The 288,358-nt window shown below is 38.2% G+C and overlaps 8 protein-coding genes and 1 long non-coding RNA gene across 12 annotated transcripts; 5 read left to right on the top strand and 4 right to left on the bottom strand.

The window, feature by feature from the left end:
• Positions 1-89: 89 nt before the first annotated feature.
• LOC117295019 (Hermansky-Pudlak syndrome 1 protein homolog) lies at positions 90-19,125 on the bottom strand. Its single transcript, XM_033777581.1, has 15 exons — positions 19,041-19,125; positions 14,770-14,936; positions 14,251-14,403; positions 13,578-13,699; positions 12,329-12,437; positions 11,210-11,361; positions 9,871-10,072; positions 9,076-9,291; positions 8,290-8,523; positions 4,487-4,654; positions 3,538-3,650; positions 2,592-2,940; positions 1,696-1,809; positions 934-1,013; positions 90-346 (listed from the first exon to the last, which is right to left on the bottom strand). The coding sequence occupies exons 1-15, from the start codon at positions 19,105-19,107 to the stop codon at positions 169-171; spliced, it is 2,424 nt and encodes an 807-aa protein (XP_033633472.1). The 5' UTR covers positions 19,108-19,125; the 3' UTR covers positions 90-168.
• A 35,865-nt stretch (positions 19,126-54,990) lies between these two features.
• LOC117294512 (actin-binding LIM protein 2-like) lies at positions 54,991-122,192 on the top strand. Its single transcript, XM_033776958.1, has 23 exons — positions 54,991-55,118; positions 57,309-57,413; positions 83,370-83,553; positions 86,040-86,132; positions 90,252-90,430; positions 91,257-91,383; positions 92,120-92,213; positions 94,735-94,822; positions 96,819-96,859; positions 97,647-97,715; positions 99,145-99,358; positions 100,882-100,896; positions 101,815-101,883; positions 102,973-103,191; positions 104,340-104,552; positions 110,550-110,593; positions 110,879-110,948; positions 113,244-113,458; positions 114,867-114,938; positions 116,177-116,191; positions 119,076-119,147; positions 119,855-119,995; positions 120,470-122,192. The coding sequence occupies exons 1-22, from the start codon at positions 55,040-55,042 to the stop codon at positions 119,966-119,968; spliced, it is 2,391 nt and encodes a 796-aa protein (XP_033632849.1). The 5' UTR covers positions 54,991-55,039; the 3' UTR covers positions 119,969-119,995; positions 120,470-122,192.
• Positions 122,193-126,805: 4,613 nt separating this feature from the next.
• LOC117294609 lies at positions 126,806-131,068 on the bottom strand. Its single transcript, XM_033777102.1, has 2 exons — positions 130,509-131,068; positions 126,806-128,194 (listed from the first exon to the last, which is right to left on the bottom strand). Exons 1-2 carry the CDS (start codon positions 130,853-130,855, stop codon positions 127,828-127,830), a joined length of 714 nt encoding a protein of 237 aa, XP_033632993.1. The 5' UTR covers positions 130,856-131,068; the 3' UTR covers positions 126,806-127,827.
• Positions 131,069-132,420: 1,352 nt separating this feature from the next.
• LOC117294458 (coiled-coil domain-containing protein 149-like) lies at positions 132,421-147,830 on the bottom strand. Its single transcript, XM_033776865.1, has 12 exons — positions 147,741-147,830; positions 146,249-146,413; positions 144,451-144,504; positions 143,595-143,699; positions 142,795-142,911; positions 141,890-142,062; positions 140,078-140,150; positions 139,253-139,337; positions 138,580-138,724; positions 136,570-136,649; positions 135,631-135,881; positions 132,421-135,223 (listed from the first exon to the last, which is right to left on the bottom strand). Exons 1-12 carry the CDS (start codon positions 147,819-147,821, stop codon positions 134,582-134,584), a joined length of 1,971 nt encoding a protein of 656 aa, XP_033632756.1. The 5' UTR covers positions 147,822-147,830; the 3' UTR covers positions 132,421-134,581.
• Positions 147,831-147,913: 83 nt separating this feature from the next.
• On the top strand, positions 147,914-157,951 carry LOC117294460 (ribonuclease H2 subunit A-like). Of its 2 annotated transcripts, none has more exons than XM_033776869.1 (8): positions 147,914-148,138; positions 149,725-149,796; positions 150,522-150,648; positions 151,623-151,710; positions 154,363-154,500; positions 154,928-155,015; positions 155,771-155,894; positions 156,401-157,951. In XM_033776869.1, exons 1-8 carry the CDS (start codon positions 148,012-148,014, stop codon positions 156,534-156,536), a joined length of 900 nt encoding a protein of 299 aa, XP_033632760.1. In that variant the 5' UTR covers positions 147,914-148,011; the 3' UTR covers positions 156,537-157,951. The 2 variants fall into 2 exon arrangements, with proteins under 2 accessions (XP_033632760.1, XP_033632761.1); XM_033776870.1 differs by lacking the exon at positions 147,914-148,138 and adding an exon at positions 148,340-148,400.
• Positions 157,952-158,035: 84 nt separating this feature from the next.
• Positions 158,036-170,975, bottom strand: LOC117294459 (rho GTPase-activating protein 19-like). 2 transcript variants are annotated; one of them, XM_033776866.1, is made up of 12 exons: positions 170,677-170,975; positions 168,002-168,219; positions 167,390-167,488; positions 166,276-166,485; positions 165,174-165,424; positions 164,397-164,489; positions 163,104-163,199; positions 162,472-162,633; positions 161,726-161,839; positions 161,042-161,113; positions 160,345-160,728; positions 158,036-159,714 (listed from the first exon to the last, which is right to left on the bottom strand). In XM_033776866.1, the coding sequence occupies exons 2-12, from the start codon at positions 168,210-168,212 to the stop codon at positions 159,622-159,624; spliced, it is 1,785 nt and encodes a 594-aa protein (XP_033632757.1). In that variant the 5' UTR covers positions 168,213-168,219; positions 170,677-170,975; the 3' UTR covers positions 158,036-159,621. The 2 variants fall into 2 exon arrangements, with proteins under 2 accessions (XP_033632757.1, XP_033632758.1); XM_033776867.1 differs by lacking the exon at positions 161,726-161,839.
• Positions 170,976-171,537: 562 nt separating this feature from the next.
• On the top strand, positions 171,538-220,108 carry LOC117294809 (nucleoplasmin-like protein ANO39). Of its 2 annotated transcripts, XM_033777339.1 has the most exons (10): positions 171,538-171,757; positions 175,571-175,683; positions 176,623-176,745; positions 184,636-184,726; positions 187,424-187,563; positions 188,269-188,352; positions 189,692-189,774; positions 191,351-191,438; positions 214,929-215,000; positions 219,995-220,108. In XM_033777339.1, exons 1-10 carry the CDS (start codon positions 171,736-171,738, stop codon positions 220,091-220,093), a joined length of 915 nt encoding a protein of 304 aa, XP_033633230.1. In that variant the 5' UTR covers positions 171,538-171,735; the 3' UTR covers positions 220,094-220,108. The 2 variants fall into 2 exon arrangements, with proteins under 2 accessions (XP_033633230.1, XP_033633231.1); XM_033777340.1 differs by lacking the exon at positions 188,269-188,352.
• Positions 220,109-250,973: 30,865 nt separating this feature from the next.
• Positions 250,974-252,879, top strand: LOC117294945. Its single transcript, XR_004519596.1, has 2 exons — positions 250,974-251,050; positions 252,096-252,879. It is a non-coding gene; the product is annotated as an uncharacterized LOC117294945 (long non-coding RNA).
• Positions 252,880-256,721: 3,842 nt separating this feature from the next.
• On the top strand, positions 256,722-259,014 carry LOC117294271 (basic proline-rich protein-like). Its single transcript, XM_033776633.1, has 3 exons — positions 256,722-257,155; positions 257,940-258,241; positions 258,471-259,014. Exons 1-3 carry the CDS (start codon positions 256,722-256,724, stop codon positions 258,785-258,787), a joined length of 1,053 nt encoding a protein of 350 aa, XP_033632524.1. The 3' UTR covers positions 258,788-259,014.
• The last annotated feature ends 29,344 nt before the right edge of the window (positions 259,015-288,358 follow it).

Genomic DNA, 288,358 nt, shown 5'->3' with positions numbered 1-288,358 from the left:
GTACCAGGATTTGCTCATCTGGAGGTTTTCATGCTAAAGCTTGTCCCGAACCATTTGACATAGTAACTGTCTTTATAGTCTGAGGAATTCAAATGTAACTAGTAACTTGTGACTAAGCAAGTCATTGTACCAGACATTATTCAAATCTAACTCGCAAATGGTTTATTGTTACAGAAGATTGACGGGTGTGGCCACTTCTCCTGAGGTCTCCCATAATGATGCACTTAAACGTCTTGCATGAGCTGTAACATACTGGATGGGTACCACTGATAGATGAATGCATAACAGCTCACAGCAACGAATCATACCATGCGGGATACCAGGGAAACAACGCTCCACTAAGTCCCTGGTTACAAAACACAAACAAAATGTCATTTTGTGTCTACTGATAATGCAAAATAGCATAATTACATTATCAACTCCTTAGGATAGGAATTGTACATCTTTAAACAGGTCCATGTGCCAAGCTGACCAATGTGTGCCTTATGAATGTATCCATCTATGTTCCAAGATGCTGCACCAAACCCAAAATGTATAAAGCAGCAATTTAAATAGTGACTTTGTTTACTTGTTGCACTTTTCTGATTTTTGTCATACTTTAGGTCATGCAGTCACTGTTTGGGTTGGTCAATGAACTTGAAGGGTTTACAATTTTTGTCTCAGTAAGACAACATTATTTTTTGCATGTACATTAGATTTACGCGACTCTGTGAGTAGGAATTTATGTCATGGCCCAAAAATTGATCTACAAAAGGTTTAAAAACTCTTTAAGAAACGGAGCGGTAACCTGAAGTCTATTTCAGCTAAACACTTTGGTGAGAGACCGTAGTGCTGAGACTGGCATAACTAAAGACTTTGCACCAGGGTTATGGTGTGTCTACTGCAAACTTCTCAGCCATAACACTAGACTTTCTAACCTCACATTGAACTTACTTGAAGAAGTTTCCAGTCAAGATACCAGGAATATCAGTATTTTCTGTTTTCATTGATCGCTGGGCAGCTACCAGCTTTCCCTTCAATGGAAAAACAAATTCAAAATCAATTATTAATACAAACAAGTAATGAAATGCAGCAGACTATACATTTGGTTAAGTGTAGGTAAATGTGTCACATACCTCATTTTTAACTGTTTCACAATACAGTAGTGAAAATTGGCAAGAATTTGAATGCACATTAGGGCATTTAAAACCAAGATAAACTCAAAGTAGAAAACATTCAGGAGACTTAGTTTCAAGTCAGCGTCATTTGGCCAAACTTGCACAATTTGGGTCAAGAAAGCCCCACAATTTTCCAAAAATCCTGGGGAGAACCCCGCAATAGCCTTTCTGATACTTGGCAATCTCCACAAAGTAAATTTATGTTTTTATTCAGAGGATAACAATGGAAATAACTCTGACTTGTTTCGTTAGCCTTGACAAACACCCTTTTTTGTGGATTTTTTTTCACACAACTAATTTACATCGGTGTAAGGGTAAAAAACAAATACACAAAATTACTTCTTCTTGTGTAAGTTTTCTTGTGGTTCATTGACTTTTTGTTCTTTTTGTCAATTATATCAATGTTGAATGTTTTACAATGATTTTTCTTAGAAGTTTGCCAAATAAGTAATATCAATCTGATTGAATTGCTCATGAATGTCCAGGTCTGTAGACAGTAGTCTAATGGGCCATACGTAGAGAGACTCGTCATACTTACCGTCACATCCTCAAAGTAGATGTAATATGAGAAATAGAAATCTCCTTGTCTTAATGCTGCTGTATAGAATCCTTGCATTAAATATTCATGCATTGTAGGTACTATGCTCCATACCTAGACAAAGACAATGCAGGGTGGCATAAGATACAAACATTATTCAGATAAGCTGCTTACAAGATAATTATTAGACTGGTGAGCTACATGCATAAAAATGTATTGTTTTCCAAATAATAACCAGGGGTGAGAGTCATTGCTAATGCAAAAGTCTTGGATACAAATTCAAAGTCAAGTTGAAATGATGCCATTTCTACCTTTTGGTAACCCCTGGGGTTATAGATTCCAAGGAGCTTTCGGAAACAGTATCCAAAGCACTAGAAAAGTAGACCTATGAGCAGGATTTCTTTATTTGTGGAAACAAATATTATTTGATTTTCTTCACCAGGCCAACATAAAAAGTCTGAATCAGACAAAAGTCTGAACAATCTCATCCCTGAATAACATCTGGGCCCCATTTCTTAGTCCTGCTTACCACAGAATTATTGCTTATAAAACCATAAGGTACCATAAGCCCATCATTATGTGGTAAGCAGAACCATGACATTGGGCCCAGATGATCTGGCTAGTTAGTACTACTAAAGGTTAACTTATTGGTGTGAACTTTCTTGGATCCTCAGGCAAACCTTAGTACCAAAGGTCCATGGACATTCATTTAGAAATGTGTAAGGGTGTTCAACGTCTCTTATGACTACGCAAAAGCGCACTCCAACCCATGTGACATAGCAACTGTCCCTATAATCTGAGGAGTTCAAGTTTAAGCGGTCACTTAGTTATGACTAGGAAAATCATTGTACCAGTCAGTAATCAAATCTAATTTGTGAATGGTTGACTGAACTAACCTTCTCCTTTACTAATGATGATGCCCCGGACTGCACTATCCCATCATATGATACTCCAGACACACTGATAGAGGGCGCTGTGATCTGATCAGTCTTCCTATCAACGTGTATAAAATGCACAAGACCTGGGAAGTCTTCTAGGTATGTAGTCATGGTGATATTGCGCTGTGCCTTGATGGTTAAGTATTGTTGATAATGATACAAACTCTCCCTCAGTAAGCTTTGTGAATCTTTAATGGCTTCTGCATAGCGTTTGGACACACTCTCAGGGTTGGATTTCACATTGAAGTATCGCACCCTGAAAATGACTTTAAGTAGACGGCACATCTCAGACAGAGCAGACTCTAACCTGGAGACAAAGAATCGGATAGCAAATCAAATATCTCAAATATGGATAGAAAATGATAACATAGTCATCCATTTTTTTTTTTACATTGATCAATCATGACTGTGATACCCCACACTCCCAAGTCCACCAAAAATCTGATTATGATTGAACTCCATTCAAACAAATAATGTACACATATAAACAAAGCTGGATGGCTGGTCGTCTTGTGTTTTCCAATTACTAATAACAGTAATACCTCATTGTGTAGTATCTTTGTGAAAAATTATTACAATGAATCTGATATATCTTTCAATTCTGTCGAGTATCGAAGAAGCATGACAAATGAGATAGATCTTCTCTTAGTCATGTTATTGCTTGTTTAACTCGTTTCGAATCTGGTTTTGTTGAATAAATTCTGGTCCAGTAAAAATGCTCAGCTACAAGCCCTTCAGTCATGTGGATTTTCTCGCCAAATTCGAGCCCTTGTATTGGGCATTGAGTGTGTGGCACAGTTTACTCCTAGGTGAATTAAAAACTTGGTAGGTGGTAATTAATGGATTTGTCTATAAGGCATTTATTTGTGTATGTAATGCCTGGACTAGTAAGATCTGTGATTACCTTGCTGGAATGATCACTGTCCGATGAGTATCTAGATATTCCTGAAGCCCAAAGCGTTTTACATTATTCCAAGTGTCCTTCAAATCTTCCTGATGCCTGTTCATGCAGTTTGTCTGCAAATTTGAAAACACATTTTAATCAGTATTTAATACACAAGATCACTATGAATAACCCATAAACACAATTAGAGATTTCTCTGAAGCTTAGTTCATGACAAAACGTACATTTTCAGAATAACGAGATTCAATGGGTTAGTTATGAACTTTCTCAGTTAAGAGCTTGAGAAGAAAAATATTGCAGTTGGCAAAATCTTTATATTCTGATTCTGATCAATTTCACCTGACATCCTCATCACAATCTTCTTGGCTGTGCAATTTTGGGAGAAACTGTCCTTGTACGAATTACACAAAGCTGTGGCAGTGTCATGGCCGAGTGCTTAAGAGCACTGGATTCAAGCACTGGTGTTTGATCCGCAGAGTGTGGGTTCGAATCCCGATGTGAGACTTGCTACATAAAATTGGGGAGGTAGTGCATTCTGCTCTACCGGCCAGGCTTCGGACAGATGATACCCAAGCCTACATCCGTATGGACTGTAAAAGGGGTAACCCTGTTTCAGCCGAAGGAGTGGGTGGCATAGGCCTCTGGAATAAAATAATTGAAGTGGCCTTCAGGCCTTGTGTGTCAGGCGACTTGCATACAAAAATAAAACATTTTTTTTAGATAAGCTTATAATTTGTATATGCAATTGACTTAACCCACAAAATGTTGAGAATGGAAGACAGTGGCCTCAAATGACCTAATGTATGTGCAACAGCTAGGTCAACAGAAAGATAAAATCATTTTGCAGTTTACTAACTTAGGCATGATATGACAAAATCAAACAGAAAAATTCCTTTGTCGTTTAAAAAATTAGACAAAGTGAAGAATATTATCCAGATGAATGAGCTACCTTGAATTTCCTGGCGTGGTCACATATTTGTTTGACCATATTATCCAAAGACTCGATGAGTAAACGTGGTGAGTAATGCAAATGAGTCTCAGATTCATTCCTATTTTGTCCAATCTGAGTCAAGATATCTAACGTCTTGCTGATCATCTTAGCCAGTTGTAACCTCACCTACAAATAACAATAAAAACAGTATAAACAAAACAAAAACATTTACACAATATCTTCATCTGTTAATCATAATGTCATTTCTAAAACCAGCTCCAATCTTTGCTGAGTCAACAGACCTGGATACCAAATTGGCACACAGGTTTCTAATCACTCACATCAATGATATCTACCCTCATATGTAATAACTTTATGAGTACTTAGTGTCTGCAATATTTGAATAAATAATAATAGTAATAACAGACAGACAAATTCTGAGACAAGTTACTGAAATCTTCAAAATTATGAGACCAAATTTATGTGGCACCTTATAAAGGTTTACAAGGTGCTGTGTACATTCAGCAGCCCCTCCAAGACATACCGGGTTGTACAAGGTGCTGTGTACATTCAGCAGCCCCTCCAAGACACACCGGGTTGTACAAGGTGCTGTGTACATTCAGCAGCCCCTCCAAGACATACCGGGTTGTACAAGGTGCTGTGTACATTCAGCAGCCCCTCCAAGACACACCGGGTTGTACAAGGTGCTGTGTACATTCAGCAGCCCCTCCAAGACATACCGGGTTGTACAAGGTGCTGTGTACATTCAGCAGCCCCTCCAAGACATACCGGGTTGTACAAGGTGCTGTGTACATTCAGCAGCCCCTCCAAGACATACCGGGTTGTACAAGGTGCTGTGTACATTCAGCAGCCCCTCCAAGACATACCGGGTTGTACAAGGTGCTGTGTACATTCAGCAGCCCCTCCAAGACACACCGGGTTGTACAAGGTGCTGTGTACATTCAGCAGCCCCTCCAAGACATACCGGGTTGTACAAGGTGCTGTGTACATTCAGCAGACCCTCCAAGACATACCGGGTTGTACAAGGTCCTGTGTACATTCAGCAGCCCCTCCAAGACACACTGGGTTGTACAAGGTGCTGTGTACATTCAGCAGCCCCTCCAAGACATACCGGGTTGTACAAGGTGCTGTGTACATTCAGCAGCCCCTCCAAGACATACCGGGTTGTACAAGGTGCTGTGTACATTCAGCAGCCCCTCCAAGACACACCGGGTTGTACAAGGTGCTGTGTACATTCAGCAGCCCCTCCAAGACATACCGGGTTGTACAAGGTGCTGTGTACATTCAGCAGCCCCTCCAAGACATACCGGGTTGTACAAGGTGCTGTGTACATTCAGCAGCCCCTCCAAGACATACCGGGTTGTACAAGGTGCTGTGTACATTCAGCAGCCCCTCCAAGACACACCGGGTTGTACAAGGTGCTGTGTACATTCAGCAGCCCCTCCAAGACATACCGGGTTGTACAAGGTGCTGTGTACATTCAGCAGCCCCTCCAAGACATACCGGGTTGTACAAGGTGCTGTGTACATTCAGCAGCCCCTCCAAGACACACCGGGTTGTACAAGGTGCTGTGTACATTCAGCAGCCCCTCCAAGACATACCGGGTTGTACAAGGTGCTGTGTACATTCAGCAGCCCCTCCAAGACATACCGGGTTGTACAAGGTGCTGTGTACATTCAGCAGCCCCTCCAAGACATACCGGGTTGTACAAGGTGCTGTGTACATTCAGCAGCCCCTCCAAGACATACCGGGTTGTACAAGGTGCTGTGTACATTCAGCAGCCCCTCCAAGACATACCGGGTTGTACAAGGTGCTGTGTACATTCAGCAGCCCCTCCAAGACACACCGGGTTGTACAAGGTGCTGTGTACATTCAGCAGCCCCTCCAAGACACACCGGGTTGTACAAGGTGCTGTGTACATTCAGCAGCCCCTCCAAGACATACCGGGTTGTACAAGGTGCTGTGTACATTCAGCAGACCCTCCAAGACATACCGGGTTGTACAAGGTCCTGTGTACATTCAGCAGCCCCTCCAAGACACACTGGGTTGTACAAGGTGCTGTGTACATTCAGCAGCCCCTCCAAGACATACCGGGTTGTACAAGGTGCTGTGTACATTCAGCAGCCCCTCCAAGACATACCGGGTTGTACAAGGTGCTGTGTACATTCAGCAGCCCCTCCAAGACACACCGGGTTGTACAAGGTGCTGTGTACATTCAGCAGCCCCTCCAAGACATACCGGGTTGTACAAGGTGCTGTGTACATTCAGCAGCCCCTCCAAGACATACCGGGTTGTACAAGGTGCTGTGTACATTCAGCAGCCCCTCCAAGACATACCGGGTTGTACAAGGTGCTGTGTACATTCAGCAGCCCCTCCAAGACATATCTGGTTGTACAAGGTGCTGTGTACATTCAGCAGCCCCTCCAAGACATACCGGGTTGTACAAGGTGCTGTGTACATTCAGCAGCCCCTCCAAGACATACCGGGTTGTACAAGGTGCTGTGTACATTCAGCAGCCCCTCCAAGACATACCGGGTTGTACAAGGTGCTGTGTACATTCAGCAGCCCCTCCAAGACATACCGGGTTGTACAAGGTGCTGTGTACATTCAGCAGCCCCTCCAAGACATACCGGGTTGTACAAGGTGCTGTGTACATTCAGCAGCCCCTCCAAGACACACCGGGTTGTACAAGGTGCTGTGTACATTCAGCAGCCCCTCCAAGACACACCGGGTTGTACAAGGTGCTGTGTACATTCAGCAGCCCCTCCAAGACACACCGGGTTGTACAAGGTGCTGTGTACATTCAGCAGCCCCTCCAAGACATACCGGGTTGTACAAGGTGCTGTGTACATTCAGCAGCCCCTCCAAGACATACCGGGTTGTACAAGGTGCTGTGTACATTCAGCAGCCCCTCCAAGACATACCGGGTTGTACAAGGTGCTGTGTACATTCAGCAGCCCCTCCAAGACATACCGGGTTGTACAAGGTGCTGTGTACATTCAGCAGCCCCTCCAAGACATACCGGGTTGTACAAGGTGCTGTGTACATTCAGCAGCCCCTCCAAGACATACCGGGTTGTACAAGGTGCTGTGTACATTCAGCAGCCCCTCCAAGACATACCGGGTTGTACAAGGTGCTGTGTACATTCAGCAGCCCCTCCAAGACATACCAGGTTGTACAAGGTGCTGTGTGTATTCAGCAGCCCCTCCAAGACACACCGGGGCAAACCCCTTCTCTGAGCAATAAGTAACTGTGTTCTTGTACGTGCATTACACAACACACAAGGCCTACAGCTTTATGTCCCACCTGAATGATGAAGCCATAATGGTTAAGTGTCTTGCTTAAGGACACAGGTGTCATGACCGGGTTTAAAACCTACACTCTGCTGAGAGCTTGGGTCCAGTGCTCTTCACCACTCAGCCATAACATGCCACGTTTTGAACTTGAACTTTCATAAAGGTCAATTGAAGGTATCATGGTGTGAGGGCCAGTGGTCGCCCTGCCGAAAACAAAGGACACTTTTAGGATTAACAAGGTTCTCAACTTCTATGCCAATTTTCTTGACATAAAGAAAGTCATAGAATGAATATCTGGTTACTTTCCTGTCAGATATGTGTGTATTATTTATACTACTTTAAGATCATTTTAAAAATCATTGTTATTTGATGTTTACTTTTAACATGTTAGTTTGTTCGCAGGGCCCAAATGGAAACCAGTTCTTTTACTGATTTGGCTCACCCTGGGTAAATAAAGGAAATAAATAAATAAATAAATGGTAACTGTCCATAAATTGATCTCACCTCAATGACAATGACCATAGTAGTCCCAGGTAGAATAGGTACAAATTGTAGTACATGAGGGGAGCATTTACAAGCAGGTAGCTGTAGGAATGCAGGCATTCGTACACAATCTTTCCATTCATTATCTACACTCTCACTAGCAGATACTGAAGCTCCTAGTAGTGCTGATTGTGTAGCTACACCTGAACCTCTACTCACATCTTCATTCTCCTTAGGCAACTCTTTCTCTTCTTTCTAAAGAATAAATCCAGTCATTCAAACTGTTAATGCAAAATAATGCATGATACTGGTTTGAAAACACTGACCTGGGTACATGATTTTAAAGAGCTGCTTAATGGCCGATGTTGTGCTTACAATGTAATCTTCCATTTCATAGCGCTGCTTAATGGCCGATGTTGTGCTTACAATGCAAGCTTCCATTTCATAGCGCTGCTAACTGTAAACTACACAAAAAGGTAAGCTAACCTTCAAGTGCTTACTGCATGAAAATTAACAATGTCTCAATGCAAATCCAAGGTCATCGCACACGCTGGCCGCCTAATTTTCTTGCTATGCTGTAAAAAAAACATTACACATGAGCAAATTTTTCTGCTAGAGTAAGCACAAAAATTGCTTACCATTAAGCAGCGCTAGTAAATTAGGACCAGGTATCCAATTAATAAAACAAGGAACAGGATACCTGGTAGCTGATACAGGTTTCTTTATACACACAAGGTACTTTCTTAGTTTTATATTCTTATTTCCCACACATTGACATACATGTATTAATGAATGTTTTATTGATACCTTGCCAAGTTGCTTGTTTGGTGATACACTGACTGGAGGTGTACTAAACTCAGATTCTCCTTCACTTAACGACTCAGATGATGTACTACAACCCACAGCTCCTTCTTCTTGTTTACTGGATTCTTTTGTTTTGATTGGTTGACCTTTAACCCTAGATGCAGCACCATCAAGCCCCTCATCGTCGTTGTCTGAATCCGCAGGGCTGTAGTAAGAGGACTGAAAGTACAGTACGTTCTTTGATCAACATTTACACAACTTTGGAAATGCAGATGCTAATGGAAGACTAAGATGCTAAGAGGCATCAGACACATCGGGTAATTAAAAAATGAAAAATATACAACTGCTTAAAAATAATAACATCGAGGTCTTACATGTATATAGCGCATGTATCTACTTACAAGGTACTCAAGGCATTGAGTAAGTACAAACTTTCAGTAAGACAGGTTATTGCAGTGATGGATTCTAAAACCAAATTATGTACAGCAGCCACAGCCAGGAACACCGGGGCAAACCCCTTCTCTTTTCGATAACACATATGGGACCAACGGCTTTACGTCCAATCCGAAGATCGAAGCAATGGTTAAGTGTCTTGCTTAAGGACACAACTGTTCCGACTGGGGATTCAAACCCACACTCAGCTAATCAGAAACACCAAAGTTTGCTAATTGCAGGTTTTTAGTTGCATAAGTATAGAAAAATAAAATTCAAAAACTAATCTTGACCTTACATAAGACTACAGCTGTCATATATTTAGACTGTCTGAATGTGGTGTTTTGTAGTGTTTGTAGTACATACCGCATCATCAGAACCTTCTTCCCCAGCACTCAAGAATTCATCACTAGCACTTGATAGATTCTGACTGAATGGAGTTGGCCATTCACTCTGTACTACACTCTGACTTAATAGATTCTCTAATGTCTCTGTAGTAGGATAGAAGCTCTGAGCTAGCAGTGTCGTCAGCAGGATATCAGAGGATTGTAACTCAGAGGCCTTGCGGCTGTAACAACAACAATAATCAGACATCTATGAAATATTTGTTTTGTGGTTACACTTGTGTGTGTCTACTTGTCAGGTAGATTTTGTTTTTTAGAGGACTGTCTTGCTATATATTCTACAACCGCAAAGTGGCATATTTTCGGATTTTCGATAGACTTCTAAGTTTTGAAAAGAGCTGTCCTGCTTTTTAAAGACATTGGACACTATTGGTAATTGTCAAAGACCAGTCTTCTCACATGGTGTATCTCAATATATTTCCATAAAATAACAAACCTGTGAAAATTTGAGCTCAATTGGTCTTCGAAGTTGCAATACAATAATGAAAGAAAAAACACCCTAGTCTCACGAAGTTGTGTGCTTTCGATGCTTGATTTCGAGACCTCAAAATCTAATTCTGACGTCTCAAAATCAAATTTGTTGAAAATTATTTCTTTCTCGTAAACTACGTCACTTCAGAGGGAGCCGTTTCTTACAATGTTTTATACTATCAACCTTTCCCCATTACTCGTTACCAAAAAAGGTTTAATAATTATTTTCAGTAATTACCAGCAGTGTCCACTGCCTTTAAAGTACTACCTGGGCGGGAGGTAGAAAGTTGGCTGGAACTACTCTTTTAGCTTATAGAGGATCGTTAATAACTTTATAACCACTGAGTGAGTTCTTAATTGGTCTCAATGTTTCGACTAGCTTGCTCTAGTCATTGTCAAGAGACGTTTATTAGTGACATTGACACAAGTATCGAATCCCCCTACACTGTCCGCAGGACATTAGTTATCCCACAAGCATACAGTCCAGTTGCGTAGGGGAAACGAATGCTTTGCATATTTCTGTAATCCACAAGAGCTTGTGAAGTTATCATCCAGCACATTTCATTAAAGTCAAGAATGGATTGACACAAAACAATATTGTCTGATTTCAATTTGTTAAAGGCAGTGGACACTAGGCATGGGCTAAAGGTTTTAGCAAAATATATAAAATGATATTATTATTATATATTTTTAATGTTTTAGTGCATGCTAGGTTGACAGTGTCACTTTTATTTGTCAGTTGTAAGGAAATAATAAAACTTAAATTCTATTGCATTGATTTACTCATAACCTAGCCAACCTTGTTGGGGTTCGTTTTCAAATATACATACCTTGAATACAAAGCCAGAAGTTTAGCGTCTACCATCAGCATGGCATGAACAGCGTACTTCTCCCCAACAGCACGTAGTTTCCTTAAGACTGTTTCCAAGGCACTGATACATATCTCATTCACAGTTTGGTTCACTTGAAGTCTCTCAATGGCCTGTAGAAAACCTCAATTAACTCCTATGCTCAATACATCAGAGTATATATTTGTCCTTCTGTAAACTTGTAACAGTTTGGACAGCATGCTTTTTACTTCATTCTTTTTACAACACACCTCTTACACAAATTCTGCCTTTTCATTGGTTTAGAGCGCATCACATGTTATATCTTGTTTTACTACAACCCTGCGGCTGTTTGACAGCCGTTTGCCATGCAATAGCAAAAACTATATAACACCCCAGCAGATCCTTGCCATTTGATTGGAGGATTGTCCGTCACGTGATTGCAAATAAAAGCGCCATTGCCCGCTGAGTCACTCACCGTGCTTTTTCGTTCCATCCGACGGATGGAACGAAAAAGCTGAGTAAAAACATCACTACGTGCGCGTGTCTTTGGTAATGCAGCAGTGTTACTGCAAGGCATATAAGTAAAATTACTAGCATTCGGCTTCTACAATTAAAAATTGCAGGCCTACGCTTTGTTTGTTTTGAAAGTTGTATCTTTCAATCAAAATGACAAAGATCTACTTGGATGTTATATAAAACAAATAATGAATGTTTTTCATTCGTGCAATGGTGCGAATATGTTCATGCGTTGAAAGCTGGAATGTTCCATTCAACTCGGCTCCGCCTCGTTGAATAGAACATTCCATCTTTCAACTCATGTTTTAGAATCCCTCTCTAAAAACTACACTCCTTTGAAGGGAATTATTTCACAAAATGTTATACCTTATCTTCAGCTGAGGTGTTTCTCAACAAGTAGGTTTTACAGTTATTCACACACACATTTATTTGTATTGCTGCCCTACATTACACATGTTAACAAAGTTTGTCAATTATATTCAAATTATGAGTAGTTTACAGTAACACATAGTAGTTTAGGATATTAAAAAAATGAAAGTTCACAATGATTAATTCTTGGAGTATTTACCAACGGTAAAACCTGCCATTAAATAATATGATTACCTCAACTAGGAAGCACTGTTCTTTGTTATACAGCTCTGTCCATGTGTCAATCACTCTGGTAAACTCCTCCCATACAGTCTTCCTTGCTGATTGAGTATCTGGTCTGAGCCTGTGAGTATAAATCAACACACAATATCAATAGAGGGTCAAGCTTTCTGTCCATGTGTCAATCACTCTGGTAAACTCCTCCCATACAGTCTTCCTTGCTGATTGAGTATCTGGTCATGTGTCAATCACTCTGGTAAACTCCTCCCATACAGTCTTCCTTGCTGATTGTGTATCTGGTCTGAGCCTGTGGGATATAAATCAACACACAATATCAATAGAGGGTCAAGCTTTCTGTCCATGTGTCAATCACTCTGGTAAACTCCTCCCATACAGTCTTCCTTGCTGATTGAGTATCTGGTCTGAGCCTGTGAGTATAAATCAACACACAATATCAATAGAGGGTCTTACCAACAACAATCAATGTAACATTACCAGTTAAAATACCAAATCCTTCCAAAATCAGTTAATGGTTTAGGGTGCATTTGCTTGGTTCCGATTTACACAGCCAAATAAACGCACTCTTAGCACGGGGGTCAGTCATATCAAAGTCTGAACAGGCAGACTGTGATTAGGTGAGTGTGACCATGGTGTGGCGTGGCGGTTTCCAGCCTTAATAAATTGTGTGCAAGAGTAAAGGAACGTGACCTGCAGTCCTGCAGATTGGCAAACTTCTTTCAAAATGTTATATTACTCAAAGGCAGTTGAACAGAGAGAAACATTCTGAAACATTTATGAGATGTAATTCATAAGATTATAAGTTATAAGAGTTTACAATGTGCTGTGGTGCATTCAGACACACCGAGACAAGCCCATTCTCTTAGTGATGAGTGTAAGTGGGTTCTTTTATGTGCTTTACACAACACCTCAAACCTACGGCCTTATGTCCAACTCGAAGGATGAAGCAAATAATATGGTAAAGTGTCTTGTTAAGGGCACACACTCTGCTGATCAGAAACACTAGAGCTTGGGTCCGGTGCTCTTTACCACATGGCTACGACGCGCCATTGTAATTCGCGTATATTTTGTTTACATACACTTGTAGGAAATTTACATCATTAAACCATAACGCAAGGCTGTTCCTTGCTCTATGTGTAAACCAAAATTAAATACATCTCTTTGTTGATAACTATAATTTTAGAAAAATTTAGCCAAATAAAAAATTCTCTTTTATTCTCATATGAAAACAAATGGTTAGACTCACTGGTCTAATATAGGTCCATAGTAGAATGTTAAAAGTCTTTGAAGAACTTGCAGTTTGCGTTGAAGAAATAGCTCTGACTCAGTCTCATCACCATTCACAGCAATGTAAAGATAACCATCGCACTAATTATTAAGAACAAAAAATAAAACAATTGAACAAAAACCCAGTCTAGAAATTGATGACTGTCGTGTGAAAGCTGGATCATGAAGGGTTTTGGTAATATATTCATAGTTTAAGCTTATTATTTTCCTTGGTATTCAAACCAACCATATATATGGTCATTACAGCTGGCTAGGCTCAGACTTTAACTCATGTAGAAGAGCTTGAATGCTGTGTACTACAACCCTCAAACACAAGTCTAACCTAGGTCCAATTTCATGCTTAAGCAGAAGGTATTGCTCAACAAATGCGTCTGCTAAGCAGACGTGAGTAGGATACAAATTGTACATGTGACATGGTAGTTTGGTTGGTAACCTTACTCTAGTTAAGTATAATGTTATTGCATTTGGCTTTTTACCCATACACCGATGTGTGTAGCACTATATACTGTAAAATCACAGGCATTACTCGGGTGGGGTATAATGTTGTTGTGCTTAGCTACTTTTTGTGCTTGAGCAGCTTCATGAAATTGGCCCCTGAGTAACAACAACAACATTGCTATTTGAATCCTTACCTGCCTCAGGACAAATAAAAAGTCATTATGAGTTTTAATTGATGAGTATGGAGAATTAAGCTCATTTGACATTGCAGCATAGGATGCTACGATGGGTGAGAAAAACTGAGTTGCTACCGAGATATCCAAATAATCCACATCAGACTCATCTTCCTGTATGCAATAATCAGAGGAAGAAAAAAGTGTCTTAAGAAATAGTGTACAACAAACCTAAATCATGTTGATTAAAAACACTTATTAACACTTAATGTCCTAAGTTTGACACAAATTGACTATGGTCTAGCCGACCACAGTCATACAATACGGCACTACCTTCCAAAGGCATGTTACATAGAGGTAGATAGCTCATTGGTTAGACACAGATATAAATGTTGCTTGTTTACTGGAATCTTGCTGCCAATCTTGGATCGGTAGAAAGCAAAGGCTTACTTGAAAGAATTAAGGTGATTATAATAAGACTGATATCAAACCAAACCATTTCCACAGCCCAACAAGGTGGGCTTAAATCGTACCACTTACCAATAAGTGTCTTTCCCTCGCTGCTTGATTGATATGATTAATGAATGCTTTATCAGCCTTCAAGAGCACAATATCAGGCATGCTAGGGTTACGAAAAACCACTAGGCATTTCATGACGACTACTTCGCGATATTCAAGCAAATCAAACGGGGGAGGTCTCCAGGCCACTGCAAAGAGAAAGGAACAAATTATCTCATTAAACAGCAAATAATTTTAGTTTATTTCTGGTCAAGTCAAGCAATCAAACAGATTTGAGGAATAATACTCCTACCTAGAACAATGAGGTTTGATCCACTAATCATCTCCACGAACCTCATAGATCATCATGTACATAATCAAATTAGAAACTTTTTGCCCGTCCTGTTTACATGCACCTACAGTTCTTTTAAGAAACTAGGTCTCGCTTATATTAGGCTCTGTATTTTCATTGTATTCTCATTAAGCTCAGCACACAAAAAATCATATCTGCAAAAAAAGTTTCAAAAAATTGCACATTCTCACCAATTCATCTTCACCTTCCGTAATAACAGTGAAAAAAAATGCAATTTTGTTTCGCAGAGTTGGTTTGTTGGGCCTGCGCCAAGCTCACTGTGACATCAAAAACATTTTGGCGAAATCCTGTTTCTAAAAATAAACTTTAGGAGCTGTAACTGTGAAGGGCAACCAAAGATTTTCAATGGGTTTGCACATTGATGGCAGTTAGCATCACAGACCTGATCATAGTCAAAGTTTTAGTAATACTAGATAATAATAAGGACCTAACAAAGGTTGGGAAAAATATGCGCTCGACGCAACCATTTTCTCAATGTTTTGTTGCTTGTAGCCCCATAAATTGGTCCGATCCACTCCGTATCCTTGGCCCCAGCACCACTGATATAAATTTCTTCGCTTTTTTTGTGTGCAACGATCTGCATCATGAAACTTACCGATCTTATGCTACTGTACTGAAGTTGTAGATAGCCCTACGCCTAGATTTGTTTAAAAAAACATTACACGTTATGGGTAAAAATCAAAAAAAAAATTATTGTGTGAAATTTTCAACAAATCTCAATGATCTTTAAAACTTGTTAATTTTCAAGGCGCGCACAGTTCTCATAGTTAGGCGAGTTCCCTTAACCAATAAAAAATAACAATATGATCGATTGTTACAATTGAAGGAATCCAAATTATATTATAATATGAGTATGTACATATGCGCACTCAGAAATTGAGCAAGTTGTCAAGATCGATGAGATTTCTTGACAACTTTTTCAGTGTGCGCACATGGAAATTCTCATAATTAGTCTGGTTCCTTTAATTGTAGCAACCAATCGAATCCTTATGGCTTAAAAAAAGGGTTGAGAGAACCCGACTTATGATGAGAACGAAAATGAGCAGGGGCTGGTTTTTTTTTTGGTTTTTTTTAAGTTAAAAGTCAAAGTGGTGGCTCCATAAAGTTATCCACAAATCTATGCATAGGGCTATCTACAGCTTCAGTAGCATATAGATCAATCAGTAGACCAAGTAGCTGGGCCCTGTATCCTGGTGTCATGTGTTTTCAGTAGGATAACAGAAAAATTGTCCACAATGATTTTTTTTCAAATCATCTATCCAACCTTTTTTACAATGACACTTACACTTACATCGTGTGTTGAAATCTGAAAAGTTTTGTTTTTATGTTACGAGAGCTAATCCACTATTTACATTGCTAGTGCGTGTACAGCATTGGAGCAACATCATATGTTTTCAAACCTCTCATTGGTTGGTATTTTATTGAACATTCAGGATGGCGTGCAAAATACATTAAAATTCTCATTCGATTACTATTAAAGAAACAAATCTAGTTACATTTTTGTCCCAAGACATACGGTTACTTGATATAATAATAATAATAAACACAGCATTTGTAAGGCGCACTAACTCTGTAAAAACATTCAGAGGCGCCGGTCCAGGTCAATAAAAGAAAATCTCTGATGTGTTCAAATGCCAGTCTGAAAAGATGTGTTTTAAGGGAGTTTTGGAAGTGAGAAATGTCACTGTATCTCTTAGACTTTGAGGCAGAGAGTTCCAGAGGCGGGGGGCAAGATTAGAGAAGGCCCTATCACCATAAGAGGCAAGGCGAGTCCGGGGAACAAGAAGCATGCTGCCTGATGACCTCAGACCTGGCCTGGCATGCCGGTGCTGAAGCATGCTCGCAAGGTAGGGAGGGGCTGAACCATGAAGTGCTTTGAATGTCAGGAGGTTGATTTTGTACTGAATTCTGAAATTAATTGGAAGCCAGTGAAGATTGTGTAGGATGGGTGAGATATGACAAGACATCCGGAGATATCACAAGGCATGACAGTTCAATTCAACACTCCAACCCACTTGAAGCATAAACACTTTTTCAGACTGGTCACCGTGGTCAAGTGGTTAGACTGCAGGCCTTGCAATCACAAGGTTGTTGATTCGAATCACCGTGTTCGTTGCCAACCGCTGATTTCAGTTTTTCACAATCAATGTCAATGTCAAATGACAAGAATAAATCATGTCGTCTAGTTACTGAGCTGAATCAGTTTCTTGATTTGTGCAATTCTTGTGCAAGACTTGTCGATAACATTATGTAGTCTAGTTATCTCATCATAATATTATATCGTAGGAGGTCCTGTTTTCGAGGTGTCCCTAAAATCGTGGCAAATCTTTTACCTCTCTGTGCGTGATGTAAACAGTCCCTAGATAAAAATTTTGTGGTTTTATTTGCCAAGCAAAGAGTCTCCTCTCCCTTGACCAAAACTTAGAAACACGTAAGGCTCCACTGGTCATTTGCACTTGTAAATGCAAAAAGTTTGGTATTTTTGGCATTTCTACAAGGTACAAAAATATGTCATAATGTTGAGGCCATATAAAAATATTTGCCCATCGAAAAAGTTTCATCAAACGCTATTTCAATTCACAATTCATGATGATCAAAATCATGTGACTGAATGTTTTGCTGAGCATTCTTAAAAAAAATACCAAGGCTTAAAGAAGCCATGTGCCTTATATCATTTTCTAATATTTTTATTTTGTAACCCTCGTATCAATTCTTTTATTAATATTAAAATTTAAACATCAGCTTGTTGATTCAATTATCACTGTTTGTTTATACGCTTTATTATAAATAATAAGAAAAACATATAATAAAAAAAAATAAAAATCATATTTGGAAGCCAGTAATTATTCACACTTTTTATATTTTTTTTTATTTTTATTTTTTTTTGCAAGTTACCATGGTAATTTTCAAAATTTAATAAAAAAATATTTTGAATAAAACGAAGGCAACTGCTGGCTATAGAGTCATACACAGAGTCTAAAAGAACACTTGTAGTCACTGCAGATGTTTCTTCCATGTATGGCTTCACCGGGAAGCCATTCTTTCTCGCTTGCCGTGAAAACAGGAAAAACTCAAAACAAATGGGGCCAGTTGAAGTCATCCAAGATCGGTGTGTGGTGTGAACATTTCAATGTCCATCAAGTTTTAATACATGTTTGCATACTTCATATTAACAAATGAAGATAATTAAGGGCATCGGTTGATATATGGCATCATTATTTTTTTCCCAATTCAAAGAAAAAAGGCATAATAGCGTGAAAACTGGTAAGCAGAGGATATAGACCCTTCGCGTACGGTCCTACTACTTGCCGTCAACTCACCACCTTGCCGTCAACTCGCCGTCAACTCATTTTCGTGTCGTCAACTCATTAAATTTACATGAAAAATCTATAAAAAGGGGGCACGGAAGTGTTAAGTCTGGTTTAAACTACATATTTCTCATGGTTTTCGGTACAAATTCATTCACAAAAACGACTTTGTGTTGATAAAAAAAAAGTACCAATCATTGACATCTTGGGCCAAGACTAATCATTGTGAAAAGCAAGATGGCGGCCGACAGTTTTTTGGCTTAGAGAATTTTTTTTCACGAGAAAAAAAATCAATTTTTATTCCGAAATATGACCTAAAACTTACGCGAATCCTCTTTGAGCTGATACTTTACAGTTCTATGCTTCTTTTGTGGATTTTAAATGTATATTGGAGGAGTTGACGGCGAGTTGACGGCGCAAGTGAGTTGACGGCGAGTTGACGGCAAGTAGTAGGACCCTTCGCGTACGCAGTGACAGTTCAAACTATATTATTTGTTTGGGGTGCTTCCCGGTAGCGGGGTATTCTGCAATTACTCCAAATCATTGCAATATTGGGGGTATCAGGGTCACAACAAAGAACAAAGGCGAAGTAGCTGACTATTGACAAGGGCCATTGAAACTTTCTTCCATACCTTTTTTTTTCCGGTTTTTACAGCTAGGCAAACCAAAGAGACAAAAACAAAAGTCCACTCCTCTCATCAGCGCACGATGTGACGTGCGTCGACCAGCAGCAGACAAAACTTTGAGGAAACACGCGCCACCAAGAGCCCGAATGCAGCCAGGGCCCAATTTCATAGAGCTGCTAAGCACACAAAATTCGCTAAGCATGAACTTTCTTCCTTGATAAAAACAAGATTACCAGTTGAATAAAAAAAAGCAATATGCAACAAATAGAAATTTGGTTGTAATCTGTTTTTATCAAGGAATAAATTTCATGCTTGACAAAAAAAAAATTGACAATGTTTGTGCTTAGCAGCTCTATGAAACTGGGCCCAGCTAATTAATCAACCATCCTCTGGCTATGACCTAGACAAAAAGTAATTGCAACCTATTTATTTTTAGAGGAAAATGGCTTTTTAAACCCTCCCAAACAACTGTTAACATATCAAAGAAGAGAAATAGGGAAGTATTGGAATAATAATTTGCATAATTTGCATAAATTAAAGTGTCTCATTGTCCCTCCGGTCATCTACCTTCAATCAAGCAATGTATCAAAAAAGTAGAAAAAGGAGGTAGGGAAAACAATATTATGCATAATTTGCATAAATTAATTTAAAATTGCCGTTTTGTTTGTTTTGGGTTTTTGCGCATACATAGGAACGCTTTAAAAAAAAAATATCAAACAACAGGCATGTTACCCGGGTGGGATTCGAACCAACGACCCTTGCAAATCTAGAGCAGTGTGCCTGTGATATTTTTTTTCACAGGACTCGGGAAAGTACTGAGTATACAGTGATACACACATCGGTGTATGGGTAAAAACCAAAATTAATATTCTTTATCCCCGATTCAAAAATTAACATCCATTATCGTTGCGGTACCCGCTGCCAAAATATAGGATTCGAACTGCCTCTAGTTACCGGGCAACCTCGGTAGTCTAGTTGGTTAGACACTGCTCTAGAATTGCATGGGTTGTGGGTTCGAATCCCACCCGATTAACATCCCTGTGGTATTTTTTCACACGACTCGGGAAGGTCTCTGCCGGGTACAAACTCAAGAGAAAGAAAAACCTCAATATTGAACCAACATGCAACAATAATCAATCTCGACAGGTCACGTTAGCACAAGTGACCTTGATTTTTTACTTTTGTTCTAATAACAATGCCATCTAAGATGGATGATGAATCATTGTGAGGTTCGTAAGAATTTTATTGATTCTTAGAAACAGATTATTTTTTTCTAAAAGCATGTCACTTTGAGCCCACCTCTTTACAAAGTAACAAACACTGAAAAGTTCTTTTCCCCCGAATTCTCGCGGAAGGCTTTCTTCAACCGAGGGCGCCATAGGAACTTGAAAGCCATCCCCGAGCTAAAATTTTCTTTCAAAATTATTTGTTGCTCACAATGTTACAATTCAATAATTGTTTCTATTAAAAATAATTTTATCACAAAAAATAATAGTGCAGGACCATTACGGAAGGATCTCCTCACGGTCTCCTGAACACATCGCTTTGTGATTTTCACTTTTTTTGAGGCACAAGTCAAGTCTTGAAGAACAAAAAAAATTATGAAACTTCCATTTGCTTGTTCGGGGCGGGCGAACTCGCATTAATGGAACAGCGCCCTCTATATATTCCATATGCCTTTCATCAGCATTTTGAAAACTAAAACAACTTTCGGAAAATTTATAAAACAATGTTGAAGGAGGTTATATAACTAATTTTCTTTATGAAATAAACCATATAAAAACAGTTCCTTATAATAAAAAAATCAAACTCGGCTGCGACTTCCAAGTTTAGACTCACTGGACTTTTACTCATACATATTCAGTAGTCTGGTTCCGCCGGCAATCCTCATTACTCAGCGCGTGTGCAACCCAGTGTAATCGGCCTCCGTGTGTGTGTGAGTGTGTTGTTTACATTATTTTCCTGTCACCTGCGAACAAGTCAAGCGTCCATCCATGTAAACTCAGGTTACGCCAAGTGAATCCAACAACACCGCTCTGTGTGTGGCGTTTAACGGCAACTTTCTTGCTACCGGGCCGAGGAGTGGTGGTGAGATTTTATCCGTTAGATTCATCAACGCCATGCCAGCAGCCATGACGGAATCTCAGAGTCATCGACTAGGCGGTAAGTTCAATTTCAAAGATTGAGACAAAAATCAAATAGAATTTGTTTAATTTGTGGGAGTGTGCGTTTGGTGGAGGATCCATAAAAAGACTTAGTTCGTTCGTTAGGTTCGTTTAATATCACTTGTTATTAACTTAAAACTAGCTGATTAGCAACCCCTGGTTTCCGCCCCCATCATATCACGCCTCGGTGCCTTCATTCAACCATGGAGGACCTTTTGTGTATCCATGGACATGGTGTATCATCATATCTGTACCTTCAATTCAAGGCTTACATTATTTATGTGTAACAAGTTTAAATTAAACTTTAATATTGTCTCAATCCATGTTGGTGTATGTAGCGGTCGACGTCCTGAGTGGGCTAGACTTTCAGTTGTTGATGTTTTGAAATTGAGTTTATTCAACAAAACAAAATAATTATAATGCTCAAATGTTTTGGATATAATCATTTACTCATAACTATAGGCCAATTACGAGTTGGTGAGTTGATTGAGTAAGGTCTTATAGTTTGGATAAATTCTCAAAGATAAATCTAGTTGTATTGTAGGATAACTTTCCGTATGGCGCACCACTTTTTCACTCATTTTTACAAAAAGGGATATCTCATTGAGGTAAATAAGATACTATATTATTTCATATCGAATGAAAAAGTGGTGGCGCCATACGGAAACTTTTCCGTATTGTAATCTGCATGATTCTTGGTTGATGCTCAGACCATGCTCTGACTAAGTGATTTCATCATGGAAGTTGAAGGTTTCTGTAGGATTACAGTTTGATTGTGTGTGCGATGTTTGTTAAATTACACTATTTAAACACTTGGACTTTTGACTCTTTACACTCTCAGTGTAGCCTATTAATTTTGGTGTTGTTAGCCTGACTGCTAATCAGACTAATCTACATGTAAGTCTGCTGTAACCTATCCTGAATGAATTATACAGTTTGTAAATGAACGAACGTTATTAAGAAATTAAAATGGTAAGAAAGAAATTAAAATGGTGAGAAATGTCATGGATCCATCAAATGTGCATAAAATACTGCCACCAGTCTGCCACTAGTTTAAATCTAACCTCAGTTTGATTGCTTGGTTGGAATCGGAAAACATAATTGATTCACCACAATGAAAAGTTGGTTTTGTAACAATTCCCCACAAACCATCTTGAATTGAAGGAGATTGTAGAGAGAGAGTCCAGAGAGAGCATAAATGTAATCCTACTCGATTTTATAATCGACATGCCTCTTTTGTTTATAAACATACGTGCTGAACACAACAACTATTGAGGTCCTGATACAGAAAAGCTACTGTTGGCCCTTCTACACTCCATGATCCTATAATACATCCTACAGTACATCACAGTTTCTGCCTTTGTTTACAAGCATTCACGTTCTAGCATGGAGGTTTCTACCTCCAGTGTTCTAGTACGTATGACACAAACATGCTACATCACTTGTCATAGAGATCATATCGCACCAGTCTTGCATTCTTTTCTTTGGCTCCCTGTTGTAGACTAGATTAAGTACAAGTTGCTGCAGCTTGTTTTTCATACCTTATATGGTTTCTTTCCAATGGTTTGATCTACTTCAATCCTTCAACTCCGAGTGGTTACTTGCTTTGTGGGTGTGAAGTGGGGAGGTGTGTGGTTCAATTGAAACAATCTACTTCTGAGATGTAAGAAGATTTGCGAACACTTCTTTTTGTCTTCAAACAATCTCTGAAACTTAATGTAGATTTTTTTTTGGAGATTAAAACAAAAGATGATTTTGAATTGGAAAGAGCACTGATTATAAAAGTCATTTAGGTAGGTCTACCAATCCATCTTAACGATATTTCTGCTGACTCAATTTCTGAAATGTTTTATTGGGATTGCCACAATCAAAATAAACCTGAAATGTGCTGTTCAAAGGTCATCCCTGGAAAAAAGACCCACTGCCAATATCCCCTAAAATGTGGCAATTTTTCCCTTAAATGTGCTGACCGACTAAATTATGGACAATTGTTTTGGGTAAAACCAAAATGGATATTGGGTAAAACCAACCAATATTCTTTATCCTCGATGCAAATTTAACAATCATTGATTGTTTTGTTCAGGTGCTGGACAAAAATAATTATTTTAAAGTTTTACAAAGTTACACTTCAAATGAGAGGTCCAATGCTGAAGGAATTACTCACTTGCTCAAAAAGCGCTAGTTACAAAAGCCTGTACTCAAAAGAATTAACTTAAGGTTTGTTTAGGGTATTTCTTGAGTTACTTTTCTACCTTGACTTGGCCTTGGATGTTTTTATAGAGAAAACGTGTCCCTATGGACAATCTGGAATGTAGATGCTGGGTATGGATAAAGTGGGGCATACAAGAATAAAACTCTGGGGTTTTAGGTGATGGATGTAAATGATGCTTGAAACTGTTTACTGGCCGGTATGGACTACCAATGAACTCCCTCTAAGCTATAAAAGATGCCATAATGAAGATAGATGTCTTATTGCCATGGTCAGATGCTCTAAATAAATCACTTGGTGTGACTGGAAAGGTGGAAAACACCATGCGTTCAATCTTCAAAATAGTGTCTGCAAACTAATCGGTTGAAAAACCCTATGTTTTTTTAAAATGAAGTCAGGCGGATAAAGGGAGGGACTTTTCTTAATTGAAAGCTGAAAATGATCAGGATCATGTACATGTCTAGGGTGGTGGTTAATAGCGCTCTGTACATGTAGGCCCCTAATACGTTTTGAAAAGAATAGAAAAACCTAGACCCTGCCTGATGGTGTAACAACAATACTCCCCAGTCTGGGCATGGCTGTAGGCTTTCTTCTTGCATGGGGCTTTCAAATGTTCACCTTGACAAAACATTTGTTGTGTTGCCCTTTTTCTTTCCTGTAATTTTTTTGATGTTATGCAGTCAATTATGTTCTATTGATATGATTTTGGGTTTGCTCCACAGCGTGAACCACTTATTTGAGCATTGATTTGTGAATAAAAGAAAGCCATCATAATGGTATGAAGAGCTTCATTTACACAACCCACATGAAGGTAGCAGGATATTGTTTGAAGAACAGTCTGCTTTATTTGCTAGTACATCTAACTTTATTGTTAAATTCAGAACAAGGACGCGCTATCTTCTATACAGTACACATGCAATGGAGGTGGGTTTCTATTCACAATGTAGGCCTATGTGAATGGGCACAGTTTGCTGAGTGTAGAATGCTGCTAGACCCAAGGCCATGCTTTGTAAATGTACACGTGTACCTCATATCACATTTATGTGATACTGAAATCGTTATGTTGGTCAAAAGCATGTTTATGAGTGTCTGAAAACTAGGTACATACTAGCCCTATTATAGGACTCTTTCTCTGTACACAGGAACAGAGTCCTAACTATTGAGGCCCGTTTCTGGGGCGGAAAAATTTCACAGCTTCATAACACAAATCTTACCTGCAACAAGCCACTTATTTCAACAGATTCACATTCCATGGCGGCATACATTTTTCTGCGGTGGGTTTTGGTCCTCATATTTTCCTCACAAATCCGTCATTTTTGTGAAATAATGCAGCTTCCAACGTTAAAAAATTCCCGTTTCGATCGTTTTCTCACAGTGTTATCTGTTGTCGTGCGTACACGTATACATTCGCGTGCAAGACGCATGATGCAAGCTTAGACGCATGAATTCTTGGTCACCGTATCTTGACTCCACAGCGTTAACAACACAATTCAAAATTTGCGCGTCGTGCGTCTTGCGTACACACGGCAGACTGTGAGAGTACGAACAAAAATGGGAATTCCTTAACGTTGGGAGCTGCATTATTTCATGAAAATGACGTATTTGTGAAGAATATATGACGATCAAAACCCACCGCAGAAAAATATATGCTGCCATGGAATGTGAATCTGTTGAAATTAGTGGCTTGTTGCAGGTAAGATTTGAGTTATGAAGCTGTGAAAATTTTCCGCCCCAGAATTGTACCCTGATGTCCAGGACGTCACTGTAGTACAATACGAAAGTGTAAGGCCGCCAGGGCTAGGTACATACATGTAATCCCTGAACTAACTGCTAAAAGTCATGCTTTATGTGACTTTACAGGGTGGCTTCACTGGCTTCACTACAGGTTGTCTGCAAGGCTTTTTCAGTCTATTTGTATTGTTTGATGATGAAACCAATTTGTATTAAATGCTTGTAAAAAAGCACCAATCATTTGTGACGAAAAAGCAGACTTGTGAATGCAAAGTTTGAAGTAATTGTTTTAGGAGATATTTTTTTAAATGTCGATTTCATCAAAAAATCAAAGAAAATATGTGTCAGTTTCTGGTTAATCCCATTTTACCTTTGCATAAAAATAAAATGCCTAGATTATTCTTTCACGTATTCCTAATGACTGTTTTAAATGTTCATTTAGTTTCCTTGCTGTTTCCCCTAAACTGTGGCTGTGCTAAACGGTCCTTTCTCTATGGCTAAACACAGTGAAAATGTCAGGGAGGTAGGCAAGCATAAAACCATTTAGCAATTAGATTAGACTTGGAGGCTGAAACCTTTTATGGGTAGGTTACTAGGTTTCTAGGGTGTGGATGCTTGTTGTGGGCGTTTTATGATCCATATTCTGCTTGTACAATGTAAAGCCTATCACACCAATTCGCCAAGTACATCCTGATACACAATATAGGTTACTATACTGTGTACTATTGACATCCAACCAAGGGCCTGTCGAAATAAAGAAATGTGAGAAATATCATGCCATATTTTCATGACCTTTGGACAATTGTTTGATCTGTCCCCATCCTTTCCTGCATTTTAGATGAAAACTATTGGGTCCAAGCCTAGTGTCGATGCTTTTTTTTTTTTGGGGGGGGACAACATTTACCAGGCATGTCAGCTGATTTAACCTGATTTCCTTTTTTGTTTTTAATAATTGTGCCATCAAAAAATTGAAAAAAAAAACATTGTTCAAAATCTATAGTGTGGATCAGCTTTCCAATGTGTGTTCTAAATACACAATTGTCATGTCTGATTGACAGACACAGCGAATCTGTGTAATGTAAGTATTATTACAAAGCTCCTAGTGCTCTGATTATTTCTGAATTTATATCGTTGTATTTACTCTCCATGTTTTACTGCCACAGAGACATGAGATTTTAGATTGGACCCTGTTGTGTGACCAACATAATGAATCCCAATTAGGGTGTAGACCTATATTTATAGCAGGTTCAAACAATTGAAGGGCTTGCATTTTGGGTGTAGGGCTCAATTAATTCTATGCTTCAAGTAAAGTGCACACTTACATGGCGGTCATACAATTTATAATACAACTTATTAATTTATGTACAGTAGTGCATTAGTTTTGAGTCTCTGACTATCATCACGGCATCAAGACAACAACATATGCCATTTCAGTTACCATGGTTACTGCCCTTATCAGTATACAGCGTAACGAAAATACAGCATTCCCTGTGGCATTGAGAAATTGTAAATTGAGCTCATTTACATAAAAGCATTATAATGTTAAGATACTTTATGCATAATTTCTTTTGGACCAAACCACTTTGACCATGACTTACATGTTATGGATGATACGTGACTTGCACTCAAGACAAGTATGTTTTCTACCAGAAATATCTCCCAGCTTATTTTGTGATGTTTAAAAATTAAATCATAATTTTATATTTAGTATGCAATGTGCACATGACTACATTTTCACACTTGTACATTACTGGTATTGATGGATAAAAAGCCCTGCAGTACACAAAGTGTGCACACGTATCACGTCACAGTGCATTGTTCTATTAAGTACAGACTGAACAAACACAGACATTACCACATTAACAAAATATTACTTCAAAAGGTTGTACAATATGTGTATATGGTCTGTACTTTGGGGACAGCTTGACTGTGAGTGCATGGATATTATAGCACAATAAATTAATGTACAATTAAGTGCAATGGGCTATTTTAACCATCAAAATAGTTTGAACTTGTTTTTTTTTGCATATTGTGTGTGTACACTGCAATAATGCTGATACTGTCTGTGTTTTGGGCATTATATAATTAGAAATTTGATGAAAAAAAAAAATAAGAGGTTGGGTAACCAATGAAAATATAATTGCTAATAGTTTGAATCTGAAAGGTCACTGATTGTAAAGTTACTGGTATTTTAAAAATCCTCCACAGTTTCATATTTCCATCTAAAATGATGTCAAGTTTTTCAACATGGAGAAAATTTGCTTATAAATTACATTACTTATTTTGATTGCTGCAATGGAAATATAATAATGATCACAACATCCCTGAAGAAAAATAAACTGTTGATTGTTGTTTTCACTTGTATCACAACCAACAAAAAATGCTTATATTTATAAGTTTCAGAGGTTTGTTGAACATAAATGATTTGAGCCTCTTGAACAAATTATGATTGAGGTAGAAAACTTGTCATGCAAAATTTGTTTGATCTCGGTGTACACTGTAGCTGTAGGCATCAGTTACTGTTGGTACAACCTACAGTGTTATGATGGACATCATTTGCAGAAGTAATAAGAGATGTTAAATTTGCATCGGGGATAAAGAATAACTAATTTGTTTTTAAATTTATTTTTTTTACCCATACACCGATGTGCACTTCAAGAGGGCAACTTGAAACAGAAGATTCCTTATTCGTATGAGATGAAATATTCCTTTTTCGTGGATGAAATCTAACAGAGTACCAATTTTTTTCTCATCTGAAAGTTTGGTTTGAAACCTGATATAGGTCTACAGGTTGTTAATAAATCTTACTTTTATTCAGTTAGCATTTTTTGTTGTGTACTTTCAGCTCCACGATATCAGCCTCTGGCTTGGTGCTGTTTAATGGGTTGGACACAAACACACCGTCTGTTGGCAGACTTTCTGTGCAACAACTGTGTCAATTTTGCCACTGAATTACATAGGGCCTACACATAGGCTTACTTACTAACGTCACAACTCTTAAATTGCAGTTTTGTAAATACCTCTTCATGTTTTCATCCAAATAAAATAAAGAAGAACAAATTGAAAAGAGGGCAACTTGAAGCTTTTATTTCGGAAAATATCTTTCATCGATATTATGATAAAAATGAATTAACAATCAGACCAATATTTTGTTCATAGATTAGTTTGATTTTTCAGTACTTATAATGTACAGTAGTGTCCTATAACAACACTAAGCAATGCAAAGTATATTTTGTAGTTGAAGATGATACAGTCGTTTTAAGAATGTAGTTTGTCAGTTTAAGCTGTATCATCACTAGTGATAGTTTCCTGCTGGTATTATGTGGATGACAATACATTCTTAGTGACTCAACCAAGCTGACAAAACACTACATGCTGGAAATGGCTTACTTCCAGTCTACCAAGCTCTCTATGCAGGCACTCTGCATTCCATGGCCTGTCCCAAGTACTAAGTGATAAAATCCTTATTATCTTGCCGCCAATTTTGTCAGCTACCTTAAAGTGTAGCAATAATGAATAACTTCTCCTTAAACTAAAAATACAATAAACAATTTGTTGGACTAATTTTGCATTTTTTACCTGTACAGTGAATGTAACGGAAGAAAAATAATAAAATGGCGGCACCACAATAAAATCTTTGAAAAAAAAATACACTATTTTTAAATCTGTGAAAAAATACACTGTTTAAAGAGTCCCAGTAGAATCATAGAGTAAAACTTTAACTTATTGTTTAAGTTGTTTTGTAAAGCGTAGTCCCTAATGTCATATAAATTATTAACTTTGTATGTAGAATACACTGAGCTTCTGAAGAAATGTTTTTCGATTTGAGATCAATTGAAAGGAATAGATTTGCTTATCATCTGATATGTTGAATAAGTCGCCTCCAACAGCATTCATCCTCCAAAAGAATGAGACAAATCTGTCATCGACTACAAATCAAAATGTTTTGTGTATTTAGAGAACACTCAGGAGAGGCTACATGAAGGTCACAGGTCACTATGAACCAAAACATTGGCTGTTGATTGATGGAAGGGATGAAATAGGAACAGTATAAATAAGGGAATGAAAGGGTAGCAACGAGGTCTTAAACGGCCGGCTGTGTAAAACTGGCAGGGTCGTGGCTGTGCCATGAAGGCCTGAGCCAAATATAACCCACACAAATGCTTTCCAAAAACAACTTCAAGCTCCAGCTGGTCATTATCAACCGTCTAAACACCCCCACGCAATGCGCTCTCCACCAACAGGAATAGCGAAACTGTCCAAGGTATTTATGAATTAAATTAATTCAGTGTCAAACAATTTTAGAGCTCTGCATTGATCTCCTGTCCTGTGAATAAAGGAAACTTTTGTCGATAGATCATTTTCTGTATACGAACCCAGAATCTGGAACCAACTTCCAGAATACATCATAGATACCACCTCACTGCATACGTTCAAGACACTCCTGAAAGCTTACCTGTTTCAGGAGTTGTATCATCAATAACGTTTCTCCTTTTTTTTGCCCATTCATCAGCGCCTTAGAGCAAACTTTTGATTTTAGCACAGTAGGCTATTAATTTCTTTTGATTGATTGATTAATTGAAACTTAAAGCGTGAGCGCTGTCCTTTACCAAATTCCAAGATACCTTAATAATCGATGAGCTTTTTTTTTATACCCAATGCACTAGCCATAATTTGAAAACTTGAAGTTTATCATAGACCAAAGACCAAAAGGATTTTAACAATTGTACCAAAGGTTCTGGTTGTGGTATTTAATACTAGAACCATAGAGCATACATGGAGTTAGAATTATCATTCTATGTCCATGGTAGAACCACTTGCTATAACTATGGAGGATGGAATGCTCTAATGGTCATAATGGAGAAAACAACCTTCTAAATCAGCAAAAACAGGCTGGCCTCCAAGCACTGAGTTACTATAAGCTTCAAGCAACAGATGGTATTTTATAATGATGTTGATGTTATTTGCTAGGTCACTAGCATTCTTTATTTGACTGACCTAGATGTCTGATTGATGGATACATCGTTCAACGATTGTTATAGGTGATAGTCTCCATTCAAGCAAGGTTAAGGTCAATGACCTTGTGATATGTGGGGATCTTATGGGGGTTCGACAGCCCCACTACCAGGGCGTGATGGTTTTTCCATCATTCCTGAAATCCTAGAATCTTTTTAACTTGGTTGTCGAGATAGGAGTTTTGTGATATTTCCTGGCTTGCATCCTCTGTCCTGTCAATCCTGGTTGCGTCACACCTTTTTCTAGACTGATGATTTTCTAAAAACTGAATTCCTGTAAACTGAATTCATGTTTTTCTTCATAGTTTTTGTTGCAAAGCTTTGTTAGGCAATTTAGAAGGTTGTTTATTTTTCTTCTGTTTTCCTGTTCGGCCATGCTAAGAAATATAAATTCATAGACAGTTCGTCACATGGTGTAGGCTACAGTGTTTGAAAGTGAATAATTGGTCAGCCTGTTTTAAGCTCTAGGTTTTCGGACACACCTGTTGCCACCTTTTTTTAGGCCATGCACAATACTTGTCAGAGTTTTAAGGCCATGGCGATTGTTATGCGTAATGTAAAAATAAAAGGATATATTTAATTGTAATTTTAAATACCTCATGCCCTTGTATTGAAGAACCCAAATCCATTATCCAATGTATGTGTATACCTACAATGTCATTGTGCATGTGACAGGTAAACGTGGTCCGTGTACAAAACGACCTAAAACTCTTTTGTTTGATGGTGCATTCCTATGTCAGTATCTGCCTTAGTGTCTGTATTGACCTGAAGAAGAGATAATTGCATGTTTCATTAGGTTTACAAGGACATTTTATGCGCTAGAGGATAATGGAGAATTTGTTTGGCACAGGGAATGGATCCTCTTTCAACAAAACATATTTGACATTTTAATTTGTCATGTATTATAAAAGGCTATGCAATGTGTAGTATCCACATGTTTGACACGGTAATTGTTAGACTACACGATGTTTAAAATGTTGATTGTAATTACGTTTGCTTGTTTGTGGATGATAAATCTGGTGGTTTCATTATTGTTTTGACCATGCTTCAATGTATAAATTCACTTAGGTTTGACAACCATATAACAAACTCCGTTTTTGCACTCAGAAACCAGTTTTTTTGTCACATACCATTAATTTGTTATCAACATTTCTGAATCTAACCACCACCACCACCACCACGCTGTCGCTGTTGCAACATGTCATAACCATAACGTTGCACTAACGAATTTATAGGCCAAGGCCTTTTCGAAAGCATGGCTTGGATTCAGCTGAGACTTTGTTGCTGCCAGCATTTAAAAGTGTAAGTTTTCAAAATACCCAAGTATTGGAGCCTAAGCCTGAAAAGAGCTGTATTCTGCCTTTCTCCTCATCTTCCTATACAACAATACCAAGGTGATTAGGGAAACAAACTACTTTTTGTGAAAATAATTATAAATTGTTCATGAATTTGTGATGGATTTTGTGAATTTCTTATTTGATCACGGCAATCTAAATCAAGAGACTGATTTGGGGGGTCTTTGAACGCTGTTTTTTGTTTCAAAAATTTTGAAGCACGTAACCGTTCTCTGGAGGATTGGTTAACATTTTAGACTTAACCTAGAAAAGCAATAACACTATTCTTAATATGAAATGACTAAATGACTAAAACACAAGTCCTATCTTTGTTGTTGTCTTAAACTTACACAAAATATCCTGATATTTTTCTAATTAGTTTCTTATTTCACACAGGCATTGTTTCAATACCAAAATGAATTTGAAATTGAATATGAGTTGTGATAAAATGTGGGTGGGTATCTCATTTGATAAGGTCAAATTACACTGTATAGCTGCAGCACTAGGAATGGCATGCCAAAATGCACACTGTAATTAAAGTGGTATAAAGAAATGCAACGAACAGATGACGAAGTAATAGAGAAATCCATCATCTTACACAGATTATATAAAACACATGCAAATATTGGTATGAAATGAAACTGAAGCCAGCTAAATTACAATTTGTTGTTGGTTTTAATGTTTAAAAAGGACGGGGTACTAGGCACAATGTATTTTAATGATTTCAGGCATATTTTTCCTACTTCAGTCTGGTTTTACGATTTTTGAGGGCACTTGGAAAAATCAGAATTTTGTTTTATTATTAGGGCCTATTAAGGCCTATTAAAAAGTCTATTACAGCCTGTATCTTTTAAGTCAGCCCGTGTACTCAATAAAATGTTCTTACTTTTTTCCAAGGACCAAAATATCCAACATGTGTATTATCATTGTAAAGCCATGGAACAGGTTAAAAATGATTGTGTATGAAATAATTACTATGATTGGTCTGTGTTTTTTACAGCTGATAGCAAAATGTACTCTTTGGATATCATTATGATTTATACCAGAAGCTTGTCAGTTTTGTCTTACTTTGTAGCTAGCCATTTCTTCACTACATGTGAGTTACACAAACACACTCAGTGTATTGTTCAGTAATAATCATTCATGTTCTGCACCTGATAGTGATCAATAAATGACATGTATGGCCTAGAACCCTTAGGAATGAACACAATGCCCCGATTGATGCATTTATGTGACCCAGGAAGAAACAAGGTTTGTACAGGATTTGCTACCATGCATCCTTGATGAAGACTGTTTTAGGAAATGCTAATTAGGAGAACTTGGAGCAGTGAGACATGGATGTGAAAGAAAGTAGAAATTGACCTGTTGAGATACTATGGGTCTGAACATAGAGAGCTATAGTCTGGAAGAAGCAGTATCTCTCTTTACACTATCAGTGGCCTGTAACTGCTGGCTAAATACTAGTTAAAACCCCTGAAAACTATATAGCCAAAGGCTATAAAGCCAACATTTAATCTGGCTGGCTGCTTCAGTATTAAAAAATGTCCCTATTTTATTTTAAAATATGGACTAGTTAGTTGAAAAGCTTGTGGACTAGTGAAATTACTGGCGGCTACTGAATACTTAGTGAAGAAGTTGAGGGCAAACTCTGAGAAGGATATACTGGGAGAAAGTTACCTAGATTGTTGAGACAGTGCTCTCCCTTTACAGTGGTCCGCTGGTCAAATGCTTGTTACATGTTTACAAATGAGGACCATAATTCTCTGCAACAGTCTGGCTGGATAGTTCAGTGTTGAAGAGAATCCATATTTAATATGAATTAATGGATAAGTGCAAAAGTTGAGTGACCAGTGAAATGACAAGCAAACTGGTCCTGCTGGCCATGGCTAGTTACTGAAAAAAAAAACTGTTAGCTGCTGGGAAGACTCAATGAAGAAACAGAATTGCTGAAAGTTATTGAACTGAAATGGAGAAAAAGTGGATAATTACGACGTTAACAGACACTTGTTTACTGAAGGGTTTCAAGAAAGATTTGTTGGGAAAAAAGTTGTGAGGAAGGAGGACAGTTTTTCTTTTTTGATAGATCTCAAAGAGGGAATAAGAGGATTGTCTGGGACCAGGTAGAAAGAACGGAGAAGTTTGCCCACATGTATAAAAGGCAGATTAAATTAATTTACCAGAATGAAGGCGACACCCAGTGATGACATTGAAACAAGTGGACCTAACAAATCATGTGACTCATCTGGTTTGGAAATTTTGATATGATCAATTATTTATAATAACCAACTTTATTTTGTTTAAATCAAATTTTGTGAAACAACAGATTTTTGACAATAATACAGCCACCCACTCAAAAACACCACAAATAAAAAATACAAATTCAAAACAAACCCCTAACCCCAAATCCAAAAATCATAAAATAAGTACAAGGGGAGGAGAAAAAAGGAGACGTCTACAGTACAGGTTATGTTTTTTCTTCAATTTAAAAAAATAAATGGTAGATAGGATTTCTATTTTGTGGTTTATTTGAATGTGTACAAAGAGCTGTTGTGGATCCATGATGACTGTACTGTAGTCCATTTTACCTCTGACATTGCTATATGATGCTACGTGCAATCAACAGCTGCATGAGCTTCATGGAATACATGGCATACCAGACTGCTATTAGAATTATTCTGACCTTGGGATCAGTCTTAACGTCTATCAACCAATCTCTACTGACATTACAACCAGCTACCAGTAAACAACTATCTGTAATGTCAAACTTGCATTATGGATGGTTGAACTTGTGTTACAAAAACTTGTATTAAATGGGAGCTAGATTCTTTCATCCAGGGTATCATAAGCGTTGATAACGAATTCGGAACAATCAAAAGTTATTCTAAACCTCCGCACGAAAATCAGTCAATTGAGGAAGCGTTTCCTAAATTTCAGTCAATATTGTGAAGACTGGCATTCGCTGTCGTTGTCTGTAAACATTGGTAAGCCATAGCGTGCGTAAGCGTTGGCAACATTAGTAAGCTATTCGCAAGTCATTGGCAAGTGCATTGGCAAGCGTTGGAAAGCATTCGTAATATATTCATAAGATATTGGTTAGGAGAGGTCAACGGACGACCGAGGACGACCAAGAAAATATTCACTATCCATTCGCAATTTTAAGCAAATTCACAGCGAAATTCAAGTATTCATATTTGCCACAGTGTAAAAGCAGCATTTAGAGTCCCATATCAACCCTCAGAGCCTGGACATCTTGCAGTCAAATTTATGAGAAGAAAACTTGAACTATTAATTTTTATAGAGATGGCATTGACAATTTATATAAACTTTTAATTTTTATAAGGAAGAGGGCACATCTCCTCGATTTTTCATGTTTTGATTGTAAAAACTCTTGATTTATGTGGTCCTACAACATATTAACATTAAAAGTTGAAATGTGTACTTCGTTGCTACTTGCCTGACAGTAAACACCCTCAATGTATAAATTCACTACTAACGATGTGAAATGGTCTGTACACAGAACTGTATATTTCAGCTAAAACGTGCCATGGTAGTGGTAGTTAATCATGGCACGTTGCATCTAATGACATGGTCAGTGCAATAACATCTACTAGGTTCAGAGACCTTTTGTCCTGCTTTATATTAAGTAGTCATCCTTCAAGACAGAACATAATATTTTCATTCCAGTTGTTTTTTTCCCGAAAACAATTTATAAATTTATTATTTTTAAAATTAAATAGAAAGTTAGCCGGATTTTTTTATTTTTTGTCAATTTTGTTTACATTTTGTAAATTGCAGTTGCTTTTCAAAGATTTAGCAGAAAAATACACTTGATACATTTTGTTGAGTTTCCGATAGCTACATATCAGATGCATCATTAATAGCCATCACTGTACTAAGAAACGTTTTCTAGGCCTGCGTAGTACATGTAGGATTCTAAAAGGATAAGTGTGTTTTGATCCATGAATATTTTTAAACCAATAATTGCTTATAAAGGGATTCATAATACAATTATTCAGCCTGCAATTTGGTTATACATGTAGATTAATTCCACTTGCGATTGTACATCCATTTTCATGGCTAATCTTCAATCAGTATTTCAGAAGGTCATGAATTTGACCACTTAGAGGTAAACTGTCAAAATAGGAATGATGAAGGAAGGGGAATCGGTAAATGGGGTGTAGAGGGTAAAGGCAGACCAGTTGAGAAATGAAGATACAAATAGTGGTTTCTTGGTGGAATTTAAATTTAACTTTGGTAATTATCGATCAAGAGCCTGAAAGTTATAAAAATGTCATGAATGTCATGAAGCTGAGTCGTTAGAAATAATTGTAAAAAATGATGATTAGTTAAAAAATGTAACTGTATTCTGAAAATATATTTACAGTTTTCACACCCATGCATTATAAGTGAGTGGTAAATTTGAATTTGCATTGTTTGTAAATTTGAATTTATGAACTAACATTTAGACTAAAGATCAATTTCAATTAACAATTGTGTAGTACCGAATCGGTAATGAAACTTAATCAGTACCCAAACTCACAGAGCTTCTTAGGCACAACTGGCTAAGCACAAACAAATTTCTTACCAGATAAGGGTTACCAGCTAAAGTATCCTGTCAGTTTAATGTCAGTGAAGATGCTACCAAGTCACTAGAGATGCGTTTGGCCACATCTTGAAGCTTGCTTTTTAATATGCTCGAAGGATCTCAGTGCAAAAGACCCCAAGAAGCCAAAACAAACAGCTGCACAATCTAAAAACTATTAGATTGTGAAAATGCGAAATAGCAAGTTGCAATAGTTAGCGATCAAACTGTTATTTTCACATCAGTTTTATTTTATGAACCTTCAGTACTTCACACATTAACACCTCCTAATTTATTTGATGTGAAGAGCCATAGTAGTACATCCTTAGGTTATTGTTATAATTGCTCTTTTCCATTAGAAAAAGTACTTTGAAGCCTGCAGCTTGGCAGAGGGAAGCCTTTATAGTGGGTGAAGCCCCTGCCCACATAACTTGACAGTACAGTAATATGCTAATGCCTTTAATCTTATACCATGCCCAGGGTAGTCAGGTTTCTATAGGATTTATTTGTTATTGTTAGGTTGGAATAGTGGGATAAGGATCAGCGCATAAGTATATAGAAAGACCCAAGATTTGTAGGTCAGCTTTAGACAGATTAAGGAGGAGTGTACAAGAGTTGTTATTCAAAAATACCACTAGAATATAAAGCCCTTTGTGTCAGGATTTTCTCTCATGTTTTCTCTTTCTACAAAGTTTTGTGTACAAAGCAATTTCACCCTGTAAAAGTTGCACATTGTTTCTGATTTAATGTGTACACAATCCTTTCTTAGATTTGAATTAGCCTTTGTACCAATTAATCTTTCAAGTGCAATAGCTATGTACAGCGTTTCCATTGGATGCTTAAGTTGAGAGGAGGAATTTTTCTACCTTGTTTGGAGGTGATTCAAACTTTGAGGTCAAGTGTGATTGAGACAGATTTATGATACCTCTGTTAAGTGGTTTCGGAGATTGAATTTGATAAATGGGAGCAAGTGTAGAAATTGAAAGAATTACAACTGAGGGTATGAACTGTTTTGATCACTGCTATGGAGTAGAAGGTGGTGTAGCCAATGCTGTTTACATTTATAAACAACAGAACCGGCTTACATAATGTTATCAAATGTCAAATTGCGTTGAAGCACAGTTTTGTTTCTCATGATTCAATTCAATTCAATTTAAGGTAGTTTATTCAAATATTTGTAGCCAAAGGCTAAATTACAATTGAATTTACAAGGTAAAAAACATGATGATGATCTGAAGGGGGGAAAGCTTGGGGCTAGAGGCTGTATAGTGTGAATGAATCACTGAGGTATCATAACCTACATATTCAAGGTTCTGGGCAACCAGCCAGCTGTCAATAATGACAAACTAAAACTATACAACTTTCTGTTGTCAATTACAAATCTGTTTTCTGTTTGATCAAATAGCCCTGTGAATGGACACTCAAATCCCACCATCAACAATTAGGTGTCAGTAAGAGCTTGTATTACGAAATGATATTTGGTAATACTCTGATCAAAACCTTTTTTAAGTAAATTGTTTCATCAATGGTTGAATATGATTGGTTGTGCAGCGGACAGGGCCTGAGCTTCCCCCCTAAACTTTTGCCAGCAGTGCAACCCCCGCCTCCCTCAAGAGATCCAAGAGAACATGAATTGCAAGTAGGATTTGTTAGGTTTCCACGATCAAAAATAAAACATCTTTTTTGATGACCTGTAAGCTTAATTGAAAAAGGTTCTCAGAACTGGTTAAGTACATTCACACAAAAAATTGGCTAATATAATTAATTTTTATGATAAGTATAACTTATTCATTGAACTAAATAATGTCTTGCACTTATTGCAAGTTTCTGGTTACTCTTGGTCAAGTAGGGTAAGTGTATAGGCCCCAACATTAGTTTCAAACAAGTTTCTTAATTAGTCAATCGGAGTGAGGTTGTTTGTCAATTACTGGGTAATGTCCACATCCTTATTGCTTACTGTGAGGGGCAGTCAACTACCTAGACCTGTACCTGGATGTGTGTTTAGAGGCACATGACTCTGATATTTTGCACTCACAACAAGAAACTTCCTGAACTGATGTCACCTTTTTGTTAATTGTGAGTCACTTGACTGGATGTGTCATAGTGGTATCAATGCCAAAACAGTAGGATAGTAACATTAAGAAATGTATGCAGTGCACATACTCTTTAAGAGTTCCTGCGTGTAAGAATGTACCAAGTGGTGATTCATGGGTTCTCAGTTCCTGCCTGTAAGAATGTACCAAGTGGTGATTTATGGCTTCTCAGTTCCTGCCTGTAAGAATGTACCAAGTGGTGATTCATGGGTTCTCAGATCTTCTTCTTAAAAATTAGAGTGATACATTATCATACCAAACGAATAAATCCAAAATATTAGTTTGCTGACGCTTTCAGAGTTATCAGTTATCAAAGTTTCGGCCTAAAAGCCTTTGTGAAACGAATAGTACATTCCCTGTGAACACAAAAATGTGCCAAGGTCATCCCAACAAAAGTAAAACATTTTTTGAAATTGGGCTTATAACAAAAGTTTAAAAACAAGTTTGGGATCTCGTTGGCGCGTCATGTTACGCGCACCTGAACCTTTGACGAACACAGCAATGCATAAGTATAGGCATGTCTTGTTAACTTTTGATCTGTAATATTTTTTAGCGCCACTCAAATCCCATTTGGTTTTTGCTTTTTATGTGTTGCTGAGTATCTATATAACCATAAAACGCAGACAATTTAATGGGATCATATTGGCGCGTGGATTTCTAGACGACGTAAAATCGTCGAAATAGGCAGTAGTGTAGTTTCATATGACCTTTGACCATTGTTATATTGGTGGGCCAACATGATCCCAATTATTTTTCAATTGAAATCTGTTGAGGAACACTCAACTTAACCAAACACAAGAAAACATTGATGGGATCTTGTTGCCACAGATACTTACAGTGATGTGAAAAGCAAATATTGTGCCAATTTAGGCCAAAATGTGTGGAATGGCAATACTTTAGAAAATTTTCAAAAATCTTTTGACATGCAAGTTGCAGAGATCCCAAGATTCTTTTTTCATTTGTCATTCAATGAAAACTTTTCCGACACCTGGTTGTCATTCAAAAAAGTGTTTGATGTTGGCGCACGAGGTTACGGAGGTGCGAAAACGCAATATATTGGTAAAATTTAAACTTTGACCTCTATTATCTCACTGCGCCAACGAGATCCCACGCACTTTGCACTTAAATTTGTTTAAGGGATGTAAGCTCTTTGAACTTGGTTAATTCATGGGATCTTATAGGCGCGTTGAATTATGAGGCGTTGAAAATGGCACGAGGGCACTGTTCGTCAAAGGTTCAGGTGCGCGTAACATGATGCGCCAACGAGATCCCAATTTTTTTTTTTTTACTTTTGTTATAAGCCCAACTGGAGGTTTCAAAAAATGTTTTACTTTTGTTGGGATGACCTTGGCGCACATTGTTGTGTTTGCAGGGAATGTACTATTCGTTTCTCGAGGGTCTTTTGGCCCAAACTTTGATAACTGGTAACTCCAAAACCGAAAGCGTCAGCAAACTAAAATTTTGGATTTATTCGTTTGGTATGATGGTGTATCACTCTAATTTTTTAGAAGAAGATCTGCGAACCCATGAATCACACCCCCCTCCCCTTATTTGGTACATTCTTACAGGCAGGGACTCTTGACTTGTTACATGTACATATAATATGGAGAAAGTATGGATACTATTATTTTGTTAAACCACATCCGGTACAGTACTTTTTATAATTCTGCAAAATGGTAGCAAAGTTCTTCTTTAAAAAAATCATGCCTATATTATTCGAATTGAAGTCACGAGAATGTTCATTTCATGTTTTTAGCATAATTCACAAAACAGTTTTCAAAAAGAGAGCATAAAATTTAATAAATTGTGTTCAATCTTGACCTTAGGACTGGGTGTCATTTTAGGGCCAAGTTTGGAATACAATGTTAATTAGGATGTTTACTGATCTTTACCATTCTTTCATTTGAAATTGTGCTTGAATGATAAGATTTGCGAACAAAATGTTGTCTTTCTACATCTAGTTTTGACCCAAATATTATGGTTAATGTTTTACATAGGAATCTGCTATTAGAAAACGTTGCCAATATGATGAAGTTTCTATTGTTATAACCAGTACTGAAGCATATGGTGGTATAAGTACAGGTACTTGTTGTAAATAATTTGATGAAACAGTATCAATTATGTCTAGACAGCTTCTCAGCCAGCTGAGACTGATATATGAAACTGACATTGAATATGCTGGCATTACAACCCTCCTACGTTGATAAACAGGGCTGCTATTAGGTGATCACTTTGGTAATAGTTGACAATTAGGCATTGTTCTGCTTACTGTTTAACTGCTTTGAAACCCCATACGCAGGTAATGCATATTGGTGGCAGCATTTTTAAATTAAGAAAGAGTGAGCAAGATATATGGGAGGTTCTCAAAATATATTAAAAAGTCTAGGAACCTAGACTTGGTTTACGATTGATGGAAGACTACATGTACCAGGTGCCATTCGGATGGGATGTAAAGCTGTTTGTCACTTGTGTTGTGTAACGCATGTAAAAGAACCCAGTGCACTTATCGAAAAGAGAAGGGGATTCGCCCTGCTGTTCCTGGTTGTGGCTGCTTCATGCGCCGTAGCACCTTGTAAACCCTTATAAGTGCTACATTATTCCGTCTCAGAATCCATCACTGCAATAACCTATCATTCTGAAAGTTTGCATATATACTCAGCGCCTTGAGTACCTGGTTTGGTAGATATGTGCGCTATAAGACTTTGATATAATATATTATATTTAAGAGCATCATACAAACAGCCATTCTACAAATAGCTTGTATACTTCATGCCAGTTGTTAAAATGTGCATTAAAACTGCTTTTGTGTTCCATGATATAAAAATTGTTGTCCTGAGTTTGTGTTCTGACTTGAAATGATGCCATAGTTTGGCAAGTGTTTAAGTGCAATTTTCCTGAAGCAGGGTGTTGTAATATCAAAACAGATTCATTATATAGCTGTTTCATAAAAGTGACAGTGTAGAGTTATGTAAGTTTGATCTTGCAATACTTTGCTGTGAGTGAAGTTATGAACATGGAAATTATGCATTTGTGACCATCCACCACCAATAGGCTGTAAAGTTGCACTTGTACATTGCAGAGCCTATTAAATTGTTTGGGTTTTCAAGAAATCTTTGAGAAATCTGAATAAAAAAGTAGGTGGCTTTGAGAAATCATAACTTCGTCAAGAAAAGTCTGATTTAAATGTGGATGGTATCTTTTTGAAGCTGATTACACACTCTCTCCAAAAATGCATTGAGCCCATAACAGTAAAAGTGTCAACTTTACAGCCCATTGGTGGTGGATGGTCACATTTCATTACTCTTTATAATGACAAGAATATCCATCATCTCGTAATGAGGTAAACTTAAAAGCTTATGAGAATGCCTCTAGCCATTTCAGTAGATGAATTACTGGAATTCTGTCTTCAACTTTACACTTATAAATGGTATTCAAAATATGTGCAGTGTACTGATATAACCCTTAGGTATAAGGACTTCCTTATTTTTAGAAAATAGTATGAACCTGGTCAGCGGTCATCTGAACAAAAATTCAAAACAACTCTTTTGTGTTTCTGGACATGGATAAACTGCAGAACTGACATAACAAGTAACATCTAGTAGTTTGATAATACTAGCAAGGTCTTGAGATGACAAGACAGCCAAGTACTCACTGCAAGTCAAGTTTCATCTTATCTGCATCTTACATACTCACTTAGGATCAGACCTGGAGGCATTTCAATGCATAGATGCCCTTATTGGCATGCAAACTATGTCAGTTCTTAAAGCTGCAGTCTACTGAATTCAATTCGCTTTTAAAACACATTTGATTTAAATACTCTCGTTACGCAAATCTTAATAACTGATGAATGTAAAATTGATTATTTTGTGTAAAATTTGATATTAATAACCACAACTTGAACTGATAGTTTAGTTTTGTTCGAAGCATTTCAAAGATTTTAGATAAGAAAATATGAAAATCACTTGTAAAATTTTGGTCAAACAAAAAGTAGATTACATGTTGTGAAAGACACAGGATTCTTCAGTACATTCTTTGAAATGTAGTGATTTTAAAACCCAGTGTGTCTGTTCAATTAAAGCATGGAGGAAGGTAGTTTCTTATTTACAGTTTCTTCATAACATCTCAGACTTCTTCATTAAATACTTTCTATTTTAAGGCGTCCTTGATTTAATTTCCAGTGGGCGCTGTAATTAATTTTCTGCAGGCAATTCAGAGGCCGATTGGCAATTTTGTTTGGTCAATCATGGAGCAAGTTTGTAGTCAGGTTGTGGCTTTAGCATGCTCAGCCCATTAAAAGGTCAGAGTTTAACTATTGTACCAAAAAGTAATTGAAAGTGCAATAAGACAGCACCTTTAAGTATAATGTGCAAACATTGAGTTGAGCTAGAAAGCCGAGTATTGTAATATCTATTCACTATCTGAAGAAACCATGTATCCTGGTTCTTTCTAAGGATGCCACAATCATGAACAGATGCGTTCATGCAATTACGCATGATGTTTAAACAAATAGACCCTTATCAAGCGGTGTAGTAAATTTCCTGTGAAAAATGCTCTAAATCCTCCTCTGTTTGTTAATCATGTATTTGGTTGTCATTGAAAAGAAGGATCATGACTAAGATTGTGTGGGCATGACAAAGATCTACATTATTGATCATTTATCAATGTTCAACCACAAATAACTAATAATTAAGTAACAATGATTTGTTTTAATACATCATCCTTTGTATCTAGACACCATCCTTTATAATAATTGTTAACATGACAATGGCTACACTGAGTCAGTAGTATTTAAGAACAGATGGTGTGGTTATTTTTAGGAATAACTATCAATGAATTCAGCAGGTTTAGTATTGTCTATTGCTGATTTGACACACCTTGTTATTGTCATCATACAATCCTACGCTTCAGCTTACAATGTTTTCTGCAAGCACAACAATGTAGTGAACATTTTGTGTGTGAATGTTGTACTAATTCACCCCAACCTGCCCTCTTCACTTTGTAAGCAGTGATGGAGAGCACAGTGCTCTAACAACAATAGTAGTTCTTATATATAGCACATTTGATAATAGCGCTTCAATGCCCCTAGTCATTGGGCCAATAACATTCCTTTAATCTTTCTCAGCTCCCTGGGGATTATACAGCCAGGGCTGCTGCGGCGCTCCAAAAGCATTTTCCAAGACAAAATCAACCTCTACCAATAACTCACAGGTAACATTGATTTCCCTGGGTAAAGAGAAGCAATTATAGTGCAATGTCTAACTCAAGGACACTAGTGTCATGACTGGGATTTGAACCCACAACCCGTTGACTAAACCACCAGAACTTGAATTTGATGCTCTAAACGGCTCTTTCTTAGCTCTTTATCATTGTTTATAATTAGTGGAGAGCAAGGAAGTTTGCATTTTCAATGGAAAACATCCTAGAAGTAAAGTACCCCCTGAACATTTGATTGATTTAACATTTTTTTAAAACATGCATTGTTTCAGCTGAAAATGGTTGGGGAATAAAAGCTGCTGAAAAAACATTTCCTTCGTGCATGAAAATCGATGGTTCATAGAATTAACTAACAATAGCATACACGTAGATCTGTTTATTTTGTACAATATTGTACATTGTGGTGGCAGAATATTAATGGGTCTGTCTGCACTCAGTGGTATAGTCTGGACTTTGGAGCTATATGAAGATGCTCAGCGGGAATAAAAATGTCAAAGATCTGACAAATTACATCCATGTGCTCTGTATATACATAGATGTGCTTCCTGGTGAGCATCCACAGTGCTTGAGTACTTGGTCTTTTGTATGGCTCTCACAGTGCAAGTCTCAACATTTTGAACTTTGTGCTCTACTTGGATAAATTGATGAGCAGACTATGATATTTCCGTCTAAAACAAAGTGAGACCTACTTTCAGACGGAGTTGAGCACCATCACTATAACCTATAAGAACTCAAACTTAGTCCATAAGGGTAGCTGTGACTGCAGCCATTTGTTTGGGTGTTGCTAAGCTTCAGGCTGTGGCTGTAATGTGCAGCCATTACAGTGTTTTTAATCTAAACCTCTGTTTCTTAGCAAATCACTTTCTCAATGTGAAGGCGTCTATCTAGTTGCCTTTAAGTACCTTCAGAAACATTCACAGCACTGACAGACAAACTACATGTACCTAAAGGGTGTATGATGGACACAACATTCACAGCACTGACAGACAAACTACATGTACCTAAAGGGTGTATGATGGACACAACATTCACAGCACTGACAGACAAACTACATGTACCTAAAGGGTGTATGATGGACACAACATTCACAGCACTGACAGACGAACTACATGTACCTAAAGGGTGTATGATGGACACAACATTCACAGCACTGACAGACAAACTACATGTACCTAAAGGGTGTATGATGGACATTCACAGCACTGACAGACAAACTACATGTACCTAAAGGGTGTATGATGGACACAACATTCACAGCACTGACAGACAAACTACATGTACCTAAAGGGTGTATGATGGACATTCACAGCACTGACAGACAAACTACATGTACCTAAAGGGTGTATGATGGACATTCACAGCACTGACAGACAAACTACATGTACCTAAAGGGTGTATGATGGACATTCACAGCACTGACAGACAAACTACATGTACCTCAAGGGTGTATGATGGACATTCACAGCACTGACAGACAAACTACATGTACCTAAAGGGTGTATGATGGACATTCACAGCACTGACAGACAAACTACATGTACCTAAAGGGTGTATGATGGACATTCACAGCACTGACAGACAAACTACATGTACCTAAAGGGTGTATGATGGACACAACATTCACAGCACTGACAGACAAACTACATGTACCTAAAGGGTGTATGATGGACACAACATTCACAGCACTGACAGACAAACTACATGTACCTAAAGGGTGTATGATGGACACAACATTCACAGCACTGACAGACAAACTACATGTACCTAAAGGGTGTATGATGGACATTCACAGCACTGACAGACAAACTACATGTACCTAAAGGGTGTATGATGGACACAACATTCACAGCACTGACAGACAAACTACATGTACCTAAAGGGTGTATGATGGACACAACATTCACAGCACTGACAGACAAACTACATGTACCTAAAGGGTGTATGATGGACATTCACAGCACTGACAGACAAACTACATGTACCTAAAGGGTGTATGATGGACATTCACAGCACTGACAGACAAACTACATGTACCTAAAGGGTGTATGATGGACATTCACAGCACTGACAGACAAACTACATGTACCTAAAGGGTGTATGATGGACATTCACAGCACTGACAGACAAACTACATGTACCTAAAGGGTGTATGATGGACACAACATTCACAGCACTGACAGACAAACTACATGTACCTAAAGGGTGTATGATGGACACAACATTCACAGCACTGACAGACAAACTACATGTACCTAAAGGGTGTATGATGGACACAACATTCACAGCACTGACAGACAAACTACATGTACCTAAAGGGTGTATGATGGACACAACATTCACAGCACTGACAGACAAACTACATGTACCTAAAGGGTGTATGATGGACACAACATTCACAGCACTGACAGACAAACTACATGTACCTAAAGGGTGTATGATGGACACAACATTCACAGCACTGACAGACAAACTACATGTACCTAAAGGGTGTATGATGGACACAACATTCACAGCACTGACAGACAAACTACATGTACCTAAAGGGTGTATGATGGACACAACATTCACAGCACTGACAGACAAACTACATGTACCTAAAGGGTGTATGATGGACATTCACAGCACTGACAGACAAACTACATGTACCTAAAGGGTGTATGATGGACATTCACAGCACTGACAGACAAACTACATGTACCTAAAGGGTGTATGATGGACATTCACAGCACTGACAGACAAACTACATGTACCTAAAGGGTGTATGATGGACATTCACAGCACTGACAGACAAACTACATGTACCTAAAGGGTGTATGATGGACACAACATTCACAGCACTGACAGACAAACTACATGTACCTAAAGGGTGTATGATGGACATTCACAACACTGACAGACAAACTACATGTACCTAAAGGGTGTATGATGGACACAACATTTACAGCACTGACAGACAAACTACATGTACCTAAAGGGTGTATGATAGACACAACATTTATTGACAATTTTTTATGTAGTGTTCTTTTTGCCTTAAAACACGATTTCTTTTATGCAATGTTTTTCAAAAACATAGTATTTTGGCTATAAAACCTGATCTATTTTGTTAGTCTTTTGAAATAGTCCCAGCCTGTACAGTAGTAACACAGGATTAGATATTAAATCCACATAATGGATACTTGTACAAAAGCCTGATGATAATTCATGTGGGCAGAGGAAATTGCCTCCATGCCCCTCTGGTCATTGCTTTATTATGAAATGTTCCACTGGAAATTTAAAATGCCTTGCAAACGAGACTGGAGTTAAAAGTTATTATGGCGTGTGTACGTGTACAACATGTGCAACGATGGTGGAGTGCATTTTATGTTGCTATTGATAACATGTGATATTTGATACAGCGTTGGTTTGCTGGTGGTGTGAATAACCTCCACTTAATCATGTCTGTGGAAGTGACTTTGAAAAGCAGCTAGAGCTCATTTACTGGAGAGATTACAACAATCCTGCTCTCACTGTTTGCAAAGAGTGTGGTTTCCGACCCAGCTTTATTATTGTTAGGCTGGGAATAGCCAAGAGCATGCTGTCGGAATATGAGGACGTACATGTGTGTTACAGTGCAGTGCTCCTCAATAATACCTGGATTAGCTAAAGCCAAGTTGTAGAAGTTGGTTTAGCTACAAAACATGGGTGCGTGTTGTACATGGTTCACAGTGAACCAGTTAAAAGCCCCTTTAAAGTATTGTGCAAATTGGGTATATGCATCATTATTTAACTTTCCTGACACAACAATTATTTATGTGTTTCCCCCCTTTTATTACTGTTGTGAATCAACATTTTATTAAAACCCCTATCTTCAAAGCAATAGGCAAGATTCCCCCTTTTCTATATAATATGATAATAATCTTGTACAATCCTAGCCTTGCCTAAAATAAATGAATGTAGTCTTCGGCCGTGTCTGAATTGGCGACTTCGGCTACAGCTATGGCTAGGGCGCGCGCGTCTGCTATTCTTCAACACTGACAGACGCGCTGATTTAGCCGTAGCTGTAGCCAAAGTCGCCAATTCGGACACGGCCCTAGGGTTGTGACAATACCAAGGTTGGTATGATGAGCTTGGTATGATGCCTGGTACATTACACTATTTCATCTCATGGTGATATGAGCCATGTCAATAACCATGCTCAGTTAGGAAAACATCAGCTATTGATGACTGAATTGATATGAAAACTATGAGGTATGCCAGCCCCCAGGTGTGAGCTATGGCACTAGACCTGCCTACAATTTGAGCACACTAGCAGGTGCTGAAGTCACACTGTGTGTACACATCAACCATGGTACAAAGGTACACTAGATTTCACAGGTATTTACCTGGGAAACAAAAGTGGTAAACTACTTTGTAGAAACTTGAATGAGATTATAATTAATATTTAGGTTTTATCAGAATGACAAATTACAATAGCTTATAATGTGAAGTAGTCAAGTACCAAAATAAAATGAAGTTTTAATTTGGAATAATTTGCGTCCAAGTATTATCAGAAGTGTGACCTACTTTTTACAAGTCCTTGCTTTATGATTATGTGTTGTACCTTTGAGATGACTGACAAAAGATGCAGTTCATGGTCATACGTAATGCCTTGTGTATGTCTCAGCATTGTGTAGTTTGTTAACCCAAATGTCAAATGGCACATTCTGGATAATTACATATAAGATAAAACCTGATTGTTTTAAAATAAAATTGTAATGATAATGGGTCCAGTTTTAACTTCAACTAAAACTTTCTTGTTAAAATCAAGCTTAGGATATTGTTTAAAATTAAATTATGTTACAATGTAGTTGTGTTCACCCAGCAATTACTTTTTTGATTTAAAGTATTTCCTGAAAGGGAGGCAGGGTATATTTTTGGTAATTACTCAAAATAATAATAAAACCGTAAAAACTTAATTGGTAAGAAGCACTTTGAGAAATAATTCCCTTCAAAAGAATGTGGTGTCAGAGGGAGGTTTTAGAGTTCTAAGCATTTCTTCTCGGAACGTTTTTCAGATTGTGTCTCTGTAATTTACAGAATTTTTTTTCTGCTTTGAAATAAGCGCTCCAGATTTTTGACAATCTCAAAAAAATGCTACCACTATTTTAAATTAAATTTTCACTGGTAAGTTTTTACTGCATAGCTAAGGACTTAACCAACCAAACGGTCCAAAAAGCAATACTTAAATAGCCCTAGAGTTTTCAACTCACTGAGGTAACTCACTTATTTTAGATTATGTGTGCAGTGCATGAATGGCCTTACTTTTCAAGAAAGAAAAGTAAGTCCTAGCTGAAATTGAAACCCAATATTGTCTACTGCAGAAATATTTGACATTACATCTGATGATGATGTGTAGTATCAAGTATTTACATCTTCTGCGTGTACAGTTTACAACAGGTTTGAGTGAAGTAAATAAACAGTATTGCTTGTTTCCTCTTTGGATGAATTATGTGATGCTCTTTTTTTAGCGATTTGTTCAATTTCCTCATTGTGTACAGTGGAACAATTTGAAACTTATCATAGAAGGAGGAGACAAATTGTTGCCAACATGTTTTTGCTTGAGTGTGCTTTGTTTTGTATTAATGCTTAAATTTGATTTGGCTAGAGGGGCATTCACATTCAACACATCATGTGTGTGGGTTGATTTTTTAGACACCCTGTTGTGGCACCGGTTATGACACCGATTGTACATTATGCAGTTTGGAGTCTTGTTATTCAGTTGCAAATTTGGACCCAATCCTATTTTCAAATTCGTTAGGTTCTGGCTGCATATATTTTATCCCCTTTAAAAAGGGTTTAAAATATAAACTGTCAAAAGGACTGTACTTAAATTATAATGGATGATATCAGAGACTACATACAATTTAAAAAGGTTTAGGCAATAAAGTATTAAAATTTCAATAATGGCCATCAATCTAAATCTGAAAAATATTGATAATGTATATTTTTGGGGAGGGAGTGTTGTTTTCAACAGTAGTAAGCCAACCTGAAAAATGGTGAAAGAAGTGCATGGTCTTTAAAAATGTCTAATATTGTGTAGAATTGAAACTTAACAAAACTTTGGTTAGACATGGAGGTCATTCACAAAAAAATATACCATGTTGTGAAGACGAAGAAAGAAATATTTCAAATGAGCAGTATTTATGGTTAAAAATCCATGCAGGCTATTCGCCACTGTTTTTAATAGACCCATTAAATTTGATCATGTATTCATAGTATAGGTGTGTCCATTGACTACCTGACTGTACCGTACATGTATGCTCATTTCTGTTTACCAGTATATGTTCCTGGTCATAAAAAATGTAATGGAAAGCAAACTACGAGGTTCAAATGCATGGCCTTTTGCGCTCTCCAATAGTTGAGGGTCGAACTGATAATAGTCAGCCACATTACTGTGTGGTTACAATGAGATGTAACGTGTCAATTATTTGAATGATAAGTAAATCAATAATGAATTTTAGTTATTAATTATCAAACTACAGAGCTGTAGTTTCAATGAGGCCATGTAGGCTATTGTCTCCGTGGGCGAGATCGTGGCCATGGTACTCCAATACAGTCTGTGCTTCTAGTACAGTGACCTTATTTCATTATTGGGCAATCCTTATAATCATTAACCTTACATGACCCAGTAACACACCTATGCACAATGTCTGCATACTATTTCTACCATTTTAGAAGTCAATTTTCTTTGCGTACATTTTAACTTGCAAAATGACGGACAGGATCAGTCGTGCAATGTGAAATTTGTGTCAATATGGTATTAAATCCAGCATACCTTAATAGCTTAAATGTTTGTTCAATTCTTCCTACCAGTTGTGGGGCAGCAGGTCTGTTGGGGTCAGGACTATAGGGTTGCATTCTATAGGGCAGCAGGTCTATAGGGCATTGACGTAAGGGGCAGCAGGTTAATGGGGACAACAGGTCTATCAGGCAACAGGTCTGGTGGTTTTTGCCCTTTGACCAATGACCGAATATGTATGATCAAGTGGCTTACCAAAAATGTCCAAGTCAGAAAAATTAGTCTTCATTTCTCATAGCAAAGCAATAAATGCTCAAGGTGCATAAACCTCTGCTTGTGCAACATATATGTAATTTGTAACACACAAAATAGTAGACAATCCACAGTCTATTTAAATGTCAGACAGCTTGCCCTACTATGATTGTCAGGGGCTGCCTTGCTCATGTTTATTTCATTGTTAGAAGAAAACTACTTTCCCTCCATAGACCTTTGTTTTAAAATCAAAAGAAAAAACTCACTCTGGATGGGGAGATGGAATGAAAACTTTGTATTGTTCTCAAGCGTGCAAAATCTGCATTATAAATGTATGCTAGATCACCCAAGTCGTTTTTGACTGTTTTAGGGTTAGTTTTTATGTTTACATATGAACTTGCTAGACATAATTGACTTTCTATGCTAATCCCATTCTCTCTACAACAATTATGTTTTAAAAGCAAGTATGACATTGCCGTTAGAGATCTAGCATGGCGCCCTCTTTGGTTTAGTTTATACATTATACAATTATTTGGCGAGTCAGGCAGTGATGAGCAACCTTACTCTGTCTGCTGCCCTCTGTCATTTAATATCCACATTATTCTGAAATGCCTCAAAAAGTATCAAATATGATAGCTTTGATTTGTGTTAGAGGTTTGGACTATTGCCCATGATTGACCAATTTCCCTTGTTACGGTAAGTGAGTGACTTTGTTCATTCCACAGCATTCCTGGCAGGCAAGATGCCACACTGGCCATTTCAGTATTTCATATCCAAAGTTGATACAAATTGTCTAGTACAATTTTCTTATAAAATATTTGTTCTGCCTTTGTACTTTGGAAAGGGTTGTGCCAGCAGGAACTCCAGGCTTTTTGGGTTTTTTTGTGAACCAGTGATGTCACATGAATGTAACATGGTCTCACAGTCACAGTTTATCAACTGTAGACTCTCGACCTCTCTTCATCATCCTTTGATACCTTCAATTTGTAGTTCTAAGTCTCTGGCAATGGAGGTTTTCTTACTATTTCTTTTTCCAGTGCCTCTGATGTACCTCAAAGCAATATTATAAATACAATTTTCTCCTTGTTTTAAGTCAAATTGCATAAAGAAATGGTACACTTTGCCTAAAATGTGCCCTTTATGTATCAATGCGAGACCCCACCCAAATTGCGCAACCAAGATTTGCTGTTGGGGATGATGTGAGAATTGGGTCAATTGACTGCAGAGTGGCTGCTTGACCAATCTGAGCCAAAGAGGGCTCTTAATTAAAACCGATATCTTCATACATAATTTAAGGCATCTTTAAAGAAATCAGCTTATGGTTGGTTTATCACTGAGCTGGTTCCTCCAATCTAGATCAAGGCACAGTCTATAAAGCAATACCGTGTAGGTTATTACACAGAAACTCAGACGAGTGTTACGTGCCACATCCTGAGGGAAATTACAGCCAGCATCCAATGCAGAATGCATGTTGGTGCAGTGCCTGTGTAAATCAATGTTATAGATGCTATAATGCTCTTGGTGGCTGTGTTATTGCCGCCCTGCACTCTGGATCAATTCTTGGGTTACCAGATGGATTCGCTGAACCTAAAGGCTTCTAAACTGAAATATGGAAAAGCTTTCATGGGGAAAAGAACAACTTATGTCTGTAGTTGGTGACCATGTACCATGAAGTTCACTGTATGCTCAATGTGTCGTTTTGTCATTATCAATAGAAACAAGTACATAAACCATATTAAACTGTTGATAGAGTGTGTCAATTTCATATTTTATTTAGTAAAAAATCAAAATTTTCATATGGAGTATATTTGATATATCAAAATCTATCAAAATTAGTCAAGGCATGGAACAGTAAAAATGTGTCATTCACAACAAAGCATTGTGTCTTCAACTTGGACAAACCACTTACCTAACGATCAGTCTTCTTTAAAAGTGTTCCAGTAAAGTCATGAAGCATCTGCGTTTAAAGAACAACCAGATTGGGGCCTTTTGAAATTAAGCAATGCTTTCACAGCAGTATACTCTCAGTAACTAATAGATTGTTCATTTATGAAAATAGATGCATTTACCCGCAGAGAAAGGGTAAAACTTAGCATTGAGTATCTGTCTGGATGATGAGCAATGGCCCACCTGTGGTTAGATTCATTCACACTTGATAGTGTTAGTAAGATACTAATGAGATAATCACAGCTCAGTACTATCATATAGGGTTAACTCTGCCTTTCTGAAATATGGAACAGTCAAGCTTCATCAGCTATTGACACAGACAATAATGAGTTGACCGTCTGTCTGGGTGGTAATCAAATCATGATTGAATAAAGATTAGCCTCATAAAGTAATACAAAAAAGTATTGTAGATTTGATTCAAATTATATTGGATTAAATTTGGTTTATTGCTCTTTGTAAACAAGTATGCCACATAAATCGCATTGGCTCTGTGCTTAAAAATGCATGAAAATATGATAAATATTAAATTAAGAAATATGTTTGACAATAACATCACTTGTTGTCATTTAAATCAGAAGTAATTGGAATCATGATGATTGACTTCTTAAACTAATGTCACAAGTGCAGCCATCTTGTTTTCCTTTCATTCAACAACTCTCATTCCAAACATCCAATTGGTAGTTACGACTATAACATGCATTGAAGTATAGGACGTCCATAGCAACAGCCTTAGCAACAGCTTTACTAAAGCCATAGTCAGAGCCACCAACTTGGAAACAGCTTGAGTGTTGGAGGACAAAACCATCTCATCCCTTTAAAAAAAAAGGCAATTTAAAATTTCATGCTGTATGGAAAAAGATAAACCTGAAGAAAGAAAAATGGCCCTAATAAGGAAAATGTGCGTTGTGATAATAGAGGTCTTATTGTGTAGAGAAGTATAAGTCATCACTTATTAGTGTTTGAATTGAAAGTGGCCATGAGTTTTTCATTTAGCTCACAATGGTGCTAAAGTGCCATACAAGGCCTAAGGCTAATCACATTTACTTCAGGTTTTTGTCTGGCCACGTATCAGTAATATGAGCTCCATTATTATTGATTTTTTGCCATATTTTAATCATAAAATTTAACGGGATTGATTTAGGTAGTCATTCTTCTAATTATTTGAACCCAAATAGATGGCATCGTGATACTGTGGTCGTGTGAGTACTTCTTGTAAAAAGGTTATAGCTTTTTGTTGTCCAATATTTTCAAAATAAAGAAAGGGTGGAGGGTAACCAATAGAACCGATTAATTAACTAGCCAACCATCAGAAACATCACCTTTGCTTTTCTCAAGTGCCACTGCTTTAAATTGTGTACAAATGATGCATTGTCTTGATTTTCTATTAATTTGTGCTACTGCCTTGCTTTTATCAAGTTTTATTTAGACTAGCAGAGTTGGCTTAAATCCCACAATGGCTTTTATCCAGGATGGTACATATTAGAGTTGCAACTTGTAGCTTGAATTCATTAGGAGTACAATGCCATGACCTATATGTTAGAGTGAAAGACGTAAGTCTGTCACTTCTGCAGTATACTCTGCTGAATTCTGCCATATGTAGTGCAAATCAACTCATTCTTCACCCTGCCTTCCATTCTAAAAAAAATGCAGCATAAAATTACATCCAATTACATTCAATATATCATGATGGTGTATATTTCCACACATGTCTACTATAAATTACATACTTCACTGATTTTAGTTTGTTGTGTGTAACAACAATACAAAATATTACCTGCAATATTTAGAAAATATGAAAGCCATAAAATATTTACACCTTCTTCACTGTCCCTTGAAGTTAAAAATGCAGAATCAAATTGTAATATTTTTTTAGTTCTCATAAAAATTACTGTGTTTTCATCCCCTTATGAAACATCTCTCCATACTTAACCATTGCTCCTACTTCAAACAATGCATGACATAAAAATAAGAGCATTTGATGAATTCCTCTGAGGTCCTTGGCCTTTCCTGGGTGTAGTCACCTCACAGTATGTAATGTGATTAGAAGGATAAGGCCTTTAGCTGCACCCAAGGCGCCTAGTTTTGGGTTCCAGTCATGCATAATAGACCTTTATCATTCTGTCACTATCTCTGTCATGTTCCCTATGCATAACAGCAAAACTTAATAGGAGTTCCCATTATGCAAAGAATGGGGTCAGACTGCTATACCCTTCTAGCCTCCCTTTGGTTCCATCGATATCAATGTAAATGAGAAATAAAATGGAAGGAGGTTGATACAGGTAAAGTACTCAGCCTAATTTCCTGACTGTGCCACGGTATTTCCTATTGGTGTGAATTGCTGTAGGCAAACTTAAAAATTGGCCTAACTAAGTCTCTATTGCTCTTTCCTAGTAAATTGAAACTCTCATTTCACGGTGATATAAGTTTTATGCATTCTCGTACTCAAATTGATTAAACCTCTGTCCCCATCCCCAAAGTTGGATTCGTAGTAAATAGTACCTGGCCCTAAAATGAATAATGAATGAGCTGTCATCTGGGCATGGAATCAGTCCATGCATCAGATGATACTAGTCAGTGTGTGGAAGAGTTGACCGCACCATTCATAGTGGCACGTAGTTGCACTGCATTCAGACACTCTAAGACAAGGCACACGCTAGGGAGGGGGATCATAACCACTAAGGATTCTACAACTTATAAGGACATTTAATGGCTGCATTTTTGGTGATGACAAAAGCATCTATTATTTGGAATGAATTTTACATCAAGAGAGTTACGGTTAGTAAAGGTGAGTAGATGAACACTGTTTTAGTTACTCATGTTCCATGGACCATAAGGTTTCAGAAACCTAGTTTTTTAAACGATTGTTCCAGATTCAATATGTTGAGATTTATTAGCTTTTGTGAATGTTTCAATGTCACAAAAATTATTCAGAAACTTGGAAGTTTAGATACATCAGTGTAATGTGAATAACAGGGAAATTACTTGTATTGACACTTGTTTTGTTATTTACACAGTCTGTGTGATTTAGTTGCAGTGCTGTTTTGACCATTTAAGACTGTCTAAATGACATATTTTGGAGACTTGTAAAAGTTAGTGTTGGTTGTCAGTGACTTCAATGGCAGGGTATACTTGGTCTACTTGGTCCTCACTTGTTCTATCCATGTCTATCATGCATAAAATAACACATCTGAAAATTTGGGCTCAATTGGTCATCGAAGTTGCAATATATTAGTCAAAGAAAAACACCCTAGAATTGTGTGCACTCAGATTCCAGAGAAGGCTTCATGCGCAAAGCCTCTCTCGGTAACAGATTCAAATTTTGGGGGTTAAAACTTTCTCTTTCTCTCAAACTATTACTTCAAGTGGAGTGGTTTCTCACAACATCTTACTATCAACAGCTTTTCCTTCTTGCCAAGTTAGTTTTTTTTATGGTAATCTTAAACATGAATTAATTGATACTGTTTTGAATTAAACTTTGATTAACTTAAGTAATATCAACAGAGGTGTAATGATTGTTCTTTACACTACATTAAGTAATCTGTCATGCATGCTAATTGAGAGTGACATATACAGTGTTATTTCATCGTTCTGTAGTAAAAGGCTATAGTTACAGCTGATGCTACACTCATCACAGTTTGCTTTGAAATTGGGGCTACAATAATACAGATTGGCTATATTGCATGTTAGGTACCAACCTTACTCAATGAGGCTTGCTTGCTCGTTGCCAAAAGGCTGTTTTTCATTACACGAGCCTTTTAAAGTGAGTAACCATGGAGCAGGTTCTTACTTTCTGTTTAATTACTGTATGACATTTGCAGTGTTACGTTTTAGTGTTTATTAAACTGCCTTATGGAATTTGATACATTTATTTTGTTGTTTGAGTAAGTCACAAAATGCCTGCATGCACATCTTGAGAGAGTCTGTGAATATGGCCATATACAATGTACAATGTACAGGCAAACCGTTAGGATAGAGTGAAAGCGAGAACATGGATCATGACACCTTTATCGTTAAATATTAAGTTAATCAATCCAATCAGATGTACAAAACTGTACAAAACTGCATTCCCAAACTGATTAAATCGTTAATTGCTGTGACAACCAAACGTTAACATTGTAAAGAAATGCTTTGTTCTACGCTACAGTTTAATTGGTAACGTGCAGTGCGATTAAACAAGACAGCTGACAATTATCAAGTCTGAAGTGCAGTCTCCCTTAACATGTCCTGACTCCTATTTTCACCATTTAAGTTCTGAAAACCTAATGACCTGAACTATCAGAGATTTAATGCAAGTCTTTAATTTCCTAACTCGTGTTTGTGCAGTCTTGACAAATCTCCTTTTCCCTCAACGAGCTCTTGAAATCATTTAAGAAAGCCAAAGACAGGCCCGGTATTTTCATGGAGGCATAAGAGTAAATATATATGTTGAAGTATAAAATGTACATTTTTCTCATAAAACAGATCCCCTTACTACGAGTTAATATTTTAGGTTAGGGAGTATGAAATACAGAAGGTTTTAAAGTAGGTGTTGTGTTTCAAGAAAGGAGAGGTCCATGAATGCAACCCAAGTTCTGTATTTTATTTGATGGTCTGGAACGTCTGCTGGATATTTCTGAAATTTTGTACCCAAAGACAAGTTTTTAGATAAATGGAAACCCCAAAATAAGCTACCAAGGTTGTAAGAATATATTTTATTTTACTCAATCCACAATCTTGTTTATTACAGAACTTCAGTGAAATAACATTTAACAAAACATTGGTATAATTTGTTCTCATCAGAAAAGCCACCTTTGGTTGGTCCCAATACTTACAACAAATGGAAAACTACTTTTACAGTTTGTTCTGAGCATTGTTTGTGGAGCTGATATTCCAGATCTCAGCTACATAAATATTTGTTTTCTCCCCTCGGAAGACAAAATAATTTTGCCACCATGAACTAAACCAATATGTTCTGTTTTTATTTTCTTGCTCGTAGGTCAGAAGAAGAAAGTAACATGCCGTGGTTGTCGTAAGTCGTGTTCCGGTGAAGTTCTCCGTGTCCAGAATGAGTATTTTCACCTCAAGTGTTTCCGATGTTGTCGTAAGTACAGTACATGTTGTTAACTAGACACCTTAATGGGGGGAGGGGGTGTGCAGGATTTAGTGACATAGTGACATCTTCATGGCTGAGGTTTTGGGGGGAAAACTTGTCCACCAAGAAAGAGAATGGCAACAGCCTTAATTGGTTTTCAAGGATGTCACGAAAATCTGTGGCCATCATTCAGCATGGTGATTGGTATACTATACCTGTATTCGATGAGCATTCATTTTCTCTGTACGGACTCCATATGAAGTGTTCTTCAAGACTTTTTCATTTTCCATCGGAACATCTTGGAAAAGGGGACCCTGCTCTTTGGGAAAATTAATTCTAGACCTTAAATAGGAAATTGTTTCTTTATTTCAAAATACTTAAACATAAATTTGTTGATATCATTTCTAGTTTCAAAAAGGAGTTTTAAGGACTGATAAACTAGTAAAAGTTCTTCTCTTCAAATTTGAAACAGAAATCTATTTATACGTCTATTTTGCTTCTTCTTTCAATTTGAGCAAGACCTCTCTAAGGGTGAGGTTATTAAACTAGAAGTAGCCTCTAGCTCTGCTGATTAATGCTATGCAGTTGCAAACAAACAAAACCATCTTGAGAAAACACAGATGTGTTTGCTACTTTGCTATGGTCTGTTTCTATTGGGGTATCATTGTGCTGATTATCACAGGCTGTCCATTGGGCAGTCTAACCACTGGGGCTTTTAGGGGTAGCGGACATATCTCCAGGTACTTCATTTATACCAACAAAGTAGATAAAAGCACCAAATAGCTCCTAAATTTATTTCATTTCCAAAAGTGACTCATCATTGGATTTTTGATTGACTTCTGCCTTCTGGAACCATCTTTTCCCCCCAACATCACAAAAACAATCCGTGCAAATTTCCTGCCCTGGTGCTAGCTGATCCATGTTCAGGATTTGTCCATAATGCTCTGTTAAGTTGCCTTTTAGTACTTTTCATTTAGGCTAGCAGCTTATCATCTTAAGAACAAAACTGAATTTGTTGGGATAAACTTCAATAAATCAATAAACCATAAAAGTACAAGTCATACTGGGTAATCACCAACCAGCATATCTAAGTGACCTTCCAACTGCATATTAATTCATTAAGTTATTAATTCATACAATTTAAGTGGTATGGCCCATTAGGTAAGTGGCCAATGTTGATGGTACTGCAAAGCATTAACAACAAGTTAGCTGTAATGGTATACAGTATAGTGCATAGTTTCTGAAACAAATCTAGCATATAGATATTTAGGGCCATTCACGGTCAAGTACAGAATACCCGCTTACTGTCATTAAATCCCATCTGGTTAATGCTGTAATTGCTGCTAGTAATCCCTGGCGACCAATGGGAGTCAATTTAAAAATACACAATTTCTTGTTTGCACTACAGTGGAACAGAATGAAGGATGATGCTGTGACTACTGCGGTTTACAAACGCTGTTAAATTATACATAGACAAATAATCTGGGCCTAATTTCATAAAGCCTGTCAGCACAAAAATGTGCTAAGCACAGAAATATATTTCCTAGCAGAAGTAGGTTACCAGCCAAATAGCCATACAGTTTACAATGCTGTGACTGTTACCCCAACTACTTCTTGCTTAGCAAAGATATTTGATCAAAGCCTTCATGAAACTGGGCTCTGTTGGAATGAACTAAACTTCTACTTGGAATGTTTAGTATAGTAGTTTGCCTCTTGATGTGTGAACTAAACTTGTACTTGGAATGTTTAGTATAGTAGTTTGCCTCTTGATGTATGAACTAAACTTCTACTTGGAATGTTTAGTATAGTAGTTTGCCTCTAGATGTATGAACTAAACTTCTACTTGGAATTTTTAGTATAGTAGTTTGCCTCTAGATGTATGAACTAAACTTCTACTTGGAATTTTTAGTATAGTAGTTTGCCTCTAGATGTATGAACTAAACTTCTACTTGGAATGTTTAGTATAGTAGTTTGCCTCTAGATGTATGAACTAAACTTGTACTTGGAATGTTTAGTATAGTAGTTTGCCTCTAGATGTGTTTGCATAAGTTCAGCCTTTTTGTACAACTACAATATTAAATGTATAACATCACAGAAAGCTAAAAAACCTTTTTATTCTGCTGTTACCATCTCAGTCAGAGTCCCTGAATGGAATAAGAATCTGAATGCTAATTCCCATTATACAGACAGGTGCCCAGACCTTTTTCTGTTGCAGCCTCTGTTAACTAACTTGTGTTGATTTCAAATGCAAGATGGCTGCTGCATGATGAAAAGTTCTGTTACTGATGGACAATGCAGACAGAAAGTATTACTATGGAGACTTCTATATTCAATTCTACACTGATCTAGAATATGTCCATCATGTGCGTGCTATACATAGTTCATTATAGCTATTCATAGCCAGCTAGCTACACCATGATGAGTATTTCAGACTTTAATATTGTGCAGATGTGAAATGGTTTATTGGTCAGTAAGGAGTTAGTAAACTCCCATTGGGAATGGTACAGGCTTTAGACTTGATGAGATTGTTGCTAGATTCAATGTTCTGATGACAGATCTACAATTACATCTCTCTTTCAATTTAAGATGCCATCATTTATGAGCAAAGAATCACAATAATGGGGATGTTCATACCGTCATGGTAAAAATACCACAACATTGCAATGCACTTGTAATTTACAAACTCAACCAAAGTATTGTGTGACTGTGAACACTCTTCTTCTAACTACTACTTGTGGCTGAATTACCATGTTAAAAAAAAAATGTTTTTACAAATCAATTTTTTAAATATTTTGTTTGTTTGTTTGTTTGTTTGTTTGTTTGTTTATTTGTTTGTTTGTTTAGATGTTTTATGCAATGTTACGCTGGTTGTTAAACAATAGTGTATAGGCATAGATAGGTTTTGACAATTGATTAAAAATAATTTGGCAATTTCAATTTACAAGAAATATCAGGAAATTAAGGAAACACATGATCAATATTTCAGCCAGACCAATACACTGTTATTACAAGCGTGTCCACTAACTCATCTTAAATCTTTACATTCAAGACTAACTCGAGCACACTCTTTGTTATTGTTTGAGTACTGTTTGAAATAACAATTATTAGTCATCTATTTATAAAACATATGCCTAATTCGATTTCTTGCTTGAATGGGGATAAATATTTCCTTACAAAGCGCAGATATTAATAATAATGAAGAATCGTTTATAACCTTGTAATAACATGGTAAATTAAGTAACTTGTCAGGAATGAGCAGTCATGCGTGTATGTTTACGTGAGACTATATAGTATATACTATGTTGATGTTTGATGGAATGGATGCTAATATAAATCACTGCTGATGAGCAGTGGTTGTCAAAATCTACCCTGAATCTCACCAGTTCCTCTCAGATTACTAGCAATTTCCTCTCAGGAATTCAGAAAGTTGCCCAGTTTTTTGTGTTTTGTCTGTTAATGCATTGCAGTTGTCTGTAGTGGTCAATCGCTAACACTGTAATGTTCCATATACTTTCATTCTTAGGTTCCCTGTTGACAATATGTTAATTCCTGGTTCTCATCTTACCCAATATTGGCCAGAGTATTATTGCCCCTCCACCCCAGGTTTGGAGTTGATTTGATGCCTTAAACCATAGAAGAAACCATGCCGAAACACACTAGGATGGGATTATACCCACTTTCTATGAAGCATTAAAATAATAAAATAAAACATGTTATTTAACCTCCAGGTTGATTTGTATTCTTGCAAAGAGTTCTATAAGGCATTCTTTCAATCTAACTGATAAAATTAATCCAAATCACCAAAAAGGGCATTAAAATTTGTTAAAAATATGATTGTTTGTTGGTCGTGTGTAATGCCATTATGCTTCAACAACAAGTTTCGCAAGTGGACAGACTAAACCCTAGTTTTTTTTTCTTTTTCTGGCCTTACTCATATTGGGCGGTACGATATTTGCAGGAAATGTTCAGGAAATCTAAGTCATTAAGCTAGATAAGTGTTTACCTGCAGAGCAGCTGCCTCTTATATTGAGGAGCTTGTAAACAACATCGAGCTGCATACATTATTTAGGATTGAATGTGCACTTCACACAATATCTCTGGTGAAAGACTCAACCCTTTAGAAAGACCTTGAGTTGTCTTTTTGTTATGCTTGTCACTAACTCACTGGGACCAGATGGGAATATTTGTAAAAGATTACCCAAAGTGTCATGATAATTATGATGTTATGATGTTTCTCATGAGATATTTGTATTTGAAATAAGGGATTCAATGTGTGGTGAAGAGGTTTTCAACTAGTGGTTTAAACCCAACGAGGCCTGGTTCTTGATAATTTTACCGAGACGAAGTTGAGGTAAATTATCAAGAACCAGGCCTCGGCGGGTTTAAACCACTAGTTGAAAACCGATTCAACACACTTTGATTCCCATTCATAAATACCTTTTCGGTCAAAAAACATCAATACGTTTTGTCAAAAAGTAAAATAAATGCCAAAATTATAATTGTTCAATGATTTCTTTCAACACAACACCCCTCCAGCTATGAAATGGTAAGGCTCTCGGGTAAGTAAACAACTCCTTATAAGGAGATTGCTGTGCGCCTCGCGCGTATTGCGTGATGTGGCACAGCTGTCCCGGCCGTTGCTCTCGACCAATAGGAATGAAGAAACTGTCTTAAAAGTACAGGTGCAAGCTCGCGTGTCACGCCCATGTTTAAACACTTTTTACTGGTCATTATCAAAGGTTTCAACATCCCCCACGTGAAGCGCTCTCCACCAATAGGAATAGCGAAACTGTCTGAGGTATTTATGAATGTCTGATAACTTTATAGAATTTTAATCCTAAGGATGTACAGAGGGTTTCATTGAGGCGCGAAACACAAGGTGTAAGTTTTTCTGTTCGATCTTCCAGGATATTAACCAGTTTGTTTAAAGGTATTAGAAGGAGACTAAGCTAGCTGTATGCTTTGATTAGTACATTGATTCTTTACAAGCAGGCCCAGTAGTAAAGTACAACACATGTAAGCAGCATTGTGTGCTGGATTTAATTTAGCCTGAGGATTCCTAATAATCTTCATCTGATTGCAGACCTGAATATTGCTGGAAATAGGCCACTCATTATGAAGAATATTATAAAGTACAGTCAGTACTCCTTCTAAGTCTGCCTAGCTAGTGTGCCTGACAAGTTGTGCGTACTACCCTGCCCTGCAGGCATAGTGCTGTAGAGGCAAATACAATGCCCTGACTGTATTTAGATAATATTTAGGTAACATAACTGAGATATGCCCAGGTCTAAATGGGGCAAAATCAATGGACCTTCCTGTGGCAATATATGAAGCTGCATCCAGTGATGCACAGAAACACACCACTCTCATTGTTGGGAGAATCCATTAACTGAAAATAAATCAAACTAAATTCAATAAGAACCTGGGTGCTAACTGCTTTATTCCTTTACACTGTGTATGAACATTGCTGTATAATTATACTGGTCATTGGAGTGGCCTCAGAGAATGCTGGGGCTGAATATTGCGCTGGACTGTAGGCCTGAAGCCAGTGATTTTAGTTGGGCCAGTAAACTCATGACAGTGTCAAATTTTGAACAAAAACTTATTATTTTCCACCGTTGCCTTTGAGTCAGATAAGCGCCTTTCAATTCTTTTATACAGATGAAGACAAATAAGATAAATCTTCTCTGACTCGACTTATTCATGAATGCTTTTCAATTAAAAACAGTTGAAACTACATGTATGTAAAGAAGTTTTTACTCATTTTAATTGTGGTCTTGTTAACAAAATTTTGTTGAGCTACAAGCACTGCGGTCTAGTGGATTTCCCCCCTTCCTGAGAATGTTAGTTGTGTTTCCATTCTCCTTGCGAGGTCCTGATACCAATAAATAACTAAAATGGATAGCTCAGTGGATGTTGTTGAATCTTACTCATAATGGAACATCTGATCATCTCTTGAGTGATTATTAAACTATATGACCTTGAGGAGTAAGTTACTGATGTAGCCTAGCACCGTGGCGGTAACTCATTCAATATAAGATGATGGATGGATACTGATAGCATACACAGCAACCACACCTCACAAAATCATTTTATCTCTGCTGGAGGAAAAACAGGAACTGAGTGTTTCTGCCCTGCATCAAGATAGCACTGGCAAAGTGCACTTGGGCCTCCATATGTGCATCTGAACTATAATGCGCATAGTTGAGCTTATTTCTGAGATTTGATAGAACAACACGCCGATTGCCTTCTCCTTGAATTTAAGAAGTGGGGTTGCTTTATGTGAGTTTCCTGCTGGGTTTGTCTTGATGGCCAGGGGTGTATCTTTGTGTGTTGCACCTTTACAGCTCATTTAATTAAATTGCACTCAATTATCCAGATTCAAGTGCCGCAATTTTTCTTCATTGCAAGCCCTCTGGGTAATAAAATACAATTTGGCAGAGGCGCATATTGCGTGTGTCGTCCCCCAAACTGCCCAGGCAGATGTTATGGCGGAATGTTATTTTTTCACACACACATGTATGGAATGATTTTGTCTCCTCTGATTCGGTAGACTTGTGTAAAATGAAGATATTGAAACTGCTCACATTCATGCTATCTGATGGCAATTTCCTTCAGATGAAATTTGTTGAAGATTAAATATCAAGTAGAGATAAACAAAATATCAAAAGATGTGTGGATTTTTAGGGAAGAGACATTCTCAAGTATGTATTCATCTCTATATTGAAAATTTCTTATTTCTTATAAACTAAAAAAGGAAAAACTTAAGTGAAAATTTAGAGGAGTAAACCAGAGAGACACAACAAGATTATTTGTGGACACTCTCACCTACACAGGTAATAAGTCTTGATTATGGCTTGCTTTGGGGGAAAACAAGTGGGTGGGCATCACTGTCAAAATAGAATTGGCTGATGAAATGAAATGGGAGAAATTAGGAGAGCGGAAACTGCTGATAAATGAAAAATACAGAGGTCAAAGGGCAGACAGGAATATGTTAGTGCTCAGGAAATGCAGTGAGTGATGTAATGAAGTATAAATAATACTACAACAACAACAAGAACAACAAGAACAACAAGAACAAGAACAACAACAACAACAACAACAACAACAACAACAACAACAACAACAAGAACAACAACAACAACAACAACAACAACAACAACAACAACAACAACAACAACAACAAGAACAACAACAACAACAACAACAACAACAACAACAACAACAACAACAACAACAACAAGAACAAGAACAAGAACAAGAACAAGAACAACAACAACAACAACAAGAACAACAACAACAAGTTTTATACTTTTGTTTTAACCTTGACAGCCCCTGTACAACTTGTAACTATTGTGTATGTCTAAAGATTTAAAATAAAATAAAATAAATAAGAACAACAACAAGAACAACAACAAGAACAACAACAAGAACAACAACAACAACAACAACAACAACAACAACAACAACAACAACAACAACAACAACAACAGAGTTTAGACTTTTCAGTTTTGATTATGGTTATCTTTAAGTAGGTTTTACAATGCTTACAAGTAGTGGGTCAAAGTGACATATCCCCAGCGATATCAATCTAATGTCTAAATAAATGTTAAATTTGCATCAGGGATAATGAATCTTACTTGGTTTTATCAAACACCAATGTGTGTAAGCAATTAGTACTTTCCCAAGTTTTCCCGGTAGCTAGAGGGAGTTCAAATCCTATGTCTGCTCATCCCATATTAAAGAACATGATTCTCTGGAGTAGCCTGTGATGGCACTTTGTAGAGGATGTCATTAATATTGGAAAATAAAGAGTTTTAATGAGCGTTAAAGGAACATTACAGAATTGGTAAGAAACAAAAATCGTGAAGATTACAGACTTACATCAAACTTACACGGTCTAATGATGATGATAGTAGAAAACATCCCTTAAAATATTTCTGTCTGAAATTTCATATTTGGTGAGAAATAAATTATGTAATTTCGCATTTTGAGTTAATCGCTCAATCGGTTTTCACTATTCTCTCGTGACCAAGATGGCCGAACGATCGCAAACTTCTACAGGTTTGTCATTTTATGTATATTGTGGATTACATAAAGTGCTTACACTGCCAGCAAACTTTTTGCTAGCAAAACCAATTCTGTAATGTTCCTTTAAGTGTCATAAGAACTGTACCTCAGAAAATTATCTCGGTTTAAATCTAACATCAAACAGTTCAACATTTAACATTGCCAAAGTGCTTCACAGTTCTCTCTTTCCCAGCATTATAGTTGCATGTTTGTTTTAAATATTCATTCATTCATAATGGTTCATTCGGTAGAAATCCTCCATAGCAACAAAAGTTGGAATTGGTAAAAGCATTTATTATTGATCAGATATAAGGTCAGAAGGATTGTGTCTGTACAGGAAAAAAAAAACCAGTCCTCTCAAATACTGGTGAGAAATTGACAAAGCGAAAAGATTTATTTTTGTCTGTGCGTGATCAACACAAAGGAGGAATATGTCACGGCCATCTTACCTATGATACATCGTTAAGATGCAATGCGTTAAATCCATCCGGATGAGAGGAGCTTAGCGTGAGGCTCCATTTCATGCCCTATTGTAGCTGATAATTAGAGTGTAGGATTAGATTTATACCTGCTGGTAGATTTATTTCAGTTAAACACTCGGGTTGATACACCTTTTTGAAAATCATTAAGGAATATACTGCAAGGGAAACTGACTGGAAATTGACTTTGAACCTGCACTCTTTGTGCTTTACCAACCATGTTATCTATCTAGCCAGATGACAGGCTCCCTATGATATCATCATCTTTGTTTGGGGTACCAGTCAGAATTATTTCAAAATCATATGGTGTTAGAACTAGGAGTGGTCCATAAAGTGTGTAACTTACATAGCTGTTACTGGAGTAATTCCTATATGTAATGTCATGTTCTGTTTTGGAACTAGAAGTTGGTGTCACTGTATTCTCTGAAAGTGTAATGGCAGATTAACTAACTTCTTGCAACGCGTGTTTTGGGCTCTGTCTTGGTTCGTGTACAAGAAGCATAGACAAGTCTGTGGCCATTTTAATTTAAATGTAGGCCTGTGTGAAAAAATTGTGAATATAGCACTTTTGGTTAAAAATATATAGAACAATTATTAGTAAAAGATGTCTAGAAAGTATCGTTGGATCGCAGATTTGATATTCCAATGGGGGCTGTACTGCATTAAGACTTGAAGACAATTTGGATTGAGTTCTTTTCAGTTGACAGTTAAAATCAATAATCCCATCCTCCAGTCAATAGCTTGCATCTCAGTATTGGATCAACAGTACTGTGTATGAGCTGTCACCATGACAGCCAGGATTAAGCAATTTCAACAACTTGAAGAAGATCCTGGGGTGACATTTGAACCCTCCCCCATTGCCTGAACCGCCTCCTCGTCCCATTGCCTAATTGTGATTGCCGGGGACAATGTACATATATACCATCTACATGTAAGACTCATTGATAAATGGGAATGACACAGTTGAGGCCAATGGTACTGCCATCTTGATTCCATGCCATTCAAAACACAGGGATGAGAAAATCAAGACTTTTATCTGAAACGGACATTTTGATGTTGGCCTGGTGAACAAAATAGCGCCTGTTTTCTAAAATTGTGAAGAAATCATTTTCTGGATCTACTTCTCTAGTGCTGAGGATGCTTTTCCCAGAAGCTGCTTGAAGTTGTAGGGCTTATCTAAAGTTGGAAATGCCATCATTGCAACAAACCTTCATCAATCCGCTGCATAGGATCAGGCCTTAGTGTCAGTCATGACTGTCATCATTTCATTATTATTTCATTTCATTTCATTTATTCTGGTTGTGAAGCCATGGACTCTCAGAAAAGCAAACTTAATCACTGTATTAGCCAAGAACCCAATAGAGAGAAGACAAGGAAGGAAATTTCAGTTTTAGATGTGGGAGGAAAATCCTAGAGAATTATTCCATGGAAAACCCACGCAGTCAGGTAGAGACTGAAAACCCAATCTACATACATGTAGTGCCCCCGGTGGGATTCGAACTGGGGTCCTAGAGGTGGAAGGCGAAGATAAACTGACTAGGGCTGGAAAGGAAAATAAAATACTCCTTTTTGGATTTTGAGCATCAGTTGTCATGCTGAACCATAGAGTGAGAAAGATGATGTCAGTATGACATGTATTTATTTGTCCATTGTGACATGTAGGTGAGTTGTACTACTGCCTGTAGCATTGAGGAGCTTTAGGGCTTCTCTGCCTATGATGACATGTTTCCATATGAAGACACCTGACAAGATCCAAGATGAACGTCTTGTTGTACCTCCATGGTTGTACAGAGGCTCAGTGCATTGATGCTTTGTTGATTCAGACTCAAGTGGATGGAAAATACTTGATTGCCTCAGTTCCTGAAAGATGAACAAGTTGCATACGGTTAGGATACAAGGCATTCAGGATGTTATATGGAGTAGAAGGAATACATACATTGTGTAGCAAGCAGAATTACACTCCAATTCAATATCAGTTTAGAATGTTTAAGTACATGCATCTAGAGCATGGGAGTTTGATTTATTTAGTCAGGTTTAGCTATGTTTGTGTTGATTGATTTATTTTGTTAGCCTTTCCAGTAGAAATGGTTCTGCCGGTTGTAGGTGTATCTGCTCTCCACTAGAGTGAGTGGATGCACTTATGGTGTCAAATAAGACAGTTTGCCTCTTGAGATACTGTGGAGGCTGATTTAGGATATTGAAAACTAGTAATAAAAGATAAGATCGCAAACTTCTTCCGGAGGTTTAGGCCAGACAGTTCAGTTTATTTTTGTGGCTCTTGAAGAAATTAAATTTGAGAAACGGGATTGGGCAGACACCTTCTGTGTAGAAAGGGTTTTTGGCTAATGACAGGATTGAGTATGTCATGTGGTTGGTGGTACAGACCAGTTGCCCTTGTCCGCGCCTTGATGCTCCCTAAAACAGTCTTATATAGTAGACCCCCTCCCCATAATGGCTTACCTTAAAGTGTCAAAGTAACCTTTTACGTAGGTTGTCTGTGATGAGTTGGCCTTAACATCAATAATCAATATATCATTAATATCCAGGACATTAATGAAATAATGCATTTATATGTGGATCAAATTGGTACAGTGATATATTTTGTATATAGAATTTCATCTTTGTAGAATCCTGCATGAATTCCTTCTTGGCCTATAGAGCTTTGCATGTCGATTGGGGTTGCATGCAAGCCCCGCCTGATTCTCACCGTTTCAAGTTCCTTCCCACAACTCAAACTGAACAATTTTCCATATTTACCCGGTCTTAAATGTATGCCACATAATGTGGAAGTCAACATAAAGGTTGGCAACATTTCCATTTTTATTGAAGGAAAATTTGATAACATCTGTAACAAAACCCGCTGCTAGCACACAAGTTTTTTTCACAAACTCTAATATTGTATGTATGACGTGACTTGAGTGAAGATTGTAATTTAGTTCCAAGCTCCTTTATAAAATGGAAACTGTGTGTAAGCTTCTTATTTATGACCACATCGCTGAAATTCCTCCAAAGCCTTTTCCCAAGAATCCCTGAGAGCGAAATAGTTAAAGTCATACTGTAGGACAATGTTAGAATTGTACCAATTAACAGACCAATATTAATAGTTAGTAATAGATGTTAAATTTGCATCGGGGATAAAGAATATTAAGTTTTTACCCATGCACGGATGTGTGTTAGCACTGTATTAATAGTGATTTTATTTTTGTCACCCTGAAGAAAAGAATACCAGTTTGTATCACCTTGTCAGTCAATGGACATACATAGAAATATCAAATGTATTGTATACATTATATTTTGTCCCCACTTCACTCCTATGGGGTCTTATAAGCCAGTACCCCATTGTTTGCAAATTAATAATTTTGATTTTCTATATATTTCCAACTTTTTTTCTGGATGTCTTCCAAAAATTCTTTGCTCCCCTATCTTTTTGGTATAAATACATATGTTTTTGTTTGTGCTTGTTTATGCCCCTGACGAAGGTCCGGTTTGGATCGTAAGCTAAGTCCATCTACTCTACTATTTTTATATATATATATGTTTACAAATAAATAAAAAGGAAAAGAAACAATTTGTTTATGAAAGTTGTTGTTGTTTTGCCTTGAATTTGAGAGGATTGGAATGGACATGTGTTGTTGAGACAGCTTTTGATAAAGCATCCCTTTAAGATGGATATTGTAGATGGATGTATTAAAGATGATGAGCTAAGCTGATAGTAACCATGTCAATAGTCTAGAGTCCTGTAGGCAGGATACATGCTAGTCTAAAGTGCTACGGCATAGTGATGGATGTGGTGTCAAATATATATGTTGGATTAAAGTCTCTATATTATGTAGTAGACAGATTGGCATGTATCTGGCAGTCTGCATCAAGTTTGTAATAGGATAGAAATATTAAGCGCTCAAGAGTAGAACGGAAGGACTAGAATTTGTGCAGATAGAATCTGTGTAGCTTTCTAAGTTAGTTTGATACTTTGAAGTTGTGTTTATATACGTTTATCAGGTTGTTTGTCTGCCCCCAGGCATCTCAACACAGGCCTCGGCTTCCAGATGATGCCTCCATACTCTATTATTTAATTTTCTCTGCCTCGTTAAATAGAATTTTTTATTGGTTATTCCTTAAAAAAATGTTAGTACTGGTTTCATGAAGTATAAATGTAAGTTTGAATGAAATAAATCAAACTTAGGGATAAGTGAGATTACTGACATCCAGACCACGGACCGACATCCGTATCAGCTCCTCACCATGCAAGCCTGAAATCTTAAACAAGATATTTCATATTTTACTCGTAGTAAATGCTATGCAACTGGGCCCCGAGTTAACACATTTAACCCCCATGTTTAATTCAACACAAATTGGTTTTATGCACTCTTCTCACCAGACTTCAAAATATGTAAACAATTCAGTAAAATATTCGGTGACTGTGCAGAGCATGATGATATATAGGGAATCATGATCTGCAAATGGTTAAGAATAGATTTAGTGCATTGCTGGTCAAAGATCTGGTTGATAGCCTGTGATCAGGAGTTAAGGCACTTATACAACCTTGTTAATATGTATCAGTTGAGAGCTAGTGATTTAGTTATGCTGCGTGGCTGCACATATCCAAGTAGAACATGAAGCAGTCTCAGCTTCAACAATATACCGCAGGCTGTTCTAACACAAATCAATACATCCTTTTAATGCTTGTAATTTCAAGCTCTGGACTTCCCTCCCAGAATTCACTGAGAGGTCTGATGAAATTTGCCGACTTCTCTGCTTGGGACAAAGATTCCCTGTGTTTGTTGACACTGCATTTGATTTTTATGTATATATCCTTCATTGTTTGTATGATCAATTTTTCGATATGAATTTCAACCTCAGACTATTGTTATGAACTTCTATTGTCTGTATCTAATGATTTTAAAGCCAGTGAACACTTTTGGTAAACTGTGTTGTCCAAGGCCCACACTTCGTGTATCACAACTTATATATAAAATAACAAACCTAAATGGTTAAAAAATAATGTATAAGTTGTCAGGTATCTAAGGTATGTGTATAATCATGCTGGCATCATCTTGGGCATTGTTCTCTTTGTACAATGTACAGTGCAGTTAATGTAATAATGATCCCATTGCAATGGTTGCCATCGCTGAGGTCAAACAATGGTCCACTTGAGAAAGCTTCGCGCACAGCTGTCAACCAATGATAGATCTTCGCTTGACCTCAGTGAGGGCGCTGTTTTTGCTTTGACATCATATCCCTCCTTACATTTGCTGCCATCACTGAAGACAAACAATTGAATTTGGAATGTCTCAGGTACATGTATGCTCCGCGCACAACTCTTAGCCAATGATAGCGCCATGAGCGCCTTCATTGGTGGATACCGGCGTTATACAAGACTTTGATTTTTACTACAACTGTTTGGAAAAAGAATTACATGTAACATTGAGATAACAGGTGTTAGTTGTCGGATGAAAAGGATGTTTAATTCCAACCTCTTTCTTTAATGGAGAACCTCTTCCCGTAATTTTGTATTCTTCAACTCTCAGTCCAGTTATTGGTTTGAAGGGGTGAAAAACACAATGTCTGCACCATGATAAAGACTGGCAAGTTTTAATAATAATTACTCTCCAAGACACTTGATAGATTTTCAGAGATCAGGTAGTCATTGCTACATCATGTTTGTCAAACTCTCATGCATAATCCTGAAACAGTACGAGACACTCAATGAAACATCGATGCATGACTGTAACTTAACACATCACATCAATAATGTCTGCTTTCCTGTATCTTGATACACTCATAGCCACCAGCAACGTATAGCCGCTGATAGCCGCTTATGATAGCAATAACTTACAAGTAAATCTGGGTGGACTGAATCTAAATCCAGTATAGAAGTGTATGTGTTGAAGACACTTAAGAGTAGTGTGATGAAGTAGAGCAGTAATGTAAGATGGGAGACATGATACCATGAGGTGCAACCTCATTGAATCTGTCAACAAGGTTCCGAACAACTGTCTTATTTGTATCACTACACGTTCTGCCAATAGATTTGTAATTATCTGTATCCTTAGCTGTATCATTTTTCTTCCTGGAAGTCAACTGACAATCATCCATCATCATAGGGTCATTTGGCATGACAAATAAACTCACAATATGGTTTGGTTTCATTCCTTACTGAAGTAGTTCAATAATAGTAGTGTTTATTCACATATTGCCTCAGCTGTAGTTTGTTATCATTCTGCTATCATGGTTCTCCCCAGACTTTGTCAAAACTGGGGAGCATTTTGGACCCAAAGTTTGGAGATTAATATACCTAAAAACATTGATTTGAAATGAGACAAGGTGGTTGTAAAAGTCCTTCACTGCAATATTGGCATTCTAACAATAAAATACACAGTATTCATTTATTACCCCCCCCCCCCCCCTCCACCCCAATAACAACAACATGTAATATTTACTGCACAAGGTAACATTGTCGGGGTGTTTTTGTAGAAAAATGTTCTTTGATTACTTTTTTTCCCCCAGTTCTAGTTCTTAGCAATATCTGTTGAAAAACCTCTGAAAAATTGATTCAAGAATGAATGCTTGAATAAGTCTTTGATACTCTTTTGTCAGACGTAGTTTATGGTGAAAGGACACAAATGATGTTGCCATGTGTGAAGATCAAACTGGATACAGTTTGAGAACTAAGTTTGAGTTTGTTGAAAGTGTACAAAAGATGGCAATGATATGAGGCACTTAGTTGATAATGCCTTATGTGAGGATCAGCCGCAGATCGTAGCCAGTGGGTTTCCAGTAGTTTACTAGAGGCAGTTCTTTAAGTGCAAACATTCAGTACATATGGGTTAAGTCGTTGGATTAACCAAGGAATCACGCAACCTGCTAAGTATCATCTGGGTTATCTTAGCAACGGTCGACTCATTATTGAATTCTTGTTATGAAAGGAGTCAAGTACTCTTTCATCTCACACTCCCTGTTGTAACATTAATGAAGAGTGTATGCCAGGCTCCACTTATTGAAAAGGGACAGTTAATAACTGGGTACAAAGTTCTACAACCATTGCATGTTTGCCCTAAGTGTTGATGATTTAGATAATAGGAAAGTGTAAACACATTTTTTTTTTTTTTTAAATTATGAATTGAATATTCTTTCTACCAATTATATGTGTTTAAATTATTTTATGAGTTGTGGCTGTGTAAAAATTGTAGTCCTTTTCAGCACGCTAACAATTCCATATACATGCTACATGATGTACATAGCGAACATTTGCTGAAGTAAACTACTGAGGAGAAATAAGTCTTGCTTGCTTGTTGGTTATTACAATCATCCTTTGATTAGGCTGTTACAGTAAACCTTTGTGGATGTTGGAAGCTGATAAGATAGAGCTGATACAAATGTCACTGCCGCCACATTTTCTTGGAAAAAACTTTGTGTAAGATAATTTTTCTTTATACAGGAAACCCTGATGGCATTGAAGAGTCCAGCCTGTTTAGGAAACTGGAGTTGAAATAGCCCATTTTCAGATAATCATTTAGAATGAGCAGAGTATCAATTTGTTATTAAAAGACCTGCAGCTATAACTAGACTTGACTACAAATAATTGTCTTCCTACAAGGTATATTTGCAGACATGATTGTAATCTAGCTTGAGTCTGGGCGCAGTGTTTACTATGATAAGAACACTGTGTGTGTGTGTCCTGATGGGCCGTCTCTTTTTGTAGGTCATAACATGATGGAATATCTCTGAGAATACTTGCCTTGAAGGAAAGGATGTTATTCTGGAGCCAATATGTCAGAATGACAAATAATCAGTGCTAGTCTACTGGTAGAAACCACCTGCAGGGTTTGGCCTAATATCGGACATGAACAAGAAACAGTTCTGCTGAAACTGAATGAGTTTGATCCTTGGGTGTGGGTTGTACTTTCTCAAGGCATAAGGAAACATCAACAGTGTTTGCCTGTTCTTGTCAGCTTCATCCATGTTGACAGCTTATTAGTTTACTAAGATGCTTAGTGCATAAGGAAGGGATGAACTGACCCTGGGTTAGACTCATCAGAATTTCACATTTGAGCCCCGGGATTGTTTGATGTTGATATCTTAACCTTCTATTCATAGCTATATGTAACACATAACCATGAAGTAACTTTGCCTAAACACCTTGAAGTGTTAAATAATGCTATATGTCTGACAATGACATGAATTAGTTATGATGCATTATTCAGTCGTAACAACCACTGGTAGAACTTGCGCCTTGAACACCCAGCAGGGTGGATATGTGCGCATTACAAGTCTTATTATTATTATTATTATTATTATTATTATTATTATTATTATTATTATTATTATTATTATTATTATTTATATTTTTATGAGAAGTATTTTTCATCATACCTGTTGACCATATTGAACATGACCAAAATAGAACCACTTATGGAGTCAGTCTACTTGTCTTAAGTATTCAAACACAAGTTATTTCACACTAACTTGTTTTTCTATAGTTTGTGACGATTTTTGTTGTGTGGAAGTGGCTTTTTGGAAGGCGAGTTTCTCTCATGACTAGGTCAAGAGCAATATATTGACCTCAATTTGTGATATAGTACAGTAGAAGGAATATCATTTATCCTGAAGCATGCCTGTCTCAAGTGTTTATAGCATAGGAAGTGATATTTACGCTTGAATTTGACATCACTGAGCAAGTTTGATTACTGATCCACCATGTAGTTAACCAAGATCTTATGCTAGTGATGGAAAGTTGAGTCTATAGTCGACTAGCTGGAACCATGCTGGAACCAACCCTTGGGCCACGGTTACTTCAGGGGTTTTCATTTCCCATCTCACTATTGCTTAGCAAACCAGTCTCAGTAATCAATACTTTGTGGTTTGGTTAAAGTTGGGGGTGTGTTGGTAGATATCAAGATGATAAATCCACTCTCAGTCAGGAATCTTATTTATTTGTTAAAATCAGTGCAATTTGGATTCAAATGCAGCCAAATTTGACACCCTGCTTTTAAATAGGTCTACTGAATTGGCAAATGACTGTCAGATAGGCCACAGTGTTACTTATGAATCGTAAAATGGAGTCAAAACTTCAATAATCTTGATTTGTCTTCTGATATAACAACTAGTACACTCAATGTCATGTGTCATTGTGATTACTAATGTTGGATATAACACATGGAGCGAGATGGACCAAGTACATTGATTGCACTGTGCTCTATTTAGCACATACTGGAGACTAGGGTAATTGAAAAATGTCAGACATCGTTAATGATCTGAGGTCTAAACCATAATGGGATTGGTGGTTGGGATACCTCAATGCATCATCACTTCTAGCAGTTGGAATTAATCTAAGATGAGAGTAGACCGTGGAGACCATTTGGAACAATCTGGGCCCAATTCAGTAATTTCAATAACTTAGAAGCTAACAATGAGCATTATTAAAACCCTTAACTTTCACACTCCTTCAAAATCCAACTGAATATTTTGTTATGATTTGATTGGACTAAAGACTGCACATTAGTAAACTGATCCTGCTTTACATTGGGTCCACCATATGGGTCTTGAGTTACCATACGGTGTTGAATTTGGTTGTTACAGTCAGTTATGTTCTTAAGGTGGACGTGCATATCAGTAGATTGCACACATTCTTCACTACTCAACTTGCACTGAAATTCAGTACTTTTTGTATAATTTAAAGCAGAGAATGTTGAGCATATATTCATGGATGCATTAAAGCAATTTTGGCCTTTAGGTCACCTGTTTCAATCTCGTTTTACAATGTAATAAACCAGAACTATGGAAAGCCCAACATTGAGATGGGAACAAGAATAGCATAATAGAGAGATAGAGATTACGGTTTATGGTTTGTATATGAAACCAGTGACATTAATATTAGTATTACATTTTTGGGGGGTGGGATGGCCTTTTTTGACATTTTTGTTTGGTTTGAGATGTCAACCTAATCCCTCTTCCCATGTAAAGACTGCCACTCATCCAATACCCAGCCCCCTACCATCTGACCATAACCCAGGCAGGGTGTGCCTTACACTAGATGTGCAATATTTATCTGGAATTGTAACGTTACTAAGATGGGAACAAATAGATGTCAGCATGGCTTGTTGGTCATCTCTGAATTGGTTGTTGAGTAATTGAAGCCTTCCTTGTGCTTGATCTAAAAAAGCAACACTTGACAAGGACTTGTTAACATGAAGGGCTCTTGCAGCTACAATTGTTCACATCTTGGCTCTACCTACAATTGAATTAGTGTCAGGACTCAATGCTTGTTGACCAAGCAGTCAGCTTTTTCCCTGATTGCATTGTAACTAAACTTACCTTGCTGTGTGCAGGTTTGCTCTTGACCCATTTAAATGAGTTGCGTTGAATATTATCTCTCTAGGTATGGCCTTCCTGAAGTGCATCACTCATGGCTCAGGATAATCTGCCACAATCATAGCCATCTTTGTAACAATAATCCATCTGTCTACTTGACATTTTAAAATAATGTGTTTGGAAAGATACCCTTATTGTGATAATCATTGAGAGTCAAATGCCTTAGGAAAGACAAATCAGTGGGCGTTAGTATTATTAGAAGTTAAGAGAGACTGTGTGGATATTTAAAATGCTCTTCATCTATTAGACTGAAGTCATGATATTCTGTTTACTCCACGTATCCAATAAAGCAGACTGTGAGTGAGATAATCAAGAGGTTGTATTCAACTGTAAATCTATCATTAAACAAAAGATTGAAAAGGTAGAGCTTAAAAAAATAAAAATAAAATAAAACAATGTCACTGATCAGGATGCGAAATAAATTAAGTTGATCAGTAAATGCCTACCAATTGTTTTAGCTTAATTGATTTATTTAAAAAATATGACCTGCATCCCAGAAACTAGGACATGTGACCCTTGGCCCAATTTCATAGAGCTTTGTTGTTAGTAAGAATTGCTTAATAAATTTCTGCCAATGCAACTAAATGGGGAATCAGTCACAATCATTACAGATATGCCATTAGACTGGTAAACGTTTCTGTTGCAGATTTGTATTGTGCTTAAGGTATGTTTGTGCCAAAGTAGCTCCATGACGTTTGGCCACCAACACACATTTCCTGTAAACTGCTTTATAAAGTATACATGACGATCTGCATCACTTAAATGAAGATGACTTGGAGAATGTGAAAATGTTAACAAGTTTGTTTTGAAGTCTGAACTGTGTTCTGAAGAGGTCACAAATATTGTTGCAAAAACAGTAACAAGAACTGCTGGGTTCAAGTGAAAGTATCAGGGCAATCGATGCACATAGAATCATCTTCATTGATGAATTTGTCCTGACGTCCGTTGTGGTGGTTTTATGAGAACACAGTCTTATAATTCCTCCTTTGTCTTGTACAGTTAGATTATCATCAAGCCTTGCAAAATACACCACTGAACAATCAGTTGACTTCAGGTGCAATTTCACCTCTTTGAATTGTTGTCGTAGCTCATGATGGGCATGTCTGATGTTTACATCTCGTTCTAGACTGAGTTTGATGCACTTTTGGGAATGCAAAGTACACAAACAGTTTTGTTATTTTTTTTCCTTTTCAAATTTGAAAACACAAAAGCTTTTGTTTAAACCACAAGAGGGCGCCATTTGTGTGTGTAAACAGATAGTTGTAGGCTTTTAGAAATTAGTTAATTAAATATTATAATTTAAATGGTTTTGAAGCTTTCGACAAGTTTAACAGTTTGCCTTAAACTAAAGCAGTAATTCTCATCTTTGATGATTTCTTCAACCCCCTGCATATAAAAGAGAGGGCAAAAAGAAAAGATAGAAAGGTGTAAACAAAATATCAGTTAATATTGATCCTGTGCCTATTTTCATCTGTGTGCATTCTTCTACCAGAAGCTAGCCCAGGCTGCTCAATGTTTTGCAATCAAAAACTTATAAGTGAAAGTGTCTTCCCATATTGACATTATTTTCTAAGTTCTAAAAAAGCTAGTGCATATGTTAATAAATTGTTATTTAGTGATAAAACTAAAGCTCATTGATTTATTTCTTGTCCATCTTGAGGTGAAATCTCTTTGCTAGTTGTTGATGTCAGCTTTCTACTGGACATGTTTTCTTGCCTTAGGGAGTGACACTGAACTACCTGGTGTTTATAATTCAATCATCTATGTAAGGGACACCTGTTGCTTTTGGTATGTGGTCTGTTGGGGACAAATAGTTTATCATATTTGTATGAGACAAAATGTGTACATGTTTTAGATTATGTGACCGAGTTGCCTGATTTGAAGTTTAAGAACATAAATTGCTTGGTTTACAAAGATTTATAAGGGGTGGGCGTTCGAACCAGACTGTAGGCTGAAATTTACCTAAATGTCTAAGAGCCAACTGATTCTTTTCTCCATGGTTATGTTAAGAAACTACTGACCATAATATGGCATTATTTCCAATGTGTGAATTTTGAGATAAAGGTAGACATCCTACCCTACCTTACCTACTGGTCCTTTTCCATTGTTCTCAGCGACACAAACAGAAGAAAATTAGCAGTGAGTTAAGAAGCTCGCTATCTATCATCTTAGAGGTATCCCAGTAGCATAATGATATTTTAAAAACAACAAAACATTCATTGGTTGTCACTAAATCCCTGGATGTTTGCTTGATAAGTTTTTTTGACAACAAACTCCTTTCTACCATGGAGTTTTTACCTTCATACTGCTGCAAACAGCTTTATGGATTTGAGCCCCAGTGTTAAACAACAGAGGATAGGAGTAGCTATTGCCCTTATTAAAGAGGAACCCTTTTGAGCTAGGGTTTCCCTGTGGTTTTGATTGGAGTCAATAGAGGATCATGGTCTGATGCCATCTCTCATAGGTCAAAAGGTGAAGTAAGGAACCAATCAGCATCATGAAGCTTGGTTGGAGGTTTATTGGTAGAAGGATCAAGTTTTGAGTATTATAAAAAGTATGAATGCAAAGTATTCTGCACAGGGAGTGTAGTATTGCTGGCTCATAAAGCTCAACCTTATCCTATGCACTTGATTTGTTCTTGAAGGTTTAAAAAAAAAAATGATTAAAAGTTTATTATTAATTAATTAAATTGAAGCCCGACATGTTTTATGTAAATGGAAATCATCTGTAGTGATTTGGGGATGTACTTAGTATTGCTATTTTTTCTTACTTAAGATTGAGTACACAGGGTTAATAGGAGTGGCACCCCTGTATACTTCAGTCCTGAGGTATGGTGAATATGCGCTTAACTTGATGTTATCAATGAAACTGTAAGCTGATTATGATTGGTTTAGTTCTATGAGCAGTTGACCCACTATTCACACTGACTACAAACATTGCGTTGTTATAAAGACCTCCAATCTGTACCCATGCCCAGATACCATCACAAATTGGATATATTTACAGCCTTGTAAACATTGGTGATAATGGTTTACGTTTGTGGTAAGTTTGTTTTAAAAGTGTTTTCATTTATATTTTGTTTTTTTTACAATGAATGTTCCAATTGATGATTTTTTTTTTATAAAAGAAAAATTTTAATGCTGGGATTTCACATGTGGGACTGTTTTTGCAACTGGCTTAGAAGTTTCAGTTTGTTGAAAGTGCAGATCTAATCCATGTGACCTCCAACTTGTTTTGTCCATCTCAAAGCTTCCCCTTTTATGTTGTATGAGGGATTATTCCATACAATGCACCTGGTATGTCGGCCAATATAGTGCGGTAATTTGGATCATCCATGTCAAAAGGCGTAACGGTCTTGTGCCTTCATCAAACTCTAACATGATGTGGAGATGCATTTATAACTAGCCTATCAATAAACAACTATCTGAAAACCAGTCTCTTTATGGTCTCGTGTGGTATTCTAGTAAAGCTTTTTAAGCTGTCAGATTCATACAGATCAAATTTTGAGAGATACTAGGATTTTAATCCATCCATTGATGATAAACGGGACAAGAAAAACTTCTCAAAAATTAACTGTTACAAATAAAAGCAGTCAATTTTGTCAAGTGATTAGTGGTTCTACAATTTCGTCTTTAAAAATAAATATTGATAAAAAGGAGGGAGACCCAGAAAATAAATAAAAGATCTGAATTTTAAATAATAGGAAAATTGGTACAAGTTAACCATTACTAACTCTACATGAGAGACTGAATTAGACCATGGAGGTTCCTCCGTCCGTACTCCATGTTTCTCGCCGTGGTATTGCTGATACTAAACCAAATGTCACAAGGGAAATTTTGCACATAAAGTATTTGTCGATTCTCACTGCGTTACAATTATGCAGAGCGTGATTTCTTCTGAAATAGCCTTAAAGTAGTGTTACTTGCAGGCCAAGCCTGATTTGAGCTGTAAACTACACAACCACATGGGAATACCTTGTAACTACTGATCTGTCACGGACACCTATTGATCCATTCTCAACATCAATCGCGGATTCTCCGCATCAATGCAACAATCAGACTACAAGTGGTTTTTAATATGAGGGCATTTCTGGCATTGTGAACTGGTCAAACATGGTCAAACACGCTATGCATTTATTGCATCTAGATGTACAATAACACAAGCTGAATGAAGAAATTGCAGACCAGCCTATGCAGTAAAAAGATGAAAGTAGAACACCTGAGTGATGAAAACACAGAAATGAAGTGGGATCCATGACATTGTTTTTACAGTGAATGACCATAGATGGAATGACTATCTCTGTTTTGTTGTTGGAGGTTATTATGTACATTGTTATGGAGAGAGGTGAGATATTCTAGCTATCTACAATGTATACACACAGTCTTTACACAGTCAATGTGATGTGCACACAATCAGTTTAATATTTACTATAAAAATCGTTCCTTCTTCCTCAGTTTGCTTTCCTTAATCTTTAAATATTTTCAGCATAAAAGTTGACAACAGAATTGTAAACTAACTTAAACAGGATAAAACACAGAACATAAGTGAGTCCACTGCGCTATGTAAAAATATAGCTCCTATATCAAATGATGCAGGAGTCCGATACAAAAGGCAGGTTATCATTTGCCTAGATGTGAATATTATTGCCATGTGCAAAACTGACTGTAGTTTTAGGTTGTGGTTGATTGATGAGTAAACACTTTACTATGGCCATGATGACACATTGGCTGATTGATGGAGTGATTAGATATGATACTACCATCATCATCACCATAAGCTTAGATTATAAACATACTAAGCATTCCTTACATTGTTTATTTGATTGTAGGATACAATTTGTCAGTATTTGTTTTATTTCTAGCAATGATTCTTGCACACACCTGATGATCATATTGATTGATTGCACCCTCAGTCTATAAACCTCTAAGATTTAATCCTAAAATTATTACAATGTTCTGAATAATCATGAAGGAATTTCAATTTTAATTCAATTACCAGTGGCTCAGACATGGTGCAGACTGTACATATTCTGTACCATATTTTTTCTAGTGAACTGGTAGAACATACCTATCATCATTTTTTAAACTCAATTCACAGAAACAGTGATTATATATGAACTTTGTAAAATGGTTGTTTCACGTTTATTCCTATCCTTGACCATTTGCTGTCAACATGTATCTATCGATTGATACAAGCCACTAGTGTCTTCTCATGAGTTAAATTGACAAATACAAATTTGAAATTTCAGTTAAAGATTGAGCAATAGGGTTTTCAAAAGCCTTTTAGTTAATTTTGTTTCAATCGTATATCCATGTGTAAACTATGCATAGTGAAAATGATCTATTACTGCACCATTTGTGTGAACAAAACTTGTGGTATTGCTTGGTCTACATGCATGCATAGTGTAATGGGTGGTTTGAACCAACACATTCACACTAGACCTTCCTTGTGATTTACTTTCAAAGTGGTGGTTAAAATTAAAACAAATTGTTAAATTCGTTTTCTTCTTAAATTACTAGGACTGTACTTTGTCTAGAAGCTGGAAGCAAATAAATTGCAAACAAAGTTTATCAGTGAGTTTGTTTATAAATGAAGTTCAATGAACACTAACTCCATTACGTTGACCTCCTTAATAACCTTAATTTGTATGGATTCAGCCTTTTTATCTGCTAATCTAGGTCTTGTCAAGTTCATATAACAGTAAACAGTAGGTTACAAAGGTTGCCAATACAGTATCTCGGTAGCTCTTAGTTTTAACATGGAGTATAATCTATGGTTGTAACTTGCTTTTCAATATCAAGTACAAACTAAGGCAGTGTATGCGTACATGTAGTTGATTGTGGTGTTAGATTTACAATGAAGCTTTATGCCAAGTAAAACATGGCCCTGTTTCGGAGCACTACCGTACTTTGTTGTACAAAATGTTTAAAACGTAGTCATATACTTCCTTGCTTACAGTTGAAACATTACTGTCTTAGGTCTGTTTGAGCAATTAATTCTCTGAAGCACATTTGACACGTTTTATTTCTTACACGTCATGCAAACAATTTTATCAATAAGATTCATGATCTCAAAAATAATGACTTGCTCCCTCATAAATGAAACAAATAGGATAATATGTGGTGTTGTACAAACTTGTTTGATTTAAAGAAATGAAAAGTGTATGAAAAAGATAAATGAATGAGTACATGTAAATGTACATCAAGTGGGGACAAATGTGGTATCAAATAAGAGCAACATTAATGTTGACCAAAATACTTTTATAAGGATCATAACACTAGAAATAGGCCTACAGACTGAACAAATCGAAAAGTTCAGTTATCTGCTTTTAAGTGTTGGGTTTAATATTGCAAACTCATCACTCAATGTACTTTAAAGCCATTGGACCCTTTCAGTAAACAGTATTGTCCAAGGCCCACACTTCGTGTATCACAACTTCTATATTAAATAACAAACCTGTGAAAATTTAGGTTCAATCGGTCATCGGAGTCAGGAGAAAATAACGGGAAAACCCACCTTTGTATCTGCGCGTTTCACCGTGTCATGACATGTGTTAAAAACAAATCCGTAATTCTCGCTATCGAGAATTGATATTGTTTTACTGTTTTCTCAAAAAGTAAAGCATTTCATGGAATAATTTTTCAAGAGAAGTCTTTCACCACTACCTTCTGTAAACCCTCTAAGTTATTTGTAAATCTGTGAACTTTTTTTTTTTAATGTACCGAAAAGGTCCAATAGCTTTAAGATTCTTTGCTAGCTTTGGCTTCAATACTTGTAGCTCTAAGACAGATCAAAGGTGGAATTAATACCACTCGGAGACAACATCCTTTTGGTTTTGGGTTAACTTAATGATTGTTTATTTCCTCAACCTCAGTTAGTTTGAAGTCACTTGAATACTATTTGAATAAAATAGAGCTGTTGTAAATTGCTTTTCATCATAAACAAAAACTGTTGACTGAAAACAGTAAATGAGTAAAGAGAAGAATAAAAACCAGTGAATTACTCAGTTGAATAAATGAATTTGTTTTTTCTTGTTGCTTTATAGTTTGTGCCAGTGCTCTATCACAAGGAGGTTTCTTCACTAAAGATGGCAAGTACTACTGCGGTACGGACTACCAGGAGCAGTTTGGTACTAAATGTAAAGCATGTGGAGACTACTTAGAAGGAGAAGTCGTTACAGCTCTAGGAGATACCTACCATAAATTCTGCTTTGTCTGTGCTAGATGCGGGTAAGCAATATTTTGTTATAACCTCAATATTATGGCAATGGGTAGTTACAAGACTCTCTGTAAGAATGAATGTTTGTTTGTCATTCTAAAGGGAGACTTTATAAAAGCCCCAACCAGCATGGTGGATCTGTCCCTTCTTTGAAAGTTTGATTGACATGGCACTTATAAGTGGTAAAAAACAGTTAATTAAAAAGTAATAATTTTAAGAGATGATATGGAGCATGCAAAGAAGTGCCTCCTCACTAGCTTTTAGTGTTTACAATCTACAGGTTACCCCAGTACATATGGATAAGTTTATGACATTTGCCCATGGTGAAACTCACTCTTATTAAGTATGGATTGTGTCATAAATGTCTTACTTAATACAATAAGTAAAATAGTAAAAGGTTTATATTTTCCTTTTTCAAATGCCCAGTCAAATTTAGGCCAACAATTCGTCCTCTACTGAGAAAAATTGTACAATGCAATGAACTTATCTTTTATTCTGATCATGATTGATCACTGTATTTGAGACAATTGTCTTAATGGGGATTAAGTGAACAAAGATAAATCCTGGATTACCATTTTGTTTGATCCATGTCAGATCTAAACTGAAAATGAGCCAAAGTGTATTGGTGTGAATACAGTGTATTATGAATGTTGTCTTCTAACTTGAAAGACTGCATCCATCACACTGGACTCTACTCTAATGGCATGCATTATCCTTAGATGAGATTGAATCTTGCAGTACAGTTAGACATGAGCTGCTAACTAAATGAGGATGAACAGACTCTAGGGACTAACTTTATTAAAGAATGTGCAACATTCCTTGAAGGAATTGTTAACACACCAGTGATCAAGCGGTCTGGAAAGTACTTATTAGCGAGTTATTTCCCAGGGTAGAGGTTTGCGTTATATACTACTTTGGTGTTTAATATTCTCTTGTTTTTATTTGGGGAGGGGGATGGAAGTAAGGGAAGGGTTTATGACATTGCTAATGTGTCTTCAGCATGCGTGTGTTGTGGTGCAGGCATAGTACCCTACCTTCTTTAGTTGGCTTTGAGCACCAACATGGCAGGCAGACTAGCTGGTGATGCGCTGTTAGTGTGTCTTGGATATTTGATGTATGAAAGTGGATCATAGCATGATGACGCCCCCTGGCTTGCTGTGTGCTCATACCATCATGATGTGATTATTAACCATGTTGCTATATTGCATCTTCTATTGAGTTATATGCAGACCTCCTATTCCTATAGGATCAACTGTCTGGGAATTTGTATTTGGATGGTTTGATCTGAAATCCTGTGGGTCCAGTGTCTCTCATCAAATAAGCTACTCAGTCAATGCAGACTTGTTAGCGACATAAATTACTTTCTCCTTTAACAAATGTTAAGAAATGAAAGAGGATCTTTTGAAGTTGTCACCCCCCCCCTCTTTTTAATACTTTTTACTTAGACTTGAAGACAATATTCAAACAAGCATTCTATAAGTTGTTACCTGACTTCTAGTTTTCCCTGTTTAGTTAACCTTTCTACATTTGATTTTTTTATGGAAATAGGTTTTATTTGCAGTGAGGGTACCAGCCATAACTGGAAGGAATAAACAAACCGAGGGGAATTATCACTCCTTCTTCCAATACAAATGCTTAATGTAGACCTACTTGTTGGAACTAAAAAGTTTCTTCATTGAATCACAGTGCATGATATACTGCAAATGTAATAGTGTTATAGTCAGTAAAAAGGAAAAGCTTTGCATGCGGTGCATTGTAAACTTGCGTAGTTTCTCTTTTTTGTTTTTTTTGTTTGTGTCTAGTGTATTGTCATTTAGTTCTGTGTTTGTGTGTATGTCATCGTAGTGTTTAAAACTTTATAATTTGTTGGTTTAGCTAAAAGTGTGACAGGCTGCTTGGTTCATTCTTGGTTGATTCAATGGTGTTATCTAGCTGGCCATACATAAAGCTAGCCTGCAGCTGATCATGATGTGCTGGTTTACTGTCTATCCTTTGGGGTGTGTTTTGCTAGTCGACTGGACAGTGATTAACCAATGGTCAATTCATTTGATACAGTCATTGGTTATGACCACCAGAACGCACATGTAGTGTCTGTGGCTTTATTCAAAATATCTGCTTATGAAATACCTGCTTTTTTAACATTCGTATTGTTGCATGACAGTCATCAAGTGACAATGCTGTGCAGATTTATTATGTGTTTTTGGCTGAAAATGTTACTGACTTTTTGCAAAGACAATGTGCTGAAGTCATTTAATATTTAAAAAATTGTAAGTAAACATGGTACTTTGACCAATGTTTTGCTAGAGCAGGATTTTTGCTAGAGCAGGAGTTACTTGCAGTGTTTTGAATAAGGTTGTAGTGCTAAAATGTCAGATGTCTTTTGTTATTTGATTTGTCTGATATATATTTATTTCATTTGAGTTCATTTCGTTCCTCTTTCTCTTCTGTCATTTCTTGGTGTGTGTCTTGTGTACGTGTTTGTGGTTGTTTCCTCCAGGCATGCCTTCGATAGCGGTGATGAAGTTTCACTTGACAAGAGACTAGGCTGCTGTTTCTGTCTTCAATGTCATCTTCAGTGCAGCCTCTGTAGGTTTGTAAAGGATCCCTCACTGTTCACTTCAAGGGAGATCTACCCCTAATCATCAGTGCAGCAGTCCATACAGTAGCAGCCAAATATTAGCACTGGCTGAAAGTTAATGACAGGATTGTACCATTTAATAAGCAGGGGTGTACTTACTGTCATGGATCATGGCTGCTGAGCTCAAGGCTAACTAACCAATTACTTTTAATTTTCTTCCGCTACTAACAACTTTTCTGAACAGCGTTCTGAGCACTACTTGCAGCTTTGGTTATGCTATTGATGGCAATAACTAATTTTCATATTAATGTAGACCTTGTTCTCACTATGCAAAGCAAATATTGTTCTGAGTGCATGGCAGAAGCTGACATTTTAAGAGCAAGAAAAAAACATGTTTTTATTCCCATGAGAACAAAACTGCTTTTACTATTTATTGCTTGTCTCTTTTCCAATATGAAGGACAAGTTGTAGTTGTGGTACTACTTGAGCATTAGAGTAATAGGACAGACATTTTTTAAATAATAATTCTTGTGAAAAAACATTTTGTACCATCCCGTCAAATACCAATGTTGTGCATTATCTTTCAAATGTTGAAAAGGAGTTAATTCCATAACTGATATTTATTATGAACATTTCAAACGGAAACTGTTGGAATATTTGTTGATCATTTGCTATATGATATCATATAAAGTGGTATGAAATGCATGTCATACATTGTATATGATAACTACTGTATATGCTGGCGCCGTACTGATAGGTGCTTTGGTCATATGAGGAGATGGGGTTAGCTGGAATGCACTGAGTAGGACACATGGACTTACCACTAGCATACATGTTAAGCTTCTAGTTCACATTATGCATGATGTTTTCATACATTGCATTTGATGGCTTATTTTATCAGCAGATTGGTTGGATTTAAGTTCAACTAATACAATGCTCATTGATTCTTACAAAATCTTTCCTTCTTAGCACTAACATCACAGCATTGTTTACAACACGGTATACTAACACTGCTGAGTTCTTACATCTTTGCTCTAACATGGCTGCTTTCTTCAAGACATTAATCAAGATTGAAAGTCTCTCTGTCTAAAACAGGTTCTGAACTCCAAACTGGTTGCTAACATGACCTCATTATGGAGTCCCGTGACATTTGGCAGTAATTGAGGAAGTTGGAGTATGTCCAAGACATGTTTTAAAATCAGCCATGTCCAATCTTGTTAATCTAACAGTATTTCCCCTGTAGATTTCAAGGCAGCGTGACTGGTTTAGTATGATTTAGGAGCAAGGGACAGTACAGTTGTAATATAGCCCTCTTTCTGAAATGTGTAGAAACAGATGTATGGAAACAGTTACCATGGTCACAGTAGATTTACAGTGACATACATATGTCAGAGCAAGTCAACTCAAAAAGGAAGTGGCCTTCTATCTACCATCAGAGGCTCATGGAGTTTTATTTCTAAACGATTGTTTTGATAATTGAAAATAGCATCCATCCAAAGTGGCATTCAAAGTGGCATTGATAGGATCAATGTTTGTTTGAGATGTGTGATAAGAATACTATCAAAACCACACTATTATTATTGCAGTTTTTTTATGAACCTAAAACCAACTAAAAGTGTTTCAACTTGTGTATTGACATCCAGGCTTCTACTTGAAATAATTGGAGTTGATTAATTTGTTTGTTTGCTGTTTAAATCACCCTTAATTTCCATCATAAATGTACAGAAAAGTTACCTGACTGTTCCGTGCATTGTTTGATTGAAAGTTGAGAGTCATAACACAAACTGATAATACTGATCAATTTAAAGTCTGTTTAGTTATAAGCCTGCATATCCATTGTCATGTGCAAACACTTTTTGGTGGTTTCAGGTCCTTTAAGAAAGTTTCAACCAATGGAGAAACTGGTATAAGGTTGAAGAGTGGTCCACTTGATTGTGTTTCTTGTCATGAATTAGTTTGAATAATTAATGCAGTGCCAGCTTGACTACTTAGTTTGCCCATAATCCCTGCAATACTAATAAACCATAGCCATACATGTAAAGTACATGATCAGGAACTAGCCGAGTGTTGATATCCTGCCTCCCTGATAGTTTGGTATTCCCAATTGCATATACTTCTAGCTTAGTTTAGCCATCCATCATCCTTCACTCAACCATGTGACTAAGAATTTAAAGGCAGTGGACACTACTGGTAATTACTCCAAATAATTATTAGCATAAAACCTTACTTGGTATCGAGTAATTGGGAGAGGTTGATAGTATAAAACATTGTGAGAAACGGCTCCCTCTAAAGTGACATAGTTTTCGAGAAAGAAGTAATTCTCCACGAATTTGATTTTGAGACCTCAGAATAAGATTTTGAGGTGTTGAAGATAAACATCTGAAAGCACACAACTTTGTGTGACAAGGGTGTTTTTTCTTTCATAGTTATCTTGCAACTCCGACGACCGATCAAGCTCAAATTTTCACAGGTTTATTATTTTATGCATATGTTGAGATACACCAAGTGAGAAGACTGATCTTTGACAATTACCAATAGTGTCCAGTGTCATTAGGTGGAAAAAAGTCTGACCCTTCTTGGTGTTATTAGAATCAGTACTTGTTTCAATGGGCATTATTTAATATTGCTGCAGGGAACATGACAATTGACATCATAATAAAGTTCTAACTTTGTATTAGTTGTTTTTAAATGTAACTTCCAATGCCTAAAATATGTGAATTTAAAGAAAGCTTAGAGCAAACACCTTCAGCTTTCTATAGCAGATGAGTTCTAATTTTTGTTGATTATAGCCCACTGCTAGTATTACTCAACAATTTAGCAGTAGTTCAAACTAATACATGTAGTAGTAAACCAGCAGTGAGGTAGACACGTGTTCAGTTTGCAGTGAAGTGATTGCAGGCGTATGTTTCCTCTGTTACCAAGCTATCGAGCCACCAATAAAGCTAGCTATTATATTAGTGTGTTGTTATTGTCTTGATACTAGATTGCTCTGTCATTTGCTGTTAACTCCTCATTTAATCTGTCCCAACAGGTTGACAAACTACAACTATCTACATGGAATGTTAGATTGTTTTAATCCATGACTACTCTTTGGTCTGAAGTTAGTTTAACTCTACTAAGTAACTAACTAGGTTTCAAGTTCAAATGCTTCCTCATTGGCCTTTTATTGAACAATTCAGAACATAAAATTCTAAGTTTTTGACTGTGCGAGAGCTACAGTTAATGAGCTAGACGAATGAGCAAGCTTGCATTCAGTTGTTCACTGAAAGTACAAGGAGAGAGCACCTTGAATCAAATAATAAACAACGAATTAGTTGCTGCTGAGTGGTTAATCTTTAACATCAAACCCAGAAACTAAATACATTACGAGAGGTGGTTCTTTTCTATTTAATGTTAACATTTGTCTCAAATGCCATAGTTCCTGTTTGTTTTTGCACTACTATTCAAAACATGGTCCTGCATGAAATGACAAATTACAAAGTACATTACATCTTATTAAGCATTTTAAACTTGGCAACTAGATTTCCATCTTTGATTGTCCAATGTTACACCTATGCACAGCATTACGTAGTGTTCCGGTTATACTATAGTATAACATCAGAGAGATATGAACAGTACAGACCTTGACACGTCTAGCTGTGTGAAATCATGTTGGTGATTGTTTGCATGTCACATGAATGGTCATTTGAATCAGGTTATTGTATGCACATACCAGTGGTTTATGATTAGGCAGAATGACCTATGTGTAAAATAACAAATCAAATCTTGAACACTAACCTTCCCCAAATCCCCCCCCCCCCCGAAAAAATAGAAATAAAATTAGAAGGGGAAAACAAAGGAAGAGAACAAAAAAGAGGAAATTCTTGATACCAGAACTTACTATTAAGTGAAATGAAATTGAACTTTTAAGAACAGATGTTATAGTTACTGCACTGAACCTTTGAATTGTGTGCGTGTCCTATGATGAGGTGAATTCTTTTATTGGGAAGCATGCTGGTCATTTGCAATGTACATGTAGTTACACTGGGTAGTGTAAGCCTCTCTGATCATGGTATCAGTACACCTTGTAGAATAACCTCATACCCACAATCCTACATACTGTTGCTAATGATGTTGTTTCTCTGTTTACAGGCTGACTATATCCCCTGGGGAGAAGGTGACATATAATGGCAATGATGTCCTATGCACTAAATGTAGCCCTACTGCTAAAGATGGACCTCCTAATGGTACACTCCCTACCACCAAGGACAAGAAAAGCTCCAAGTCCAAATCATCCAACAAACCTAAGCAAGCTGTTGCTGCAACCATACGTAAGAGTGACAAAAGTCACCAGGAAATTTGTGAAAATTTACTTCAAATTGCAAACAAGTTTCCTGAATTACTTCTGTAATACGCCTTTACATTTAAATGACAAATCATGAGAAAAACTTGTATTTTATTACGGGATTAAACAAAGGTACTTTAAATGCTAATTTCTTGACTTTGAAAGTATGTTAATGATTTTATCTCTGGGGGATAGGTACTACTGACATAAACCTTTTTTGGGGTGGTGTGTCATAGCCGAGTGATTGAGACGTTCAAACTCAAGCTCAGAGTGTGGGTTCGAGTCCCAGTCATGACACTTCTTGTACTCATGAGCAAGATACTTTACAATAATTGTTAAATGGAATATCCTACATGTACACCAAACCTAGTGGCAATACACACATCACAAAGAAAGGCTTCTGACTGGCATCACTGAACAAAGTTATTTACCACATAGGGAGACTGTGAACATAGGGCTAGATACCTCAGTTGGTAGAGCGCCGGAGGTCGTTGGTTCAATTCCCATTCAAGTCGATTTATAACTTACGCAGTCAGCTTCCCTTGTGTTTTGTAATATTATTTGATATCAAAAAAGTAAGTTCTTAAAGGTTGCAGAGTAAATATATCTTGTGCAAGCGGTCTACTTGTACAAATACGTATTTGTGGGCAAAGTATTTTTTTCCCAGGGAACAGGGCACTTGAATGGAATGTACTTGAAGGGATCCTCAGCCAAGAATGACCTACCTTTAAACCCAGTCCTTGATGTAGTTGGTTTGATACATTGCTTGGAGGTTTGGAGATAATTGAACTGTATTGTTTATTATTGACCAGGTTGTGCCCATTGCAGTCATGAGATAGTGAATGGACAGGCTCTGATAGCTCTAGAGAAACATTGGCACGTTACTTGCTTCAAGTGTGCCGTCTGTAGCAAACCTCTTAGTGCTGAATACATGGGAAGGTATGTACATGTATAACAACAAATTGTGTCAAGCTTGCTTAGCTCAAAACTAGAAATTACTATCTCAGCAGAAAATGGTTTCTTGCCAAGAATACCATTGTTGTTCCCAATACTTTATCCCATTATTGTTTTGCTAAACTAACTTGCTAAGCAGCAATAGACTAGCTTAGCATGTAGATTTGTGTCATTCAAGGAGCATACATTGCATAAAGTGAATAAACACTATGAGAATGCAACTTTTTGAAATGAGTAGCTGCAGTTTACAGTACAAGCAATGTTTTAATAGATAAATGCCAGGATCATATTTTGTGGTAAAATTGTTTTAGAAATGCCTACATCAAACATCAGTGGAAAAATAAACAGTAATTGAAATTATTAATATGTTTATTTTGATGACAAAACAACAAATTATAACTTGGAATTCTTGGTTCACACATGATATAAGTGTTTTTGGTCAATGCTTTGTGACTAAATTAATTACTTTGCTGGTCCTTGCGAATCAGCAACTCCAAAGTCAAATTAAATGTTCAAGGTAAAATGTGATATGATCATTGAATGTGCATCAATAGGCTTCCTGTGAGCTTATCATCTAGGTCAAAGTTGAACATTTATTTGATTTCGGTAGAAAACAGAGCCTCTTATCAGGATATTGGAAATGTTAATTTGTGAAGTTATAATGTTTTTTACATCATTATCGGAATCAATTAATTTTGATTTTGATGTTGTTTTGTTTCAGGGAAGGGAAGCCTTATTGTGAGAAACATTATCAGCAAAACTTTGGAGTAAAATGTTCCCACTGTGAGCAGTTCATTACAGGCCGAGTGCTGGAGGTAAGTAACAATGACTGCTCCACAATACACTCTTACATCACAAGGTCTTACATGTAGTAATTACATTAAGGTTCTATTTGTAGAAAGCCGCTTTTTCCTTGGCTTCATGAACTAGATTTGCCGTGACATTCGCTGATACACATAGAGTTGGCATAGTCTTTTTCAGCTTTACTGTGTGTTGTAGCAACTAAGAGAACTAGGCCCAATTTTATAGAGTTACTTAACGGCCGATTTTTTACTTACTGTGCGATTTCCATTTTATAGTGCTGCTAGCCGTAAGCACTTAAAAAGTTATGTTAACCTTACAGTGCTTACCGTATGAAAATGAATGTCATTACAATACAAATCAATCGTGATCGTGCAAGATGGCCACCAACCTGTGAAATACGCTTAAATGCTTAAAGACAGTGGACACGTTTGGTGATTTTCAAAGACCAGTCTTCTCACTTGCTGTATCTCAACATATGCATAAAATAACAATTCTGTGCAAATCTGAGCTCAATTGGTCGTCGAAGTTCTGAGATAATAATGAAAGAAAAAACACCCTTGTCACACGGAGTTGTGTGCTTTCAGATGCTTGATTTCGAGACTTCAAATCCTAAATCTGTGATCTCAAAATCAAATTCACAGAAAATTACTTCTTTCTCGAAAAGTATGTTACTTCAAAATGAGCTGTTTCTCACAATGTTTTAAACTACCAACCTCTCCCCATTACTCGTTATCAAGAAAGGTTTTATGATAATAATTATTTTGAGTAATTACCAATAGTGTCCATTGCCTTTAAGTACATTTCTTGCTGCAGTTAGCACGAAAATTTGCTGACCTTTAAGCAGCTCTGGGCCCAGGTTCTCAGTACCCAACGAGCTAGACTGCTTTTCCTTATAGCCTCAGTTTGATAAAATTGATTTGAATGGGGAAAGAAAAGATGGCTGCATCTAGGAAAAGCACAATGTCTTGCAGTGGCAAGGAAGAGTGGGACAATTTAATGATGAATCACTTTACATTGATCACAGGTTTCAGAAACCCAGTTGTATGAATGATCTTTGTGAGTTAAAGGTGGTGAAATTTGATATTGAAAAATCATTCAATAAAAGCTGTAAAGCAGAAAATACTGCTTGACAAATTCTTTGCTGACCAAAAATGAGTCGGACACAAGACACAACATGCAAACTTAATGTAATTTTGGCTTGTAACCCGATTCTGCTAAGCAGTACTATTTTGTGTTAAGCGTGTTTTTGTGCTTACAATCTTTATGAAATTGGGCCCAGATTGTTGACAGTTGTGTGTAATGTAAAGTAAGTTACAGCTCAGAATAAGTTTCTTACTACTGACTGCTCATCAATACCAAACACTCCACTGGCCTAGTTTGAGGGTTTCTTTGTAGGTCATTGATATTTTCCCACACTTCCTACAATTAGATTTGCAAAGTCCACATTATCTGATATGAACTACAACAAGTATTAATGAGGTTTATTGCTAGGTATTTGCCTGTAAGGTTTTAGCAGGACTGGTCATTTACTCTGGAGGGAAGTTGCCATGATTCTTGGGTTATTACAAGCTGTGGTAAACCCCACAGCTTAATGCCCTAGTTCAACACTCATAATAGCACCGCAAAATTACCCTGAATTAATTTCTGGAAATGGAAACCGCACAGCACGGCTTTGGTTTCATTTCTTAAGGGACTCTTGCGTTCAAGAATGTTTTAAGGTGACAATAAAAATGCAATTCTGGGTCAGTTTCTATAAGTGAGTTTTGACAGCAGGGGATACAAAGCCGCTTGTGTTTCTACTGTATGTTGTTTATTATCTTTGCTTACACGGTCATAAGATACTGGATTCCAGCTATGATTGAGTTATAAATGTACTTTTTTGTGATATTTGCTTGTGTCCCATCAGGGAAGGCCTATCGCCCCCTGGAATACTCTTAGTATTCTATGAAGGAGTGTTGTAGCACAAACCAAGCTGAATCCCGAACAAATTGATGTGTCAATTTCTACCTTTGAACTGAGCTGAAGTTATTGAAGGCAAAAGCTGGCACATATAGTATGCTTTCCTATGGAAAGGATTAACATAATGTTACTGCCAAAATCAAAGTGATGAAAATAAAATTCTGGATTGAACCTAGTTTACACACCGTGGACTCATGGAGCTACATAAATGTGGACCATTCTTTGATCCAATCAAAATGTCATAAACAATTTGGGGTAGGCTTTGGTGTCAATAGAGTTGAACGAAAATCTCAATTTTGATACAAATTTAACAGTTACATGTACATGTAAACAAATCATTAAATTCCTCTATGAATGATTCTCACAGTATAGTTTTATCATTAGTTAATTAGAGCTTGGTGCTGAAACAAGAGGCAAGTCGCATTACTTTTGAATCGCTGATGGAAACATTTGTTGGTGTTGATGCTTTTGTACATTCGTGTCCTGATGTGTTATTTAGCATCTGATAACTGTTCAATCCTAAGCCAGTCTCAATATTGATTGTGATTATCTCTATTTATTTGTGTCATATAGGCAGGAGATAAGAGGTATCATCCAACATGTGCCAAGTGTGGTCGTTGTGGAAGTCACTTCACCGAAGGAGAAGATATGTACATACAGGGTTAGTATCAAATCAATCTACAAAACAAACGGATCAAAATGGAAATGTTTTCAAAGAGTGGTGCTAGGGCTTACAGGGCGCTAAAGGTTACTGGGACCTAGGATTACATGGGCCTAGTAGTTACAAGGACCTAGAGTCTGCAGGGTCATATATTACAGGGCCTTGTGGGTCAAGGGACCCATGGGTTAGTTGGCTGTAAGGGTTACTGAGACCTCAGACTTCAAGGCCCTATGGGCAACAGGAACCTACTAGGGCCTCTATGTTACTTGGTCTTATGGTAAAAGGACCCATGGGTTACAAGGTCCTAAGGATTACAGGAACCTAGGGCACTAATGGTTACAGGGACGTACATGTATGGGTTACAGCGAGGGCTCTATGGGTTACAGAACCCTATGGGTTACAGAACCCTATGGGTTACAGAACCCTATGGGTTACAGAACCCTATGGGTTACAGGAACCTATGGGTTACAGAACCCTATGGGTTACAGAAACCTATGGGTTACAGAACCCTATGGGTTACAGAACCCTATGGGTTACAGAACCCTATGGGTTACAGGAATTCAGAAGTATTCAGTTTCCCTTGTGGTTCAATACTTGACATTTAATAGTAAAAAGTCACATTTCCTTAAGATGATCCCCTAGCTGCTGCTTCCCAGTTTGTATTGTTATTTGGGTGTGATCCCTGGCTACATGACAGTTAACAGTTATATGGCTTCTGACTGGCACCCCTGAACAAAGATATTGACTATTAGGGAGGCTGCCAACGTAGGGCTAGATAGCTCAGTTGGTAGAGTGCCGGTACGTTAATCAAGAGGTTGTTGGTTCAAGTCCCACTTTTGTTAATTTGTCTTTGTTCAAACCCAAACTATTTATAAAAACTTACCCAGTCAGTTTCCCTTCTACATGTACACAAAGAACAACACAAGTTATTAGACATAACCACTCTATTAAACATAAATAATGTTATAACTTGACTGTCTGAGATGAGAAGTAATTAAGACCCGGTTTGATCTATGTGAGATGTCGGGATTGTAAAAAGCTTCATTCACCTTGACTGCTTGACTGACTCTCATACCTGTCTGTCTCATAGCTACCTAAATCATCTTGTTATCCATCATCATAGATACAATTATCGCAGTCAAAGAAAGCTACTCCAAGCTACTCCGCTATAGGTATCATAGTTTTACCTGTGCTATATTAATTTGAGAGTTACTCATGCGTGCTCATGTGGTTTTTTTAGGTGAAGGACATCTAGTGATGGATATAACAGTGCACAAAAAGTCATCCATTTGTAAAACAACCTTGTTCTCATGGATTTATCATCATCAACAACATTTTATTTCTAAATTTCTCAATCGGTATAAATACAACGTAAGCAAAGTGTGCACCCACATGCCACTGTTAAAGTATTTGATGCATTCTTTACATGCATTCAAGCGGCATCAAGACATAAGTTACTAGTTTTTCTCATTCTTCTGTGAACTTGTGCCGTGTAAAGCTGTTTACAGGTTTGGGTGACTGCCTAAAGCATGTTAGGCTGACTCTTTCCCTGCCTTCACATCTGACGTCCTCGGTTCGAATCTCCCTTCAAACCTTAGCCTACAGGGATTTTATGTGGGTTTTTCCATCCCATGTATAATAGTTAAAATGTGAGCATGACCTTTTTTTTTTTTTTTTTTTTTGGGTGCTTATTTACACTGTTTGATATCGATATATTTGTTTTCAACCCAAAATGATGAAATAAAAAAAGTAAACAAATTATTTGTTATACTCGATCGCATTGAAATATCTGCATCTTTGATACACACACATGCTAAGTACCCTTTAAAGCACTGTAAACAAGCATGCGCATCAAGCGGTCTGGTTTGTTTGTCTGTATCTTCTTGCCAGGGGTTAGTGACAAGGGGGATTGATTTAGTTTATGACCCACGGGAACAAGGCTGGTTATAGCTGCTATAAATAAACATGTTGTTTTCTTCCTGTTTTCTCTTTAAAGGTACTGAAATCTGGCATCCTGACTGCAGTAAAAACCTAAGGGTAAGTGAAGAAGATGAACATTGTGGATATAAAATAGTATGGTCCTGAAAGTAAAGCTACATCACTGGGAAAAGTATATTCACTCTATCCTCTTGTTTTCTAAAAAACACCCTTTTCTGAGGTGAAAAATCCAGATAAGAACTGCGTGCTGCTGGTACATTTTTCTTCCACACTACAATGTTTAAAGACGGAAGTGTTTCTTTAAAAACTTTGTACTTGTATCAAATTTCTGCAAAGATTTTTCTATCGGTTTAGCGTAGTGCTATCATCTTTTCCACCGTCCACCTGTAGGACCCCAGTTCGAATTCTACCGGTGCACTACACGTATGTGGATTGGGTTTTCTGTCCCTTCCTGGCTGTGTGGGTTTTCCCTTGGAATATATCTAACATTGAAACATCCTTCCTTGTCTTCTCTCCATAAGCCATTTTGAGGTAACGTGGACACAATACTACAGCACTATTTGGTTTGGGTACGTTTGTCTGTTGACACCCGAACTAAAGAGTGCACTCCTATAGTGTCCACCATAACTCCAAAAAGCTAAATAGGTTCTTGGCTAGTACAGTCATTAAGTTCGCTTTGTTGAGAGTTCTTGGCTACACAACCAGAATAAATTAAATGAAATAATACCATCCAATAATTGTTATTATCATTACAACCGATCAGAAATTCTCTTTAAGTAAAGATTAATCAACATAATCTCTTTTTCCTGCTGGTATCCAAGGAGTGTATTCCTGTGGCATCCCTTTGGAAATTAAACAATAACAAAAGGTGTACATTTTCTTTCAGATTGTAGATTTGTCTCCTTTAAAACTAAAGGAGAATGCTATGCTGTATGATTACAACCGAAACCGATTGGTGAGCTTTTCAGTTCCTTTAACTTTCAATACTTTTAATAAACTGTTATGCATACCTTGAAATATGTTATCGGATATTGGTTGAATGATTCTCTTATGTAAGGCTGGCCACTGTAAACTTTTTAGAGTGTTGTAGACAAAACCCACCTTAGATTAAGTTCTATCCACAACCACTATTTAAACCATAAGACCACTAGAGGTATTGCAATTTGTTAATTCCGGATTTAAAGACAATGGACACTATTGCAAATTGTCAAAGACCAGTCTTCTTACTTGGTGTATCTCAACATATGCATAAAATAACAAACCTGTGTTGGGAGATAAAACACCCTTGTCACACGAAGTTGTGTGCTTTCAGATGCTTGATTTCGAGACCTCAAATTCTAAACTTGAGGTCTTGAAATCAAAATCGTGGAAAATTACTTCTTTCTCGAAAACTATGTCACTTCAGAGGGAGCTGTTTCTCACAATGTTTTATACTATCAACCTCTCCCCATTACTCCTTACCAAGTGAGATTTTATGCTGATAATTATTTTGAGTAATTACCAATAGTGTTCATTATATAACACCCAAGCAGATCCTTGCCATTTGATTGGAGGATTGTCCGTCACGTGATAGCAAATAAAAGTACCATTGCACGCTGAGTCACTCGCCGTGCTTTTTCGTTCCATCCGAAAAGTACCATTGCACGCTGGCACGCTGCCAGCGTGCAATGGTACTTTTCGGATGGAACGAAAAAGCTGAGTAAAAACATCACTGCGTGCGCGTGTCTTTGGTAACGCAGCAGGTGTTACTGCAAGAAGGCATAGTAAAATTACTAGCATTCGGCTTCTACAGTTGAAATTGTTTGTTTTGAAAGTTGTTTCTTTCAATCAAAATGACAAAGTTCTACTTGGATGTTATATAAAACAAATAATGAATGTTTTTCATTCGTGCAATGGTGCGAATATGTTCATTCGTTGAAAGCTGGAATGTTCCATTCAACTCGGCTCTGCCTCGTTGAATAGAACATTCCATTTTTCAACTCATGAACATATTCGCACCATTGCACTCATAAACATTCATTATGTGTATACTATTCGCAGAATGTGGGTTCGAACCCAGTCATGACACTTATGCGCTTGAGCAAGGCACTTAACCATAATTGATTCATAAAAAGTTGGGAAGGTAGTGCATCCTGCTCTACCAGCTAGGCTCCTAGTGGATGGTACCTATGCCTACATCCTTACAGACTGCCCTGGTGGCAGTTGATTTGGGTTGATGGCCCAAATGACTTAAGTGTAGGCCTCACTTCGAAGTGGAGGTCCGAGACATTATGATGTTAGACGATATCTCATAAAAATCAAAATATTAACAAGTGATATTTTTGCATTATTATTAGTTGTGTTTATTGATTGTTGATAACTGTAATTTGCAATGTTTGTTTCAGACATCACCTCGTGCAAGATCCCTGTCACCAAGCAGCAGTAGATTCCATTCCCCATCCTTAACACCAACCCGCTCGTCAAACAGTCTTAGTCCTCAGAGTCCAGACTTCTCTCAGAGTTATCTCTCTCCTGATTCTCTGGATACTAAGAACCTCTACCCAAGGATTGTCTCAGCATCTGCTGAACCACCTACAAGTCCTAACTTTCATCGACCAGGTAAAGACAAGTTGACTCAACAAACCGGGCTCTTCCTCTTTATTGGGATGGCCTGTAATCTTTTAAGGAAATCAGAAAGTTCATGAGAACTATATAAGAAGGTCACTGAGGTCAGGAGTAGGTTGTTTGTGTCAAGTTTAACTTACTGTTTGTCCTCTCACAACTATTTAGGAATCTGTTACACATGGTGTCACCTTTGTGTTTTATTTGTAGATATTTGTATTCAGTTGACAATCCATTTCATTGGTGGTCTGCTCATTGCATTGATGTTGCTTGTGCTTGCGTTGGGTCTGTTTGTGATTTAGAGTATCAGAATCACCTCAATGATTGTTTTGTAAAGTTGACATCGGTGTGAGTTATTTCATGAAAGCTAGTACGATCAAGGACCAATTGTTTACAAGTAGTTGGTTTGTGGTGACGTAGCGCATGTGTACTGAAGTTGAAGTTTGAACAACCCTAATAATTTCATATCAATGCGTCCATAAAATGGCTGTGGCCAGTTTGTCCTGTTTTTAGATGAGTTCATGTATAGATGACAAGGACATGGACACACAGATGATAGTTGCTCAGTAAAGTAACTTATTTTATAAGTTATATCGTCTGGCTCAAATGATTGGTGATGAACAACACCCAAAACTTATGGCAAGTGTTTTCTTCTAATGTAATGTTGCAAAAAGTTTGTAAAATCTCGTTCATGTTGTCATCACTCTGACAGCTGGTCCTCTCTGCACCGTGCTGTTAAAACATCTATTGGTAACCAGCAATGTGACCAACCTAGTACACACTCAATCAGAGTTAGGCAAACAATACTCCTTGATCAGACTTGCATATTATTGCTTGGAAGAAGTAATGTTTAAATTTGATCTGATATGGTTTTGCAAAAGTAACAAGCACAACAGACCTTCATCATGTTGCCACCATCTTGATTGTATTCCTTAAATGAACACCATTTGTTATTATTTGTGACAAGCAGCCATTTTGTATTATTGTTCATAGTGTTTTATGTGAAGTTGGCTGTTGTGCTTACATTTGTTACTAAAAAGATTGTGGTTTAAAATGTTGTGTATAAATGTTGTAAATGTTTTTTTTGAATGTTGACCAAGTGTAGAAAGCTTGCATGAAAGGAACTGTAACAATGAAAGATAGAACTGTGTCTGAAGTGATGGCTATGACTGTGACTATGGCTGTGACTATGGCCCTATGTACGCAAAGTGTTAAAACAACTGCGGTCCAAGCTAGCCTGAGCCAAATCTGGAGCCGAAGCTGTGGTTTGAAAAGGGCCTAGTGTCTATGGCTGTGACTATGGCTGTGACTATGGCTGTGACTATGGTTACATCCCTGCCATTTTGTGTGACTAGTTCCAGTTAGAGTCACTTCTAAAGCCACACACTATTATCAGACACATTCTAAGAAGCCTAGAATGAATGAAGAATTCATGGCTGTCCTGTTTTTTCTCTTCCTCTCCTGCTTTGTATGTTCCCCCCTGGCTACACATTGGCTGCTTGTGACTATCCATTCATCAGAATATGTCAACAAGGGTAAATACATTTGATCACTCCCCATGGTTCAACGTCTATTAACATTTAACTTCAGCATGCATCATCCATTACACTGACAACTCATTCATTACAAATTGGTTTAAATGGTGGAGGGTTTTATAATATGAAAGAATGTGAATTCTTGTCTGCTCTTTTATTCTTTAGCTCAGTTTTAGACACTTCCATTGTAAAGGCGTCGCACAGCAACTTGAAGTTTATCTTTATTTTGGGGCAGGGTCTGTTTCCTGAAGCTGTTTACACAAAATGATGCACATTTATTTGCTTAGCAGCAAGTAGCATCTCAAGATGCCAAGCAATGTCATTTTATATCAGTACCAGGTTTGTGCTGTAGCTTCAGTCTGGTATGATCATTGGTTGCTGGTGGCTTACTTGGGTGTCTTGGTGTCTCCCAAACACAACTAATTTCAGCACTTTCCTTGTCACAAATTCAACATTATTCTGCCTTTTGTGAATTTCTTCCTGCTGCTTTTACACAGACTTCCCTTATTCACCAACAAGCAGAATGTGATTTCACATGCATGATTTGATAATATCAAAGACATTCAACATGAAATATATTGAAAAGAAAAAAGCGTTTTAATGTACAGCCCTAGCTTGCAAGGTATGTCTAATGCCAACTAGTGTCCAAAAGTGTCCTATTGCTTACATGATAGATGTTTGTGGTTCTAAATTCTTACTGCTATGATGCACTCTTGTTTGGTTAGCTTCTTGGTATAGCTCAAACCAATAGTTGTTACGCTTTTTCGTTTGTCTACTGCTATACCTTCTTTAATGTACATGTATTTAACTCTGTCTGATCCTTTTTTAATTGGCCTTATTTTTGTCTTGATTTGGAGAGTTTTGTTTGGGTTAAGTTTTAATGTTGCATGTATGACGAATCACTCTTTCTTTCATCAGCTGAGGATATTAAATACAAAGGCCAGACTTCTAGAGTGACCCCCCAGCAGGTGAAAAAATGGTCTCATGGTAAGAATCAATGCGGGTAGTAATGTTGATAACGGACAATAATCATTGACTGACCTTAACTCCCTAAAATCAATCTCATATTCATCAAAATCCATCATTTAAGCCAAACCAATTGGCATTAGTCAAAACCCATCTGAGCATGCCTAGCATTGCTGTATCATACTGATCCATCCATCAAATCCAGGAAAACCAGAAGTAGACTTGGCTAGTAGGAAAACATCAGGCAGTATCTGAACTGAAGGTTGTGGCTGTAGCTCATGGCAAGCTTACAACATAAGCTTTGTCATTGCCACATATGCATAAAATAACAAACCTGTGAAAATTTGAGCTCGATCAGTCGTCGGAGTTGCGAGATAACTATGAAAGAAAAAACACCCTTGTCACACGAAGTTGTGTGCTTTCAGGTGCTTGGTTTCGAGACCTCAAGTTCTGAATCAAATTCGTGGAAAATAACTTCTTTCTCGAAAACTAACCCACTTCAGAGGGAGCCGTTTCTCACAATGTTTTATACTACCAACCTCTCCCCATTACTCGTTACCAGTGAGGTTTTATGCTAATAATTATTTTGAGTAATTACCAATAGTGTCCACTGCCTTTAAAACGGTTTGTTTTAAAATGCCTATGGTCAGAAAGATATTTTAAGAGTAGAACTCAATGATCCATGCAAATTTGCCTCCAAATAGCATGGTATTCCATACGTCCTGAACTAACATGGCACGCCAATTTGTAGTCCACAAAATGGCCGGCCATGCTAGTTAAAACCATGCAAGTTTGAGGAATATTGGTGTAGATCATTGTACTGTACTTTTAAAACGCATTTCTAACCATATGCATTCATATCAAATGGCTTCAAATGTTTTTTATAGACCAACTCACCCAATACAAGGTAGTGTGTCCCTTTAAATTGTTTGTTATAAAATACTTTTGTTTACTGAAATTACTTCAGTGAGTTACTTTACCCACCCCTAAAACGATCGATTATAATATATCAATACTTTATAAAAGATTCACAGTTATTTGATGGAATTTTTGACAGATTTGGTTGTGATACTCAGTTTAATTTCTCTTAACCGCACTGTATTTTTGCAGGGCGTTATGGTAGACCTAGACCTAAGAGTGCTTTTGAGAGCCTGATGCCTAAACCTAAACCAGTAAAGGATGAAGAACTCTCAATAAACCTCATCAAGGCATCTAAGTTCCCTGCTGCTAAGAAGCCACCACCTAATGAGCCGCTGAAAGTAGAGAGAGAAGACTGGCCTGGTCCTCCATTCCCACCTATTATTAAACGATGGTGGAGCAAATCTGTAGGTAAGGGAATATCACCATTGACTCTCCATTAAAACAACATTTTGGTTTCAGAGGTTTAATGTCTATTTATTTGGTTTTACCAATACATTGATGTGTGTTAGCACCAGAGTTCTGTGAAGAAACAAAACCCACAGGCATTACTCGGGTAAAATCATATTAATACACTTAATCCCCAATGTGAATTCAACATCTATTAAGAGGTTAATGTCATGGTTATTTTTTTTTTTAATAATGATAAAAAATACTTACGCTGTGAAAATATTAACCGAAAATGTCCTTCCTTTTAAACATAAATGCAGTCAACAGCCCTTCATTATGATTGAGCCAAGCTGGTTATCATTAATACATAACTCAATATATTCAACCAAACCAAACCAACCCAAGGCCATTTCTTAATAAGCGGTGATGGCTGTGGCTGAATCTTCATAGCAAGATGCATTGAACCAAACCAACCCAAGGCCATTTCTTAATAAGCGGTGATGGCTGTGGCTGAATCTTCATAGCAAGATGCATTGAACCAAACCAACCCAAGGCCATTTCCTAATAAGCGGTGATGGCTGTGGCTGAATCTTCATAGCACGATGCATTGAAGCAAACCAACCCAAGGCCATTTCTTAATAAGCGGTGATGGCTGTGGCTGAATCTTCATAGCAAGATGCATTGAAGCAAACCAACCCAAGGCCATTTCTTAATAAGCGGTGATGGCTGTGGCTGAATCTTCATAGCAAGATGCATTGAACCAAACCAACCCAAGGCCATTTCTTAATAAGCGGTGATGGCTGTGGCTGAATCTTCATAGCAAGATGCATTGAAGCATCATGACATGACAAAATGGTCTGGTCCCTTTGTATGGAAATCCATTAGAACTTTCATTAACGAATGTTTACTCGAGGATTTTGACACAAATGTCCATGCCATGGCATAAAAAAAGGTCTTGTTTTTTGGACCCACATCCATTTGTAACAAAGCAGTGCTAAAATGGCAGCTGAACAAAAGTGAATTCTCACTTTCAGCACTTTACGCTGAAACTTAGTACTGAATGTAAAACAGAGAGAGATTACCACAATTTACAGTTTTTGTTGCTGTGTTTAAACATTCTGCTTCTGACAATAAAATGTTTGAAATGAAACCATTTCTAACAATCTCAGGAGATTTAGACCTTGATGCCCAAGAGAGAGAACAGGAGAATGAGATGAAAGATGAGGTTGATAAGATGCAATCAGCATTGGGTAAAGAGATACTCAAGGAGGAGTTAACTAAGACTAAGGTGGATAATCTAGACCCAAGGAGCGCATCAAGGACACCATCAGCTAAGAAAGAACCTCCAATCTCAACAAGATATGTATCATCAGCAAATGCAGGTAAGGTAGTCTCGCATTGTAAGCAGATTTATGTTACCAATAACGGCTGTAACCAACAACTGTTTCGGTCATTTGCTAGTGATTATGGCCGTGTCCGAAACGGCCACAGCTACAATGTACAGCTAGATCAGCGTGTCTGCCAGTGTTGAAGAGTCTATAGGTAGACGCAAGCAATCTAGCCATAGCTGTACAGCTAGATCAGTGTGTCTGCCAGTGTCGAAGAATCTATAGGCAGACGCGAGGGATCTAGCCATAGCTGTAGAGCTAGATCAGTGTGTCTGCCAGTGTCGAAGAATCTATAGGCAGACGCGAGGGATCTAGCCATAGCTGTACAGCTAGATCAGTGTGTCTGCCAGTGTCGAAGAATCTATAGGCAGACGCGAGGGATCTAGCCATAGCTGTAGCCGAGGTCGCCATTTTGGACAAGGCCTAACCAATGGCCAGTTAAAGGCAGTGGACACTATTGGTAATTGTCAAAGTCTAGCCTTCATAGTTGGTGTATCTCAACATATACATAAAATAACAAACCTGTGAAAATTTGAGCTCAATCGCTCAGCAAGATATGTGTGCGTTTAGATGGTTGATCTCGAGACCTCAAGTTCTAAATTTGAGGTCTCAAAATCAAATTCATGGAAAATTACTTCTTTCTCGGAAACTATGACACTTCAGAGGGTGCCGTTTCTCACAATGTTTTATACAATCAACCTCTCCCTATTACTTGTCACCAAGAAAGGTGTTATGCTAATAATTATTTTGAGTAATTACCAATAGTGTCCACTGCCTTTAAACCGAGAACAGTTATTGGTTACGACCATCTAATCACTTCATGCCATCGATGATGATTGACAACTTCAGCCATTGCAGTAAACTCACCCATTACAAAACATGGCAGCTGTAATATTAACAAAGGTGTTGGTTGGAAACAGTTCATTACATATTCAGCTCTTACATGAGTTATAACAACCAACTTGGTGTGAAGTAGACATTTGAAAGTAACTTATATAGCAGAGCTTTTATAGGCCATCCCATGACAAAGTTATGCATTTGAAATCATTTGGTCATTTATTTGTTTAATTTACTTTGCAGGCAAAAACTGAGCTAAGATAGTTGCAACTGATTTTTCATTGTCGAGAATTTTTCTTTGAAATTGTATGAACAGTGGTTTTCAGCATTGTCCTTTGTTTACAAGACATTCATTGATATACACCTACTCAGAGAACTAGTTACATGATGATGTTTCAGTTTGTTAACTCTTCAAATCTCAACTTCCTCATCATCATTCTTTGGGGGCCGTGGTCCAATTTCAATTTGATTTGCCAAGCAAGTCTTGAGTGGGAGCCAGTCACAACTTCTTCCCCCTTAAATGTCATGGCAAAATTCAGAGACATTTGTTTATTGTCCCCTATTCTGTAAAATTAGCTATTTTCGGATTGAAGTTGTGTTGCTTTACAATATATTTACTATGAATTGCCAAAGTTGAAACTGTTAAGTCTTGACAGGTAGTTGATTGATCTACTGAATGTATATTTTGAACCATCTGTTCTGTATACAGCACCACTTCGCTTACGAGAGCGAAGACGCCACAGGCCTGCGTTATCAGGTGACTGGAGTAATTGGTTGTATCATGAGGCATGCTCATTGACATTGAGTGCATTAGTTACTGCTGCTGCTGCTGCACTAAAGACTGACTGAACCAACTTGGCAATAAATGACACACTTTTAGTCATTCTATCAAGAATGGTGTAAGCCACAGGGAAAACTCCTGGGTACGCGTCTGACAATCAAAACAGTTCAAGAAAGCAATTTGGACGTCCCGATTTTAAAAGTTGAATCTGAGTCTCATTGTTTAGATCCTGGTGATACCTTGCTATTGTACGATACACAGACAGTGTGGCAAACTGTTCCATGAACATGCTATAAATTGATTGACTAGTAATGCTTTAAAGGTGTTGCTTATCAATATTGGTGATCAGCATCTGTTTTCAGAACGCGCTATCCCGCCTGATAATGAACATTTTTGCATTTTCCCCCATTGTGAGTGATTTATACGCTATTGGACAATATTTCCGTTTGGTCCTTTTTTTTCTAAAAACGAACCAGCCAAACTTTTGATGAGCATTTTGTTTTGTAACCAACCCATTCTTAAAGAATGAACTTTGTGTGTCACTTTTGTGGCTTTATACTGCCAAGTGGTACAGAATGTCTATCAGTTTGAGTTAACAGTAGTTTAACATTTGACATACAATGCATGTGAACTGCATATCAAGTAGAGCCGAAGGAAGTGTAATAATATCATGCCCGTGGGTTTTGTTAAACATTCACATCATGATTAGTGAGCGATGATTGTTGTCATATTGTAGTTGCAGACATGTCACTCACTCACACCCATAGTCAGAGATGCTTTTTGGGTTTAGATTTAACCATTTCTCTCATGAAAACACTTTTATGAATATCAGACTTGGTTTGATGCATTGTAATGGGTACGGCTTTGACAGCATTCGTTTTTAGACGATTAGATTAATTCCAGTCATTTAGATTTCAAGAAAAAAACACAATAAAAACAAACTTCATCTATCTGAAGTTACAACATGTAACTATATTGTACTCTAAATGTACATACCATCAGTCACCTGATGGTGTAAACATGATGTTAGCCAAGTATGCTCTTTTTAGAGCTACCACATCTTCCCCAAAGAAATCATGACATGGCGTACTCATGAGTTAAAACTAAATCTGTGAGTTGTGTGCATGTAACTTATCGTGGCCAGCTCACAATAAACTTAGAACCCCATTCATCTCTGTACAGTCGTCATATTTTAGACTCAAACATTCACAATACATCTATCAATGTGAAACACACATGTTTCCTATCACATCATATTCTCCTAAGTGTAAGCCCAGAGCACCAATGTACACAAACAGTGCAGTGCTTATGTGTAGAGCTATCTCCATTACTTGTGCATACTTGCAATCATCAAACTTATTTGCTTCTTATTGAGCACCCCTTTGTAGACCTGCTAGTTTCTAGCACTGCTTACTGTAATACATAAGTAAAGGAAAGGTCACATTACCTTTACAGTTGTCATTATTTACTGGAAACGTACATTCATGTTTACTTTGATGTATCTGCATTAGTAAGCTTAACTGTGGAGGTCTATGGCATAATTTGTTTGCTGAGAATCTATTTTGACCTGACAGTACTCGCTCATTGCCTCTAGCTACATGTATTAACCTTCTCTCTAGTCCTTATTGATAACATTTTAAAACATCCTGGCTGCCTGTATTTATACTACTATTTATCATCATTATTCCTATTGTTTTATTGGCATGCAAGTGCAGAGAAATGGACCAGTAAAATATTCAGTACAAGGTGTACAAGAGATATTCAAGTAATAAACAAATCATAATCTTGAATGAAATACTTGTAATAAATCAAAGAAAGCAAAAAGAACTAAAGCAAGAAACACTTTTCAAGACTCAGTGCCAACTAGATTTCAACCTTCAGGAATACATTTTGATTAGTATTAGGCCTAGAATTAAGTACAGTACTTAAGCTGGTTTCACTTAACTCTTTTATTTGAACTGCTAAGGCATTTTCTGCATTTGCTTAGCAATTCATTATATGTAAATTTAACTGAATTTGTACTAAATTTTATATAACTGCTATGCAGAAAAATGCATAGCAAGTGTATCTTTTAAACAAAAGGTACCTGATGAGCACCCTTCACGAACTACACTTTTTGGGGGCCGGTTTGCCATTTGATTCTCAATGTGAACACCAGTGTAAGGGATAATGATGTAACAACTCTTGGATGATATATAAGCTAATGATAGATATAGGTTCCACTATTTTTAACTGTGGTCACATTTTGCCTTGTTTTCTACCAAGTTTGCATCTTGTTGACATTATGCATTTGATAATGAATGAAACAGTGTAGATGAATTTAAGCTCTTGCAATGATGTATCATCATTAAGGAAACTTACAACAAGTTTGTGTGCTTCAGAGAGTTGTGCTGTTTGTTGGATGCATTACGCAATCCTAAATAATACTGGTTGATTTTAATAATGATTGATTTGTGAATAACGAATGCCATGCTTGACTGACTTTGGTTATAAATGCATGAGTTGATTACAGCCCCTTGATCCCACATTGTGTTTCTCATCTTAAGTTGTTTTTATTTGTTCAAGTTTTGGTCGTCTTCTCAACATGAATGGGAAGACAGGTGCATGATTTAGTTATTCTGTTTCTACCAAACCAGTTTCCATTTCAAATATCTTTGGTTTAGGGCTTTGGTTTACTTTGGGGTGTCTTGGCTGAGCGGTCTAGGGCGGAGGATTAAGTTATGTAGTTTAAAGAATGTAGGTTCCAATTCTGGCCTGGTCAGTCGCGATACTTGTGTCCTTGAGCAAGGCACTTTATCATAATTGCTTCTCTCAATCCTGGAGTACAAATTGGACGTACCAGCGTGAGTTGGAGAGTCACCTGCAATGACTGGCACTCTGTCCAGGGGGAATAGAAATATTCTCAATCATTTTAACCGGTTATAAACATGAACCTTATAAGCCATATTGGCTCGAGACAGACTTTACTTTACCTCATGAAATGACATGGCATGAAGATGAGGTTATGCTAGTGATATGAATGCTGCCAGGTCCTTGTGGTTGAGATAAGAGAAGCAGGATACATGTATATCATCATAGTCAGTGTCGTTAACTATGTGCTCATTAGCACAGGCCATTCTGCATCACCATGATGTACATATCATATTTATGTATCATTACATAATGAACATGATTCTTGTTTCGTGCAGCACAGAGTAGAAAACATCCAATAAAAACTGTTTTGATATATCATCCATTAAATACTGTACTTTCACCACACATTTTATTCCTTTTTGATGTTGTTATGGAAAGTGTGTGATGTAATTCTTGCATTGCAGGTAGTATAAGTGTTTTACTTTTACTTCTCCCAGACATATGATCATAACTCACTTGCATAAAATGATGTACATGCTCTAAAATGCAGGAGGTCTAAATGTTATTTCCCATTGGAGGTGTGGACAATAATATCTGACAGGAATTAAATAAGTACTGGGTTTACAATCTTTTATACTCATATATTGGTATGGGTCAAAGTACAGGACGTTATTCTCAATATTTGTTATGTCCTTGTTTTCACTGAACACAAATACTTAGTGTGTGTGCCCTGTGGACCACTGGCTATTGGAGTCCATATGATCCATGTATGTCTATCAATGAAACCCTAACATGATGTGTAAAATATCAGGATGTTTGAGTTCATCGGGCAAATCAAATAATCTATGGGGTTTGCAAATTACTTCAAAGTTGCAGTTAAATTTACCCAATCCAACTCCTTTACGGTCCAATAAGAAAAGTTGGAAATGATGATAACTAAATGATTTGATAAACCACTGCTCCCAATAATATGTAACTTGTTGATAACAAATTAATGGATTTGTCTAACCTGGATATATATTGTGCATTAGTAGACCGTCTCATGCTGCAGCTATCTTTGTCAAGTGCCCTGCTTGTAGAACAGTAATTGAATACTAAAATTCATTCTACATGACGGGAACAGACTTTGTTTTACTTTGGTCTGGTCACTAAGGCTCTTTTTAAAACCACATTTGGTCTCCAGCTTCGGGGCACATCCGCCTGTTAAAAGTTCAGTGGCGAAACACTTTCAAAATAACTGACAGAGCCTAAGCTGGGGCATAAGTCCGAGCCTAAACCCAAGCCAATGTTAAAAGGCCATAAATTTAAATGGAAGAAAGACAAAATAGCTGCTCCATGATGGTGGTCTATTGCATGGATTGGATATTTTTGTATATTTTAAAAATAAGTACATGCAACTATTGCTCCCCCATGACTATACATATGGCTTCTCCAATGAATGGACTGAAATTTGAAAAACCTTTTGAATGAAGGTGACTAGAGTACCGTTGTAACATTTATTATGTATTATTGCTTCACAGAGAGAAGTTCCACTTTGCCAGCCAATATGCGCAACTTGAGCTTAGTGAGTATAAAAACGCATGTTCAAGTTTTCTTGTTAATTGTTGATATGTAGATATTTGCTTTTGCAATCTCAACATCATTTTGATTAATCCAGCAGATTTTGTCCTAAATCTTCAAGAACAGTTAAATGTAGTTTTAGCAGTTCAGCATTGTTTACATTTTGTTATGAAATTGTTTAAGTGATTCAAGTTTGAGTTAGACAATGCATTTATCACCCATCCTGAAGAATGAATTGCTTATTATCCATGCACCATACTAAAACTGATCTGATCTGTTTGTAATGTAGAGTGAAGCATACAAGTCTAGTTCCCTGCCTCTGAGTTCAAGAAGTGGTCCTCCAAGCTGGTTCAATGATGGTAAGTTCCTTTAACTGCAAGAAAACAACATTATTCTACTGGTGTGTTAAACATTTGCACGTAAATGAAAATACTATTCATGTTTGACCCAAACAGTGATCAATAATAAAGCACTAGCCAACCTTAGGTGCCAGTGGATAGGTACAGAGGGGACATAAAGTAGTTGTTTGTTCCCTTTGTGATATCTGGAGTGTTCTATTTCCCTCAGCTTTATTAATAATAACAAATTAAAAAAACAAGCACTGGGGATCACCCAGAAGGCCATAAAGACTAGTTAACTTAAAGATGACAGTGTATAATAGAACTTGTCTTTAAGCAAGCTGGACTTTTCGATTCTGATTAACTTATATTAAACAGCCCACATCAAACCCTGTTCTATAACATGTTTTTTAAAGCTGCATTTCAAGTTTCCTAGAAGATACACACTCACTCACTCCTGGAATATAGGAAAACATAGCGTGTCTGCTTCCCAAGCAAAAGAGCTCCACTGGCACTTGATGTGATATCCAATAATAGTGTATCCTGTTTTATTGCTGTTAGGTTTATCTGATGGATATCGTAGTCCAGGCGGTTGCATGAGTCCTCCTGGTTATCTTAGCCCTGTTAGTATCGGATACCAGATAACAATAGTGTAATATTCTGTTTTATTGCTGCCAGGTTTATCTGATGGATATCGTAGCCCAGGAGGTTGCATGAGTCCTCCAGGTTATCTTAGCCCTGTTAGTATCGGATACCAGATAACAATAGTGTGATATTCTGTTTTATTGCTGCCAGGTTTATCTGATGGATATCGTAGCCCAGGAGGTTGCATGAGTCCTCCTGGTTATCTTAGCCCTGTTAGTATCGGATACCAGATAACAATAGTGTGATATTCTGTTTTATTGCTGCCAGGTTTATCTGATGGATATCGTAGCCCAGGAGGTTGTATGAGTCCTCCAGGTTATCTTAGCCCTGTTAGTATCGGATACCAGATAACAATAGTGTAATATTCTGTTTTATTGCTGCCAGGTTTATCTGATGGATATCGTAGTCCAGGCGGTTGCATGAGTCCTCCTGGTTATCTTAGCCCTGTTAGTATCGGATACCAGATAACAATAGTGTAATATTCTGTTTTATTGCTGCCAGGTTTATCTGATGGATATCGTAGCCCAGGAGGTTGCATGAGTCCTCCAGGTTATCTTAGCCCTGTTAGTATCGGATACCAGATAACAATAGTGTGATATTCTGTTTTATTGCTGCCAGGTTTATCTGATGGATATCGTAGTCCAGGAGGTTGCATGAGTCCTCCTGGTTATCTTAGCCCTGTTAGTATCGGATACCAGATAACAATAGTGTAATATTCTGTTTTATTGCTGTTAGGTTTATCTGATGGATATCGTAGCCCAGGAGGTTGTATGAGTCCTCCAGGTTATCTTAGCCCTGTTAGTATCGGATACCAGATAACAATAGTGTGATATTCTGTTTTATTGCTGCCAGGTTTATCTGATGGATATCGTAGCCCAGGAGGTTGCATGAGTCCTCCTGGTTATCTTAGCCCTGTTAGTATCGGATACCAGATAACAATAGTGTAATATTCTGTTTTATTGCTGTTAGGTTTATCTGATGGATATCGTAGCCCAGGAGGTTGTATGAGTCCTCCAGGTTATCTTAGCCCTGTTAGTATCGGATACCAGATAACAATAGTGTGATATTCTGTTTTATTGCTGCCAGGTTTATCTGATGGATATCGTAGCCCAGGAGGTTGCATGAGTCCTCCTGGTTATCTTAGCCCTGTTAGTATCGGATACCAGATAACAATAGTGTAATATTCTGTTTTATTGCTGTTAGGTTTATCTGATGGATATCGTAGCCCAGGAGGTTGTATGAGTCCTCCAGGTTATCTTAGCCCTGTTAGTATCGGATACCAGATAACAATAGTGTAATATTCTGTTTTATTGCTGCCAGGTTTATCTGATGGATATCGTAGCCCAGGAGGTTGCATGAGTCCTCCTGGTTATCTTAGCCCTGTTAGTATCGGATACCAGATAACAATAGTGTAATATTCTGTTTTATTGCTGTTAGGTTTATCTGATGGATATCGTAGCCCAGGAGGTTGTATGAGTCCTCCAGGTTATCTTAGCCCTGTTAGTATCGGATACCAGATAACAATAGTGTAATATTCTGTTTTATTGCTGCCAGGTTTATCTGATGGATATCGTAGCCCAGGAGGTTGTATGAGTCCTCCAGGTTATCTTAGCCCTGTTAGTATCGGATACCAGATAACAATAGTGTGATATTCTGTTTTATTGCTGCCAGGTTTATCTGATGGATATCGTAGCCCAGGAGGTTGCATGAGTCCTCCAGGTTATCTTAGCCCTGTTAGTATCGGATACCAGACCCCCTTAGGATTCCAGAGTCCTAATGGCTACGCCAGCGATGTAGACTTCGGCAGGATGGGCTCATCAGAGGATGAATTACGCATGCTGAGAATCACTAGAGGGCGCTCTTTGCCAAGCGTCGTTCAGCAAAAGGTAAAAGGACCAGGACAGATGAGAAAAACTAAAGGGGTTCAAGTAAGTTACAATCTATTAGCAAGCAGCACCGGGATGATGCATCATGGGAAAGTGTTACTTTGCAAGCAGATACTGCATTTAAGATGGTTTTGAAACTTGAGTTTCAAGCTTTTGATGAACTGCAAAAACATCAAATTACTAATTCAGCAACTTATTGGGAACAAAATTCTTACAGAGGTAATATTGTATTGAGGTAAACATGTTCATTTCTCAACTCTAACCTGTAGTAAAGAACAGTTGTCAGTCACTCTCCTGAACTAGCAAGTTTCTTTATTTAGGTAACCAGTGCCTCTATATAGGACTGTCCTTTATAGGTCGTTTCATAATAAGGCTTACACTTTCATCTCAGTGGACGTGTCCTTCGTTCATGAGTGGACAGTGTAATGCTTTGTTTCTTTTGACTTTTGAATTCGTTTGACAGTGGACCGTTTGATTAGCTAGGGTCACAAATAATGGATGCCATTGAGTTTTTTTAGCTGTTAACCTTATTCTGAACAGCAAAACTTTACAGAGCTTCAGAACTTTAAAACAGCAGTCTCTATAGTTGAGCTTTAGGCTGATATTGGATAAATGAGTGCTAGTGGGACTTTGTTGTGAGTTTTCTGGACTTTGGGCAAATTATTTTTTTAAAGTAGCCATATTTTAGGAGTTAATGGTGTTTTTCAAGCTCTGTGACATTCAATCCAATGAAACTAAGCTGAGGCTCGGAGGCATTTAGTCTGGTCCCTTTATATGAAATGAGAATAGGAGCTGTATTGTCACATATTGTAAACAGGGAGCCAGATAACTTAGTAGTACCACACCATGATTAAGGTCTATGACAGCTGCAGTACAGCTAGGTGTGAATTGTGGTTTTCTAAAAATGTCAAATTCATTATGGAGATCAAAATCAAACTAATGTATCTTAAAGTGTTTACGTCTTTATGTCCTAGTGTGTTTGTCCATGGTTTGTCTAACTTTCTGTTTTTCTACTGGTACTGAGTGCCATCCCAGATGTCATTTACATGTACATACTGTGAAACTGTTCAGTTATTTAATTGTTGTTGTACAATGTTGTAAATTGAACTGAACTGAACTAGGTCAACAGTTGTCAACAGTTGAACACTTTGGACAATAATTCTTATGTAGATACAATTGGACTGATGTTTGTTGTCATGGTAACAAGTCATTATTAACCCAATCACATTTTCATCACACTTTCTTGAAACATTTCTACAATTGTTTGCCAATGGGATCTACCTTTGCATGAAGGGAATGGTTGAATCACTTTGAACATTCTATCCTGAATCTCTCATACTAACATTCATCTTTCATTTTCCTACTAACGATATTTCCTTCTTGACTACCATGCGTTGCTTTATATCAGAGGAATCACTCTAAGGAACAGATATCCCCAGCTTCTAAAGAGAAGGGCAAATCAATGTCCAACATTCCGGTGGTGAGTCATGAAGATAAATGTGTCACCAAAACCAGCCCCTCTCCCCACCCACAAATTGTTGTTTCTATGGCAGTAATTTGGCTCACCTTTTGGGGGGAATTTGGTAGCAGCTTAAGTGTGATGCAACCACAAATAATTTCTTTATTCAAAAAGTCGCCATAATGACCAATTGAAAGTCTTTGGGGTAGGGTTAAATGTTTGTATCAGGGAATGGTATTAAAATGGTTTCATTCAGCAAATGCTATGCAAAGACAACTTTTTTCCCCCTTTTCCCTAGCCTTTGCTTCATTAGCCAAACATGGTAAAGGGCACTTGTTTACACAAAGTTGGCATATTTAAACAAAAAAGCCTTGCTATTTGCTTGCTATGCTAACAGAATGCTTTGAACACTATTAAATCATATTTAAAAGCTGAGAGGTCAAGTCATTTTTCCACACATTTTCAATCTTTGGTAAATAATTTTTTTGAATTATTTTAAGGGAGGAACAAAGATTAAGGGAATCAATTAAGGGAATCAATGTGTGGTGAAGAGGTTTTCAACTAGTGGTTTAATCCCAACGAGGCCTGGTTCTTGATAATTTTACCGAGACGAAGTCAAGGTAAATTATAAAGAACCAGGCCTCGGCGGGTTTAAACCACTAGTTGAAAACCGATTCAACACACTTTGATTCCCATTCATAAATACCTTTTCGGTAAAAAACATCATCACTTTTTGGTAAAGAAGTTATAATTGCTAAATGATTTCTTTCAACACACAACACCCCTCCAGCTATGAAATGGTAAAGCCCTCCGCCGCCCTCGCGTAAACAATTCCTTATAAGGGAATGCTGTGCGCGTCGCGCGTATCACGTGATGTGGCACAGCCGTTTCAGCCGTTGCTCTCGACCAAGGTGTCTTATTAGAACAGGTGCAAGGTAGTGTGTCACGCCCATGAATTAACACTTTTTACCGGTATGAACAAAGGTTTATACACACCCACGTGACGCGCTCTCCACCAATAGGAATAGCGAAACTGTCCGGGGTATTTATGAATGAAGGTTCAATCATTATGTGGGGATGGTGTGTTTACTTCACCAGTGTAAACAAATATTGGTGATGTTTGTTAGCACAGTTCAAACCCTACAACATATTGATTAAGCCGTCACATTAAGACAACACTATGGACTGGTATCTGTGCATGTGATTCTAACTTGACATCTTTACATTCTTTCTACTTCCTCTTCCTTGAATGATCTCAGAAACAACAACGAGAGGTTAGAATAGACCTTAGGACCAACCATTGAGGGGATAGAGTGGGAGTAAAACAGGGATAGAAATATTCATTGTTTGGAGTCATTTCCATCTGAAAATATACAAATGTGAGAGAACATTATTCTTCAAGAATCACTGTATTTCAGTGATAATTGAGCAAACTCAAAATAGTGAGCAAAGTCTCTGATGAAGAAATAAGATAATAAGATATTTTTTACCAAATTCTAAAGATTTGGTACTTATAAAATTGATGCAAGTTTCACAAGTTGACTTATGATTGTTTGAAATTCTTTTGAAACGATGCTACTGTTTAACCCTTGAAATGTCAAGACTTGTACATCTCTCAAATGGATGAGTGTTAGGGCCTATTAGCATGTAGTGTGACTGTGAATGAGAAAGTGCATGTAATATTGAAAGTGCATTCTTTGTATACTCATCATTGTTGACATGACCTTGTCTATACTGGTAGCGTTTTGTTCATCATTGCTTCTGTCACCTAGCTGTATTTGTATCAATGTGAATCTAACGATGAAAGTGTTGATGTATGAGTGTGGATTCACCTTTCCCTCACTGTGTCATGAATTGTCAATAACTGTCATGCCTTTATGAATATGTACAACTCATCATTTTATAACTCGTCATTTGTATTATTATGTAAATACAGTATAAAAACTTTCGGTTCAACACAACATAACATAACACAACATTGTTTATTTAACCTAGTTTTCAAACGGCTGCATTGTGCATTGAATAAGAACTCAACACAATTCAAATAACCCCAACAAAAATCATTGGATTGATAGTAAAATCTACACACATGGGTGCAACCTTTGAATGGCATCCTTAACATTCAATGTTCAACAGAATGGTTAATAACGCAAAGGGTTAAAAAAAACACTTACGCTTAGTAAACATTTTTAAAATGTCTTTATTTGAAATACTGCATTTGAAATAGATCATTCCTGATAAGCGCCATCTTTTTTGGGTCATGGCTTTGAGCTGTGTCAAATGTTCCTATTTGTCTGCGCACCCAAGTGGTTCATTGATCAATCCTGCAAGGTATTTGATAAAACTCCTGCATGCTGCCTGGACTATTTACAGAAAACATAGTTGTGCACTAAAAAATGATTACCAGTAAAGATGGCGCACTTAACACTGTGTGATGTCAAGTGGGAACAATCTATTACATCCTTAACTTTCATTTGGGTATCGATACATCAGTTATTAAGAAGCCAGTTAGATTTTGCATGTTTACATGGTCAGCATTCCATGCTTGCTGCATGCCCTATATCATCATGAATGTTTTCTTGTTTTGCCAATGACTGATTCTAAGGTGGTCCATGCATGGTGCATACAATGTTCTCTTCTACCATTATACAATTGTTGCACGCTGTGACGGGGTCCATGGCGTTTTGTACACTCGAGGGGGCAAATGGCACCCGAGGCAAAGCCGAGGGTGCCATGTGCCACTGAGGGTATACTAAACCCATGGACCCCAGTCACAGCTTGCAACAATTGTTTTGTTATACCTTGGTAACATTGTTATTCCTCTTCTCAAAGTTCTGTTGTCATCTTCAAACATTATTATGATGGAGTAATGCTTAGTTTAATCATAGTTTAATAAGCAGACGACCAGTTCAAATAGGAAACAATTCTTCACCTGTTCCCTCGAACCCGCGTGTGTTTCGTACACAGCGCTGGAAATCGACCAACGGTAGGAATGATCATGTTACCCGCCGAGCTGTGCATTACGCGTAGCGCGCATCCTTAGCCATGGTACATGCGTATTTGTTGCATGGCACGTGATTGGTTCTCGACCAATCAAACTTCACAATTTGTTACCGAGGTATAACAATTGCAGCCTTTCTCACACTACTCTATTTAGCCTATTCTATAACAGTCGGCCCTTTCACACTTGGATTGCTTTGCCCCTGATCTACCCTGGCAAATGGGCATACCCTGGGGAACAGCCACCCCTGCTCTGAAGTAGGGGTAAGCGGTAAAGCCTGGGGTATTCTTGAAATGTGCAACCAGAACCCCGTTGAATAGGGACCTAGGCGGGTGACAGTGTGAAAGTGTGCCAGGGTATCCGTTGGGTAAAACAAATGTCCCGGGACATCCCCAGGGCTGTATTTCACCGGAAAGTGATACAGTGTGAAAAGGGCTGTTGTACTTAACAGCAGTTTGGGAAACTTCTCTCAGTAAAATACATAATATATTGACCAAGTTCACTGGGTCACTGGGTCAGAATCATCTTGGTTATATCATTTTAGGAGTCAGTTCTCTCAGCTGTGTTGTACAGTGAAGTGCAATTTACACGCCTTGCAATGGTGAGCGTGGCACTGTCACTGGGTATGACAGGTCTGTAGTAAGGGGTCACTATACTCTTTGCTCATAATGACACATCTGTGTAGATACTTTTGCAGGCACTCGGTGGCAACTTGGTTCTGCAACGCTCACACAAATTATTGTGTGCTATTTCAAACTTTTATTTTCAGCATCTGAATCTTTATACTCACAACGATATGTCATTCCATGTGTTGAAAAAGAGAGGAAAAAAGAGTTCAGACTATTTATAGTACAAGATAGTAGCGTATTCAAAACATATCAGTGGTGATTTTGTAAATAAAAATGTTTTTGCATGCTCAGTGTTTTTTCATTTGAAAGTTTTTGCTAAAGCTATTGTTTCATAAACTACACTTGACATCCTGAACAAGTAAAAAATTGAGTGTAGTTTTGTACAGAATCGTTCATACAGTGGTGGAAATGCTAGAATTGATTGTCAATTTTGATTGACCCGTAGTTGATAAAGGTACCTATTGTAGAAGGTACCGGACCTACCAGGATTTTTCTTACCCCATCTTTAATTATTTACGAATGTTGCAGATTTATCCCTTGGGAACTCTACTCACAACAAACTACAGATTGCCAAAAGATGTTGACAGAAACAACCTAGAGGTAAGATATTCTTGAAACTTGACTTTGGATTTTAAATCTTTGTCTACCTTGTCCCCCATGACTAATGCCCCCATCAAATCACCCAACATAGGAACTTCTAAAATGTGTATGGTGATTGCAATGTGTATTTAAATATTTGATGGCACTAAATACACAGCTCTGTGTTGCAGTCACTGTGTGGACATTCCTTTGTTCTGTACTCTTAAAGGCACTGGACAAGTTTAGGAATGGTCAAAGACCAGTATTCTCAACATATTCCCAACATATGCAAACCGGTGAAAACTTGGGCTCAAATGGTCATTAAGTTTCGAGAGAATAATGAAAGAAAAGACACCCTTGTTGCACAAATTTATGTGCTTTCAGATACATAACAAAAGTCCTCAGCTAAAGTTATTTATTACTTAAGTGAGAATTTACCTCTTTCTCAAAGGCTACATTACTTCAGAGGGAGTCGTTTCCCACAATGTTTTATATTATCAACAGCTCTCCATTGCTCATTACCAAGTAAGTTTTTATGCTAAAAATTGTTTTGAGTAATTACCAATACTGTCTACTGCCAATAGTGGTTCATCAAGTCCCTACACACGACTTATTTTGATCTCAGACACACACTTCTTTATACAGCCCCCATCACAGAGCCACCCCAGTCCCCAAACCCCAGAGAATTATATTTACAATGTTTAATTGTTATTTTCTTGTCTTTGAAGCTTCATCTGTCACCCGAAGACTTCTTCCGAGCATTTCAGATGCCTTATGAAGATTACTTTATGCTACCAAGATGGCGACAAGTAGAGCTGAAAAAGATTAGCTTACTTTTTTGACACCTGACAATTGTGTATTATACCCTGGTGAGTTACACATAAAGGAAATAACCAAATAAACTTCCTTAGGGATGCATATTTGTGAATAATGTGGGTATACTTGTGTGTGCCAACATCATGATGTTGGTTTGGAAACATTGATTACTATGCCTGTATAGTGTAATATTTCTACTTTGCTAACTTTCCTAATAATTAACCTTCTTCCAACTAAATATGATTATTTAAAAATATATACTAAAAGAAATACAAAGATTATGTGAATATCTTTGGCTATACTTTGTTCTACAGATGGATTGCATATGATGTCATTGACCACCATCTTTGATGTAAAACAATGGAAAAAGTGCATGCATGTAGGCCTACGTGCTGCGCACGACTCTCTATACTGTGTCACAGCTAACCAAGATCAGTTAATTACGGCCATGTGAATATTAACTAAACAGTAATGATATTTGAAATGTTTAAATCTCTATTCCTCTTTCTTCTTTCTCCTTGATGTAGCTATGCTGCCACAAGTTTGCCTTTAGTCTACAATATGCAACTTGCTTGAATAACTCGTTTGGGTGGCTCTTTTTCCTGTGCAGCCTGTTTCATACATAGTTGCTTCCTTGATGAGCGTGTTTTAGTCTGGTATACATTTATCACCATCAGTGCCAGTGTGTTTGATTGCACCATGCAGGTTGGTTACCATGCAGGTTTGTTACCAGCATCCAAGACTTGTAATGTATAGAGGAAGGCATATGCAGACATGTTATCAACATGAGTGTGTTGGGCATTGTTAGGTCAGTGCAAATTGGATGTTACTCCAATAATTGGTTCTGTCATGGAGCAAGCAAGGTCTCATTTTATTGGTTTTGTTAATAATTAGAAGAATTTGATCAGTTAAACACACGTTCTGTGATTGCATTAAGGTAGGTTACAATGAGGTACAACACTTTGATAGATTTTGTCTTAAACTTTGCTGCGGTTTTATCATTCTTCAAAACAAGGCTGTATTGCATTGTCAACCTTCTTGCACTGCCATAACAATGTGCTCACCTATTGCCCCAGACGGAAGGGAAAATAATATTTTTCTTTGGATCATTTAAGTATTGCTGTACATTTGATTTATGGTTTATTGTAAAGAGAGTAATGCTTCGCATGAGGACAGCCTTCAAAAAGTTACAATGTATCTCAAGCTTGTTTGATTTCTTGCTGTCCAACATTTTAAAAGAGGTGTTCCATAGATGGAAGTCTATATTAAGATTCTATAATATGGAAACAAAAGACCTTCCATGAATGAATTATTTAATTTAATGATTTAATATAATTTCTGTATTAAGATTCATTTTGCTTTCCTCATATGAATCTATTTTGTAGGCGACTTTACTGTCTGGGTCTAATCTGGCAATAATTATGGAAAAGGAGTAAGTTGTGGTTTGGGTAACATTAGTATGAGTGCATTGTCAGCCTATCTCACTGGTTGCATGTGTTTCTCCATTTGGTCACATTACTCTGTTGTGCAGAAATTCAGCACAAACCACAAGAGTAGAGAATGGTTACTGTTTGTGAATGCCAGGGTAGGCACACAGTTATTATAAATCCTCTTCCATGCTTTACAGGGTAATGAACAGCAATGATCAGGACCCAGTTGTATCAAATGTGCTAAGCATGCAAATTGTCTAAGCACATAATATCTTGGTAAGCAAGAAAAGGTTACCAGCCAAACACAACATTGATAGTGATTGTCATTTATCTGACAGATAAGACACACCTACAAATGTCAGATAAGTTTGCCCAATTGTAGGTAGGGTCAGAAAGATATTTGTGTCGATTCTGTCCAAAATTATTTTGTCTGAAATTCCCTTCTTGATTAGAAAAGTACATGTATGTCAACAAATTTGAATCTCCAAAACATGAGTTTTGGAAGTAAACATTTCCATGGTATTCATTTGTGAAAGCTGTGGCCAGTATGCGGTTGGTGCCTGCTGTCATATCACTTAACATGGATGGATTTGAGAGTCTTGATGACACTGAAATACTGTGATGTGTTTTGCTTCTTTCTCACCAAGTAGACACTGTATTCAGCGGACATTTTTCACAGATGACTTTGATTTATCTTTCTTGACAATTTGGCCAATTAACTTATGTTAGTTGAACCATAAAGAAATGAAGAGAATGAGCTCGAACGAAGGGACTTCAAAGTCGAACCCGTGGTACCGCGGTCGTTTAACGACACCTCGTAATCACCGACATACCTTATACAGACAATTGGCGACCTGGCGTATGTGAGTTTGCGCGTGCGCACTTGGTTCTTCAAACAACCATGGTGTCGTATGTCGTATGGATATAATACAGAAAAAACAACTTTTTTGAGACCTGATAAAAATTGTGTACACTTGTGCCCACCAAATCGAAAAACACAATTGAATACCAACCACCCTCGTGTGCTAATACCCAAATTTTGAACCACCGCTAGTGACCGGAAAGTCACAAAAAATGTAAAAATATGCCATGATGTTTCAGTGAAACACCACAAACGGTAAATGAAAACGTGTATGTTCACAATTCTTGTCTCCAATGATTCAACTTTACACGAATGCAACGGTGCAGAGCGGCGGTACCGCACGTTCTGTACAAAGAGATCTAATCCTGCTCGTTAATCGGCCGTCCAGCTGGAGGTCTCCTGTCTTTTTCCACTGGTCAGACAGGGGCATTGTCAGGGTATTCTTTTGTTACTCTGCGGTTTTACGGGTCGTTCGAGCTCCTTCTCTTCCTCCCTCCATGGTTGAACATGAGTCAAACAGAGTTATATGTTTTTTTCGCTGGTAACCTGCTTTTGCTCATACAGATTTCTCTGTAGCATGTTGGTGTGATTAGAAACTGTATAAAATTGGGTCTGCGACCATTGATGCAAATGCAATATTTGAACATATCTTGGGAAGAAGTTTTGAATGTATTTGTAAATGATAAGAATTGTGAGTGTAGGACGCTTTGTAAATTGTTAAGCTGTTAAATCTTCTCACTTAATCAAATATAATTTGATTTAGTTATATCTATAGAGTTTAATGTGTGATGTAAATTATTGTATTATACAAATATGCTGTCTGGAATATATCTGGAATCATAAAGCAGAAAAGAAAAACAAGTTTTTAAATTAAGTTTAAACTTTTCACAAGACAAATGAATCCTGGAAACTAATTGTTGGAAAGGAAACCTTTGATGAATGGACTGTAAGTGAAACTATTATGAGATGATGTAGAATTCTGCATTATCGATCTTGGAGTTGATTGGTCAGTTTGACGTTCATTGCAAATTTATGTCGCAGAAAGGTCAACAAAGGTCATATCATAGGTTAGTGTACATGTACACTTTTGTACTTTGGCTTGATCTTGGTTACTGGTGCTTGCATGACAGAAATATTGTTTATTTGTTATTTCCAGTATTGTATGAATTAGGAACTGGGTTCAAGTTGTTGTCGTCATGAACTTATTCTTTTTAATACCATTAAGTTTGTACGTGTTCAGTGTATAGACTAATCAATTCACCACTAATTATATTCTGTCATTGTTGGTAACATGCTAGTATCAGCATTCATGTCATTTTGCACTAGAGAGTTTGTTTCCAATACTGGAGCAAGCATTTGTACATGATGAGTGTGTTGATGTTGGCACCATGATGACAGACAATGGTGGGCTGATTAGTATGTAGACAGAACGGTTATAAAACTCTTCCTTGTAGTTTTAAACCACATTAGTCATCCTTAACATTTATATGCAGCTTTTTTGTTCAGTTGGTGTTTGTTTTAATCATCAATCCTAATTTTGTTCTTAATTGATAAGGAATTGTTATGTTATATATTTATTCTATCAGCATGTTCAGTGTGCCGGAAAAAAAGATTCAATGAAATGTATTCTGACTGTTATCAACAATTAATTTTATCATTTTATAATTGTTTTAGCTATTTTGATATATTATATTATTTACTCCAATCAAAATGGGGAAAAAACCCACAATCATGATTCAAATTTTACAACAAATTATATATTTTAAAACGTTTATTGAAGAATGAAATGAAAGAGTAAATTGTGATAATACTGTGCCAGTATGTCTCCCGTATTCAAGTAATGAATTCTGATGCAAGTCATTATATCCCGAGTTATTTAAATGGTAAGCTGCACCACTAGACTAGCATACTAGACTACCATACAAGTCAATCCCCATTACCTACGACAAGATGGACTACACTTTTGGTAGAGACCTGAAATACATTTTGGATTCATCTGTTATCATAAAAAATATTACTGTAAAATGAACAACCTGATAAATTGTTCTGCCTGACTTAGTATTTTGGAGAAAACATGCATTTGTGACTTGCATTTCATTAACAAAACAATACATGAAAGCAGGATATTGCATGGAGAGATATGTTGTCGAAATTCAACACACAAAGTTCAACATCTTAATTTAAAAAGGAGTTATTTGAAGAGCCAGTTATTTATGGTACAATCATGTATACTGTTTTCTCCCAAATGTATTTTAAGATCTGGCTGATGATCGCATGTACCAAATGTTTCAGAGTTTTTTTTTAATGATGCATTTACTTTATATATAGCATTGGATTCATGCTTCATAAACATCTCATTTTAAATTCATAAATCGTATTTTATTATGCAAATACTGAATTCCTTTTAGCTCATGTAAAACTTTGTTTTTACGAAGAACCAGTTTAATTTACTTGCATTTCGTTTACGTTTTAACAACATAACTGGAAATTTTTATTTGATCTTCCTTGTGACTTTCGAAGGTCATCTGATTAGAGTTTGTGCATGATAATTTTTATTTATTAGGAACTCATTTGTGTCCACTTGTTACAATAACATAACTTTCCACTCATGTGAAGGTAATTTTCTTGGTTAATATTTATTTTATAGAATCCCCTTACTTGATCAAGACATAAAATGATGACATTTAGAAGATTATGTAGACCCCTAATAAGGGAGATGAACAGTTTAACTCGTAGAGGGAAGTTAAATAACTTATTATGGTTTGATTAATTACATTTTTGCAAGAAAATACTCGCTAATTAGGCGATTTCATTCAATTGAACTCAAATCACTGAAACTAAAACCGAGGCTTGATGGGGAAATAATCTAGTCTCTGTTCACTCTCAAAGTTGAACCAAACCATGATGTTGAAATGGTTGAAGTTGAACCAAACCATGATGTAGAAATGGTTGAAGTTGAACCAAACCATGATGTAGAAATGGTTGAGCCATGAAGGGAAGGCATATGTAGGGTGTAATTAACACAGAAAGAATGTGACGTACAAAGGCGCAAACCTCTCCATACCATTTTCTTGAGACACAACAAAACGCCATGAGTTTTTAGGACCTTAGTTTTGATGTTTTGTAATGTTTAAATCTTGGTGGAGGTGCTGTATGTTTGAACTGACTATCCATACATTGTAGTATTCACCGTTGTTTTACAAAATAAACAACTTCTTCGACATAGGCTTTTACACAAATGTTTTTGGTTTTATTCAGTGATGTGTAATTTATAATTGATAGAATTTTGTTCATATCTTATTATTAACTATGGATTTTCGGTTGAATTTCTTAATGAGTAAGAAAACATTGAAGAACTATTATGATAATATTGCATGCGCTATTTGTCATGTTTTCTCAATAAAACACATTTGCTTTTGACATCGAAATTTTGAAATATTGTGTAAAAGACTGTTATTTTCGTTTGGTCTCCGAATCGCAAATAATAATTAGTTAAGAGCCCAGTCTATAATTCCTGTGAATACAATAAGAATTATGACGTCACAGCACTTGAGCTGTGAAACATTCGCTGCGAAAACAGCCGTGTGACGCCAACATACTTCACATTTGTAGTAAATGAACCGGGCTGAAGATTTTGGTCTATGTTTAAAGCCTTCTTTGAATGTGGCTTAATCTGCTCTTGTTTGTAAAAAATAAAGTTCAGTAGCTTTACGGATCCGCACTTTTTGGTAACACATGGCATCAAACTTGCCAGATTTCGCTCTAAAATCGTTTTTCAGAGAAGAACGCCTTTTTTAAAATGAGCGGTTGGCCTATGATGACAATTCACAGGAATTCTCCTTTATTAACGGACACTATGTCAATCAAAAATTGACACGTCTAGTCTCAACTGCGTGGCCCCAGACAGTGATTAGGGTTATGATAAACGTCTTCATTGTAGAGAGACTTGAAGTGATTAGCTTGATTGTCCCAGACTGGGGTCTCGTCTGCCGATGTCAAAGAACCAAACTGGTAAAAGAACCAAGCTAACTCTGTCTTCTTCAAACAACAAAGTTAGGGAGCATTACGTCACAAAGTTCCTCCTCTCTGGCCGGCCTCTTTAAGGAGCGGGAAACCCATCAAGTTGACATTGTCAGCCAACAGAGCTAGATGACAATGGATGCAATTATCGCCCATGCGCTTTGACATAAGGTTTAATGTAATGATTGGAGTTAATTTAATTACCTTTCAATTGACTTGCCATAGTTAGTCCAATTACCCCCAGTTTCAAAACGGTTTTCCTTCATTTCCATACATGTAACATGACTGCTAACTTTTTTTACGTGGATGTAGGCCGAGGTGTAAAATTTGCATCGGGGATAAATAATTGAACATTTGGGTTTTATAACGATGTGTTTGGATGGTACATGTATTATTGTGTAACTCCGAGTCCATCAGATACACATGAGTAATGAAAGATCATATGCCAGTATAGAGTGGTCCCACGGAACCACTCCGTAATAATTTTGAATCTGTGGTAACTAAATAAATTTTACATTGCCCGACTCACAGAAAACACTTGGATAATAATATTATTGTCTGCACTATATGGTTTAATGCTTAGGATGGTTATAAGTACAAGCATACAATAAATCATTTGAAACTAAAATAACAATGTTGATTAAAAAAAGGTACCGGCATGATCATTACACCCATATTACAAACAAGTTTGATCATTACAAAAACTTAAATAACTACATGTATAGCGAAAATAGTCGATTACAATAAGTTACCGTCTAATGAATTTTTAAGGATGACTTTTCTACAAATCGTGACTTGATATGAAAACAAAATCAAGGGTAAAACTAGAAGCTTACCATTGATAAAAACTCGCGTTTCTGTCGCATTATGATCGAATAAGCGACATCCAACATTGGTTCAATGAACTGGGCACTGGTATTAATAACTGCACCTCTCAATGGAAGTGTGACCGTCCCAAAAAGCATTTTTACAAAGTTCAAATTAATTTTGTATAGACTTCATTATCAAAGGCAAATGAATTGCGAATATCGAGATCTTGATTAGCCGAAATGTCATCAACAAGTAGGCCTACACACTTGAGGAGTTTGAACGTATGGTGAGTGGATACTTTAAAAAGGAAACTAACATGGCGCGTTTTGCTTCGTATACCACGAGTTTTATCCCAAAATGTTGTGCAGAATGTCATCAAAGATTTTATTTGTTATAACACAATTGTAAAAATAGAAAACGCTAAAAAAATAATAAAATAATAATAAAAACATTTTAAACAGGCCTGAAACCAAACTGATTCAGGTTTTGGTTCTTTACTATTTTTTGTTTCGTCGCCTATTTTACCCCTGGATTAGAATCGGGTCTACCCATGGGTCATTATTAACAGAACTGTGAGCCCAATACTGACCCACATATCTGGGCGTAGCGAGCCTATAAATAAGTCAGATCCATCAAGAATCTTCCCTGACGGCTAATTATAGTTTAGAATAATGAAGAGGACGAGTCCTTTGTCAAGGACTAGCCTACTCTCGTTGGATGTTGTTACAACAGTCCTCCTGTACCCGTTGATGATGGGTGGTAGTTACCAGGGACTTGTTGGTGACTGGGTGATTTCCCTGTAACCACCACCACGTGAACCTGGCCTAGGTGATGAGCTAGTTGGACCTAACACGTAGTCCTCACTGCTTATGCTTCTTCTTGGTGACAGCAACAAGGATTTCAAGAAACTTCTAGTGTCCCATTTGACCCAGGGTATTTTCTCTGGTAACTCTGGATTCACCAAGTATGGCTGGTAGCCAGTAGTGAGTGGAATGAAGTGAAAGACTGGATCTGAGGCGGGAACGCATTTTGCATGCTGGACAAATATGTGACTGTAACACTGGGCACAAACTACTGCTATTTGATGTGAGGTGGTGGTGGTGTTGTTGTTGATCATCTCCGGTGAAAATCTGCAGGAAAAATATTTAAAAAAATTGTAAAACTCAAAGTCTATCAACATGCACTGGTTTAAACGGGACCTGATGTGGGTGTACAGTATTTTGTCACATATGTTTTCCGAGCCCAACCAGAAGATTATACCCGAGGTAGTCAACCCAGTAATCCTTTCACTCTTGTATGGAAAATTCACTTTTGTATAAACACAGTACTGACTTCTTGGATTTGCACAATGGATCTTGTTGTGGAACACTGTAAACCCCCAGATATAACCAGCTATACATGTACATAGCGCCTGTGTTCAGCAGAGCACGACGGCTGCAGGCATTTAAAGGTGTGGATGCAATTTATTACTTGCCATGCATTGTAAGCCATTTCCAATGGTCCACACGATACTCCACTGTGACACTTTAATAGGTTTGGGTACATTTTGTCTTCCACAAAACAGTGCACTCCTGATATAGTCAACAACAATTATGACAAAAGGGCAATTTAAGATCGTTTTCAACCACGTTTTCCCGTTTGTAAATAACATATTTCAAATTTATGAGGCATGTTGCCTAAAACGTGAAGGCACCACACATGTTCGCCAGAGATTGTGGTTGTCATTGCGTCCGCAACTATAGGCGATGCTGGACCTTTGTATTTTGCCCTTTTGTTAAGTACACTTCTGTCAACTGGTATTAACATCATCAGTGATATAAACCCATTCATATTTTATTCCCACGTCAATCTTATCTAAGCTGCGCCATTAATGTTGGATCTCCTCAGCAAAATTAAATTAGCACCTCACTATTCAGCAGCAAGAGTTGTACTGTATGCCTGTGTACTGTACAACTGAATATCGTCAGCCGACCATATTTTGTCCATTTGCTTCAAGCCAAACATTCCATTCCGTTTCGAACACAAAAGACCGTTTTTGAAGTACAACGAAAAGACCTTCAAAAAAATGCAAACAATGGGCTGAGTCAGAGTTATGAATGACAAAGGTCGGCACTAATTATACCATCGACATCTCACTCACGCGCAAAAGTCACCATTGCACCGTTGTATTTATGCATTCACTTTTAATATAAAATATTACAAGCAGAGAGTGTTGATAGTATAAATACTCATGACATGTCAAACATATCAATGATTATTTGAGTTCTTTTTGAATATTACAGTTTCAGGAATTGTTTTCATAACATTTGCCAATGTTTTTGAAACCAAAATCTAACAGATAAAATCAAACACATTGCCTTATTTCGGACGTCAATGTTTTACATAAAGTGCAATGCAATTGGTAAATTCAATGTCAAAGTCTGGAATAGTGACATGTGGTAAAGTCAAGCATACCTGCATTTTTATGAAATTGTTACGATTGGTACTAAAAGATAATCATATTCTGATGATTAAACGTCATTTACGAAAGCTTGATCGATCTACAACTATGTATAGTTTAATTGTACGCACTATTGCACCATGCACACGTCTGACATGACGCTATATTAAAATGTTCTGAGAATATAATATTCATGCAATATTTTTGTTCCCTAGCTGACCATTAGCAAAGGTATTTTTGGAACCGAAAACATTTGACATAAAAACAGGCATGTTGCTCGTTTGGGTGTTTATCGAATCTGTAAACTGGAACGATCCGTTATATTTTTTTAAATAAATCCTCACCAACTGGTTGGTGACCACGTGCGTGCACCGATAATGGCGGTTTTATATTGGCGCACAAGGAGAGCATAGACCTACAGAACGTATCTTGATTGTAATACCAGCAACAACACACCGTTATAAGAATTCAAAACGCTACAAAATATTTTAAACGATGCAGAATTTGACCTTACAGTTTGTGAGAGTAAAAATGCATATTATTTACACACCTGTATAATTATATAGTGGTCGTAACTCGTGAACAAGTGGATACCAGTTGAACTTTCTGAAGAGTAAATACGGTTCGCATAATAACTGGCATGTATTTTTTGTTTCATGCTGAGAAATTCGAGTCACAAACACTCATCAAATACTACTAACCTCTGTATCGTATTGACACACATGCAAATTTCTTATTGCTAAAAGAGAGGAAATAGCCGATCGCATAGTGTACAGTGTTTTTCAGTTTTCTATATGGCACTCTTTTGAAAAGAAAAAGGGCAGCTGAAAAACATTCATGCCTGTGTTGAGTATTTTGATTTGGATGCTGAACAGGCTTTGACAAGAGATGTTGATGTAGATGAAATAAATGTTGATGAATGATCTACAAAATTGTCAACATTGAGTGGAAAGCCAAGTGGGCACCTTCAACTCTGCCCCGCCCCATCGTAACTTGTTTCCTACCTGTGTATAAGTGAAAGTAGAATCAGTTTGAGATAAGCTCCGGTAAATTCACTATCTCCAAAGCAGCCAGTGTTGATCTGCCCATACCCGTTAATAATGATCATCTGTAATCTCTGGTAGTCTGCTTTGGTGATCTCATTCCAGAAAAAGGTCATCATTTCATCAAATACAGACTTTCCCTCTATAGTCTTGGTGCGAAGCTCAAACTGTGGATAGCTACTCGCAGCTGATGTGTTTTTAAAAACGCTCTGCCTTGTGTCTTGCTGTGTGTCGGTTGTACTCACATGAATGTATAAAACTAATGGTCGATTACCATCACATCCGACAGCATTGTTTCCAAAAGACATTATTGCTAATAAGAAGAAGCAAACTGATAACTTGACAAAACAGCAAACACCTAGTCACTCACCAATACAGATCCTAACCTTGTATTAAAGTAATGGCAAACTAGTGTACGTGTACTGTGCGACTGGCTTAATACACGGTAGATGTGGGACGGGCGTCATGCATGAACAAGTCTGTGCCGTCAGGATTGTCATGCAAGTCATAGCCCTACATGCAGGGAATACACTTGCACATTCCACTAAACTACTCTCGCGGATCCAAATGGATTTAATCAACACAAACGGACTTGAATTAGAGACGTTTGTTCCCTGTTACAACAAACTCCTAATTTCATCAAGGGTGTAATCCACAACAAACCCATGTTGGTTTGAATAGAAGTGATACAAATTGCCAGCGACAGGCAAATTGTACCATCCAATTGTTAGCACTAGTCCACTCATACATATCTGTCGTGAAATACATTTTAGCAACAATTAGGAGAAAGACACAGCACTGCCTTTTTTGTTCGTGTAGAGAGTATTCATATTTCCCCGAAAGAAAACAAAAGTATGGAAGAAATGTTTTAACTATAGGCCTACTTGAATGCCTCAAATGGAAACCCCAAGTTGCTCAGCATGCACCCAAGGCTATCTATTATTTGAAGGCACTGGATACCTTTTGTAATTGTCAAAGACCAGTCTTCTCACTTGGTATATCTAAACTTCTGCATAAAATAACAAACCTGTGAAAATTCGAACTCAATTGGTCGAAGATGGAAGACAACACTGAAAGGAAAAACACCCTTGTCGCAAAAGTTGTGTGCTTTCAGATGCCTCGAATTCGAGACCTCAGCTGAGGTCTCTTATTCAATTTAAATATTTCAGTGAGAAATTACTTCTTTCTCAAAAAATATTATGCTAGCTATTATTTTGAGTAGCTACCAATAGTGTCCGGTTCATGTAAGTGGGTTAGACAAAACTCAGAGAGCATCTTCATTAGAACAAATTGAGGCAAAACATGATTGGGCCAGGACTCCGAGCGAGATGCACACTCGCAAACTCCTTAAACATGTTCAAACTATTTTTATACATATTTTTTATGATGCATCATCACTGCACCATATAGCGTCCAGTCCCCATGCTGTTCTGTAGACGCCCACCCGCCCATGACAATACACTCAGAGACAGTCAGGTTTTGGGTCAATTAAATGGAATTGCACACATTTCAAAACCAACCTCCAATGTTCAACATGGATCTACGACATTGCTCGTGATCATGTATAATCGTCGAAACACAGTGAAGGTTCCATGTCCAGTAAAAAAAACAAGTTTTCTAGAAAACTGCTAGCTAACCTTGTGTTCTGTATCGCTACTTCCTGGGTTTCCATTCTTGGCAGACACCATTTCTTGCCGTGGTGCCCAGTTTTCAAGGAGCATTTGAGTAACACAAAACTCTTAAAATTCTTTAGAAGGGTCACTCGTCAATAAACAGCGATAGGTGATTGGAAACGCTTTGGGTTCTTGTTTCTTTTATACATTCAAGGTTACATCTTTATGAAATAATAGCACTGCGCAATGCTTTGGTAAGCTCAATAATACCAACTATCATTTCTTTATTGGTCTCAAAAACGAAATACCAAGGTGTTATACTTATATACATTTTGTTCTATTCACTTATTAATATCTATATATACTTTTTAGGACAATAATCATGTCTTTCACAGTTTCTGTGTTTTTTAACTATAGTAAATTTAGGTGTAATTAATTATTCCAAATGCAATGAGATCATGTACTCATCACCGAAGAGTCACCATGGGAAATACATCAAAACAAAAACATCAGCTCTGCTTGTGAACCAACACTTGATTTGAGACAAAGAAACTTCCTAACCTCACCATCGCAAACATAAACCAAACATCCCACAACCCAAAACATCTCACCACCCAGACATACCCCCCAACATCCCACCAGCCTAAACAAACCTCAGCATTCCGACACCTCACCATCACAAACATACCACCTCACCATCCCAAACATACCACCTCAGCATCTCAAAACCTCACCACCCTAAACATTCACAAACAAGGCAACATATAAACACAATTATAAACATCAATAAAAACCATATTCCAATATAGCACAAGGCAAATAGTAACAAGCAAAATAATATAGATAATGAACACAAGTTGAATGATTGAGTGCAGTGTGAATGTGAATTACCCTGGTAATTTGTTGCCAGAAACATATTGGAACTATCTGAACTTCCAGGGAGCACACGTTGAGCTTTTTACTCTCAATCACCAATTACAATAGGGATCTCTTTATTCCCTTGATCCAAGTTTGAATTTGTCAAAATATTAACATAAATTCATAATTAAATGCTTTGAGTTACAACTGCTGACCACCAGGCCACGTGATAGAACAAAAATGAGAGAGGAGGACACCCCCCCCCCCCAACAAAAAAGAGAGAAAATAAAACAACCCCAAACCAAAAACCTGATGGCAAATCACTGGGCTTTTAAATAACATGTATTTTATAATAGGAACTCACTTATCACACCAAAAACACACACACACACCCAACCTATGGTACCTTATTACATAACATTGCATCTTATATATTGTCATTTTATAGTGAATATCAATAAAATATTAAATAAATAGCATTCATATAAATAAATAATAAATTAAAATATGGGCAGCATTAAATCTCCAATAACTTAAAACAGATAATATACTAATAGATGTTAAATTTGATCGGAGATAAAGAATATCATTTGGTTTTACCCTTACACCCATATAATATATTGCAACTTTTCAACTCAGAAAAACAATTTATAAACCTTCAACCAGATTACATGTTAAAAATAAATAGACACCTTTAAATATCAAATCTTCTTGATCAACACTTGTAATCAGTCAAATATACATGCATTACATCTTTATGTCCAAAATTATATTTTCAATATAATAAGTGGAGTCTCTGCAAAACTTTTATGCAAAAGCCCCCTCCCACCCAAAAACCAAGTTTATTTCACAAATCCTAAACAAAAGTACCTATAAGAAAAACTAGTGCAAAGTGTTATGTATGGAATTTTAAAATGATTTCTGGTTTCCACACAGAAATGAACTCAACACACGGCCACAGTGCCATATTTTGTCATAATTTGAACTATTTTTCAAAGAAACTGCTTCTATGGACGCCCCTTATCCCTTATCTTTAGCATTTTACTATAAAAAATCCTGACAACGTTAGTCATTCAGTACTGTCAGAATCTTTCATTCTTGCAACTTTTGTTATTAGTTAAAAGTCCTAAACATATTTGACCTGCTTGCAAAGTACTGTACACAGAAACTTGACTGGGATCGGTCACTTTTTGGAACCACATGTCACTCATACATATTTTAATGTGTAAATTGACAAAGACTATAAATTTTATGTGATGAAACTTGGTGAATATGCTTACAGCAAAGAATGTTATTTAAATATGGTGGATTTGTCATTTTGTGAAAATGGTTATGAATTGTTGGAGCCACTTTGAGTCCAGTGGGAGTGGTCTACCAACAGGATTATTAGTTCTGTTGGAGGTTGGATTAAGGTCTAGGGTAGGAGGATGGATTCATTGATACATGTCATATCTTTTTTAACTTGATACCTAAAATGGTGGGCAGGAATGATGTGCAATGAATACACTGTGGGAATATATTGCACAATACAGACAACAGGCAAGGTTGTGATTGCATTATTGTTTACACACAGTGAGCCGTAGTGTCTACATTTATCAATGATGTTGTTTTATCTTTACTCGGTGCTTGTTGTTCTCTACACAGTAATGGAGAACAAGGTCTCGGTGAGCCTTCTTGAGCTCCTTCTTGACCTGCTGTAGAGCCAACTGAGGAGTCTCGGTATCGACTCGACAGCTTCTCAGAAACAGTCTCTAGTAAATCTTCCACAGAGTTCAATTCATCCTGCATTTCAGTCTCAGGACGAGTTGAAATGGCTGAATAAGATGGACTCCTCAAACCACTGTATGTATCTGTAGTATCGCCTTCTGGAGTATCAAGGTATTCAGGCAGAGTCTTAAATTCACAAACGGGCTCCTCATCTTCACCCAAGTAGTTACTAACATCCAGGTTGATGTGACTAACTGGAGGAATGTCTTCTGATTCAGAGATATTGTTGAGAAGTGCCAGTGATTCATCGACTGTATCATTAGACGAGTTGTCTGGTGATGGATAGGTGGGAATCCTTGTTGGTTGAGCCACTGAGTCTCCCGACTCTTTGACTGTTGAATCTGTCGATGTTATTGCTTTGTTGTTGCTTAATTGAATACTCAATGCCTCAGACTCCACACCACGAGTTGCATGCATCAGCTGACTCAACTCATTTAACTGAAATGAGAATTCATCAAGTCAATTGCATTAATATGTTTCAGTTACTGTAGTGTCTATCACAAATCAACAAAGTTCACATCTACAAATCCTACATGAAAGTTCTATAAAGCATCTTTAGATTTGTAAAACACATGAACCCCTAAAGCCAACATAGGGGGTAACATTTATTTTCTTTATTAATTAAAATTGCTGATTTGCTTTGTTTGTTTAAACCAAAGACTAGAATGTTGCCCATCCGAATGGCCTTAAAAGTCCAGAGAATGTTAGCAAGGCAGATAGATCATGGGACAGTAAGAAAACGAGAAAACAAAATCACAACATAGAAATGAACATAATTGGTTTTGCTGAAGTACTACATTTCATATGTAGAAGACAGATATTTATGGAGATCGATGGAGACTGACCTCTTCCTCATCTTCTGTAAGTTCATCTTGTCTTGGGGTCAGCAAGCTGCTATTATCACTATGTGAAGATCCCAGCTGGTGACTTGGTGAACTTGTAGTACTGGAATTTAATGATGAGGTTAAACTGGTCACACTTTCAATTCCAACAAGATTTGTATCATCACTTGCATCTGATGCTTGGCGGGGTACCAGGGATGACTGACCAGCTTTCATGTTCTGAGCTTCATTGGCAACAAAAGCAGCATTTCTACCTACGAAAATGGCAGGTAAAAAATAATGGGACAAGTTTAACTTATGGACTTACATGCACAGTCCATACTGGAAATGAGCTAAACCACTACACAAAAACCCCCACAATATGACAGCAGCCAAAATGGCCAAAATAATCATTTTATGCAAAATTGTTTAAATTGACACAAATTTAGTAATAATAATACAATAATAATATCAAAGTCTTATAGGTACTCAAGGCGCTGAGTATTTACAAACTTTCAGAATGATACGTTATTGCAGAGATCAATTCTGAGACCCAATTATGTAGCACCTTATAAGGGTTTACAGGGTGCTACGGCGCATACAGCAGCCACAGCCAGGAACACCAGGGCGAACGCCTTCTCTTTTCGATAAGTGTACTGGGTTCTTTACATGCGTTACACAACACATGGGACCAACAGCTTTACGTCCCATCCAAAGGACGGAGTGCTAGTTATGTGTCTTGCTTAAGGACACGAGTGTCACGGCTGGGAATTCAAACCCACACTCAGAAACACCAGTATTTCGGTGCTCTTAACCGCTCGTCCATGACACTTCCACAAATTTATGCTATGATGTAATCTTGTGTTTTACAAAGTAGATTCAGTGCATGAATCTTAGATAAACTATGACCAATGACAAATACCACCAAGTCATGGATAAGAGCAGTACAGTAAATCATCTTACCAGGAGGCAGGTTCCATAGTCCTGATATCTCAAGGGTCTTCAATTTCTTTTCCAGTTCTGCCACTCGCTGACCAAGTATTCTAAAGATGAAAACAACATTACAGCATGGTATCATAATTATGTTACTTTTAGATTCTCAAAAATAAATCAAACATCCATGAAAAGCAACCTAAAACCACAAAATACTGCTATTTGCTGACATTATGGTTTAGTAATAAAAAATAATCAGAGTCGTGTACTACATGCTTTAATTCTAGGTATCAAAGTGCAGTACATTTAATCATGCCTCAAACTATTGAAGGGGCACAACAATGTCCCTCTGGTAAGGGGCACAACAATGTCCCTCTGGTAAGGGGCACAACAATGTCCCTCTGGTAAGGGGCACAACAATGTCCCTCTGGTAAGGGGCACAACAATGTCCCTCTGGTAAGGGGCACAACAATGTCCCTCTGGTAAGGGGCACAACAATGTCCCTCTGGTAAGGGGCACAACAATGTCCCTCTGGTAAGGGGCACAACAATGTCCCTCTGGTAAGGGGCACAACAATGTCCCTCTGGTAAGGGGCACAACAATGTCCCTCTGGTAAGGGGCACAACAATGTCCCTCTGGTAAGGGGCACAACAATGTCCCTCTGGTAAGGGGCACAACAATGTCCCTCTGGTAAGGGGCACAACAATGTCCCTCTGGTAAGGGGCACAACAATGTCCCTCTGGTAAGGGGCACAACAATGTCCCTCTGGTAAGGGGCACAACAATGTCCCTCTGGTAAGGGGGCACAACAATGTCCCTCTGGTAAGGGGCACAACAATGTCCCTCTGGTAAGGGGCACAACAATGTCCCTCTGGTAAGGGGCACAACAATGTCCCTCTGGTAAGGGGCACAACAATGACCCTCTGGTAAGGGGCACAACAATGACCCTCTGGTAAGGGGCACAACAATGTCCCTCTGGTAAGGGGGCACAACAATGTCCCTCTGGTAAGGGGGCACAACAATGTCCCTCTGGTAAGGGGCACAACAATGTCCCTCTGGTAAGGGGCACAACAATGTCCCTCTGGTAAGGGGCACAACAATGTCCCTCTGGTAAGGGGGCACAACAATGTCCCTCTGGTAAGGGGGCACAACAATGACCCTCTGGTAAGGGGCACAACAATGTCCCTCTGGTAAGGGGGCACAACAATGTCCCTCTGGTAAGGGGCACAACAATGTCCCTCTGGTAAGGGGCACAACAATGTCCCTCTGGTAAGGGGCACAACAATGTCCCTCTGGTAAGGGGCACAACAATGTCCCTCTGGTAAGGGGCACAACAATGTCCCCCTGGTAAGGGGCACAACAATGTCCCTCTGGTAAGGGGCACAACAATGTCCCTCTGGTAAGGGGCACAACAATGTCCCTCTGGTAAGGGGCACAACAATGTCCCTCTGGTAAGGGGCACAACAATGTCCCTCTGGTAAGGGGCACAACAATGTCCCTCTGGTAAGGGGCACAACAATGTCCCTCTGGTAAGGGGGGCACAACAATGTCCCTCTGGTAAGGGGGCACTTCAATGTCCCTCTGGTAAGGGGCACAACAATGTCCCTCTGGTAAGGGGGCACAACAATGTCCCTCTGGTAAGGGGGCACAACAATGTCCCTCTGGTAAGGGGGCACTTCAATGAGGAAAACATAATTTTGTACTGGAACTTTGCAAAGGGCACCACAGCAAAAGCACAGGGTACCATGACAATTGCTGTGGGTGGCAGGGGTTATTCCCTGCATTGTTACTACCCTCAAAATAGATGCATTTCTGTAACCATCTGAACACATTTAGAAGTATTCAGAACAAGGAACAAAACTGGGGCTCATATAAACAACTGGGGCTCAAATAAACAACAACTCTGTCACTCAAGAGAGTAGAAGTAATTGTAGAGTACTGCAAGCACACAGAGCTGTGAGAGTGATTCAAACCCATGCTTTGAACTAAGTCTATTTCCCAACACTACATTGTGTGTCGTAGTCCATGTTAAGCTACTTACTTATTTGTATTTCTATGGTGGTTAAGAGCCATATTCTTATCATGTATGGTATCGAGTAGAGCTGATGCTAATGACTGTAGATCAGCAACGGATGAAGGTGTTGCTGCTATACCTCCTGATTTACCCTCAGCAAGAAGCTGCTCAACTAATCAACAAATCAAAGACAATTCTCATCACCATCATCATAATCATACAATGCAATGCCATAATAAACATGCATTTATAATGCATCATAAATGTAATAATTGACACTCGTGGCGACAAATTATCAAAGTTGGTGGAGCTTGTTAAGAAGACTTTTAATGAGATAAATTAACCATACGACAACACCTTGAAAGGTATACATGTACAAGGTGAGGGGGCACATAATGGTGCCGGACCAGCTAGAAACAGTCTGACTAGAAACATAAAGGCAAACCCTTTCTCTTTACGAAAAATGTACTGGTTTTGTCAAGTGTGTTACACAACACATAGGCTTGAAGTCCCACCCAAATAAACAAAATAACATTAATAAGTAGTTCTGAAATAGTTCTATCAGACAGGATGCACTCAATATTTTCTCCTGCAAGGTGTGTGGAGCTACATTATGAAATAAAGATAAAGATCTTTGACAGATGACCAATGGCATATTATGTTCAACACCCAGACAGCATTTAGACTATAGTTTGTTTACCTTGTTTTGGTGACACCAAGAGCCCTCCACTTGTTGTTGATCCCAGCTTAATGGTGTTTTTGCCTCTTCGTCTCTCAAGGGCAGTCTGAGAACAAAACCACAGAAAGTGAAATCTAGAGTGTAGAATCATGAGTATCACTATTGCAAACCCAGATAAAGCAACACACTGAGTATCACCATGAGCATCAATGTTAATTCCTACAAATAACCAGTCATACCATCACACCACATTAAGGCCAGTAACCTGATTTTGGTGATGGCATTTTTTTCGTGCTTAGAAACATTTACTGAGCGTTTTTGCTCAGCACAATTGCTTAGCGCTTTTGCTGAGCGTATTTGCTGGGGACATTTGTGGGGATACTTGCTGAGCACATTTGCTTAACATATTTGCTGGGGATATTTGCTGAGCACATTTGCTTAGCATATTTGCTGGGCCTATTTTCTGAGCACAGCTGCTTAGCATATTTGCTGAGCCTATTTGCTGAGAACGTTTGCTAAGCAAATTTGCTGCGCACAATTGTGTGTTTAACAGCTCTATAAAGGGGAGCCATGATCTTAATAAATCCTCCCTGTGTTCACACTGTGTTAAAAATCTACTAAGGTTGTTCATCTAACAAGTTGATGAATAGTATTACCTTGAATTTAGAGACTGTAGCGTGGGCAATACTCTTACCTTGTATTTAGAGACTGTAGCGTGGGCAATACTCTTACCTTGTATTTAGAGACTGTAGCGTGGGCAATACTCTTACCTTGTATTTAGAGACTGTAGCGTGGGCAATACTCTTACCTTGTATTTAGAGACTGTAGCGTGGGCAATACTCTTACCTTGTATTTAGAGACTGTAGCGTGGGCAATACTTTTTTCTTCCAGAGCCTGTTTCAATCTCTCCTTCACATACCTGAAAAGATGAAACAAAAATTATTTTTGATTTTTGGCGTTGAACAAAGAATTGACTAGAGTGGGATTCGAACCAACGACCTCCGGATTAACGTGCCGGCGCTCTACCAACTGAGCTATCTAGCCCTATATTGGCGGTGTCCCTGTTTTGTCAATGTCTTTGTTCGGGGGTGCCAGTCAGAAGCCATACAACCGTTAACTGCCGTGTAGCCAGGGATCACACCCAAATTACGATACAACCTGGGAAGCGGCAGCTAGGGGATCACCTTAAGGGGATGTGACTTTTTGTTTCAGATATCAATATAAACCACAAGGGAAACTGACTGGGTAAATTTGTAAATGATTTTTGGCGTTGAACAAAGAATTGACTAGAGTGATAAACCACAAGGGAAACTGACTGGGTAAATTTGTAAATGATTTTTGGCGTTGAACAAAGAATTGACTTGCCGCTTCCCAGGTTGTATCGTAATTTGGGTGTGATCCCTGGCTACACGGCAGTGAACGGTTGTATGGCTTCTGACTGGCACCCCCGAACAAAGACATTGACAAAACAGGGACACAGCCAATATAGGGCTAGATAGCTCAGTTGGTAGAGCGCCGGCACGTTAATCCGGAGGTCGTTGGTTCGAATCCCACTCTAGTCAATTCTTTGTTCAACGCCAAAAATCATTTACAAATTTACCCAGTCAGTTTCCCTTGTGGTTTATATTGATATCTGAAACAAAAATTATTTTTAAAATACACAAAACAAAAACTATTTAAATAAATAATTCTTGTATCAGGGACAAATCAGCATCTCAATTTACTTTAGGTTTTAAGTTTAATGGTTTATGTGTGATCATCACAATAATCTTATAAGAGAATATTAATTTTTTTTTTTTTACCCATACACCGATGTGTGTTAGCACTGTATACTCACAGGTATGTTACTCGGGTGGGATTCGAACCCATGACCCTTGCAATTCTAGAGCAGTGTCTTACCAACTAGACTACCAAGGTTGCCCGGTAGCTAGAGGCAGTTCGAATCCTATGTTTTGGCAGCTACATTTGTAGCTATGTGTGTCATTGGTGCAATGTAAGGGGGGTCAATACTCAATTGATAGTCATGGAGAAAGCAATACTCAAGCAACTTGAGAGCAATCAATTGAAAACTTTCTTTATTCTAAAGTAGATGTTTTAGTCATTCCACACATTTTAACCCCCCACCCCCAAACTCTTCAATGATAGATTTGTCTCCTTTGAACCAATGCCTTGTCCGAGGCAGTCTGTCAATGACATGGGGTACTGCTGGTGAGTAGCTCATTGATACAGAACCCTACAACTGTCATGTTGATAACCTCAATGCTGATACTCTAAATCTGTAAAGTTTTTTTTAGTTGCTTGTGATCTCTAACTATGACGTGTGTTCATTCCATTCATTATCAAAGATGAAAGCACACATCCATAAATAATCTTTTCAACACAAACATTTGCTATGCACAGAAAAATCTTACTTTATGAAAATTACTACTGTAAATTGTAAGGTACAGTATTTGTGACAGGTTCCCTGCTTAGTTTAGTATCAACATTCAAGTAAATGTATGAAGTGTGAGCAGACCTTGAATCAAAGGTTTTTGAAATAGTGCAGCAATGTGAAACAAAACTAAACAATTACTAGTCGATGGAACTACTATTCCCTGTTCTTAATCCAACCACTTAAACTTTGAAGAGATTTCCTACAAGGCTCTTAATGATACTTACTTATTTTCCATAATAAGAGCATCTACATCCACAATTCTCTTCTCATCACCCGCTAAGACATAATTGAGTTCTTGATTAAGTCGTTCAGCTTTGTCTCTGAAGTAACCTCGCTCGGTAACCAGCTCTGTCTGCTCATCTATCTTAGCAACAAGGTCTCTCTCTAAAGCTTGAAGCTGGATAACACAATAAAAAAACATCAAGCTTTGTGTTAATAGTTATCTTATGGTACGTTCAATTAGTTTCTGAATCGGGTCGACCAAGGTCCTCCCCTCGAGGCATTTGAATAGCTTTGACGTAAATGATGTGGTTCACCCTGGTCAGACCCACGTAACCTGCTCATGGAGCGGGCTACTTTGGGCTGACTGAGGTGCATGACGCCACAATGAAAAACTTTCTCAATGGCCACCATTTTATTTGTAACTCAGCGGGACACCTTCAGGAAGTTTGATACACATTCCACCATTATAAAAACAGCGCCTGTGTAAGTATTTTTGTATTCAAGGACGAGTACTTTTGTATCAACATGGGCTTGTATTTAATTTTTGAAAATAATTATTTTAGGATCTTTTGTTGTGAATTAACCAGCAGTATGCATACAATGAAAAGTAGTTCCAGTTGACTGTCCCAAGGTTTTCAATGAGCTCATCATGTCATGAGTGCATCACCCAGATAAGCACACTGAGGTTGACCCGGGGAAGCTAATCAAACACACTCGTAATTAATGTCTCTTCTTTTCTAAGCAAATCATTACCCCAGCTATACCTATTTAGGAACCTCCAGAAGGAGTACAACATTGCACTTACATTGTGCAAGTCATCTAACACCTCTATGACAAAGCCATTAATGCAGTCTTAATTAATGAACAGCAATAATTGAATACAATGATAATAGTAAAGTGGTTAAACCTGTTCTCTTGCTGCTTCAAGCTGATTGACAAGTCCCTCTCGTTCATGAGCTGGAAAATGTCTGGTTCCAATTCCATCATCTCCGATCCGCTGTCTGGCAATATTCTCTCTTAGTAGCTGACAAATAATACAAACAGTAGAATATAACAAAATCTCAAACAAATTAAAAAAATGTGTGTTTCAGTTACATAAAGTCATTAATCCAGACTTGTTTACTAACAAAGAAAGAACACATAAGAATATTGATAATTTGCCATTTATAGGTCTCGTCAACTCAGGCTTTAGTTTCAAGAAAAAACCTAACTAGACACTAGTAGTAGTACCAGGCATTCCATCTTTAAAAAACCACAAATAATATACATAAATGACATTTAGATTTGAAATTTTAGGAAAAGATTTGTCTGTGAATCTAAGTGATTCTTTTTACATATTTGGGAAAAAATAGGTGATTTTACTTGTACTGCTCTGAGACATTGGAAGGTTTATGGCCCAATGCTGACAGGCTAAAGCGAGACATTGGAAGGTTTATGGCCCAATGCTGACAGGCTAAAGCGAGACATTGGAAGGTTTATGGCCCAATGCTGACAGGCTTAAGCAAAGGGGTGTTTTAGGCTTGGTGTAATTGTAGTCAAAGTGCAAGAGAATCACAGTCTCATAGTGTTGTTATCCCTGATTGTCTTTACAAACAGCATCGGAGTACACATGGACTAACCAACTAAAAGTGCAAGTGAATTGATTATGGAGTCATGATGGATGGAGATGCATGCTTACAAACTGGTTTGCTATGAAGTATCTCTTACCTTGATATCACCTTGGGCTTCCAGCAGTTTCTGTTCCAAGTCAGCTATTTTAGCTTCAGCTTTCTTATTCTGTTCTCTAGCTTCCCGTAGTACTTGGGCTAGACTCTGTTATAACATAAAAACATATTCTATCTGCAGTCGTACTGTAAGGGCTTTAATAAACACTTAACAGTTTTACAGGCAACTTGGAGGCAACCAACCTCACTGCATACAATAGGGACATTTAATATTGAACAGGTAGCCACAAGACATTTCATTTTACAAGAACCATCAACTCAGTTTATTATTATTTGTCATGTTGATTTTTGCATTATTTTTCCACTTCACTTGTAGCAATTTTTCTTCATCTTTATTGCATTTACATGCCATGTATGACATGATCAGGGCATGATCAGGGCTTAGACATGAGTGTTCAGAATCCAGTGATAATAGATGGACCCAGTTCATGCCTACAAGGTTCAGACAATAATAGAAAATGTACACTTGTTCATCATGATAACCTGGTGTGTCACAATACAAACAATCAGTGGAGTGTTTGCAAGGAGGGGGAGTGGGCAGGGTGAAGATGGACTGCATGTATTTTAATTTGTTAAGGTAATTTGACATATTTGATTGATAAATGATTCCACAAATGTCTAAATCTACAATTACTACATCATTAACTAGCTGAGGTCACTCATTTCCCAATGTTCACTGTAGAAGTCGCAGTATATTCAGTGATAGCAAGCATTATGGTTTTGATCTGAGATTTATAGTTCTCTTATCAGAAAACTTCATATGGAAGCCATCTTTGTTTGGAGTGACTCAAACATCTTATAGACCATCATTATTTAAGAGAAAAGATGAAGACACTTACATGATTCCTTCTCTCTGATACTGGGTCACTTTCATTGGATGATAGTCCCAAAGCCTGCAAAATCAATCAGAAGATATACTCAATTCATCATTCCTGCCTCACACAAAGAACTGACTCTCTGAGTTCTTATCTCTATGTAAATTGTATTAAGTAACAGGGAAAATCACCAAGACCACAAGGCTTGTTGCTCAAAATCCATACTGGCCATCAATTGTTTTAACAAGACCAGAACATTTTAACATGCTTACTGTTTTTATTTGCACAATCACTAAGACATGCCGCTATGTAAGATAATAGTTATCCCATTTATCTTTATGGGTATACATATTTCAATATTCAATAGAATTGAAAGATGTTAATTAGACTCAAAGGTAACACCGTAACATCACTTGTCTTTGTTGAAGATAGTACTGTGTGCTTTTATTATTCAATTAGAAACCACAAGAACACTGAACTTGTTCATTAGTGAGTTAACAGACAAAACCCTCAAACCTCTGGTCTAGGGCCTGTGGTCCAGTGTAAAATTTGAGCCACTACAATCAGTCTTCCGACCAACAGAATCAAACAAAACGTGTCTGTTCTACATGTATTTGGAATGGTCTGGTGTGATTTATAATTGAGTCAGGGTAATTGTTTACATTCTATTTGGAATGGTCTGGTGTGATTTATAATTGAGTCAGGGTAATTGTTTACATTCTATTTGGAATGGTCTGGTGTGATTTATAATTGAGTCAGGGTAATTGTTTACATTCTATTTGGAATGGTCTGGTGTGATTTATAATTGAGTCAGGGTAATTGTTTACATTCTATTTGGAATGGTCTGGTGTGATTTATAATTGAGTCAGGGTAATTGTTTACATTCTATTTGGAATGGTCTGGTGTGATTTATAATTGAGTCAGGGTAATTGTTTACATTCTATTTGGAATGGTCTGGTGTGATTTATAATTGAGTCAGGGTAATTGTTTACATTCTATTTGGAATGGTCTGGTGTAATTTATAATTGAGTCAGGGTAATTGTTTACATTCTATTTGGAATGGTCCGGTGTGATTTATAATTGAGTCAGGGTAATTGTTTACATTCTATTTGGAATGGTCTGGTGTGATTTATAATTGAGTCAGGGTAATTGTTTACATTCTATTTGGAATGGTCTGGTGTGATTTATAATTGAGTCAGGGTAATTGTTTACATTCTATTTGGAATGGTCTGGTGTGATTTATAATTGAGTCAGGGTAATTGTTTACATTCTATTTGGAATGGTCTGGTGTGATTTATAATTGAGTCAGGGTAATTGTTTACATTCTATTTGGAATGGTCTGGTGTGATTTATAATTGAGTCAGGGTAATTGTTTACATTCTATTTGGAATGGTCTGGTGTGATTTATAATTGAGTCAGGGTAATTGTTTACATTCTATTTGGAATGGTCTGGTGTGATTTATAATTGAGTCAGGGTAATTGTTTACATTCTATTTGGAATGGTCTGGTGTGATTTATAATTGAGTCAGGGTAATTGTTTACATTCTATTTGGAATGGTCTGGTGTGATTTATAATTGAGTCAGGGTAATTGTTTACATTCTATTGGTGGAATACTCTTGTACATGGTACAAATTAGAAAGGTTGTGACAACATAAGATTCCACAGTAGCATGGAGAGTATGGCTGCTCTTAATCCTTTGGATCATAGGATTACAATCAATTTAACATAGGATTTATACAATAATCAAACGAACTTCACAAGGGGAAAACACATGTACTCCTTCAAAGACAAACTCCAAACCCTGTCACTCAATTAACCTACCCTTTCTCTGTCAGAACATTGTTTCTTGAGTGTTTGATATTTCTCTCTCAGCTGTTCAGCCATAAGACGGAAAGCATCTTTCTCTTGTCGGACATTGTCCAGCTCTTCTGCAAGGATCAATAATGCATCTTTCTTGGCCTGGAGCTTGCGCTTGCAGAGATTGTACTGGTTGGTATAAGATGGAATGAGAACAACAATTAGGAAGGATGAGGAGAGACTGAATGGACTGTTCCGGCTTTCCACTAAGTTCCGCCCACCGCACACGTGAGCAAGACACGTGTACGAACACTCCCAATGACATTCTGCACGATTCTGCCGCGCGTGCCAAATATACGCGCACGCATAACCGAGTTTGTCCGACCACAATCATTGCTGTGATTGGTCAAATGGGTGAATGCGCACAGTTTGTTTGATAGGCTGGATCGGTCCATTGACAACAGATAGCACATTATTTGGGGTTGGAGGGGGGAGGGCTGGTATATTGTGCATTTTGTTTACTAATCCTGGTAGAACTTTCCATTTTGCAATTATGAAAAAAATACATTTATATTGTTCTTCAAAACACCAACTTCTTTACATTGGTAATTTGTAGTCGGTCCGCAAAATAAATAAAAGTACCGGTAACAGAAAAGGGGTTCCCATTCACAATTGTCATCACACGATGTAAATCTAAGTGAATGCAGGTTTGTCACGGAACTGTACTTTAAAAATGTGGTACTATCACTAACTTCAGACATAATTAAAATACCTACAAAAATGAGCGGTACTTGGCTATCTGGTGGGAGAGTAACAACGCACAGGACACTTTACAAGAGGGTTGGTTATATAACAATAGTACTGTCTAACTAAGTAAAGTAACTTGGGTACGATGTGACTTAGATACAAGGTGATTTTGGCATAAAGTGACCGACATTCTGCGATACTAAAAATTCGGTGCTTGCACAGTAAGCTGAGAATGTTGGTCGTCAGGCAGAAGCAGAGCCACGACATTTGGGTGCAAACTGGCCGCGCAATCTTCAAGATGGGCCGCACAACACAAACTTCAAGCTTTTAGGTGTAAATTTGCGTAAGGCAAATGTGCGCATGCGCCTGAAGTATGCGCTCTACATTTTGCCAAGCTCCACATGAATTGCACAGCATCAAGTAAACTTCACGTACTTCACGTTACAGTCTGGTTACCATGCATTACTATCCATTCTTCGCTTACAAACTAGCGCACAAATTCAGTGCTTACAAGTAAGCGGAGAATGACGATTGTAAGCACAGAATTCAGCGGTAAGCTATGCCATGATGATGAAATTGGGCCCTGCTGTTTTTATTTTGACACTGTATCAATGTGATTGTGATGTGCGAATGGGATGTGAGATTCAGATTGTGAGACTTTTTGGTTTTTGTTCAGTTGATTTTGAGTCAAATTACTTTAGTTTAGCTAATTTGTTTTTGAGGGAATTTAAGTAATAATGTCAATTAACCTTCATCAGTTTTTCCTTACCTCACTACATAATGTGTGCCAGTCCTTTTGGCTTCTAACATTCAAGGAACCTGGAAAATTCAGACGATCAGGTGCTGCCATATTGCATTAGCGATTGATATTATATGCCCTTTCCATGTTACACTAAAAAAGACGGTCAATACTGACAGCGCCCTCAATAGTCCATTTCCTTCTACTCTGTCTCTGGATGTCAACAAATCAAGCGCGCGAAACTCATCAGACGATCAAAAGTCCATTTTCAACGATTGGCTGACATTTTGATTGAGGTATAATGGATCTTTCAGATTTTGCCAGTGACAACAGTAGAAATATAGTTTTAAAATCCATTGTTCCTCAAGTTTGTAAAGATGAACCATGTTGTTTGGGAATAGATGAAGCTGGGAGAGGACCCGTTCTAGGTGAGTGAAATTGCACGTTTATTTTGAGCGCAATAACGCAACGGGATTGAACCAAGGTTCACGAATATATGAAAGCGCTCAAACTGCAGCGCAAATTGAGGATAAGCTCAATCTGTATATTTTGTTGTTGATGAATATGACCGTATGCCGTAGCGTAGAGGAAACTCAGCTCAGCATAGCCCCATAAATCGGTCCAATCCACTCCGTAAGGATACGGAGTGGATTGGACCATACCGATCTATGGGGCTAAGCTCAGCAGAGAGTGAGTGACTGAGTGTCAGTGTGGGACAGTGACATATACCCGATAACGATGTTGTAAAATATAATAAATGATTGACAATAAATATGAATATTATTATAAAGATAGCGACTAATTAAATTAAAATAATAGGCCTAATGATTGATTTGATTGATCTTCCTTTGCTTTCTTTGCTGATGAAGAAAAGTTTCAAAATCCTGCCACCGCTTTTTCATTTGTTATTTATGTTTTATGATGAAATAAAATAGTAAGTAGGCCTACCTTACCTAACTAATTAATTAATTAATAAATTACCTAATTATTTTACCGATTGACCCATTTCACCTGACGTCATCATCAACAAAATCTTGAATGCGCCATACTGGTGGGCAATTTTGCTGTACGTTTTTATATATAACTCTATGATGTGCGTTATGCAGTGAAAGTGTGCGTTTTAGGTGACGCGGCATTAATACACATAAACTTAACTAACTTGCCCACCGACATGATGAGCGCGGATCAGTCGCCGCGTGTGACGCGCGTGCAAGTGGTCAATAAAATATATGGAAAAGTTTCCATATGGCGCCACCACTTTTTCATTCGATATGAAATAATATAGTATCTAATTTACCTCAATAAAAACATCCCTTTTTGTAAAAATGAGTGAAAAAATGGTGGCGCCATACGGAAAGTTATCCGATATATTTTTTGGCCTACGTAGCCGTGCCTACTAATAAATGAGATATATTTTTATGTAAACCCCTGATGTCCAGTCTCCGATAAGGGGGGGGGGGGGGGGGGGGTAGGTGGGTGCCGGGGTGATAATTGGAGTCTGATAATTGTATACAACTAGGGGATTCTTGCAGTTAATAACTGAAGGGTGAGGGAAAGGATTGGGGCATTTACTTAGAAACTAAAATAGCAATATAAATAAGAAATGTTCCCTTAATAGTTTCAACAGGAGAATGAGGCAATCATCAAAACTTCAATCATCATTATTTAAACTAATCCACAGCTGTTATTTAATATCAGATTGAGTGACTGTACGTCTAATTTAAATGAATTGTGGGAATGTATGGGGCTGCTTTTGTGTTCTACTCTAGTGGATGTCTGGAATCTATTCTGTTTCTGCCCATTTAGCTAGTTGACAATCTTTATCGTCAACCACCAGTGTTTTCTCAGCTCCAGGCCAGCTCCCTGCAACTCTGCATCTTCTGCACTGGTTCACACTGGTCAGCTCTGACTAAATAACTGCATTTGTGACCCGCGAGTGAACAAATAGTTAAGGAAAGCCCCTGTTAATTATGCAGACTAATTTGCTATTCTTTATCTTTGCCTTTATTTTCAGGCCCTATGGTTTATGGAGTTAGTTTCTGCCCGGTGTCTTGTAAGGAAAGGCTTGCTGACCTAGGATTCGCAGGTTTGTGTTGTATTATTAAACGTTTAACATTCAAATAACCAATCAATGTAAACACACTTCTTCTGCAAACAATTTTGTAAAGCTGTTAAAATGGGTTCTGTTGAAACCAACTTTGCTACAGACCTCATGACCTAACATCCTATTCCAGAGGAGTAAGGAACTTCAACTAAAAGATATTTTGTTTTGCTAATGGACACTGTAGTTCAACATCGGACTATGTCTCAGAGCACTTCTATAGACTTGGACTCAGCCGTTGGATTGCCTAGGCCTTTGCATATTGACCACAGACCCTATTTGTTTTAACCGCACATGTCAGGGTTTTCAAGTCAGTGATGGCAGTTTATGTCTGGCTGAAATAATTTCCTTTCTTGTTGAACCTTCTGTTCAGCCCTTTGCTCGAGTGATGACAGAAAATATAAATAGGCACAATCTCAGACTTGAAACAGCAGCAGGTCAAAAGTCTTGTCCTTGACAATTGGACTCTCTTATCCGGTCATTTTTCAGACAAAAACTGTGTGTAGGATCAACGGACCTGGACTCATTCTCAGACACCAGGAACTCGACTTCAGTACACAGCAATACACTTGAGTTTCCAATAATGGTTTAGGCTAATAGTACGGATGAAGTCTGAAATAAATTCAGTAATTTTGCACAAAATGGTCAAAGCTGCTGCAACTAAAGAATCCTTCATTACAGTAAATTTCAACTTCTTGTTTGTTTTCTAGATTCTAAGACCTTGACTGAGGAGCAGAGAGATAATCTTTTTTCTAAGATCAAGCAAGCAGATGATTTTATTGGATTTGAGGTGGAAGTTCTCTCCCCCAATTTCATATCCACAGCAATGCTGAGAAGGTATGTGAGGGCCCTTGATGACTTAGCCATTTTCTTGTTAAAACTAATTTCATGACTTGTCGCTTGGTCAAAAATAGTTTGCTGAGTACCTCGGGTTAAACGCATATGTGCGTTTTCACATGGCTTGGGAAAGATTTTGCATAGCAACCTTCAGATTGGCAGAACCAGGACACTCTTTCATGACGTGAGCTGCTTACTGCCGAATTCTGCACTTACGATCACCATTCTCCGCTTACTTGCAAGAGCTGAATTTCTGCGCTAGCTGTGTAAGCGAAGAATGGATAGTAACGCATGGTAACGTGAAGTACACACGCGCATGAGCCAAAATTCCCCACAAACCTGTGCTGAAGAAAGTGAAATACGCTTGACGTAAGCACAGAATTCCCTGCTTCCGTAAGCATGGTAAGCCCCGATTCTTTGCCTATGGTAAGCAGAGCCATGAAATTGGGCCTTGGTTTGTTGCTCAATATACATACATAGCTACACTCTGTAAGCCCTTGATTGAGTAAATCATTAAATGTTTATGTAGGGCAGTGGAAATAGAGTCTTCAGCCACTGATCAGTGCACAGCGCCATATGAGATGCACAGTGCAGTGTTTTAATGCAATTTGAACCTTTTTTTTGCTGTTGATAAATATTTTTTTTTAACTAGAGTGAGCCTGCATCGTCTGGATTAACGTGCCAACTGTGCTATCAAGCGCTAATTGTTTGCAATCTCTCTATTTTGTTCGGGGGTGCTAGTCAGAATCCATTCAACTTTTAACTACCATATCATGACCAAGTTTATGGTACAACCTGGATCACAGAGTTCCACTTAAGTTATGCAACTTTTTATTAGAGTTCAAAATATCATACAGCTACAGGCCTGCTTTGACCATGGTGACAGTCCCCTTTAAATGTGGTGAAATGTATATACAGTTTCTGTGTGTCTTTTGTAATTATTAATATAGTCTTGTATTATTTGTCCTGTCCAGAACTAAGTACAGTTTGAATGCAATATCTATGGACTCTGCCATTGGTTTGCTGAATCTAGCTATACAGCAAGGAGCTAACATCAAAGAGGTTTGTTTCTCACTATTTTAATCTGTTCAAAAAGCTCTTATTTAAAGTCACCTGGAAATATAATTTGTTTTCTTTCAAACATAAGAGTATATGCTTACGAACAATAAAACAATTTTTTTAGTAATTGTTTGTCACGATTTATATGTTTAAAAAATATATAAAGTTGTTTGGGGGGCTGACTCCGCCTACCCCTTTTGTGACTTCAATCGAGGCAGACTTTGCCTGCAATGCGTATAGTAAACACACGTGCAAAGTACATGTACGTCTAAGTCGTGAGTTGGTACGTTTCAAAAAGTGTTTTTCTGCATTCAGCAGCAATACACCTGGTCGGCATTGCCGGAAAAAACAAAAACAAATCTTTTTTTGAAATGTACAAACTCACGACTTGGTCCGTACATGTACTTTGCAATTGTGTTTACTCTACGCATTACAGGCAAAGTCTGCCTCGATTGACATCACGAACAGCGCCCTCTCGGGTCGGGGTCTACTCTTAAATTTGTAAATAACGTAAGAGCTGATTTTTTAAAACCTTAGTTAACTGTTTATTCACATTCCACTCATCAAAACACATATATTGGTGACAAAAGCTTTATTTTGAAAAAATACCACTTCCAGGTGACTTTAAAGGTATTCAACAGAAGACACAACACCAGTGTTGGTTAGGGTTTCAAAATGATAATGGTGTCTGAAATTTTCTTGAAGCTTGTCCAAAGTCAAGTCAAAAACAACTCTTTTGTTTATTTTCAAATAATACATAAAGCATGGTGTCTAATTTTAAAACAATGGGACCACAAAGACAGCAAGACACCCTATTGCCTCAAACCATTCACACACAGGAACAACAGCAAGACACCCTATTGCCTCAAACCATTCACACACAGGAACAACAGCAAGACACCCTATTGCCTCAAACCATTCACACACAGGAACAACAGCAAGACACCCTATTGCCTCAAACCATTCACACACAGGAACAACAGCAAGACACCCTATTGCCTCAAACCATTCACACACAGGAACAACATCAAGACACCCTATTGCCTCAAACCATTCACACACAGGAACAACAGCAAGACACCCTATTGCCTCAAACCATTCACACACAGGAACAACAGCAAGACACCCTATTGCCTCAAACCATTCACACACAGGAACAACAGCAAGACACCCTATTGCCTCAAACCATTCACACACAGGAACAACAGCAAGACACCCTATTGCCTCAAACCATTCACACACAGGAACAACATCAAGACACCCTATTGCCTCAAACCATTCACACACAGGAACAACAGCAAGACACCCTATTGCCTCAAACCATTCACACACAGGAACAACAGCAAGACACCCTATTGCCTCAAACCATTCACACACAGGAACAACAGCAAGACACCCTATTGCCTCAAACCATTCACACACAGGAACAACAGCAAGACACCCTATTGCCTCAAACCATTCACACACAGGAACAACAGCAAGACACCCTATTGCCTCAAACCATTCACACACAGGAACAACAGCAAGACACCCTATTGCCTCAAACCATTCACACACAGGAACAACAGCAAGACACCCTATTGCCTCAAACCATTCACACACAGGAACAACAGCAAGACACCCTATTGCCTCAAACCATTCACACACAGGAACAACAGCAAGACACCCTATTGCCTCAAACCATTCACACACAGGAACAACAGCAAGACACCCTATTGCCTCAAACCATTCACACACAGGAACAACAGCAAGACACCCTATTGCCTCAAACCATTCACACACAGGAACAACAGCAAGACACCCTATTGCCTCAAACCATTCACACACAGGAACAACATCAAGACACCCTATTGCCTCAAACCATTCACACACAGGAACAACAGCAAGACACCCTATTGCCTCAAACCATTCACACACAGGAACAACAGCAAGACACCCTATTGCCTCAAACCATTCACACACAGGAACAACATCAAGACACCCTATTGCCTCAAACCATTCACACACAGGAACAACATCAAGACACCCTATTGCCTCAAACCATTCACACACAGGAACAACATCAAGACACCCTATTGCCTCAAACCATTCACACACAGGAACAACATCAAGACACCCTATTGCCTCAAACCATTCACACACAGGAACAACATCAAGACACCCTATTGCCTCAAACCATTCACACACAGGAACAACATCAAGACACCCTATTGCCTCAAACCATTCACACACAGGAACAACATCAAGACACCCTATTGCCTCAAACCATTCACACACAGGAACAACAGCAAGACACCCTATTGCCTCAAACCATTCACACACAGGAACAACATCATGCCAAGTGTCAACTTGTGGGTTGTTGAAATGTTGGTTTAGTTCCCTGTCATGTGGCTTGAGCATCTATCATTTTAATTGCATCTATCCACCTACCTAAATTGTCAATATTATGTTGAGTTGAAAGTCAAGTAAACCTTTTTCTGTTGCACAAAGGAAGTCTCTTTTCAGTTTTTGTCCTTGTATGGCGATACTTTCTAAAGTGAATAAGGGTTGTTTCAAAAAGTGATAAATTGAAACTACTTTGATGATAATCAGCGGGGTAAACTAGAGAGATTTTGTTTAACATTTACTGAGTGAGTTTACTATTAATCTATGCAGGTATATGTTGATACAGTTGGAGATTCCACCAAGTACCAGGAGAAACTTCAAGGATTGTTTCCTGGTTTAGATATCACTGTTACACCAAAAGCTGATGCAAAGTTTCCCATCGTCAGTGCTGCCAGTATATGTGCCAAGGTATTTATCTTTTGATTTTTTCTGTTTTATTTTGGTTTTCTGTGAAAACAAGTCAAGTTTGTTCATACTTTATAACAAGAAAAACATCTTCCACAGGGAAAATAGTGGGAAAATGTGTGTATCCTGCAACCACTTTTCACTAATTTTTACCAAAAAGGAATATCTCAATTGAGTAAATTAGATGCATCATAACAAAAGAAAAAGTGATGGCAGGGTATTGTAGGAACAAATGTTTTGTTTTGTTTAGAAAGAAACCTATATGGGTGCTATGTCTGCAGGATGGAATCTACAGGTTGTGTAGGTCAAATCTAACGGTCATGGTGACTTCACATTTGTTGTAGCTTCACATTTGTTGAATTCATTTACAAATTATTTAAAGTCTTATTCTTGTGTTATGATGGTTATGATGCATTAACGTTTTTTTTAGGTGATGCGAGATCAGGTTTTAAAGTCTTGGACATTCAAAGAAGGTGATGATATTGTCACAGGAAACTATGGAAGTGGATACCCTGCAGGTAATTTTCTTAGAAGTAAAGCGAGCTATGGTTCTTCACCAACAGTGTAGTGCTAGACCAATGATGGTGATGTACTAGACCAATGGTCAGGTTCTAGACCTATATTGTATTCTGAAGTTCCAGTCTAATTGTAACATGATTGACAAGTGGTGTTATATATTTGATTGGAGGATTGTCCGTCACGTGATAGCAAATAAAAGTACCATTGCACGCTGAGTCACTCAACTCGGAGTCGCCTCATTGAATAGAACATTCCATCTTTCAACTCATGAACATATTTGCACCATTGCACTCATAAACATTCATTATGTGTATACTAGACAAGATCGGTGGTAAGGTATTGGATCAATCATAAACCACTAGACCAGGGGTCTGTTCCAAACCTCAGGGTATGCTCAAGCTCTGGCCTCCGTTTGATGTGGTAAAATGTACACTGCTCCAAAGTTGGCGATGGAGCCAGAGCCCAAGCTGAGATTTGGGAAAAAGGTCTCACTTTTTAGGCTTCCTCTACAAGGTTTTTTTTTTTTTTTAAATGCATTAATTTTTTATTCAGTATCTTTTGATACAAATTGAAGGTGACATTTTCTATTGAAATGATTCAATCAGCTGTTATTTTTATACATTGCAAAGTGTTGTCATAACCAATACATGTATTGGGTTTTTCAAAGGATACATGTACACTGTGGCAGGGTCACAATGTTTTGATAAATATCTTCACTGTGATGAGTTTGATTGATAAAATAAATTTATTATAGATCCATCAACGAAGCAATGGTTATTGGACAACGTGGATAAAGTGTTTGGATATCCCCAGTTTGTACGCTTCAGCTGGTCTACAACTAGTACTATTTTAGAAAGCAAAGCCCGTTGTGTACACTGGTAAGTACACTACTAACAGGATATCACCAACTTTGTCACAAGCTTGCTATGGCCTGTTCTTTCTTTCTTCCTTTGTAATGTTGGGCTTTGCAGTCCTGCATTTCATGGGGCTTGATTGATTTGTAGACAACATCAGTGGCAGTCTGGTTCAGTTGACCAAACTTATTGGATAGAATGTTGTCTTCCACAAGAGAGGGCGGCGGATATTTAGTGCAGTTCATACTTCCAGTTTCTTAAAGGAGGAGATTGTGGCGGCCATGATTTACTAATAGTTTCTCAGGTAAATGTGGCTTGAGAATGGGTATGGGACCAAGAAGGTCTAGACACTAAGATTTTATAGTCCGAACTAATCCCTCACCAGATCGTTTGAAACAGGGAGTTACTCAATTCAGATTTTATTACATGGTGTCAAACCTGCCTGAGCCTGTCATTGTACGTTCAACATGCAAACCTCCAATTAATTCTGAAGGACTAATATTATGTTTATTATTTTGTTTTGTATTCAGGGATGATGATGAGGAAGACACTGCTAAAGGATCAGCTTCTTTATTCTCATTCTTTGCTCCTAAAAATGCCGACCCAAAAGACAAACAACATTCCTTCTTTGAAGAGAGGCATCTGAAAAGAGTTGTATCATTCTGATTTCTACATCAAACACAATGTTTCAATCTGTGTCGTCATAAAATTTTAACAAACTCACTCTCACGGAAAACTCCTCTTTAAAGAGAGGCATCTGAAAAGAGTTGTGTCATTCTGAGTTCTACATCAAACACAATGTTTCAATCTGTGTCATCATAAAATGTTAACAAACGTATTCTCACGGCAAACTAAAAAGGCCTTCCATGCATCAGGCCTGGTTAAGGTGATCCTTATGGACGTTGTTTATAGCTTTGCCCATAAAATTCATCACACTGCGCACATACGCTGCCCGCCCAAAGATTTTGCCACTTTTGGGTCCAAAGCTGGTATCATGTTTGTTTGTAGTTTTAAGCATTTGTTAAGACAGAAACTTAAATTTTGAGAAGACTTTTGTGATTATCAAAGAAAAACTCGACTGAAAGGAACTCCCATGGTAATCAGTGGAGCCAGTTTGTGTTAAGTGGGCATGGCTTACAGTGAAATAATGTCATGCAGCACAACCATATGTTTTGCCTTCCTTTGATGTGTACACACAAAATCATATAGTTAAGTTGTTTCTTGACCAGCAGAGCGATGGGCCATAACAATTTGGTCTTTTCCGTAAAATAGCTCACTGCAAAATCAAAATCTGTAAACTGTGATAACTGATTAAAGATACACAAATCTTTATTATTTTCAATTAGTACAATTGCATTGTCATCATTGACATTGTAATATTCAGCGTACTGAAAATAGTGTGGTTATAATAAAGGCAATCAGCATAACAAGATTAAAATAAACTAAACATTGATCACTATATATTGTAGTTTATATACCTATGTACAGAATGGTTCGTTGAGATTGAAAAGCGCTTCATGTGTTAAACACAGTGGCGTAGCTCAATGAGTAAAATAATTACAAAATGTTTGCTGTTCAGAGGCAAATTTTGAAAAAGGTAAAACAAATAAAGGCTATATTATTTGATTATTACAACGTTTTGTTCTGACTGCTAATTTTTCTGCCAATGTTAATGTATATGAAATAATAGGTGCATAGATGTTCCATCTTACTACAGTGTCCTGGATCATTCGTATAGGCATATTGACTAAATCCACATTTGTTTCTTGTATTGCCTGTGTCATATCAGAAAGTAAAAATTGTGTTAAAATGCACGAATTTTCCCCAAAATTAGTAGCTTGAAATCATCAGTCAGTTAATGTCCTGAACATGTTAATGTCCATACCACTTGACTAGAGATTGTCATTTGCCTGTGCCTCATTAGGCTTTGTGCTTGCAAAAGTGCCCTTAACATTTTACCAACTAGAAGATTTGCCTCTATTGGTGCAGATGGCAAGAGCTGCGAGGTTGGCAATTATGACAAAAAATCACCCAAAACATGGATTTGTGCTTTACTTAAAACAGTTTAATAAAAAAAAAAAAACATAAAATAAAATTAATTAAATTATCCTTTTGATAATTTAAAAATTAGTTTAGATTGAAAATGATGCAAAACTAACCAATAAAAACAGCCTGCCCTTGCCTTGACAATAACAATGTTTACCTTTTGTCTATGTTGTGGGAATTAAGATTTGTCACAATATGTCACAATTGTAAAATATCCATGCTTATGCTATGCCACTGGTTGAATAAAAACTGATACTTCATATACAGTATAAAATGTGTTCCCTTACCAGCAGTAAGCCAGAGAGAGAGACAATTGGGGCAGTTGCCTGCACTGGTCAAACTTCAAAATATTCAACTAGAAATTAAAATTCTGAAAATCCTACCTTGCTTCTCAAAGTACCCGGAGCAGTATTGTACAGGACTTTGTACAGAAGATTATTAATGTACAAATTGCATTAAATTGTTTTATATTTCACTTCCGATTTAACAACTCTGATTTAAAATTCTGAAAAATCATAGGTTTCTCAGCAGTGCTTTAAAAAAAATGAACAGATAATCATGTATGATAGGCATGTTTGGATTAAAAATACTAAAAAGTGTGATGCTTCATGTAAACACAAAGCACTTTTTACCATTACTTGCTACTCAAATACATGAGATGACACCTACTCGGCCTGTCATATACATATTTATACATCAGGCTTATCTTTACATTGCAATTTACCATTTTACTCTTTCTTAGAAGTGGCCAAGTTTGGCACAGCTGGCACACCATTGCCTTTGCTGTTTTATTTGGCCCTTTTGGTTCACAAGAAAAAAGATCAGGCAAAACAATTTTCAAAACTACATTAGAGAACCTAATTTATGGACATTACATTAAGAAGTAACTGGATTATAGTATTGCTTGCACTTTGTAAATCATAACCCATTAGTGTGTAGCTGTTTTAGATATATCTTTATCATTTCTTCACTACAAATACCCCCAAAAATGCATCTTATACCACCGTGATTGAGGGTCCACCAAAAATCTATCTCTGTACATTTTTTTACAAAGTGTCTTGCTGGTGAGTTCATAGTTCAACTTGTGAGATTTTTATTTGAACAAATCCAGCAGATATGGGTGTTGCATTGGGAAATTGGGAACGAAAAAAACCCAAACTGATTAAGCAAGTCTATATTATCTATAATAAAATCAGAACCTACATTTGGTCTGTCTTTCTACCCTTGATAGCCAAACCTCTTTCAAGAAAGTTTGGAAGCCAGGATCAATCAATGACAATGTATATACAAGTTTGTGATAAATAATAAAGAAAACAAAGTCAAAAAAGTAGGAATCAATACGGGCATACCTTGGATAATAAAAATGTTCTTGTACCTGACAAGTCATGTGAATTTGAACATAACTTTTGAATCAGATTCATAAAGCAGCATAACTAAGCAGGGGATGACTGCTTATAAACATGCTATACTTCTTAGCAATATTTTCTGCTTAACAGTGTATTATGAAATAAGCTAAAATGAGCAAGAAACCAGCCTTTATAATTGCATGTAAAAACTCTGTATTTTGGCTAGTTAACTTTCTAATTGCAAAATGTTGTTAGATGCTTACCTTAACTTTTGTGCTTCAGCAACTCTATGAACATTACATCTTAATTTGACCATCTACACATTTATACATTTGTTATGTTTGTAGAATGAGTGTATTCTATACCAGACTATTGAGCTCATGCTTGTTGGCTTGTCGTTGTTGACGGCGGTGATGATGGCTGGGCCGAGCAGGCATCAATGGACTGTTTTCCTGCATAATGATAAAACAAATTTACATTTTGTTGAAGTTGTCAATCATCAATCTGAGAAGCGATTCATGTATTGATGCATGAATCATTTCTTATATTAAAATATTCAAACCATCACTACAAGGGCAACCTTGTCACCTAAAGTCTATAATAACAACAGCTGCAGTGCTTCTCAGCAAGTTAGTTTGTATGCTTATTATTTTGTTAAGTACTAACTAATCTATGACCCTACCATTAAACCCTAATCACTCAAGTGTATTTCCTACATGTTACAAAATGCACCACCATATGAGCCACCATGAACAAATGCACGATGTAACAATCCAAGCTTGTTTGTATTTTGCATTGTTCTAAAAACACTTTTCTCCGACATAATTAAGCCAAAGATAACATGCACAATATAGCAAGAATTTAACCGGCAGTCTCAGCTTGTTTGTATTTTGTAATATTGCAGTTGAGATTCTAGTCAATGCATGCATTGGCAGCTGTCCCTATTTATAAAGACATGCAACTCTATTACTACAACAAAGACGAACCCCAGGATGCAAAACTTGGACAGTGGTTTTCAGTTTACATTGGCACTGAAATTAAGAAAAACAAGAAACATTAATTCAGCTGCATGCTGATAATACCTTGACGATCCTTGGTTTTGGTACTGGTTTGATTTGACTTCTGCCAGTAGATTCTGTAGGAGTATCTGAAGGTTGGCCATCACTTCTTCGCTTCCTGGTCTGTATTGAGGATCTCACTGCAGGTACAGGCTTCACTACTTCAGTCTTAGGCGTTGTGGAAACTTGCCCAAGTTGTTGAAGTTGTTTGGGAGTGAGTGGAGCTGGTCTTTTCTGCCGTGTAGTAGAAGTTGGGGTAGTGGATTGTTTAGATCGGTGTTGGTGAGTAGCATGAGGACTCTGATGTCTCTCAGTAGGAGGAGTTTCCCAGGAGTTGGCACAAGTCCTACGAAGTTGATCACGCATTTCATGCCTTACATCACGCATGTATCCTCTTTGTTGTGCAGTCTGTCAAAAAAAGAATAGACAAGAATTACTTTACGTGTCTTTCACTGGTCATTTTGAGCAATATGCTTACCTTATGCCAGTACTTGGGTAGACTCCTTGCAAATGATGTCCTCATAAAATATCTATTATGTAATTTGAAAAGCAAAATTGTAATAATAATCACAACCATTACGTGTGCATTCCACGCAGTTTTCTGAGGATATTGTATTCAATCTGTACATTGGTTGAACTATAGATCTTATTGACTAAATAGAAGTAGAATGTAAAAGGAACCAGACCAAGATTGATAGGGATAATCAGTCAGGAAATTTACCTCTTCATGTTCTGCAGGAGGAAGTGGGGCTGGTCTTCTCTTCTTCATATACCCAGGGGTGGAAATATGTTTCTGTTTAATCAAACACACAAATATTAGTCTTGGTGCAAGACGCTTCTCGTTTTCCTTTCACGCACAGTGCGGCCAAATCACCAACAGCGCTCGCATCTACTCACCTGACTTGTCCCACTCAAGTCAGGTGAGTGTGTACGGGCGGTCGATGTGGGCGCTGTTGGTGAGTTGGCCGCGCTGTGCATGTAAGGAAAACAAGAAACGTTGTGTACCAGGACTAGACAAATATATACATATATTTACATAGACACTTTTAATGCCTGAAATATTGATTTATCTAGTCTCATCCACACAATAATATGTTTGAAACACAATATCACAGGCTCATGGAGGAAATTTGAAATAAATACATGTACATTATTAACTGACATTGAGTCAATTGTAGAGGTGTATTCAGAGACTGCATCTTGTGTTGAATAATGAAAGAGCACAGGTATGTTTATATACAAACAATGAACAGGTCAGGCAAACAAACAAACAAAACATAAAGCATATAGCATGTATGAACTGAAAGCTGGACAATTAGAAAAGCTATCAGGAGAGAACAGGAAAGCATTGACATGTACTGTATATCTATTTGAGGCCATTTTGTTGTCCATTCCTTTAACTTACAACAATAACATCTCCAACTGATTTGCTTCGTGTGTGCTTGCGTTGCCTACTGTTTACAAGCACATCTTCTTTCACTCTTGTAGGTGTACCTGGCATGTTGCTATTCTTTGCAAACTGTTAATTACAGAAAAAAGCATTCGTAATTGTACTTTGCACTTTAATGATGTTTCTAAAAAGCATTGTATTTTCAATTCCAAGTCCTGGATCCTTGAGTGAGGTTCAAACTCACGGCCCTTCGTGTTCTCAAGTTGTAATAAAGAATGTTTTTAATTGAACACATCTTGAAAAGGCTAAAGTAGCATGTCCAGCAGAGAGCAGAGGAAACTGTGCTTGGCTTAGTGCACAATGTTGTATTTGGAAATTATCAAGCTGAATTTTGATTTACCATTTCCCAGATATTTATTAGCTAATGAATAAAGCATAAGCATAACTTATGAGTAATGAGGGCATTATGTCTATAATACATTTATGCATTTTTGTTGAAAATGATGCTATTTGATTACTGGACAACTTTCTGCTGGAATTAATGTTCTATGCTGAGTGTATGGTATGGGGGAAAAGAGTCTTAGTCCTTCTGCCAAGCACACGACAATGTGACTTGATTTTAAGAAGCTTGATAAATGAGAGTGTTATTCCTCCTGCCAGATTATCTCAACAATAGACAGACAATGTTTTAGAGCTGAATAAGTGGCCAGCATGACTACTTAACAGAATGTTAGATGTAGAACTATGAGCTTGTCACTAACCTGTTTCATAAGCTTTCTCTTCTTGGAGCTAGGAGGCATCTCTTGGACGTGAGCATAGAGTTGAGCTAATGCTGCCTCCGTTTGTATCTTCTCTTTCTTGACTTCAACACTAGCTGTCTGAGGAGCACTAATGACTCGACCTCTTTTACTGTCACATTCATCCTGTTAGGTCAAGATAATCATTCAAATCAATTTGACATACTTGTCAACTCAACTCATCCAATGAAGTCCATGACCCTTTAAAAAAAATACCCTTCACACAAAATCAACTAGATGTTTCATGTTAAAAAATACATGAATGCATCTCATTGAAACAATCTGAAGCAGCTCACACTGGTCAATGAAAACCTACATTGATTCTCATGCATGAATTTAAAATAAGACTTTTGGAGTAAACCCTAACATCAGCGAAGGTGTTCATTATAAATGAGATCGCAAAAAGGGATGGTCCCATATGTAAAACTTGTCATGAAATAGCATACAGGCCACGGTCCAGTGGTTAGTACTTGCAATTACAAAAGTTGTGGGCTCGGATCCAACCAAGCTCACTGCTTATTTCAAAATGACTAGAATAAGTACTGCCATCTAGTTACAGAATCACAATTTCTTGATGCAACCAATCAAGGTGTTACCTTAGATAGTTTACGGGCAGGTTTCTCCTCTTCATCTTCAGTCAGCTTGCCATACTTTATATACTGCTCACATCGTTTTAACATCTTGGCTGGAACCTACATCAGGTTGGTAGAGGATTAACAAAGTTGTAATACAAATGTTAACTAGAAAGGTCCACCATAACAGGCATCCATCCCATTTCAAGCTGGCTACTTCAAAATAAAAAGACATCTTTAAAAAAAGTTTTCTCTGTCAATTCAACCTATCCAATGGTGTCTAAGTGGACCTTTTCATAAATTATCGTTCACAAAAAATCCAATTCATATAAGCTCTTTAAAATAAATAATCAAACTCTAACAGATGTAATGTACAGGATTGAAGAAAGCATCTCTTTCAAGAACTTTTTACTTTTTTGGCTTTTAGAATACATTTGAAATAGTTTTGAACAAGATTTAGTATTACTATACCTCGTACATATTCATGACCGAGAGTCAAATTCTCATTGGTTCTTTCATCAGTACGTGCCAGGTGTTAATTTGGCTAATTACCGAGAGCGCACGTGAGTATTCAAGTAGAATGACAAGTAAAATAGCTACCTGGGAGCTATTCTACTTGTTATGCTCATTACCCTTGTGTGAGGTCATCCCCGGGCACTATTCTACTTGTTATGCTCATTACCCTTGTGTGAGGTCATCCCCGGGCACTATTCTACTTGTTATGCTCATTACCCTTGTGTGAGGTCATCCCCGGGCACTATTCTACTTGTTATGCTCATTACCCTTGTGTGAGGTCATCCCCGGGCACTATTCTACCTGATGCACTTTATGATCGTGCAATATTTATAACAGCTGAAACATTAATACGTGAACGATAATGGACTGAGCTAGATCCAATGTATCCTTCCTTGTTTTTATTCATGAATCACATCAGATTCAGTCAGTTTTTGTGTTCATAAAGTGCAATGTCAGTTTGGGTGTTCATAAAGTACAGAAAAAAAAGGAAAAAAAGTGCATGAGTTTTTATTTATTTCAGTTGTCATTTCATCTTGTTTCTATTTGAACGATTACTGAACATGTATGAAGTATAGTAAAACAAATATAATATGGTTTGAGGGTGACTAGTCGATTATTAGCTCCCCTCGGTATTGGAAGTTGACAAACTAGTTCCAATACCTCGGGGAGCTATATATCGACCAGTCACCCCCAAACCATGTTATATTTGTATATTATGTCAACTTATTTGAACATTGGTATAAATGGCATTTGAGACATACACCTACGTGAAAAAAAAAAATTTGGAGGTTGAAAACTTACCTTGAAAATTTTGTGAAAATGTGTGATCATGAACTCCACACCACAGTTGAGTTTATTCACAAATACCTGATCCCGAAGATCATCTGCAGTCAACTGAAAGTAAATGAAATCCTTCACTCATTATCTAATATGTGATGATAACAACATACTTCTAGAGATCAAGGAATGTACAGTGAATTACAGAATATAGGCCGAGGAGCTCAATGTCTGCTAATATTAAACAAATTTCAATACATACAACTGATGGTTAAAAGAAAGCAAATGTGGAAGCTTATTTGTAGAGAAAAGCTCATACTGTTCATGGGAGTGCTAGTGCATTAGGAAAGTATGAACCAGTCATATATTGCTGTCACACTAGGCCTAACAATCCTTCTTAAGACTACATTGTTATGACACTGACAGTTGATATTATTACAAATCAGCATTAATTCATGCCATCTCAAATCTTGTTATGGATTCAAATGTGACCATTTTAGAAAAATCTAAAGTGTTGCTAATCTGTAAACTTGTTTTATGACTGGTATAAAACTGAATGTGTAGTATGAAAAAGTATCTAATGCAACCTGGGGCCAGTTTCACAGATAACCAAGATTCATTTTAAAGCAACTTAAAACATTATGGTGATAATGGGCAATTTATCTTTTGATGAATCTTTGTGCATTGTGAAATCAAGCCCAGAATTATCATTTGACAAGAGATGCCAAAGTGGTTGTTCCTTGATGTACATACAATTTAAGTTGCAAGTAGATATGCAGACAATATCTAGTAAGTACTCACATATCTAGGCCAGAGAATATGTGGAGCAAACATGACCCCAAGGTTGAATGCAGACATCTTATTTAGTTGTTCATGTTCTGTGATGGAATGAAGGAGTTCCAAGAGTTCTCTCAGCATCTTTAAGTAAACTGGAGGCAGCATAAGGAACAGGTATCTCAATGCTGTGATGTGATCTCGAGTCTTCTGGTCTTTATACTGTTTGCCAAGCTCCTCCGTCAAGCATGGCACTTCATTCATTTTAAATGTCAAACCTACAGTGGACAGAAGAGGAGATTAACACAATAAAATATTATCATTTCAATGCTATTTTGTTGTGAAGTCATTAAGACTTACATGGTAAACTAGGTGCAAAAATTGCCAAGTACTTAGTAGGCATGATATTTGGTCCTTTAAAAAGTAGGAATAACATATCGCATAAAAGGGCTGACCTACATGAGTTACTATTTTAGGCTATGTAATCACAGTCTTTCAGATTTGTCCGAAGGCAAAATTAGAAACCGGACTACTAGGAAGAATATCATGCCTGATGTAGCTTGTTGTAGCTTAGTTGTCTAGTGCACTGTATTCAAATTTGGTTGTTCGCATAAAAGGGTTTGAATTCCAGAAAGTTCGGTGTAGATGCTAGTGTCTTTGACCAAGACCGTTATTATAATTGTCAGATGGGTACATGTGTTTAGGCTATGGATACCATTACCAGGACAGGTTGTTGCACAAAACAAAACATTTGCCCTGATTGGCAAGGTGGTACCATTCAATTTTGTTATAATTCTCTGTGGACCCTGGTTCAAATCCCTAACCTGGGGCAGACCCGACAAGAATGTCGGCCTCATGGCCTCTGCATGTGGAGAGTGGTATGACCTGTGCAAAAAAGGGCTTTAGGCAATTTGATACACACATTAGGCACAGTGTATAAGGGTGGGTTTACGGAGTGAATAATGTGACCGCCTTGGGCAAGGCTAGAGCCTGCAATGTTGGATTTTTCAGTCTCTATCTTGATAACGTGTTCATGTATTTTATTTGAAACATTTCTCCACCATTTAAGAACTCCTTGTTTTCATTACCATTGATTAATAATAACAGGATTACAATGTGCAACAAATACCTGCAGCTTGTACATGAGCAGGATAATGTTTGTCAGTCAGTAAGGGTTCAGGAAGATCTCCAAGGTAGGTCTTTAAGACACAGGCTACATCATGAGCAGTGAAGACATCATTATCCAAATCAACTAAAAGACCGCTACCAATCTTGTCCTTCAAACGGCGTTGGCGCTCTGAGTTGCCAGGAATGCGAAATATACCTTCCTTGCTGATATCTACAACATTTATCAAATATACTTGAGCAATAATTTACTTTTTATTAATTAAATCTTTGCTGTATTATTGATTAACATTTAACAATTAAAGGGGACTGTTGTCATGAATGCTCATGATCAAAGCAGGCTTGTATCTGTACAATGACTCTCATCCAGTTACTGCATGCACAGGGTGCACGTATGTGAGGTAACTGGGTGAGAGTTTCAGTTCCATGTCAGCCAAAGGCCTGCTTTGATCATGTGAAAATAGTCCCCTTTAAGTTCAAGAATCAATTTGTTTCACACCAAAGAGAGGTCAGACTATGGGGGTGCGTTCGTTTCAAGCTTCCCTGGGTTGACCCCGGTCTTTCCCCGGTACGTTCAAATAGCTTTTATGTCATTCCAGGGGCTCACCCGGGTCAGCCCCCAGTGCCCTGCTTGTGGAGTGGGTCACTTTGGGGTGACCCGAGGTGCATGACTTCACCAAAAGCGGACGAGTGTGATCGTTCGATTAGCTCTTGTCAGGGTCTCACCCGAGTGAGCACTGCGAGGTCGACACAGGGAAGCTAATCGAACGCACCCACTTTTGTCCTTTTAGCCTCGGTTCAGAAACACACTACAACAATACGTACGATTTGAGAGGAAACAAGAAACATGTACGAAACGGCTGTGATACACAGGTCACATAGAATTGCTTTGTTGCTTGCAATGTCAATCATTTGTGAATTCCTTTTACGCACTGTGCGTATATTTTGTTTGTGGGGTATGGCCAAACAGGCTATTTCATCTTACTCTTATCAACTAACTGAATCTTTCTGATACTCAAGAAAACAATCCGACCTTTTTAATTAAAGAAAAGACATTTGAGGACAAGACACCCAATGGAAAATTGACGACACAGTAATCAATTGTTAGCATAACTCACAATCTTTTAGAAAGTCAATTAGCTGGCGAGCCTGGCAGTAACCTTCTTCTGTCAAGGGTGCACCAAATACTCCACAACCAACTGATGTTACACCATAACCTATAATATCAAAACAATACATTCACAAACAGTTTAGTCAACACACTCCAGGCTCATTTCAGATACACAGATACACGCCGTGTGATAGTCATAGGACTATCACACGGCCGTCGTTTCTAGTAAAACTAAGACATACATGTATCATGTGACGCGCTCTAAACCAACGAAAAGGCAGAATATTTGTAAGGGGTGTTATATTTCCAAATGGTCGATCACAGTAGTCAACCAATGGTCGACCAGCCTGGGTTCCATTGCAAATGGAAACCTTTAGTTTAAAAAAAAACATTGTGCGAACTTGCTCCTTGATGACACTACATGTGGTGGGCTTTCATAGTAAACCAACAACCTAAACAAATTAATTTCAGTTTTAAAATCATTTTGAAACATTTCCCAGCAAAACAGTGCACTGCACCTTTAGAATGTCTCAAATACTTCAAATTCGTAAATTGTGGAAAATGTTCAGATTTCTGAATTATGTGGTTTGTATAAAATCCTACACAAAAAGCCACTTACTTTTTTGTTTATTTCTGCTGAACTTCTTAACAAATGTTTTTCCCTGCCTGATATCAATGATGCCTGCTAACACCTGACCCAGACCATCGGAGCCACTGAAATCTAATACATGGGAGAGCTCAGTACAGCACCAGTCCTTAAGTATGGCTGGGTGTTTGTGCTTCATTGCCTCTACATAATGAAGAGGGTTGCACAAGTATTCCGTAGACATGGCTCAGCTGTAATGACAAATTGTTTAAAAAGTTAAATCTTGGCAGTTGTTTTTCCAAGCAGAATTTTAACGAGGAAACACATTGTAGCGTTGACCTGGGGTTTGCAATGTACACAGTTTGAATAACACAAGGAAGAAAATACTATTAACTGGCTTCTGTCCTCATTTCTGAGCTTTATGTACATACACTCAAAAAGTAATACTAAAAAATGAAGAGAAGGCCTTAGCCAGCCAGAGGACGCCCTCTCTGGCAAGCTGGTTTCCCGTTCGGCCTGCAGGGGCTGCCAGCGGTGCTCCAATGGGGAGTCATGCTGGCACCCCCTACCGGTCGATCGGCACCACCGCTACAACACAGTGTACTGTACCAAAGTTAAGATCAAAAAGCAAATAGAAAGGTTGCAACATACATGTATATCCTGCCACCACATGTTCATTTGTTTGTGTGAAATAAAAAAGTACATAGTTTATTAGGAGGCTACTAAAAAAAAATTCTCAGCAATTTTACTTTTTTTTTTAATTGTAAACGTTTTTTGAGAAAATTTGTTGATAACATTTTTTTACATCTCAAGGAGGATTCAATTGTTTGTCAATTAATGTTAATTGTTGAGAGCCATACAAAAAACAATACTCTGGTTGAAAGCAAACATGGCAAAGAAACATTTGAACTCATTGTTTTTCAGTTGAAATTTATTCGCCCAATTTTTTTTTTCTCAATTAAAAAAATTAAAGAACTCTCCGCCAACCATATGGACGAGTTGACTTGGGACCGATATGACTTGGTTGGGACCGAGTTGACTTGAACCGAGTTGACATGGGAATGAGTTGACTGGGACCGAGTTGACTCATATAACACTTGACTCGGACACCAAATTAATCACTTAGTATCGTGGGAGGGGTACGAAGTGACCATCAGTAGTTGCGATAACGTAACCCTCCTCCCGACGGCCGCCAGGCTGGAGGGTAACGAGATTCTTTTGAGCGGAAACGGTTGATCTGGTCCAACACGTACAATTTCAACAGCTAGTCACCAGATTTGCCCCATTTTTACCGCTTTCAAAAATCATGACACAAATTCTGAGGGTACAAACTTAATCTGCAATGTCTAATGCAGCCTGCCATAATACTCAAAACACCATTTAGGAAATATTTTGAAGAAAAATGGACAAAAAATTACCAGATCCCGGAGCGAAATCCCAGGTTCATATTTTGAACCTTTTGCATTGCCTTGCAAACGCATTATTTTGTTGTTGGGCTAAACCATTCTGTAAAAGGGGTGTTACAATGTTGCAGTGCTACAGTGCGTGCGCGCCATTATGAGTGAACGGCGTGCAATGCAAACGGACAGCGCGCACACGCACTGCAACATTGTAACACGTTTTACAGAATGGTTTAGCCCAACAACAAAATATTGCGTTTGAGCGACAGGTTCAAAATATGAACCTGGGAATTGGCTCCGGGATCTGGTAAGTTTTTGTCCATTTTTCTTCGAAATATATTCTAAATGGTGTTTTGATTATTATGGCAGGCTGCATTAGACATTACGGATTAAATTTGTACCCTCAGAATTTGTGTCATGATTTTTGAAAGTGGTAAAAATGGGGCAAATCTGGTGACTAGCTGTCGAAATTTTACGTGTTAGACCAGATCAACCATTTCCGATCAAAAGAATCTCTAACCCTCCGGCCTGGCGGCCGTCGGGAGGAGGGTTACATTATCGCAACTACTAGACCATCAGCTGAATCACTTCGTACCCTCAGTCGCGTCACTTCGTACCTTCATTAAAATGTGTATTCCTCAATAATTTAATGTTTGTTGAGATAAAAAATAATAATACATAATGACTTATAATTTTTGTTTGAATATATGTGAATGTTATTTTTAATGTGAAATTTACATTTTGTATTTAGTATTACCGCAAAGGACAACATCTTCCGCCAATGTTTTGTACAAATATTTTAAACTTTAAATTAAAGTCAAACAATCACGCAATCGTCAAAATGGCTCCTTGGTCCCAACAGAATAGCAGTAACAAATAGTAACAGTTGGTTTGATTTGCTTTTATTTCATAATCATAATCATCCGATCACAAAGCACAAAATCATCATAAACGATGCAGAAATCCCGAATTTGTAGAAAGGTAGGAAGTGTCACGTGAGAAGGTACGAAGTGACTCGTGAGAAGGTACGAAGTGTCATGTAAGAAGGTACGAAGTGTCCAGGTACGAAGAAGCAGTCACTTCGTACCTTTTAAGGTACGAACATTGTCCAGGGTACGAAGTGTCCTGACACCTTCACCTCAACTTAGTTAGTTCGATTTTTTTATTTATAGGCTAACCTATTATAATTTATTACTGTAAAACTGAAAGGTAAACAATCATCATCATTAGAACAATAAAAAAAAACCTCATAGTTCTCATAGGCCCTAATTATTATTTTCATTATTAGGTGATACTATACAACGTTACCGTATCTCGTCCTTGAAAGTTGGGAAAGTTGTCTCATCCAAATTCCAAGTCCAATCCTCAACAAAAGAGTCAATCACAAATCAAATCAATTTGAAATGAAATCTTCTGTGTTTGTGTTCCGGTTGTTGTCGATCTGGACAGACGCTACGCAGAATACCCAACGATAACAATAAAAACAGTTATTTCATGTGTTTTCTAAATCCCACTGCACGAACCAAACCAAATTCAAGGTTTGAATTTTTATTTAAACGAAGAAAGACAGAAAGGAATCGGCCTTCCGCCCGGCCAAACTATACATGAACGAGCTCGTAGTCGTGCTTGGCATGCGCAGTACAACCACTACACAAACGAAAACACCCTCAAATTTTGCAACCGACACTGTGATTGGTCAGATTGTCTTTGCCAGCTCTCATTTTATTGGCCAATCCACATCCGTCTGCCAAATGAGTGGCTGGTGAACGAGGGGATGAGCACATCATATCGAGGAAGTTTCCGTAAGTTCGAGGTTGTATACTATAACGATGTGAACCGGGCGATTCGCGAATCAAAAAATTCTTTGCAAAATCAACGTCGTCTGCTTAATGTAAAAGCAAAGAGAAAGTGCTTTAAAAAAGGTAACACCATAAAAATAAAAGAAACATATATAACGAGACTCTCCAAAGAAAGATTTATCGTGAATTTTTTGTTCGAAAAAGCTTTCTATGCATGTGTGCCAACATTTTTTAGACCTTTAATATTCAAACGGACATAATCTCGGTTCGGGCAAAAACTTGTGTTTCGTTGGTGCACAGACGTATTATTGTGATCATCAAGTAACTTTTGCTGTGAACCAGTTATGTGCAATTGCTGCGCAATCGTGATTTAAAACATTTCAACACGCCACACACCAACAAGAACAACCCTACAGCTCCACACACACGTCATCCACGTGCCATTCTGTTCATTTCTTTTGCCTCGTGTGTAGGTGTTCAACAAACCACTGCTTGAATAGTACAATTTATAGATTTCATCTAGTTTGTTCCTTTCTGTGGTATTTCTTAGTCTTCTATCTCTAACAAAATGTCAAAGGAATACTTTTGGGGTAAGTACCATTTGAAATGATGGACAATAATCAATGAATCCTTGATTGACAAATTTGGAGAAAAAAGGGCTCCAGCCAGCGTGTTTTGTCCAGAGTCCATACCGGGACGTCAATACACCGTCAAGAAGGAACAGTACCGTCAATACACCGTCAACACGTCCAATACATTTTAGGATAACTTTCCGTATGGCGCCACCACTTTTTCACTCATTTTTACAAAAAGGGATATCTCATTGAGGTAAATTAGATACTATATTATATTATTTCATATCGAATGAAAAAGTGGTGGCACCATACGGAAACGTTTCCACATTTTAAATCGACAAAAGAAGCATAGAACTGTAATAATACATAGTGTAAAACTAAAGTATATGGGTGGGCCCTACCTACAGTCGCTAACACAAGTTGATGTTGCCAACTCTTATTCTTAGTTAAAATTCTATAATTCTTCGACTTCGGTAAAGTCTAAAGACCGTATTGAATAACCTCCTTTTTGCCATGGAAGTCGCCATCTTGTAGGTCAAACCGTACGTGTGTCCAAACGCGTACATCAAAGAAATGCGCAGCACGCAACGTCCCCAGTTTGATTTCTACGGCACGAGCACGCACACACACGCACACACTCAGACACGCCATCAAGTTGTATGTACAGTAGGGCAAATATTTGAACGGTGACGTGATGTTCAATACGGCCTATTGAATTCTTCCTAAAAATCTTACCCACACATTTTTTTTGACCCATCTTTTGACTTGAGTTGTGCACCTAATACCGATTGTGCATGCTGGTGGTAATGCTCGCTTGTCGTCGCTCGTACGCATGCAAAAGCAGTTGACACTTGACAGGGGTCTTGGAAGCACAGGTCGTGTTTTTATATTGCGTCAGAATGCACGATGTAATCTGTCCCTCAATCATGGACTCCTTTCGTTTGTGTATGTCAGTGACACAAACGAAAGGAGTCTAGGTGATTTAAGGGCTTGGGTCAATCCAAAATGGTCAGACGATGGATGGAGGAAGCCTCCATCCATGTCGACAATTACAATTAAGCATACAGTAGAAAACAAAATAATATCAATGAGTATAATAATGAAGGACGGATGCCAAATAACTTAACAGTAATACAGTATAGAAATTTGAAGATAGTAGCTATACAGAAATTAACGTACTAGTCGACATGCAGGGAAAAAGTTTAAGCATAATGCTTTTGTATATTTCCCTGAGACAGACAAGGACTTGGACGATAAGGACAAAAAACAAAAGCAAACAAAAACAGAACAAACAAACAAAAACAAACAATGAAACGGACCAGACTAATCAATAAAAATAATTAACGACACCACAGCAGGCCTCAACCTTTAGCTTCAGAGGGGCAAGGCCACTTGGCCTCAAAAGCTCTCAAAAAGAAAGGGGCCAACTGAAAGGGCACCAAGGCCATTTTCAAACCTTTATTTGTTGATGATTATGTTAAAATACTTTCCACTGATTTCAAGATGGTGGTAAACTTTCCAACCCATATTTATTTCATTGTCGCTGAAATTGAATAAAAGTTTAAAAATATTTGTTTCTGAATTATTTACAGTTTTTTTGCAGTGCTCGAATTGCAAACGATTACCCCAGTAATTAACTTACCCCAAAACCCTTATTCATCGACTTAATTAAACTCCCTTCTGGTCATCTGAAAACAAATCGTTGCTCCAGAACAAAGAATTGTTGAAAAAATCATACAGAAAAAATATTAAGAAATATAATTCCCTGCGTGTTAATCTGAAGAAAAAAGATCAATTAGTCTCTGGCTCACCACTACCCCAACTCTGCGAGACAAACGAGCCCAACCCACCCCACGCCAACAACCCCCATCATACACCAACAACCCGGAGGCTCAGCTAAATCCGATGATTTTGAAAAATATTTATTTCTTTTTAATAAAAGAATAAGTATGGATAGATGTACATGGTGTAAAAAGATCATTAAATTCGCTAGGCAAAAAGCCACTTTTGTGTTTAAACATGAATTTATACATGAATTTATGCATGAATTTTCCTAAACTAAAATTGTACATACGTTACACGTATGGTCAGACTCAGTCATGTCAGTTAACTTTGCGGGAAGAATTTCGTAGTCGGTGAACAATTTTGACTGTCCTGTTATAGTATCTTTTTAAAATGTTACTTTATATAGTTATTAAAATATTATATTATTATTGAGCTTGATAAAGAACAAAACTCAACCTAAGTAAGAGTAAGAGCTTTTTGATCACATTTTATCTGGTTTATACAGAACAGCTATGCTGTCTAGGGAAGCCACTTTCCAAAAGATGGCCCTGACGACAGACGTGTGGCTAAGGACTCAGAAACTCGTTGGCCACAAAAGTTGAGCTAGGGCTCAAGGACACTTTCCATTGGTTTGAGGTTAAATTGCGTTTATGACATTTTCTTTCATTTTTTTTTACATAGCTAAATTGGCTGCTATCTTGCCTTTTTTACAGAGCTTGTACAACATGGACAACAGAGGGCGCCTTGCTGCAGATGGCTCTTTGTGGATTTAGTCTGGCCCAAAATATCAGTTATTGATACCAGAAACGATTTACAAGGACTCAACGAGCGCAGTACTACTTAACTACACCTCCATGATTACACTGTCCGTTATCGATCACTGACGACTTGTGCCAAGACTAATCCATAAACGGCCAGCTGCAGCAAGGTGCCCTCTGTTGTCCATGTTGTACAAGCTCTGTGAAAGGCAAGATGGCAGCCAACTGCTATGCCAAATATATAATGATTAAGACCTCACCATGCAATGCCACAAATCATTTAACTGCTACGCTGCTTAGAAGAGAAAACAAATTGCGTGAAAAACCCCCATAATTTTCCGTAAAATGAAATGTACCTCAACACAAAGGGAAATTCTACTTTAGCCAATAGGGCCTACATTGTGTGTACTTGACAGTTTTAATTTATGTCTCTTTCGCGATTTATAATGTATTGAGAGTTTGACATTGTTTTGAGAGTTGTTAGTAGGACCGTCCTCAAACATGTCCATGCATGGTTTTTTGTTTTTTTTTAAACTGGAAACAAACTAATGCGGAGTATCATTCTTTCTTGGTTTATTCGTGTTATGCAAGCAACCTTTTAAACTTGATAAACGTTGCAACCGTGAACATGGTCCGAACATGGACCGCCTAGACTTAGTCACATTTGGGGCTAATCCACTTTGTATTCTAAGCCCCAGCGCTACTGCAATCATATTTTTGTGCCCAAAGTATGATTGCGTTGGCGCTGGGGCCAAGGAGGAAACGAAGTGCATTGGCCCCAAATGGGGCTAGCCTAGACAGCACCTCAATTGTTGTGAGTGTGACCTGACTGTGCTATTACCATGTGCACAGGGCCCAGGCTGTAGACTAGCTAGTCAGGTATGACTAGGGTAGGAACTTAGGAAGACAACTCCTAGAACTTGAGTAGGCCTACATGAGTACACATGTACTTGGGTGTTATGACTTGAGGTCCGCTACCTTCTTTTCATTTTTTGACACGTCCTTGGGCTCCGTTTTGTGTAGGAAGGGAAGGAAGTTGCATGCAACGCTCAATATGCATGTACTAACAAACATGTACTAACAAGAACTGTCATTCAATATTTACTTAAAATTTCCAATATAAGATTAGTTATACAATGTAGAAGTGCCTGCCTCTTCCTTTAGTGAAGTCATAATTTTGGTCTCTTGCTCACTGCTTTTTGCTGAAGCAGCAGCATCATCACAGGGCTCTCTCTGTGTCAATGTACTGAAGTGACTCAACTTGGTGCTTCGTTTTTCTCTGTAGGAGATGAGCTTTCAGGGAGCAAGAAAGATATCAAGTGGAATCCATCATTTGAAGATGATGATGATGATGATATAGACATCGAAGGCATCCAACATTTCCTCTTCCTTAAGCAGGTATTTGCCAAATCAATTGAATGAATCCCAACAGTAGGCCAAAACACATGATTTGGGATTGGTAATATACAACACAATTTTGCATTCTTCATTCGTAGTATTCATTCATACACTTGCACACATCTCTAAACTTGCAAGAAGGATGTTGAAGACTTCCCTCATGTGATCGAGTTACATTGTACCCAAAATGATGCAATAAACTCAAAAACTACAAGAATCAAACGTGAAAAGCAACAATTTTAGCCTAGTCGTTATTCAGTTATTTCTCAACAAGCTTGTACTTTTCAAAATTTCACATAATTAAATCGATATAAATTCATCTCGATTGGCCTTTTTCCAAACCTTGTCTTGGGGTCCATCATTTTGCACATTCTTAATCAAATGGAGCCAGAGACAGAGCCTCTAGCAGAGGTTTGGAAAATGCCCAAGGTTTTAGCTTTGCTTGAATTTGATATGAATTTGACAGTCAATACATTTGCTCTTTGTTGCTTAGCCAGCCACATGCAGAGTTCCATTGTTTATGTGTTAAGTTGTCATACATTAGATGGGAGTACAGTACTTTGATGAGTATGGGACTTGTGCACACTTGTATTACAGCATAAAGTTTAATGACTTGCATGGTACGTCTATCTAATATCGGCCCATTCACCATAAATATACATCCCGTGTTGGTTACACTTAAAGGACTTTGCACTATGAAAATCTACAATTATTTTTATTGCAGATAAATTCAGGTGAAGTAAATTTGTCTTTAACTCAGAAAAAGTCTTTCCCTGCATTACCAGTGTACAGATGTTCGATATTTTATCATCATGCTTGGCCAAATCAACCATGTTTAGTGTAAAGCAGAGCTTACTGGAGTCCAAAGGGTTTTGCCATGATTCTTGGCAAACTTGTGTATTATTGCTTTTGGTAACATTATGAATTACTTGACTACAGGCAGTTCTTGGAGCCAATGCTGAGGAAGGAGAGAGAAACGTTGTCGAGATCACAACCGAAAACTTTGAAGGAGACGATGTGAAACAGCCCCTCTTTTCACTCAAGCTTGGCCTCAATGAAAGTGTAAGTACTGCATGTGTCAGACCGATCGCGCTCGCCCTCCTACCGCGCTCCTGGGACTGTCTTCAGGTGCGCGATCGACAGTGCTCCTCCTCGATCATTACGGTGTATTTTATTTATAACACAAAAGCAGATTTCACGCCTGTAGTCGTTGTTACTTTGCGTGCGACAATAAATAAAAGAAACATTGAACGCTAGAGGCCGTTTTGGAACAATGCACTAGCGCGATATTAAACGCCCTCTATTGGTAAAATCTACGCGAACCAGCAATAAACGCATTGAGACAAGACTCGACGTGTCACGTGGGAATTTTAGTGCATTTCCAGGCAGTGCAAATGTGAGGGCGAAGCGCATACCGTCGGCGTACGTAGCTCAATCAACATCTGTTGTGCAATCTCGAGATTGAGCAGCGCAATTAACAGATTGCTAGCTTTACGAACTTGCACGTGTTCAATATGCATAATATGCATGCAGCGACCTCCCAGCCAGATACATTACTACACACATACGCTACGTCCCTCCGTCGTTGCAATACTAGTACTACCACTAAAAGTACTACATGTAGATCAACCATGGATCAACAACGCATTTTCTCGTAAGAAAATGTGTATTTTCTAATGCTTTATATCAAATGTGAAAACATTTTAGAAAAAAAGAAACATTAAATATAAAACCTTAAAATCGTGCGGTATTTTGTCACACGGGAGTGGGATCGGGGTTGTTTTATTTTATTTTGTCTGTAAATTTTATTTGTGTACGTCCGACCTGACCATTTTAGTAATCATAAACTGAGTATGCTAGTCAAACAAATTAAGCTCTTGGACAATCTTAGAAGAGTGATTTTTTTAGGAGCTCAAGGAGCTCAAATTGAGCTCCTGAGTATTCTCAGGAGAGCGATTAAAAGAGCTCCTTCTATTTCTATAAATGAAGGTCTGATGTGTCTATGATTGACAGACTCCCCCCTGAAGATAGTGATTGCATTTCATGGTTTACACAGTCAACTCACCCCAAACCAAATTGCCTCATCCAAGCCCTAATAACAACTTGGCAGAGCATTGTAAAATGTTTAGTCAACTCTCGAGAGTCCCAAGACTTCCCTGAAACCAACTAGTCCCTCAACAGACTCGTCCTTCCTGAACGCATCTACAAAGCTATCTCTTTTTGCCCAACTAATGACTATGAGGTATTGTGCTGACTTGTTTCAAAGGTGTAGACTAGTCATTGTTAATCATGTTACTTGTTTGGTTTTTGTTTGACAATATGATATGGCTTTTTTCTAACATCCCTATTGTCCCAGATTTGTGCCCAAAGGGGGACCACATAAGGTGATGAATTTGACTTCCTTGTGCCCCAGTCTACAGGGCACATGTTCTACTGGCAGATTGCCACAGAACCGTGAGGGTCAAGTTAAGTGGGTGTTACCCACTGGCTGAACAAAAACCATGTTTAAAACATCTTTTAAATTTACATGCTAGCCTGATGTTCATGTGTACTGAATAGTGTTGTATTTAAAAAGATATTCTGTATGTTCTTGTTATTCAAGTTTGCCCTACGCCAGGCTAACAGCCTCTGTTCGTAAGGGGCTACAAGACAAACACTTTTAAGATGAAAATATAACTCGGGAATGGCTTGTTTTACATATACCTCGGCAAAGTGAGAGTGTATTGATGAGAACAAGCAGAAATCCTGAGGCTGTTTCCAAATCTAAGACTTAGACTCAGTCTCCATCTGTGGTATCCGTTTGATGTTGTAAACACTGTGCAATATGGAGGAGCCCAAGCTGAGGTTTGGAAAAGACCTCCAAGTTTCATGCTCAAACACCCTGATAGGGGGAACCAAATTGGACACACTATTGCACATTTACCATGAAAATATCTATAGACAAGACAAAGGCCACAGTTTTGGGAAATATTCAGCTGTTCACATCATGTTTGCCTCAAGGTGGCACTAAAGTTATGAGGTGAATCTATTGTTCTTGAAAATTTGCAAATGCTTGAAACCAAGTTAACATTAGAAAGTTATCTTATATGCCTGCTAATTATTGTGTCATGTTTTCTTTTGAAATACAGTGTATTTTGGATCCACCTTTTTGAAATTGTTCATAAATTTTCCAATTTGCTGTTCCAATTTAAAAGAAAAAACTGCATTAAAGAACAAACAAACAATACTTGAGATTCATGGACAAATGGGAACTGAATGTATTGCTTCAGAATAATAAAGGTCAGTGCCTGGAATCTCTGACACAGCATTCAGCTGTTCTGAATGAACAGCACCCTCTATAGTCTATGAACGAACAGTCATAGAGAAATACAATTTATGCAGCTAATTTACATTTGTTAGGCGGGGCTTGCACGAACCTTGTCGCTAAGGGAATATAGCAGTAAAATAATCTCAATAAGTTGATTCCATGTGGCAGTTTGTTTGAGAAAGAGAAGATACATGCCTCCAAGTTGTCTTAAGATTTGGATGCAAGCCAAAGTACATGTATCAGAAAGCGTGGGTGCTACTGCTATTGAATAGTTAATACCATGAACTCCCCTTACACGATTTTCAAATTTAGTTTAATATGGAAGGATTGTGGTTGTGACAAGGTGCTGGAGAAGACCGCAATGTTGTTTATATTAGTCATGAATTTTGGTTTTTATGTTGTCATAGTTTCTTTCGAATGGATTCCTTCACTGTATGTACTTTTTTGAAAAAATTGTACAAGCGCAGATTCACACAATGTTCTGTAAATCATTTTGGGTTGAACAAAGAAAGGTTTAATAGTGTAGGACCCTCGACCCCTGGATTAATGTGCTGCCAGTGCAGTATCAACTGAGCTATCCAGCCTTGATGTTGATAATCTTCCTATTTTTGTCAATATTTTGTCAAAATTAGCTGAAATTTACCCGGTCTGTTTTGCTTATGTTCATTAAGTACTGATTCTTCTATAAAGAAAAATTGCTGTTGTTAACTGCATTTATATATCTTCTAAAGTTTTGTTAAAGCCATTTTACACTTTCGGTACAGACAAAAAAAAAAGTTCACAGATTTACAAATAATTTACAGGGTTTACAGATGGTAATGGTGAAAGACTTCTCTTGAAATATTGTTCCATGAATTTTTTGAGAAAACATTAAAACAATATAAATTCTCGAGAATTACGGATTTATTTTTAACACATGTCATGACACGGCGAAACATGCAGAAACAAGAGTGGGTTTTCCCGTTATTTTCTCCCGACTCCAATGACCGATTGATTGAGCCTAAACTTTCACAGGTTTGTTATTTTATATATAAGTTGTGATACACGAAGTGTGGGCCTTTGGACAATACTGTTTATCGAAAGTGTCCAATGGCTTTAACATGGAATTTTCAAAGGTCACTTTTGCGTGCATTTTGTGCAAAATATTTTTTCCAACTTATTGTTGGCTGCAGACCTAACATACAATTTATGTTCTGAACAAATGTACTTAAAGACAGTTGACACTATTGGTAATTGTCAAAGACCAGTCTTCTCACTTGGTGTATCTAAACATGCATAAAATAACAAACCTGTGAAAATTTGAGCTCAATTGGTCGTCGAAGTTGCGAGATATGAATGAAATAAAAAACACCCTTGTCACACGAAGTTGTGTGCTTTCAGATGTTTGATTTCGAGACCTCACATTCTAAACTTGAGGTCTCAAAATCAAATTCGTGGAAAATTACTTCTTTCTCGAAAACTACGTCACTTCAGAGGGAGCCGTTTCTCACAATGTTTTATACTGTCAACCTCTCCCCATTACTCGTTACCAAGTGAGGTTTTGTGCTGATAATTATTTTGAGTATTTACCAATAGTGTCCACTGCCTTTAAAGCTAGGTTCTCTCCATGCTGAAGCATACATTGGATTTCAGCAGATTCACTACATGTTTGTATTCGTTATTAGATAAATGGTTTGGTTACTAGATCAAAAGTTTTCACATAAAATATCAGTGTTTTAGCAAGTCAAGGTGGATGGGGCATGAAATCCCCCCTTGAACCCTCCCCTACACCTTACCGCTACCCATGCCCTCATACCGCACCCACAACAACATTGAGATTATAGTCACCCCATCAGTGATCAGTGGCCGACCACCTGGCAAACAAAATAAAATAAAACATGGAATCACCACTGAATAGTACACACACAGTACTTAAATAAGTCATTTGGAAAAACATATTCCCAAGACCTTGGGAATAAATCTTTCATGTTGAATCTAAAATGTAATCAGGAAAGAAACGTTTTCACACCCTTAGGAATAACAGCTTGATGTTCGTGGAATGATGTTGCTTCATAACTGTCTTCAGGTTAACATCAATCATCCTATCAAACAATCAATCACAAGTTCCGCTTTAGATAAAGTATTGTGTACACATGTCATTCAAAAGGAAGAAAGCATGAGTGATCCATGCCTTATTTCCACCTGTAGACATGCAGTGGGCCTAGTGAGTCTGCTTAAATCCTAATCCGTATGCTATCAAGCTTTATCATGGACAAAATAAATGATATAAACATTCTGTTCCTGCCTGGAATTTCATCTTTGAAAGGTCAAGGGCGTTCTCATTTTGTAAAGGGCACTTCTAAAACTATAAAGTCTATGAAAAGTCTATGAAAGGGGGCACTCCGGCACAAAGGTCAAGACCAGGGCAACAAAGGTCATGGCCTCATGATCTCGTGTGTAATACCAAGCCTGAATTTAAAGGTTTTTTGTTGATTTTAAAATTATTGTTTAGACCCTAAACCACAAAAACAAATGGACATAATTATGAAAGCAAATTTATGCTTCATTTAGCACAAATTAAAGACGTGTGCCTCCTCAGGCATAGCACAAGCAATTACAAAACTCCTCTTATTCTTTTATTATCACCTGATGTAGCCACACACCCAATATGTTCTTTCCCCCTGACCTTAAGGTTTGGTTCTCTGGCTTGCTTGTGAAATTTTGATCATCTTGGCGCCTTGGTCTGTACTGGATCTGTCTTGCGATTTATTAGCAGTTTTGAAGCAGTTCGCAACTTTTGTTGTGTGTTCAAAATGATGAAATGGAAACCGCAGGTTCATTGGAAAAAATCACCTGGTTTAAAAAAAAAAAAAAATTGTTTTCCAAAATGTTTTCAAGACTTTTAAGTTAAAAATTACCTTAATTTTTCTTTAATTTGAACTATTTTTTATTATGGATGCAATAGGCTACAACAAAAAATGTGACTATCCATTTCATAAAAAAATATGTATGCACATTCCCTGAGAGTAGTTAATCAATATATATACTGCTTCTCATTTTTCAAAAGAGCCCCAGACTGATTTCCCTTCATCAATGGATTTTTAGAATGGAGATTCAAAAAATGTTTGCACCATTGTCCTATTTTCTTGGTACCCCTATTGCTTTTAAAGATGATTATCAGTTATTTATTTCCGTTGCTGTCTCTCGTCTTAATTAGTTTTTACAAATTTAGGTGACAGAGTTGTAATGGGCACTTCCTCAAAGAAAACCAACTATTATATTCCCTGCTATTTCCTGCCAAAAATGGGAAAAAACATTATTAGTGTTTTTTACTCCCAGAAAACCTTGGCCTGGTTTTGAAAATGGTATAGACAGGTTAAAGCCATTGGACACTTTCGGTAAACAGTATTGTCCAAGTCCCACACTTCGTGTATCACAACTTATATATAAAACAACAAACCTGTGAAAATTTTGGCTCAATCAGTCATCGGAGTCGGGAGAAAAAAACGGGAAAACCCACCCTTGTTTCCGCGCGTTTCGCCGTGTCATGACATGGTGTTTAAAATAAATCCGTAATTCTCGCTAACGAGAATTTATATTGTTTTACCGTTTTCTCAAAAAGTAAAGCATTTCATGGATGAATATTTCAAGAGAAGTCTTTCACCATTACCTTCTGTAAACCCTGTAAAATATTTGTAAGTCTGTGAACTTTTTTTGTTTTTTCTGTACCGAAAGGGTCCAATGGCTTTAAATGTTTTCAGGCAGTTTAGTAAACACTATTCATGGTGCTGCTGATCTTTGTCTTGTTCCCAGGGTGCGCTAACAAATTTCATTCACCAACAACTGTTGAGACTAATTATCTACTCTCTACAGAGGCACCATTTTGAATGGGAGAATCTTATGATGGTTATACCACGATAGAGGTTCAATCTTGCAAGAATTGGCACAAGGAGTGAATAATATCCAGGAAAGATCTGAACCATCGTCTGTCATCACAAGCATTTTATTTATTACGGATTAAGTTTGCCCTATTCACCCTCAAGCAGCAGATTTGTAAATCATAAATATTATTGTATGCAAGTAAACATCCAGGGAGAACTAATCTGTAGTGCTTAGATTTTTACTGGTGATAAAAACTCCTGCCAATAGGTTTGGTTTCACAGACAGTTACGCTACGCAAAAGGGCAACTCAAATTTGTAAGAAAAGTGCATGTTCAACGAGTAATGTTGAGAAAACACAAGACGGATTTGTGTTTATCTATTTTCCTATAGGGTAGTATTAAAAAATACAAGTGTGTGAAGAGAATATGTAACCATGGGAAATACACTGAAAAGGACGTTGGCTGTACGACTTTAAAAACCTGTGAAATAAGAGGGTCAAACCAAAGGTTAAATTGTGCTCTGATTTTGGGGTAACTTTGCTAATCACTCATGTAGCCTGGAGGAAAACTAAGTCTACAATGTAGATTTACCTTTAAATCTACCCCACCTCAAACCAATAAAACGGGAACGACATATTTTATTTGACTAGATTTAACTGAGAACTGATAAACCACATGTACATGCGTAAATGTTCCCCATAATGTAGGTCAAGTGGTTCACTTTTTAATTCAGGTATTTTATGAAAAAAATTGAGCTGCCAATACCCTCTGCCTTGTGCTCAATCATAGAACAAGAAAACTGCTTTATTTTGTAAAATATGTCTTTTTGTTTCATTTGAAGTATTGCGTGCAGATATGATGGGTTGTGGAAATCATAACTCTTAGTGATGCATTTCAAACTAGATTTTACACACATGATACTCAAAATAAGGTAAAAATAAAATTTGTCAAATAATTGAGTGTGGCTTGACTGACTGAGGTTTGTCTGTCATCAGCCGGCAGGATTCCCACCAACCTTATAAAGAACTTTTAGGTTGGGAGAATTACACCCCTTGGGACAATTGGAGATCAAATTCTCCGTCAACAATTTTTTTAAAACCCTGTGGTTCAGTAAGAAAATAAAATTGTTTTGACCTAAATTCATAGCCAAAAGCACTTTGAAACAACCTTTTCACCCAAACTTTTGCATTGAATTAAAATTGCAAAATATGAGATTTCTCAGACCCTCAAAAACTTTACTTTTTGACCAGATTTAAGGTAATCTGCAAGTAAGTAAAAGTAGGTTGGTTACTTAGTACATTTTGTAATGAGTTAATTCATTAGGACAAAATACAAATTATTAGAACAAGCATTTTAAGTGAACTGTTGATGAATTTGGTCAAATTTAAATTATACGAAAGATATTTGAATTATACCAGTACATTAAATTTGACGTTTGGCCTAAATGTCATTCAAGGCACACATTTGTTTGCACTGAAAGTTCTCGTAGCAAAAATGGGTTGCCATCTGAAATGCCACGTCATCTACTTGTGATTCTTTAGCTTACCCATCTTACTGTTTATGTAAGTATCCCAAAATAATTACACCTTTTAGGAAAAACATTTTTGTTGGAGGAACTTAATGAAATCGGCCGTTGATCTTAACTGACCAAGGATGATTTTATGATTTTTGGCTGGAAGAAAACCCTTGGTATGAGCTGACTAAAACGCTGCCTGCATGGAAATAATACACTATAAGTAATGCTAAGCATTGATTGAAATATGAATGATGTTGTTTTTTCCTCAGAGCATACTGGACATTGCTATCCAACCTCCTGTCACGTTGTCTTTAGTATCCGGTACTGGACCAGTGTACCTGAGTGGACAGCATATGATAGGTAATTAACCCAAACCCCTAAAGCCCCAGCTTTTCACTAAGAACCTTTGCAGAATATTGCGAGTCTGCACAGCTGTTTTTGGCTGTTTAGAGAATGTTCATCTTTTCTGTCTCTTGAATTTAATCTTAGACATGTGTCACATATTATTAATTCTTTCCCCATAACTGACTAGACTGACGAGACTGATTGACTTGATGGGTTGCACAACAGACACTGATGGTGATAAAGTGTGCCAATGTCTAATTGGTTTTCTAAGTTTATCTAAACATTGACAGCGTAAATTTAATGGTTACATTTTATTTTGTTAATGTCAAATATAATTTGTGCATAGATTCCTCTTCATGTACCTGATATAAGGCATCAATGCACATTTATTTGAAATACCCAATGTTTATTTTTTTAAATTGGACATTCATTTCATCAGCCCAGGGTAAATACTGATAACACTAAAAAGAAATTTAATACATTGTTTGTCCCTGCAAGTTAACTATTTATTTAAATAGTTAATTCTTATTTACACCATGTCAAGCTTCAAACATCACTTACAGTAACCCTTGATATTGAATTGACAAACCTTGGTCATGTTGGTAACTGCAAGATCAATGCGGGGTACAGTGGGAACGGGGCCTAAGACCCCCCCCCCCCCATGTCCAACTCCATGTCCAACTCCAAGGACAGTGATTATGTAATTGATGAGATCTCTATACTTTTTTTAAAAGCATGTTTAAAGCATGTTTAAAGCCACTAGATTGCACTTTAATCGATTAAATCCAACTGCATTCATTCAACTCTCTAGCTTTTAATAAAATTTAGGGGATGAGATTGCCAAATTGTGTGCATCAAACAAACATGTGGACAAAGGGAAAAAGGTTGATGAGTTACTCTTGCAGGTGACCCAAAATGTTGGTTGACTCGTCCAGCCGGGCGGTGAGGGAAAACTCTAGAATTATGTGTACAAAATATTTAGGTGGACAAATGCAGGTTTTGAAAGGTTTGTATACACTGTGTGCAAATTTTGATTTAGCTACCTTCGTTTAAATTAAGATTGAACATTACAAGACAAGTGTTGAATTTATAAAAACATGCTTGGGGTGATAAATGATACCCATACCAAACAACACCCATCTCACTACAAGGTTGGTTTGATTATAGTATAGTGTCATTTTTAACATCTCTTACAAAGATTGGTTAACCATGCACTAAATGATGTTTCTTACATTTGACTAAAAAGCCGCTTGAACTTGGCGTGAGTCACTGATTATTATTTTCATGCCAATCCTGCAGAGAAACACTTCTGTCTGAAATACTGTCAAGGGAATCACATTTGAAGATCCTGTTTGTGATTTTAGTTGGCACATTATGTCTGACAAATCATAAACAGTAGTTTATGAAAACCAATGAAAACAGTTAACTGGTTTGGGTATTTAACACATCATGATCACCTTACTGTTTTTAGGTTGGTTGGATCTTGTTACTCCAAAAACAAGATGTACTTTCCCTTTAAATTCTTTGTTTGGTTTGAAGCCACAACCATTGTGGTTACCTGCACTTCAAGTATCCACACGAAGTGTATCATTACGTCAGACTTCTGATAACCTTGAACCATTGATGTACATTGGACAACAAACAAATACTTTCAACTTACTAGAAAGACAGGGTACAGGAGAAAATCAGCTGCCGCAATATTCCGAACAGATCAGTTTTTTTGTGTTAAATGATAGTAACATTGATTCATATCTAGGCGTGCCTCATATTTGTTGGTCTATGGCTGATCTCTGTTAAGATAGAACACTTGTTTGATTTGACGAGCACCTGTTGTACTTGTTTGGCACTAATCTATCTATTCTTGTAGGTATGAGACTAACTTTTAGGTCAGACGAAGATTGTTTGAATAACCATTGCTATAAATCAGTCCATGCGTATTCAGTACTGTGGACAAACCGTGGAAGCTACACATATAATGTAGTCCACATATTTCAACTGGGCATGAATGATGAGTTACTCATTGGCAGGTTGTCTCAATTGTTGATAGGGACGAGGAGTTGACTAGCTTTATTGGAAGGGAGTTAAACTTCCTTAAACTAATTTTGTTTGTAAATCCTGTGGATCATGAAGTAACACACCTGTGGCTGTCCAAGTTGATTTGTCATTACAATTATCCAGGGCTCTTTAGTTCTTATAGTAATAGAATACTTGGAATAATGAAGGTTTATGATTGGTACTCTTAGTGTTAAAGGCAGTGGACACTATTGGTAATTACTCAAATAATTATTAGCATAAAACCTCACTTGGTAACGAGTAATGGGGAGAGGTTGATGGTATAAAACATTGTGAGAAACAGCTCCCTCTGAAGTGCCATAGTTTTTGAGAAAAAGTAATTTTCCACGAATTTGATTTCAAAACCTTAAATTAAGAACTTGAGGTCTCGAAATCAACCATCTAAACACACAAATTTGTGTGACAAGGGTGTTTTTTTCTTTCATTATTATCTCGCAACTTTGATGACCGATTGAGCTCAAATTTTCAAAGGTTAGTTATTTTATTTTATGCAACTGTGAAGGCTAGTCTTTGACAATTACCAATAGTGTCCACTGCCTTTAATCAGCTATCTTCCTATTGTTGTTCCCCCTTTATAGTCCCCACTTTCTAAGCAGATACTGTGATTGTTAATAAGGTACATTTAATCATTATTTCCAGAAATCAGTGCAGATGATGACGATGATGAAGATGAAATGGACGAAGAAGACTTTGAAACAAAGATAAATCCTGACAATATCATCACAAACAGCAAGAAAAGACAAATTTCTACGTCTGAAAGTATTGCCAAAAAGATGAAGGTATATTATCCGTGTCTGTTAATGAACAAACATTAATAAAACAAAATCATTAAGAGGAATATTTGCTAGATTGATGTGCAAGCCATTTGTTTTGTGGTCCACACTTTTGTCATTCGTTCACAGTTAGTGAACAGATGTTTGTGCAAGTGCCTTTTTGAACTTGTTTATTAATTTGGACTTCTTGTTAATTGGCATTTCAAACCTGTTTAAATAGTCTGATTTCATTGACAAACTGATGTTGAAGTACAAGCACAAGAAGATTAGTCAGTATGTAATCAGTGACTTGGTCCAAAAAGTGCACGATACAACTCCCGTTTTGATTTCTGGCAAATTTAGAATTATTCAGAGTCGAACAATACTGTGTCAGGTATGTATTTTGAATACTCTGTATTAAATCAACAGAACTTAAATGTTCCAAAAACTTGTAACCAGACAGTCTTGGTATCTTTGAATAGTTTGGTTCACAGCAGCTCCCACATGCCCCTAGTCTGCCTGATTAGCAATACTGTATTAAATAAAGCGTTTATTTGTTTTCCTGAAAATGCACTTCTGGAGATTATCTAGAAACTTGAACCAGTTGATTGAGGACCCTTGAGCAGGCCCCAAACCTGGCTCAAACCCCCATGCCACAGAAGGCTTCTTGCTTTACACCTTGATAATTAGTTCTCTGTTGTATTGATGTTTTGGTGATTTTGTCTTGGTAAGCTGTCCAAAGAAGAGCAAAATGATGATGATGATGATGATGATGATGATGACGATGTAGAGGAAGTAGATGAAGAAATGCCAGTGGTTCGTACACAAACAATCTACACACTATTTGAATGTTAGAAATAAACAATATAAGAAAACATTGTTCAACTTGCACTTCATATAAATGGATTGTAATATCATTTAGGCACAAGTTTCTAAAAACAAACTACATTCACTAATAACCACTCAAAAAAGGGCCATCAGGATCTGCACTTCCTCACATCCCCAAGAGCACACTTAGCACTTGCAGAAATTAATGAATGTACAAATCACATAACAAACCACACCTTTATGTGCCATTCACCCGCTCATCATTCCACTTAAAAATTCTTTGTTTCTTTGGGCCGCATCTTTCAGGTTTAAGCCAGTCTATTAGAACACAATCATCTGTGGGTCGATTTAAACGCACTTATAAAAGAGCTCTTCTCTTCCAGTATTTGACATACATAGTTGGTCTTCTCACTCTCATTTTACTATTGCTTAGTTGCCATCAAATGCATTTTTTATTATTACTTTATTTATTATTATTAATAATATTGGTATTATTTTTGTTGTTGTGCAGTTATTGTTCTCATCATTGTTGTCTTCATCGTGTCTGTCTTTGTTCTAATTGTCTGTCTGTTTGTTCTTGTCTACGTTTATTGTCTGTTCCCAGGCATCACTACATAAGCCTCGGCTTCCAGATGATGCCTCCAAACTATATTTATTGAATTTTCTCAGCCTCATTAAATAGCTTTGTTTATTGGTTATTTTTTTAAAAGAAAAAAATTGTACTGTTTTCATGAAGTATGGAAATAAAAATAAGTTTGAATAAATGAATGAATCTCAGGGGCATTTTTTAAAGTGGCTTTGACCAACATGGAAAGGGTAGGGTTGATTTCTCAAAATCATGTCCGTGTCTAAACATCCCTTTCACTTATCCAATATTGCATGGCAGAAAACAATAATTTTGGGCGGGTACTTTATCATTATTAAAAAAACAAATGTATATTTGATTTGATTTGGCAGGGGATCTTGGTGTCTGGAAAAGTAAGTTACTTGTAGTGGTATTCTTGGTAGGACCTTGATAATGTTGACAATTTCAGAGGACTCACAAGCTATACTTGTTCTCTGAAATACTTGACTGTACTCTTTTACCACAGTAATGTCATGTCTGTCATTACTCATATTAATTACTTGTGAAGTGTCAAGTTGCATCTGTTGTGGTTCATGTTGGGTAAGTTGAATCTCTGATTAGGATGGGCAGAGGTTACTGCGGAGTCCTGATTTGACTATTACTAACAGGAACACATAATAACCAAAGCAGAAATGCACTATTTTATATGACATCCGTAATGGCAATGATAATGAAGACTGGATGTCTTGATGACTATTTTAGATGGAGGAACTGGACGATGATGATGATGAAGAAGATGATGAAGACTTTGAAGGGGAAGAAGAGGAGGAGGATGAAGAAGACAGGTGTGAATATCCGCAATTAAGGATTGATATTACCCCTATGTCAACATTAGTTAAACATGAAGCATTGCTGCTAATAGTGCCTCCATCGGGCCTAGTTTAGGCTTCCTGGAGGATATATATTTACTGATATAATTGGGAACGGAGAGTCGCCTACAACTTGGAGATTATCTTCTCTTCCCAATTAAGTTTGATATGAGATTACCAGACATACGTGTACATACATTATCTCATTGGTTAAGGGGGAACTCGGACTATATTTAACTCTTTAATTAAGACTCCTTTTGGATCACTTTTAAGGCTACTTAATGCACAGTTTTGTCAGCAGGATTGGCTTTGAAGCGAAGTTATGACACGTATATTAAAAGCACTGGACACTATCTGGGAACTCAAAATAATGTTTAGCATAAAAACTCACTGAGCAATGGAGAGCTGTTGATGGTATAAAACACTGAGTGAGAATACTGGTCTTTAACAATTACAAAAAGTGTCCAGTGCTAATTTATGCGTTAATCCAGTGTAGGATCTAGCAACCATTCTCTATTCCTTGCTATTCATGTCCATACTGTATAAGATCTATTGCTATCTCCTTCTTTGTCTACCTCTTCTCCTTTTCCCTGTCCTTGGTTGCCATTCCATTAGCCTTGTTCAGCTGTCTGTTCTTCAGGTAGTGTGTCCAGCCCATCTTCATTTAGCCCATTTTATTTTCTGTATCATGTCTGTAACTCTAGTTTGCCTGTAATTTTGTGACCATGTCTCTGACTGAGATGTAAAGCATGTTTACTTAGTTAATTCTGCTAAAAGATTTCAACAGTAATGATTCAAAAAGTAATAATTGCAAATACTTTTTGAGAAATATTTATGGCCCAAATTGATTACATTTCAAATTGGATTTGTGGTGTGTTTATTGGAAATTCCAAAGTACTTGATTGGAATGAAAAACAATGATTTATCATGTCATAAACAGCATTATGGAAATGACCCCAGGTGCCCTGGCCAGGAACCACCTTTTAAGATCCATTGCTGCCCTCTAGGCTTTGGTAATGCATAGGTTCAGACTAATCTTGCCCATTGGGAAGATTCTGGCCCAATTTCATGGCTCTGCTTACCACTGAATTCTGCAGGCTAAGCGATCACCATTCTCTGATTACTGTGCAAGTGTTGATTTATTTTTTTTGTGCTAGATGTGTTGGCAAAGAATGCCTAGTCAGATATTGCACTAATACATTACAAGCAAACAATTCCTGCTAAGCTGTAAAATACGCTTGACATACACTAAGCAGGCAATTTGAGGAGAAACAACATTCAGTGAATCTTTTTCCTGCAAAGTGTGTACATGATGCCCTTGTTTCTCATAATGTCTTGGATGATGTTTATTGGCCATATGGGGTGAAATAGGTTGCTAAGGTTTAAATGATACAGTACATGTACATGGAACAAAAAGTGCTGCTCTAGGAATGATGTCTGCTATCTGGACGTCACTAGTATTTATACAAAAGTGAAAGACCTACTACACGGCTAATCTCATCCTTACTTGGGTTTTAGCTCTAAACAATTCTTTTCATTTTGCTGCTTTTAGTGATGACGATGAAGAAGATGAGGAGGAGGAGGAAGATGAAGATGAAGAATCTCCAGCAAAACCTGTCAAGAAAGTCAAAGGAATGAAGGTAAGGTATAAGGATATAAAGAATAATGGACCTTTGTACATTGTATATTGCATGTATGGGCGTATAGGGTGGGTCACAGCATTTAATTGAGCGCTTTAAAATGAGGTTTTCAAATTAAATAGCGCAACTGCAAGGGTAACAAAGCTTTGGGGCAATTTTTCCAGTTTCTTTGTTTGTTAAGGCGCAATATACATGTCCAGTTGATTCTTGTTATTTGTGTGTTTTTTTATGGTATATATTCACACAATTATCCACTGTTAAACGCAGCAAACTCCTCTGTCTACATGCGAGTGCATCCATGTTTTACATTGATCTTAATATGCTGCATTAATCACAGTGTTTGGAGGGTACAATGCAGACGCTCAGGTAGCAGGCCTGGATGATACAGCCAATAACAGTTCTTGTCTTAATACACTCCTGTCATCAAGTTTCATCCAGTCTGCTTTTGTAAGCTTTCTTCACCTTACTGTGCATTTTTACATTACACAATTGCTAAGTTCTTTCTGCTAAGTTCTTTCTACAATGTTCAGTCAAGAACATTTTGGAATGTCATTGTTAAGCTATTAGACAGGAACAGATACAATAAGTGGCATGAAATTTGAGATTTGCATTTAATTGAATCTGTTGAAGGATGAGTAACGGTTATTTTGATACCCTTGTTTACATACAAGTTAATTGCAACTGATGCATTTGAAACTGAATGACTTTTAGAATGTTTTCAGGGCTTCAGAAGAACAATGTTGAAGGTAACATTTTAACATCATGATGACACTTTGATTTCACCCATTCATGACTATATATATTTCAAGTATAAGAAGCAAGGATCTTTGTGTAAAGGGATTAAATTGTTACCAAGATCAGTGTGAAATTATATGTTACTGTATCGGTTCAGTAAGAAGATACCTATTTGACAGTCAAGACCTGAGTAGGCAGAATCAGTCTCTTAGGAATTTGTGACGTAAAAGCAACAGAAGAAACACAGTAATGCCTGATCCCATAGGCCCATTATTACTAGTTCTTCTGGTTGTTATCATACGAATCAAGGCAGTATGAAGAAGTCATTTTGATCCCCAGGTATACATGTAGCTCCGGTGTAATTAGAACAGTGTGCTCACTTTGCGATCCCAAGCTTAGTTTGTAAACGGTGTGAGTCAGCGACATGATGTCTCTGTACAGCATCATGATGACGGAGGGGAGACCGGGCAGCAATTCAAGATGACAATAATCTTTAGGGAGTTGTCTCTTGTGGCCTTGAACTACGAGGTGCTCTTACTGCTGCTATTGCTGCTCAGCGCTAAGCCAATATTTCTGCAAAGTACACCATGTGATGTGTCATCATTAGGAAACTCAAGAAGCCTCTTAAATTATCAATGAAATTCAACTGAAAATGAAATGGCCAAGATGTAAGTTTCTCCTCATATTGTTTATGTTGTTTTTTAGGTCCTTACTCTAAATGAGGTGGTATCATGCGCAGTATTTAATGAATCATCAATTTTTAAACTTCACTATTGGTCGTAATTGTCATGTGACTTACTTTTGACCAATAGTAGCCATGGTTCAATACATATTTCTACACTGAAGTTAGCAAACATTGACTACATTTAACATTAGACCTGAAATTCTCAAATAACAAGTTAACAAGTTAAGTATTCAACTTAATTTAAGCCTATAGAGATGGCAGCATGAGAATGTGAAAGTAGCGTCAGACTACATACATTAAAAGTGTTCCAATTAAATTAGATATTGCCACCTTGTTAATCTATCTCGCCTCCCTGAGGGATTTATGGCACAACTGCGGTACAGTTTCAACTGCTAATTAGTATCAGATGCACATTACATGGCATTTCTACTCTCGTAACTTTGTGTAAATGGAACTGTCCGGCTGTTGGCTACAACTCATTGTTGTTAGTTGAGAATGAATGACAATCTTACATATCATATGCCCAGACTGGATGAACATGTAAATGCCATTAGCTGCCAATTCGATCCCTTTACAGTGAAGATAGGCAAGAACTTTACCTGCACTATCTTCTAGTAATTAAATCACAGGGCTTGCCATAAGTGTATTTTAGTGCTTGGCTTTATATACTGTAAGCCCAATACAGTAATACATAGATCTGGGGAGGAAAAATGATCCAAGTGACTCTCATTCAAAGCATGATGATAACTTTGCCAGCAGATACTTTGCAAATTTGAGTTGACAGGGTGTTTTGGGGTTTTTGTTTAGAGGAGCTAGTGTTATACATTTTTATTTCATTATTGCAGGAAAGAGATTGAACACTTGTATCAATTTCATTTTCAAATTGTAAATTTAAGGATGAAAAGCTTTTGTGTGATTGCTAATGGGTATCACTACTAATGGGTATCACTACTAATCACTTTGTCAGATAAATATCTTCTTGAAATAACCAACAACAAATAAAGGCAAATAATGTACATAATTGTTGTAAGTTGTTGATTACTTACATGCTTATTTAAAAAGAAGTTATCATCTATTTGGTATATATTGATGTTCTGATTGAACTCTTCCAAACCTCAAATTAAAAAGTAGTTGCCTTGCTTAACAGAAAGTGTTTAAATCTCGAACATTTCCGTGATATGTTCTTCCTTTACTATATCTGCCATGTGTCTACATGTAGGTCAATTAAATATCAGCTGCGCAACCTTGTCTTTGTTGCAAATACAGCTACTCCACCCCTCATTTCTTGATGCTTTGATTTCTCTAACCCACTTCTTGTAAGTCTTTCCCAATAACAAGTAAATAAACAGCACCTCTTGTTAAGTTTTGCTGCCAGACTTGTAACCTTCATCAACAACCAGTCACATAACACCTGTTGCTGATGAGTCCCTTAACTGTCTGTCTGTTGAGAACACATCACCTTCAAAGCTCTATTGCTGGTGTCTGGCTCCTCATCTGTCTATATACATTGTACAGAGTTCAATACAGGCATACATTCATCTGTTCAAACTCAGGTCATCAGATAACTCCCTTCTTCATGTTCCCAGATCCCAACACTCTTTGGGTGACTGCAGTTTTTTTCCCATGCTGGCCCAACTCTCTGGAACAGTCTTCCAAAGTGTTCCTTTGTCAAGCTTCGTCTGCCAGTTCTTTCAAACAATCACCTAAAACCTAATTGCTTGTGCTCTAATTACTCATTCTCCCAAATGTTGTTGTTGTTATCTTACTAGTATATTTTGCCTGTTGTTGAGCATCATGAGGATCACCGTTTTCACATAATTTGTGTGCTATATGAAAGAAGCCACCATCATTACATTTTAATATATATGAATCAAGTCCAAGGCCACTGATCGCCTTCTCTTGTCAATTCTTTCCCCCTGCACATAGATCAGCCATAAGTGCTGCCAAACTTTCTCTCAGGAAATGGGATGTTTTCTGAATAATTACCATTTGACATGTTTGAAGGAAACCCTAATTTTCAACTTGTGGTTTACTAAGTACTTTGTATACTCGGGGGACTTTCACAAGTAAAACATGTATGAAACATTACAAAAATAGAAATCAGTTCTTGTACATGTTGAAGTACCGTGTAAGAAACAGAAGTGCATGATTTTTAAGACACTGAAGGTAAATAATCCAGGTGTTTTATTTGTCTGATTTTGACCAAGTTCAACCTTGCGTTTCATTTCAAATACCCGACAGGTAATAGTATTGAAATGACAAGGACTTGCAGAAGATTGGTAGGTTTTTGTTTGTGTAATCTCTGTTTGACTCTGAGATATTGAATCGTGGAATGTGAAGATTTTACATGGACATGCTATCAATGAATCATACATGTACTTTCAATTTTTAGTTTCCGTGTTCAGGATTTAAGACGATATTAAAGTGTCATCCATTGACATGTCTGCACAAGAAAATTAAGTCTCTACTGATTGTGAATTAAGATAAGGTATTTGCTGCACGAAGAGTTATTTTTCCTTTTGATGAAACTTCAAAGATTGCCAAAAGGGTAATTGGATTTGGTTCAAACCTTTTTGCCGCTTCCATTTAACTCTTGTCAGTTTACAAGTGCAGACACTCCTTAGTTGTTGTTTGAGGTTTAATAAATACTACGTATGAGTTTCATGTAGCGAGTAATGCACACAGCATAGAGCGAGGTACGCAGCCCAGAGCAAAGCACGCAGCATAGAGCAAAGTACGCAGCATAAAGCATTGCCACAGCATAGAGCAAGGCGTTCAGCATACAGCAAGGCACGCAGCATTAGAGCAAGGCGTTCAGCATACAGCAAGGTTTGAGCATAAAGCGATCTGTGTGCAGATAATTCTCCGCGTTTGTCCTGAAAAAAAAAAAAATGCGCACGCTCATCAGACGTCACGTGTCGTGACTTCGCGATTTCGCGATGCGTTCGGCAGAGTTCGGGGACAATCAGCATTTGGAGTGTAGTGGTAAAACGGAGTAGTTGGGGACTGAATTATAATAAAAATTTATAATTTTTTACAATTTTTGAGATTGCGGAGTGGATTCTCTGGTCGTCCCCTCGGACATTGAGACATCAAAGGACACATATAGCCTAATTTTGGCAAGATTAGGAAAAAAAAACAAGAAAAAAAGAGATTGGTGATTCCAAGATTCATTGACCCATGATCGAACCATCATCGTTTAACGCGTCAGAGATATAAACCTTTATCTTCCAGTACGCGCTAATCCAGCAATCAGAAGCTCGAACTACTAGGGGGATAAAAACATATATGCTACGACCTCTGTTTTATATCCTACTTCCTCTATATACGGACAGTGAAAAAATTACATTCTAAACTTTGTGCGCGTGAAATAACGCTCTGAAGTTTTAAATTTTGCACGTTGCAGGTGAGACTGGAAGATAAATTCGTTATCACACGCGCGCTCGTGAAATACGAAAAAATAGCGCGCGTCTGCGTCCCATATCCAACGAGGCCGAAGGCCGAGTTGGAATGGGATGCAGAAGCACTATATTTTTTCGTATTCCACTCGCGCTTGTGTGATAACTTTAATGAGGTTACGGGAGACGATAGCCGGAAGAAACCGAAATAGTTCTAGGAGTAAGTTTGAGCATGGAGCAAGGCACGCAGCCGGCCCAGAGCAAAGCACGCAGCATAGAGCAAGGCGTTAAGCATAGAGCAAAGTACACAACATAGAGCAAGGCGTTCAGCAGACAGCAAAGCACACAGCATAGAGCAAGGCGTTCAGCATAGAGCATGGTTTGAGCTTAAAGCAAGGCACGTAGCCCAGAGCAAAGCACACAGCATAGAGCAAGGCGTTCAGCATAGAGCATGGTTTGAGCTTAAAGCAAGGCACGTAGCCCAGAGCAAAGCACACAGCATAGAGCAAGGCGTTCAGCATAGAGCATGGTTTGAGCTTAAAGCAAGGCACGTAGCCCAGAGCAAAGCACGCAGCATAGAGCAAGGCTTTCAGCATACAGCATGGTTTGAGCATGGAGCAAGGCACGCAGCAAACAAAGCACAGGTTTTGTTTTAAAACCTACTTAAAAACAAATAACGACCTAAACCTGATGTCCTCCAGCTCCCACACAAAAGCATGACAGAAGGTTCCAGAGGGTGCTATATTTGTTAGGCATCTTTTTCACTAAGATGATAGTTACTTAATCTCATATCTTTATTCGTGAGAATAAGCAGTTCTCATTTTTACCAAGAAATGGGATCTGAATTCAAATAGACCTTATGCATTGGCGTCATCCAGCCGCTATCTTAGAGGAAAAACAGTGACGAAATAATCGAGCCGCACAGATTTTTGCAGGTGTCGCACAGAATTGGCCAATGAACTACCTCCTTGTGACCTCTAGGTGAGGGCGCCCTACTGAAATGACGTCATGTGCATAAGGTCTATTGATTTGAATTGATGCAAATCAAGATGGCTAAGTGCTGATTTCAGTGAACGGAACCGTCTTGTGTAGCAACAGGATGTTACAATGTATCATCGGTATTGTGACATGCTATTCCATGTGGCTGACAGTTTCTACACAGATCTGAGGGGGCCATTTGAAGCAAGACGAACGTGCAAAAAAGTTTTTAAATGAAGAGAAACACAAGTGTTAAGTCGGAAGCATACTCCCAACCAATTACCTGTACATACTTCTGAAGTGTAAAGGGGGACAGATGTCTAGAATACTGAAGCTTTTTAACAGGCACAAAACAATGCAGTCAAGAGTAGTGGGACTTAAAGTCGCAAGTGTTGTTTTCATTTACTTTCAATACTAACTGAAGCAAGCTGGAAAGGGATGCTTTGTGTGTGTTGGTGACCCATTGTGCTTAACTATTGACAATCATTTGACACCTAATGGAGATGTCATTGAAAATAGCTCATTTAGGGATTAAGAGTAAACATTTGCTAGGTTTTAAAATGGTTTTCAGGTTGCAACAGGTGTTTAGCAAAATAGTGTATTTTAATTGTAAGCAGAGGGCCCTAGTTTGACATTCATTGACATGGCCAATGGTCAATTGTAATTTCACATTTGGAACCATGTCAAAATTAACTTTAATATTAACTGCAGTCCTCAAAATAAGGACTGGCAATATTTATTCAACTTCCGGTTTGGACGTCAAGTTTGGGTCATTGTCAGTGTTTAACACATTTGTTTTCATTACATATAGAGTGTGGAAATAGCTGATGTATTTTACATGAAATAAAGAGGCTTCAGGCTTTACCTAAAACACCTTAAAATAACTAGCTAATTATAAAACAAGGGATTTACCAAATGAATCCGGAAAATTGCAATATATGACACATTGCTATTAGAACCCTGTGTAATGGACCCATGCCCTGTTTGTTGTTAACTGACCATGAGTAGGTGTGGCTCCTGGTAATTGATCATTTAACTTGTTCAATCCATTGCAATTAGACTTCCTACCTCTTAAATGACAATTGCGGACATTATGTTTATCACGTAAGAAATTAAACAATTGATGTGTCAGATGCTATGGCTTATGATGGCCTTAAACATACATTAGGGATATTTCCTTTGGCTTGGCATCAGTGTAATAAGCACATGGGAATTTACTAAGGCAATACAATGAGGCAACAATCATTTAATACAAGTACTTAAAGATAGGGGATCGGCACGCAACTTTTCAGCTTTCAGCTGAATTCCTCTTTATTCTTTGAAAAAAACTGGCCTAGAAAACTGAGAACTATCGTACATTTTAATTTGCATGTCTGGATGCTTGCAAAGCTATGATTTCCTACTAGGTTTTTGGATGAATAAACTGAAATGCTTTTAAACAACTGCTGCATGTTGGTTTGGAGTAAAGCTAACATTTTATGAATGTTGCTGTAAGGACTGCCATCAGTTTACTTTAATTGTGTTAGCCTAAGATTAATGTAGACGTTTTTATGCTGTGGAAGGAAAGATTCCAATACAAAGTGCAAATTGTAGGACTGCCGTTAACGGTGGGAAAGTAATTGATATATCGGATGAGAGACATGATGGCTAACAGCCAATGGCATTAAATGAAAAAGGCACTGAAAGTTGTTTCTATGAAATGAGGTATTTATAAATCAACACTTATTGCCTCAAATCCTAAACACTTATTGCGTTGCAGAAAAGGGCATGACAGTAAAGTAGAAAAAAGAATGTGGGAAAACCGGCTGGGAAGAGAATACTTTTCCCAGGGGCAACACGGCAACTTGCCGCCATGTAATTCTTGGCTTTGCTTCATAAAGTTGAGCAGGAACCAAACACTATTTTGCTTTTTGTCTAAGTCTTAGAATCAAGGTATTTTAGACAAAAAATGATAAAAGTGTGTGAAATATGTACTTCTCTTCTTTGGTTGTGTATAGTTTTGAATAAACAGTGTGATACAGTATATCTAGGCCAGGTTGATCATTATCTCTTGCTGGCAGTTATGCACTAGTTTTATAATCTGCTCAAAGTCGTTTACAAGCAGATCTTGTTGGGCTATTTCTGGTAGTTGGACTGAGTAAATTAATTAACATGCTGAGAGTGTGTTTGATGGTGGCAATGTGATCAGAGAGATATTGTCTGGATGTCTGGGCACCTAGGAGACATCATCTGTAGCACCCTTGGGTAAAATGTCTGGGACTCTTGATGAAATGTTATTGGGTGGATGGGGGGGGTGGGGGTGGATAACTTCAGCCCCTAGGGAGGGGTTTGAGAGGCTGGCGTGTTTGCCATATACCATGTCTACCAATGATTTGATATGGAGATTGGTTTAAAGCGTTCCCAACAACATCAGTTTGGACTCATTGTAGATGTGCTTAGCCTAGTTAATTACTTTGTAAACTTAGTTCTATATATATATTTAGAAAACTTAAACAAGTTTTGTTGTTATGGAGCTTTACAGGCCATTTGCTTGTTTTTCAAATCAGTGGAAAGATAAGAAGTAACCGTCAGACCCCGTTACAGGGGTTAAGTTTTCTTTTTTTCTGTTAAAATAAGCGGAAATTTATGGTGTATGATGCAACTAACCACAAAATTACTCATCAGATCAATCATGTTTATTGACTGCTTAATTTTCCCTAATGTAGATCATTACTCCCTCCCATCCTGTCCATCACAAACCCCCCTTCCAAGTTTTCCGTTTCGGGCCTGTTATTGTCAACTGAAAAAAATCAATGCATAGTGAATAGTGGGATTTCAATTTGATGGCATAGTGGCATCCTCTTCAGGTCTGGTCTGTCTTATTTTAAATTATTTCAGGTTTATCTTCCCCTGAAGAGTCGTTTTGTCCCGGTTCGGAAATTACTGTTTTGCAATGTGTGGTAATGAATAGTTGCAGCTTTCTGGCTCTTTTCAGAGACCAGTCAAACTATTGAACTTGAGTCGCTGAAAAGAATCTGGTTTCATTGTGTGCTGTTAATTTTTTAAATGTTATTTATTTATTTATTTATTTATGTGACCATGTTGTTTGTAAAAAGAAGTTAGTAAATTTGGTTTTGAAATTATAAGATGGGATGCTTTACATCAGTGCTGGGGTATCTCATAGTGGTGTGCCCAGCCTTAGCTTTGTATCATGTTATACTCATGAATGAGGAAATATGTATTTTGAACTGTTCACGCTATTTCAGCCGCAAAGGGCCATAGCTGCGCCAAAGCGCCAAAGTTAGTGTGACTAGCACAGGATCTATGGAGACATTGACAGCGCCCCAGGGATAGCCTCCACCCTATGTCAACTAGGGACATAAGGGTTGAGTCACTCAGGGTTCGGGAACCTCAACTCCAAAAAGCCTCTAACATTAAAGGGAACCATCCTCACTTTAGAACCGTATCCATTTTTAGAATAAACCAATGTGTGTTAATCTACCTCTCCTTATCAAACCCAACCTCCCTACCCCTCAAAGAATTCTGAATTGTTATCTCAACTTTCAGTTCTCTTTCATTTTCTGAAGTTTTCATTAACTAAACTACAAGTAATCATCATATGCCTAAACATATCACCTCAATCTGTAGATTCTTAAACTTTCATTTACACAACTTAAATCACATTGGCAATCATTGATCAATCCACTTGACATCATGCAGTGCTGGTCTCCCATCCTACAATTCTTTGATGTATGAAAAGGCGTTTTTAGACTCGTTGGGGGGGGGGGCACTAGAATTTCACATGTTCCTCCACCTTTGATAGACTGTTTACCACAAATATGCAACAAAATACATAACATAAAATATTTCATCTTTTCAAATAAAAAAAACAGCAAAAAATCTTCATTTTCATTTTTCTTTCTGATTGATCACTCGCAGAATGTTTTTTGGGGCCTTATTGGTCCATAACAAGAATGCCAAAATCCAGCTAACATTCTTGTTTGGGGCATTTAAGTTATGACTGCTGCAAAGCGTGGGTGCACATTTTGGTAAAATCGCACAAAGGCACAAAATGTGATAAAATTTATGAGTTATTTGCCTTAACCTCGCTAGCTTGAGTTTGTAGACAAAAATTAACATCAGAGAAAAAAACTGGAGAGTCATGATTATGCATTGGTCAATCCATTTAGTAACTTATTGATAATTTTAAATTCTCCCTTCACAGTTGACTTGTACAATGTTGACACTAATGATGATGACAATTTTTAGCTCTTACCAAACGAAGCGTTCATTTGTTAACAAAATGATGATATTGTCAGAAACTAATGCCTCGACAGTTAATCAGTATGAGCCAGGTAAAATCCTGGAAAATTGTTTTCATTTTAACCTTATAAACAAATAATTGCTATAAAAATTATTGGTAGCCATTAACAACAGGCATTTATTGTTCCCTAGGGAATTACCTCTGAACATTTATTACTGAAAAAGGACACAAACTGAAAATAAATAATGATCCTTGGCTGTCTTTGGAAATTAGAACCACAATTCCAGTAACTTACTGCCAGAATCTGATAAACTTGGCCAGAATCATACCTTTTTTAGCAAACTTGGTGCAGGGACTAGAGGGTTAAAATACAGTTACTTGGGCCATGACAGGATTTGTGTCTCGTCTCCTGGTCAAACTAAAAAAGGGAACAAGTGTAACACAGAAATTAGTGTATTTTTCAACCCTACTTTTCAGTAGCTATCGACACCCTTGAATATACATGTATGGTGTCAGTCAAGGGAGATGAACAGACTCCATAAAGTCCAAAATGGGGATGCTTGGCTGTGCTGATATTCAGTTGTTGGTTGTCTCATGACCCAGAACATCACATTACTTTTGAATTACTTCTCACTTTCAAGTGCTAGCATGTCATATCTCCTCCCTACCTAATTAAACTGCTGTCATGTCACGTACCATGTAGGCAGGGTATTCGTTCTTCATCTGATATTTCTATGTTAGCATCAAATTTCATAGTACAGGTGACAAGGCTTTTTTCCATAGCTGGCCCTAGGGAATGGTACAAACTCCCTGTTTGCATTGAAGACTCTCCTTCAGCTGTCCATGAAAGCGTTTGATCTTGTTTAAAGCACTATACATATTATATGTAAATACCCATATCACTATTATACTTATTTTATACATGTGTGTTTAATGAAACACGCAGTATCGTGTCGCGAAGTTTTTTACCAGAGTAATGTTTCTATTGTTTTAGAAGTCACCATTTTATGCTCGGTATGTGAGTGCATCTGGTGGTATACTGCTATTTATTAAGCATGACAAGTACATCATTGTCAATAACTAATGTGTAAGCTGACTGCTTATAATGTTCACGATAATGTCTATTGCATAGCTTAAGTGATGATGGCAAAGTCACCGCTAATGTAACTATTATGACATACCCTTTGAATTACTACAGAAAAACTTTCAGAAAAGTTAAGTTTACAAAGTTTAATCATAACATGTAAGCAAATATTCAGATCCCTGTAGAAATAACTGTTTCAGTAGCTTTGAAGGATTTATTATTTTATTACCTGGGGATGAAAAGCCAAACCATAAAGCATTTTTTCTGCACCTTATGATTCATCAAGTTGATACACTGACATTCAAAAACACATGTGTATGTACTTGTACTATATAAATTGAGTGCTACCTGTTAGGGTGACCTGCTTTTGATGATGATAATAGTCATCGTTGAAGGTTTCCCGTTTGCAGTGTACATACCTGTGTACATAGTTGATTTGATTTGATTGTCCTTGCATACCGCCTACATCTGGACTGTAGCAGGTGTCTACTGCCCTCATGTGGTAGAGCTGACAACTAGTACTTGGTCAGTGGTATGCAACAGGTGGATGCTTATTGCTTTTATAGTATTCTGGGTGAGTACCTGTCCCCAGTCCCCAGACTATTTTGTCATTATTAAACACTTTCATGAACAGTGCTGTGTGACAAAGAATTGTCCCAGTCGAAGGTTGGGTAGAACTCACTCTTTCTTGAAACCCCCTTTAGTAACGAGTCATGTAACTTGTTTGTCTGATTCTGAAGGAGAGTCAGTACAGCATAGCCTAACTGCCCATGCTGAGGTTTATCACAGTCAACAGTCTCAGATGTTGATATGATATGGATTCTTGTGGATTCTAGAATGTTCCCTTTTCTGTTGGTTAACATTTAAAAGGTTCCAAACTGTTTAGTGTGTACATAAGTGGTTACCTGAAAAGATGTTACCATTTTCTACTCATTACCATGTAGTGTTTATTTGATTATTTCCATCACTGTGTAAGTCTGATAGAGAAAACAAGGGTGGTAGTGGTAGCACTTAATTAATAATACAAGTAATAAAATACCTGAGCTACCAAAGCAAATATAAGATGCAATAAGGGGGGGGGGGGGCAAGGCAAGTCAAAAGTTGCTGTCCTTTGTGGTGCTAATAACCCCTGTCATTGTTTTAACTTGCTCAATAATCAGCAAGCATAACCCAATTGAGCTAGGGTTATCAGTGGTAAATGCCTTCAAGGATACCTCACTGATTCCAGGAGTAAAGTCTTCAAGAAGTAAGATGTGTGCTTTGTAAGAATACAACGTACCCTCGGCCAGCTTTCATGTACATAATTTGATAATTATACATAGTGTGTATGATGCCCTGAGAGCTATGCTATGCCCACAATGAGATCATTTTGCCTAATGAATAACATCCGTGCAACATTTGAGATGGGAATGGCAATTTGAGCAGTCATACATGTAGCATACTCAAAGTGCACCTCAACTCCAAGGGGTAGATCAGTGAGGGTGAATCACCGCCCGAAGCCCATCTCCAAATCAGAGGCAGCTTATGGCATCATAATTCAGCATGAAATTAATACTGCAAATCTTGGGGGTCAAACACTAGTAATTGATGTAATCCGGATGTAAGTCTGTGGGGGAATTGTAAGACTGTATTGATGGCTTGGTTAAACTAATGGTGGGCACTCATGTGGATAAGATGATTGCATCAGGTGATTAGGATTTTCTCTTTACATCTGCAAGCAACATGCAGCATTTGATCCAGCATTGTTACATGTATTAGAATTTAGCCCTGCTGGGGATTATTTTATTTTTAAAACATTGGAAAACACTTCAAGAATAATTCACTTTCACTTCAGTATTGTCTCTGAATTGCTAAGCAAAACATTTGGCTGCTCCTTCAATCTGCATTCCTCCCTGACCAACTTTTACGATTCCCAGGTCATGTAATTACCTAGTAGCAGGGAGTTATTTGCATTTCATGTGCTTTCTAGGCCAGCCCTTAGCAAGTTTCCATTGGGTAGAAGTAAGAAAACATGAGCTGAACATGGTGTTTGTATACTTAAGAGTGGTGTAGAGTCGGTCTCTTCCTTTGTACCATTGTGTGCTTGTTTCTCTTTCCTTCATTCTTATTCTGGTTTTTATTCTCCCTCATATTTTTGAAGTGGGGTTGTGTACATAGCCTACAGATTACTCAAGCCAAGAAAAACAAGTGCGGGGAAAGATTTGTAAGGTACAAGCCATATCCGATAGTTAACAACGAGCTACATGGTGACGACAAGCTAGCGTTTATACAAGGTCTTGAATACAGGGATATCTCAAATACCTCAAACTGCATATTCCAAGAAGAAAGTTGACCGCAATTTGTTTTTGACCTGTTGAAAAGTTGGGTGTTTTTTTACTTCCGTATTATAACCATGACAGAAACTCTCTCTACATATCAGCCCCCCCCCCCCTTGAAAAAAAATTTAAAAACTAAAAAAATCAGAAATTAAAGTTCTACATTGTAAGTGTGTCTTATCATGCTCCGAACAAGAAAAACTTCAGTAGGCCAATTAAAGCAAAGAAACAAAATTTAAAAGGCCCAGTATTTTTTGAAGCTGATGGACTGAGAGTAGGGCGTCACCTACACATAGCCTTTCATAAAATGCTGGTTAAATGTTACTAACCAGTAAGAACACCTAGGCACAGACCTGACTGAAGTCAAACATTGAAAATAATTTACATTTTTGTTGCCACCCCAGAACTTGATAGGAGACATTTTCCACAATACTTGTTTGTGGTTATGTTAAAAAATCAATTTATCAACCACCCACAAATTCCTGAAATTAAAAAGAAACCATAATATTAAATTTGATGCCAAATAACTGTATTTTTTCATTCCACAGTAGAGTTTAATCCTAATTTCCTGCCATCAATCTTTGCCATTTTCCCCAAAGGTCATAGTTGTCATTGCTGACACTCCAATGGAATCCACAAACAAACAGCGCGGTATCAATTTGACTGAAAAGATGTGCCCAGATTGACAAAGGCTAACACCCTGCTGACATTTTACAAGGGCCATGTGGGGGCGAATAATAAGCCCAAATGCCACTTGATCAGGACAAACATCCAAGATGTGTTTGTTCTGAATAAACAGAAAGTGTTATTTTTTTTGTTCCTGAAACTGCTCAATTTACATCATATCCTTAAATTAGTGATCTTAATCATGTTTATTTTAGAATTACGCTACCATAGCAGCCAAATCATGCAGCAATCACGCACACTTTTCATTTAAATGCAACTGTCAATTATTTTACCCTTCCCTGTGACAAAAACAGATTATAAAAAATTCTCCAGAATAATGAAGATTCAATTTTGGTTTTTTCTTCATAAATGCATTCTTGAATCACTTGAATGTTCTTTGTATTTGGGAAAAATGCAGTGATGCCTTGGGTAGAACCGCTGAGCTTGCTGGATGACAAGAGAGCACTAGTCATACAGTGCATTGATAAAGATCAATCTGCTACAAGAACTTCAACACTTAAGTTAGGGTAACTGGAAAAATTCATCAAAATGTAGGTTTAACAAAAAAATATAAAACCATTTATAAATACTTCATGATTTGTTAAACTCATTAACTTGCTGTTCACACTCCCAAGCCCAACCAACCAATACAATGTAAGACTACGCATTTCTTCAATTTTCATTCAAAGTCAGTGGTGGTATTTAAGTATCACTGTCGTTTTAGTTTATGTTTTTCATCTTGTGCTACTTTTGGGTAATGTCCAAAATGTTTATATTGATATTTTTCTTGAGTGTCTCAGATACTAGCCGGGGGACAGAGACACTTTTGCACAGGAATCACAAAAAGACTAGTATCTGAGACACTCAAGAAAAATATCAATATAAACATTTCCCTCCTATGTCTCTGCCTTGAAATAAGAACATTCTTGAAATGACTCAATAAGCTTATTGACCAGGCATTAGTCATGTTCTCAATGCTTTATGCCCATTGTGAACTATCTTAACAATAGGCTTTTTATAAATCACATCATTCTGAACCACTACTTCTTTTAAATGCTTTCTATGCATCCGGGCAATACCCCTGCAAAGGACACAAATAACACCTTCTGTTTGCTGGAATTCCAAGGTAAATTCCAGAATGGCTTGTCCCACAAAATAAAACCCACAAGTATTTTAGGGTTGATGATGTTTGGGGTAACAATGCTGGCAGTCATTTTAGGCCAAATATTGGTGTCTGCTTCTCTGATGTATTGTTACAGTATAACAATACATTGCCCCTGACCCTAAATACAAGCTGTAGATTACAGAGCTAACCTCCCTGTCATCAGGTATCCTTAACATTATCAATCCTCAGTAAGCTGTCGATCAATTTGATTGAAGGAAATCAACAAATAACGTGGGTTTGTAATTATGATGAATAAATGTACTTTCAATCAAACGCACAAATATTTTTTGATATTGAAATGCAATTGAAGGAAACGTCAGATGAAATGGGATTGATGACCGCAAAGTTCGGGCCCTGTTCATATATACTTGTAATCTGCTAAGCACACTGAAAAAGTGCTAACGACAGAAACTCTACTTAGCTGAAACGGGTCACTGTTACTTCGGCTTGGTACCCTCTAAATCTACTTGTTTTCATACATTAGAGCGATAAAAAGAGAAAATCATTTCAAAATTCACACACGTATTCTTAGCTATACCATGAATGTTGTCCTACTGTTGAAGTGGGATCCTAGTTGACACACACACTCTCATCATAAAGGAGCTTTCCTCAAACCATTTCTCCATCCCAGGTAAGCAGTGCCTTTTGAATGTTTTTACATCCACACTGTTGATATAAAACATAAATCACAGTCCAGTCAAGTGGTTTATTTATAAACTGTACACATACATGTACATGAAAACTGAATTTGGTATTCCTTGGCTTTGTATGATGAGAAGTTTGCCAACTTTGTTTTCCAAGTTCAACCAAGTTTATGGAGTTTTAAGGAAACCATTAGGAATATGAATTTCATTTTCTTGCCAGAAAGTGTATTCGAATTCCTAACGTTTTTAGTTGATTTATTTATTTATTATTAAAGGTCTTTTTTGTTGTTTTTCTTTCTTTTTTTTCTTTTTTAAGGGTGTTCATATTTATTTCGATTAATTTGTTTGTTGGATATGTTTTTTTTTAATATATAAGAGTTGCCCTGTAAATGGATTGGTCTCGCCCAGGAAGTGGTGTCATATTCTAGGGTTGAGAAGGTTCAGAGATACCAACATCACACAAGTCAAAATACCAGGCATTTCATTATTTTGCATAAGAAGAGCATTGACGCATAAAGCTGTGACTTATGTGACAACAGCACAAGAGGTTATTAATTAACAAGTTGCCACATTTTGGCAGTTAATAGCTACATACCCCTGTGGTTTTTGCAAACCGCAAAAATCTTTCGAGTGGTCGTTATTGTTGCGCTTTGTTCCGATACCTCACAGAGATAAAAAAAAAAAATGAACAGTTTTCAATAAAGTGTTTTGGCCAAGCTTGAAATGCCCTCGGGAAAAATTTGAAAAATCATTCTAGCGTAAAATATGGGAATATTTTTTTGAGTGTGTGAAGTTGAAGCTTTTCAGAAGCCAGCAATTGAGAACATTTAACTTTGTCATTGTGTTGTGGTAACTTTTCTAGCATTTATTAGCCGCAAATGGGTTAAGAGCCAGTGGCAATGCTAAAGTGTCAATGACCTAGAGTCGGCCAGTGGTAGGAGGTGTTTGCCTTTTCTTCCTAGTGAACTGGTTTTTGAGCCAGCCAGTTCTACATGACTTCAATGCTGAATCTAGCAACGATTTTAGGTCAATTTATTAGTTTATTAGTTATCTAGGAACAGATCTTTGAGTTTGAGTCTTGTACTATGCAATGACTGGACAGATGAAGCACTGGTGTACACAATGTGTAATGAAGATATTGATCCTGAAATGTAGTGTCACAGTTACTGACGCAGGAACAACTGAAGTAACAAACACCCACTTAAACCTGATGCTAAAATGTTTGCGTGTGTGTGGGAGGAGGGGGGCGGGTATCGGTTTGACCCATTAAATACAGCTACTCAGCAAATATTTTATTTTTTTACAGATGCTTGCAGTGCTAAGTAATTATTGTCTCAGATTATAATAAGTAAACTCTTCTGTTCATTCATAAAAAAAATAAGAATATTGTTTTGATGGTTGTTTTCAAAGAAGCACAGTGTGTCTCTAAACATGTTTCTATTCCCATGATTATTATATTTGTTAAGATAATGACTGTTGCCTAAATTGTAGTTTATATTTGCCATTGATTGGTAAAAGAACTTTTCCTTTACCTCTTGGTTGAGATTCTGACTGTTTCTTTCCTTATAGCTACCACACTTTGTCATTTCTGAGCATGTGTCATTATTCCACAATATCTTTATACCACTCTTAAAAGAGGTTTTCCTCCTTCTCTTAGTATTAGTCCCAAATTACAGAATCAACATACCGCAAGATCCTCATGGTTTCTTGGAAGCAATTTCCTTTCAGGTTTTTACCAAAATGTTTTAAAATACGGTGCATAGAATAATCATGGAATAACTTACGTACACTGTATGCATTCACCACAGTATATCGCAGTGCAGTCTGCTACATGTAGGTTACAAGCATCAATATTTTGCAATTTATTCTGTAATTTATTGCATCCCCTTTCATTAACTTGAAAATTTCAATCTTTCAACAACTCAAGTCATCTTTTTACTCTTAACCAAATTAATCAAATGAAGTTCCTGATTTAGAAAGCTTACCATTGATCAGATTGTCGTTAGTTGAGGTTTGTGATACATCTTCATTTCTGAGTTTGAGTCCACATGTAGCCAGGGTATCCCTAATTGTGCCATGACAACCCTGATATTGATATCCTTGTGTGATTGGTCAATAGTTTATATGTTAATCCGGTTGTAATGCTGTACTCCAGGGCCTTGCCCTCTTCCAGTTCTCCTAGGAGGCGGTTCATCCTCTTCTAAAGCACACTCTTCCTGATACTCTACTGACTGCAATGTAAAGGGCGTTTTGACAACGCTTAGATGTTTGTTCTGCCCCTTTCCTACTGATTCAAGATGACAGTATCAGCCACTTGTTCTTAATCCTCCTGTCAGGTTAAATTTCTTGTCTTGATGGAGGATCATCCAGTCGCAATGCCCTGACTTGGCCAAACAGCTGCCTGACACAAGGCTACTACTAGGATTTAGATAGAGTCCATCTCATTGCTGGGACAGTTACAACCCCCAAATACTGCTCAACTTACTTATATGCTGACTCTTATGTTAATATTAATGTTGGACTGCTCACAAACTTACCATACTTCACCTTCACATGGCATTTTGGCTTTTACATTGTTTCTACTGAACAAGGTTTTTTGCACTTAGCAATTGTTTGCTTCAAATAACTCAATAAAACTCACCCCTGCTTTAATTATATTCCTAGGCAAAATGCGCTGGTGGCTTGTAAAGTTTGTAAAAAGCACATAATCACCTTTTTGTGCCTGTTTAAGAGTTAAGTGAGATTGAATTTGTTCAGTAACGATGTGTTACTGCTATCCAAAAGACCATGGTGAGCTAGCTACTTGCATCACTCCTTCCTTACCTCTGATAGTGGTATGGGCTTGCCTGGATGGTACATCTCATCCCATTGGCGCAGGTGCTCTCTCGGAAATTGTTCCTGTGTTTAAAGGCAGTGGACACTATATTATCAAAGACTAGCCTTCACAGTTTGTGTATCTCAACATATGCATAAAAAAACAAACCTGTAAAAATTTGAGCTCAATCAGTCATCGAACTTGCGAGATAATAATGAAAGGAAAAACACACACCCTGTCACACGAAGTAGATGGTTGATTTCGAGACATCAAGTACTAAATCTGAGGTCTTGAAATCAAATTCGTGGAAAATTACTTCTTTCTCGAAAACTATGGCACTTCAGAGGGAGCCGTTTCTTACAATGTTTTATACTATCAACCTCTCCCCATTACTTGTTACCAAGTGAGGTTTTATGCTAATAATTATTTTGAGTAATTTCCAATAGTGTCCACTGCCTTTAAGAGACATGTCAAATATTGGTTAATTCACAAAATTAGGGTTTACTTAAAATAGGGGTCGGTGGAGGGGTAAATAAAGGCCAATCTACAGATTTTCTGTCTTTCTGCACCAAAGCTCATCCCATGAATATGATTGGTCCATGAAAAGTAATGCTATTTTGGTGGTTGTTATTCCTGGAATATGATTGGTCCATGAAAAATAATGCTATTTTGCATGGCCATTCATAACTCAAACCATGTGAATGTGCAGCACATTACGATTGTTGCCCTTGACACAACATTGTCCCCATAGGTAGTGGGCCAAATCTTCCCATTGGGTATGAAATATATCATGCTTAGAAAATATCCTGGCAAGTTCGTACGGCATTACGTCATATTAGATGAATCCTAGAGTGTATGCCAATCAGCTGCAAGAACATTGATTCCACTGGATGTCAATCCTGGATGTCAATTGTAACCACTCGTATCTAAGATGGTGATTTTCCAATGGTAAATATTCTCAAGTTTTAGTACAATGAAACATTTGACAAAGTTCATTGGCATTGTTCAGTCACATGCAGCCAGATGCAGATAGACTGAGTTCATTTTGAGACAGAAACTTGAGAGACCCTAGGAAGGTATTGACTTACAAACAATGTTACAATGTAACACCTGAAGATTTCAGCAGCATAAATTTGTCAGATTTTTTTTAATTAACAATAAACTACTGACTGAATTTTGAGTGAAATGTTTGGACTTGTTGACATTACATGTATAATGCGGACTGGGAAATTCAACCCAACTGTGCATTGCCCAAGTTCACCTTTCAGCAGCATAAATTTGTCTTGGTATTTTTAAAAACAATAAATTACTGAAGTTTTAGTGAAATGTTTGTTGACTTTACATGTGTGTGGACTACGAAGTTCAACTCAACTGTGCATTGCCCAAGTTCACCTTGATCCTAAGGTTTGTTTATAGCAGCATAGACAAACTATGGCTGGCCTTAAAATTGAAGGAAGAAAATTCATCTTGTAAATAATACAATCAGAAGAAAAAATACTTGTAACCAGAAAAAATAGCTGAAGTAATATAATAAATGTGTACATTACTTGTTTATGAATACAAATAGCATACAAGATGTAACAACAATCTAAATCTGGACCTGCATGTACAGAAGATGTTGGAAGTATAAGACATGTTGACTCATCTTCAATCATCATTTGAAGGGTAAAACTGTAGCACACCATCTATTGTATCTGATTTGAATTTGAATTGAAGATGGTACATCACAGATTAGTGATTTTTGGAAAGGCAAAGTGTTTCAAATTTTTGATTTTAATGTAGAACACGCCTTTGAAAAAAAGTATGAAAATGTGGTGTTTTTTCCCCAAGATAGTGACTGCCCATATTTTGTCAGTGATCTCGTGTTGGGCGTTGAGTATTTTTTACTCTGAATTGTCACTATACCAAGCTGTAACTGAAGCTTGAAAGGTCTGTAAGTAGGTTGTTAGTCTGGGCTTATACAGCTACTTAGCTTTATCAAGATTGTTGAGAAGTGTGTTGGTTTGGGCATAGGGCCACTGCCTTTCACTGATGATTGATGTACTTTTTGTTATCCTCATTTAGCATTTCCAGGTGACTTCAAAAAGCAGAAAAAACAAGCTGGCAGCGTCCGCACCAGTGTCTGACCTACTCAGCACACCAAGGCTTAGCAGAGAGATCCAATCATGTGGAACAAATAGGCAAACTTCTGGGGCTAATATTCTAATACTCTTGTGATTGTTGTACCAGCAGTGAGCACACAACCACTGAATTGATCGTGACCGTCTTGGCGGCTTGCACTCAAGCACTTAATTTCTAATAAATTTTGTACAGCTATAGGGACTGCACCTTCAGGCTGCATTCTAGGTGATTACAGGTGCCAAGTAGGGTCTAGGCAGACTTTCTATGAATCTCTTCAACATGTGGCACTGATTTCCGTAGATATTCATTTGATGACCTAAATTTGGAGTTAAGCTTGACCGTTCATTTTAAGTTTGACGATGTTATGAATAACAGAGAAGTGAACCCTTTGGCTTGGTTCACAGAAAGTTCTTAAAAGGCTGATGAGAGGTGACTCCTTCCTGAGCACAAAATATTTGTGTGCTTTGGTAATTAGAGGATGTAGTGTTTGTGACATCATAAACAAACGTGGCTGTTTGTGGGAGGAGTCAATTTCCTGTAGGAGTTAAAAGAAATCTTTGTCTGTATTTTACAATGCCTGTCAATGTACTGCACTAAGGGTATCTCATCTGGTCCATGTATGTTTCTACTCTCCTCTTTAAACCTTAAGGGGAAGGGAGTACATATTCCCTTGGTGGGCCCCCCTCCCCTTCACCCCTTCCTCTTTCCATAGTTTTAGCTTTTCTCTTTTCGCAAAAGTATATTGCTCTAATTTCTCATGGTGGTCGTTGAATTTGACTCTTTATTGTAATCATCTGTTTGTACGCCAGGAGCAAGTTTCTTAATATAGTGCACCTGACATAGCACCTTCTATGTGTAAGGAATGCTATTTTAAGATGGGCGGTTCTCACAGGTCAGCTACTTAGATGGTGATTGGACAATGTGAGCCAGATGCATGCACATCATGTGAACAGGGCTTTATGCACACATTGTGCTACCCCGCCTTTCCTCCCAGTAGGGTTTGACATACATAAACAATAACAAATCAGTACCTTGTATCTGTACACAAGGGGGAAGCCTCAGAATAAGAAGCAATTTATAGACGAAGGACAAGCATAGGAGGAGCATTACATGGCTGTTATTAGCTCCCTCATGTAATAACACTGTGCTAGTCTTGAGCATATTGAACCATAGGAACGTTTTTAAAGTGAATGGTTTTGTTTCCTTTACACACTTAAGGCAGAGGACACTATCTATGGGTAATTATTTATAATAATTGTATTAACATAATCACTTCCTTGGTAACGAGCTATGGAGAGCTGTTTATAATATAAAACATTGTGAGAAACGGCTCCCTTTGAAGTAACGTAGTTTTTGAGAAAGAGGTAAATTCTCCCTCAAATATTAAAAGACTTCGAGCCTGAAGCCTTTGTTAAGAATCTGAAAGCACACAAATTTGTGCAACAAGGGTGTTTTTTCTTTCATTATTCTCTTGCCACTTTGATGACCAATTGGGCTCAAATTTTCACAGGTTTGTCATTTTATGCATAATAATAGGATACACCAAGTGAGAAGACTGGTTTTTGACAATTACTAAAGGTGTCTAGTGCCTTTAAAGCGCAGTATGTGGGAACAAGGTTGCCAGAAATCTTTGAATATGCGCAAGACAATAGCAAATAAAACTTTCAGGGTCTAAACCCTGGTTAAAACCAACTATCCAAGTCAGAGTTAAAAAAAAAAAATCAATACAACATCAAATTATCACGGTTGGTAATCAAGTGAGGTTTTTTATGCAAAAAAAACCCCCTAAATTAAAGACCTGCTTGAACGAAAATGTCAAGTCGTGAACTTTGCTGAATTCCACTTAAAATGTTTTTGATGAATAAGGAAATCGAGTCATATGTTTATAAATAGGTTTCAATTGTGTAAAAAAACAATCATTTTGTATGCCCTTGTCCAGAGCTTTTCTGCGAGATTTGCGAAAAGCCCCGTTACGTAATCACTCTCAAAAAGTAGATAAAGCTGCTTTGTTGCAGCGTGGATGTATAACAAAGCAAACTCCCACAAATGACGTCAGCGGCATTGTCCTTTGACGCCTGCTCTCAACGGCAGAAGTGTTTTTAGTTTTTCAAAAAACCTTTAGGTAGGGGCCTGATTTTTTACTCGATAATTACGAATAGTTCAGAAGTGTACACATATCAAAATTACATTAAAATGGTGAACAAGTGCATTATAAACAAGTAAAATCACCATTTCTGTTGAAAACATTCCGCTCAGGTAGCTGTTTAAGGTTTTCTTTTATTTCACTTTTGCCATCAATTTTCTTGAAAGGGATAATAATAATAATAGTAATAATAAAAATAATCAAAGTCTTGTATAGCCCCGGTATCCGCCAATGCAGGCGCTCATGGCTCTTGCTAAAAAAATCTGCACCCTAGTCAGCTTAGCTCCAGGTGCACTGCTCGCAATATCTTAAAAAAAGTTATAGTCATTCATTTAAACGTTTCATCTGAAACAAATATCTTGTTGATTGGTTTGATGTATAATGGCCTAAGAGCTATCTTCTACAATACATTGATTCCTGATATGAGGAATCTGGAACCCTTTGATTAATGAGATATTTACAATGTGACTTATTATAAACCAATTATCATTTATGCAGGGTAAAATGAATGGCACTGCAACAGCTAAAGGAGACAACAAAAAGACAAAAGAAGCTACAAAATCAGTAACAGTGAGTACAGTTCATCTCAATCTTCTATCTAGAAACTTATCCATCAGTCTCTGTGCTTGGAAATACCATTAATTGCTTCTTGCATCTGTACCCTTTGTTTATTGGGTGTTTGAAGACCTCTCTGTTCTCATTTTAAACATCACACTATACACACAAGCATAAAAAACTGTCATAAGAGCAAAAGAAAACTGAAGCATAATCAAAATTTTGATTTAAAGTTCAATAGGTATTTTGATGGGGGTCGAGAAAGTTACAAGCTTTCATTTGAGCCATTGCTCGAAAAAGTCAGCCAATTATTAGTAGCAGTGAAATAAAGTACTCAAAATTAGTTTTTGTCGGGATCCCGACAATATATTACATGACCAATTCTTATGTGTTTTATAAGAAACGTTTTAAATTTTTGTCATGGTTCCTGACCATTAAAAGTAAAAGTTAAACTTTTTTTCGTTAGAGCGGGTGATACTCTTTGAAATACCATTAACTCAAAAAAGTCTATTTTTTTATGTTTGGGGCCAAAAATCTGACATAGCATCTTTAAGCTTTGTGTACATTTTCAACAGTAAAAACGGCTGATAGCAAATTTATTCCTCCATAAAATGAGCATGCGTGTTCATGTATTTTGACAGTTGAACTACTTAGGTGTCAAATGCAGTAAGAAACTTTGTCGGTCTTCTACATTTGTAAGGTCTGTTGATTTGAGTGTATCCCTGGGGTTATATCCCATAATCCCTCATCCCTCACTACCTATCACTAGAGGGGGTTTCAAGGAAGCCCACTTGATCTCTAAGATCGGCCAATTGTCTACCAAAGAGTGTAGGGGGGATCTAGAATGACAAGGTGTTAAGAGTATGGGACCTCTGGCATCACCACACTATTGCAGCTTTTTTTGGGGTGTGCTTAGTGGAAGAAATATTTATGCTTAGATGTCAACTTGTGGAAGTTTGCTATGTTAATGATAGAGCTAATGACAAGGTAATGCATGGATAATCAATCAATAAGTATTGAGATCAGCAGGTACCTCCACCATGTTTACTGATATCTAAAATATGAAAATAGTGAACAATATCAAATTGAAACAGTATATGGAGCTCTTTGTGGCTCAGAGTATCGAAGGACAAGAATTGCAAAGGGCCTTTGTGTTTTTGTGCGTGTGAATGTTTGAATAGCTCAACAGTTTTGACCAGCTTAGTTCAAGAGGTAGGCCTAGGTCATTGTAAGAATTGGTTGCATCTAGTTGTATGTATGGAAAGTATGAGATGTATTGCATTCTAAGGATTGATACACTATTGGAAAGTACCCATATGGGGAATTTCCCATTTCAAATACATCCTGGAAATGACAATTGAATTGTCATTACTAGGAATGTTTGAAATGGGACCACGTTTCAACTTCATTGTGATTCAGTTTTCCACAGTTAGATTTTGTAATTGTACTGAATCTTTCTTGAAAGCTTGAGAATTGAAACAGACTGCACCATTCCCCAAACTGATGATTTGTCCTACCTTTTTTCATAAATGATTAATATGCTTTCTATTCAATGACGGCCATGATGGGTACTAGGAATTGACTGATTCAAAAAACTGCTGATAAAAAGGTTCCGGACACCTGTACCTCCAAGATGTGTTTTTGTTCTAAGGCGTTGCCAAAACTTATTTTTATGAGGAAAGGGAAAGTCATCACAGCAAGTAATATAGTTGTCTAAAAGTAGGACACTCTATTTAATCATTTTGTTATTTCCTTTCTTAGACAAAGTTCTCAGGTTTCCCATATTTTATCAATTGAACTTCATATGTCAAACTTCTCTAGCAAATATCACTATGTACAGGATCTTATCTTGAAACTCTCGGGGAAAAGTGTCAACTAGATCAGGATCTTACTTAAAGCTTGAAATGTCTCATATCCAGGAGGGATTCAGTGCATGTCCACTCTGTACTACTAGACTAGGCCTTCACCTTGGGGCATAATGGTGTCTCTGTCAACGAGACCTGATGGGCTTTTCTGTTGACTGTCAATAGAATGTTGACTTGTGTGGGCTGAGGATGTTTGTGGCACACTTTGACAGGTCTTGTTCGGCTGCGTAACTAGCAATATTGATTTTAGAGTGTTACTAATTATTGTAGGGGAGGTGATGGCTGGTTGCATGGTAACCCCTCCGTGGTGAAGACATTATCTGTTGGTGGAGCCCACGCACCAGATCAACGTTTCACACATGTGTGGGTGACGCTAGATACATAAGCCTAGCATTGCAGTTGCAGTTTATAAGGACATGGTCCGATGATGAGATCAAAGAAGAATCAGACACACTGCCTAATTACAAAGTGCTAACAGTCAGCAGAATGAGAAAAACACATTGATTCCTATTTTTAGTTTTGTTTAAAGACAGTGGACACTATTGGCAATTGTCAAAGACCAGTCTTCTCACTTGGTGTATCTCAACATATGAATAAAATAACAAACCTGTGAAAATTTGAGCTTGATTGGTTGTCGGAGATGCGAGATAACTATGAAAGAAAAAAACACCCTTGTCACACCAAGTTGTGTGCGTTCAGATGCTTGATTTCAGGACCTCAAATTCTAAACTTGAGGTCTTGAAATCAAATTCGTGGAAAATCACTTCCTTCTCGAAAACTACGTCACTTCAGAGGGAGCCGGATCTCACAATGTTTTATACCATCAACCTCTCCCCATTACTCGTTACCAAATGAGGTTTTATGCTGATAATTATTTTGAGTAATTACCAATAGTGTTCACTGCCTTTAATGCAAAGGGTAAGACTAAAAACCCTACAGGGTTCACTATTGGCCATTCCCAGGATAGTGCACATCTCATGGTGTTTCCAATATGACTTATAAGAACAAAATTAAACATGTTTGTTTAAACGTTCTAATCACAGAATGCAATATTCATCCGCTTCACTGTCGGCTTAATCTGACAAGGATTTTAACTTAATTGAATAGTTTTAGAAGATTCGACACAAATCAACAACCTGTTATGCTGAGATAATTAGATTAGGTACGTAGAAAGGATAATTACTACTGATGAATTTGACTCCCTCAGGAATGTATCCTTGCTACTATGACTTGAACCTACATGTAACAGAGCTATGTGATCAAACTTATTGGGCTGGGGGCTTGTTGTGACAGATTCCTACAAATCATTTTATTCAGTTTTTATGTGGCCAATTTGAGGCTGAGAGGACAAATTGTCGGACCCCTTTTGATATGAATGCAGTGTTGGCTAACATCAAAAGCAAGCCAGGTATACTGCTATGCGAAATCGCTGTCAAGGTTTCATTTGTCATGGCTCTGATTTTTGTCAGTCTTTGAGATGCACCTTCTTTCAAAACTCAAATGAGTAATATAGAGTTTCTGTTTTTATTGACCAAAAAGCAGTATAATCATCCAGTCTCTACATGGACTGTCCTTTTACACAATATTTGCTTCACATTTGCTATTAATTGAAAGTACTTGCTGAGTTGACCTTTGATTTTTTTCTGGCGGCCAGTGTGTGAGCGTCCAGCATAATATCAAGTTGTTTATTATTCAGTGAATGCTGGACTGCATGTAAGCAGCCTTGTAATTAATCAAAACTACACAGAAGGCTGAAGGTTCTAGACAGTAATTTGTGTGTCAAGATTCAAAGATACACACACAGTGAGCAATTCATTTGAAGTGTACGTACATGTACAACACTGGTCATAAAGAGTTCTCCTTTTTGGAAAACTCAGAGATTGGCCTCGCATGTTGATGAATAAATATTTTGTCTTATTCTTTGTCCGTTTTTGTGCAGACCAATCATTTTGATAGAAACATCCCAATAATTATGTTAGTACATCAATACTCTTTATTTGTTTTTAGCAACAAATTATAGAAGAGAGACATGAAAGAGGAAGTTAATTTGTTTTGATATATAAAGTTAGATATTGTGCTTTGTGCTTTGTAGATGTTATGTTATTATGGGATATATTAGAAAATGTCAAAAGACCATGGGAATCTCACACATATTTGAACAGCTTGGTGTTCCCATGTCTGAAGAGAAACTATTTGAATATGTACGAGACTTTGAAGGTTTTCTCCCCTTGTGTTGACTGGAAGTAAGTAAAATCTTCTAGCTGTCTGTAGATGCTTTGTGCATTTAATACACATTGCTTTGGGCTACTAAAACCTCTGAGGGTTCAAGTCAACACAAGTCCCTCCAGACTCCAGACTAACCACCCATCCCTAATAAAGTTACATTGGGCGGCACTGCTTCTCTATAAAAAGATAGAATTAAAGAAACAAGCCAACCTTTCATCAGGGCAAGATGAGACACGTACTGGGCACATTTCCTACCTGTTGATCTCGGCTCTTCCTCCCTTCGTCTCACTCACAGTCGGCAGCGGCCGGTGTTACTTGTAAGAAACTTCCTCGCCGATGCCCAGTGTTCCCTAGGGAGCTTGTTTTGCGTATTGATGTTGTTGAAATGCAAATGGGTCAGGAAAGCAGGCTACTGGTGGTTACCCAAGTTCTGAATGGCATTGGCCTCACATGGCACAGCAGTCAGCTGTTTCCTGTGTTTGTTGATAGATTCAAGATAATGTTACCCTCTCTTGGATGGTCAAGTTGTCGTTGGAGGTTGTTTGATTTGGTACTATACTTTATTGCTTTTTGCAGGAGTGGGAGAAATGTAGGAAATAACAAAGACCTTATTTTCCATATTAATTGTTTTGTTTTATTTTGTTTTGTTATTTTGTTACATGGTAAATCATGAACAAATTAAGGCCATGTCACTTAATGATACAATTTTTTTATCCAGGCTTTTGATTCTCATGATAATAAAAACTGTATTTAATGGGTCATGGAGTAGCTACAACTAGAACTTGACTCTTCCAGAGATCTGCAGATTTTATGTTAATCGGTTGATTGGAATAAAGTGTACTAAAGTAACATTTTAATTGAGTTAATGTCAATGAACCATTATTCCAACTTATGCTGTGGTTTATTTAATTCCACCAGAAACCCAAAGGAAAGAAAAAAACCGTGGGCTTAGATGAGATCAAGAAAAAGATCCAGGAGGTAAGTGGAAAATCAAACTACCAAAGATACCATAAATAGATGCTCTTTTGCATTTATTTGATCATCTTTTAAATTTAGTTGTAGGCATTAAACAAAGTACTTTGATTTGTTTTTCTCCTGTGTGTTGAAACAAAGAGAGTGAGGCTGGCTCTTTCTTTGCAGTGACCATCATTACTGTATAAATAAGAAAGATAATACCTATTCAGTGGAAAGAAACCAAACCAGGTCAATATAACACAAAATAATGATATTGCCTTGTACTCAAGTCCATTGCTATTACCATCTGGCACGCTTGGCAAATTGCAATTTTAATAAAATAAGATTGGTGGTAAAAATGATGGTAAGCACATTAATAAACACTGTGCCGCCTAAAATGTGCAGAGACATGGACTCCCAAAATGGCGCAGACAAGATTTTTGTGATAATAACGTAAGGTGAAGTTGTACGGGTTAACATTCTGTGTTTGGGTTTGGTCAACTTTGCTCACCAATACATGCTGTTATGAAATTAGTTATATTTAATAGTGAGTCATGACAACCCAGCCCCTCTTTCTTGTAAGCTTTTTGACTAAAGCAATTAAAGTTGAATTTCACTTGGGACTGATTGTCCAAGAGAACTAGGTGTAACCAGCCTGATTGATGCAGAGGGGTCAGGACTGGCAATTCCACTCGCCATGTTTACCTCCTTCAGTCAGTAATTGGGTTACTTTGATTTTCATTTAAGTTGCAATCTAGTTTGTGTCCGTCATTAGAAACCAAAGGACTTGGCTAGTTTAATCAAGCAGCGTACCTCTAATGAAGCTCATACAAATATTGTTGTCCCAAGTTTGTCCACTGTCATACATAGTTGTACTCAATTTTCTTAAAATGACAGCATCCATTCTCAAGACATGTTTAAGATTGATCTGAGTGACTGTAGGTAGGGATAATTTGTCCATACCCTACTGAAGTTTGGTGTTTTTAGTTGGAGCTATGTTAAACTAGGTAAATGCTCGTATAAGAACAAATTATTATTTATTATTAAGATTTTGTTCTCAAGATTGAATTGAATTCAGAAGGTGGATTCTTCTTGGCTGAAACCCAACAGATTTGCTTTAATTTTGTGACCTCTGGATGAAAAGTAGGTTTTGAACATGAGCGACACTGCTATGATATAAAAGATTAGTGCAGGAGAGAAGTGATTGATTCCAACTCTGTTTATAAATCCATCTTATATCAATGTTTATGTCTGTGGGAAGCGCCTTAATTGACCAAGCATTTATCGTTTCCTCTTCCGTTCACCATCAAATTGAAGGAGAAGGAGCTGGAACCGTATCTAATGGGAGAGGGGGGGGGGGGGGGCACATATTAACCAAGTGAAATTGAAGGAAATAGCCAGTGGATTTGGGCAGACAGAGAGGCGCAAAATGTTAACAGAGTTAACTGACTGAGAATTCAGACTTGATGGCACGGGCTGGTTGTCTGTCCCAAGATGGGTTTGCGCAATTTCATTTTAAAGAAGATTGATTCTAATGATTTTATCTTGGATGTCACCTCAACAAGTGCTCAGAAAGAGCCCAATAATTTCTGCATGGTTTACAATAACTAAAGTTTTGTATAGCAATTGAAGTTTTGTATAATAAATAAAAATTGTATAGGGAATACATAATTCTATGAACTTCCCATTGGCCACATCACAGGACGTGTGGGTAGAGAGGGTACATTAAACTTTTCAAACATTGATAAATCAAACAAATAGAATCATCACTTTGAATGCTTTAATCTGACATGTTGCTATAACCTTGTCCTATGGTTTGGTTGTGCAGTGGACTGAATGCATTAAACTTAAAGGTAAAGGGGTGTTTTAGGTATAAAGTTACTTAACTGTATCAATCAAGCAAAGACATTGGGGTTTCTCTTTGTAATTCACTGATCAAGCAAAGACATTGGGGTTTCTCTTTGTAATTCACTGATCAAGCAAAGACATTGGGGTTTCTCTTTGTAATTCACTGTATGTACCCTAACCCCTTCTTTGTAATTATGCCACTGATCTGTTACAACTTTCTGCCTGTCATTGTATATTGAAGGGCAGTCACAAATAAGACATACCTGGAGCCATCTAAAGATGCTGATTAGCACAAGCTAAGAAATGTGTCTGTGTGCCTAATGCCGCCTTATCTGTTAGTGACAGCTTGATTTATGGTACATCTTTATTATCCGTATTTGACCTATGGACTGCGATTGCTTCTGTTTTTGGATAATTATTGTCAAGTTTTATCCAACATGTTGTCTGTATCCTCGTTGACTTCACCTCAAGACAATTGTATTCTTTATCCCCAAGTCTTGGTCCTTCCTCCCCTCCAGTTGACCCGCCGCAGGTCATCCAGGCTCTGTCCATCAATCTCTCTAAACTCAATTTCCTGACTCCTTCCTCTCTGGCCCTACGGTGTCCTCAAGACGTTGACTAGCTCTCAAATTGAGGGAAGCAGTCTCTTCCGAGCCTTTCCAGGGTTGCTTCTTTGTCTTACCATCAATGGTCTTACCATCGATGGAGATGTTTGTAGGGGAGGGAGGAGGCACTGAGAAATTGATCTGTTTAAGTCTATTCTTGATGAGCTCTTGTGGTAATGGGTGGGGTTTGTGGCTTCTAGGCCAATCTGGTTGAGACAGTGACTTTTAGGAGCAGCTGTTGCCGGCTCAATGTCTCACGCTCTCTCTGACAAATTAGTTGTTTTCTTCAATCTTTAAGATTCAATGAATTCAAGCAACATCTGTAGATAGCAGCTGACTGTGGTGGTGTCTTGTCTGTGAATTGGAAACAAGTAGAATAAACACATTGCAACCTTAACTTACTTCCTTTCTTGGTTTTCTTTTACTAATTACTCTTTTTGTTTGTTTGTTTGTTGGTTTGTTAGGGGGGTGTTTTTTTCGTTTGTTTGTTTGTTTGTTTGTTTGTTTGTTTGTTTGTTTGTTTTGTTTGTTTGTTTGTTTGTTTGTTTTTTTGTTTTTTTGTTTGTTTGTTTTTTTGTTTGTTTTATTTCGAATGGAAAAGTAATCAAATGTTGAACCCTTGACAATGAACCATTACAGCTGTATGTAATTTGCTTGTACCATTAAATAGGAGTAATTTGAATAATGACTTTAATACTAATAACATTCCGTTACAGTGTTTTTAAAGCTTGTAATGAAGCTAAGCTGAGGTTCTACATGTACTTTAACCTGGCCCTTTAACGACAAAAAGGAAGTAAAATACTATAGCATTTATACATCATCTTTTAAAAGAATACACTGACAAACCAGTGATACTGAGCTGTAACACAGTGAACCTTCAGCTCACCGTCAAATCTTGATTTATAAACCCTTATACCTTTGATTAGTCATCCAAATATGTAAATGAGGATGTGTTCACAGATCTTTGTTTTAAGGGTATTGTTATGTATGCCAGTTTCACCCCTATGCTGCGCACTTGGCAGTTTAACCACTTTGATTGGTCATAGGCGATTCCTGATTGACAGCCAGCGATTGGCCCAATTTGTGTTGGTACCCCACTGAGCTGTTAGGCAGCTGCATCAATTTAAGTTCATTGAATAAGTAGGTCCCAGTTTGTGATTGTAACACATTGTTTGAATCATCCTTTTGGATTATACCAACTCTGCAGTGTCATAAACAGATCCATCTCAATCTCCGGCTGTCTGTTGAGTGTGTGTCCCTTGTGAGATTGGCAAATCCACTTGAAGGAGATCAGGATAAGAGGTGCCCCAATCTTTAAGTTGTTAGATCAAAGGAAGTTTGGCCAACACAATGGAGATATGAAGGAGACCAATCTGGGGAAGTGTACATAAAAAAAACACCCACTTTTTAATCTTCTTCAAACTTTTATTATTAAACGGCAAGATGATTGATGACAAGAAATGGCCAAGGCTTTGATATGAACCTGCACTGTTTTGAGCCTCGCTGTTTAGCGGCAGGCCTCCTGTACAGCCAATCACTGCTGTATTTTACTCTCATTAAATTCACCCAATCAAAGGCCTCGGATGTTAAACAGTCTGGCCCTGTTTGTGAATAAGTTGTCATGATGGCTAGTTTGTTTAGATAACTTGACTATATCTTAGTGTATTACCGGCTACCATGGTAACAGGAGAGGAGAAATGGTAAGATGAATCATGCTGATGGTAGTGTTCCTCCTTAATATGTACTGGCTACAATATACACTGTAGAGGAAACTTTAGCTTTGTTGTCTCCTTTGGGAGTAGTGGTTAGTTCTTGTGATGTACATAATACTCACTCAAAATACATTGGATATTTGCCCACAGTATGTTCTTTGTACTAACTACTTAAACTGGGCATTTATTCATGTTTTTGGCTTCTGATGTAATTTTCTTAACGATTACAATTTTTTTTACATGGGTTTAGTTTCAGAATCCTGGAACCTGTGTCAACAAGTGAAGTTTTAGATAAAACAAATTATTGCTTTAGTTTTCCCACATTCAAGTGAACCCTGTTTAAAAAGAACTGTCTGTCATAACACGCCATTTCAGTACCCAGAAATAAGTTGCCCTTGATCCGTCAGGAACAATCTCTGGAAATAAGTTGTCAGCAGTGCAGCAGTGTTGGTCTCTCCCAACTTGAGTGTGGGGGGATCTATTTAGAATATTGGGTGTTTACCATCAGATGGGCATTTGTAAGGAAATTTAATTTTGGTTTGGATGCTGCTACGCTGAGGCATTAAGGAAGGGGGAGTTTATAGAGTACTAAGACACTCATTGTTATACCATTTAGAGTTGAAGCTTTATCTCAATGTAGATCAATCAGAATATAGCAAACCAAATTAGGAATTAGGCAACACCCTTATGTCCTGAGGAAGGACTGTATTTGTGATGAACTTAAAGGTATGGCCTATTTCGAGGTTTTCATAATTGACTGTACCGCCATATCACATCTCCACTACAAGATAACCACTGTAATTAATGTGTTCCTTTAAACAACAATATTTGATCGGGACAATGCTTGCATTTAGATCAGGCAGTAGAATTGTAGCTGTGCTACTTCACTGGCATAGATACTGTATGTGCGTAATTTAACTTTGTTTTGTCATTGAAAGGTAGATGCCTAATGTAAGATTTAGAGCCCTTCAAACTAAACACATGTTCAAAGTAAGCCATAACCCATAAGGACTGAAAGCAAGTTGATATGAATCAGATCTAGTTTGTGTATTTGGATTACATCACAACCGGCTAGTCTTTCTCTGACCAGTCATCAAGTTTGATCTGAGTTACTGTCAAATTGATGAGAATATAAAAATAGCAATTTTTGATTTTTCAAAATTACTTATTTCCAGCGGCAGGGAAATTTGTTAATTGAAAATATAATTGAAACTCCAAGAAAAGCAGAAGTGGAAGCAATAATTTCAAAATCCCCCAAATAAAATTGAAGCTTCTGCTAGATCTGACAGCTATCAAACTTGGTCTTTGCAAAATGAATCATTTGCTGCTTAGATTTATAACAGCTGATGTGAAGTTAACTCATCCTGAAGCTTTTGACCAGTCACTTAAAGAGAGAGAGAGAAGGGGAGAGTTGGAGGGGTTAGAAAACGGCTAGTTCTCCCCCAAAACACCCCACCCATTTTCACTGACAAGTAGGGAATTAATGTTTAAATTATTCATCCTGTTTGCCAAAGTATTGGAACATTTTCCCGTTCCTCGTCCTCCAGGAAAATGGATAAGAATCATTGAAAAGTGCAGCTACTTGTGAGATGTTGTGAGTAGCACCCTTTGCTATAGAGAAAGTGAGGTTAAAGGGAAGAGGGTGGTTTGAGCATCCTTATACACAAGGATGTTGTGGCTAGACAAGGTATATGGAGCTGGGTGTTGGGCAGGGATACAGACCAATGTATTGAGATGTGAGGTCTTTATTAACTGTCTCCTCTGATTGCCCTTTTCTTGCAATGTAGGGATTGGACATCGCCCTTACACCTGACCTAGTTTCCTTGACTTATTGGTCAATCTAACGCTCACTAATGAGGTGTGTCACTTTAATAAAAGTCACCAAACGTGTTGTGTAATGTTGAAATCTATAGAATTCCAGTATACAAAAAGGATAAGGGGTAAACTAGCACTGTTAAAAAAAGGGCTTGTTTTCTTTAGGTTACATACAGGTGCAAAGATGGGAGCCAAAGTACACAAATTAGATTACCATCAATTGTCTCTCCAAATCTATCTCATTTGGTCATTTGATTAGAGAGGAATCAGAGACAAATGGTTTTGCCAAAGTGAAAGTTATCTTGGTATGACTAGTGACTTTTTGCAATCATAAAAATCTTAAATTCATTTTCAGAGTGAAAAAAAACCCCAAAAAACCCATAGTTTTAGGTATTTAACCGCTTTCACGTTGGATGACGAGTTTAAACGCAAAATATTTCTAACAGACTTATATCGGTTGGTTTTAATGCTCGGGAAAGCTTTCTTCAATTTTTCACTGACAGCCGTTTTTTATATGTTTTGTTTCACCATTCAAAGTGTCACAACATGCCTTGAAAACTTGCAATGTAAATTCTCTTTCCAGGGGTTGTTGTGCAACCCCTTGATTTCAATACCAAAACAGCATCTTGATATCGTCTCTAAAAATCATGACAGTCTGCATCAAAGAATTGTTCTCTGGTTGATTCTTTGCAAAGAACTTCAAATTGGTCATGATCTTGTAGCCGTCCTTCTACATCACATTAATTGTAATCAGTATTTGCCTTTCCCTCAAGCATCAATAGTGGAATCTTGCCAGAACACACACTGTGGAGACACAGAGTCAACCTGGAAAACACCTCTTCTTTGGACCGATTAACAAAACAAAATGTGTATCTTGGTTTATACAAACAAGAGAAGCAGGAAGGGCTTTTTATTTTCAATTTGTTGCCCTTGTAAACTTCCACTGTTTAATGCACCATAGTGTGAGATTAGACATTGAACTTGTTTAAAGTTGGTTATATATTGAATGGTTATATGGCGTCTGACTGGCACCCAAACAAAAGATTGACGAATTAGGGAGACTGCCAACATAAGATTAGATAGCTCAGTTGGTTGAGCACCAGTACGTTAATCCAAGCTCTTTGGTTCAAGTCCCACTCTAGTCATTTTCGTTGTTCAACCCAAAATAGTTTTATTTTGTTTAGTATTTAAAAAAAAACTGTAGCTCACTTTCACAAGAATTTGAAGTTGGAAAATCAAAATGCTTACCTGGTATTTGTTGTCCTTGTCTTTATACTCTCAGCAAGTACTGTACGATGTTTCACTTCACCAGCCACCCACCAGGCAATCTATTATCCATATATGTGACACCATGTCATAAATCCTCACCATTGCCAAGAATAGTCTTTCTTTTCCTTTATAGTCTTTAGCAATAAGTTGATATTCTGTATCTCTAAACTCACTGTTTACAATCTTTTTGCACTTCCAGTTACAACTGCTGGTTGTCCAGATGGCGATAGAAGTCCTTTGCAACTATTGTTGTTATTATTAATACTTATTACTATGAATGAAGGCTGCCATTTGATGATGTGAAAATACACCACATTTTTTCTTGACTGTCTTACACCGGAAGGTTTATTACCACTGAAACAACTTTGGAGCGCCCTCAACTTTGAGCTGCTAGCTTGATGGCTGACAGGAATATATATCCGTACCTTCCATTCTGTAGCATGCACAGGCGCCAGCATTCACCTACTGTGCTTCACTTTGTTAACCTGTACAAATAGGGACACCAGGTATTGGAAAACATGCTTGGTAATATCCCTTTTCCATGAGTTATTCTGTAATGCTCAAGTCTAGACCTTCGATCCTATTGTACAAATGTGGCCTACAAGAATGGGTAGGCTGCTACTATTGCTCATCTTTATAGCATTGGGCTATTTGGAAGGTCTGTCCAAACGTTGCAAGACTCCAGCATACCACGGTGGCTCACTGCTGTGGTTCTGTCAATCACGTGTTTGCCTCCTCATATTGTCTCACATGACAACATCAATCCCAGTGTTAATTATGACAACCTTTGTTGTAATTCCATTGTCAAGGGTTTCATTATTGCAAAAGAAAAACCAACTACTCAAGAAGCTCTAAAAAGCTCCGAAAAATAATACTGCGGGTGGACACAGAAAATTTGTTACAATACTGACGGGTAAATCTTGACATAATTTTGCTCTTTTAGCAGACGTACTGGGAATAGTTCAAATCCACTCCTTTCTGCTTTAAAGTCTGCATCCAGTAATCCAGCCATTTTTGTTATTGCGGAAAAACATTGGCCTAGTATAAAATTTGTTTGGGAAGAAAGCCAACAAATTTAAACTAGGATTGGGCTGAAATTGTCTTTTATGAAGGTATTCACCGCAGGCTAAAATAGTTCCATGAATATGAGAAATGTTGATATTAAACTGAAGTATTTCAATGTGTGGATAGAAAATATGTTGATAAGAAAAACCACCAGTGGACAGAGACGACAGTTTATAGCCACACCCTTCAGTTCTTGATCTATAAATGGTTTTCTTTCTAATTGTGTATGTGTTATTGCTGCAGGATATACATCATTAATGCTTTCACTCTGTCATGTCTGCTTTTCAGGAGCTCACCCCTCTTTTCCGTGTATTTTTGTGAGAACAAAAATCCGAAGAGTGAGGGAAACAACACAATACCTAACCCCGCCCCACCACAAAGTCTCCATGTAGCTTAACTAAATCATCCTTGCCTGCTTGTAGTGGAAACTCAAGATTTTTCCAATGAAGCTCAATTTCCTGATATGGAAATTTCAGCAAGGTCAATGCATTTTCTAATCTGAACCATGATCAGGACACCATTAAATGACTTGTTGTAACAATCTCAAAGTTTACTCACAGCATATTTCACATAGAATGAGTAAGATTGCCTTACCCCAGGGAACTGGTTAATGTTCAAACTGTGAACAGGTTGATTGAGTGATGATTTGCTTCCTATTCTTTGGACACAGTTGGCTGCACTTAGTGTGAATGGGACTTGCAGCCTGTTAGCATGATGGAATGGAATGGACTTCATTTGCCGCTGCTTCTACTTGCCCTTATATCAAGTTGAGCATGGGAGTTTATGTCCAAAGAACAAAGTATTCAAATGAACAAATCCTTGGACATTGTAATTTAGATTAAAAGTAAAGCATGAATTGAATTGCCTGAAAATGTGACATTATGCTTGAGACTTGTGTGAAATATGGCAAATACAAAATACAGAATGTATACAACACAAAAAGACCATTTCTAAAGTAAAGTAAATACAGCTAATGCTTCAAAAAATGCAGGACTAGAAATTTGTTTCATTTGATGTTTGAATTATTATTTATTTTTGGTAGTTTCTCCAACACTAGCTGCCAATGCATTATAGTTTTGTTCCATGATTCTGAATAAGCAGAACCGATCTGTAGCATGATTAATTTGTTACCATCAAGTCTCAACATGCCCGCTTTGGATGCTTCAAGGAGGCCACTATATGTTTATAAAAGAACGTTGCAAAGGAATCCATTCTGTAACTGCTGATGCAGGCTTCCAAATGACTAAATTCTCTTATTGTCGTCTACTTTTTAAAAAACAAGGTTAAGCCAATTAAAGTCTACACCATATGTCGGAAATAATCAATAAGTCATTGGTGAAAAAGTCAAAACCTCCCCCTTCGGGAAAAAGAAATGGCCTGGATTCTCTTTTTTACAGTTTTTGTCTTCTCTTGACTTCCTTGGGAGGGGTGTTGGGTGTTGATTTCCGGTGATATTTTTATCAGCGCTCACATCAGGAAGTGAAAAATGCTTTCCATCCGCAAACTCGGGAGCAATGACTTTGGAGTATGTCCATCAAGAGAATGTCAAACTGTATGAATGTTCCGTTAACACTCCTTGGGGAAGGGGCCAATGCTTGAGCAGAATAATTCACAAATTATAAGCTAACTGTCGTCTTCCTATTTTTTCAAGGCAGCAAATATGCTATCAAGATGTAATAGAAACTTTGAATGGAAAATAAAACAGACGCCCAGGAAGGAGAACAAGTGGGAGTGTCCAGACAGGAGTTTAAGCAATTGAAAAATGAATAATATTGAAAGCCTTGTAACACATTGGTTACAGGGTTGTGTTCATGTATACCATCAAGAAACATGTATTGTGTGGTAGTTAAAGTTGACTGTACATTCATACCGACTGTTTGGATTTCAAAAACTAACACATGAAGCTTTCTTGTTTTATTATACAGATTGTTTTTCTTGGATCATAGTTACAGCTTTGGTGTTCTGTTTTAATTCAGGGTATAAGAACCAATTCCAACATGTAAACTAAACATAATTTTTTTGCAAAAACTAGACCATATCTAGACTGTTTACACTCATGCTAAACCATTTGCAGGTATCCGTTTATCAGTTCATTTATTGGGAGCAGTCCTAAAATACATGGATTATCACACAACTAAAATATAACTACTGTGTTATACAGATCTATGTATAAGTCAGGATTGCAATTTATAAAACTAGCTGAGCACATTTGCTTAGTAAAATCATGTTACATCCCTAATAAAAATAATATCATAATAACTAGTTCTTATAAATGTTTACAATAACCGTATCAATGCGCTTTACATTAGTGCCCTTGGTATGAGGCTAATAACATGCTGTACGCTAAGAGGCTTTTTCAACACAATATCATCCTCTACCCTCGCAGGTAACCATTTATACCCCTGGGTGAAGAGAAGCAATTAGTAAAGTATCTTGCTCAAAGACACAAGTGTCACGACCACGATTCAAACCCACATTCTGATAACTTAACCACCAGAACACCCAATCTTTCATCTTCTACTGCACACTTTCATGTGAGTGGTTTCTCTCTCATTCCTGCTCACCAGGTAACTCTGCTTAGCTCTATTTTCAGACAAACATGTTGGTTGGTTGGTTGTCAGTAAGAGTCTCTGCACATGCACATGAATAAACTGTTTTCTCAAGATAAGTAACATGAACATGATCCATCAACTAATTAGTCAGCTTGTTTAATCCATTCAAGGCACTCTTTAATCAGTTTCAGCTAATCATTATTTTGTGATATGTCTTAAGAAACTGGCATTACTGCATTTTGAACTCATTCCAACTACAGTAAGCAGCATGATTTATTCCCCCATTGGGTCATTGAGGATTCAAGGAAACCGCTTAATTCAATCATTGCATTAGAAGATGAAAGATAAGAGTTTGCACGCATGACTTATCCAAAAGTTCTGTACACTATTGGTAATTAAGGCAATTTGTTCTCTCCCCCCCCCCCCCATCTACTTTTTTTTCTTCTTTCCTTATTTTTTTATTTTTCTGAATTATCATCTCAGATGTCAACTTAGCACAGAATAGAGTTCAAAACATCCTGAAGTTTTTTTTTTGCCTGACACTACTTTAACTTTACAGAAGACACAGTGTCATAGCTAGAGCCAGCGATGAGATTGTTCAGACTTTTGGCTGAGTTCAGACTTTTTATGTCGACCTGGTGAAGAAAATCAGACGATATTTTTTTCCACAAATTGTGCTTTGGATACTGTTTCCAAAAGCTGCTTGTAATCTTTAACCCAAGGGGTAACCAACAGGCGTACATGTTTTGTTAGTAATGACTCTCACCCCTCTAGAGCTAAAGTCTCAGCCGCTGGATGAGCTGCCGATAATTTTTTAATATTTTTTTAATACAGATTTCTACTGTTGAAACAACAGCAAGAATGTGTATATAAAGGAAAGTTTGTTTGGTATCAGTCACATGTAGTAAACATGACATAGCGTTTTTGGAGGCAATTGATTGTGCCAAACACTTTTTATATTTTCTTGGCACATACAGTATTCATCTGATGGCATTTTAAACACTGTAATTATCCATTACTTTTAATTAATTTACCCGGGATCTTGACTTTACAAACTAACATCAAACAGATGAACTTAATGAGGAGTTTAAAGTAACACAACTTGGTAGTAATTGCTTTTACTTAACTCCTGGCTTCATCCTCCTAAAAAACAGAATTATGTTTTTTTGCCAATTGATTGTTACACAACGGTTGGATGTCATGGCCGAGCAGTATCAAATTCAAGTTTTGGTGGTTAAGTCATCAGAGTATGGGTTCCAATCCAGCACTGGTTAAGTCATCAGAGTATGGGTTCCAATCCAGCACTGGTTAAGTCATCAGAGTATGGGTTCCAATCCAGCACTGGTTAAGTCATCAGAGTATGGGTTCCAATCCAGCTCATGACATGTGTGTCATTGAGAAAGTTTCTTAACAATGAATTGCTTCTCTTCACCCATGGGTGTAAATGGGTACCTGGAGGGTACAGGTTGATATTATGTTTGAAAAAGGCCTTGGGAGCCTTGGACTGTATACTCCCCCGGGAGCTGAGAAAGAGTACAGAAATAATATTGAGCCAATGACCAGGGCACTACTGTCAATTGATTGATACATACTTGTAAAATGCGTTATTATTATTATGAATTATAAATGTATTGTTGTTTAGAGTTAGTTTTTATAAACAATTCTGCTAGAATACTGGTTGGTCTCTTTGATTTTACTTTTTTGTGGATATTTCCCCCTGCTGTTTGCAACAAAAACTGGCTTCCGAGGCTCACATAAACTTCAAACTTAAAACTTTTACCTCTTCGACTAACACGGTCCGACTCCCGTGTTAGTTCGCAAAGTAAAAGGAAAACCACAAAATTTCGAGGCACATTTGTGTGGATCATTGTATTCCACTTTTAAAACATCTTTCCAACTATATGCATTTATAATGACTGTTATAACACTTTTTATAGACCAACTCGTTTAATCCAAGGCAACGTGTTCCTTTAAAGGCAGTGGACACTATTGGTAATTACTCAAAATAATTATTGTCATAAAACCTCACTTTGGCAACGAGTAATGGGGAGAGGTTGATAGTACAAATCATTGTGAGAAACGGCTCCCTCTGAAGTGACGTAGTTTTCGAGAAAGGAGTAATTTTCCACGAATTTCATTTCGAGACCTCAAGTTTAGAAATTGAGGTCTCGAAATCAAGCATTTAAAAGCACACAACTTCGTGTGACAAGGGTGTTTTTTTCTTTTATAGTTATCTCGCAACTCCCACGACCAATCAATCTCAAATTTTCACAGGTTTGTTATTTTATGCATATGTTGAGATACACCAAGTGAGAAGACTGGTCTTTGACAATTAACAATAGTATCCACTGCCTTTAAGATCCACAACGGTTGTGGTTTGAATCTTTGCATCATCCGTGAAGATTCAATGAATGCAATATTTTTATATAGTGGTGACTTGATTTGACCTTGCTTCCTGCCCAAACTGGAAGTTCCAATTAAAGAAATTAATAAGCTCTCTTTAATACTTCAATACTTGTATTCAAAATGATCAAACTTAAATGTTTACCTACAATATTTTACAAAACCCGAGTACCTAGTCTTTGGAATGCGATTCCACAAACACTGTATTTCTAGTTCTTGTTTTTGTGTTTCATGTTTCTTTTCCTCGTCATGTATTGTTACCAGTTCTGTATAGACTACGTGAACTTTGTTTTCAATAGGTGTGACCTTGTACATTCTTTATGTATTCTGGCAGGCACAATACTGCATAGGTCATAAACTAAGAATTATGAAAGTAAAAGCCGTCCAGACAAGATTTGAGATTTGCCCACCTTTCATCATATCAAAAGTTGATAAGAATTAGACAGTGTAATCTCCATAAAATATAAGATTTTATGTTGTCTTCCATTAGGCTGTGTACAAACTTTGCCTGCAGGAAGTCCAGGCTCTGTGGCTCTTTTGTAAACATGTGTTGCACAGGTCACATCATCTAAAGTCAAAGTACAAATTTTTGCTAAGCAAATCATTTGTTAATAAGCACGCTTTTCTTCTTACACGAGCAGAAAAACTATCTTACTTAGCATCAGCTAGCGGAAGGAAGGGTGGGGACCTCTAAAATGAATTCACCATCAACAAAACTGTCCCCAATGGAAGAATAGTCGGACATCCCGTCGTTATCTGCGCTAAACACGACGAAGCAGCGCTTGAACCTGTTCAGGGCTTGATTGAGTGGGCACGCTTTGGAATCCACTTGATTTCAAATGATGGCAATGACAAACCCCAAAGTTTGTAATACAGGCTGAATGTAATGGACAGGTGGCTTGTGAAGATTGTGGCTTCTTGTCATCCGGAAACTCTAATGATTATCAGCTTTGTCTTAATGAGTTTCCTTCTCATGCTTAATTGATTATTGCTGTGATTGGTCGCAATAATGCTTAGTCCAATTAAAACCGTTCTAACTAATCTACTAAACAATCACTTGCCAACCTTTTTTTACCAATGTAAGAAGAGTGTGCAAGAAGCGGGGATTCCAGTTGTTATTGATCAACCCTTCATTGTTCTGTATAAAAAAAGGTCAGCATAATTTTATATAAACAGCAGAGTTACATCATGTATCACAATCAGTATTGAAAATATTGCATGGCTGCTTTGTTACAAGTAAAAAAGTATATGTAACGTGTTTAGCCTAAAGCAATTGCCACGAGTGCCACTTTTCTAATGGGAGAAATGTCGTACCCCTATAGAGAACAAGTTAAAGGACTCAAAGAAGGAACATCAACGAATGGACATTTCTAAAAATTAAGTTGTTCACACAGTTCTTGTCGTAAGACTGTCATCGTTGGTTCAGAAAAAACTCCCTAAATAAAACTAGATACATACATGCCGTGTCTGCTGCCAATTATTGTCAACATTTACCATAAACCGTTTTCTTAAAAATTCTTTGGTTTTCATCCTTACTGACAATCTCTCCAAGACAAAGCATTTCATTCATCTCTTTGTTATCTCTGGCGATGTTGGCTTTGTGTCTTTGCTCTACTCCATTCTCTCCTCTGCTGCTGTGTTCTTGTTCTTCCTTCTCTCATTGACTGCCATATAGTGGTTATTACGCACAAGCACCATTAACCAACTTCATTCTCTTATGTTCAATTCATACTGGCCAATAGAAAAAAAAATACACTCTTCAAGTCTCGTGTCCATACCACACTGTCACCCTTGCTGAAGGGGACAATTTTCACACTGATACTTTCAGGTACAAATACACCTATAACTTTGTCCCACACATTGTAACCTCTTGTTCCTCCTAGGTGAATAATACTCATAAATATAACATCAGATTTCATATCAATTTGTACATGTAGGCCTATGTACCTTTCACCTGCACATGATTCAGTAACAGTTCAATGCGGTGTTTCAGTTGACCATTTCTTTGTCAAACCAGTCTCCACTGTGGTTAGGTTTTTAAATGTTATAAGTGTTTTTTCATTTCCCATTTTCCGCATTTTCTTTCTCGTAACCATCTCTTTAACTGGACACTTAAGTGGTTAACTAATCTAGAGCTAACCTGTTACTCCAAGCTCTGCTATTATTACAAAGAATTTTCCCTCTGAAATCCACAAACAAATGATGTTGTATGTTAATGCAACCAAAGCTGTCTGTACTTGAGTGAAGTAACCTACATTGTACCACCCTCCACCCAACTTGTAATCTGGAGGATATCGGACACACCCAGTCCAATTTTCATCGCTCATCACAAACTGTTATGGCTTACAATCCCCTGGTCTTCCTGGATGTCCCCTTTATTTATCCACTTCAATCTTTGTACAGATCCTTCCTTGGAGTTGATAAGGGGTATTATTACACTGTGTTTGTATATCCCAACAAATCAGTGTGTTGATTGGTGGTTGTTTCCTTCAATTTGAAACTTTTCTATAGTTGAGGCGTTTCTTTTTCTATTACAAAGACTTTATATTTAAAGAAAGTCAGCGGACCGTCTAACACACAGATTACCAGCTAATTGAAAATTGGGGATTATTTAAGAGTAAATCATTATTGACTTACTACCTACCCAACAAAGCTTTTTAATAGTTTGGGTTTGAACAAAGTAAAATTGACTGGAGCAGAACTTGAACCGCTATTCTCTGGATTAACGTCCCCACGCCCTACCGACTGAACTATTCAGCCGTTTGTTTGCCGTCTCCCTATCGTTTTTGTGTGTGTGAAATAAATTACCTTTCCCTTTTTTAGGGAGAAGTCCAGAAAGAAAAAATAATTTTGATGCTTCTCTGCGAAGGTCACCTTTGAGAAGAAATTTACATTTTGTCGTTGAGCATTTCAAGTGGCAACAAGCTAGGACAAATGTGACAGCCAAGTTGTTTTCGAAGCCTGCATTGCAAACACTCACTAAGAAGGCAATGACCAGGGGCAGAGAGGCTAAGCGCCTATGGTGCCTTGATTCAGAGAGTTAGGTCTGTCTTACTCTTACGGTGATCCCCCTGTATTTCACACATTCACCAATGTTGGTTCACTGAGCTGAGATGTGAATGGTAGCCTTCATACGCAATTCTCAGTGCTAGACCATTATCACATTTCCCTCCTTGGATGGAAAGAAAGTTTGAGCATGCACATATATCCAGTGACGTCCCCACTTGTTGCCATGCCAGCCCAAATTCCATCACTCCCCTCATTTATTAATACATTCTTCACATTATTCCCTATTGGGCCACATTTTAGCAATTGCTTCAACTTATGTTTGCACGCAGGGTCAGTTTATAGAGCAATCTAGGCGTATCAAAACCCCCAGAGTGTTTCCTATTAGGAGAAATACCAACATCAAAAGTGGCAAAATTGAGTGCAAACAATCAGCCCAGTGGGACATTGGTAGCAATTAGGAGCCTAATTCTCCCCTGGTGACAATCACTTAAACAGTATGACATATTGAACTTGTCCATTAAAAGTCATCTAAAAGGTAACATGCTCAACTATTGTAGGCCCAAGTCATTGTGAGCCCAAATTATGATAAAGGTCTGACTTGTTTGTGCCTAGTTTATTGTTGCTTGCTTTACTATTCCTTGGCGTCATACTAAAAGCATACTGTACCTGATGCTCAAAATACATCGTAGGTTATGTCATGTGTGTATCATATATTCTTGTCTTTGTTTTTTTCTATGGTTAAATGTGGGTTTTTGTGAGTGTTTATGAAATGTCTCTGAATGTATCTTGGTTATAAGATAGCGTTTAAGATCATGTTAGAAAAGTGCAAAATTTAGCATTGCATGTGGGACTGCACATCAACAACCACATCTGAGGCAATTTGTACAGTTAAAATATCAAGATATAATTTGATGTTGTGGAAAGGTCTATAGATTGGTTAAACTACAAGAAGCTCATAGTCAAATAGACTGCTAGCAATAGTGTTCAGCATTTTGTCATTTGTCGTTGTACAGAGGCATACACCTTTTTGTCAGGTATAGGCCTAAAGGTTAAAAAGTTTAGAAACAGCCAGAGAACAACATCCTAATATGGTTTCATTTTAGGAGTGTGTAATTAACTTCTAATAAGTTCATGAACAAACATACATGGCCTAGCAAACAATAAAAAAGGTGCAAAACAACAACAGGGGTCAAATATAAATAATCTGCTATCCAAGCATATTGCCTGGGGTTTATTGTTGTAATCTAATTATAACCTTGATCAAAACAAAGCTTACAAGACCAGGCGCTCAAAATAAAATTTCTTTTCATCCAAAGTCTCCTTGATTAAGACACAAGGATCAGCAATAATGCTTGAAGAATACTGACCTATTTTGTTTAAAATAGTTTGTTTAGATACATGTTTTGTCTAAATACCCCCCAGCACATCCAAGCCCTGCCTGGTGAGATTAATCAGGTAGGTACAAAGACTTGCCGGCTTTATCCACAGACTCTAAAGACATTGTGGTTGCATCTTGGGGTTAATGTGTTGATTTTCAAAACACTGAGACAAGTTTGAATCAGATTATGACCTTGTCCCTCAGCTGCACTTAAGACTCATTGGAGAACAAGACAGACTTAATAGACCACTACCAGAGTGACCTTAAGGGGGTAGGACTAGGGTGGCTAGTGGGCTGTAATCACCAACCAAAGACAGACTTAATAGACCACTACCAGAGTGACCTTAAGGGGGTAGGACTAGGGTGGCTAGTGGGCTGTAATCACCAACCAAAGACAGACTTAATAGACCACTACCAGAGTGACCTTAAGGGGGTAGGACTAGGGTGGCTAGTGGGCTGTAATCACCAACCAAAGACAGACTTAATAGACCACTACCAGAGTGACCTTAAGGGGGTAGGACTGGGGTGGCTAGTGGGCTGTAATCACCAACCAAAGACAGACTTAATAGACCACTACCAGAGTGACCTTAAGGGGGTAGGACTGGGGTGGCTAGTGGGCTGTAATCACCAACCAAAGACAGACTTAATAGACCACTACCAGAGTGACCTTAAGGGGGTAGGACTAGGGTGGCTAGTGGGCTGTAATCACCAACCAAAGACAGACTTAATAGACCACTACCAGAGTGACCTTAAGGGGGTAGGACTAGGGTGGCTAGTGGGCTGTAATCACCAACCAAAGACAGACTTAATAGACCACTACCAGAGTGACCTTAAGGGGGTAGGACTAGGGTGGCTAGTGGGCTGTAATCACCAACCAAAGACAGACTTAATAGACCACTACCAGAGTGACCTTAAGGGGGTAGGACTAGGGTGGCTAGTGGGCTGTAATCACCAACCAAAGACAGACTTAATAGACCACTACCAGAGTGACCTTAAGGGGGTAGGACTAGGGTGGCTAGTGGGCTGTAATCACCAACCAAAGACAGACTTAATAGACCACTACCAGAGTGACCTTAAGGGGGTAGGACTAGGGTGGCTAGTGGGCTGTAATCACCAACCAAAGACAGACTTAATAGACCACTACCAGAGTGACCTTAAGGGGGTAGGACTAGGGTGGCTAGTGGGCTGTAATCACCAACCAAAGACAGACTTAATAGACCACTACCAGAGTGACCTTAAGGGGGTAGGACTAGGGTGGCTAGTGGGCTGTAATCACCAACCAAAGACAGACTTAATAGACCACTACCAGAGTGACCTTAAGGGGGTAGGACTAGGGTGGCTAGTGGGCTGTAATCACCAACCAAAGACAGACTTAATAGACCACTACCAGAGTGACCTTAAGGGGGTAGGACTGGGGTGGCTAGTGGGCTGTAATCACCAACCCAAGTGCCTGTATGTACCCAACTTGATGGGAGCTTCACCCTTGTGAATAGAGGTTAATACCAGATTGCTTAGGATCTTTATTGGATTACAGAGGGTATTATTTTTGGATGAAGTTGCTGGTGGCATGTTGTAACACTTTGCAAGGAATTCAATGCTATTAGGTTTCCATGGTACTCATCAAGATTTCATTTTGGAGGAATTCATATCAATGCTCAACAATTGCTCTCCATATTTGGAAAATGCATACCTTGAATTTCTTGGAATTAAAACAGTGGTCTTAGAATGTTAGAAGAGAAGTGTCTGTGGTTTGTGCAATATTTTGTTTGTTTACAGGGATAGGAGTTTACTTGTAAGGTAGAAGCTCATGAGCGTGGTGCCTTGGGGATTACACTCCTTCCTGAAGAGATTGAACCATTGACAGACTGACTGCAAGTCTGCAATGTTTCCTTAAGTAACCAGTTAGCATCTCAAAGCACACTAAATATACTGCCAACAGGAAAATAAGTGATGTTCTGACTGAATTCGGGTTGAAAGGGCTGAAGGAAAGCAATCACTTCACCACAGCCACTTGTTTAGGGAGGGGTACAAACAGACCTGAGCAATTGATTCTGTTGGCTTCTTTATTGACAAGGCCATCCAAGGCTTAAAGAGAAACATTTAACCTGTGCTTATCAATTTTGACTTGATCACTTGAAAAGCTTCCCCTACAAGATCCAAGCCTGATACTGGGAAGCAGTAAGAATCCTGGCTACTCTCTGTCGATTCTAGGCCAGTGAGGATAAGACGATCAGGGACCAGGTTGTTCCTCTTCTCTGCTATGACTCACAACATACAGGAGATATCTTAATTAAACAGCATCCTTAATGTCTTATCTGGAATCAGGGAAGGTACACACCTGCTGCATTAGTTCCACCATGGTTCCACAAACGGGTTCCTCAAACAAGGGGCATTCTTAAACACCTGAAATTGCTTAAGAAACAACAAAAAAAGTAAAAGTGATGACTAGGTCATAGAACATATGTGACCAATTCTAACAAAATGAGTTACAAGTCACCTAGGCCCAATTTCAATAAGCTTGCTGGCAAGTAGTCTCGGAGCATGTTACCAGCCAAACTAATGTCGGCCTACTTCACTAAATTGATTCAGAGTCCCTACTCATTTTGCTTTGAAGATAAATTTGTTGAGCAATTTCCTGCTGTTCTTAGTAATGCACCAATCACAACAGTACAAATGTAACGTTATTTTTGCTGAGAACCTGTTACTTTAAGCAAATAAATCCGTGTGCGGAGTAGCTCTGTCAAATTTGGGCCAGACCCTGATAAAACATGACTCCTGGCTTAGTTATGGATTGGCCAATGGATTTCTTAGTTCTGCATGAGAACAGAGTACAAAGTGTTAAGCTGTGCTCCCATTGAACTTTTCTCGTCAGAGAATCGCGGCTTTTCTTTAGAATCCAATGGGGATGCATGGTAACCTGACCTCTCTGTCAACTTACCGCAACCATGATGTAAAACTTATAGGCTGAAAGAAGTCGCGGAAGATTTTTGTGCAGGAAAAGTCTATTATAAGGGCCGCTAAAAAGACCACTGGGAACAGCTCCTTGCTGTGAACCCACCGCGACCACATTGTAAAAGACTTTGCAACCATAACTTCCTTTATACATCACACCTAGTCACAGAATGCGCAAATTTGTTTTGGTAGTTTTGTCCTGTCTCGCAACAATACAAACAACTACGCTCGGCCTTTTTTTCAATCTCGCCCAGATGAGCGAAAAACGACTCGGGCAATTCATATCCTGCCTAGGTCAAAGGCGACTGTGCACAGGCTAGGGATGGGTGGCATTCTACTAGTCTCTAACAGGGAAAAAACCCAAAGCCAGTCACGGTAACTTTCAATGTGGTCACGGAGGAGAAAGTCCAAAGGGCTCACAGCTTTACGCTAATCATGTAGCAACCTGTGTCATGTCCTTACCACCACCCCTTGTGTAATCATGGAGGTAGAAATACCTCCATGGTGTAATACAGGTAGACAATACTGGTGCTAATTTGGGTTGTATGGAAAAAGGACCAGACAGTTTTTGCCTTTCAATTTCGTTTTTTTTTTCTTTTCTTGCATTATTTGAACCACTGATGCAGAATGAAAGTGAAGTTTAGTTTTGTTTAAATCAAGGTTGTGACTTGTGACATCATAGTTTGAAAAGAGGTTACCAAAATGTTGTCCAACTCTTTAGAATGTGACTTCTTAAAAAGGCAATGTCTTGAACAATTGAATGTAGTGCACAGTTTAACTTGTCCCAGTTAATGACCTCCCTCTGCCACACTTGCACACTTTTTTTCAATCTGTTAGTTTGTGGTTTTGTCTGATGCTGGGGAAGACCAATCCTGCCCCTAGGTATCAGGCTTTTGTTTGCTGGTATTTATCAGGTCATGGAAATGTCATGTTTCAGATGAGTTCTTTACTCAGTTTGGCTAGTTGCAAGTTTTCTATCAATAGTTGTGAACAAAGAGTTTGGTTCCAATAGACAGAGTATATGACTTGTATGTAGTTGATGGAATTTGTTACTTTCCATCTGACAATGTGTCATATAATTGTTATGACCTATGGTGAACAATTCTCTGTTATGAAATACCAAACCTTGGTCTGGACCAACTCTGGTTTTGTGAATAGTAATATTAATCAGTAGGGCTGTAACTTCATAAAGCTGATAAAGGTAGAAAACTATGAAAAGCAAACTTTGAATAGAAAACTGTGAATAGAAAACTTTGAATAGAAAAATGCAAAGATCAATCAAAGTACATTACTTGCATTTTGGATGAGTGTATGTTTCTGCTGTATAAGTGACATTGAACTTCAACAAATAAATCGTTTTTGGATCAAAGATAGAATATGAGTATGGGAAATGATAAAACAATAAAAACCATAGAGCAAGTAAGGTGTGACAAGGGTGTTTTTTTTCTTCATTATTATCTCGCAAGTTCGATGACCGATTGAGCTCAAATTTTCACAGGTGTGTTATTTTATGCATATGTTGAGATACACCAACTGTGAATGCTAGTCTTTGGCAATTACCAATAGTGTCCACTGCCTTTAATTGAATCTTCACTTTAAGTTTGCTTTTATAAGATGTTTGTTTATCTATTAAAAACGAACGGAAATGTCAGTAGATTTTTTTTTAAATGCACTTCCAACGTGACATAATACTTTTTTTATTTATAAATCAGCATTTATAAATACCTCGGACAGTTTCGCTATTCCTATTGGTGGAGAGCGCGTCACGTGGGTGTGTATAAACCTTTGTTTATGACCGGTAAAAAGTGTTAATTCATGGGCGTGACACGCGACCTTGCACCTGTTCTTATAAGACGGTTTCTTCATTCCTATTGGTCGAGAGCACAGCTGAAACAGTTGTGCCACATCACGCGATACGTGCGACGCGCACATCATTCCCTTTACCCGAGGGCGGCGGAGGGCTTTACCATTTCATAGCTGGAGGGGTGTTGTGTTGAAAGAAATCATTTAACAATTATATTTTTGCATTTGTTTTACTTTTTGACCAAAAAGTGATGATGTTTTTGACTGAAAAGGTATTTATTAATGGGAATCAAAGTGTGTTCAATCGGTTTTTAACTAGTGGTTTAAACCCGCCGAGGCCTGGTTCTTTATAATTTACCTCGACTTCGTCTCGGTAAAATTATCAAGAACCAGGCCTCGTTGGGATTAAACCACTAGTTGAAAACCTCTTCACCACACATTGATTCCCTTATTTATTATTCTCTCTCAATGTAGAGTGATATTTATATTGGATATTTATCTTCCCAGGTATCATAATCCCGGACAGTTATGTTTTTATTATATTTGTATTTCTATGTATATCTTTCCTATTTTGTTGAACCAATTAACAACTTTAAGACAACTATCTTGCTCACTCAATATTCTGTCTAATATTCTGCCTACTTTGATTAATTTCCATCTTCATTTCTAGATAAGCCACATTTCCCTTTTCAGTAATGTAATCGCTAATGTAGTCGGTAATGTAATCACATGATTATGTTTCTGTCACATGTATTCTGCTCTTGTAGACATGATTTTGTTTCTCCTTTGATGTCAATCTTTTTCACACCATATTAATTGTATATGATGCACACCTGCAAGTTTAAACTTCCTCCCGCTTGAACTCGCCTCCCATTCATTCAAACTTTAGTGTATGATTTTCAGGCACTGCTTACATTTGGTTGTCTGTTTGTTTTATTTATATCAATATAAACCACAAGGGAAACTGACTGGGTAATTTCTTTTTAATTAGTCAGATGTTTTTACCCAGAAGTGTTTCTTTTAGAAAACTTACTCAATTTGGCAGCACTTTTTATATTAGGGTCAGAGTTAAGGTTGAGTATAAAGTTTAACAGAGTACAACTCTACAAGTGTTTGTTGCCTGCTCTGTGAATCATAGTATGGTACGCAACACCAAACCAATACATGGTAAACACTTGAGTCTTGTGTTCAATTAGCTATTAGACATGCATCTCAGCTCCCTGGATTCTCAAGGGGTCTGTTTGCTTTTGTAGTACTTTGAGACCGGGTCGTCATCGGTCCTGAGATTCAACCTAGCTGTGCAACCAAAGAAAGCTTAATCTCTCTTCCTTGCTCATTCTGCCACAGTTTTCTCCCTCATCGTCAGAGCCTGTGCACATACTATCCATCTTAAGCTTGAAGGCAGTATTTACATTGGAGGGACCTGCTGGACCTCATTTTTATTAACTGGCAAATTTCTTTCAATTTGTCTTCTACTCTTCATGGGTCATCCCTCAGTTTTGCTTCTGGTGAATTAAGATAAGGTTCAAATTGGTTTTCCTCTAAAATGCAGTGTTTTAGATGGTAATATCTCAGGGTGATTTTGCCTGTAACTGCTTTGATTTAGAGTGAAAGAGTAGTTATAAAATTGATTTATATTTCAAGGAAAAAGACATTTCTGTTATTTACAAATAATTACCTCCCATATTGTTTAGGCAGCTTTTAATAGATTCAAATTAATAATTGGATTGGCACAAACTTGCCCTTATCTCAACATTTAAACTAATTGCTAAACAGAATTGAAGTTCTTTGAATTTGTTGGGTGACAACTATTCTTCAACAGTGATTTGGCTGATATGCTAGAATGTGTTATAAATGATAAATGACTGTACTTTATGCTAGACTTGTTGCTATTATGATTGCAAATTCAGTTCTCTATCAAGCTACACATCCTGCACTTACTCTTTGGAATTGTGTTGTCATCAGTTCATTACCAAACTCATGGAAACAATTCTCACTGGGAATAAGTTTGTATCACCTTCCATTCAGATTTCCATCAATTTATCTTTGTCATGTCCCCTGTCTGCAATGGCAATAATGTCTAATAATACTTAACTGGGGTCAGACTATATTCTGCCCTTATGTTTGTTACATTGATTTGAAGGGGAGAAAAGGCAACAATAGCTTCAGCACCATAAACTGCAAATTGGATAGTGTGATGACACCCCACATCAAAGAATTGTTAAATATGTCCAGCAAATGATATTTAAAGATAGTGCAAACAGAAGGTTAAATATAATCCAGTCATTTATAATTCCTCTCATCTCCTAAAATCGTGACCACTTTGCCAAAGTATGAAAAACAGGAAATCTCCCCTTAAACCTCTGATACGATATAGTCCATCAATAACTCACCTTACAAGAAGTTAGACAATTTTGAATCTAACCAAAATTTCATTTTTTTTTCCAGTTGCAAGGGCGAGAGTGTTGTATCTGAAACTTGTTAATTTAAGGGAGTAATAAGTGATTCTGTTTTATAGTGGCTTACCACAAGTTGTTTAATTGAGACTTGCGGTTGAGGCATTCCAGCCATGTTCAAACTATCGCAGTGGGGTTATTTTTACCTGAAGTAGTGTGGATGAATGACTTGATTATCATTGGTGATTGCACCATGATTACTCAACCCACTTTATTAACATGCGTGCGAAGTGCTACACAGTGTGGTCTGATCATAGGGAAATTACATCGGGACTACATGGAAGACAAATTTACTCCTTGCCAAAATGTGATGGATTCCTGGGATCATGCGTCTGGCTGCGGGGAAACTCCATCCTCTATCCTCAATCTTTATTTAAACCAGACATCAATAATTCAGTTCCCATCATAATAAAATGAAATTACTTGCATATTTTACTGATTTATTTTGGGGAGAATTGCAGGACTAGGATGCTGTGAAATTTGTTTGTATCTACTCATAGTTATCTTCTAAATCTCATTACACAGGAAATTAACTGACATTGCACCACAAAGGCCTATTGGCTTTAAGGGAGTGGTACACATTAGCTTCACTATAGAGGGCATTGTTTCATTCGGAAATCTCACTATCTCAACTGTTCTTGGAAAAGAAGCTTGTCACCTATTACTTGTGCTAATCCCACTGATTACCAGAGCTAATCTCACCTATTACCATTGCTGATCCTACTTATTACCAAAGCTAATATAACTGAATACCAGTGCTGATCTCACTGACTCCCAGTGCTGATTCCACTGATTTCCGCATATAGAGCTTTTTGAAGACGCACAGCGTTTCATATTTTGCGCGTATAGGAAAGCCAATCAAGGACACGGATCGGAACTTCCCTCCCAGGGGTTAGAGACGTACGCAGAGCTAGCGGGTGATCGACGCGCTGCCCATGGTAGCGAGGTTGGTGCTGATCCCACTGATTACCAGTGCTGATCTCACTGATTACCAGTGCTGATCCCACTGATTACCAGTGCTGATCTCACTGATTACCAGTGCTGATCTCACTGATTACCCGTGCTGATCCAACTGATTACCAGTGCTGATCTCACTGATTTCCAGTACTGATCCCACTGATTACCAGTGCTGATCTCACTGACTCCCAGTGCTGATCCCACTGATTGCCAGTGCTGATCCCACTGATTGCCAGTGCTGATCTCACTGATTGCCAGTTCTGATCCCACTAATTGCCAGTGCTGATCTCACTGATTGCCAGTGCTGATCCCACTGATTGCCAGTGCTGATCTCACTGATTGCCTGTGCTGATCCCACTGATTGCCAGTGCTAATCTCACTAATTACAAGTGCTGATCTCACTGATTGCCAGTGCTGATCCTACTGATTGCCAGTGCTGATCTCACTAATTGCCAGTGCTGATCCTACTGATTGCCAGTGCTAATCTCACTAATTGCCAGTCCTGATCCCACTGATTGCCAGTGCTGATCCCACTGATTGCCAGTGCTAATCTCACTGATTGCCAGTGCTGATCCCACTGATTGCCAGTGGTGATCTCACTGATTGCCAGTGCTGATCCCACTGATTACCAGTGCTGATCTCACTAATTGCCAGTGCTGATCTCACTGATTACCAGTGCTGATCTCACTAATTCCCAGTGCAGATTCCACTGTTTGCCAGTGCTGATCCCACTGATTGCCAGTGCTAATCTCACTGATTACCAGTGCTGATCTCACTAATTGCCAGTGCTGATCTCACTGATTGCCACTGCTGATTCCACTGATTGCCAGTGCTAATCTCACTTATTGTCAGTGCTGATCTCACTGATTGCCAGTGCTGATCCTACTGATTGCCAGTGCTGATCTCACTAATTGCCAGTGCTGATCCTACTGATTGCCAGTGCTAATCTCACTAATTGCCAGTCCTGATCCCACTGATTGCCAGTGCTAATCTCACTAATTGCCAATGCTGATCCCACTGATTGCCAGTGCTAATCTCACTAATTGCCAGTGCTGATCTCACTGATTGCCAGTGCTGATCCCACTGATTGCCAGTGCTAATCTCACTAATTGCCAGTGCTGATCCCACTGATTGCCAGTGCTGATCCAACTGATTGCCAGTGCTGATCCCACTGATTGCCAGTGCTAATCTCACTAATTGCCAGTGCTGATCTCACTGATTACCAGTGCTGATCTCACTAATTCCCAGTGCAGATTCCACTGTTTGCCAGTGCTGATCCCACTGATTGCCAGTGCTAATCTCACTAATTGCCAGTGCTGATCCCACTGATTGCCAGTGCTGATCTCACTGATAACCAGTGCTGATCCCACTGATTGCCAGTGCTGATCTCACTAATTGCCAGTGCTGATCTGACTGATTACCAGTGCTGATCTCACTAATTGCCAGTGCTGATCCCACTGATTGCCAGTGCTGATCTCACTGATTACCATTGGTGATCTCACTAATTCCCAGTGCAGATTCCACTGTTTGTCAGTGCTGATCCCACTGATTGCCAGTGCTAATCTCACTGATTGCCAGTGCTGATCCCACTGATTGCCAGTGGTGATCTCACTGATTGCCAGTGCTGATCCCACTGATTACCAGTGCTGATCTCACTAATTGCCAGTGCTGATCTCACTGATTACCAGTGCTGATCTCACTAATTCCCAGTGCAGATTCCACTGTTTGCCAGTGCTGATCCCACTGATTGCCAGTGCTAATCTCACTGATTACCAGTGCTGATCTCACTAATTGCCAGTGCTGATCTCACTGATTGCCACTGCTGATTCCACTGATTGCCAGTGCTAATCTCACTAATTGTCAGTGCTGATCCCACTGATTGCCAGTGCTGATCTCACTGATTGGCAGTGCTGATCCCACTGATTGCCAGTGCTAATCTCACTAATTGCCAGTGCTGATCTCACTGATTGCCAGTGCTGATCTCACTAATTGCCAGTGCTGATCTCACTGATTACCAGTGCTGATCTCACTGATTACCAGTGCTGATCTCACTAATTGCCAGTGCTGATCCCACTGATTGCCAGTGCTGATCTCACTGATTGCCAGTGCTGATCCCACTGATTGCCAGTGCTGATCCAACTGATTGCCAGTGCTGATCCCACTGATTGCCAGTGCTAATCTCACTAATTGCCAGTGCTGATCTCACTGATTACCAGTGCTGATCTCACTAATTCCCAGTGCAGATTCCACTGTTTGCCAGTGCTGATCCCACTGATTGCCAGTGCTAATCTCACTAATTGCCAGTGCTGATCTCACTGATTACCAGTGCTGATCTCACTAATTGCCAGTGCTGATCCCACTGATTGCCAGTGCTGATCCCACTGATTACCAGTGCTGATCCCACTGATTGCCAGTGCTGATCTCACTAATTGCCAGTGCTGATCTGACTGATTACCAGTGCTGATCTCACTGATTGCCAGTGCTGATCTCACTGATTGCCAGTGCTGATCTCACTGATTACCATTGGTGATCTCACTAATTCCCAGTGCAGATTCCACTGTTTGTCAGTGCTGATCCCACTGATTGCCAGTGCTAATCTCACTAATTGCCAGTGCTGATCCCACTGATTGCCAGTGCTGATCTCACTGATTGCCAGTGCTGATCCCACTGATTACCAGTGCTGATCTCACTGATTGCCAGTGCTGATCTCACTGATTACCAGTGCTGATCTCACTAATTCCCAGTGCAGATTCCACTGTTTGCCAGTGCTGATCCCACTGATTGCCAGTGCTAATCTCACTGATTACCAGTGCTGATCTCACTAATTGCCAGTGCTGATCTCACTGATTGCCAGTGCTAATCTCACTAATTGTCAGTGCTGATCCCACTGATTGCCAGTGCTGATCTCACTGATTGGCAGTGCTGATCCCACTGATTGCCAGTGCTAATCTCACTAATTGCCAGTGCTGATCTCACTGATTGCCAGTGCTGATCTCACTAATTGCCAGTGCTGATCTCACTGATTACCAGTGCTAATCTCACTGATTACCAGTGCTGATCTCACTAATTGCCAGTGCTGATCCCACTGATTGCCAGTGCTGATCTCACTGATTACCAGGGCTGATCCCACTGATTGCCAGTGCTGATCTCACTGATAACCATTGGTGATCTCACTGATTAAAATAAAAGCAGCCAGGCCTACTGTTTTTTTTTATAGAGCGTGTCTTTCAATCGTCTTATCAATTGAAATTGTTAATCAACTGAATGGTTTTAAAGTCAAGTTTCTTTTCGAATTTGGAAATGTTTTGCTGTGGGATCCCACAGCTTTATGCATTAGTTTCCCCCAAAAGCTTTGACATGGACAAACACGTGAACAAGTTAACGGAACAACATGAAATGTTGAAATGTGCCCACAATTGTTCTCAAACAAAGTTATTACGCATTATCTTCACATCTCAAACCATTGTGACTGTACTATATAGAGTATCATTTTGGTAGTGTGAGGCTAGAGTAACTTAGTGCAGGAATACCTGTCCATATTGTTTGTCGCATTGAAACCTTGTTCTTGTAGTGTCCTTTAGTGTCTAATGATTGAGGATCCCTCTGCATCATTCTACATCTCATTCCTTCGCTTCTTCCTTTCTAGTCTCCCCAATCACCCACTCCGTTGCCGGGACCCATCAAGGTGTCTGCCATTGATTTCCTCTAGCATCAAAGTCCAGTGTCAAAACGGCCCTCTTTAAAACACCTGAGAAAATTTAATTCCAACATGGACAACAGAATCGACTTGCTCATCCATCTGATGAAGTCTACTGCCTATCGCTCTTTTATTTTTTTATGAAAAACATGAAGCAAACTGATTAAGGGTTTTACAGCGGGTGATGTTTTTATGTTCCTACTTTTGCTGAGGCAGACAAGAGAAGGGAATATAGAATATTTCTATCTTACGAAAGGAATCAAATAATCGAATTATCTGGTTTAACCAAAGTTGATTCCTCAGATCAGTTAGAAGCTTTGTTAATGGGTCATGAACTTCATGAGAGACAAATTATGAAGTAACTGAAATTGGGTTGATTTACAGCAAACTGGGAGGGGGTTATCTCAATTCTTAGTATCAGTAAGTGTGATGGACGGATATTGGTGTTCCCAGTGTTAACTAGCTGCTCTAACTCTTTAGCAGGAGTCATTCTGGAATTGGTCAGAGTCGGTCCATAAGGAAACCAATACTTAAATCTCACAATGAATTATATGTCAATTTGAGACTTGTGAGGCCAATTATAATTGTGAAATTGATTAGGTTAATTTCTGCAACTTCCACAGTTTGGTCATGGAGTTAATTGCAACAACAACGGGAAATTGAGCATAAATGGCATTTTAATGATAGATGGTGTGAGTTTCTTGTGCAGCTAATGTAAATGAATGCCTCATATCCTAATCTTTATGTCTCATATTGCACAATGGACATTTATCATAACGAAGCCATCTTGTTTCTCCTTCATTCTGATTAATAATAACCAAATTGAGCCTGGAAGGCATGGCAATATGACCTAGTGTTCAATATCATAAGAATCTATTTCAGTTAATGCTTTTGCACAAAGGAAAAGTTACAAAGATGCAGGCATAATGATAAGACTTTGTGTCACTTCAAGGTTTATTGGTTAAGGGACTATTAGTGTACTCATATGGGAGAAGATACAATAATGAGGGTTAACAGGTTATAATTGGGGAGTTTGATTTTGACATCCAATAATCTCTGGTTGGGTATCATTTGATACCATGACCTGTACATCATGGTTCAATCTGTTTATGTCAGTATGAGCCGATCTACACTCAGTAAATCAAATGAATTCTTTGTTTTGTAATGAAGTAACTTAGATGTCACCAGAGGTTTTAGTTCAAGATTCATTGATTCCTGATAGTGATAACTGTGTTTTGTTTGTTGCCATCTGTTGCAAACCAAAATGACTGTAATCAGGATTGAGGACTATCATGAGCCTTCAAAAACTTGTTCTCTTTATTCTTTCCAAGTTAAGGATTTCTTGTCATCTGATCAATTTAACTTCTTCCTTCATTTGAAACATAGACAATAATAAGATATTGTATCTGATTTGTTCCTTGTAGAGTTCAGGTGTGCCCAAAAAAGAAGAAAGGTTCAAGAACTACATCCGCTCAACATTTCACATGTCAGACTTAAAGGTAAGCCCTCTCCATTGCAGTATAGACTTAAGGACAAAATTAATCTCTTTGTGTTGCATTCCCCTCAAGATTTAACTTTGGTTCTAAATTTGTTTTGAGTGGGCAGAATAAACTCTGGTGTAAGGGGGAAGTTCAAGTGTGTGTGTAGGTTGGAATGTCCGCTTTGAATTTTATCAATGAAAATAATTGTCATCTTTGAAGATTAATCTAATAATTATGACTGAATAATAGAAATAAATTTGGCTGTTGTTATCGGTGTTGATAGCATTGCGTGGGATCAACCTTGTACCCAAGAGCGTCAACACTTGAGAAAGATCATTTACACCCCCAAATCATTACAAAGTTTCAAATTAATTCCGTTTTTCATTTCTGTGTTAAAAAGTATTAAGTGTAAAAATTGCTTGAAAGGTCTCATGAATCATGATAATGTCAGAGAGTGTTTGAAGTACCGCTCCGACATTGTCTTGAATTATATGAGGAACTATGTGACAAAGTTTGATTACTTTTTAAATGGAGAAGCATAAATCAGGATGCGATGAAGGTTCTCTTTAGCATTTGCAGAAGGTTGCAGATTAAAGGCAATGGACACTATTTGGAATTACTTGTTACAAGTTGTGGCCTTGTTGTTTGATCTTGGTTGTATTTCGCATTACATCATTTGCAAAGTGCACAGCCTATTTTCAGTTGATCTTTTTATTGAATTAAAATAACAGTGTATTATTTCCCAAAAAGAAAATGTAACAGCCCTTTTATAGCTTAGAAAATGTCATTGATAATCATCAATGCCATTGTCCTTAGCCATAAATTATTATGCCAGGAACTGGTAAGCCTGACCAGGTTGTCTGTGACCATTCCATTGAATAATGCTCTTTTTATTTATAAATGTTTCTTGGTAAGCAGGTTTCTTGATGTCTGCATTTCAGACACAAGCATTTCTCTGGACAATTGGTAGTAAGACTAAAGTTTGTTGATTTAGTTTTCAAGTAGTCACCTCAAAGTTCACCATGTCTTAATAACATTGTCTCTTTTGATTTCTTCCTTGTAGAAACTGAGCGATGTATGGAGCTGGTACAAAGCCTCATTGCAGAAATGAACCCCCCCCCCTCCCCCCCTACACCTGGCTGCTACACAGAATCAAGTCCTACTCACCCTGAGTCATACCTGAAGATTTCCTCTCTGTCACAATCCCTTGTTCCCTTTCCTCGTCAGATAAGAAGACATTCATTTCTTCATGTGTTCTTCAAACTCCTTACAGAGATCAGTGGCAAGCCAAAGGTATTTTTATGTTGGCCTTAACAAGATACAAATCATATTTTAGTTGTTTTCTTGCCCTTTATTGTATTCATTACTTGCAACAGTGAAAAGGAAAATTGTGGGTGTTTTTTGTGCAAGTATTATAATTTGCATTCCTTTTCTATGGTACTAGGTTAACGTTCTGAAGATAATAAGTTGATTTAAAAAGGTAAATTGTGAAGACACAATCAAGACAGTTTAATAGTTGGTTACAATACATGGGATAGGTTCCAAGTTCATCATGTCAAGTTGATTAATTTATTTCAGCATATTTTGCTTGTAGCATATACATGGACAATTTATGATATGTTGGTTTTTGGGGTCCTTAATTATGTGCTCGTTCATAAGTATTCATTACTGTGTAATTGTGTTGAGGAAGGCCAGTGTACCACATCTTTGTTTAAATCATGATAACTTAGAATTCTTGAAAATGCAAATATTATTTAAAATATGGAGATAATCTCCAGGGTAAAATACTTTGACTATCAAAACATAATTATTTTCTCATGAAATAAAAGTTCATAATTTTGCATAAATGTTGTACTTAAATTTATTTTGAATTATTTCAGTGGTCTAGATTCAGTTATCCATTTAAAGTTACATTTTTCACTTTGGAAATGTAATACTATCATTGAATCAAGATGAAGTACCTGAACAGCAGACCATTGAAGTTCTCGGACAGAAACCAGTGAATATATTGATAAATAGGTTGCAAGAAAATGGATTTAGCTGCACCTATGACCACTAAAACACTATTCCTTTTCTGAATGTTAGTAGGCGTTCCTTTGCAACTATTGCTCTGTGGGGACAAGTTACTTTCCGAAAAACCTTATCTGTCGATATTCCAGTGATCTTGCCCTGGTTATTTTGCCCAGGTTATTTTTAAACCCTGTTGATGTTGGATCAAACCTGCCCAGGTAGGATCAAACCTGCCCACTTTCAAACCTGCCCAGGTAGTATCAAACATGCCCAGGTAGGATCAAACCTGCCCAGATAGGATCAAACCTGCCCAGGTAGGATCAAACCCTGCCCAGCTAGGTAGGATCAAACCCTGCCCAGGTAGGATCAAACCCTGCCCAGGTAGGATCAAACCCTGCCCAGGTAGGATCAAACCCTGCCCAGGTAGGATCAAACCCTGCCCAGGTAGGATCAAACCCTGCCCAGGTAGGATCAAACCCTGCCCAGGTAAGATCAAACCTGTCCACTATCAAACCCTGCCCAGGTAGGATCAAACCCTGCTCAGGTAGGATCAAACCCTGCCCGGGTAAGATCAAACCCTGCCCGGGTAAGATCAAACCTGCCCACTATCAAACCTGCCCAGGTAAGATCAAACCTGCCCACTATCAAACCCTGCCCAGGTAGGATCAAACCCTGCCCGGGTAGGATCAAACCCTGCCCAGGTAAGATCAAACCTGCCCACTATCAAACCTGCCCAGGTAGGATCAAACCCTGCCCAGGTAGGATCAAACCCTGCCCAGGTAGGATCAAACCCTGCCCAGGTAGGATCAAACCCTGCCCAGGTAGGATCAAACCCTGCCCGGGTAAGATCAAACCTTGCCCGGGTAGGATCAAACCCTGCCCAGGTAGGATCAAACCCTGCCCAGGTAAGATCAAACCTGCCCACTATCAAACCTGCCCAGGTAAGATCAAACCTGCCCACGATTGATTGAGCACTAAAATGGCTTCATTATCATCAACGTCGAAGAGTGCCAGAAAGCAAATGTTCAAAAAGGAATATTCTAAGAAGTGGTCATGCATTTCATCCTCCAGACGGGACGAGTACAGCGCGAGGTGTACACTTTGTTCATCTGACTTTTCCATTAGCCACGGAGGTGCGAATGACATTCAAATCCACGTGAAATCGAAGAAACACCAGTCTGCCGTTAGATCGTCAAAAAGTACTGGTAACATCGCCGAGTTCTTGCAGCCGAAAGACTTTTCAGTCATCAGAGCAGAGACTCTAATGACACAATTTTTAATAGAGCATAATCTGCCTTTTGCTGCTGCTGATCACTTGACTGACCTTGTGAAAGTGATGTTTCCAGACAGTTCTAAAGCACCCGACAATCTCCTTCAAAACTGCAAAAAGGCAGCTGCAGTCTACAACAGGCAGTAAATCTTGTAGGTTTGAATTGTGAGGCCATTAGCTGTGATTATACGATAAGAATAGCATGCGTAAAGGTAGCTAAAGTACCAAAGGGTAGTCGAGTGGTGTCGCGCAGAAAAATACTTATTTCATTGGCAGAATACTGATTTTTAGGCTTCAGAATACTGATTTTCTCAAGTTAAGGTTGGCAGCTCTGCCTGCCCAGGTAGGATCAAACCTGCCCACTATCAAACCTGCCCAGGTAGGATCAAACCCTGCCCAGGTAGGATCAAACCCTGCCCAGGTAGGATCAAACCCTGCCCAGGTAGGATCAAACCCTGCCCAGGTAGGATCAAACCCTGCCCAGGTAGGATCAAACCCTGCCCAGGTAGGATCAAACCCTGCCCAGGTAAGATCAAACCTGCCCACTATCAAACCTGCCCAGGTAAGATCAAACCTGCCCACTATCAAACCCTGTCCAGGTAGATTCAAACCCTGCCCAGGTAGGATCAAACCCTGCCCAGGTAAGATCAAACCTGCCCACTATCAAACCCTGCCCAGGTAGGATCTAACCCTGCCCAGCTAGGTAGGATCAAACCCTGCCCAGGTAGGATCAAACCCTGCCCAGGTAGGATCAAACCCTGCCCAGGTAGGATCAAACCCTGCCCAGGTAAGATCAAACCCTGCCCACTATCAAACCTGCCCGGGTAGGATCAAACCCTGCCCAGGTAGGATCAAACCCTGCCCAGGTAGGATCAAACCCTGCCCGGGTAGGATCAAACCCTGCCCAGGTAAGATCAAACCTGCCCACTATCAAACCTGTCCGGGTAGGATCAAACCCTGCCCAGGTAGGATCAAACCTGCCCAGGTAGGATCAAACCCTGCCCGGGTAAGATCAAACCTGCCCACTATCAAACCTGCCCAGGTAAGATCAAACCTGCCCACTATCAAACCCTGCCCAGGTAGGATCAAACCCTGCCCGGGTAGGATCAAACCCTGCCCAGGTAAGATCAAACCTGGCCACTATCAAACCCTGCCCAGCTAGGTAGGATCAAACCCTGCCCAGAGCTGCCAACTAGTACGGATTTTCCGTATTTCATACGGAAATCAAACAGGAATACGGATGTACGAATATGCGTTTCAAAATACGTTTTTGGGGAAATCCGATCATACTTTGTTTTCTTTAAAATTTACGGAGAAACTATACACTGGCCTGCTATGCTGTGCATTTTTTTCAGATGCCCTCCATAAATTTTAATGCTGCGCGCGCTGAGTGTAAACCCTGAATTACTTTGCGCGGCTAATGGTCCCCCGTAAAAACCGGGCGCTACACGCTTGCCATGCTTTGACCGTATGACGTGCGGTGCGTGCACATGCAATTGGATACGGGGGTTACAATCGACACTCGTTTACTTATGTATTGCGAGCTTTAAATCGATTACGGCTACAATAATTTAAATCATAAAATTAATATTTACGCACAGATATTGTGTTTTTCTCACGGGCATTTGTTGCAAATTTTATTCGATGACACTTTCGTTAAAATGAGACCTCGGAGAATTATCGCCAGGAAGGGCATTACATTTATTGTTGTATTTCAACAGCTTACCCAGATATAATTTGTTTAAAGGCCGAAACAATTACAAGAACTCCGGAATTAATACAATACTGTTTCCCAATTTTTAATTAAATAGTCAGGAGAGCAGCTTTACGCAAATACAAATAAATAAATAAATAATTAATTCTAAGGACGTATTGAAAAAGTCAAAGAAAATTATAACATTGAATGCACACTTTGAAATTACAAAATCCCCAATTTTGGAAGAAAAAACACACCCACCAAATAAAAGCAACATCACGTAACCACCTAAAAAACGACAGCCTGCCAACAATATTATTTCCCGCCTTCTCTGAGTTCCCATGTGCGTGATTCCATTTTTTCCCTGGATCCAGATTTTTATTGTACGGAATCCGATCAACATACAGGGAACCAGCGACGCACATGTGGCATTTCTCACTTTACAATCTGTGCAACAGAGATGGAGCCGAGCAAACTGCACCACGCCAGCTGGTAGCATGCCTAGTCTGGTTCTCTGACAACAGATCATTGATCTCCATTATACTGACGAATCTTCGATAGTCTAGTCGGAGATTTTCGGGTCTGGGAACTAGACTAGTATCATGCTACATGCTCTGTGCGCGAATCGACCACACATGCACACTAGCGGTTTCTGTAGGACAAGTTAGTAGTACTAGTACATACGAAAATACCACGATTGATTGAGCACTAAAATGGCTTCATTATCATCAACGTCGAAGAGTGCCAGAAAGCAAATGTTCAAAAAGGAATATTCTAAGAAGTGGTCATGCATTTCATCCTCCAGACGGGACGAGTACAGCGCGAGGTGTACACTTTGTTCATCTGACTTTTCCATTAGCCACGGAGGTGCGAATGACATTCAAATCCACGTGAAATCGAAGAAACACCAGTCTGCCGTTAGATCGTCAAAAAGTACTGGTAACATCGCCGAGTTCTTGCAGCCGAAAGACTTTTCAGTCATCAGAGCAGAGACTCTAATGACACAATTTTTAATAGAGCATAATCTGCCTTTTGCTGCTGCTGATCACTTGACTGACCTTGTGAAAGTGATGTTTCCAGACAGTTCTATAGCACCCGACAATCTCCTTCAAAACTGCAAAAAGGCAGCTGCAGTCTACAACAGGCAGTAAATCTTGTAGGTTTGAATTGTGAGGCCATTAGCTGTGATTATACGATAAGAATAGCATGCGTAAAGGTAGCTAAAGTACCAAAGGGTAGTCGAGTGGTGTCGCGCAGAAAAATACTTATTTCATTGGCAGAATACTGATTTTTAGGCTTCAGAATACTGATTTTCTCAAGTTAAGGTTGGCAGCTCTGCCTGCCCAGGTAGGATCAAACCTGCCCACTATCAAACCTGCCCAGGTAGGATCAAACCCTGCCCAGGTAGGATCAAACCCTGCCCAGGTAGGATCAAACCCTGCCCAGGTAGGATCAAACCCTGCCCAGGTAGGATCAAACCCTGCCCAGGTAGGATCAAACCCTGCCCAGGTAAGATCAAACCTGCCCACTATCAAACCTGCCCAGGTAAGATCAAACCTGCCCACTATCAAACCCTGTCCAGGTAGATTCAAACCCTGCCCAGGTAGGATCAAACCCTGCCCAGGTAAGATCAAACCTGCCCACTATCAAACCCTGCCCAGGTAGGATCAAACCCTGCCCAGCTAGGTAGGATCAAACCCTGCCCAGGTAGGATCAAACCCTGCCCAGGTAGGATCAAACCCTGCCCAGGTAGGATCAAACCCTGCCCAGGTAAGATCAAACCCTGCCCACTATCAAACCTGCCCGGGTAGGATCAAACCCTGCCCAGGTAGGATCAAACCCTGCCCAGGTAGGATCAAACCCTGCCCGGGTAGGATCAAACCCTGCCCAGGTAAGATCAAACCTGCCCACTATCAAACCTGTCCGGGTAGGATCAAACCTGCCCAGGTAGGATCAAACCCTGCCCGGGTAAGATCAAACCTGCCCACTATCAAACCTGCCCAGGTAAGATCAAACCTGCCCACTATCAAACCCTGCCCAGGTAGGATCAAACCCTGCCCGGGTAGGATCAAACCCTGCCCAGGTAAGATCAAACCTGCCCACTATCAAACCTGCCCAGGTAAGATCAAACCTGCCCACTATCAAACCTGCCCAGGTAGGATCAAACCCTGCCCGGGTAGGATCAAACCCTGCCCAGGTAAGATCAAACCTGCCCACTATCAAACCTGCCCAGGTAGGATCAAACCCTGCCCAGGTAGGATCAAACCCTGCCCAGGTAGGATCAAACCCTGCCCAGGTAGGATCAAACCCTGCCCAGGTAGGATCAAACCCTGCCCAGGTAGGGTCAAACCTGCCCAGGTAGGATCAAACCTGCCCAGGTAGGATCAAACCCTGCCCAGGTAGGATCAAACCCTGCCCAGATAGGATCAAACCCTGCCCGGGTAGGATCAAACCCTGCCCAGGTAAGATCAAACCTGCCCACTATCAAACCTGTCCGGGTAGGATCAAACCCTGCCCAGGTAGGATCAAACCCTGCCCAGGTAGGATCAAACCCTGCCCGGGTAGGATCAAACCCTGCCCAGGTAAGATCAAACCTGCCCACTATCAAACCTGCCCGGGTAGGATCAAACCCTGCCCAGGTAGGATCAAACCCTGCCCAGGTAGGATCAAACCCTGCCCGGGTAGGATCAAACCCTGCCCAGGTAAGATCAAACCTGCCAACTATCAAACCTGCCCAGGTAAGATCAAACCTGCCCACTATCAAACCCTGCCCAGGTAGGATCAAACCCTGCCCGGGTAGGATCAAACCCTGCCCAGGTAAGATCAAACCTGCCCACTATCAAACCTGCCCAGGTAAGATCAAACCTGCCCACTATCAAACCTGCCCAGGTAGGATCAAACCCTGCCCGGGTAGGATCAAACCCTGCCCAGGTAAGATCAAACCTGCCCACTATCAAACCTGCCCAGGTAGGATCAAACCCTGCCCAGGTAGGATCAAACCCTGCCCAGGTAGGATCAAACCCTGCCCAGGTAGGATCAAACCCTGCCCAGGTAGGATCAAACCCTGCCCAGGTAGGGTCAAACCTGCCCAGGTAGGATCAAACCTGCCCAGGTAGGATCAAACCCTGCCCAGGTAGGATCAAACCCTGCCCAGATAGGATCAAACCCTGCCCAGGTAGGATCAAACCCTGCCCAGGTAAGATCAAACCTGCCCACTATCAAACCTGCCCAGGTAGGATCAAACCCTGCCCAGGTAGGATCAAACCCTGCCCAGGTAGGATCAAACCCTGCCCAGGTAGGATCAAACCCTGCCCAGGTAGGATCAAACCCTGCCCAGGTAGGGTCAAACCTGCCCAGGTAGGATCAAACCCTGCCCAGGTAAGATCAAACCTGCCCAGGTAGGATCAAACCTGCCCAGGTAAGATCAAACCCTGCCCAGGTAGTATCAAACATACCCCCATGGTATTGTAAGTGCAGTGGACACAAGGTTTATTTCATGTGATTGTACACATAACATGATTTTGCAGGGAATCCAACATTATAAATGAGCGTGAGCTAAGAAAAATTGTCTGAAGCCTGGACATCATTTTCTCCAAATAACTTGTACCTTCATGTTTTCATCAAACCTGTGGTGAAACAACTCTATACCTGGTAATTTTCTAATCCTAGTCCTTGTTATGGTGTCCTGTAAATGACATGGTAGAGACTGATATCCTGAGGATGAGATATGTCAAGGAGTAATTCAGGGATGCCTTCATCGGTGGCAGGCAATCAGTGACTGTCAATCAGTAACCATCAATCATTCAACTGTTTCTTTTGACATGTGAGTTGGATGTTATCGGGACAAGACTGTCAGATTACATTAATACTTGATACTAATTTAATTACCAGGTGAAGAATTGCGATTTGCTATTAATCTTTTGATGTGGTTTTTCTGTGAAGTCAACCAGTTTGAGGTCAAATTGAATCTGACTGAGCACATACACTTTCCTACTGTCACATTCATTGAACTACAAATTAATATAAATACCCAAGATCATAGATGTCGCCGAAGAATTCGGGATGTCCTCGTGCCCCTGTAAATACTAGGTCAGGAGCTGCCCATGTGTGTCAAGATGGGCTTACACATGTTTGTGGAGTTTTGTCGCTTTTTACAGAATGGAACAAAGGTATACAGTTTTCTTTGTTCTAGTTGTACCCCCACTGAGGAAGTCTTTAGAAAAGGGAACAATAGAACAACAAAGACAGGACATCATAACTTCCATATGTACCTAGGTCTGGTTAACTTAGGTCTGGTTAACTTAGGTTGTATGGGGCTTCACATCACATTCAGTATTTTATTAAACACTCCTCAAAAATCCTTGCCATTTTACATTTCACTGTGCGATTAACAACTGGAACATACTTAAAGCATCTTAAAGGGTGTACACCAGTGGTGAGACTGAAAGTATTTGCATCTAACATAATCTGGTAGAGTTCTGGTTTTGCTTGATATGTTAAAAATAAAAAATGTAAAATAACTAGTTTTGATCTCGCGATGCTGATGTTTGGAAACTTGTTATTGTTGTAACGTGACTCCATTGACCAATTGAGCTTACACTTTCATAGGTCTGTTATCATCTTTGATGAGTGACATTAAATGCGGATATTGGTCTTTGACAATTACCAGTGTTGTCCAGGTGCTTTAGGATGTAGAACCATGACAGAAGGACAACCTTCCTCTGGTCATCCTACAGACATGTTTGTCTCAGGTTATGATTGAAGACGCAATATGCATCCGGACCTCGGGTGGGCATCAGTGCTGCTGGGGTTACATCCTTTTATTTGAAAACTTTATCACCAGGAAAACATTATGCTGATTTTCCTTTTCATTGCTTGGACAGTGCAATTTTACAAAGCGATGTGAAGAAAAACACCATGTTTTTATCAACAAATTTGCTCATTTGCTTATTTGCGCTATTATTTACATATTTTTGATGTTGAACTAATGTGAGTGGGTTTGAGTTCTTTAAAGAAAAAGGGAACAGATTTTGTTGTTCTGAGGAAATGTTTGTGTCCAATGTGATTGCATGTTATTGCAAAATGATGCATTATTTCACAATTGCAGGTATAGAATCAATGTGAGAGCTTTGGTTTTGACTGCACATCATCCTTGCCACTTCCTTAAAAACTACTTGTTGAATACAAGATGTTGTATCCTAAGGAAGGTAACGCCCATGACGTGGAGTGCTTGAGGCGATTCGAGAGTTGACCTCTTGGGGGTTACCCCCTGCTCAGCTGAGACTCACTGACCATGAGGATCCTCTGCATCTAGACTTTCATAAGATTCCAAATAATGTCATGGTATTAAAGGCACTATTGGTAATAACTTAAAATAATTGTTCAAAATAATTGTTGGCATAAAAACTTCCTTGATAATGAGCATCGGAGAGCTGTTGTTAGTATAACACGTGAGAAACGGCTCCCTCTGAGGTAACTTCTTTGAAAAGAGGTAATTTCCAGCTCAAATAATTAAACACTACATCTGAAAGATTTGTGCAACAAGGGTGTTTTTTCGTTCATTATTTTCTTGTAACTTCGATGTCCATAATTGGGTCGAAATGTCCACAGATGTGTAAATTGATGCGTGTGTTGAGATACACTAAGTGAGATACACTAACGTGTCCAGTGCCTTGAATCACACACTGTCTTCCTATTCAGACGTATGTGGTTTTAATAGCTTGGTTCTTTTAACCTGCAATTGTTGTGAAATTAATTGTACGGTCGCATCATTTATAATCTGATTATTTGAATAATCTGATTATTTGAATAATCTGTTGTAATGACTGCACATACACTCGGACCAAACTGGATAACTTTATTTTGCGGTTTTTGCTTGCACCCCTCGGCAGTTTTGCTACATTTCATATTAAACACCATTCAAGCACACCCTCATAAGACCCCCTTTATAGGATTGCTGCACTTTGAATTGGGTTGAGGTTTCATGGAGGTTTTAACATGGAGGTATAACTTCACAAGATTAACGCTACAGTTTTAACATCCACATTACTTTTCTTATGTTGATGAAATTTCTACCATAAATAAAGCAAGGAGCGTTTACACGAAGTCAAATCTAACCAATGGTCAAGAGCTTGGGGTTTGTTGTCCCCGTTTGGCTGGCAAACAAATATGACGTTGAAGTTTTAGAAGGAGTTAACGCCTAGATTATATCGCAGATAATGGAAATGTAGGTCAGAATATTGGGTTTTGACTTCATTTACTGTATAGTGGTCTATTTCTTCACAGTGTGCTACTGTTTGGACCAAGGGCTGAGGTCAGGGGCGTGTTCTCGGCTGTTATACAATATTCCAAGGTTTAAATAGCACGATCCCAACCTGGCAGTTTTTGTACCCCATTTTTTGCCCACGCATGCCCAAACCCCATTTACATCCATGGGTTCTGCTGACTTACAATTGCACTCCCTCCATGCACTTACAAAGCTGGTGTTTAATATTGAATGACCACACAGCCAGAAGGCGATTGTATTTATTGAGTATCACTGATTATTAACTGACCCTCTGGTTCTAGTCGAGCCAAGTCATCTATGAGCCATGGTTGTTTTGTTCTGCGTGCTCCGAAGCGTCTGTGTAGTGTCAAGATCAACGTGTAAAGATCCATGAGCAATTCCGGTCAGAGGTGCTAGTCGGAAACACGGCAAAACGCGCCCAGAACCTTGTCGGTCCCCCTCTCGGGCTCTACACGGGTAGGATTTGATCGCTTATATCCGTATTTGTGCAGTCCATTGGCTTCTCCCCCTCTTTCCCCCCTCAGTCGGAGGTTCAAGATCAGCTGAAATAAGGCCGGCGTAATAAGCCCGGGGTTTAGTATAATGAAGCAGAGCTTGCCCTATGCGTGATGGGAAAACGTTAAAGGGGGTAAATGTGGCAGCCAGGCCCGCAGGGTACTTGGTGACCCGGTCGTTTGTCTGAAACGCAAACCCACAGCCCCCTCACAGGAAATAAATCCAGCTGCCCGTTTAAGCTTGTAGCTCAATTTCGAGGTTCACATCGGTTACTTGAAATTAGTAGGATTCCGGAGATTGATATCTAACATGATTACCTTGAGGTGAAATATGCGATTCCTGTGTTTGCCCCTAATGCAGAGCAGACATTAAATCAACATATTTTGTCATGCGTTCATTCTGGGACATCTTTTTTCATGAGTGAGCTAATAAGGTTTTTCCTCAATGCTAATTTGACTTTAATCGTTCCGTTTGTTACTTTGTGTTAAATGGTGAGATTACAATGAGCTGATTCCATTTTCCTTTATTTTGAGATGGCCACCAATGTGGTTGTAATGTTTACTATGTTTTGCTCGCCGGAAAATTGTTGATAAAGATGTCTTGCTCCCAGCCGGGCGAAATGCACAAGTGGTACAGACAGCCGGGACACGTGCAAACTAGATATTTGAATCCAACTGTTGTTGTGGTCTAGAGCCGAGCAACACGCGTGTCGGCTTGTTAGCTGGCTTGTTGGGGTGGGGGAGTCACATGCTTGATAAAGGTTAACTGGCTTGCTTCCCGACGAGGCGAACTTACTTGTTGGCTGGATGGACTGTATGATGACTTGTTATTAGCTGAGCGACCTGTGGGGATGATTGCTTACTTGCTTTATTTCAAAGACGTGCTTTTGTCTGACTGGCTTGCTTGGGGCTTGATGCCTACTCTTTTTGGTTCTGTATGAGTATAGTTTGATAAACGAAGTATTAACCTTGGCAACTTGCTATGTTTATGTCACTCCCCCCCCCCCCTTCACTCAACATAACACCAATTGATCATTTTTGTGCACTTGACATGTTCTATTGACACCTGGCGCCTGTTGTCTACACTTATTGTAGGTCTAGTCCCATTGTTTTCGTTCTCTTTTATTTCAATATTTGCCATGAGGTAGTTTTAAATGTTACTTTGTTACTATTGTGGTTCATAGACAAGTTCGTAGAAGGGAACCTAGAGTTACGTGATTATTATCCATAACTTAAAATACAATTGGTTTTGGTGGTGCGGCTTTGCTGGCGGTCACTTGTCTTGTTAAAACCCCTATTGTATGGAACTACCTGACTGATCAGAACCAAGATGTGACATTCCTACTCGGTCATAAACTCCATCATGTACGGCCCTACAGTCTGGGCAGTTCTTTTGGATCTGTCAATAAATCGTCATCGTGGGGAATGTCGTCGTCAGCGTGTCGGCATTGGTCTTGCCTCGTGCTTTTTGACAATCAAGTTAACATAAATTGGTCATTTTCATACGTGTTTGTAAAGTTCCCCTGTCCCTCATAGTCTTATTCCTCGAGGGTTTTTCACCTGGGATCCTCCCTGATCCCACAGAGCTCCGCCTACTGCAGTAGCTCTATACCATCGCAGTTGTTTCAATCACGTCTAGATATTTCTCCAATCCCGACAAAATGGCGCCCTGGCTGGCCAAGTCCTGTGGTATACCTTCTCAATATTATCAAACAACCTGTGAATGTTATGTGCTTTAAAATGTTCAGACTGGATGTTGAAGTCCACTAGGATCTTGACCTATGTAATAATAATGTATAATTTGTATTCTTTATTAAAGCACAATAGGGTTGGCATCCAATATGGCTGAAATAAACAGTTTACGAAAAAAGTTAAGTGGCGGTTGAGTATTAACCAGTAACTAAAGTATGACATGACTGCATCACTTTTTGAGAGTGAACCGACATTGATGGAGAGACTTGGGGGGGGGTGGTTGGAGATGACTGTTGCTGCTGCTATTGCATCATGCCAAGTGCAAACCACATTATCCATGCAAGGCAAGATGGTCGACATTGAAGTACATCTGTAGTTTCGACCATGAGCACCGTCAAGTGCAGAAACTGGGTCCCACCAAGTAATATTCACGCTAGTCAAGTATTTATAGAGCATGCGGGGGATACTCGAACCTACGATGTTCGCACTTCTTCCCTTTCAAGAACGTTTCCTGATTTTCTAATGGCTGTCTGGAAGGGTTTTCTTGACATTTCATTTAAATGGATACCTCTGGAGTTAATGTATCACTCTGACTTGTTATTCATCCACTCTACTGGTTAGTCGGTCAGGATCTGAACCCTGCATGAAATCCGTCAAAGGCCGAGTCAAGACATTGTGGACAAGGTTCTAACCTATCTCAGAAGCCTTACTTGGTCGTTACCCATCATAGCTTAAGTTGGGTCAATATGAAAGGGTGTCAGACAATAATGATCATCACATGAAGACTTGTTCGAGTCCGGTAGGTAGTCTCAGCTGAAACGACTCGTTAACACGCCCCTTCTATTGTCACTCATCTCTACTCGTGCCCAGCCCTCTCGTTTTAGGGGAAAACTATGGGCGTCGACTGCAAGTTGGGCATGTAAATGTGGCACACACGTCCCCTTGCATGGCCCCGATGGGACGAACATAGCTACCCCTTGGGGTATGTCGGGATGTTTCTAGTCAAGACTCTATATAGCGTAAATTGCCCACCTAGGAAGCTAGCCTGATCCCCCGTATCAGCTGACATGTTCTTAGTTGCTCTAAAGTGGAAGCCACACCTAGGAATAACTTTCAAAAGGAGGTTAAATTCGATATGGTCGCTGTTTACGGGGGAAACCACGCCCGCATATGGTCGGTGATAAGATGGCCTGCTCGATTACGGGCCCGAGTTACGGTTTTTTAAAATAACATTTTTATTTTTATCATTTACCTCATGGTTTCCCTCAAATTGAACAAATAAATTCTTGCAAAAACATGTTTGGCTCCGACTGTGAAATATTGCCCCCAAGTATACTTAAACATTTTAAGCAAGTTGAAATGCATGTTTATTTGAATTATTCTCATCAATGCCTCTCCCGAGACATGCGCACCAGGACTCCATCGCCCTCTCGCTAGGTCCTCTTTGAGAGTCTGTCTATTATGAACAAAATAAAGGTCTACTTTCTTCTGCAACAGCTCCGATGATAATGAAGGGCTTAAAAATAAATTGAATGTCCCATTTTTATTTTCATGCATGATTTAACTGAAATGAATTGAGTATCAAATCAATGTTTTGAACAGTAACCCCTGGTCGTCAAACAATCCTTTCTTGTATAGGTCTTGTAGGCGTATACTTGTATTATCTCGTCAGTGAATGAGTCATGAGTAGGTTCTGTATTGGGGCTACCCTTGTTTCCTACTGAAGGTCAAAGGGTTCATGTCTAGAATCTCAACAGTAATAGGGCCTACATACCAAAGCAAAATTAGTGTTATCATGAGTACACAAATAACTACTTTATTCCGAAACATGGTACACTGCAGAAAACTGTTCTACTTGCCATTTAATGAACTATGAATGACAAGTAATTACCAACAACATTGCACTTTTTGGTTGATAATGATATACAAATATGTCTACTCAAGACATATTAAGCTTGATATAAAGAGAGCCATCGACCCAACGTTGGGTGCTTTTAAAATACCCAAAACTACCAGTCCAGTAATTTCAAACTTGAACTCATCCACACAATCCACTGCGTTGGACTCAATCTCTTCGATCCTGACTGAACAAGTCTGAAACTTCGTCCTCTCACCACCCAAAGCTGCTGAACACTTCTAAAATAGCAACTCGCACCCTTCTCGTTAGTAGCATTTAATATTGGCGTACAGATTTCACCTTCGATTTGAACTCAACATTACAAATTGTTTGATTTATTGCCGGGACACTATTTTTTGTCATTATCGTCATAACGGAAAATGGTAAACAAAAGTTGGTCATAAATGAGTGCATGATGAAACAAGAGTCACCGCATTGCTTGTTGTTGATAAGCTCATGCGTTAACATTATAATTATCGTTTACATGTCATCTGCGAAGGAAAACGGGCCGCTGAAAGGGCGTTAGTTGGTACACCATTGATCTCCAGAAATATGCGCATGGTCAGAACTACGTATTAAACTGTATGTCTGCTGCCACCTATTGTTACAAAGTCTCCTATTGCTGAGCACAAACAAATCTTGAACACATTTTCTGTGGTCACCCACGGGAGGCTTCAAACTGTTTTGTGGGAGCAGAAATAAGCATGCACTGTTTACTGAATTTAAATGTACATCACTCGTTTCTCCGCTAATTTTCTGGTTGGAGCATGGTGAAATTGTACAAAGAATGGCTTTCTAAGGGACAGCCTAGAGTCCAAGTTAAAATAAATAAACAATAATTTTCAAGTCATTCCCATCGACAATATTTTGATCTTTATTGTCAGCAGGCTGAGAACAAATAAATCCGAAGGTGTTTTTCTCGAGCCTACTTTCTATGAAGGTAACAGAAATCATGAAATAGTTGAAACGTTTTACCGAGAAAAGTTTTGGGAAATTGTGTTTGTACCGCGCACTGTCACCTGCCTGATTGTGTGCACAGAGGTGAAATAACGTGTTTATTTTCTTTTGCCAATTCTCTCCCTTGTCAACATGATACATTCTATTGTGGAGCTCCGACGAGAAGCATAATTGGGTGTTTGTGTTTGAAATACTGCGGACTATCAACAAACAAGTTCAACAATCCTGAGAGTGACTGTTGACAGAGGGTTTTGTGATTTTACTCGCAAACAAGACCCATCGAAGTGCAGGTATTTACACGCACGAACAAGTCGCGCAACAATTGTCATATTTGACACTCGCCCTGGTTGGTCGCGATTGCCGATAAGGGGCGGTTGTTGTATTTCGTGGCGGTACAGTAGACTTTGGAAAATTACCCAATAAATTACCATTTGGTGAAATTGTTTGATTATTATTTGTTTATATTATTTTGTATTGATTACTGAAAAAATTGTTACTCGCATAACGTTATCTAATTACAAGGGGGCTCCCAGAGCCACGCCCATTTTTAAGCAGATTTTAGTTCCTTGAAGAAGAACATTTTTGTAAGTTCTCGTGTAGCAGGAAAATAATCCACCTGTAGAGATTTAGATTTAAATGGCTCAATTAACCCAGTTTAGTTGGCAATCTTGTTTGTGCTGCTGAATTGCCGTACTTGATGAAGGTTTCTGAGTACAACAAATACTTTCTTAGATTGGGTTCTCAAGGCCCGTTGCCTCAAGGCTTTGTTGGGGCTCATGTTACCCATGTACTACTGATACTAATTACATCCATTGGCTGACAGTTTGTCCAAGTAAACGTCCATCACAAAGCCCTGTGTTCAACTCAATTGCTTTGGCATGGCTGGGCCTTCAATACAAAAACTCTATTGCACTTTTCAGACGTTGTAGATTGCGGCGAAACCCATACAACGTGATTCTGTTTTATTTTAATTATGAGTATACGAGGTCACAGTCTGTTCAAACCGCTAGTTGTGTGACATATCCAAATCCGTCCATGCCGTCTGGATTCTTCAATCCGACTGTCACCTGTTGTCAAAACAACACAAAGGCACATGTCCAGTAAATCTACTCAATGGTTTACTTGCCTCCTGATCACAAGAAACTCACAGTTTGCGAAGGTAACCTTCTTGGTAGTCAACCAAACTTTACTGTAACCTTCCAAAGCGAAGGCGTTCCACAGCTCCTTGGGGCCTTGAGATGCGAATGAGAGGATTGAGATGTTTTGTTGAATGTTTCAAGTGGACTCAGCTCCAAGGAATCGAGAGATATGGACTCGAAATGACGTACCAATTAACGTACCTTCCTATACAACTTGAGAGAAATTCAAGTACCGTAAGATTACTTCGCCGACAATAGCCTACACAGATGTCTAGCCTTATGGTCTTTCAACACTGTACGATTCGCTTTGTGAATAAAATACTTTGCAACAATTTAGATCATCGCTTGAAATTAGAGCGGCACATACCGGCAGCATTGAAACATATCAAACATGTAGAAAACTTCTCTAAGCAGTGTTCTCCGTCACACGGACCTCAATGTTGGACTTGAATATGTACAAAAACGTTGTACATGCTTACCTTTATAACGTTAACATTAGACTCTACCGATGCGATGTGGGGCACACGATAGGCCTAAATCTTTATGTTTATTGTTATATTCCTAATGACATTTTTAACAACACATTAACATCAACTCTTAATCGGAGCACATACTTGTACGTGTATAAGGTTCGCGACTTTTCGTAACATTAAGAGCACTTTAATGCAGGTTGTGTCACTATGTTTGTATGTGCGTAACCATAAAAGTAAGTTTTTGTTCCAATAAATGTGGCTGAATGTTGGACCAATTAAAACGGCCGGTCATGTAGTCACAGCTACAAAAGGTCGCGTACTAACTTAACCTTTGTTTGTCTTCGATTTGGCTGTGGTGTGACCATTGTAAACATCCCCAGGGTGGTGTAACATCCCCAGGGTGGTGTAACATCCCCAGGGTGGTGTAACATCCCAGGGTGGTGTAACATCCCCAGGGTGGTGTAACAACCCCAGGGTGGTGTAACATCCCCAGGGTGGTGTAACAACCCCAGGGTGGTGTAACATCCCCAGGGTGGTGTAACAACCCAGTGTACGGTTCAACCGTAGAAACCAAATGTTCACATTTTCCGTTCGTCAACTAATTGATTAAATAGGTGTTGTACAAAGTAATGCCTATTTAAGGGTCACGTGAGTCTGAAATTGGAACACTCTCTTTATTATTTTATTTGGGTTATAAGAATCACAACAGTTCTAATGACAGAGAAGCGGCTCACGAGAAAAGCAAGGAGCCACCAGCCACAGCAGGTTGCTGGCTTCCATAGATTTTTGCTCAGAGTTATCTTTAATTCTGTTTTGATGTATCAACAGTTTGTATATTTGAGTATATGGTGTTGAACACCACCAATGCCGCTCCATTATCACTCTATGAGGAGAGAGGGTGCGCAGGTAGAACAGCCGACCTGTAATGTTCCTGTAATGTTCCTGCAATGTTCCTGCAGAACAGCCTTGCCGGTCTGAAATGTTCCTGTAATGTTCCTGCAATGTTCCTGCAGAACAGCCTTGCCGGTCTGAAATGTTCCTGTAATGTTCCTGCAATGTTCCTGCAGAACAGCCTTGCCGATCTGTAATGTTCCTGTAATGTTCCTGCAATGTTCCTCCAGAACAGCCTTGCCGGTCTGAAATGTTCCTGTTGGTGTTTCACTCACATCTCAGAGAAAACTAATGTTCATCTTTCTTTATCAAGTTGTATATAAATGGTCCGTTGTTTTACTCGTGCTTCTATTGTTCTTTACATTAAAGAACATGCAAATCAAATCAAAAACCGCCGTACATGCTTTCTTAGTACTATAGTGGATAAGTGTGCTCAGACCATTGCCTCAATAAGTCCCCCCCCCCCTCTATTGTTAATGTACCAGGGCATGACTGTGCCTACCGCAACTTCATTCTCAAGCTACTTTCCCTTCCAACCCAAACAAGTTTAATATTGATTGAAGTTCCGCCATTCAATCTCCCGAATGAATTTTCAGTCACATCCCAAAAAGCAAATTTTGCAAGTTATGACAAAGATTCGATCAGTGTGTCGAGTCAATCACTTTTTTTCACAATACTCTTTTATGAGGAATTTAATTTGGCGTCGGTGTGGGTAGCCGCATTTTGTAATTGAAGACCCGTTGTTGGGTCACTCTGTCATATTTGGCGAAATGGTGCCCCTCTTTCCTTCATTTTTTATTAAGGTTCTTTAACAAAGGAGAAGCAAATAAGGTCTCAGGAGTAGAAAGGGAATGCGGAATTTATTGGTGTTGTCAGATCTTTAGCGGTGTCGCCACTTTATGTATTCTCTTCATCTCACGATAAATATTGACTCCTTTTGGTGAGAGAGCCGGACCAAAGCCGACCGTGCGTCGTCACGTTTTGCCCGCCTCCAGGGCCCTCTTGACACGCTCAAATAAATAACGGCTACTTATTTGGAGGAATGATTTGTCCCAAGGCGACCGTTGTTGCACCCTCATGTCGTTAAGGAGGGCACCCAACATAATCATCGCAAATGAATTGCTTGAAAACTCGAATGTTAAAACTCTTTGTATTTAATATGAAAAACATGTTGCACTTTAAACTTAAAAAGGGCCCATGTGTTTCAGTTACTTCAATGACCATCCGATTCAATAAAGGAATCTATTTTGGTGGAAAAAGGTTTGATTTTGTATCTCGTGCGCAATTAATTCACAGGACGCTCAGCTTGTGCTTCCTGTTTTCGTCAAACGTTGTTTGTTTTTCTTATTTGTATTATTCTTTCGCGTCGTCGCATCTTCAACAATTCGCACGAGAAAGCGAAACAAACAGTGTCCACTAACCACGTTCCCATCCACACGGATACCGGCTCATGACGAATCGCTGAGTCAAACTTAGTCTCCATCGTTCCGTTTTTACCTCTCGTACTCATAGAAAGAGAAAGGGGAAAACTGAAGACCACTAAACGGTCCCACCGCGCCTGAACCACAAAACACGCGGGTAGATTAAGCTCGCGGCTCAATCGCCACCTCGCTTCCTGTTTGTCAGGGCAGGGAGTTTCCGCGTTTTTCATTCAGAACCATTGCACCATGAGAAAGAACAACTTGTAGACGAGGGCATGGCAATAAGTTGTTTCCTTTTAGGACGTGGCCCCACCGGATAGCTGCTAGCTGTCGGGGTGTTGGGGGGGGGGGGGGGGGGGCATGCCATTGGCCTCCCGGGCGTTGGGTACGTTGTTCGATGGTTCGATGGTGCTTTAGGTAGTTTTGACAGTTGGCGTTTTTGAATAGCTGAATTTCATTTAAAGAAATTACAAATCAATTTAAAATAGCACTGGACACCTTTGGTAATTATTTAAGACCAGTCGTATCACTTGGGGTATCTCAACATATGCACTAAATAACAAACTTGTGAAAATTTGAGCTCAATTGGTCGTCGAAAGTGCAAGATAATAATGGAAGAAAGAAACACCCTCGGTGCACGAAGTTGTGGGGTTTCAGATGCTTGAATTCGAGACCTTAAAATCATTCTGAGGTCTCAAACCAAATTCAAATATTTTGTGAGAATTAACTTCTCTCTCGAAAACGACGTTACTTCAGAGGGAGCCGTTTCTCACAATGTTTTATACCATCGACATCTCTCCATTGATCGCTTACAAGTACGTTTTTATACTAACAATTATTTTGAGAAAATACCAATAATATTCAGAGCCTTTAATCAAGTGTTTGTTATATCAAAAGTCATTTCGTTCTATATGGTTTTACAACGACTCCAAATCTAAAATGAGTTTCAAGAAAATTGTGTGGGTCACAGAAATCGTTGTAAACTTGCTTTCTGAGGTTAATTATCAGCCGATAGTTTATTTAAAAAAAAAAAAATTAAAAAAAAACACCCCTTACTTTTCGATGCGTATCTTGAGCGGGGAGTTACTCAACACTGAATGATGCATTAGTTTGAATCACAACTTTGCTAAATTTAAATATTGAACTCGGACAAAGGAGAAAGGTATACTGCTCAAACGTCGAGACCTAAACCAATTTTGTTTCTTCTCGGATTCACATGAAGCCTCAAATTATATCAAAAAGTCTGACAACAAATGTGGCCAACCCCTAATATGGCCTGTTTCATGTAGTTCCTGTGGTTCAAGAAATCACACATGTTTGCTCCTGAATGAACGATAACTTGCAACACGTCGCAACGCGTTATAAAATCGACTCGGATGAAGCCCTATTCGCATAGGCCTAGCCTACGTATGGAGATGTGGTGCAGCCAAGTGGATAAACTAAAAGGGGTGGGTCACAACAACGCCTGGATGACCACCGGAAAGCCCAACAAAAAGACCGCTCTATTGGAAATTATATACGTTCAGTCCTTTCTTGTAGTTTGTTCAGCACGATCTTCTTACTCTATGAATATTGTTATGTGGGACAACACACTCATAGCAATTACGGAAGATAAATGCTGGTCAAAACAAGATAGTTTAGATGGAATTGGAAATGGGCAGCGAAGGTGGTCTTTCATTTATAATGAGGATTTTGGAGCTCAGGTCGTTTACAATGGTGGAAGGTCGCGATGAAGCGACTACACACACCTTTTGAGGTCGTATGTACAGCATGAGCAGGTCAACGTTGGTTTGATAATCATTATGTATAATGGTCTGGGTTGTTAGGTGGGTTCCATAGACTAGATGGCAAGTAGTGCTTTCAGTCAAGGAATGTTTTAACATTTCCACATCCAAAGCAGACAAACACCCCCCTATTTAACACAAACACTACCAGCCTAAATAAATAACTTAGTAACCAAATATTTAACTAACTTACTAATACTAACTATCCCCATAAATAACTGACTAGCAAGCCAACTGAATAATCTTACCCCTGGAGGTGGCCAGGTGACGTCAATCATGATCATGGTGTGATGAGTAGCAATATCATTTCATCCAATGCATATTACGACTTGTATTGTAAAGTGAACGAATAAATAAATAAAAACTAATAAGTTGAAATACTCGGTATAGTCGCACGCAGGCAACAATGGTAATCCCGAGAATAGTTCTCAGGGACTGATATTAACAACATAATAGTGTGTCTTTAGAAAACTTATACGTAACTTATAGCTTGACATAGCCTAGGCCTAAAGAGCAAAGTGGTGAAAGTTTGCACTTCTGTTGATGGAATCCTCTAGCGTCGTTACTCGCTCGAATAAACGTCTTACACGATGTCTTACCGCACAGGGATTTGGAAATTGAGCTGAATAATAAAGGCAACGGGTGCAGTTATGTCTTTGCTTCGGAATCTTCATTTGATGTAAATCTCTTCAATGGATTCGGTATTAATCAAGAAATGGTAATTAAACACAAACTATAGATTAATAATGTTTCTTCATGTTTTTTATTTGATTGAACAAAATTAATAAAAGGACAAATTAATCTTTGTTGGGAAAAAGGGTATCGATGGAACTTATTTGTAAGTTTAGGCTGCATGGCCAAACTTCCCTGATGTTTATATAGATCCACTGATTGTGCATTCAACAGTTGAACAAATGGTTTATAGACAAGTTTAATCTAAAAGACGTAACATAATAGTCTCCTGTGACAAGTGAAATCCATTTTGTTCATATTACTCTGGCTATTCAATCCTTTTTGGAAAGGATAAACGTGCGTTTTAGAGTCACATTGTGGAGTAGCATTAATGCATTAGTCGCCGGACACATTCAGATCGATTAGCAGCACAGGTAGTTTATACTGTCAGGAAAGCTGATGAGAGAAAGAAAGAAGGGGGAGGATCGGGGAGGGTGGGGTTACGAAGGGTTAGAGAGAAATGTGATGTGATCTACAAGACGTGCTCTTTGAAGGTTTGATGGGTTTTGTTGAGGTAATCTTGTCTTGTGTTTTATTAAACTGGAATATCTTGCTACCGAGTGGCTGATTTATTGAGGAAAGGTTCTTCTCAGATCTGACGGCCTCACGTATCGGCATGGATTCAATTTAATAAAGCAAGACATTTCATTTTCTCAGGATAGTCGGTTATAAAGCTGTTAAAATAACGACATTATTTGCTGATATTCAGATATATATAAGGGTATTATTTGTCATCTTATATAAAACTGTAGCAAAAACAGACATCTATTAAATATATTTAAAAATAAACACCAGCCTGTACTATCAAATTTAATTTACGTTTTCCTTTGTTGTTAAAATCATTTTGGGGAAAATGCAAACATTTAAAATGGAAATAACCGACTGGGAAACTTATTCAGACTGTAACAAACATAATCTGTAGATTTCAGAATTAAAATGGTTAAAATTAGGACAACATTTATGATGGGGAACAATATCACTACGATTCTGTTATATATTTCCGTATCGCGGCTCGAATTCCCATCATGACACGTGACTATTCAGCAACGTTTTCCCGCGCCGCTATTTTTGAATTGAAAAGCATGTATTTTAACTTCTTGCCATTTGTCACCGATTCGTTTTAAAGGGCTACGTCACCGATTCGTTTTAAAGGGCTACGTCACCGATTCGTTTTAAAGGGCTACGTTGCCTTGGATCGGGTGAGTTGTCTATGTAAAGTGTTTTTAATGAAATGCATATGGTTAGTAAGATGTTTTAAAGGTAGAATATAATGATCCACAAAAATATGCATTGAAATTGCGTGGTTTTCCATTTATTTTCCGAACAAACATCGACATCATAATAATTAAAGTGTTCGCAACATATAATGTTCACACCTCAGATAATACTAACAAGGAGAACGTTCACATTATTAGAAAATACACCGAAAACATGTCTCAAAAGCTTCGTGCATGCGTTTCCTCAAAGACCATCGCCCGACTGATAATTCAATTCGATTCGACACGGCAAACGCGTCACGTTTGTCACCACGTCGTGCAATCGTGAAACACGACAGAGCTTTCCGTACGGTATAGTGTCGAACTTAAATGAAAGAAATTGCGCTCTTTTGTCAAATTCAATTTGTATTTCTTATTATTTGAGTTCGACACGGGCAAAATTGTGACGTTTTGAGCAGGCATTAATGGCAGTGGACACTATTGGTAATTACTCAAAATAGTTATTAGCATAAAACCTTACTTGGTAACGAGTAATGTGGAGAGCTAGGTTGATAGTATAAAACAGGCTCCCTCTGGAGTATTGTAGTTTTCGAGAAAAACAAAGCAATTTTCTCACGAGTTGGATTTCAAGACCTTAAGAATTAGATTTTGAGGTCTTGAAATCAAGCACACAACTATACGTGTGACAAGAGTGTTTTTTCTTTCGCAGTTATCTCGCATCTTCGACGAGCAATTGAGCTAAAATTTTCACAGGTTTGTTATTTTATGCATATTATGTTGAGATACACCAAGCAAGAAGACTGGTCTTTGACAATTACCAATGGTGTCCAGTGTCTATAACACCCAAATCATAATAAGCCAAGCATGGTATGGAAATCAAAGTGGGTTGGCTTATTAAGATCTTGTCATGTTGTGACGGATTTTATTTACATCTACAATGTATACAATGGGATTTCTTCAAAGGGCAGAATTCGAAAAGTAAATACACAAGGTCACTAATATTTAATCTAGGATGATCAGGTTCAACTGTGCGAAATACTTTGGACATGTTTGTTTACATTGTCCAACTTGATGCATTATAATTGTTGAGCTCCTCGTAAGCTGCGGAGTGCGAAGTTGCCGTCAAGTCGCAATGTTGGAGCCTTGGAGTTTCCCCAGGGATGAGAAGGCGCTACTCGCAAGTCAGTCAAGCCGCCCGAGGGTGCAAACAACCCCCAAAGGACACATCGTGTGCCGCCGTAGCTACAAACACCATCCTACCACGGAGCTACACCATGTCGCAGTGGCCTATGAAATACAACACGCCAAATAATGTTGTACTAGTAGACTCTTTACGTGGAAGCCAGTCCCACCGCAGACCCCACAAGTTGAGTTGGCTGACGACATACACGATACCCAAATACCATGAAAATAACACCAGTCGCTGAGCGCTTTGGAGGAAGGGTTTATAGTCGTGGTATTCATGACTCGCAGGGCCCCTGGCGACGACGAATGGTGTCCTTAGATGAGGTAAAGTGTTGAAATCAGAGAAGGCGAGAAGAGACTGCGTGATCGTTATCCAATTATCGTGTTTGTCACTTAGCAGATGGCCCGTGCAGCAAGTAACTGTACCTCAATGAATTGAAGTGAGAAGTTGTCTGTGAATCTTGGTGAATCGTGTTAGTGCGATCTTATATAAGACAGTATGAGCTAAATCTCGTGTAAGAATGGCTATACTGCTACGGTATGGGTTTATTGTGGAACGGGTATACTTGTAATGGTTTGATTTGCTATTTTGGCAGGGGTATAGGTGTGAGTATAGCTCTGTGCTGTGGATCATTAATTATGAAACCAATTTTGGTGACAAAGTATAGTTCTAATAGCACTATAGCATAAATCTGTATGGTATGACGATAATTCCAATGTATTAGTATGAGTTTCAAACTCTGGTTTGAGTCTAGCTCAACGAGCTCTCTGGTTCGATTGATTCAACTATGGTTTGAGTCTAGCTTTTTGATCTCTTTAACTGAGTCTAGGGGCTCTGCGGGTTTGAGTCTAACTCAATGAGCTCTGGTTTGAGTCTAGCTCAATGACCTCTACGGGTTTGAGTCTAGCTCTCTGGAAAGAGTAGAACTTCATGTTATGAAAATATAGTTCTGGTGACGGGACAGAATGCCTACTATAAGATATGTATAAATATAGATCAATGTTAGGCCCATTTCATCATAGTTCTTTGTATGGTAGAGCATGCTGATACTGATCACGGTACCATGGTACAGGGGCATTTAAACAGTATTTAGGCTGTAGGGTTTCGGGGGCGTTTGCTACTTGAAGAGCTAAACTATTCGCTAGAATATACACAAAAGTAAGCGCTTTTCCCATGATAATATGGTGCAACATGCAAAGCAAGCCTATACACTTATCTAGGTCAGAAAACAACAACATACATGTACATATTTTAAAACATATTTGTATAAAAATCAAGGTTTCACATTTCAAATTCAACTTTTTTTCCGTAAATGGCTTTAAATCAGAACAATGTGGAACTGCCGATTTCCTGAAAAATTGCAACATATATCACATGAGTTCTAAACAACTTGTCATCGTCTGTAATTATATACTACATTCGTCTGGATTCGTGTTGGCGATTTGCATACATTTTGAACATATGATAGCCATGCGTTTACTGAGTGTGTTACTGGTTTATTACCTATTGTTTGCGATATTTAGTTTTTGTTCATATTATTTGACGGAACTCACAGTGCAGAATTCTCAGGGGGATCATTGCATCTTAATCGGTTTGGTCGGCACAGAGACTGGCCCACTGACCGCTATGAGCCACATTTACGACCAAGCACCTCGAATGCTACAACTCAGTTTGCCAGAAATCGTTGGCATGATTGCATCCGAACGGCACATTGTACGGGAGCTAATGGAGCGACGACAGAGTTACGATGGTTTGATGTAAACATTGGATACCGATAACCTGAGAGGTTCAAGCTTAATGTAGCTCCGTAAACGAAATAGAGCATGCTTGCAATGTTTAAGTGTAAGTAAAAGCATTCAAATAAACTGCTCACAAAAAGTAAGGAAACTTTTTTCAATCCAGTATATTTGTTATTATTTAATACTCTCTTTGTATATGGTATATATCAATGCAAAGCTGAACTGTTCCTCTTTAAAATGATACCACATTTGCAACGATTACATGTTGCTGGACGCGAGACGGAGAGACCACGTTAATGAGAATGAGACAAAGTCACAAATCAAATGTGCCAAAATTACTGTTATTTGTGCTAAATGGTCAATAGGTAATGATCAATCAACAAACTGATCAAGCTTTTCAGAACCATAAATGGCGTACACAAAGATTTGCACCGGTGATGAGCTCCACCAGACACAATTAACCCTAACCTCTTGAAAAACACCTTGTTTGATGGGTATTTGGAAGACGATTTCTATAGCCGATTGCAGTCCCATACTTGCAGACTCTTGGACCAAATGTTATCTTTCAAAAGGACATCGCTCGCCCCCATCGAGCCTGACCGGTGACTGACTACCTGAACAATGTTGGGGTCCACCCGATGGATTGGCCCACCAACAGTCCAGATCTGAATCCCATGGAACATCTGTGGGACCAGCTTGGCCTCGCTGTCCGTGCCAGAACCACCAACACACCAACTGTGGCTGACCTAACCAGGTTCCTTAATGAAGAATGGAACGCCTTCCCTCAGCAGCGCATCACAAGACTTGTGCAGCATGAGAAGAAGGTACCAGGCTGTCATCAACGCCTTCGGATCATCCACTCGTTACTGAACTTTTTGTATCAATAAATTGGATTAAGATCAGTAAGTTGTCTTGCTTGTTTGAAATACAGTGTCAGTTTGATTGTTCACACCGGAACACAAAATTGATTTGTGACTTTGTCTCATTCTCATTAACGTGGTCAAGTCCAGCAACATGTAATCGTTGCAAATGTGGTATCATTTTAAAGAGGAACAGTTCAGCTTTGCGTTGATATATACCATATACAAAGAGAGTATTAAAAGTCACCTGGAAGTGGTATTTTTTCAAAATAAAGCTTTTGTCACTTATATGTGTGTTTTGATGAGTGGAATGTGAATAAACAGTTAACTAAGGTTTTTAAAAAATCAGTTCTTATGTTATTTACAAATTTAAGAGTAGAGCCCGACCCGAGAGGGCGCTGTTCGTGACGTCAATCGAGGCAGACTTTGCCTGTAATGCGTAGAGTAAACAAGTACATGTACGGACCAAGTCGTGAGTTAGTACGTTTCAACAAAACTTTTTTTTTCCCGGCAATGCCGACCAGGTGTATTGCTGCTGAATGCAGAAAAACACTTTTTGAAATGTACCAACTCACGACTTGGACGTACCTGTACTTTGCACGTGTGTTTACTATACGCATTGCAGGCAAAGTCTGCCTCGATTGACGTCACAAAAGGGGTAGGCGGAGTCAGCCCCCCAAACAACTTTATATATTTTTTAAACATATAAATCGTGACAAACAATTACTAAACAAAATGTTTTATTGTTCGTAAACATATACTCTTATGTTTGAAAGGAAAACAATTCAAATTTCCAGGTGACTTTAATAATAACAAATATACTGGATTGAAAAAAAGTTTCCTTACTTTTTGCGAGCAGTTTACAAACCGGCATTTAATAGTTGTCATGTTTTCAAAGAGGATTTCTGGTAGGTTTATAGTGATCGGTCCTTAGACAACTCAATTTGTAACTTCAGTACTCGATGGCAAACGAACAAAGTTAAATACACGGTTTAAACACAGTGAGTTATGTGAGTAAAACGTGTGTGTATGTGTTTTCACGCTGCGCCATTTTTCAGTAGCATGCCCTGCTCCCGGAGGCTGACGGTCTTAACACCCCCCCCCCCCCAAGAATGGCTCGTTCAATAATAGCCCCTGGGTATGGTTTTAACGTTCGTGAGTAATAACGTTTTGAATTTGCTCACCGGCAAATGGTTTGTGTGTGTATAAGCTTACCCGTAAAACAGAAACGCATACACGGAAGATGCAAACAAGCATGAATTTTGATGTTTATTTTGCGAAATAATCAGAGGTACTCGGTCCGTCCATATGAGTGACACTAAATCATAACGGAGTCCGTCCTCTTTCACTTAACTCCTGCCGCCAGTTCGTTCGCTCGCACACAGTCTGATCATTCGACATCCTGTCAAGTCTCTTTTCATCATTATCCCATAGATGAAATGACCCTCATATAGAAGAGACTTGCCCATGACCCACACTGATCTATCACCTGATCGAATTCATTGCCTTCTTCTAACTTGTGTGGCTTCTAGTTGTTTTCAATTCCAAGACAAGTTCTACGAGCAGGCAGCCACCTCTATGAGATCTTCTCTATCCCCGGTCCTAGCTGACATATAATCATGGAAGAGTTTGAGATGCCAATCTCATACCTAGCTTGTGACTTCTTTAAGTGGATGTCACCTTCATTGTGTGGCCTAACAGACCGGATTCTCTCCTCCACTATCTGCATTACCTCAACCAGCAACACGGCATAGCTCACCATGGAGCGGAGCAGTCCTATACCCAAGTTCAACCTCAAACATGTACAATGGGGCTACGAGTGGAATGTGAATAAACCCAAACCAAGACACCCTTCCCTTCGTCTCCAGCGTACATGAGGTAATCATGTGTCACGGTCTACCACTCTGCTCAAAGAAACCACACCGCTCTGATGCAAGAGCAAGCAAGATCCATCCAAGCGTGCAGGAGTTTTTACCACACTCCCTGTTAATGCAGCGAGGTCTAGGTTAGGGAAATCGGAGGGAAGCGACTTTTAAACTCGGGGAACATCCAGGTTTACGGAAGAAGGGGGGGGATTTCGAGAAGTCAAATCGTCAACACATTCAAACTTCACAAGGACCACCAATATTGAGAAGACGGTTATAGTGCTGCAGAGTTGATCGCTCCAATCTAGGCATGGCACCCAAGACGGATCAGAGAGGCTATCAATACCCGTTCCTCAATACATCGGCTTGCGCTTTAGTGACACTTGGCTCCCACTCTGTCCGACCAATCGATCTCCTAGATCCAGGGACACATCAATAACGCCAAAGACTTGGATCTTCTATATACCTTCAGTCTCCATATAATATAGTCTCCACTAGTCTTCACCAGTCTCCCCACTTCCCCGTTGCAGTGCTTGTTTGACACACACTCCCCACCACACAAGAATCTAGCTCCAGATCCCCGCCTACACGCCCACTCAAGCCAAACCCTGCTAGCTGAATCTCTTATAGCACCTGCTATAGCTAAACCTTTTAGCAGCAACAGAGTATGCCATTCTCATGAAGACGATTAAAGCAAACTGGTTGAAACGTCGGGCTCATAACCACGTAGATAGTGATGTTATACATGGTGTATCTGCAAGTAAGCCTGAATCCTAAATGAGATTTTGGTGGTGTTCCTAAAAATTATTCAACGTTAAACTCTTCTTGATTGTCCCTAATGGATGCACTACAAAGGACCCATAATGTGGAATATAAACGTTGGTACCTTTATTCCTATCGTAGCCAGGGGATGGGGGACATTTTAAAAGGATGTGCATAACATTCGTGAGATTGAAAATATAACTTGCATTGTATAAAGATGCTCCTGAAAAACTTCCCTGAAATATTTCTGCTAAATATTTTGAGAAATGAAACAATTAGTTTTGATTCTCACGAAAACATCAACGGGGTTTTACCGCTGATGCCCGATTGAACTTTCACAGGTTATGTTGGGTCACAACAAGTGGTTTTTGACAATTAATGTTGCCCATGTTTTGTTCTTGAAGGTTTTTTTCACCAAAAGCTGATGCGTCAGCCGTTTGGTCGCGGTAATATGTATTTGGCACAACAAAATACATATGCATTTGTTTTGAGGGTTATTGAAGTATATAAGGTCAGTGCTCCTCCTTCCTTTAGATTCGCTCATTGTTCATCCAGTAATACATGTATCCCAACGGGAGTATTCATTCCATCCTTACATCATCGTTAGAGTTAAACAATGAAGGGAACTACCCATGAAGACGTCTCAGTATTAGTCACTCCACCACTGAGGCTCCTTCATGGCGCTGTTGAAGAAGATGAGCCGGAAGTGATGCCCTGTCTCCTCTCATCCCCCGGCATCCTAGACCAGTAGGAGCCTTCTTACTTTCACAACTTCCCCACATCAGGTATCCCCTTCTCACATAAGAGAGTTCTGCACTTCATTCATGTGGTCACGAGTTCATTACCCTTTGATTTATTGGATTTTTAGCTGAATGGGTTGATCGTACGGGGACTGTGTCACGTCATAACACCAGTTTGAATCTGTTATTGTTCACATTGACTTGTCATTAATCGACTCTGACAATCCATCTTACAACGTGAGGTTTTCACTCAATTGTGACACTAAAAACATATTTCAGCGTCGGAAATAATAGTCTTTCCAATGCGGTGAGGTATCGGGATGTTTAATTTCCAGCAATTAGGATGAACGCCTTTACCTTCCACTAGACGTGCGCAATAATATCGGTTCCCTTTTTCAAGACACGATATTTGCATTCTCACGAATAAGACTCAATTATATTCAAGTTAGGCACTTTGTTATCCCCTGGGCTATCTAGAAGAGCAAGGAACTTCGATACGACGTAATGCCACGTTTGGAGATCACAACGCCCGGATAAGGATGGTGTTCATTACAATTATATGACTGGACAATTAAACACATTCAAATTATGTCCAGCTCATAGACTTTATGTTTTCAATTATACACTAGAATTTGTTGGGAAAATGGTGGGTTTTATAATTATACTAATACAATTGTGGATATGTTTTGTACCGAGTCAAATTGTTGTATCCGTGGATTAGGAAAACCTAATCAGGTGAATTGCACGCAACCTAAGTATACAATCATTGTTAAACAACATCTGAATATCCATTTTGAAAAGAAACCCACCTAAAAGCCCCCAAACCTTAAATAATGACATAACTCGATCTAAAATTCACTAGTCACTGTGCAGCGTTTCTACCCAAGAAGTCTTCCTGTTGGTCGGTTAGCTTGTCTAATGTTAGATTTATTGTTGCCTATGGATCGTGTACTGTCCATTAGAAACATTTGAGTTACTTTTTGTACCACCACCGTCTTGTAGCCGTGTCAGCACCAGGGCATCGAAGACACGAATCAAAGATGATGGAGACAGCTCATTAATAACTAAAGCCCCCTACTCCTCACCAAGGGGAAGGGTGTAAAATAGCTTTGGTTCTACATCCGAGTCGTCCCATCGGCACCTTCAAGGAATGGGTGGAGTATCAAACTGTCCGCCTTTGTTACATTAAACGGGAGATGGATAAACCCGGTACCCAAAGCCAACATTACAAGTTAAGCTTGCTGCTCATCTTACCAAAGCTCGTATAGGGGCCTACTCGGTTAACGCACGTACGGTATGCTTCAAGAGATTGTACACCATGAAGAATAGTTTAGTACTGACAAAGAACAACATGGAATACACACAAAGAGACTTAACTGTGAAGACACAGATTTGTTTTACAATTGCGTGAAAGTTGGTTTTAAAACGGGGGCAAGAATGGGGGGTAAATACACAACAAATTGTTTATGGGTTAGGCGTAATTAATTATTCTAACCACTCATTATGGTTGGTTAGAGTAAGGGTTATTTATATTGGTCATTGAAGTTGCAAGAAAATAATTAAAGAAAAAACACTACTGTTGCATATTGTGTGTTTCATGTGCCTGAGAACACCTCCATGCTCAAAGTCAAAGCCTTTCCCAGATCCAAATGTTTTGGTGAAATTGTCTCTTTCTCCAAAATCACATTGCTTCAGTATTTATGGTCGTCAATGTATGGAGTAATGACCAATCTAAGCCTCCCTTCAAGAAAGTGGAGATTATGTTCGAAAATTTATTTTCAGCCCGCCCCCCCCCCCCAGCACAAGAAATCAAAAAGGAGGAAACAAAAAAGGATAAAAAGGTAAAGGAAAGTGTGCACAATTCCAAAATAGAAGATACGTTGGAGATAGGCCTAATGAACTTGATGGCTCTAAAAATACGCCCGGGAAAAATGCGAATCACGTAAGTCTGAAATCAGCCGTCAAATTGGACCAGCGATCCGGAACGCTGCATAACTTCCCCATCCGTAAAATGTTGACTGCGTCTGCTTTAAGTAACCCAGACGACTGTTGCATGATTGAAGCTTTTTAATCAAGTAGAGCTGTATGTACCTCGCTTAGATATAAATTGCTTTGTAACGGAACGGTTATCTGGTTTTAGGTATACGTTAACATGGTTTTCTGACGTAAGTCATTGTTTGGAAATCTTATTTGAAGGGTAAGGTGTTAGAGTTAATTCATTGATTATACATGAGTTTTAATGAATGCTGTCACTGCATACCTTGTCAATTATTGTTGTACGTATCTTGTACATAGGGAGAGGTGGGCGTTTAGAGATGAGAGATTGCTAGTGATGATATCCTTGTCTCGCCAAGATAACATCTTTATTCCTTTTATGTTTCATAATCAAAACCAAGTCATCTTGTTTGTCTTCAATACGTGATGAGGTTGGCAAGAAAAAGGCCGGGTCCTAATGCTACACGTTAACATGTGGAAATCAGTGTTCAAATTGTTTCCCACGTAAATTTGGTAAATTTCCCCCTTTGCATATTATGTATTGTAAATGAATCGTTAAGTGAGTCTGGGATCTTAAGTTGCCCGATGGTTTAATGATTCGCAAAGTCAAATTACTGACTGGTGAAGTTTGGGGAAAAAATCCAATGACCTGTAGTGTAAAAAATTAAACTAATAAAGATGAATGGAAAGTTTAAGGAACACCGTGTTGTCAAGTTTGTATTTGTCTTTATTACTAGTGACCGACCTAGGCCTATAGTAAAGAACTTGAAGTCGTACACCGTACAATGGCCGTCAGGTCATGAAACCACATACACCCATTAGTTCCAGTCTTAATCTCTATTTAATCCCTGTTGCTCTACTATATTTTTAATATCGTGTCAACCTTTTGAATTTGGTCCGTTCCCAATGTTGCCTTTCACCGCACAATGCGGAAAAAGTAGGCCACAACGAGCAGCTGGAAATTCCCTATAATAGGTTGTGGAGACCGGGAGGGAAGCGACTGCTAGGCCATTGGCCAGACGGGGAGAAGGTCAGTATACTCCCCGTTACCTGCAGCCCCAAGTCCCTGCTGCTATACCTATACCTCACACTGGGGACATCGTATCAGAGGTGTCGATGGATTTCTCTGAATAAGATTATTACTATTTGGGAACCCAGAACTAGTCACTTGGGGGAAGAAGTTATTCCATGCTCTTGAATACGCCAGTGGATGTTATTTGGCAGCGATACTGTTTCTGGTTCTACCCCATTGTTTTGTTGGTTCGTGTCGGTAGAAATAATTATTGCAAAGGGTTTGCTTATTAGAAAGAGCTGGTTTTGGACGGGTTGGCGATCCCGTCCATTTCAGTGTAATAAATGTCGTCTCTTTTTATATCACGCCATGTACTGAATAGAACCTCAAGGAAGGGAGATATGATTGTTCCTCTGTGTTTGAAAACGGTCAACTGTAGGCCTACACAAGTTTTACGTTTCAGTATTCAAATGAAACACTTATCAGTTGTAAGTCGTTTTAAAGGCAGTGGACACTATTAGTAATTTCTGAAAATAATTATTATCATAAAACCTTTCTTGATTACAAGTAATGGGGAGAGGTTGATAGTATAAAACATTGTGAGAAACGGCTCCCTCTGAAGTGCCATGGTTTTCGAGAAGGAAGTAATTTTCCACGAAGTTGATTTCGAGACCTCAAGTTTAGAACTTGAGGTCTCGAAATCAACCATCTAAACGCACATAACTTCGTGTGAGAAGGGTTATTTTTCTTTCATTATTATCTCGCAACTTCGATGACCGATTGAGCTCAAATTTTCACAGGTTTGTTATTTTATGCATATGTTGAGATACACCAACTGTGAAGGCTAGTCTTTGACAATAACCAATAGTGTCCACTGCCTTTGAACATTTGGCAGTTTCAATACGGATGACAATTTATGTTTTTAGAACACGTTCTACGACTTGTGTGTAACTGTATTCACTCATCTAGAAGAAAACTTCAACCAAGTTAACACAAATCGAATCCCAGTAATTAACAATGATGTAGTAATACATTAAGGGTATAAGTGAGTCGGTTAAATAGCGTGACTGCGGTGTTTTTCATAACCGCTCGGGCATGGGATGTTGATGGTTTTGTGGCCGCCACCGTGCACCGAACCCATATTAAATGCCTATTTAAAAAACATTGCTAATATTTGGCTTCGTTTCAACCCTCAAAGAGGGCAGACATACTGAAAATACGCTATCGATTTCAAGGAAATGCTTACTCCCATTAGAGTTATAGTTCCAAAAAGAAATCGATGACATCAGCTATCTTTTGACACTTGTTTTTAATGTAGTATTATTAACTCAACACGAGACGTGCATGCCTATGGCAGGTACCAATAAAACATTCATTTCTAAGAACACCTGTCAACGATACGGGGACATTATTGGTATCTGCCGAGGGTTGGGAGGAAAGGTTTACCTACTAAAGCACATTTCAACAATAGGACATGAAATGGAGTGTATCTAAATAGTGGTTAAAACAAAGAATGTAAATTAAGTACACCAGAAAATCCATTCAAACCCAGGTTGGAAGTATTTATAAATACATCGATGTTCTTTAAATAATCATCAAACCAAACAAAAAGCAAACGGAATCGAATAGATATATAAACAATTAAGTATAAGTGTTACAAGACTGCTCTGGCTGTAGAAATAAATACAGTACATGTACTGTACAATGTTGTTTTAATTAAAAATATATGTCAGTAAAGTGAAATAAAACAAATTTAGTTTGTTTTCCATCGAAATAGACTTTTTTTAGGGAAATAATCTTTCCATCAGTTCCACTAGACCCTATTTGGTGACCGGTACCCCAAAACGACATGGTCTACCGTGACGAAAACATCTCTTTATCTGATTACTATATTAACCACAAGTTACTAAAACTGTACCATAGCTTTAATATGGGAGAATAATTGGGCGGGTGACTAGCACAGCTTCCGTTTCCATTGCAGTTCTTCCTGCTGAGACCTCAACATGGAACCAAACAAATCGTGTCCAAGAACTTTATAAGTTACTCTGTAACGACGTACAATGTCTATGTATGCTTTTATTCACGCCCTGTAAAAACACAAGAGAAATAGATAAAAACCAACATATTTATGTCGAAAACTATACCGGTACTTAAATGAAATAAAAATGAAATACTCTGTTTTATGTTTTCTTCAGCACTTTCCCCCAATCATTTCAAATTTTGAATTAAGATAAACGCTAAAAAGCAACTTTTTTTTAATTTAATCACATAATATGCCCGAAGTTAAGATACAAATGAAAATTTTCTGGGAGCTGCATTCGAAGTTCGTCTACATCCAAAGAAAAATAAACACACAACAGTAGCAATTTCATATGATCTTCCCTAATTTACATCGGTAATCAACACTGACCTAGATTGTACGCTGTTTGGCAAAAAGGGCTGCAGACGTTGGCCTATATAAAACGGATGCACTAATTTTGTCAGTTGTTTTCTTTGGGTGACATTTTTATATTGAACATTATTTTCTAGGAAAATAAGTTGTTGTCGAGTTTTGTGCCATTTTGTTTTTCTGTGGACGTCCTCTCTTGTAGCGCAGATGTATTTTACTAAAACAGACAAGGCTATACTATGCCTATTGTGTGCCCCATACTGTTCGTTGCCTGCCCCAACATAACGCGTGGGCGACATTGTGTTCTGATATGATATAGGCACTCGAACATTTCATAACTTAAGCCAAGCTCAGCAGAACATATCGTTTAGCCAAATATCATGATGTACACAAACGACAAATATCACACAATAAGTTGTCTGTAACCGGCTGGGGATGTGTCTGCTAAGCAAGATTTGTTTGTGCTTAGAAGATTGAGAGTCTTTCCGATTGTAGTCCCTCCTGCTTGGACTGAAATCTCAGCCTGTCCGATACACGTGGCGCCTCTAGATGCAATCACTGATGTTAAGGACTAGATTGTGTGTGGTCGTCTTTCAAAACACGTTCTCTTGGAGACAGACGTTTTGAAAAGGGATGTGAAGAGGCAAGAAATGTGATGCTCTATATCTTAAAATAGATTGTGGGTGATAAATCCCGTAAGGCTTGCCAGAATAAAGCTGAAACGTCTCCCCAGTTCATACACATTGTCCGTTTGGTTATGGGACTACATATTATTTAAACCAGTTATAAGAATGTCGTAGACGGACAAAATCTTCAATC

This window comes from Asterias rubens, chromosome 9 (genome assembly GCF_902459465.1).
Source record: "Asterias rubens chromosome 9, eAstRub1.3, whole genome shotgun sequence".
NCBI classification, from domain to species: Eukaryota; Metazoa; Echinodermata; class Asteroidea; order Forcipulatida; family Asteriidae; genus Asterias; species Asterias rubens.
The sequence above is the reverse complement of the archived record's forward strand: the minus strand, read 5'-3'. Positions and strand labels throughout refer to the sequence as shown.

Coding starts and splice junctions, on each gene's coding strand:
- LOC117294809 (XM_033777339.1), top strand. CDS start 171,736: ATGTCAAAGGAATACTTTTGGG. Junction 175,684..176,622: donor ATTTCCTCTTCCTTAAGCAG/GTATTTGCCAAA, acceptor ACTTGACTACAG/GCAGTTCTTGGAGCCAATGC. Junction 191,439..214,928: donor AGAAAGTCAAAGGAATGAAG/GTAAGGTATAAG, acceptor TCATTTATGCAG/GGTAAAATGAATGGCACTGC.
- LOC117294609 (XM_033777102.1), bottom strand. CDS start 130,855: ATGTCTTTTGGAAACAATGCTGTCGGATGTGATGGTAATCGACCATTA. Junction 128,195..130,508: donor CTACTTTCACTTATACACAG/GTAGGAAACAAG, acceptor TTTTTCCTGCAG/ATTTTCACCGGAGATGATCA.
- LOC117294271 (XM_033776633.1), top strand. CDS start 256,722: ATGGCTTCATTATCATCAACGTCGAAGAGTGCCAGAAAGCAAATGTTC. Junction 257,156..257,939: donor GCTGCAGTCTACAACAGGCA/GTAAATCTTGTA, acceptor CTGTCCGGGTAG/GATCAAACCTGCCCAGGTAG. Junction 258,242..258,470: donor CCACTATCAAACCTGCCCAG/GTAGGATCAAAC, acceptor AACCCTGCCCAG/GTAAGATCAAACCTGCCCAC.
- LOC117294458 (XM_033776865.1), bottom strand. CDS start 147,821: ATGGCAGCACCTGATCGTCTGAATTTTCCAGGTTCCTTGAATGTTAGA. Junction 146,414..147,740: donor GGCACACATTATGTAGTGAG/GTAAGGAAAAAC, acceptor TATACCAACCAG/TACAATCTCTGCAAGCGCAA. Junction 136,650..138,579: donor CACCATAGAAATACAAATAA/GTAAGTAGCTTA, acceptor TTTCATCTTTAG/AATACTTGGTCAGCGAGTGG.
- LOC117294460 (XM_033776869.1), top strand. CDS start 148,012: ATGGATCTTTCAGATTTTGCCAGTGACAACAGTAGAAATATAGTTTTA. Junction 149,797..150,521: donor TGCTGACCTAGGATTCGCAG/GTTTGTGTTGTA, acceptor TTTGTTTTCTAG/ATTCTAAGACCTTGACTGAG. Junction 154,501..154,927: donor CTGCCAGTATATGTGCCAAG/GTATTTATCTTT, acceptor CGTTTTTTTTAG/GTGATGCGAGATCAGGTTTT.
- LOC117295019 (XM_033777581.1), bottom strand. CDS start 19,107: ATGAGAGGAGTGGACTTTTGTTTTTGTCTCTTTGGTTTGCCTAGCTGT. Junction 2,941..3,537: donor ACAGTGATCATTCCAGCAAG/GTAATCACAGAT, acceptor CTTTGTCTCCAG/GTTAGAGTCTGCTCTGTCTG. Junction 1,810..2,591: donor CATCATTAGTAAAGGAGAAG/GTTAGTTCAGTC, acceptor GTCTTTGTCTAG/GTATGGAGCATAGTACCTAC.
- LOC117294512 (XM_033776958.1), top strand. CDS start 55,040: ATGGCTGCATTTTTGGTGATGACAAAAGCATCTATTATTTGGAATGAA. Junction 92,214..94,734: donor TTACAGGCCGAGTGCTGGAG/GTAAGTAACAAT, acceptor TGTGTCATATAG/GCAGGAGATAAGAGGTATCA. Junction 103,192..104,339: donor ATGGTGGAGCAAATCTGTAG/GTAAGGGAATAT, acceptor TAACAATCTCAG/GAGATTTAGACCTTGATGCC.
- LOC117294459 (XM_033776866.1), bottom strand. CDS start 168,212: ATGTCTACGGAATACTTGTGCAACCCTCTTCATTATGTAGAGGCAATG. Junction 162,634..163,103: donor CTGCCCGTAAACTATCTAAG/GTAACACCTTGA, acceptor TTGACCTAACAG/GATGAATGTGACAGTAAAAG. Junction 161,114..161,725: donor CAGTTGGAGATGTTATTGTT/GTAAGTTAAAGG, acceptor TTGATTAAACAG/AAACATATTTCCACCCCTGG.